The 288,358-nt window shown below is 39.1% G+C and overlaps 1 protein-coding gene and 1 long non-coding RNA gene across 2 annotated transcripts; one reads left to right on the top strand and one right to left on the bottom strand.

Annotated features, from left to right (window-relative positions):
- The first annotated feature begins 51,491 nt into the window (after nucleotides 1-51,491).
- LOC103099952 (uncharacterized) lies at nucleotides 51,492-54,357 on the top strand. Its single transcript, XR_470140.3, has 2 exons — nucleotides 51,492-52,076; nucleotides 53,921-54,357. It is a non-coding gene; the product is annotated as an uncharacterized LOC103099952 (long non-coding RNA).
- Nucleotides 54,358-56,790: 2,433 nt separating this feature from the next.
- Nucleotides 56,791-212,397, bottom strand: HS3ST2 (heparan sulfate-glucosamine 3-sulfotransferase 2). The gene is made up of 2 exons (XM_001367751.5): nucleotides 211,904-212,397; nucleotides 56,791-58,347 (listed from the first exon to the last, which is right to left on the bottom strand). Exons 1-2 carry the CDS (start codon nucleotides 212,392-212,394, stop codon nucleotides 57,729-57,731), a joined length of 1,110 nt encoding a protein of 369 aa, XP_001367788.1. The 5' UTR covers nucleotides 212,395-212,397; the 3' UTR covers nucleotides 56,791-57,728.
- Between the last annotated feature and the right edge of the window lie 75,961 nt (nucleotides 212,398-288,358).

Raw genomic sequence — 288,358 nt, 5'->3', positions numbered from 1 at the left:
CAGCTAGCTGAGGGAAGCATACATCTCTCTATGCTAGTGAACTGGCTTGGCAATCTGCTGAGTGTCAGGGTTTATAAGATAATTTTGTGGAATGGGTCAATAAGAAAAACCTCAAAGAATTTGTAGATTGCATCTTCAGTCACACAATAGGAATTCAGCATGCTTCTCTGCTACAGAGTGAAGACTCCTGGCAAAAGTCAGCTGATTCACATCATGATGCCTAGATTTACCATAGGTGGCACCCTTGGGAACCACCACAATGATCATGAATATGGGAGATGACATAACTTTGTCAGTCCTATATCCCAGACTTGAAGCTTTATCCAATCCAATGAGCCAGTGGGGTTGGTGGAGGACAGATAACTGATGATACTATCAGCAGCACACTCATGGGAGGAACCACATGGTGTGCAATTGCTTCTGCCTCCACGGCTCTTGGATTTATTTGTAGCCTCCCAACCTGGGTTAGTCCTGTCTGATGACTGCCTCAAACTGGAAAGGAAGTACTACTAAACTCTTTTATTTTAACTTTTAAAATGTTCTAAGAATATCCAAATAGACTTCTAATTTAGAATATGAGGGAATCAACCAAAGGATGCTTCACTGCAGGCATATGCCATAGATGCATTCTCTCTCTTTTCTTTAAACTCCTATCTTCTGTCTTAAAGTCAGTACTGTGTATCGGTTCCAAGGCAGAAGAGTAATAATCCTGAAGTTTTCTGGATAGTCCCTATTCATTGTTTCTACCAAAAGCTATCGTGATATACATTCTCCGCTTCAAGACTCTAATAATGAGCCTTCTAGGATGCCCATGTTTGAGTGTTATCTCCTTTCTAGACAGTAAGCTCTGCAGAGACAAGGACATGATCTTATCTAAATTTTGTATTGTTTGCCAATTTGTGAGATGTAAATGCTCTTGTTGAAAATTGAACAATCAGTTCTAGCAAGTTAGTATGAGCTGACTCAGGCACACCCCTGGATGTGGGTACAATGATAGAATGTATGTCTATCATATGAGTACTAGCCTAGATAAATTCAGAGTATCATTTTCAAATGTTTGTCACAGATAACTTTTTTTTTTGTTACAGAAACTTAGGAAGACTATCTAGGAGGGAGTGTGATGCAGTGGGAAGAATACCAAACTTAGTGTTGGAGAACCTAGGGCACATCACTTAACTTCTCTGGATCTCAACTACCTCATCTATAAAATAAAGATATTGGACTAGATGACCCTTAAGATCTCTACTGAATCTCCATCTCTTTATCTATGATTCTTCTAAATTATAAGGCATTTGACTTGCATCATGAAAAGAGTATTAATATTGGTAAAAAAAATAAAGTCTCAAAATATACACATTTGGATGAAAATTCTCAAACCTGGGAATAGATGCATAGTAAAGAACACTTGGATGAGAATAAAAGGAAGCAAAAAAAAATGGAGTTATTGAGAGATTACATCATAGTCCACTCAACCAGAGAGTAAACATGGATGATGCTTTCCTGATGATAAACCTAAGCCCAAGGCAAAAATGTAATATGGAGTAGAGATTTTATCTGGCCATTCACTAAAAATCCCATTCTACTAAATGATGACAATCACTAATAATTTCACTTCCCAACAGGTGAAAATAGTAAAAAATAAGCACTACTATGGACTAATCCGAACACAGAGGATTTCGTTGGTAAGTGTAATAAAAACAAGAAAATGATTGTGTCACTTCAAAGTTAATGATAATCAGGGAAAGGAACACTGAATGGTTCTTAATGGCTCAAGAGAGATAATAATTGCAAATCCACCATTACATCAACTATGTCACCTCAAGCTCTCATTTAATTCAATTCCTCTTTTACAGATAAAAAATTGAGACCCACAGAGCTCTTTGTTTTGAAAACATTTTCAAACAGCAAGGAGATAATAGAATCATAGAATCATAGTCCTGGAAGGGATCTCAGAGGTAATCTGGCCCAATTTATAACCAAAATTAAACCTCTTCTACAATACTTTTGACAAGCAGTAATCTAGGCCATGCCTGAAAACCTCCGGTGACCTTCCTAAGGAAGACCATTCTACTTTTGTCGTTCAGTTCTTTTTCAGTCATAACCAACGCTTTGTAACCCTATTTGGGATTTTCTTGGAAAAGATACTGGAGTGGTTGGTCATTTTCTTCTCTAGATCATTTTACAGATGATGGAGCTGAGCCAAACAGGGTTAAGTGACTTGCTCAGGGTCACATAACTAGTAAGTATCTGAGGCCAGATTTGAACTCAGGAAGATTCATCTTCCTGAGTCCATGCCTGGTACTCTATTCAATGTGCCACCTAGCTGCCCCAATTCTACATTTAGAAGGCTATAATTGGACAATTTTGTTATATCAAGGCTTATATTTGTAGGGAATACCTGTTATTTCTGACTTTGACCTCTGAGGCAAGATACTTAAACATTCATGTGGAAAAAATAAAATTTAAAGGTTTAAAATTTTTGTATTTGAATCCATGTTCAGGGTATACCAATGTGATGCAGTGGTTAAAAAAGAAAAAAGCTAATATCTTTTTAGAAATTCTTACCTTCTATCTTAGAATCAATATTATGTATTGGTTCCAAAGCATAAGAATGGTAAGGGCTAGGTAATGGGAGTTAAATGACTTGCCCCAGAGCAACTTAACATGGCTAGGACATAGCTGAAGTCAGATTTGAACAGAGGACCTCCCATCTCTGGTCCTGACTCTCAATCCACTGAGCTACCTAGCTGCCCCTGCTAATGCCTTTTTATTTCTTTTTGTTAATCTTTCAAAAGACTTATTTAATTCTATTTCCCACCACTTACATGTAAAAAGTTTCTAAAAAATTTAAAAGTATTTTAAATCTTAAGTCTCAAATTCTCTCTCTCTCTCTCTCTCTCTCTCTCTCTCGATCTCTCTCTCTCTCTCTCTCTCCACTCCCCAACTGAGATGGTAAGAAATTTGACATAGATTTTACATGTACAATCATATAAAACATTTTTTTCCATATAATTCTCTTACGGATGGAAACTTGAACAAAAAAATTAAGAAAGTGAAAAAAGTTTGCTTTGTTCTGGATTCTGACTCTATTAATTCTTTCTTTCTCTGGAAGCAGAAGACATTTTTTATCATATGTCTTTTGGGATTGTTTTGGATCACTGTACTGATGAGGATAGCTAAGTCATTCACAGTTGTTTATTGTTTAGTATTCCTGTCACTGTTCTGCTTATTTCTGCTTATTTCACTTTACTTCAGTTCATTTATGTCTTTCCAGATTTTTCTGAGCTCTTCCTGCTTATCATTTCTTCTAGCACAATAGTATTCAATTGCAATCATATGATATTACTTTCTCAGCCATTCTACAATTGATGGGCATCCCTTCGCTTTCGATTTCTTTTCCACTGTCTTTTTAATGCAAGGTAATAGAAGAGCAGTGTCCAAGATGAAGGAACTGAGTGTCATTCTACTTATCCTTGCTCAGAATAGAATTGTTTTGGTTCTGAGTACAGCATCTTAAGAGGGCCATTGACAAACTAGGTCATGTCAAGAGGAGGATGACTAGGACAATGAGGGAACCTGAAATCATGCCATGTGAAGAGTCTATGAAGGGCTAAGGGCAGTGATGGTGAACTTATGGCACAGGTGCCAAAGATGGCATGTAGTGTGCTCTCTGTGGGCACATGGCCACCTTCCCTCCCCACCTCTTATCCTCAGAGTGGAGCTGTTCCCCTTCCCCTCTTTACTATACCTGACATCACCTACCCTCTACCCAGAGGTTCAATGGGAGCATACAGGGGGTAAGGTGGGTGGCTCACAGGCAGCAGAGCTGGAGAGTAGTGGAGCGCATGGGCCACTCCCCTCTCCCTCTCTACACTTGCTGAGGACATTCCTCACTTCACTCCCCTCCCCCATCCAACAGTCCAATGGGAGTGCTTTCTCCCTCCCTTCTGTGGAGTTGCGGGGGCAGGGTGTGCCCAGCATGTGGTGGTGGGGCATGGCATATGGTCTGGGGGGTGGGGCAGGGCCTAGCCCTCCATCTCTAAAAGGTTTACTATCACTGGCCAAGGGGTATTTAGCCAGGAAAAAAGACAACTTACATGATAACTGTCTTCAAATATTTGTCATGTGGAAGATAGATAAGACTAATTTTGTCTAACTTTAAAAGGCAGGACTGGGAATAATGCATAGTGTCAAAAAGCCAGGAATTGGATTTGGATTCAGCAGATGAGTTCAAATCCACCTTCTGTGACTACACTATGACCTTGGGCAAACCTTGTTTAATCTCCTTGAGTATCAGTTTCCTCATTTATAAAGAAAAGGATTCGTATAGATCAGTGGTTCCAAATATTTTTTGTTCCACAAACTCCTTTCAACAACAATAACAAAAATGTATTGAGAACCCTCAGGGTATTTTAATATGCTACTCATAATATTCATAAGAAATTATTTATTGTTTAATGTGTTATAAATTTTTGTTTTTAGTGTGAACTTCTTAAGCCACCCTCTGAAATCCCCAGGGGGTTCATGAATCACTAAATGGGATCTATTGAAGTAGAAGATCTCTAAAATTCCCTTCTAGCTCTAATTCCCATGGCTCTATAATACAGGCAGGCAGATTTCAATTCAATATAAGAACTCCTTTCACAATGAGAGCTGTCCAGCAATGGAGGGGCATATCTTATGAAGTAGAGAGTTCCTTGTCATCGAAAGTGTTCAAGCAAATGCTAGATGCCTGTGTATTAATAGTGCTTTGGAAGACATTAAGGCAGCAAGCATGGATTAGAATAAATTGACTACTAAGGTCCCCTCCAACTTTAGAATTTTATAATTCTATGAATTGTGTGATCAGGGGCAGGAGGAGAAATAGGAAGTACAGTCATTAACTTACCACTAGGCACTCTGACCATAATGATAAATCAGTACACTTAGGGTTTTGGATATAACTGGCAAGGAAATGTGGGTAGGAAGGGATCCAGGAACCTCTCTCCCAACTCCTTCTCTCCCCCAGGAGGCAGCATAGTATCAGGGAAAGACAGCTAACTCTGAATCCCAAGTACTACAACTCAGATAGCATCCCAGCTAATTACTATCTGTGTGATCTTGGACAAGACTCTTAACCTCCTTAGCCATCCTTTGCTTTGTAAAACGAACAACAACAACAACAAAAACAACCAAAAAGTTGAACTAGTTGACCTCTGAACTCCCTGTTAGCTCTAGCTCTATGATTCTCCTCCTCCTTCCCATTCCTCCATATTTACCATACTGATGTATTACTAAGAGTCAGCGCACCAATTCCCATTTCACTTGTGAGAAATCAAGTCTGAGGAACTTGGATCACCGCTCATCTGTGAACCTAGGACATGGCCTCTCTAAGGGATATTGCTGAGCACTCTGCAGGGATGATGTTCTCTCAAGTGCTCTCTCTTACGGCTTGCCGTTGAGCCCTAGCTCTATTGAATGTGGGGAAGGGTTGGCAATGGTGGGTTCTAAAAGAGCACTTCAGTCTGTTTGTCCTCGAGCAGCAAAGAGGAGATGGCACATAGGGACATTCTGGGCTTCCGCTCTTTCTCTCCTCCCCAGGTAAAAGCAACTCAGTGGTTTACAAAGCGGCACTTTAAACTATTTTTACAATTGCATAAAAGAACTGGAGGGCGGCCGTGCTTCTCCACTGTGATTTAGATGCTAGTGGTAAATTGCAGCCTTTGACAGAAATGGCCAAGATTTATTGCCAAAATCAATAGCTGATTCCCACAGTCCAACAACTTGGAGAGCTGAAGAATATGAGGTTGTTGGTATGGAGAGAAAGATCATTCTTGGGGCGTAGGTGGGGGAGGCCAATACCAAGGTAACAGCAGCTCTCCAGCAGCCAAATCTATCCACTCCACAGTGTTGTCTAAAGAGGTCTTACTTTGGTGTCCAAACTTCCCAGTATGCTTCAAGAGGTAAGACTCTCCTTAACTTGCTGTACCAGTCATCATATCTCCTAGGAAACCAAAAGAGGTGATTGGTCATGTGTGTACTTTTTTTTCCTTGGGGGCAATCTTGGAATCTCTAGCTAGAAATGGTCCGTGTGATTTCTCTCCTGAGAATCCTCAGGGCTACCTTTCTAAAATAGTGGCTTCCTTAATGGTCGCCATGTATCTGTACAGGGCTGAGACATGAGTCCCAGAGAGAGCCAATAAGAGAAAAGGAAGATGGTGCCCATATTACTCTCCTCATGACAACCAATCGTGGGACTTGCCAGAAGTACAACCCCATTCTTTTTCATTGATTATCACCCCAAACCCCACCACTCTGTCATCTCTTTCCTTTGGCTCCTTTCCTATGGCTGTGCAGGCTTCCAACATCTCCCTTTCTCTTCTGGACATAGGTCTCATTGAGAAGTGATAACTCACAAATCTCACCAGCAGTTACAAAAACAAAATGTGCCCAGCCTCCAGCATACCTGTATCACGACCTCTAGATCATTTGTGGCTATGGCACAAATATTGCCCTTCAGTTGTGGGCCCCTCATTCTTGGGCAGCGAGCAATAAATAAAAGTCCTGGCTTTGTCACCTCCATTCCTATCTTTGCTTTTTAAAAAATGTTCAATGAGTCAATGTGAGTCATACAGGATGAGCAGATATGTTCTAGTTGTAGTCTCCACAATACAGTGTTTTGTACATAGTAAATCCTTAAAGAAACCTTAATTTGTTCATTATTCATCACATTCTAATCCTCAAACCCAGCCCTTTTCCAAACCTCTTTATTTCTGTCCATAGTTCCACTAACTTTCCATTCAGCTGGGTTCAAGAGGGCAGGGTTATCCTCGACTTTTCGCTCTGTTACCTCCCATATCCAACCAATTGTCAAGTCCTGTTGACTCTTCCTCTACAATAGCTCTCAAATCTATCCTATTCAAGACCACCACTCTCTTGTAGGATGATATCAATTCTTGCTTGGACTATAGAAGGTCTTCCCAACCCTGTCACCATCCTTCACACAGCTGCCAAAGTCATAATTCTAAAACAGGTCTAACCATTTCATTCTCCTGCTCAAAATCTAGCAGCTCTCTGTTGCCTCTCAGATTAAATATTATCTGACCCTCAGCTTATTGTTTTAAATGTCCATTTTGATAAGTTTGACAATGCACATCATTATTAGCAGATTAGTGCACGTGTATAATTTGCTTATATGTAAATATAAACTTATTGGGGTTATTAGTAAGAATGCATTCATAGGGCTTATAATAAAAATTTTTTTGAGTTACTACCTTAGCTGACTAGGACACTTATCAGGTAAGCTGGTGTAGGTAGATTCTATAGATGACCAAGTGATAGAGGGGCCAGCAGGTAGTTCTGAAGCACTGAACTTTCATTAAAACTGTCCTTGGGATGACCTGAAAATGGTATAAGGGAAGCAGGGGAAGAAGGGATTATGATAATGGTCATAAGATAAATTCATGGAGGCATCAGGGATGTGAGCACATAGAGTCTTCTGGTACAGACACTACAGAGAGGCCAGAAAGGAAGGAAATAACTGTATTAAGTGCTTACTATGTGCCAGGCATTATGCTAAATACCTCACAAATATCTCATCTGATCATCACAACAACTCTGGGAAGTAGGTGCTATTTTCACCTCCTTTTATAGTTGATGAATCTGAGACAGGGAGAAGTTAAGTGACTTGCCCCTAGTCACACCAATGTCTGGGGCAGAATTTGAACTTGTGTCTTCTGACTCCAGGCCCAATGCTTTCTGCTTTATCTACTAGCTGCTTCTGAAGGCATGAGGATAAAAGAAAATTTTAAAGGATGATTCCAGACAGATATCAGGGACACTAGAACTAGATGGCAAGACCCCATTAGGGAACCAAGACAACCCTCTTGTTTTTAAGGGCCATTTTCTGATTTGAAGGGAAGGTACTTCTTTGTAGCTAAATATAAATAGATTCCTTGAAACTTTGGATGTCTCTGGTGCTGGAGTCTCTTGACATTTTCTTTGGGATGAACAATTATAAAAAGCATAGTCCAAATCCCCACTTCCTACATTTCTTTCCATTACCAGTCTATGTAACAGTTACCAATCTAATAGCAAAAGCATTTAATTTGGCTGAAATACAAACAAAAAAATAGTTACCAAATAGTAGAGCCATTCTCTGTCCCATACACAAATGAGTGCAATCTCCTATATTTCCCCAAATGGAGGATGGAGTAGAAACTTTCCAGGGAAAAACATAGAGAAGGGGAGAAGGGATGTTGTTCTTCAGAAGGTGGTGTACTCCTCATTGTGCTCTCAGTGGCCAGCAAGTAGATTTGATCACTTCTCTGGGCAGTGTGAAATATATTGTACCTTCTGAGTTTGATATCATAATACTTAGTTTGGGGGATGCCATAGCAACACCTCTTTATACTCTTTCCCCTTTCCTTCTTTCATCTTCAACCACAGCCTCTGCATGTTGCCTCTCTGGCTCACACTGGTGTAGGAAAACCAAAGGACTCCTCAAATATGGAGCCCAGTAGCTTCTACCTGGTACCCCCCCGTTGCTTACTTTCTTTTCTCATTCCATTGGCTCCCCTCTCTTCTCTTCCTTTACCAAGTTGATATTGTTTGTGGCAGTCACTGAGCCTGATGTAAGTTTCCTAGGATTTTGACTTCCTTGATGTTCTCCAATGACAGACAACTACTCTGTTTTGCTGTTATGGAATCAAGACTGTAAAGAAAGCTCTTATCCAATTAATACTGTAATAAAACCATGGACTCTTCCCTTTTCCCACTCTAATGGGCCCCTCACACTGTCCCCTCATGCATATGAAAGCAGGGGAAGAACATTTCAAGAGTCCACACTAATTTTTTTCTGATGCTCTGATTCCTGGATCCCTCGCTCCCCAAACAATTGGTCTTCCCATGCTATTTATTCCATTGTCTTCAGGGATCTGTAATCCCCTTTTTCCCAAAACATCTTTGAGGGACTCCCTCTTACTGGTGACTTTGTACTTTTTCTGGTAACTACCTTTCAAGTCAATCTGTTCTCTCATGAATGACACAGATGTTTGAGAAAAGGAAAATTACAGAATATGCTGAGAGTGTACCAGGAAGCCAGACATGGAGCCCCCTTATATTTTTACAGGCTCTCCACTCTTCTACTCTTCTGAGCAAAAAAATCACTTCAGTTTTGTGTATAATGAAATGCATTAAAGCAATGGAACCGAGCACCATGCAGTAATTGACACTCAAGTCTGGTACAAAGAAGAGAATGACTTTTATCTGAAGTTATTCAGTGTGACTGGGAATTGGTCTTTAGGACTTGATGATATGAGTTATTCTATTTTTTTTAAATGACCTCTGGAGAAAAGTCTGGTGATAAGTGATGATGAGAGCAGAAAACAGGAATCACTGGTTTCCAGTACAGTTAGAACTAAATTGATTTAGTCAATTCATGCCAGTGATCTGTGCCTCAGTTTCATTATCTGGTGACCATAATCTACTGAAAAAACCCTACTTAGACACCATGGTGAGTAATACCAGAAAAAATGTCAAATGAAGGGGACTTCTGTCTATTGGTTGTCTTATCTAACCTACTTAAATTCAATGTGTTTTTTTTTAAACCTTTACCTTCTGCCTTAGAATTAATACTATGAATTAGTTTCAAGGCAGGAGAGAGGTCAGGGATAGGCAATGGGAGTTAAGTGACTTGCCCAGGGTCACACAGCTAGGAAGTGTCTGAGGCCAGATTTGAACCTAGGACTTCCCATCTCTTGGCCTGGCTTTCAATCCACTGAGTTACCCAGCTGCTCCCAATCTGTTTTTTAACCCTTACCTTCTGCTTTAGTATCAATTTTAAGACAGAAGTGTGGCAAGGGATAGGCAATTGGACTTAAGTGGCTTGCTCAGGGTCACACAGTTGCAAAGTATCTGAATTCAGATTTGAACCCAGGTCCTCCCAACTGCAGGCCTGGCACCCTACCCATTGTGCCACTTAGCTACCCCTACAATATTCTGTAATATTGGGGCAGTTATGTGTCTCAGAGAATAGGGAGTCAGGCCTAGAGATGGAAGGTTATGGGTTCAAACCTGACTTTAGACACTTCCTAACTTTGTGACCCTGGACAAGTCACTTAATCCCAATTGCCAGGCCCTTATTGCTCTTTTGCCTTGGAACCAATGCTTAGTATCTATTCTAAGAAAGAAGGCAAGAGTTTATTAAAAAATATGGGCATCACTCTTTGTTCCTCAGTCCTTTAGTAACATCATCTATTATCCAAACCAACCATTACCCCAGTCCAATTCCCCATAATTAGTGATAACTTTGAAAATCTAAGGCAAGCAAACCTGGTTGATTACCTCTAAAGGATACTTTAAAAATATAATAGGTCATTGATCTGAAGTGCATAGGTTGGGATATATGAAAAGAAATGTGATGCTTATGCACAAAAAGTACGTCATAATTGTGTATTGGCCCATTGGACTGATGGAACGACAGACTGATTGGGAGATGATGAAGAATGGCTGACTGAGCAAATGGTTTAAGTGACTGACTGAAAGACTGGTAAAGGGACTAACTGAGGTGATGGAGTGAATGATCAAATGAGGGGGCCTAGACAATGACAGTGGGTGAATGAGTGGCTGATTGAATGACTAAGAGACTGACGGATGGAATGAGCCCAGACTTTATTTCCTACTTGTCCTTGAGGAGTTCTGGATCTCATATTCATTGTTAAGGGAAGTAATCCATTTCTAATGATTCCGTACGCTCCGTGGCATTTTCTTCTCTGTAAATAATATCTGATAAAGAGAGGTGTGAGCCTACTTTACTGTAGCAGGAGCATATTTAGTCGTTAAGTGCTTGCTTTTCCACTCCATTGACTTCCCCTATTTATAGCCATTCCAGTGGAGAATTCTCTTCATAATCATTTCATGCCAGCTGCTGGTTTACTTATCTTATTCCTGAAGGATGACCTGCAGGTGCCTCCCCAATGCCACTTCTCTGGCATTAGCTTGGGATGGCCCAGCCAGGAAGAAAAAGAAGAGAAAATTCATGGAGAGATTGACTTCTTTCCCTGCTTCAAACCTCTTTCAAGGGCTTTCTGTTTGCCCATGATGAAAGTAATAATTCCTTAACCTGATTTCACAAGCTGGTGTTGGATCTTCATGGGAATCTGAGAGCATCATGGGAATGATGGGTACAAAAAGAAAATTGGAATGAACTGGGATTGTTTAAGCACTGAGATAGAACTATTGTGGGTTTTCTTACAAAGCATACTCTGCCAACATTGTTAATTGGTTTTGTAAAAACACCTTTAGATGAAACAATAGTTTCTATTTGGACCAGAGTTAGATCATAGAATCTATATTTATATCTACATCTATATATCTCGGGTGACTGGCTCAATTAAATAACCCCAAATTATTATGCAGATAATTCATAGATCATTACCTGTCCATTCATCAGTTTCCTTTGTTGGAGCCTCATCTGGATCATGTCCTCTAACCATGGGAATTCTACAAGATTCTGTCCTGGGCCCTCCTCTCTTCTCTCTCCACACTACTTCACTAGCTAATCTCATCAGCCTCTATGGATTTAATTATCATCTCTATGCTGATGATTTTAAAATCTACCTATCCTGCTCCTACTTTTCTATTCACCTCCAATTTCACATCTCCAACTGCCCTTTAGACAATGAAACTGGATGTCCAGTAGACATATTAAACTAAACATGTACAAAATAGAACTTATTTTTTCACCTAGCCACTTCTTCCTACTTATTTTCCAGGAGCAAAGTTATTCCTCTATTCCCTCAGATTTGAAATCTAGAAGTCATTCTTAGATTCTCTCTCTCTCTCTCTCTCTCTCTCTCTCTCTCTCTCTCTCTCTCTCTCTCTCTCTCTGTCTCTCTCTCTCTCTGTCTCTCTCTCTCTCTCTCTCTCTCTCTCTCTCTCTCTCTCTCTCTCTCTCCTCCTCCTCCTCCTCCTCCTTTCTCTCTCCCTTTTTCCCTCTCTCTCCTCCTCTCTCCATATCCAATCTCTTGCTAAAGCCCGTCAATTTTGCCTCTGAAACATCTTTCAATTACCCTCCTTTTTCTTCTGACACTGACACTACTCCAATGAAGGCTCTCATCACCTCATACCTTTGCAATAACCTGCTAGTGGGTTCGTGTGCCCCCAAGTCTCTCCCTACAATAATCCATCCTCCATTGAGCCATTAAAATGATTTAACTAAATCTCAAGTCTAGTCATATCACCCTTTTTTCTCAGTAAGTTCCAGTGGCTTCCAGTTGCCTCCCAGATCAGATTCAAAGTGCGCTGTTTGGCTTTCAGTTCCTTTCATGACGTAGCCCTCTTCCACATTTCCAGTCTTCTTCCACCTTACTTTTATCTTACTTAGGTGTGCTTTTCAGTTCAGTGATGCTGGCCTCTTGGTTGTTCCATGAACGAGATACTTTAGATATCTTAACTCTTGGCATTTTTCTCTGGCTGTCTCCCATGTTTGGAATGCTTTCCCTCCTCAACTCTACATACTGATCTCTATGAATTCCTTTAATTCTCAATTAAAAATCCCATCTTCTATGGGAAGCCTTTGCTAAATCTCTCTTAATTCCATTGCCTTCTCTCTCTTAAATATTTCCCATTTGTCCTGTGTATAGTTTGTTTGTACATATTTGTTTGCATGTTGTCTCTCTCATTAGACCATATGCTTCTTGAGGGCAGGGACTGTCCTTTGCCTCTATTTGTATCAGCATGAGGAGATCAACACATCTACCCTCAGGATTTCCCCTGAACGCCAAGTCCCACATCACCCATACCCAACTGGAAATATTAACTGGCCAAACTGATATAAAGTTCAAAGTAACCATGGGCACAAGGTGTAATTGTTTCTGTCCCTGTTGTGGTTCTTTCCTGATCTTAGGAGAATGAATGTTGGACACAGAACAGACTAACTTATGACCGTAGGGATTTTGGAAGGTCAGAGAAGCACTAGAATTCTAATAACTGAAGTCCATAGGAGAGTTTTCCAGTGATACAAATAGCAAAGGCTCATAAGAAGCCAGCTCCAAGGAGTATCTGTTTAACCTAGTCCAGGACTGAATTAATTTGACAGCTAAGACACAAACCTTGTCTCACAAATAAAAGAGCACCCTGTCTGGTGGCTATGGCCCACCCAGAAGTGAATTTGAGGGAATAAATATATTTTAGCAGCCACTTTACATTTCAGTCCTCTTGACCCAGGGACCAATGTGGTAGAAAAGTGTGTTCCAAGTTTCAGAGGTTTTTGTACATCTGACGTAGCTATATACTGTCAGTAATTTTTCCTTTGAAAGCACTAGTTAATTTTATTTGATATTAAGTAGATATTAACTGGTTAATTGGCAGTAGAGCTAAAATATCAGGGGCATTAAATATTGGAGAGGGAGCTGACCAGATGGCTCCCTTAGATATTGGAGTGAAGGAGGAGTGGAAGTAAGGGAGTAATGATGAAGATGGATTTTAGGATTTGGGTAGATGAAAAGAGAGGACTCAAATGAATGAATAAATGAATGAAAAAATATTTATTAAAAACTTACTATCTGCTAGGCACCTGCCAGAGATTCAAATACAGACAAGCAAAACAGTTATTGCCTTCAAGGAGCTTACATTCTAAAAGATAATACATATGTGGGAGAAGATAATACATATATGGGAATGGGGGCCAGAAAGGATTGTTTTGAATAGAAAAATCAGAGACAATAATGAAGTCATAGGCATTAACTATACGTAGTGTCGATTTGATTATTGATGTCCTAGGTAGAGTCAAATGGTGGCAAGGCAGAGAGGACTCTTCATGGCATGGTAATGGGATAGAAGTGGCACGATGGTCCTGAGTTTGGGGAAAATAAGGTGAATGCTCACTAACCAAAGCCCAAGTTTCCAGGGATGAGAGCCCAAGTTCTGCTAATACGTGGAATCTATCGCCCCAGTGGCAAAACATGAACGTGGCTATGAAAATAAAGAAAACAAAGGTCTGAAAATTTAATACAAAGATATATGTGAGATATTAGGGATAACTTCCTGACAAGAGATTATCAAAAATGAATATAAAATATGGAATCTTCTTTGATAGAGATATTATAAAGTATAATAGATCCATATACTGGGGACATATTTCTGTGCTGTCTTAATCTGAGTGTTTTGAATGGATGATGTGTTCTTTCAGGCACATATATCAGCTATAGGAATCTAAGAATACTTTGACAACCCTGCACTTAATGGTGAAAAGAAAAATTAGATATTATTTTGTAAGTACAGTGAGCTCCTTGGAGAAATGCACTCTATGAACATTACATTCACCACGAAGCTGAGGCACTTTAAAACTTTCCATTCCTCTGAGCAATACCACTATTTTATTATTCAAATTAACTCACTGAGATAAAAACAAAAAGTGAAGGAAGTTGAACCTCACAGAATAGCCACTGTAGTATCACAGGGCCCAGTAGCGAAGCCTTTGAAGTTCTGGAGTCAACCCTGTTATCTTGCTCCCTATCTTCTGTGCCAGCATGGTATAGCAGATAGGACACTATATTTGAAGTCAGGAAGACCTGGATTCAAATCCCACTGCAGGCATTTACTACCTGTGTGACTCTGGACATATCATTTAGTTTCTCTGTGCCTCGTTTTCTAATCTGTAAAGTAAAGGAATGGAAACTGATGAACTCAAACTCTAAAATTTATGATTCTGGGATCTTATAAAAACAAGTCTTCCTATGTGACACCAGGACACATGACAGCAGGGCAGGGATCTTAGACACCATGAACAAGAGGCTGAATCCAAAAAACAAGCAGATAAGCTATAGATCTAGGTAGCTAACATTTCAGATCTAGGGATGTTGGTTAAGACAGGAAGGGTCAAGATAGAATAAGCCTATGTAGACTGGCTGCAGGGTCATGGAAGTTAGAGAGTTGACAAGACCAGTAGTCATCAGCACACACTGGAAGGAAATTCAGTACCCAGGACAGGGACCATGAGCTCTCTTTTCTCTTTAAAATATTCCCTACTGCTGTACATCCTTCATTTTCCAAGAGTACAGTGGTGTTACATGATGATGTCTTGATATGAGCAGGAATTAAATTTAAGTTTGAATTGTACCAAGTCATCAGCCTCATTCTCTCTTCCAGAGTCAGTAAAGCCCAGTGGCAAGACAAAAAATCAAGATGACTGGTTAAATCTCAAGATTCAGTAGATGACTTTGGTGTCCTTTGAAGTCTGACCAACTCTAAGCATTCGACATCACCTCCTTCAGCTGCCTTCATGGCCATTGGAACAAATTGTTCTCATCTGCTTATTCCACTTAATGAAGCTTGGGGCAGACATCACCCTAACTCACTGATTAATTTGAGACCTCTGGCTTACCCTCCATCTGCTTTAGTCCATTTACTGAAAAGATTTCACTTGAATGTGACTCCTGCCCATGCTACAGCTTCTTGGAGCTATTATAGGTCAGAGTTGGATAAAAGGTGGACATCAAACGTAGATAAGTAACCCTGAAAAGGTCCTCAAGCAAGTCCTTACACCAGAAGTGTTTGTTCTTCCTGAACACTCCATGTGTTTGTTTATAGGTAAGGGCTCAAGAAGTGTGCATTTGAAGTCAGAGGGAGACAGAACTTCTTAATCATAGTTTGTTTGTAATTAAGGCAGTGGAGTACACATTGAACCTTCCAAGAGAATGTATGGTGTAAGTCTCTCCCAATCTTGAGGCATTCTCGTGCCTCTTGGTAATCCTGTATTCTTAATATATTCTAACTTGTTAGAATATATAAACATATTGCAAAGTATACCAGGATGAGAATTCTAGACCATAACCGTTGCAACAATGTGGTATAATGGAAAGCCCAATGGTATTGGAATCAAAAGAATCTGGATTCAAATTCTAACTCACTCACTACCTGTGTAATTTTGGTCAACTTTTGTTTAATCTCTAATTATTTAGCTTTTCCCACTTATTAAATGAGGTTGTTCGGATAAATGGCCTCTGAGATCCCTTCCAGCTCTAGATTTATGGTCTTATGATAACATAAAGGTGGTGATATCTAAGACTCTTGAAATCATTACTTCATCAGACTTGACCTTCTTCCTGCCTCTGAACTCTTACCAAAGGAAAGGAGATCTGAACAGGAAATTGATTTCCTAATGAATTTTTGAAGTAGGAGACATGGAAGAACATGTAATAAGTCCCAAACGGGTCTTGGAGAGGGAGTTTGAATTCACTGGTAAAAATTTGACATAGGTCCCTAATATTGTCAATCAAGCTTTGAAGAAGGGTGATTAGTCTGATAGTGTTAGCGAGATGGCCAGAAACTCCAATGGAAAACAGAGACTCTGCTCAGCAATAATAGGACACCTATTTTTGTAGACTTACTTGATCTTAAACTGCCAGATCAGTAGTAGGGATAGGCACCCACCTAATGGTGGCAAGGATGGGGGATAGGTGGAGATGTAAAAGCCATAGTTTTCACAAAAGTGACTGTTCTGAGTTTAAGATAGGAGAGATTTTGAAGAACATAGCAAAATTGAATAGATAAACCAGTTACTGCTGGTTCCCCAGGAATCATCAAAATTTTACGAATTCTTGGTGAATTCTAGAACTGTTTGCACAAGTAGAGGGTAGAGATGCCTTGTAGATGACTGGAGAAAGTCTCTAACTCTAAAATTCTATGATTCTCCATCAAAGAGAGGCAAAGGCAAATTCCAGAAAGAAGAAACAAACTTGGGGCTCTGATCAGAAAAGCCATTCTGGAAGAAGTCATATCAGAAAATATAGTTCAAGAGAAAGTATATGGTCTGGGCAAGGAAAGCTGGAATGAAGTAACACCAACATGATTACACACAACTCTAATTACAATATTAATACTAATATGCTGCTATGTGTAGTATAATATAGCTACACTGCTATTATTAATGCACATTTGTATAGGGTTTGAAGAGGTGCTTTCACATATATTATCTCACTTAATCTTCATAATACCCTTATGAAGTTGGCAATACAAATCTTATTATCCCTTTTTTATAGATAACAGAGTCTCCGAGGTGTTGTAGTGATGTACCCAAATGCCCAGATGATGCATGAGCACAAAATGGAATTGTGCAAAAAAACCCTCTCACTGGACCTGGCAGAATTGAAAATACTTCATGGTATGGAGATTCCAAGTAATTCAAGCGGCCTTAAGCCATATACTTCGTTACTTCTTGTAGGTGCTTCTATGCTTCAAAAGTGCCTTTACTAGGTAAGAAGTCTTTATTCCAAAAGCTATAATTCATCAGGCATCAGCTCCAGAGAATAGGAGCAAATTGTGCGATCATTGATGTTGAAACATGAATGCTCCAAAAAAGTCCAGTTTAAGGTACCTGCACCCATTGCAAGTAGTTGTATAGGGTGAAAATGGGCGAAAATGGGGATGAGTGAAGGGATCATCATCTTGTTGAATTGGCCAAAGGGGGCTTGGATGTTCACTGGAAGCCAGTGAGCTCCTTGAATTTTGCTTTACTTCAAAGTATCCCCCCAAACAACTAGCATTCTCTTAAACATTATAAATGATTAATATCTGTCTTAAATTATTGAGTGACTGGCTAATTTAGTTAATAAAGAACAAAGAGGGGACCTTTTTCAGTAAAGCTATGATGGACCAATATATAGAAGTTGCTGAAACTAGGGAATTTTTCTATTCTGCAAATACTTATGGATTCCCAGTCTATTGTCCATTGGGGACAAATTACCAGGTTAAAAAGAAAGAGAGTATATAGAGAAAATAAGAGGACAAAGGGATATGTCTTAGGGAGCACCCACACTTAGGGAGCAGAAGGAAGAGGATGACATTTGAGGATAGATCCATCAGTCCAGGAGAAAAGGATGCATCTGATACATCCCAAGGCTCTTTGATCAAACACATGCTTCTCTGGTGATTAAAAGATTATGGCCTGTAAGGCACAGTAATCCAGTATGGAAAGTACATGCTGGAATGTTTCAGTAATGTGAAAGGAAAGTTAATAATGTTATCTAGGTACACAACAGTGAAGCAGTCAAGGAGGTGTTTATTAAGGGCATCATGGATGAATTGTTAGAAGGCTGCTGACACACTGAAGAAATACAAATGGCATTAAGTCATGTCAACAGAATTGTCTATACTTTGTTTAGAATGTCATTTTCTATTTGTGACTCTGATGAAACCTGGCAATGATGGCTCCTCTCAGGTCTAATTAGTGAATCTTTTGGTTCTCAGCAGTTGTTCAAAGATCTCCAGGGAAAGAGGGAGCAGGAAATATTTTATTTTTTTCATGGTGACCTAAGTGCCCAATTAGCCATGCAAAAGCAAGTCTTGTTTTCCCCTTTATATCTAGGGCTTTGAAGGGTTTCAGCACCCATCCTTTCTTAAGGTTCTCTTATCTTTTTATTCTCCCATCTCAGAATATAGTGCATTAATAAATCCTTCATGACACTATCCCATCCCCACATACATTGCCCTATACAGTCTCTTCACTGCAATGGCATTCATTTTGCAATACCCTTTCTGATAAATACTTCAATTCTACCCCCTACTTTTTAAAAATTCCTTTCCCCTTTTAGGATATGCTAGAACCTAATCCTCTCTTTAGAGGTGTTATGCCTGCATGTCCCTTTTTATTATCTTTGTGTTTCTCATACCAGTTGAGGCTTCCAAGGGATCTCTACTTTGCTCTCACTTCTAACCAGACCACAGTAACTGTAATTAGAGATTTCCTCCTCACTTCAATTTTCAAGCTCTCACTCTTTTTTATTCCCTAAAGGAACTTCTTTTGAAAAACTTGATTCCCAGCAATATTATAGTAGGGAATCCTCTATAACCTGAGTCTGAAGACAATTTCCTTTGCCTTTGCCTTTATTACCCATCCCATTTGTCGTTGTAACATTGTCCCTCTAAATCTTTTAGAGGCAGTGCTGCATAGTGGATAGATTGCTAGACTTGGAGTGAAGAAGACCTTAGTTCAAGTTCCCAGATACAACCCTTAATAGCAGCGTTGCTCTGCATACTTCTCTGCCTCTCAGATTCCCCAAGTTTAAAATAAGAGTTGGACTAAACGACCACTAAGGTTGACTTGAGCTCTAAATCTATGATTCCATGATCCCCTTGTCTGCCTCTTTCCCACTGTATAGTTTATGAGGTCCCAATAATTTTCTCGCTAGTCAGAGGTAGCCCCCAGAAGTATGGTTCATGCTTGGAGAAATTGTTCTTCTAAAATGTACAGCTCCCATATAGAGCACACATCTTGTTTCTGTGACATTGTTTTGTGATGTTGGCTATCATCTTTCTCCCTTCTGATAGGATCCAATTTCTTATTCTTTTGTGACCTGCCCCACAATATTTTCTCTGTTCTTCCACAATATCTCAGGAAAGAGGAGCAATTACAAAACTCCTTTTCACATCTCTTCTTGAATCTTAGTCTTCTCTTAAATCTTCCTCCTTTACCCATGAGGAATATCCACCACTGAAATTATTGATTTATTAATTAATACTTTATTCTTCCCTCTGGAATACTAATTCATTTCTTCCTCCCAGTGATTTCCTGTTTTTGTTTTTGTTTTTTATTTTTGCTTCTTTCCTCTTTATAGCTTGTCCTTAGAGATGTCTTTTCTTGGTTTTTCTAATACCTCTCATTTTTCAGACAAAAAATTTCAGACCTACTTGAAGCCTTTTCTAATCTTAGACATATGAAAATATTTATTTTATTCTTTAGTCTTTTATTGCCATTACAAGTTACTTAGCTTTTTTCTGTTTGAAGAATTGGATATTAAAAATTATCTTTAGTTTATTTGAAGGAATGATTTAAATTTTTCCCTTTTAAAAAAATTGGTTAACCATAGCTTTGTAGATTGTCTTGGTTTTTTTTTTTTTAAACCCTTACCTTTCATCTTGGAATCAATACTGTGTATTGGTTCCAAGGCAGAAGAGTGGTAAGGGTTAGGCAATGGGGGTTCAGTGACTTGCCCAGGGTCACACAGCTGGGAAGTGTCTGAGACCAGATTTGAACCTAGGACCTCTCATCTCTAGGTCTGGCTCTCAATCCACTGAGCTACCCAGCTTCCCCCTGTAGATTGTCTTGTTTTAATGAATAAGTGAATATTTGTTTTTCACAGTATCATATTCCACATTTTCTTTTGATTTTTAAAATAAATAATGAATGACACTGAGCTTAATTTTCGTTGGAACATGAAAATTTTTTGTCTGCCTGCAATATTTGTCATCTTATGTCCAATTTTTAAGTTTATGTTTTTTTCTTAAGCCAAACATGCAGTTTCTTTCTGTTAGTGTTCAGGGAATTCTATATTTTGACAACTGATCCCCATTTGCCAAGCAGTTTTCCTTCATGCTTCCTAAAGTATTGTATCTGGAATACCTAAAACATATGTGGTATAGAAACCCACTCTAGTTCTCTAGGCTAGTTCACTCAATGAAATCTAAATTCATATTGACAGGACTAGGGTTTCTAGAGAGAGGCATGCCTCCTTTCCATAATTTGACTCTTTCCAAGGTCTAGGTGTTAACTCTGAATGCACGTGCGAGAGCTCGTGCCTGTGTGTTGGAGATATTTCTACTTTTCACCACTGAATCTCTTGAGCCCCCACCAGCACAATTCTCTGTTATACAAAATCAGTCAATATGACACATCAACAGAAAACATTTACTTATAAAACAAAAGAAGGAATTGTCATAAAATTTACTCATCAGAGGACCAAGTACAGAATAATCAAACATCGGCGTTACTCAAAGAAAATAAACAAAACATCAGAATCTAGTTATGTACCTGGGTAACATTCTTTCATTTATGCACATAAGAGAGAGTAGGCTCAGACTTATAGAAACCCAGCAGGGAGACACATGAATAGGAAACAAACTGCTAGTGGAACTCAAAAACTCTGTATAGCCAGCCTATGTCCTGGGTCCCGTCAAGAACAATTTGCACCATATAAAGTTACTTCTTTGTTAGCTGCTCTCCTGATCTGTACCACACTTGTGCTCTACAAAGTTGCTACTTTTCTGTTATCCAGTGGATGAAGTAGTGACAAACTCCCTTTGTTCAGTCACTTTCAATGGAGTGCTGGGGGGAAAAAAGTGTTAGTGAGTGTCAAGTAGTTCCCTAAAACTGGAAAACTGCCAAACTCCTTTGATCTGCAAATAGCAGGGGATTCTGCTTTGTCCATTCAGTTCTAAGCCTCTCTTTCACAGTGAAGTAGATACAAAGCTTGTCTTTCCCCCTATGTTTCTCCTTCTCAAACCCTATAGGGCAGTAGGGAGCAACATAACACCACTGAAAGATTTCTTCTCTCTTGGGCTTTACATGGCACCAAGAGAACAATAAGCTTTGGACACAGTAGCAGAATTCAGTTCCAAGCTAATGGGCTTCCAGAGTTTGCACCAGCTTTTCTCTAACCAATCTCTCTCTCTCTCTCCTGACTCCACGCCTGATTCTCTATCCACTGAACCATCTAGCTGCTGCCTCAATCCTTTTCTTTTTTATTCCTATGCATTTTGTTTTATGCATTAAAAAAATTATATGAAGTTCCATAGGCTTTACTAAGTAGCCAATGGGGTCCATGCCACACAACAAAGTTAAGAACCATTGTTCTAATGAAAGAAATATATCTTTCTCTCAGGTATGAATCCACAGTCCATATATAATCTTTTCAGAGCCCCCAAAGGGTTATTTGATTTATAATTTTTCAGTCATCAATCTCAAAACTCTAAAAACAGCCACATGCAATGGAGCTGATCAATTACGATGCTTTGTTGTTATAGGTGTGTCAGTCATTGCTCTGCCCTCAAATATATCCTTTCAATATACTTATCTAAGGGTTAATTTTCTATCTGGTCATCAGAATAGACTATGCCTTTTCTTCTCATTTTATATGAGATTGTGTTTCTTCCTAAATGGATTTTGTAATTTTTCCTTGCATAAATGTTCTTTTTTCCACACCTTTTAGTAATCACATATGAAAAGAACAGCGCCTTATGTTTAGATTATCTTTTTACATCCTATCTTCAAGTTCAGGGTTCTTGCTTTGTAGAACTCTCATGAGTTATTATAATCTTTTCATTATTATCACAATCTTTTAATTTATTAATTTTCCTTCTATAGCTGCATTTTTGCATTCAAAGTCAGTTGTTCTCTTTTTCAGAGAACGTATTGTTTTTTAGTGTCTGTTATTTGTTGGAGATTCTTTGCCTTAGTGGATACTGATTACTTTCTTGAGAGCACCAATTTATGTCCTTATTTCCTTGATCACTACTCAATTATTTTATTACTCTTGTCTGGAGATTATTGTCTGAAATGGCTTTGTTATCATTTCTAGAATCTCGTTTTAATTTATTTTAGTTCTTTCACTTTTCACAGTTAGTTCATTCATTTGTCTTAACCCTTGTCCTATACTGTTGGCTCATTTTTTTTTTTGGTATATCTTTGTAGGTGTATCTCAATCTTCATCAGTGTGATGGTTCTTCTGTGCTGTCCTTATATAATCATGCTTTCCTTTATCAGACCTTTCCCTTCTATACTAGATGCTATCAAAATAGTTTCAACACTGTCATATCTTTGTCTTAGTGGATCTTGCAGCCTGTTCATTTTGACCCATAGGGTCTATACAAGCTCTATGATGTTCAGATGAGGTAGCTACTCTTTGGGTCCTTGATACAAGAAGGCTCTTAAAGGGCCCATTCTCCATGCTTCGGCAGCCCCACTCTCTTGGGCTCCATCTTCCTATAATTGTCCTTTTTTCCCCAATTCTGGACTGACTCATAGGACTCGTTAGATTCAGGAACACCAATTCAAGGAGTGGGTAAAGATTGCAATCAACCTATAGAGAAGGAGCCCAACAATAATGGGTCTGGGATAAAGTTTGGCTTCATTTAAATATTTGTGTAATATATCCTGAGCACCACATACGATACAGTGTTTGAAGGGAGTATTACAAAGATTTATAAGACATAGCCTCAAGCACTTTCTATATAAACTGGTAAAGAAGATGAAACATGCACATTTTTTAAACCCTGACTTTCTGTCTTGGAATCAATACTATTTATTGGTTCCAAGGCAGAGGAGTGGTAAGGGCTAGGCAATATGGGTTAAGTGGCTTGCCTAGGGTCACACAAGTAGACAGTGTCTAAGGCTCATCTTGAACTCAGGACCTCCCATATCTAAATCTGTTTCTCTGTCCACTAAGCTACCTAGTAGCCTGACCTGCACATTAAAATATATATATATATATAGCACCAGGTAGTCACAGAATTAAAGAGTTATCAACTGGAAGGAATCTCAGATACCAGCTAGTCCAGCCCTATAGCCTTTTTGAAAATGTTTTCTGTAATTTCTCTACCTGGAGATCTCAAGTAAGGTAGGATCCTTTGCCTCCTTAAGCATCTCATTCTTCATTTGGATAGCTCTGAATTTTAAAGTTTTTTTCTGTATCAGATTCTTCTCTATAGCATCTTCCTATTGGTCTAGTTCTGCCCCCAGGGACCAAACAGAGTATTTCAAATATCTCTCCAACCTAAGAGGAATTTGTTTCATTTTACAATTATTTCTGTCCTTCCCTGTCTTCTCTTTTCCATAATAAATATCTCTAGACCATCCACACAATCTTCCTATGACATGGTCTCCGGGACTTTCATTATCTTGATTGCTCTTGTCCTTGTCAATGTCCTTCCTTAAGAGTAGCACTCAGTACAGACACAAGATTCAAGATGTGGTCTGGCTGGAGCAGAATATGACCGAACTCTCTGCTCCTTTGTCCTTTAAACTATGCTTCTCATGATGCAGCCTTAACAGGGACCTTGAAATTTTAGCTATTGTGTCATACTGTTGACACACCAAGAAGTTTAAGCCCACTAAGACCCTCAGATCTTTTTGAAACAAACTTCTAGTTAGCATTTAAACATCATAAGAGTAATATAGATAAAAATGAAGGACTCCTTCATGCCATGAGGGGATTTGAGTTGGATCTTGAAGGATGAATAGGTTTTCTATAGATATAAAGGAGGGGGGAATTGTAGAAAGAGGAAATGAAGATGGTAAGGAAAGGATTGAATTAAATAGCTTCTGAATTTCCCTTCCTACTCAGATTCTATGACCCTGTGATTTATAGCCTGATGCAGCTAGATTGAAGGAAAGTGTTTTGTTTTTGTTTTATGCTAGGGAAGGAGTCAATGGAGAGGAAGATAATGAAAATTAGAGCACGGTACAATTCTTTAATCATTATTCATTGTAGTTTAGGCCCTCATTATGTCCCAATAGGTCTTCCTGCTTCCATTCTCATTTCAAATTCGTTTTCTATATAGCAGCGAAAATAATTTTCCTACAGTACAGGTCTGCCTAAATCACCTGCCTATTGAAGTCAAAAGACTTCATTAGCTACCCATCACCTCTAGGTCTTAAATACAAGCTCTTTCCTCTAGTGGTATCTCCAGTGGTAACCTCTCTGCTTCTGATGTGACTGCTTAATAAATGCAAGCTCTTTAACTTGGCCTTTGAGACCCTTCACAGGCTTTGACTTCAACTTACCTTAACAGTTTTATTTCATGCTACTTTTCTGCCTTAAATCTGGGTCGCAACCAAACTGGACTATTCTCTAATTTCAGAATTTGATATTCCACCTACCACCAATAAGCATTTGCTTAAGCCTTCCTCCATGCTTCGACTATCCTGCTCTCAGACTCAGAATCCTTCCCTTCTTTTAAGACTCAACTTAGATATTTCCTTCTCTATTGTGATTTCTTTTATGTCTTCCCAGTTTTTTATGCTGTATTCTTGTTAAAGTCACATTCTATTTACTTAGTAGTGTACATGTCCTATCTTGCTTCCAGTAGTATGTAAGCACTTTGAAGGAGAGAAACAGATGGCTTTATTTTTGTCTTTGTATCCTCCTTCCCTAGCATAGTGCCTGACACAAAGTAGGTACCCAATAAATATTTATTGAGTTGAGTCAACCAGATTCTGGATGGGATGGGAGATGATGCCATAATAAGAACACAGATGAGGGAAAACCATCCTGGAAAGGTAAGAAGGATACATTTTTTAAGAGATTGGAGCAAAGAAGGAGAGACAATTTTGAGCTTATGGGGAGGGGAGGGCTATTGAGGCTTTTGTAGTAGAAAGGTAAAATAAAGGAGCTTATAGTTTTAATTAACTTTATTTGCTCATTAAGATATGAGATTCCATAATTATAGCAACCTTTTTTGTGGTGGAAAAAACCTGAAAATTAATTATTTTCCACTGAGGAATGATTAAACAAATTGTGATATATGAGTATCATATTATTGTTGTTTAAGCAATGATGAAGGGGACAGTTTAAGAGAAAGCTGAAAAGATTTGTATGAACTGATAACAAAAGAAAGTGAGCAGAACCAGGAGAAGGAATTATACTATAAAATATCTTAAAAATAAATTGAAATTTTTTGATAGAAAATTCTGATGAAGTCAATGATTAACTATGACTCCAGAGGACTGAGGATGAAGCTTATTTTCCACTACTTGCAGAAGAGATGATAGACTTAGTCTGCAACAAGAAATATGTGGACATTGTTGATATAGGAATTTGGTTTGCTAGACTGTGAATATATGTTACGAAAGGTTCCCCCCTCCATTTCAGTAGAGTAGAAAAGTGAGCGAGACAGAAAAGAAATAATTATTAATTTTTTAAAAATTAAGGAAAGTAGGAGGCCAAGTCTGCCACCAATGGAGATAAAGGAACAATGCTTCAACTGACAAAGTGTTCAAAGTGTTTGAAATGGTGGGGAATGTTCCTGATTGACCTGGAAGAAAGCAACATTGGTCATTCTTGTGTGCTCTTTTCCCAAGAAAGAAGGACTGAAAAATGATTGAATGATGTCAGTCAGAAAGCCCCTCTCCTTCACTGGCTACCTAAAGTAGTTATCAGAATGAGAATTCTCATGATATCTATTTCTCTAGATTTCAAGAGAGCTTGAACTCAAAGATCCACCATTGAGTAAGAATCTAAATGTTTTACTTCAAATAACAGCCTAATGTTGAACAATGTCAAATGAAACAGGGAAATCATAGAGAATGAGGCCTGAGAAAAGGGCATTAAGTTTGGTTATTATGACTAAAGGGATTACAGCAATTTTCTCAAATCTGGGATGCTGAACAAAAAGTTTCTAGCTGCATCCTGCTTCCTCATCCTTATTATTATTATTAGAGCTATTTTATTTTACTAATTACATGTAATAACAATTTTCCACATATGTTTTCTGAAGTTATGAGATCCAAATTGTCTCCCTGCCTCCATTCCCTCCCCTCTCAGAGATGGTAAGCAATTTGATCTGGGTTATACATGCACTATTATGCAAAACATATTTCCATATTGTTTATTGTTGTATACTCATGTAAAACCAAAGCCTCAAAATAAAACCCAGGTAAGCTGAGGTGAAAAAATGCATGCTTTCTGCATTCCAACTCCAACAGTTCTTTCTCTGGAGGTAGATAGCATTCTTTGTCATATGTCCCTCAGAACTGTCCTGGATCAAATCAGATTGGATCAGAATTGATCCTGTATTGCTGAGAGTAGTTAAGTCTATCAAACTCGATCATTCCGCAATATTGCTGTTACGGTGTACAATGTTCTTCCTAGCTCTACTTATTTAATGCTGCATCAATTCATGTATGTCTTTCCAGCTCTTTCTGAAATCATCCTATTCATCATTCCATATAGCACTATAGTATTCCATCCCCATCATATACCACAATTTGTTCAGTCATTCCGCAATTGATGGACAGCTCCTCAATTTCCAATTCTTTGTCAATACAAAAAGAGCAGCTATACATATTTTTGTATATGTAGGTCCTTTCCTTTAAAAAAAAAAAGGATTTCTTTGGGATACAGATCAAGCAGTGGTATTACTGGACCAAAAGGAATACACAGTTTTATAACTCTTTTCCCCCAACCTTTTTAGGTGAAGCCTCCAAAGTTATTTGCATGGTCTCAGGTAGTGACAGGGGCATAATGAGAACCAAAAAGAATTTTTATACCCTAACTCAAAGAGTGGATTGAATTCAAAGGGTGGCCGCTGCGACAGAAGAAAATAAGTTTTAAAAATATGTTTAATGCCTGAAAAGTTTTCTGTGATGGGGTAGAGTGATAGAGGTGGGGAGGCAAGTTACAAGTCAGAAAAAAACAAAACAAAACCCAGAAGAGGGTAGCCAAGACCAAAATGAGAGGCACTCAGCAGAGTCACCAGCAGAGGGCAGTAAAACTGAGAAAACATACCAATAGGTGCCCCATCCCCATCCCCAACCAGGACTGTGAAGTTTGAGAAAGCTTCTCACAATCCGAAGACATCATCTGACCAGCAGGTGACATGGGTAACTCCAATGCAGAAGTAAGCAACAGCATCAGAAGCAGAGAGGTATTCCACTGGGGATACCTCATAGGATCATTGGATGCCATGACTACTGAATGTTAGTTACTTGGGTGGGTACCCTCTTCCACTAAATGTTGCACTCTTACTCCCTAATCATGGATTTGCTCCATGTGAGTTTTCTGGTCATACACATTCTCTAAGGGAGAACATACCCCTGCGTGTAGGTGGGAATTTTCCCTTGTTATCACTGGATTGAAAGCTTCTTGAGAACAGGCACTATTTTTTTTTATTCCTTGTGCTTAGCACTGTGCCTGACACACAGTAGGCATTTAATAAATGTTTATTGGTTAATCTATTGTGCTAATTAAATTCTATTTAAAAATTTCTTAATTAAATTGTCTTGCTTTGGCATGGTGTGCCTGCTGGTTGGTATGGTAAAAGAAACACTCTGGGGGTTCAAGAAGCTGTGGTATTAAATGTAATCTGGACCAATGTGTGCCTTGAACTTAGGGTAGTTTTCTGAAGACCCAGAATGACGAGGAGTGACCGTGTCATTAGAGACTCTGGAGAGAACAGTGCCAGGAGAGTGTTGGGAGGAGGAGGAGTAAAATGGAAGCGAGAGTAAGCCCACAGGAAGTAGGGTACTAAGTGTTGCTCACCCATTAGGGGAACTTGGTAGCACAGGGAAGACAGGAAATGGGATGGTACCTTGAGGGAGTAAGTGAGGAAAATGTACTCAATATACATTGGTTGTGAATATATTTGCAGACAATTAGAAGTAAATCATTAGAGAGTGAGAACATGAAAATGCTAGATAGAGAAGAGGTGATTGATGGAGCAAGTTTCATGAATGGGTATAGATGAAGGGGGAGGCTAAGTGATGAAGAGGGACAGTTCTTCCTCTGAGACTAGAAGGATGGATGATTGGGGCATTTACTCCACCTCATGATAGTATCATGCCTTCAGAGCAAGGACACTCCTAAATGTCACATAGAATTGTTATACTGGATGATTTCCAATTGGAAGAACTCATGACACAGAAACTTCAGATGCTGAAGGGACTTCATTTGTTCCCTTAGCTTCCAGAAGGATACATTGGTCTTAGTTTTCTGTTTTTATTTTTTAATTAGTTAATTTGCTACATTAAACTCCCAGATATCTCCCTTCATCTCTCCTCTTCCACTCTAAAGAAGGCTTTATTTGACAAAAGGTACATGTATATATAGAATTATGTCTGGTTTATCTCTGTTTATCAGTTCTTTCTCTGGAGTTGGACATACAGAATTTATTCTTTAAATCATTATTTCTCTTGCTGTATATAATGTTCTTGTAGTTATTCTTGTTTCATTCTTCATAATTTCACATTGTTCTTTCCATGTGGTATAGTAGTATTCTATCACAATCATATACCACAACTTGTTTAGCTATTTCCCAATTGATAGGCATCCCCTCAGTTTCTAGTTCTTTGTCACCACAAAGAGATACTATAAATATTTTAGGACTTATAGGTTCTTTCCCTTTTCCCCTGATCACCTTAGGATATAAACCCAATAGTGGTAATGCTGTGTCAAAAGGCATATATAGTTTTAAACTCCAAATTGTTCTCCAAAATGATTGAATCAGTTCACAGTTCCACCAACAGTGTATTAGTGGTCCCCATGTTTCCACACCCCTTCCAACATTTGTCATTTTGCCCTTTTATCATTTTAGCCAATCTGATAGTTGTAAGATAATATTTTAGCATTATTTTGATTTGTGTTTCTCTAATCAATAATGATTTAGAGAAAAAGCATTTTATATGGTTATATATAACTTTTATTTCTTCACCCACAAACTATCTGTCCATATCTTTTGACCATTTATTAATTGGAGAATGTCTCCCTTTTTTGTAAATTTGATAAAGTCCTCTATATAACTTAGGTATGAGACTTCTATCTGAGAAACTATATATATATAAATTTCCCCCCATTTTCTGTCTTCCTTGTAATCTTGACTATATTAATTTTATTTGTATAAAAATTAATTTATACATTGGTCTGTGCAGACACTTCTGACTCTCTCAAAGCTGATCTCAGCAGAGAAATCCAAGTCACTCACTTGTGTCACATGAACTATCTTCCTCTGGAGACCCAAAAGGCAGAGTTATGTTTAGGTTTTCCTTACTACCTACTCCCTAATAAAGTCTTCTGGATCTTGAGGACTAAGGAGCATGGACCAATATATAGTAATGCTCTACCTTGCTACAAGGTAGAAACAGGGCATGGTGGTGTCATCTGTCTATGTCATATTTCCATTCCCCAGCTGACCTCTTCATCCTCTCAGCCCCTTGCATTGATTCATTAGCTAAGGGTACAGAGTGAGTCTTGGATTTGGTCCAAATCTAGTAGTGGTTGGATGGTCTAATAAAATGGCTTTTGACACCTCTTATTTTTGTAGCAGTCATTTCTGAAAATATTGTCACCTCTCTCTACAACCTCTTCTTTCCTCTCCTTACCCCTTTTGAATTCTCTCTTGTAACAACTAAAAAATAAGCAACAATACGTAGCATAGTGGCTGGCCTTAGAATGTAAATAATTTTCTGACTCAGTAATCCCTTGCTTGTAGACCAAGAACTCTTCCTGTATTTCTCATAGGAGCCATCATACCAAGTGACAGTCAATCTAGAAAGGAAAGCCTATAAAGCTATTTAGTCCAAAAATATACCATTTGGAAAAGCTTCCTTTAAATGATTAAGCTGAACCAATTTGGTCCTAGAGACAACCTAGGGATCCTGGAGGTTCCCTGGGCCATGGAACACTTGTCCAAGTCATAAATCTCTCTTGGAACAGAATAACCTCTAGACACAATTTTTCCAACTCCAGCTAGTCTCACCACCAAACCAGTTTAGACTATTTCCTTAGGAAGTCAAGTCCTTTCTGGCTGGATTTTAGTAGCAGCTCTGTTTTTAGGTCAAAACTTCACTCTCCAAGGTATTTTTGTTTCCTAATAAGAAAACAAGCATGTGCTTTTCTCACAATGTCTTAAATTACAAAAGTCACAATGTTCTAAACTATTACTATTGTGTGTTTTTAAAGAATAAGGTACTGACCTAGGTAAATTTCAATAACTAGGCAAGTTCTAGTTCCTAGAGGATAATAGCTCATATAGTATTCCAAGATGATGAGTGCACATACATACAACTACTGATTTCATTTATGACATTTTTAAATTTTATTTAATTGATTAATTTAGAATATTTTTCCAGGATTACAAAAATCATGTTATTTCCCTCCCCACTCTCCAAACCCCTCCCATAGCTGATGCACAATTCCACTGGGTTTTACATGTCTCATTGGTCAAGACCAATTTTCATATTATTGATATTTGAACTAGGGTGATCATTTAGGGTCTATAATGCCAAACATATCTCCATCAACCCATGTGATCAAGTAGTTGTTTTTCTTCTGTGTTTCTACTCCCACAGTTCTTATTCTGAATGTGGATAGTGTTTTCTCATAATCCCTTCAAAATTGTCCTGGATCATTGCATTACTACTCTTAGAGAAGTCCTTTACATTTGATTGTACCACACTGTATCAGTCTCTGTGTATAATGTTCTCCTGGTTCTGCTACTTTCACTCTGCATCAATTCCAGTTCACATGGAATTCCTCCAGTTCATTTTTTTAACACAATAGTATTCCATCACCAACGGATACCACAATTTGTTCAGTCATTCCCCAATCAAAAGGCATCCCCTCATTTTCCAATTTTTGGCCACCACAAAGAGCACAGCTATGAATATTCTTGTACAAGTGTTTTCCCTTATTATCTCTCTGGAGTACAAACCCAGCAGTGCTATAGCTGGATCAAAGGGTAGGCAGTATTTTAGTGTCCTTTGGGCATAGTTTCATAGTTGCCTTCCAGAATGGTTGAATCAATTAACAACTCCTCTAGCAATGCATTAATGTCCCAATTTTGCCACATCCCCTCCAACATTTATGACTTTCCTTTGCTGTCATATTAGCCAATCTTCTAGGTTTGAGGTGTTTTGATTTGCATTTCTCTGATTATACAAGATTTAGATTTAGAACATTTTTTCATATGTTTATTGATAGTTTTGATTTCTTTATCTGAATATTGCCTATTCATATTCCTTGCCCATTTATCATTTGGGGTATGGCTTGATTTTTTTGTACAATTGATTTAGCTTTTTATAAATTTGAGTAATTAGACCTTTGTCAGAGTTTTTTCTTATGAAGATTTTCCCCAATTTGTTGCTTCCCTTCTAATTTTAGTTGTATTGGTTTTGTTTGTACAAAACCTTTTTTTATTTTAATGTAATCAAAACTATTTATTTTACATTTTGTCATTTTCTCTTACTCTTTCTTGGTCTTGAAATCTTTCCCAAAGATCTGACAAGTATACTATTCTGTGTTCACCTAATTTACTTATGGTTTCCTTCTTTATATTCAAGTCATTCCCGCATTCTGAGTTTATCTTGGTGCAGCGTGGGGAATGTTGATCTAAACCTACTCTCCCATACTGTTTTCCAATTTTTTCCAGCAGTTTTTGTCAAATAGAGGATTTTTGTCCCCAAAGCTGGGACCTTTGGGTTTATCATAGATTGCCTTACTGAGGTCACTTACCCCAAGTCTATTCCACTGATCCTCCCTTCTGTCTCTTAGCCAGTACCATATTGTTTTGATGACCACTGCTTCATAATATAGTTTGATGTCTAGTACTGCTAGGTCACCTTCATTCACATTTTTTTTCAATATTTCCCTTGATATTCTTGATTTTTTGTGTCATAAAAGGAATTTGGTAGAAATCCTTCTTTGCAAATTATGTCAAATACTTTGTATAGTATTGGGATTAGCTGTTCTTTGAATGTTTGATAGAATTCACTTGCAAATCCTGGGGATTTTTTATTAGGGAGTTCTTTGATGGCTTGCTCAATTTCTTTTTTCTGATATGGGATTATTAAAGTATTCTATTTCTTCTTCTGTTAATCTAGGCAATTTATATTTTTGTAAATATCCATCCATATCACCTAGATTGCCATATTTGCTGCAATATAATTGGGCAAAATAGTCATTTTGGATACTGTTAATTTGGTTTTCTTCTTTCCTTTTTTTAAAATTAGATTGACCAGTACTCTTTGTCTATTTTTTTTTGTTTTTTCAAAATACTATCTTCTAGTTTATTTACTAATTTAATAGTTCTTTCACTTTTGATTTTACTGATTTCTCCTTTAATTTTTAGGATCTCTAATTTAGTTTTCACCTGGGGATTTTTAATTTGTTCCCTTTCAAGTTTTTTGATTTACATGTCCAATTCTTTGACTTCTGGCCTCCCTAATTTGTTAATATATGAATTCAAGGATATAAATTTCCTCCTGGGTACTGCTTTGGCTACATCCCATAGATTTTGAAAGGATGTCTCATCATTGTAATTTTCTTCAATGAAATTATTGTTTCTCTTATTTGTTCTTTAACCAATTTTGGAGAATCATATTGTTTAATTTTCAATTAATTTTTGATTTGGCTCTCCATGTACCCTTACTAATTATTATTTTTATTGCATTATGATCTGAAAAGGTTGCATTCATTATTTCTGCTCTTTTGCACTTGTTTGCCATTTTTTTATGCCCTAGTACATGGTCAATCTTTGTGAATGTACCATGTGCAGATGAAAAGAAGGTGTACTCCTTTTTGTCCCTATTTATTTCTCTCCACATATCTATTAATTCTATTTTTTCTAAGGTTTCATTCACATCTTCTACCTCTTTCTTATTTATTTTTTGGTTTGATTTTTCTAGATCTAATAGAGGAAGGTTCAGGTCTACCACTAGTATAATTTTACTATCTATTTTCTCCTTTAACTCCACTAGTTTCTCCTTTAGAAATTTGGATGCTATACCATCTGGTGCATACAGGTTGAGTACTGATGTTTCCTCATTGGCTATACTGCCTTTTATCAGGATGTAAATACTTGTCTATCTCTTTTAATTAGATCTATTTTACTTTGGCTTTGTCAGATATCATGATTGCACCTCCTGTCTTCTTTTTCTCAATTTATCAGTGAGATATTTTATGTTTTCTTCTATTTTGTCAGTCTTTTGACTTTGCTTTATTAATTCTTGCTGTTTTGCAAGATCATTGGCTTCTAATTGCCCAATTTTTGGTCTTTAAAGACTGGTTTTCTGCTATAATCTTTTGATTTTGACTATAATCTTTTGATTTTTTTTTTCGGTTTGCTTTATCCTGCTTTTTGTGGCTTCCAGTCGTTTCTCCAATTGGGAGTTCCTGTCCTTTGAACTGTTATTTTCTTTTTGAACTATTTCCCACTTTTCTTGCTAAAATTCTTCCATCTTTTTGATAGGCCCTGATTTAAATTCTTCATGAGCTTGTGACCAATTTCAATTTTTTTCGAAGTTTTGGATGCATTTATTTGTAGGTCCTCTTCTATTTCCTCTGTAGTCTGGATTTTTCCTCTGTAGTCTGGATTTTTCCTCTGCAAACATTATCCAGGGTCAAAGACTTCTTCTTGTTTTTGTTGGTATTGGGAAGTTGTTCTTGGGTACTGTTTGCCATCATCATGCTGGTTTTTCCTTCCCTTTACAGTCAGAAGTCTGAGTGAGGAGGGCAGGCTTTCTGTATATGGAACTAATGAGCATGGTTTTTGCCTGAGGCCACCTCTGGGGTCTCTGCAGCCTCTACTGTTTGCAGCCCTTTTCTGAACTATCTCTGAGCCCAAGGTCCGTGCTCTTTAGCTGGTTGGGGGCTCAAGTCTAGCTGCTCTCAGCAGCAGGTCTTTGGTGGTCTTAATCAGCTGTCAAGGACCTGGAGGTGCTCCTTGCTTTATCACTGATTCTAGCATGAGCTGGCTCTGAGTCTAGCACACTGCCTTCATAAGTGGGGTCGGAGAGGGTACATCAGCTCGCATTTTGGTGGGAACTATTTCACTCTCTTATAGTGTGGAAATGCCCAAATCCCATGTACCTTCAATGCTGCGCCCTACTGTGGAGTCCCTGCATTCATAGGAATTCGCATTTTTTGGCCTTTTGAGATAGTCTATATCAGTAGGTGATGAGGGGAGGTAGATTCCTGTGTCTAAACTGCAGCCATGTTTACCAGGAAACAACCTCATTTATGATTTTTAAAAGAACTTACTGAGGGATTTGTAAACATTTCCCATCCATCCTTATGTATCAAAGCTTCATACTCCAAGCCCCTGAACTTGGAGGTAGATTCTTGTTTCCCTTGTTATCTGGTTGCTCTTACTTCCTAGCCATCTAATCTGGGTCATATTTCATATGAACCTTCTCTTCTTTGTCTCTAACTTTTACTCTATTAGGTATTGTTCTACTTGCTGTGCATTTCCATTCCTAGACCTTCTTCATCCCCTTCATTCATTCCTTCAGTCCTCTCCTCTAACACTCTAATCACATTGCTTTTCCTTTTCCTATCCTGGTCCCCACACCTGGCTGGGACCCCTTCCATCTGTCTCTCTTTGTTCTCTCTCTAGCCTGCTGGTCTCCTGGTGATCTTTTACCAAATACAGATTTACAATTACAAAATAGCCACATTCACATTCAGGGCACTCTTACTTCAGCTAAACAAGGCTGAATTGAGAATAGAAAGATAATTTGGGAGTTGTTTATCACACCCTCACTTGATGTCCTGGTTTCCTTTCCTCTATCCCTGGATATCATGGTATAGTGACTAGGTTGTGAATCAGAAGAGATGGTTTTTAATCTAGACTCCATCATCAAATTACTGTGTGACCTTGGGCAAGCTACTAACACTGTTTCTCAGTTTGGTCATCTGTTAAAAGGATGGGTAGGAACTGCATCTATTTTCCCCAAGAGGAGGATAATATGGGTTCTTAGGATATGTTGATAGGCCAAGGAATCTGGACGATGTCACTTCAGGGTATATGGCAAAGTCTACTCATCCTCTTACCTGTAAGAGTGTAGTTGGTGACTTCCTATTCATTCAAATGATGTGAGTAAACACATTCCCCAGCAGTTGCTGGGGGGAGGTCTGGAGGGGCTTGGCCCAAGACGATTGGGGAAAGAATGAGTAGGCTTAAGAGTCAGAGATGAGTGGGGGTGGGGTAAGAATGAGGAATCACCGTGGAGGGGAAAAGTGAATGTGAAGGAGAGGGCCTATGAGAAAATCTCCCAAACTTCAGCAGGCTGAGCTTTGGGGGAAATGGTGCCATAGGAATATGTTCATCCTTGAGATCATCAGAGCCTATTTTAGTTCTTCCCTCAGGGAATTCATTCTTATATGGTTTTGCTGGAAAAGTCAGTGATTTTTTGATTTTCCTTAAGTAGAATAGCAACCAACCAAGGAGAATACCAACCAACCCTGAATAGGCAGAATGCTTCTCTTATCAAGGGGTCTGGAAAATTACATGTTCTGGTTAGCTGAAGATTAACCAAGCCTTGGTGAAAGCCAAGTTTTGACTAATGGAAATTTTGCTGTTATATGTTTTTGATAGGCAATTTTGTTCACTAGAAGGGCCCCGAATTGGTAAGTGGGAGACCTGGGGTTTAATCCTGGCTTTGCTACTAACTTGCCATGCAAGTTGTATTAGGTGGTTCTTTTCTTAGGTGGTTTATGGTAATATGGGATTGCTGGGCAAGCACACGGAGCAATAAGGTAGTGAGAAGTCAGACTCAGTCTCCCTCCTCCCTCTTCTGCCCACTTCTGTTATCCTTATCCTCTTTGGTTAGAGTCAAGCTGGTGTTCAGAATGAGGAAGGTGACTGAAAATCTGACAGATAACTCACTCTCTAAAATTTGTTAGAAACAAGGGTTTATTTTAAGGAAGGAGGGGAAACGGAGGTTGGACAGGAGAGAGGGTTAGGGTTTCCCTGATCTAGAGTAAAACTTAAAAAATGAGTAAATAAAATTATATAGTCTTAGAAGAGGGATGTTGTTAACAGTTTTAAAGATCTTCAGTCAAACTCCTAGTAATACAGGAAGAACTTCAGTTACCAACTGGCAGAGAAATCTCCTTAGCCCTTCCTTCTCAAGTGTCAAGAAGAAAAGTTCCCAGCAGCAGTTTGGGTCTCTCTGTTTAACTGCCTTCCTCTAGGTCACATTCTCCCTGGAATTTTCCTTGATGGACGGATCTCCAAGCTTCCATTCACTGCATTTGTTTCTCCAGATTTTCTGCAGTATTGCTCTCTCACAAAGTGGATAAGTGGTTTCACCTCTTTAGGTCTTAGTTTCCTCTCCTGTAAAATAAGAACTTCATACTAGATGGCTACTACAATACTTTACAGTTGTAGTATTCTAGGATTATATTTTTGTGGTTCTCATATTGGTCATCTGGATTTTCTATGGAAATATGAAATCATGAAGTTAAATTTAATAAGCCTACATTAAGCATCAGGACCTATTATGCTAGCAGTAAAGAAAACAAAGATAAAACTGAACATTCCTTGCACCCAAGGGAACATGAAGGTCCTTTTTGGATCCCTGTCAGACCAGTTAAAGCTGGGCTTCTGCATAAAAGGAGAAGTCAGAGTAACATAAGGGAAAAAGCATTGGATTTTGACAGGACAAGCAGGTAACATAGCAGTTATCTGTAAAATGACTACATTGGAATAATTGTCTCTTTCTTGCTTTGATCCTCTGACTCTCTCAGTCCCTTACTCTATGCTTCAGAGAAATGTGGAGAAGAGAAAAGCCTATTCCTTGTTCCCTTCTCTCCTTCGTTCCTTCGTTCCTTCGTTCCTTCGTTCCTTCGTTCCTTCCTTCGTTCCTTCCTTCCTTCCTTCCTTCCTTCCTTCCTTCCTTCCTTCCTTCCTTCCTTCCTTCCTTCCTTCCTTCCTTCCTCCCTTTCTTCAAAATTTGAACCTTGGCCCCTGGAGCCCTCACAGTGGCTTCAGAAAAGCAAATCTTTGACTTCTCAAGGTGTCTGTTTTCCTGAGGCAGTGGGAAGTAGGGAGAAGGAAAGTCAGGGATTCCCCAGGGAATACTGTGGAACTGTTAGGAAAAGAAGCCTTGAAGGCTTGAATTTCTGGCAAAGACAAATTGCTGGGTAGCGGGGACTCAGCAAAAGGTGATTTAGAGGAGGGAGCCAAGAGCAGAAGAGAGATTGTTAGAGTGATGAATAGTAAAAATGATTGTTCAGTTCCTTGCCAAGACAGAGGGCTACAGACATGCTGAGGGAAATAAAGAAAGAAAGAAAAACAGCTGAGCTGGAGCTTAGGAGGGGACTCAAGAGCTGTGACATTGGATATGCTTTACTTAGGATGATTTCTAAGAAAATCATTATGCCCTAGAACCTCCAGTGAGGAGTTCTACTAGGAAGATGGAGAATGATAAAAGAGGCAGCCAAAGTCCTAAAAGCACTGTCTCGGGAGCTTTTGTCTTTGAGTAGGAAACTTCCTTCCTTCCTTCCTTCCTTCCTTCCTTCCTTCCTTCCTTCCTTCCTTCCTTCCTTCCTTCCTTCCTTCCTTCCTTCCTTTCTTCCTTCCTTCCTTCCTTCCTTCCTTCCTTGCATCCTTCTTTCTGTCCTTTCTTCCCTTCTTTTCTTCCTTCTCTCCTACCATCTTTTCTTCTTTCCTTCTTTTTCTCCCTTTTTTCATTCTTCTACCCTCTCTTATTTCTCCTCCTTTAATTTTCCTTCCATAAGTATTTATTAAGTAGTTAATACATGTCAAATAGTGTTGGATGCTGAAGATATTAAACAAATGTGTATATATTCTCATGAAGCTTACATGTAATTGAGAGAAAGGACAAATATCCTTTAAATAAGCAATGGAACACATGCAAAAAATTAATTTGGTTAATCTCTAGTGACTAGAAACAGCAGGAAAGTTCTCTACCGTCATCTCCACATTTTGACTGGGTTGGGCTCAACTTGGCTGGATGGTGGCTAAGCTAGGCTGCCCTGAAACGAATTTTGATCCAACCTCTAGATAAGTCTGGGATAGGTTTCTAGGCTTGTCTGGGCTAGAGTCTAGACTCAGCTAGAAACTAAACTGAATTAGGTTCTGGGCTAGGCTAGATTCTGAGGTAGTCTGAAATATGGCTTGGTTTCAGATTCAGTGTTTACCTGGAATATAGTGGATCTGGTTTCCTAAAGATAATTTGTGGCTCTAATATGAGGCCAAGGTCTTGGTAGATCCTATCAAAGTTAAAACCGGCCAATATAGTTGTGAGGAGCAGTAATCTGAGGGAAATTGCCCATGGATTGTGAGGTCCCAGGACATAGCTAGAAGCAGGTGGCCCCATCAGCCAGCTCAGTCAGGCTGGGTTTGGAGGGAAGGATTCTGAGTCCAGAATGGCCTGTGTCCTTCTGAAGCAACAGGACTCAGAGCTCCTCTTCTTGGCTAATTTTGTGTGAAGTCCCTGGGGGAAACTGAATGATTAGGGAGAATGAACCATCTGTCACAGGCAATTTTTGACAAATTAATTAGGAAAACACTTAAATTCCTTATATGCAAAGCATGTCCCTGAGGAAGAATAATTCAAAGTCAAAATGAGGTGGGGTCTTGGCCTTCCCACAAGCAATCATGAATTATCTCAGACAATTTCCTGTCATTGGGCTTCAGGCTAGGACTTTGGACAGCATTACCTTACTACAGACTTAAGTAGCCCCTCTCTGGAATTAAAGGGCCTGGATTGGAATCTTACTTCTGATACTTACGACATGTGTTCTTAGCCTCTCTAATCCTAGTTTCTAGTCCTCAGTTTCTTTATATGTGAACTCAGGTGAGAGGACTAAACAGCTTCTGAGGTCCCTTTGGGTCCAAAATCTACTAACCTATAGGTCAAACCTGGACAGGGAATAGAGATGGGATGGTGAGAAAAGAAATGTAGAATTGGGAAAAACATGGACTGGGACTAGAGACCACCAAAACTTAGATTCAAATACCACTTTGGCTATTCATTAATTATATAACTTTAAGCACATATCAACTATTCCCAGACTCCACTTTCTCCCCTGTAAAACCGGGTTAATAGTTTCTGCTTCACTGGGTGACTGTGAAGAACAAATGAACTCATGTTCATAACATGTTTTGTGAGTGTCAACTCTTTTAATAAAATAACCCCCCCCCCAACCGCGCAATCTCTTAACCATCTTCACAGGTAAGTTGGGGGGGGGGTGGCGAGGGACAGAGTTTAGAAGCAGGAAGGAAAAAGGTGGTGAAGGTACCTGATGGCTACTCTGAATTCCCAACTGCTGGCCTGATTCTACTGGATAGTAGAGCTTGGTTTACTCTGAAGACAAAGCTCTGGTGCTGTTTTGTTTCATTCTTTGTTTTGAGAGTTGTTAACATGCAAAGGACACAGCTCTAGTCCAAAGCACTGGAGGCAGGAGCCACATATCAACCCTTTCTTTCTTTCTTTCTTTCTTTCTTTCTTTCTTTCTTTCTTTCTTTCTTTCTTTCTTTCTTTCTTTCTTTCTTTCTTTCTTTCTTTCTTTCTTTCTTTCTTTCTTTCTTTCTTTCTTTCTTTCTTTCTTTCTTTCTTTCTTTCTTTCTTTCTTTCTTTCTTTCTTTCCCAGCCTGGATCTCAGCTGACTCTAGACTGGTAAGACCTGGGATTGAACCTCTGGTGATTTGGTCCTCAGGGATTAGTGTCAGGTGGCATAGGAAAACAGGAATTACAACCCTAAAGTAGATCTATTGTTTAAGCAATGGCCCATTAGTCAGATAGGTAAAGTCTACAGGTACTTATCAAGCACTTCCTATGTGCCAGGAACTGGGCTAAGGGTTAGGGATACAAAAAAAGACAAAAATTATCATCATCCTGGGAAGCAACCCATGTAGAGATCCACCTTGCCAACTGTTCCTACAGATGCTATAATCACATCTATTGACAACCCAGGGAAGAAAGTTCTTGTCACCAAAGTATTTAACACCATCTTGATACAATTTTATCAGAGGAAATGACATTAAGTAAGAAGCATTGCCATCTGCTTTGTTGCTGCATCTTAGGGACCAGTGAGCCTCTCCATCTCCCATGAAGCTCAAAATGTACATAAGTATTGCCTCCCCTATTAGAATGTGAGCCTTCTGAGGGCAGAGGCTGGCTATCTTTTCTATTTGTCTTTAGTGCTTAGTACAGTGCTTTGCATAAAGTGTTTATTAAGTGCTTTTTTAGTTAATATAGTCTAATCAAGGCAACACCAAGTAAATAGGTAAGTAAAGGACATATAAAGGAGATTGAAAGGAATTTGAGAAGAGAAGGCACTTGAACTTGAAGGGCCTTGGAAAGAGGAAGGCTGGGAAAGGCTTCCTGCAGGGAGTGAGATTTGAGCTAAATTAGAGAAGGCAAGAGGTAGAAGAAAGGAGGGAGGGATTCTAGCTTGTCTTCCCTGTTGTCAACCTAAAAGAATATAACTGGTGACAGTTAGGTGATTCAGTAAATAGCTAGCCAGGCCTAGAAATGGGAAATGGGAAGTCTTGGGTTCAAATTTGATTTTTAGACACTTCCTAGATGACATCTAGGAAGTGTGTGACCCTAGCCAAGTCACTTAACCTCAATTGCCTAGTCCTTACCACTTTTCTGCCTTAGAATTGATTCTAAGACAGAAGGTGGAGGTGTGTGTGTGTGTAAAAAAACATGAATAAATGAATGAAAAAATCATTTACTAAAGACTATGTGCCAGGCATTATGCTAAGTACTAGGAATACAAATATAAAAAGAGACAGTCCTTGCCATCAATAAGCCTACATTCTGAAAGAAGAATATGGAAGTGTACCTATTGTTAAGATTATAACAGAGGATGGGGGAGGTGAAGGGATAGGAGAGTTGGTGAAGAGGGGAGAAAGATGATCAAAGCTGGCAGAAAGTCTGTATAGCTCTCCCTCTCCCTCACTCCTAAATATACAGAGGGGTCCCTGTAAAGATGTAACGACAGGGATGGACAGGGGCCGTGTCCCAGTAAGTAAGCCTCTATGGGTTTATGGTGTAGACTTTTCCTCAGGACTTGGCTGGTCCCTGAGACCCAAGAAGCCTCTGAGAACACAGTCCTGTCAGGCAGGCTGAATGTCTTTTGCTCTGGACTTTGTTTTGCAAAGCTGAATAGACAGGTTATCCCAGTTCCCTCTTTCTCTCCTTTTAACTCTCTTCCTTGACTTCTATGACAACTTAGATCTGGCTGTGTTTTCCTCAGAAAAGGGGTGGTTTATTTGTTCAGGATACAAGGAAGGGTTATATCAGAGGGATCAGGAAACCCTAAAGGACTATCCAAGCAGTTTGTCACTTCTTTCCTCAGCAGAGCCAAATGGCTCTATCTCCCACAAGCCCCTTTGCTCCTCCAACTGCCACTCTTCTCCCTCCTTCCAACATTCCAAAATGGTTCCTCTGTGCCAGTTTCCTTCCTACACTATGGAAGTGGTGTTTTGGTCTAGGACATCAACAAATGAGTTATGGAGCTCTGACATCCTTTCCAGAAGTAATGATACTTTTGATTTGATAGTAATTTTATTCCCAGAACAATCAGTGAAAAGGATGGTGTGTATATTTATGATATGGGCGTTTAGCAAGATGGTCTGGGTGAATGTTTGCATGGGATATGAAAGTGATATTTAATGTGATCTTGTGATGAACTAGATATAGTGGGCAAAACAGGCCAATTTCACCTATCAATTCACCAATTCACTACTTGATTCATCATTCAAGACAGCTGTGTTACAAAGATGACCTGCCCAACTTTCCTAGAGATTAAAGGTATGGATTCTGGAAGTTTGATGTGGAGATTGCTGCTCTATCTAGATAGGAAGTAGAGTAGCAGATGGCAAGATGGCCTCGGAGGATGGATAGAAGAGGAAGTGAATAGAGTGGTGAAGGTCCATAGAGATTATCTTTCCAGTTCAAACTCTCATTTCATTGAGGAGGAAATTGAGGACCAGAGAAGGGACCTAGAACTTATGGCCTAGTTCACAGCCTAGATTTTCTGACTTCAAATTTCAAGCATTCTTTTCACTATGTGGTGTTTACCAGATTCTCTAAATCACCATTGATGACTTTTGTCATTCATGGATTTGAAAAAAATCCAATGCTATTTCCTTCCTGTACCTTCTCTTGAATCCTATTCAATTATTACCTGCTATATGAAATAACTTCCTGTTATTTGAACTGTGCTCACCTCCTTCTAAAGAAAATGAGTATTTGGTGCCAAGAGGATGAGTGGGATGGTGGTGCATTTCCCCTAAGCAATCAGCTTTGGGTTTATCAAGGCAAGGAAGATAAATACAAATAATCAGCTTTGGCCACTAAAAGGCCCTGGTCTTAAAATGGAGGGGATAATATGGCACCCTGGAATGGAGTCTATCCAACTGTACAGCTGCTGGCTTTAACCTGCCCTGGGCATCTCACTCCTCTTCCATTAAGGCCACCCTCCTCAGGCTCCCTGCCTTGAGCACCAACCCTGCCACTGTTCCCAGATATTAATTACTAAATGTAGTTGCTTCTCCTCCATTCACTTTGACCTCTGCTTTTCCAGGTTTTCAGGTACTTCAGGCCATGGAAGTTATCCTTCCTTATCTTCCTTGGTTTTCAAACCCTCTGCTAACTCAGCCTCTCATCTTGGTGCACTCTTTTTATCTAGTGGGTCAGTTCTTATGACTTCTCCTGGGCTGCATACTTCTCATTCAAGTTTGCCAAGCTTCCCCTTACAATCATATTCATTAAACCTGTTCTTAGAATGTCACCCTTTCTAGGAAGTCTTTCTTACTAATTGGAAAAGATAAAAAAACTCCCCTTAATCTTCTTGCCTTTTATAATGTTCATTTTTTACCTTTTGCCCACTGTGCCACTTTTTCCTTCCTTTTTTCCTTCCTTTGTTCCTTTATTTTTTTCCTTCCTTCTTTCCTTCCTCCCTCCCTCCCTCTATTCCTTCCTTCTTTTCTTCCTTACTTCCATATTTTTAAGCACCAACTATATTCAAGGTTTGGATTGGAGTTGCTGTCCAAGGACATTAGCTTGAAGTTAGTGTCAAATTGAACTTGGTGCCCAGTGTTTGTCTAGTTGTTGGTATATACTTAATCCCCATGAGTCTATAACTAAAATGTTCCTATCTTAAATTATTAGCCTTTTGAGGAAATAGACAATGCCTAGTTAGAGAATCTGTGCCCAGATCCCAGCTCTTTCGTTTAATCAACCAGGTGGTTGATGTTGTCATATATTCTTTCTAGGTCTTAGTTTCTTTACCTGTAAAATGAGGGGTTGGGTCAAATGATCTCTAAGGATTCTTCCAACTCTATATCCATTATTCAGTGATCTTATTTACCTGAGTCTTCGCCTTGTCCCTTATGCTTATTGAAGATATTGTGACTACTGTAAAGTGCTTTTCTGAGCATCACTGGAGGCACAGGGAGTTGGGGCAGTCTCTGTGACTGATCTACTGGTTCATATCCCTCTTGGAGAGCCTAGCTGTAGCAGGCATCATGGAGTGTGTCTTCCCCTTAACCTTTCAGACAGTGTTCACTTTTCCTTTCCTTTTCTTGAGTGAACACTGATCCTCCATCCATCCTCCTGCAGGAGGAAAGTCAGAGTTTCTACACCCTTCCAACTCTTAGTCCTACTCCTATCTTCCCAATGGTGGTATATAAAGTCCCTTCTGCCCCTATTTACTGGAAAAACATGACCCCTCACATTGTTCACATTGTTGGGATCAGAAAATCACCATCTACAATCTTTCCAGTGGGATAGAGAACTACAGGACCTTACTATCTACACTGCCACTCTGCCCTGAAAGATATCCAGACATTGTTCTTTGAGTAACCATTATGCTCTATGAATCTCTGGGACTTTCCATATTCTCTTCAACTACATATTTAAGATGCCTGGCTTTTCCATCCATCCTGAATTGGAAACCTCCTATATGGTCTATTTAAAATATGAGTTTCTAGAGAGCAAGTAATGCCTTACCTTTGCTATTTGTATTCTAATACCTAACACAGGTATAGTACGTACTTGTTAATTTTGTTTCATTCATTCATTCATTCATTCATCCATCTGTCCATCCATCCATCCATCCATCATCGGTGCAGGATTAACAGGAAGAAAAGGACTTTGATCAAGTTCTTGAAGCCCCTGGCCAGTAAAGAAAGTGGTTGTACTAGGTCTTCAGGGTGTCTATTGGTAGCTATCTATTTTTGCCTGTCCAGGAAAGTCCTTGCTTAGTTTATCAGTCTTGATCTGTCCTGTCACCATTTAGTAGCATTTTATGTTCATGTTCTTTTTTGTGGGTCATTCATTTTCCTTATCTCTTTCATGACTTTGAACATATGTTAAAGTTGGGCTCTGTTCTTGGATTATGTTATACTATATTTCATATATTTATACTTTTATACACACACACACCACATACACATAGTTTTCAGAGCTAGTCCTGAGAAGTTGGAAGTTTTTGGTGTTTCTAAGGTGTGTGATCTGGGGAATGGTGTGGTCACCACTCTCCTGATCTGAGTTTTGTTCGTTATCCAGGAAGGGTTCTTAATCTCCTAGGATATCAATTAATATTACTCTTCAGGACCCCTGCTCCCTACAAACCAGAAGCAATGCTGATCTTCAAGATTTCTCTTTCCTTGGGACCAGAAATTATACTGTTCCTCAGGGCTTCTGCTCCCTTGTGACCAAAAGGGTTCCTGAATTGTGAGCAAAGAGTGGTTATATACAATGAAGTCGCCAAACAACTTCCAGGCCTGAATCCAGTGCTAGCACTGAGCATACTGCAAGCTCTTTCTGACCAGTTGCCAGGTCCCCTTACTTTTGTTGGCTTGAAAGCTTCCACAGCTGCTGCTTCTTCTGTCATCACCACCTACGCCTATCACTGGTATTGCATCCACCTGGACTCTGGGCCAGCCTCCACCTCTGTGTCACATACAGATCTCTCCTTCCAACCTCCTAAGCCGTTTTGGGCAGGAGTATCTCTCTGACCTATTGCTGGCTCTACCATTTCCTATTGCCTCACTTTGAGGCATTATTTTAAAATTGGTTAGGGGGTCTGCTGGGAGAGCTCAGCTGAAAGTTTCCTCTACTCTGCCATCTTGGATACAGGGGCTTTGCCTGATTCACCAATAGGGAGACTTTGAGTCACAAACCAGCTTTTTAAAATCATGTATGGATCAGGATTCATGATCAAATGTCCTGTGAAGCAGTGCTTCTGGGTATTTGGTGCTCAGACCTGGAGGGGACAATGGAAGTTGAGAGTGATGGGCAGAAGCTCTGAGCAGCTGGGAGCTGCATTGAAAGAGGGCAGGGGCGGGAAGAGATGAAGAATCTAATAATTAAATTGAAAAATTAAACACCAGGTGCGAATGGTTGGAGGATTCCATCCGCTGAGATTCACAGCACTTGACATTCAATTATAATTGTGGGTTCTATAAAACAGGCCATTAACTGCAACTATAAATTATTATTGCTGTGTGGAATATACTGTTCGCTTAGTAGCTCATGCCAGGGATAATGACAATTATTAACAGGAAGGAATATGTCTCTGTGTCCCCTCACCCCTTGTTCCTTAGAGGACTGGCAAATAGCAGCACATTATCTTTGGGGAATCTACTGTGTGTTTCTGTCCCCTGAATCAATTCCCAAATTGTCTCTTTCTTTTTAACATATAAACTATAGTTCCTTGTGCAAAGAGTGAGAGGGAGAAAGACAGGAAGGGAGGGAAGAAGGAAGGATGAAAGGAAGAAAGAAAGAAGGAAGGAAGGAGGGGAGAAAGGAAGGAAGAAAGAAGGAAGGAAGGAAATTGTTTTACTTCAAAATCATCCAACTTAGTTGACTTTAGAATTTTCGGCCACTCAGATAAATTTTCATGTGTATTTACAAATACCGTATGGTACAAATGCACATTCGAAATGCACATGTATGTATACCCACTTACACATTTATGATCTTTGTGTGCATTCAATTAGATTCATTTAGCACATAATATGTACAAAGGACTGGTAGGCAATGAGATCACAAAGATGAAAAACAACAATCTAACGAACAATGCAATTGCCTCCTTTCAGTACAATTCATAGAAAAAATTTAAAAATAAATATGATTTAAATACTTTGAGTTAAAAGTATTCTCTCCTATCTCAAATTTGCCTAGCAAAGCTTGGATATGACCTTTCTTCTCATTAATCCCAACCTTGCTTTTAAAGCATGTGTGAAATATATCTCCCCTTAGTAAAAAATAAAGATAAGGCTTGTACTATTTTACTTTCCTCCTTCTTTTCGTCCCTAGCACATAACACTCTGCCATATACATAGCAGGCACTTAATCACTGTTCCATTAAATTAATAAAAGATGCCAAATTCCCTGGAATCAAACTTGGAATATTCTTTCTACATCTCTATCTTTCTCAAATGGGTTGACCTGGTCCTGTAGTCCTACCCAAGTAACACAACCTTAGAATCTTAAACTCCAACAGAACCCTGAAAACTTGCCCAATAACAATCTTGGCTCCTTTTTCTTTGAAAGTACCATCACAATAACAACATTGTAAAGACAAATAACTTTGAAAGACCTAAGAACTCCCATCATTAAAATGATAACTCCATTCCAAAGTAGCGTGATGAAACAGACTTCCCATTTCCTCTGGGAAGGGATTCAGGGTGAATATGAAAACATCTTTTTTGGAATTGGGAAACATGGGAATTGGTCTTGATTGATTATGCATATTTGTTTCAATAATTTTTTCCTCTTTTTTTTAGTAGGGGGAGAGGGGTGGGAAAGAAAAATTAAATTAAAAACAAATACCAGGGGGCAACTGAGTAGCTCAGTGGATTGAGAGCAAAGACTAGAGATAGGAGGTCCTGGGTTCAAATCTAGCCTCAGACATTTCCTAGCTGTGTGACCCTGGGCAAGTGACTTAACCCCCATTGTCTAGCCCTTACCACTCTTCTGCCTTGGAACCAATAATACATAGTAGTGATTCTAAGGTGGAAGGTAAGGGTTTACAAAAACACCATGAGCCTCTTTCTCTTAGTTTATCTACTCCACAACCCAATAATACAAGTTTCATATGCCCAGAAATCCCCACAAAGGGAATAATATTGCTATACAATAAGAAGTACTATCTGGCCAGGACTTAAAGGTAAGGCTCATAGATTCATAGATCTAAAGCGGGAGGTACCTCAAGTCCACCTCTCATTTTACAAGTAAGTAAACGGAAGCCCAGGGCAGTTAAATGACTTGTCAAAAGACACTTGCTATCTCCTGCATACCACATTCCATTTCCCAATTACACACCTTTTCACTGGTCATGGCCATGCCAGTAACATTCTCCCTCCTCTCTTCCTGACTTCACAGTCTTCCTTTCAGTTGTTAAATCATTTCAGTTGTGTCCAATTCTTTGTGAACCCATTTTCTGGGAGTGTGGAGGTGATTTCTTAGCAAAGATACTGGAGTGGTTTGTCATCTTCTCCATCTCATTTTACAGATGAGAAACTAAAGCAAATGGGGTTAAGTGAGTTGGCAAGAGTCACATAGCTAATAAGAGTTTGGGACTGCAAAGGGCTTCAAAACCAGAGTCTGCTCTTCGATGCAGCCATACCATTGCTGGGTTTGTACGCCAAAGAGACAATAAGGAAAAAGACTCGTACAAGAATATTCATAGCTGCACTCTGTGGTGGCAAAAAATTGGAAAACGAGGGGATGCCCTTCAATTGGGGAATATCTGAAAAAATTGTGGTATATGTTGGTGATGGAATACTATTGTGCTCAAAGGAATAATGAAATGGAGGAATTCCATGGAGCCTGGAACAACCTCCAGGAAGTGATGCAGAGTGAGAGGAGCAGAACCAGGAGAACGTTGTACACTGTGGTACAATAGAATATAATGACTACTATCAGCAATGCAATGATCCAGGACAATTCAGAGGGACTTATGAGAAAGATGCTATCCACATCCAGAGAAAGAACTGTGGGAGTAGAAACACAGAAGAAAAACAAGTGCTTGATCAAATGGGTCGATGGGGACATGACTGGGGATAGTGATCATGTAGTGCAAATATTAATAATATGGAAATAAGTCTTGATCAATGACACATGTAAAACCCAGTGGAACTGTTCATTGGCTATGGGAGGGGGTGGGAGGAGGAGAGGGAAGAGCATAAATCTTGTAACCATGGAAAAATATTTTAAATCAAATAAAATTTTTTCAAATTAAAAAGTCTGGGGCTGGATTTTAACTCATGTAGACATCTTCCTGATTCCAAGTCCAGTGATTTATCCACTGAGTCTCCTAGCTCTCCTCTCTTTTAGGACTCTTCAAATTATAACTTCTTCAGGATGCCTTTTCCAGTACCCACTCTGGCAATGCTTTCCCAAGATTATCTTCTGTTTATACCATATATATCATGTTTCCCCCCTGTCATGGGATGCTCCTTAAGGGCAGAAATCTTATTTTTGCCTTTTTTGCACTACCAGAATATAGCACAATGCTTGACACATAGCATTCACTTAAATTTAGGTTGACTCATGCAATGGTGAGGTAGTAGGTATCAGAAGCAAGATCTGAACTCATGTTTATTGACTCCAGAATTAGGGTTCTTTGAACTTGATCATGGGTGGAGAACAGGGATTCTAGACATAAAATAAGGTGTGAGCAGAGACATAGAAATGGGAAAGCCCAGTGTGTCTTCAGGGGGCAAAGGGTAGTCTATTGGCAGGCGTGTATTGTATGTGCAGAGAGATAATCAAAGATGTGACTTCCCTCTTCTAACAGAACTCAATCCATGAATCACATCTATTGCAGGTCAAATCCTATGTGCTATGTCACATATGATCCATGCAATGAAGATCATTAAGGTAGAATAACACCTTCAGGGCTAGTTTGAAGGGGAGAAGGCCAGGAAGTAAGTCTATTGAGAAGAAATAGCATGTAAGAAGAGAATGGGTTGAGCATGGTAGCAGGAGGAGTTTCTTGTCGGGTCTATAGGGCTGTCTTCAGTGTATGCCCAGAATCCTTTCCTCCTTAACTTGGAAAAGCAAACCCACAGTCCAGAAACTCACCCAGAGCACCAAGGTACGACTACAGGCAGGAGCAGTGAGATGTCACCCTGAGGTCTACCTAGTTGGGAACAAAGCCACATGGTAGAGGTTGGACATGTGTCACTCAGATAACATGCCAAATCAGGAGGGGACTTAAAGAATACATTTCCCTGAGAAAATTTTTCTTTACATTTACCAGTAACAAAGGCTGATGGGACAAGTAGAGGGGGCCACCTTTCCTTGGGACTGCAGTTTCCTCAACTGATAATCTTTCTCTTCCTGCCCCAGGCTGCTGTCCTCTCAGACATGCAGGTATGGTGGTGATGGTGGGGAAGCAAATCATATAGGTCTGAAATGTGGCAAAAAGTAGGAGACTGAGATCTTTCTTCCTCAACTCCTTCCCCAGCCTATCTGTGGACTGGGGCTTCTTGAGACAAAAGTCTCCCACCAAGATGAAGATAATATACCCCCACCTGCTGGTGCCCTCCCTCCCCATCCAATTAGTCTTATTCTTGGTTCTTTTCAAGTGGTCTCTCCAATAGAATGTAAGTTTTTGGAGGGCAGGAGCCATTTGTTTACTTTTTTTCTTCAGATCCAAGCACCTAGCACAGTGTCTGGCACATAGTACATACTTAATAACTGCTTGTCAGTTGATTTATCAAATCCTTACAATTGTAGAAGGTCCGAGCTAGGGTAGACTTTAGAGATCATGGAACCCATTCTTCTTATTTTATAGAAAGGAAGTAAATGAAGATGAGAGAGAATTGACTTGCCCAAGGGCTACAAATGCAGTAAGAAAAGGAACTGAGATCAGATCCTGGGTCTCCTGGATCCTAGTCAAATGTGCTTTCAATTATACCACACTTCCTCTGATCTGAAGGAAAGTGGTCAAAGAATTTAAAAATGTAGTTCTAGTCCCCAGTTCCCAAAGTAAATTCAGCTATGCAAATATTCACTTTCTCAGTGGCTAAATGAAATGTAATAATTTTTTTCTCCCTGATAATCCTGTTTGGTTAATATGTATAAGCATGTATGGCAGGGATGAGGGCGGAGGGGTTCCAGGAGTCTCATTTTGGAAATATTCTGCCTCCACCATCCCAGTGATGTAGAAGGGGGAAGGAATGGGTATACCCATGATGAGAAAGAACACAGCGTTTTACAAATGAAGAATAAGAGATTTGAAGATGGATGGGGAAATGCTGGTGATGCTTATTTTTGCTTCTTATTGTGAAATAACCTTCCATGAGGACAGCTTCTCTCTTCATGCCAGATAAAAGTGAAATGTGTTGGCTGCTTGGTTGGAGTCTTGGATTTGGGGGAATTAGGAGGCCTGGGGTCAAATACCAGTTTTGCTACTTACTAGTTGTATAACCAGGGCTAAATCCCTTATCCTATTTTCCTCTCTGAATCTTAGTTTTCCTCGGCTGTAAAATGGGGAAAAGAATTTTTACCCTACCCTATAAAAATGAAATGAAAAGTACTAGGTTTCGTGTTTGAGTCTTGAGTTTGTGGGAATCAGGAGACCTTATTGGTTGTGTAACCATGGGCAAATCTCTTATCCTCTTTCTCTCTCTGTAGCTTTAAATTTTAAACCCTTACCTTCTGTCTTTGAATCAATAATGTATATTGGTTCCAAGTCAGAAAAGTGATAAGGATTGGGCAATGGGGGTTAAGTGACTTGCCCAGGGTCACACAGGCAGGAAGTATCTGAGGCCAGATTTGAAACCATCCCTTTTTCATTTTTAGTTTTCCCCAAATATAAAATGGGGAGAATAATTTTTACCCTGCCAGATAAAAATGAAATGAAGTGTGCTAACTTTCATGTTTGAGTTTTGTACTTGCGGGAATCAGGAGACCCAAGTTCTAATAATGAACTATGCCATTTTTTAGTGGTATAACTAAAGGTAAATCCCTGATCGTCTTTCTCATAGTATTAGTTTTCCTCATCTGTAAAATGGGGAGAATGATTTTTAACCTACCACCCTCACAGGTTTGTGAGGATCAAGTGAGAAAATAGATTTAAACTAGGCTCAATGAGGGCCAAACCTGTTTAATTTTTCTTGGTATGCCCCAGTGCTTAGCCTAGTACCTTGAACACAGTAGGCATTTTAAAAGCATATGGTGAATTTGTTGAGTATGCATGTCATATTATTACTACTACCACTGTTAAATTTAATAATGATGACGCTTTCCTTTAGGGAATGTTCCATTTTTTTCAAGACAAGTTTTATGATTTCAGTTGTTGGAAAATAAGACTAACCTGTTTCTGTTCTTGCTTTAGCTCCCAGAAAACGCAGAGCTAAATTTAAGACGTGAGTACGCTCATATGCCAACTCAGGCTCTCCAAATCACCGGCTTTATGAAGAAACTAATGAAATGATTCTGCTGTCTGTCAGTCACTCAGGGAAGAATGGCAGGCTAAGAGGGCAACTCCTGGAACGGGCACTACTGAGGGAAGCTGAAGAGCGTTGGGAAGTGTTGGAGGCAAAGAAGATGTTCACTGGGACAACTAAACCCATAGAGAAACTCAGAGTGTGGCTGAGCATAAGCCGAGGGCAGATCTCTGTCTAAGCTTGCAAAATCCTGCCAGGAAATGAAACCCAGCAGATTACAAGGAGGGGGCAAATACATCATTTCACAGAGCCTCAGGCTTGGCAGGGACCTCCAAGGTCATCTAGCCCAGATCACAATCGAGCAAGAATTCCCACTGGGACAAGCGGTTGTTCAGGTGTTGCTTGAACCCTTCTGACAAGAGAGAACCCAGTTTCTCAAGGTAGCCTATTCCAAATTTGCACAGCTTTAATGGTTGGACATTTAGATGGAGTGGTAGCTAGAGTTCTGGGGCTGGGGTCAGGAAGACCTGAGTTCAAATGTGACCTCAGACACTTACTAGCTCTATGACCCTGGGAAAGTCACTTAAGCCTCTTTGCTTCAGTTTTTTCATTGGTAAAATGAATTAGAGAAGGACATGGCAAACCACTGCAGTGTCTTTGCCAAGAAAAACCCAAAATGGGGTCACAGAGAATCAGACATAATTGAAATGATTGTACAACAATTAGGAAATTTTTTCTTACATTGAACCTCTCTACAATTTCATCTGATCAATCATTCTTTGTTTCTCTACACCTCCCACCATTTTCTCCTACTGCTGCCCTCAAAGCTCACTCAGAACAAGTCTAAAGTTCTCTTCCATATGACGGCCCTTCCCTTATAGAAAGATAGTTATGCCTGTTCCCCAGCCCTGGACTTCAGTTGCTTCACCTACAAATAAATGAATGAATGAATGAATGAATGAATGAATGAATGAGTGAGTGAATAAATGGAAAGGAATGGACCAGATGTTTTTTAAGGTCTTCCAACTTAGACATTCTATGATTAGTATGGCATGTAGTAGGTACATAATAAATATTTATTTATTATTATTGACAACAGTAATAGTTATTGATATTATTGATATTTTACCAATCAGGCACTTTTCAGTGTTTTTTAAGTACTTACTACATGTCAATCACTGTGCTAATTGCTAAGGATTTCTTTTCCAGTCCAAACACCCCAAATTCGCTCAATTAGCCCAGGTATGGCAAGGACTCTGGTTTCCAAACCATCTTGGCTACCTTCCTCTGGATACATTCCTGCTTGTTAATGTTTTTTCAGAAAATTTTGAAACCCAAAGCTGAATATATTATAACACTTTAGACAAAGCCTGACCTCAGCAGACCTCCCTTGTTTGGACATTTCTCTTTTTAATGCTGGTTTAATTTTTATTTGCTTTTCTTGACTGCCACATTATGCGGCTGACTCCCCATATTTAAAGTCCACTAAAAGAGATTTTTCAAGAACTGCTCTTTAGCCACATCTCATGAGGCTGAAATTTTTAACCCAAGTAAAGGGTTTATAACTTATTTCTCTTATACTTTATATTATTTGAATCAATCTATCATTCTGGCCAATTGAAATCTTTTTGAACTCTGACATTACCATTTAATATATTAGCTAGTCTCTCATAGCTTTGCCATCTATGACCTCATTCCCATGATTGATAAAAATTTTAAATAGCTCAGAGCTAAAGACATATTCTTGAGATACTCCACCAAAACAACTCTCTTAAAGTTGCCATCAATTCATTAATGTCATTGATTTCAACCTATGCATCAGAGCCAATCTTTTAACTAATTCACAATAACTACAATATTCTATTTTTTTTATCCCTTACTTTCTGGCTTAGTAACAGCTCTAAGACAGAAGAGCAAGGGCTAGGCAAACCAAGTTAAGTGATTTGTTCAGGGTCACACAGCTAAGAAGTGTCTGAGGTCAGATTTAAACCCAGCTTCAAGCCTGAGGCTCTTTTCACGGTGCCATCTAGCTGCCCCATGTAATAGTCTAGACTCTTTATTACTATCTTGCCAAAAAGGATAGTATGAACAATTTTGTCACTTCACTAAAATCTAGGTATGCTATATCTATAGCATTTCCTTGATTTGGAAAATCACCCTGTCACAAAAGGAAATGAGGTTAGACAGGCGTTTCTACTTTCTAGATTTTTGTCCAGAATCCAAGTCACATTCATTGCTTTGAAGTTCACAGACTCCTTCCTTTTTCTCTTTTTTTCATAATCAGACATTTGCCCTTGGGATAATAAACTTGAGCTTAAAGAGCCCTTTGAGATCATCTAGTCCAAACTCCTCATGTTGCAGATGAAGAATCTGGGCACCAAGAGAATAAGTAACTTTCCCAATGTAATACAAGGAGTAAATGACAGAATCTACAATCAAAAAAGACCCTCTGAATTAGCACCCAAGACTCTTTCCACTCTAACACAATGCTTCCAAATCTCCAGTATCATTCAAAGACACCATGATTTTTCAAAGATCATTGGACACTGGCTCAACAGTTGGATCTAGCTTGAAATGGTACTTGAGAGCTCATTGTTAAATTTTCAGCAAGAGCATTTACACCTCAGAATCAGCAAAAACCACAAGCCAGGGCATGATTTGTTTTATTGATTGTCTAGATTTAAGAATGTGATGGATAAAAACATTAATATTGCAGAATTATCTTTAAAGTGTGTGCTGTGGTAATTTTTTTCCCAGAAGTCCAATTGCTAACATTTACTAGAACACTTTTGGTTATATCCATCAGTTTTTTTTGTTTGTTTGTTTTTTTAGTATATGGAATTTATATCTTCTGGATCTGATCATCTAAAAACATTCAGAGCAAGTAGTTGCTCTTTTCCAGTCTCTCTAATTGTCTTGGGCTTCAACTTATTAGTCTTTTTTTTTGCTCTATTTTTCTCATTATATAGATCATTTTTCTTCCTTGGTAGATAAGGAATTAAGTGGTTCTGCCTTTTCTTCATGCTCCTACTAGAATACCTTTTAGTAGACCACAGTCTGAGGTTATCCTGTTATTTTACTTCTTAAAAAAGATTTTTTCAAGCCTTTAGCATCCTTCATTTTCATACACTTAATTCAATAATTATAACTTCTGGCTAGTAATTAGTAGAGGTTACTTTATATACTTGCAAATGTCTTTAATTCAAACTAGCCTGTTCCTCTCCCTGATGAAAGGAGACCCAAAGAATATAGTTTCACTTTATCCTACTACTTTTCTATCTTCTAAGCCTGTTTTACCCTTTCCTTTTCATTGTTTATTGTCAATAGCTCTGGATTTGCTGGAAATAACTTCACCTTGCCCCTGGGAATCCTGTGTTTATAATGTGTTGTCACAAATCCCACTGACCCAGAGAAATGCAGAATGTCAAAATTAGAAGGAATTTCCAAAGCCATCTAGTTCAATTCATACCTAAGCAAGAAAATCTCAAATATAACTTCCCCATCATGTGGTAAAACAGTTTCTACTTAAGCATTTCAGGAATATATGGGAACTTATATATGCACTATGAGGTAATGAAAATACCAATGGAATTAGAGTAAGAGGACTTGGGTTGGATTTCTATGACCTTGGACAAGTCACATAGGTCTCAATTTACCCATCTGTAAAATGGGGATGATAAAATAGGTTGTACCTAATTCACAGGGTTTTTATGAGGAAAGCACTATTTATCTATTGTCTTAGTTTTCAAAGGATTTTACAAATGCTATCATATTTTATCTTCATAACAACATTGAGAATTAGGTAGTATAATGGAATAGAGTGCTGGGTTTAGTGTTAGGAAGGCTCATCTTCCTGGGGTATAATCTGGTCTTATACATTAGTTGTGTGACCCTACGGAAGTCACTTAACCCTGTTTGATTCAGTTCTTAATCTGTAAACTGGAGAAGGAAATGGCAAAGCACTGTAGGATCTTTACCAAAAATCCTCCATGTGAAGTCATGAGGAATAACACTCTAAGTGACCAAACAGCAAACTTCGTATTTTTCAGATGAAAAAACTGAGGTAGACAGTGGTTAAGAGACTTGTGCAGGATTACACATCTAAGAAATGTGTGAGATTGAATTTCAACTCAGGTCTTCCTGACTCCAGGGCCATCACTCTATCCACCCAACTACACTGCCATCACTGTCCCTCTTGGGGTAGTAATAGCTGCTCCAGAAACAACCCTTGAACACTCTTGAACAACTCTGTCTAGAATTCATTCCTTATGCTGAGTTAAAACCCTCCTCCCTGTAACTTCTACTCACTGTTTCTAATTCTGACCTCTGGGGACAAACAAAATAAGTATAATCCCCCTGTAGATTCCATTTGCTCCCTTTTGATCTAGGCTTTGCTCTGGCGTTGTGATGACCAGCATCTGCTTGTACAAGGAGTAAAATGGTACCCAGGAATATCAGGGCATCTCCTTGATACCCAAATGTGCCCCACCTAGTTTCCCTCCCCTTCTAGTTTCCATTCTATTGGTCTCTTAGAGGCATGGAGAGAGATTCCTCAGACCAAAGCCCTCCATCATCTTTTAAAACGTCTTCACTTCTATTGAAGCAGACTGCAGTGGTGACCATGTCGCGGGAGTAAAACTGCCATGAGTATATTACCAAAGGAAAGGAAATCAGTCCTTTGACTTTCCTTCCGCTAGCCCCTTGGTTCAGTGAGCCCAAGAAATATTCTGGGACATTCCTCTTCCTCCTCTTAAGTCAGTCAGACCTTAAAATTCCTTAGACTTTTCCTTGGTCAGTAAAACAGAAAGAAAAGCCAAGGGGCACATATGTCGCTGCAGAGAGGTTCTTGGCCATTTAGGATGGAGATCTGAAGGGAAAGAAGGTCTGTGGGTTTGTAGCTTGGTCATACCCTTTTGGGGCCTAGCCGGTGTCATGGATTACAGTGGTAATTCCAGTGCCAATCCTTGCACTCCATCTTTTGCCATTCTAGACCTATGTCTCATTATCAACTTTGCTGGCCAAAACTCCTGCCCTTGCTTTTTGGCATGACCCATTGGGTCAATAGGACAGGATTATCCCTCTATTCCTTGGATTATTTAGTGACAATGGCATGCCCAAGTGTGCCAAGAAATATCTTGAGAAAGAAACACATTGTTAAGGACAAAAGAGAGAGAGCCATCTTTATTTCACGTGTACAAGCATGAATTACATGCTGAACAAGAACACTAGTGCCAGTGAAGTACCCGTAACCACAAAAATCTGTGCTTTATTCACAGGACCAGCTATCATTACAATGTGGCTTTCAAAGACATTGCTTCCCAGACATCTTCATCATCATTTTCAGGGTCCCAGATTTCTCTCAGAGACCATGGGGTCAGCCTCCCAGGGGATGAGAGCCCTGCCTTTCTCTAGCTCCTGATGGCAGAATCCATGGAGGAAAGGTTGCTCTCAGGGGTCTGGAGGATATGCAGTGGGGCTATCTATGATGGGAAGACTCTTCTTTTCCCCAGACTGAATTGGGAGATCTGAACCAATGAACTCTCCATGGGCATTAAGGGTAGGCACATGCCAATTAGTAACTGAGTTTACAAAGCCCATTTCTGTATAGACAGCAATGGGGATAGACTGGTGTATACATAGCAATATATTTGTAATCTCTGGGGAAATTTATTTCCTTCACAGCTAGGTTGTCCAGGTCTGCCCATTCACTGCAGGAAAGTCATACCCCATCCTGCTTTAAAGGGCTCCATGGTTGACTTACAGGTAGCAGAAATGGGTCCAAGGGTAACCAGGAACCTGGTTGGACCACGGACAGAGCCTGCCTTGATTTCCTTTTTTTAGGAGACCTGATAGATCATAAGAGGACAGATTGTTTTTTTCTTGGCCCTGTTAGCCCCAGAGGGTTTGTTTTGGCTGTCCTATGGTTGTGTGTTGGGGGTGGTGGTGAGGGGAAGGAAAGATGAGGTGACATGAGGAGTTAGGTAACATGGAACTCATGGGCATGTGTGTGATGGTGGTGGCAGGGAGCAGGACAAGTGTACTCAAGGACTGTCCTCATTGAAACCCGAAGAGTACACTCCCATCACAAGCTGTTATTCCCACCTGAAGTCCTGCCCAACCGTTTCATAAAATTTAATATTATAAGGTCTATAAAAGTCTCGGAGCTGGTCTATCACCTCAGGGTCTATCTGTACATGAGTTCTCCCTTTGGATTTTCCCAGGCAGCGGGGCAGAATGCTGCTTTCTGTTTTTTTTAAGCAAGGGAAGCCTTTGGTCTTGTTGAAATAGAAGTGCTTATCTGTGATGACCCTTTTAATGCCCAGGAAGTCCTGGACTCTTCCCATCTCCCCAGCAGGGTCTGTGATGAGGCGCTCACCACTGACAAAGTGGATCTGGGCCAATGGAAAGTATTGAAGCCAACTCTCTAGATGTACCACATACATGCCTATGCGGATGGCATTCCAAGACATATCCACGAGTCCCAGGCTGCGATTGCGGAAGGAGAGCCCCTCAAAGGTTGGGATGTCTGGCTTCTTGGAAAGAGTCTGGGTATAATCCGAGATAGCTCGTGTCACAGGGTTTCGGACAACCACAATCAGTTTGGTATCTCTGGACATGTTGAAAATCCGCCTTGGGGCTTCCTTGGTAACAAAGTAGCTGGGTGTCTTCTCCATTGTAATTTGACTCTCAAGTGTCCTGGGCATGAGGCTTCTGCAAAGAAAAGACACATATAGTCAGATCTTAGGAGGTATACATACTCAAACTAATCCCTAGTAATTTTATTTTTTGAGATTCTAGGTTTCTGGGGAAAAATTATGACATGTATTTAGTAATTAGCAAATTCAAAGCCTCTTTCTCACATCTTAAAGAAAGAAAGAAAAGGAGAGGGAGAGAAAAAGAAAGAGAGAGAGAGAGAGAGAGAGAGAGAGAGAGAGAGAGAGAGAGAGAGAGAGAGAGAGAGAGAGAGAGAGAAACAAAGGAAATAAAGGAGGGAGGGAGAGAGGAAGGGAAGAAGGAAGAAAGGAAGGGAGGGAGAGGGAGGAAGGAAGTAAAGAAAGAAGGGAGGGAGGAAGGAAGGAAGAAAGGAAGGAAGAAAAGGGAGAAAACAAAAAAGAAAGAGAAAAGAAAAATCTCTCCTCCTCCACTGGGAATGGAGAGATTTCTTTGCTCAGACTCTAGGATTTGAAGGTCAGTCCAAGGACACAAAATTATGAATCTAGCAAAGTGTGTTTTCATACTATTCAATACAAGGACTGATTTTTTACTCCAGAAGAATGGTGGTGAAATATACCCCTCTCTTGGGAAAGAGATGGTGGAATTTGGGTATAGAGTGAATATGTATGTTGTCACACCTGGATAAGTTCAATGTTAGTTTGGCTTAATTGTATTTCTTTGTGGCACAGGAAGGTTTTGGAAATACTACTCTTTCTGTCAAGCTTCAGAGGTTCTCTGATGTTTCTAGCATAAAATGTAAATCCCACTTTTTGGCCTTTGAAGCCCTTCCCAGTTTGACTCCATTTTCTCTTGTGGAGGGTAATTACACATTAATCTTCATCATATACTAAATTGACCTATTTACCCTTCCCTGGACAGAACATTCAGATTTCTGTTTCTGTGTCTTCATACAGACTATCCCCTTGTATCTAAAACCTCCTCAATTCTGTGTCTTGGAATTCCCAGCATAGTCTTAGCATCCATATTCATTGTGCTATATCTTATTCTTATCAGCGAACTTATTATATACCCCTAACAGAATGCTTTCTCTTTGAGGGCACGTGCTATTGTATCTGAATCTCCAGTGTCAACAAACATTTACAGATTATATACTGTGTATGTATTCAATAAATGCTTGTTGATTGGATAGGTTGGGGATAATTGTTAGTGGGAGTAATGGTGATATAGAAAAAATATCCTTTTACATACCTCTCCTTTCCTTTCCATTTTCCCTTTGCTTACAAAAGTAAGAATCATTCTTATATCTGTTTTCCAATTCTTGCCTTCTCTGCAAATTTTTATTAATTTTTTGATCAGGATATAAGCTCTTTTGGAAATCAGTTCGGCTAAAGCTGTCTGCATCTGATCTTATATGTGTTGAAGGTGGTTGCTAGGGGTGACCTGAGCAGGGGAGGCTGTTACTGAATCTTAATTTCATGTCATATCTATCCCAGCAACGGGTCCAGGAGATTTGAGATGGGAATAAATATGCTTCTTTTGTCTTTAATCATGGAAATATGGCAGTGGAAAATGTCTCCCAATAGCATTTTAAGGTATGTAAAAGGCTTTCCTCATCTCAATAATCCTATGAGGTAAATAATTCAAGTCTTATTCTCTTGATTTTACAAATGTGGAAACTGAGTCACACAATGGGACTTGCTCAATATGCCTTCCACACTGTCAGAACAGGGACTCTAAGTCTGGTCTTCTGAGACCAATACTCATTCCACTATACTATTTTCTCTCCAATCTGATTTCTGACTCTGTCTCTCTCTGTCTCTGTGTGTCTTTCTCTTTCTCAGTCTGTCTTCTTCATTCTTCTCTCTCTCCTCTCACCTCCATCGAAAAAATAATCTCGAGGACAGGACTGTCTCACTTGTATGTTGTATCTCTTGTGTCTAGAACTGGCATGCAGTAGATGCCAAATGAATACATATTCACTAATTCTGGTGTCAGTCTTGGTTCTTATCATTGGAGCAGAGTTAGCTATGATCTCTCATTTTTTGATTGTGGGGAGACACACACAGAGACACAGAGGGCCATACAGAGAGATAGAGATAGAGAGAGACAGAGAGAGAGACAGAGACAGAGAGAGACAGAAAGACGGAGATGACAGACTTAGAGGTTTGGAGGTAACAGAAGACATTTAAGCTAAGGCTAACGTGATATATTTTAATGACTTCTAAGCAGCTATTCAGGGAACCATATCCTTATCTTTGTCTGGAAGGCGCAGCATGAGCAGTTTAATACCAGGTTGGTCTCATGTCCTAGATTTGGACATACTATTGTGATGGAACTCCATATCAATGCGGGGAGAAGCTTGAGTCCAAAATAGTTTCAGGATGAGTAAGAAGGAAACATTCTAATTAAGCCTTGGGATAAGACCCTGGTTAAATTAAGATGAAACTGACACCAAAGTCTTTTAAATGCTTTAAGAGATTTTAATACAATAATCTAAATTCTTTTTAAACATTTATGTTTATCTGTTCTACTAAAGATACAATTATTAAAAACTTAGTTGCAGAGTGTTATCCTAAGGATCAGGGATAGGAAGAAAGAAGACAGAGTCCCTTCTCTCAGGGAGCTTATAGTCTCTTAAGGAAGATAAGACATATAGATGAATATGGATTAAAATGAGATAGAATACAATTAATTCTGGCTATGTGCTCTTTTCCTAGTGTGACTGGGCAAATAATATATATAGTCTGGTCCAACCCAATACCATAGAAACTGTCCTATGCATAATCTCAAGTCACCTCTTACAGTGGATTCCCTCTACAAAGTAGGATGAAAAGGTAGTATGACTATTGGCTGAGCTAAACAATCATAACCAAAAATCTACTAAATAGAGATCAATGGATCATTAAGGACAAATTGCTCAAATAGTCTCCTGAAAACTACTAATTGAATTTTCAAAAGTAATATAATAAAAAAGAATTGGAATACTAACAAATTGTCCAATAAACATGAACATTTTCTATTTTTAGTTAGCAGATTGACATTCTTTATAGCTGGTGGCAACAGATCTAAGGAGAGTAAAATAAGGAAACAGTAGGTCAAATTTCAACCAATCAATAGCCATTCTTTAAGTGTCTACTATGTTTCAGACTCTATGCTGGGTTCTAGAGTGGAAATTTACAAGTGGCACAATCCCTGCCTTCAAAGAGCTTCCATTCTACTGGATGAGAATTGTTTATGACTTTAATTTTTGCAAAGTATTTCCCTTGATCTAAACAATTGGAAAAATATTAATTGCTCATGGATAGGACAAGCTAACACAATAAAAATGACAATCCTACCCAAATTAATTTATTTAGTGCCATACCTATCAAACTACCAAGAAACTTTTTTTTTTAACTGAATTAGAAAAAAAACATAACAAAGTTCATTTGGAAGAACAAAAGATCAGGAATATCAAGGGAAATAATGAAAAAAAATGTGGAGGGGGCCCTAGCAGTACCAGATCTTAAACTGTACTCTAAAGCAGTGGTCATCAAAATAATATGGTACTGGCTAAGAGACAGAAGGGAGGATCAGTGGAATAGACTTGGGGTAAATGATCTCAGCAAGATAGTTTATGATAAACTCAAAGATCCCAACTTTGGGGACAAAAATCCACTATTTGACAAAAACTTCTGGGAAAATTGGGAAGCAGTATGGGAGAGATTACGTTTAGATCAACAGCTCACATCCTATACCAAGATAAACTTAGAATGTATGAATGAATTGAATATAAAGAAGGAAACTATAAGTAAATTAGGTGAAAAAGAATAGTATTCTGTCAGATCTTTGGGAAAAGAAAGATTTCAAGGCCACGTAAGAGTCAGAAAAAATTATAAAATGTAAAATAAATAATTTTCATTACATCAAATTAAAAAGATTTTGTAAAGCAAAACCAAATGCAACCAAAATTAGAAGGAAAGCAACAAATTGGGAAAAAATCTTCATAACAAAAACCTCTAACAAAGATCTAATTACTCAAATATATAAGGAGTTAAATCAATTGTACAAAAAATAAAAACAACAAAAAACAAACAAACAAGCCATTCCCCAACTGATAAATGGGCAAGGGGCATGAATAGGCAATTTTCAGATAAAAAAATCAAAACTATCAATAAGCACATAAAAAAGTGTTCTAAATCTCTTATAATTAGAGAAATGCAAATCAAAACAACTCTGAGGTACCACCTCATATGTAGAAGATTAGCTAACATGACAGAAAAGGAAAGTAATAAATGTTGGAGAGGATGTGGCAAAATAAGGACATTAATGCATTGCTGGTGGAGTTGTGCATTGATCCAACCATTTTGGAAGGCAATTTGGAACTATGCCCAAAGGGCTTTAAAAGACTGCTTGTCCTTTGATCCAGCCATACCACTCTGGGTTTATACCCCAAAGAGATAATAAGGAAAAAGACTTGCACAAAAAAATTTTAGTTGCACTTTGTGATGGTAAAAAATTGGAAAATGAGGGGATGCCCTTCAATTGGGGAATGGCTGAACAAATTGTGGTATATGTTGGTGATGGAATACTATTGTGCTAAAAGGAATAATAAAGTGGAGGAATTCCATGGGGACTGGAACAACCTCCAGGAAGTGATGCAGAGTGAGAGGAGCAGAACCAGGAGAACGTTGTACACAGAGACGGATACACTGTGGTACAATCGAATGTAATGGACTACTATCAGCAATGCAATGATCCAGGACAGTTCTGAGGGACTTATGAGAAAGATGCTATCCACATCCAGATAAAGAACTGTGGAAGCAGAAACACGGAAGAAAAACAACTGTTTTATCATATGGTTTGATGGGGATATGAGTGGAAATGTAGACTCTAAATGATCACCCTAGTGCAAATATCAATAATTTGGAAATAGGTGTTAATCAATGACACATGTAAAATCCAGTGCAATTGTTGTTGGCTATGGCAGGGGGATGAGAGGAGGGGAGGAAGAACATGAATCATGTAACCATGAAAAATTTTTCTTAATCAATAAAATTAAACGGGGGGAAAGGGGCAGCTGGGTAGCTCAGTGGATTGAAAGCCAGGCCTAGAGATGGGAGGTCCAAAGTTCAAATCTGAACTCAGACACGTCCCAGCTGTGTGACCCTGGGCAAGTCACTTAACCCCCATTGCCTATCCTTTACCACTCTTCTGCCTTGGAATCAATATACAGTATTGATTTTAAGATGAAGGTAAGATTATAAAAAAGAATCAATGCACAGGATACATTGGAAGGAGAAAGATAGTAAATATCTGAAGATTGGTTAATAGTTCAAGTAAGAGGTGATGAGGGCTTAAATCATGGTGGCAGCAGGAATGGAAGGAGGGGATGAACATGAGTGACATGAATAAACCACTTCTACAGAGCTGGCTAACACGTAAGAACAGTTCTTGATTCTTTACTATGGATGATGGAGCTTCTCGATGGTGTAGTGGATAGAGTATTGGACTTGGAAAATTTATCTTCATGGATTCAAATCCAGCCTTAGACACTTACTGGCTCTATGACCCAAACCTCTGTTTGCCTCGGTTCCTCATCTATAAAAATGAACTGCAGAAGGAAATGGCAAACTATTATATTTGCCAAGAAGATCCCAAATGCTTTCATGAAGAGTCAGAAAAGACTGAAAACGACTGAACGACAACATGGGGCTTAGGGGGTTACCCTGAAGCTAGGGTTATGTTTTTATCCAAGTGTTTTTGCCTGGGGAGCAGGATGGCTTTAAGGTCAATGAGGGGATCCTGGTCATCACTTCAGTGGAGATTGGTGGCAAGGGATATCTGTTCTTTGTTGAAGGACAGCTTCAACCTTATTATTCAGAGGAAGTGAGCTACGGATGGAAAGGAACAGAAGGCAAGGGCTGAGGTTTACTAGCTTTGTTCCAGCAACTTATCCTGGATTCATTTCTCTTCCTCTGCCATGGTATATTGAAGGCTGTCCATGGGGGCTACATTAGCTGTAAGTAAGGAGCAGGGAGATGTCACCTTCACAGCTACAGAGCAGGCATCTTGCTGGGGCTTGGGTATGTTCTGCAGCAGTGAGGATGCTGTAGATACCACATCTGTCAGCAGCACCTGGCCCTGCTTCTCATCAGCACCTATTGGATCAGCTGTTGAACTCCCCTTGCCAATGCTTTGTTTCTTTGCAAGAGTGCTTAAATCATTCTTTCCTTACAAATGTTTTAAGAGTCTCTGCTTAGCCTGCAGGTCCCCAAGAAAGCAAGCCTTTCTTCTCTACCGAGGCGATTCACACAGTCATGTACACCTAAGGCAGAGACATAACTAGCAGTTTTATACCTGAGACAAGGATCCTACAAAACCCTTTTCAATTTTGAACAACAAATTTAGCTGTGGGAGGGCCAGGGCAGAGCCAGGCCAAGGAACAGCTCACCTTGGGCGACAGTAGCAGGATGTGGGGACAAGAAGCCTATTTAATAGCTTACTGTTTTAAGTAATTATTCTTGCCAACAAGTGTTAAGCTCTGTTGTTTCTAGATGGGCCATAGCACTATAAATGTGGAACTCTAGGGGAAAACCCTGGAAATGTCACCTTAGTTATGGATCTTCGAATAGGGGACTCTCAGTACAAGTTGTTGACTGGCCAGCAACAAGAGAGAGAGGGATGACCACAATCAAAGGTCATTATGTAGAAAAACCAATCAAGAACAAAGAAGCCTAGCCAGAATCAGTCTTAGCGTAGTACAGGATTCAAAATATGGAGATGAAATTCAATAATTCAATTCAACAAGCATCTGGTGAGTACTTTCTATGTGCAGGGCACTGGGCAAGGCACTGAAAGTTTAAATAACATGCAATTCCTACTTTCATTGAGCTCACAGCTCTATGTAGTTCTATCAGACACAACTTGTAAGACTAAATAATACATATAAATCTGACCACAATGCTCTCTCCTTATTCAATGAACTTTGTAGGGCACTATTGCTTCCAGAATCAAATCAGTGTTGGCTTTTAAAGCCCTTCATGATCTCTTCCTTTCCTACCATTTCAGTCTCCTCATTCCTCCTATTCTCTCTTTTCTCCTAACACTGCAATTCAGTTATGCTGGCCTTCTTTTGGTTCTTTGCACTAGATAGCCTCTTCTAACTTCAAGCCTTATAACTTGTTATCCCAAGTGCCTGGAATTCGCTCCCTCTTCTTGGTTTCCCAAATGCCCCGACTTCCCTTAAATCTCAATTAAAATTCGATCTTCAAGTAGCTTTCCTGGCCTGCCTTTCTGCCAGTGCATTCCCTCTGAGGTTGCCTACAATTTATCCTGTCTATATCTTATTGGCACTTATCTCCTCCCTACGACTGAGAGCAGGGACCATCTACTACTCTTCTTTGTGTCCCCAGCACTTAACACAGTGCCTGGCACAAGGTAGGTACCTAATAAATGCTTGTCAACTTGACTAATTATATTAGAATAATGCAGTGGATGATATGACTTGGAAAGGAAGACAAGCCATAAATGCTTGTGGGAGAGGGGGGTCTGGGAAGGCTTCTAAGAATGTGGCATTGACTTGGGCTTTCAAATTGGAATTGGAATCCAACAGGTGTAGGCGTATCCTTAGCATAAGGAGCCAGTACTAGCAAAGCAATGAAGACAGGGAAGCAGAGGGTGTTTGTGCAGGGAAGAATGAGCACAGTTTGGCTCAACAGTAGACTCCCTGGAAGGCAAACATAGGGGAAAGAAGGAAACTTTGCAAGCCAGGGGAGGGAGCAAAAGAAAATGAAGGGGTCCCAAAGGGGATTAGGAAAAACTTTGGTTTGGTTATAAACGAACGTATCAGAGCATGGCGAACCGCCAGAGTACAGGCCAGCCTGGCCAAAATGGGAGAGAGGACCAAGGCAACACAGATTCTGGTAGCCTATGCTGGAAAGCAACCATTAAAAACCGCAATATGTTTAGAAATATCTTTGTTTAAGAGTCACTATAAAGGAAATTGATTGCTCAGCACCTGGAATTCTGGGACCACCAGCTGCAAAGACACATAGGAGCAGGCTAGATGAGGGAAAGTAATGCAGAGGAATAGGAGTGGGATTCCTCTTGAACACTAGGGAAATGTATTTTAATTGTGAGTTGACCCCAAGGCTATAACTAGGGACCCTGTCATCTGGCATTGATTCACTGGAGTGGGAGATGAAGTTGTCATGGTTAAGGATTGCTTCTTAACCAATTATTTGTACTAAGGCTGTCCTGTCTCCAGATTGTACATGGCGCAAGGGAACACGCCTCCCTTCCCTGCTGCTTTCTTTCTAGCACTTGTACACTGAAGTCCCCTTCTCTTTGTGCAGAAAGTAGTCTGGGGGATCACGTCTCAGACTGCTTCTTCCTTTCCCTGGAAAATCATGTAAAGAGCCTCCTGAAGGGTCTTGTACTTGTATCCAATAAAGAATATCACCCCATCTAGAGCAGCTGACTCTTGTCCTCAGAAGGCCTAGACCCTGAAATCCCAATATCCATGGCAGACAGCTGTGCTGGCCCTTTGTCCAGAGCACATTTGAAGGACCAGCATCTCTTCAGCCGACCTCAGACCCATCTGCCCAAACCTGCCAAGTACTTGAACTCCCTTCTCTCTTTCTCTTCGTGAATGAATTCAAGGGCTAGGGACTAGCCTTCTGGATGTTTTTCCCTTGGCCAAATCCCAGATGGCCCTGTGCTTATTATATTTCTGATTGAACCTAAAGATTTCTGGTGTCGCAGGTCAGTAAGTTAAGTATAAGTGCATAACAGATCTCTGTGGACTGGACAGTAGTGACCAAATCAAACTTTGATCTTTGCAACAGTTTACAGATTAGAAATTAATGCTTTTAGCAAAATGTTGCAGCAAGACTCAACAGAGCAATGAACAGGGTTAGTGTGGTTTGGGGGTATGATATACAGTACCAGCACAAGGATTCTTTTTTCTTTATTTTTTAAAATACTTTTTCATGTTTACATGATTCATTTTCTTTCCCTCCTCTCTTCTGTCCCCTCTCCCAGAATGAAGGATTTTTTAAAAAGCATTTCAGAAGTAATTTCCCAGTAGAAATCATTAGACTATTCGGACCATCGCTAGTAGCTCGAAGAAAACTAGCTCTGATTTTTTTTTTTTTTAGGCAGCCTAGGCAAAATGAGAGATTCTCTGAGTTATGTCTGATTCCAATAGTAAAGAAAATTTGTCTAATAATTTATGTGAAGGAAATGTTAGTTATAATTACAGTGCTTTGTCCAGCAGAGGTACATAATACACTTAAGTTGAATGAATGAATGAATAATTCAGAGTTGTTTTTGATGAATTTCAAGAATAAAGGACAATGTAGACAATCTTCTCTCAGGGATTCCTCAGGTTCATGTTAATTGGGCCAGAGGAATCTTATATCTACTTTGATCATGAAATGGGTTCAGTCTAGAAACTGTCCTAAAGGCATAAAATCTGACATAAAGATTGTAGGAACCTTAGAGGTTATTTGGTCTACTCATAACCCAGACCAAGAATATCCTTTTTGGCAAACCCCTACAATTAGTCATCCAATTTGAACTGGGCAATGGGAAAATTCATTACTTCCAACCTACTTTTGTATAGTTCTGATCGTTAGGAAGTAAAATCCACTGCCCTATAGCATTACCATACCACTCTTAGCTCTGTTCATTAAGGCCAAGCAAAATGAATGCAATCTCACTTCTATATGAGAGACCTTCAAATACTTAAGGACAAAAACCATATTCCTATCCCCAAATATTCTCTTCTTCAATCTGAATATCCCCAAGTTTTCCTGAAGAACTTTATAATCCCCCTGCTTCTAGTCCCTTTGCCATCCTGGTTGCCCTCCTGTGAATCCATTGCAATTTTTTAGTCTTGTGCTTACAAAGTGAGGCCTTGGTTTCTATTTTGTGTGCCTTTGTAGGTTTTTGCCCATGAGTGAGTTCACTTGCAGTCAAGTTCAATTCAACAATAATTTAGCAGACATTTAGCAGATAAATGGGCCAGTTAAATCATATTCATTTTCCCTTCTCCATTGGCATAATTTCTGTTTGAATCTTCAGAATTTCAGTCTTGAAAGCCTCTCAAGCCTCTTGGGATTATTTTCTTTGTAAAATCTTGGGCTATGAGACCCAATTAATTTGGTATATGACTTCTTAAATCTTTTCTCCCAAAGACTAGAGTACACATAAGACTAGACAATAGCATGCTTTACCTTGAATCCTACAAAAAGATGGTAGCATAGTAGTTAATAAAAATAGTTAACATTTATCTAAGACATCATGCTAAGTGCTTTGTAATTATTTCATATGATCTTGACAAAAACCTGGGGAGGTATGTGCTATTACTATTTTACAGATAAGGGAAATGAGACAAACAGAGGTTAAGTGACTTGCCCAGAGTTTCTTACATTACTAGTAAGTATCTGAGTCTGGGGTAGCTATGTGGCACAGTGGGTAGAGTGTTGGACCTATTATCTTCCTGAGTTCTAATCTGGACTCATAACTGTTTGCCTCAGTTCCTCATCTGTCAAATGAGAAGGAAATGGCAGACCACTCCAGTATCTTTGGCAAAAAAACTCTAACAGGATCATAAAGAGTTGGACTTGACTGAAATGACTGAACAAGAAATGTCTGAGGCTAGATCTAGCTATGCCCTGCTAGAAATCCTTTCTTACAACCTGAACTCTTATCTTTCTGCTTTTAGGCCCAGCAATCTATCCACTGAACCACTATTTAACAAAGTTCCAGACATTTCAAGTTTGGCAACCAGTTCTTCCTTCTTGATAGGAATTAGTCCCGGAATATTTGGTCTCCCTCCCCCTCCTTTCCCACAATACCCTACTCTTCTCTACCCTCATTCACCTCCTCTTTTTTTTTCTAAAAGATGAAGATATCAGCAGGGCAAAAAAAAGTATGTAAAATATTCTCCTCTCTACATGGAGGCCTGTAACATGAATGCAGAGAGGGAGGCAGAGTCAAGATGGTGGCTTAGAAGCAGAAAAAGTTGATTCCTCTGTGAAAACCCTTTCATACCAATCAAAAACAAAAGAGTTTCGAGGGGACAGAAAACCAAATCTAACAACAGGACAGAGCTGGGGGATCCTCCTGCTCAACTCAACTTAAAAGGTACACAGGGAAGGTTAAATTCTCGTGTTTAAGGAAAAGGAAGAAGGAAAGTCCCAGGACTCCTCCCCAACCTACTGTGCTGAATCGCCCATGGTCGCTGGAATCTTGGGGTGAGGGCTCCAGCCCAGAAGGAGTGCCTTGCTGCCATAGTTATTCCAGGCTCAGGGCTATGACCATACCTGGCCGAGAGGCAGCTGGAGGAGAGGGCAGCTTAGTTGCAGTCACTACTCTCCATCTTGGGCCTCTACTCCTTCAGGTTTTGGCTTCAGGGCACATCTGGCTCCACTGATCATTCCACCCCAGCTTAATCTAGTCTATCAATAGGAAAGATAAAAAGCCTTCAGAGGGCAGGGAAGCTTAATCTCCAACACCCTTCCCTTACCAACTGCAACTGCACTGAGAGCTGCAGTAAGAATCCTGCTGACTAGGATCCCAGGGCAAAGTCTGAACCCTGAACGAATACCTAAATAAAAGGGCTGAAGCACAGCTCCTTTCAGCCTCCATACCTTCACCTACACCTTCAGCTTCCACTGCTAGCTGGGAAAGATCTGACCTCAGGGCTCATTAATACTCCATCAACCTAATCTAGTCAATTAGTAGAGCAGAGAAGAAGCCCCTTCAGGACAGAATAGCCCAAACCCACAGATCCAGCACATAATCAGAAGAACAAGATTACAGCCAATGACAAGGGGGAAAGAAGGAAAAAATATGAGTAAACAACAGAAAAAGAAAAAAGAAATTACAATTGACAGCTTCAATTCAGGTAATGAACAAAGAGCAAATGGGACAGAGGAAGACCAAGGAACATCAAGAAAAAATGCAGAAACTCCAGCAAATTAACTCAGACTTTGGAAGAACTCAAAACACAATTAAAAACCAATTAAGAGAGGCTGAAGACAATTGGGAAAAGAACTTAAAAACAAAACAAATCATCTGGAAATAGAGGCACATGAATTAAAAGAAGAAAATAGTGTCTTGAAAGCCAAACTTGACCAGCTTGAAAATGAGGCAAATAAAGAGAAGGATGACCTACAAAGAAAAGCAGACCAGAAGGAGGATGACCAAAAAGCCAGGGATGAAATTCAGTCTTTAAAAATTAGAATCCAACAACTAGAAGCAAATTACTTCACAAGGCAGCAAGAGTCTATAAAACAAAATCAAAAGAATGAAAAAATTTAGGAAAATATGAAACACCTCATTGATAAAACTTCATACCTGGAAAATAGAACCAGAAGAGACAATTTAAGAATTATTGAATTACTGGAAAATCATGACAAAAGAAAAATCCTGGACATCATTCGACAGGAAATTATCCAAGAAAACTGCCCCAACATTCTTGAACAAAAGGGAAAAGTGGAGATTGAAAGAATCCACAGATCACCTCCTGCCTTTAATCCCCAATTGAAAACACCCAGGCATGTTATAGTCAAATTCAAGAACTACCAGACCAAGGAAAAGATACTACAAGCTGCTAAAAGAAACCATTCAGATATCATGGAATCACAATTAGAATAACACAGGACCTGGCTGCATCCACATTGAAGGATTAGAAGGCATGGAATATGATATTCCAGAAAATAATGAAACTGGGTCTATAATAACCAAGAATTAACTACCCATCATAATTGACTATGTTCTTGCAGGGGAAAGTATGGTCATTTAATAAAATAGAAGACTTCCAAGCATTCATAAAGAAAAGACCTGACATTAACAGAAAATTTGATGTCCAAACACAGAACTCAAAAGAATTACCAAAAGGTAATTAAGAAAGGGGAGGGGAGAACAACATTTTTTAGGGACCCAATAAGTTCAGATGATTTGTATTCCTTTAAGAAAAGATGATATTGGTAACTCTTAACATGTTTTTATCATCAGGATAGCTAGAAGTATACAGAATAAAAGAAGTATACTTAGAGGGAATATATATATATATATGTACATATCTATCTATCTATCTATCTATATATATATATATATACTAGGGGTAAAAAAAGAGGATAATACTAAGAGAAATGGGAAAAGAAATAAAATGGGGGTAGTTTTATATTTCATAAAGAAGCATATGGAGTGGGAAGAGAAGACCAATATGATGGAAGGGTGAAAGAGGTTGGAGACAGTCTCCAAGAAAATTTTAATCATTACAGTGGGAAGGTTCAGGAAGGTACAAATGGAAGGAAAACCTTTAACTCCAAATTCATTCATCATTATCATCACCATCAGCATTTTCATCAACATCATTGACAGCAGCAGCAGCAGCAACATCATCAACAACAATATCATCAATATCATCAATAAACAACATCAACATCTAACTTTCCATCTTTTCCTGGCCCAGGAAAATTTTTTTGCTGGGTGGCCTAATCTAATAGTATACTATGCAGAGTACTGAATGTGAGTCAAAAGACAAACTCTAGGCTTGAGTGCCACTATGTGTCCTTTGGGGGTAAAAAGAAAGCCTTTTTCCTGGACTCAGTTTCCTCATTTATGTATGAGTGAAGCTTACCTGGACTCGGCATTAAGTTAAATCAAAGAATAAACCAGGTGTAAATAAGGGGAAAAAAAGAAAATAAGTTTTTTTGATGAAAAAAAAATGAATGCAGAGAGCTGAAGTCTTCATCAGTTCTATGCCTTTGAATCTTGGCTTATCTGACTTTAGGAAAAGGGACAATAAATAGGTAGAGTGATCCACCATGGTCACTTTAATTTATGCCATTTTGAAAAGTTCCTACCTAATGTAACATAATGAAACATTTTCCTTAAAAATTGGTACCTCCTTGAGAAGTGACCTGTGAGGTTTCAGTAATGAAAGAGTTGAAGGTCTCATTGGTAATTATAACTTCTGTGCATTCATGCATAATTCTTAGCACAATTATGAGATATAGCTCTCTGGAAAGGGGCTGGCTTTCATGATTATTTTTTAGTGCTTAATTATAGGTACATGCACATTGTATTTGTGAGAAATACAACTTCTTTACCTGGCCCAAAGATGTAGAATTATAAAGAACAAAATGATTTATTTCACACATTCACACACACACACACACATATCTGTATCTTTAGTGTTGATAGCCCCTCGATCATTCCAACCTTATTAATGAAATGAAGAATTTGAATCACTGTCTTGCTTTATTTTTGCATAGTTGCTAAAGAACTGTGGTTGGAAGTTCATAATATTATAGAGGAAGCAACAAGAAAGAAATTTCCTAAGGAAAAAGATGAGCAAAAAAGCAAAATGGCTGTCCAATGAAGCTTTACAAATAGCTGAGGAAAGAAGGAAAGCAAAGGGGAAAGAGAAAGATATACCCAATTAAATGCAGAATTCCAGAGAATAGCAAGGAGAGATAAGGTTTTCTAAAATGAGAAATACAAAGAAATGGAAGAAGACAATAGAATGGGAAAAATAAGAGATCTCTTCAGGAGAATTAGAGTTATCAAGGGAAAAATGGTCAGAATTTAATAGAAATAGAAGAGATTAAGAAGTGGCAAGAATATACAGAAGAACTGTATAAGAAAGATCTCAGTATCATTGATAACTATTATGGTATGATAACTGATCTAGAGCCAGACATCCTGGAGAATGAAGTCAAATGGACTTTGGAAGCATTTCTAATAATAAGGTTAGTGGGGGTGACAGAATTCCAGCTGAGCTATTTAAAATCCTAAAAGATGGTACTGTTAAAGTGCTACACTCAATATACTAGCAAATTTGGAAAACTCAAAACAGTGACCAATGGATTGGAAAAGATCAGCTCATGTTCCTAAAGAAGGGTGATGCCAAAGAATATTGAAATTGCTGCATTTTAATTTGTACTCATTTTACATACCAGCAAGGTTATGCTTAAGATTCTGCAAACTAGGCTTCAGAATTTACCAGAAGTGTAGGCTGGTTTTTGAAAAAAACAGAGAAACTAGAGAGACCAAATTGTCAACAGTCACTGGGTTATAGAGAAAGCAAGGGAGTTCCAGAAAAACATCTACTGTTTCATTGATTATCTGAAACGACTGTATGGATCACAACAAAATGTGGCAAGTCCTCAAGAGATGAGAGGAACAGATCATCTTCTCTGTTTCTCAAGGAACCTGTGTGTAGGTCAAGAAAGCAACACATTGGAACCAAATATGGAACAACTGATTGGTTTGAGATTGGAAAAGGAGCTGTATATTGTCACCTTATTTATTTAATGTGAAATCATGTGAAATGCCAGCTTGGACAAATCCAAAGCTGGAATTAAGGTTTCCAGGAGAAATCAACAATCTCAGACATGCAGACAATACTACTCTCATGGCAGAAACTGATTAACAATTAAGAAGCCTCTTAATGAGGGTGAAAGGGAAGAGTATAAAGTTTTGCTCAAAGCTTAACATTAAAACAATAAGATAATGGCAATTGGTCTCATTGCTTCCTGGCAAATAGAGGGAGAAGAAATGGAAACAGAATCAGATTTTATATTCTTGGGTTTGAAAATCACTGAAGATGGTGACTCCAGCCATGGAGTCATAAAAGACAATTGCTCCTTGGAAGGAAAACTATGGCAAATTCAGACAGCATACTAAAAAGCAGAGCTATCACTTTGCTGCCAGAGGTCTGTAGAGTCAAAGTTATGGTTTTTCAGTAGTATGTGTGGCTGAGAGTTGGACTATAAGGAATGCTGAGTGCTACCGAATCAATGTTTGAATTGTGGGAATGAAGAAGACTTTGGAGAGTCTGTTGTTCAACTAGGAGATCTAGTCACTCCATACATACAGAAATCAAGTCAGATTTCTCATTAGAAGAACAAATATTGAAGCCAAAGTTTAATGACTTTAGTCACATAATGAGAATACAGGACTTGGAGAAGACCCTGATATTGGGAAAGAATGGAGGCAAAAGAAGGGGATAGGAGAGAATTAGGTGGATAGAAAGTATCAAGGAAACAATGAATCTGAACTTGGACAAATTTTGGGAAAGAGTGAAAGACAGAAAAGGCCTGGAGTGTTATAGTTCATGAGGTCACAGTCAGACACAACTGAATGAATGAACAATAGCTTGCTTTGAAAGAATTGTACAGCAAGAGGGGCCGGGTGATCACTTTTGAGATGAAATTTCAGTTTGTTTTTCATGGTTTTAATGCTTTTGCATGGCTTTTATTATTTTGGTATGAATTTTCCAATCTAGTACTTCAATATAAAAATACCTATTTGGATTTTTCCCATAGGTCAACTGGCTGATTATGTGTTGCCTGTCCAGGTTTGCTGAGTTTCTTTTCCAAATGTATCACTTTCACTTGGGAATAATTAACATTTACTGTATCCTGTTTGTAAGGGTTGCTGAGTTTAAATAAATAGTAGTAATTTTTTTAAACCCTTACCTTCCATCTTGGAATCAATACTATGTATTTGTTTCAAGGCAGAAAAATGGTTAGGGCTAGGCAATGGGGGTTAAGTGACTTGGTCAGGGTCACACAGCTAGGAAGTGTCTGAGGCCAGATTTGAATGTAGGACCTCCCATCTCTAGGCTTGGCTCTCAATCCACTGAGCCACTCAGCTGCCCAGTAGTATTTTAATGCTTAGATGAACTAACAATCTAAATCAGAAATCTTAGACTCTGATGGAAGCATAGAGTACTGGGCCTGGAGTTAGAGAGACTCATCTTCCTGAGTTCAAATCTGGTCTCATACATGTACTAGTTGTATGATCCTGGGCAAGTTACTTAATCCTTATTGCCTCAGTTTCCTCATCTATAGAATGAGCTGTAGAAGGAAATGACAGATTGCTCTAGTATCTTTGCCAATAAAATCCAGACATGATTGAAAAACAATTGAACAACAACAAAGTAAGGTAATAGACATAGCACTAGACTTAAGAGTAAGGGATATCTGAGTTCAAATCTTACCTCAGACACTTATTAGCTGCATGATTCTGGACAAGTCATTTAATATCCCTTAGCCTCAGTTTCCTCATCTAAAAATAATGATGACAATTACCTCATAGGCCCACTGAAAGGAACAAAAGAGATCCTATATGTCATACCCTTTGCAAGTCTTACAGTAAAATTCAAATGTTAGCCATTACAATCTAAGTACTTATTTTGAAGCTAGGGAAACTAAGGTGCACAAAGGCTCAGATCCTACTCAAATGACCTTGGGTATAGAAACAGAAGAAATCAGTTGTCTGGATTTCTAAACTATGGCCTTTTCCATTTTACTGAATTGCTTTCTCTTAAATCTGCTTTTCTGCATCACCTGACCATTGGTTTTGGTTTTGCTCCCAGGAACAGTACAGGATAAGTCTAAAACTTCTTCTGCATGACAGCCCTTCACATGCTTGAAAAATGGTTGCAATGATTCCCCTATGTCTTCCCTTCTCCAAGCTAAACATTTTCTATTTCTTTCCTAATTGTAGTCATATTCCATATATCATATGTATATGAAAGAAGAGATTTTTCTAATGCCAATTAAGGGAGGAAAATTCTAGGACCTACAGCCTCTCTGGGTCTCTGTTTCCTCATCTATAAAATAAGAGGGTTGTACTATATCATCTATAGGACCCATTCTGGTTCATACCATTCATTACCCTCCCAGCTATGCTTTTAACTTGCTGAATTTTGTTATCATGCCTTTGTTGCAGTCTCACACTGGAACCTCCTTTGGGATGACTTCTCCCTGGAACAGCTATCCACAATGATGCTCCATTCTGCCATTTATCATCTCATCCTAGGGACTCTATTTTATGGAGATGTCCCAGACTGGTCAACCTTCATCTGCCTTCCAAAGTTCACCAAAATGCCCTATGTGGGTACTTTAATTCCTCTCTCCCATTCAACTTCTTTTTGTATGCTGTGTCCAGCCACCTCCTCCACCAGCCCTATTTGAATGTAAACTCCTTGAAGGCAGAGGCAATCTTTCTTTCTGTTTGTATTTTGATCCCTGGCACTTAACACAGAACCTAGCACACAACAGATACTTAATACATGCTGGTTGTCTCTCTCCCTAACCGAATTCTGAATTCTATCATCTGTTATAATAGGAATTTGGTGAGGAATGAACAAGAGGGAAACATATAAAAATTCAGATTTATTGGTTGGGAAGGGGAGGAAGGAACAGGGGTTAGTAGAATTACTACAAGTTATCTTAAACACCAATTTCTATAAATCTTTCTAAACCTATCTTATTCTAAGCTAAGCAGTAAGTTTCCCCAATAATCAAATCTCACAAGTGGAATCCAATCAAATGGGCCAGAATCTTCAGTTGATAACTGTTCAAACAGGTCCAGTGGTGAAGTGTGTCCTCAATCTTCTTTACTCAAGCTGCCAGCAGCCAGTTTAAAAGATTCCTCTCTTCAGTTGTTATCAGGCAAAGCAGAAACCTTTCCAAGCCTCTAACCAAGGACCTTCCAGGAGAGAAGTGCCCAGACAGTTGGGACTTAGAACCTTCCCCAGATCTTGACCTGTAGGCTCTCTCTTTTGTCTCTTAGTCACATGCTCCTGTCAATCACTCTGACATATGCATTACACAGTTTGTTTGCAAAACATCCTTTCCCTATCACACATCCTATGGTCTTTCAATTATGCCTTTGAATTAAAAATTGAATAAGAATGGTTAACAGACACATCATTAATTCACACATTATTTTCATAGAAATTACCTTGATCAGGAAATCAGGTGTTTCTAATTGCCCAAACAGGTGTCCCTGAGAAGCTTAAAGGGTAGGAATAAAAGACCCATCATCATATAATTCTAATTTAATCTTTTAATTAATTCCTATCTCAGTTTCCTCAACTGTAAAATGAGGATCTAACTTTTGGAGTTGTCCAAAGATAAATGAAATAATATTTGAAAAGCACTTAGCACACTGTTTGGCAAACAGTAGATGTTTAATAAATGCTTGTTCCCTCCCTTTTGTCCTCTTCTGTCAATGTTACAGTAGTTCATTTGTTCCAGTACTGTATTCTGTCAAAAGCTTCTAGCAGGTTGACAAATTCAGCATATGGAAGACTAGTAAGATCCTGAAATGCATTGTTGAATCCTATGACCAATAACAAATAAAAGTGGACAGTTGCTGGTTGCCCCCTTGCGAAGCTCATAGAAGTAAATAAAAGTGATGCTTCCTAGAGTCTTGTAACTTGTTCAATAGTTGGCGATCACGATGGAGGTTAACTTTAAGAGACCTATTGAGAATTTCTTGCTGCTTTTCAATACCAAGAAAGTTGGAAAGTTGACTAGTACTCGTTTGTATTGATGTTTGTTGTCTCCTCTATTAGGCTCCTTGAGAGTAGGTTTTATCTCTTGCTTTTTTCTCTTTCTTTCTTTCTTTCTTTCTTTCTTTCTTTCTTTCTTTCTTTCTTTCTTTCTTTCTTTCTTTCTTTCTTTCTTTCTTTCTTTCTTTCTTTCTTTCTTTCTTTCGTATTCCCATTACCTAGCACAATTAGAACCCAAGAGACAAGGCCTTGAGTGGCTAGAGTTCTTTGTGCTGGGATACAGGTTTAGGATCCATCCTCATCACATAAACATCCACATGACTGGACAGGTACAGACCCAAGATTTAGTGGCAAGCTGGGCCACAGACAAAGCTAGTAAAAATCAAGCTGCATCTATAACAAAACTTAGTCCCAAGGTGGAAGACAGGAGAAGGAAGCCCAGGGAATGGTACATTGGGGAATGAGTCCTGAGAGGTGTTTATCTAGAAAAGGAAGCCCTATTTTTCATTCAGCCCTGCCCGCAGTGATAGAGAAATTGCTCTTTACATTTCCAAAACTGATTTTATGCATGTGTGAAGAGGAATGGGAAAGGGGAAAAGAGAGGTACAAGGAGGAGATGGGAAGGGAAGGAAATGGAGAAGAAGAGAGGAGACAAGGAGAAAGAAGAGAAGGGAAGAGGAAGGAGAGCACAAATATTTGCAGTGAGTGTGAGTATGGCAATGCATGAGATCTGTATTTGTAAATAGGTAAGTGTGCGTGTGTGTAAATGTATGTGTAAGCTTATGACTGAATATATACATATATATACATACATACACATGACTATTATTAGGAAGTCACAAAATTTCCATCTCTCTGATTATTACCAGGGAAATTAGCTGGAAGAACTGTTCATTTTCCGCTAAATTTGTAAGATATCATTATATGTTCTGGAAGATGTGGCTGCCTGGGGGGCCCTGGTGATGTATTAGAGTCAGGCTGAGCTTGCTAACTCCTTGAAGATGGTTTTAGTCTCTAGAGGGACAATTATATGAGAGTAGTAAGGAAGGAAGTCTTTTTTTTTCTTTTTTCTTTTCTTTTTTTTTTGTGAGAAAACTAGTTCACACAAGTTGGAGCTACCAGACCTCAAAGTGCTGAGAAGGGGAACCTGAGTCGTGACCAGTACTGCTATTCTTGATGAGCCCTGCCATGGTCTGGCTTCCTCTGGTCTCCATGGAGTGAAGAAATAAAAGGTTCTTCTGTCCTAATGGGTCAGATCCCTTTCAGGGCAACAGTCTGAAATCCTCATTCCCATGAAGTAACACAAACAGAATTGGAAAAAGCTCATTGGAAAATCCCAGGCTATCTGGCCCTATCCTGGGCTCCTTCAATGGACTCTGATCCTCCTGATCCTCTAAGGAAGGGGTGGGCATAGTGAAAAGTTGACTAGAGTTAGAGGTTATTGTTCAGTAATTTTAAGATTTTTACAACACTTCATGACCTCATTTGGGGTTTTCTTGGCAAAAATACTGGAGTGGTTTGCCATTTCCTTCTCCAACTCATTTTACAGATGAGGAAACTGAGGCATAGTTAAATGACTTGCCCAGGGTCACATAGCTACTAAGTATCTGACACTGGATTTGAATTTATGAAATGAATCTTCTTGGTTCCAAGCCCAAGACTCTTAACGGTGCCACCTAGCTGCCCCAGCTTTAGAAGTCTTGGGATTAAATTCCATCTTGACATCAGGACTTGATATCAAGAAGATTTGAATTCCAATATCACCTCTGAAACTTACTACTATTGTTACTTAGGGCAAGTCACTTAATGATCATGGAAATATTCATTTCCTCATCTGTAAAATGAAGGGATTTGGACTATATAAAAAGAAGCATAGATTTATTTAGAGGTGGAAAGGACTTTAGAGACTATTAAGCCCAGCTCCATCATTTTAAAAATCCCCATAAGCATTGTGAATGCTTATTTCTTTATTTCTTTGTATGGAGTGGAAAAACAAAGGTACTCACATTGTAAAGCATTACACAAGGGGTGTATAGACTGTCTCTCCCATTGGTAATGAACTCTATGGCACCAATACTCTCCAGTCTATTGGGGTTCAATCCAATTCATCCTTACTAAGTGCATCAAGCCTTCATGGGTATGTTTATAATGGACAGGTATGTGATAGGCCATCCTAAACTAGTAGAGACATGAGAAGAAGGTGGCATTAAACTTGCCCTTGAGTATCTGTGTCAAGATGTAAGGCGGGGGCAGCTGAATGGTTCAGTAAATTGAGAGTCAAGCCAAGAGATGGGAGGTCCTGGGTTCAAATTTGGCCTCAGACATTTCTTAGTTGTGTCACCCTGGTCAAGTCACTTAATCCCCATTGCCTAGCCCTTACTGCTCTTCTGCCTTTAAACCAATAATGATATTGATTCTAAGAAGGAAGGTAAGGATTATTTTTTAAAATGTAATGCAATGTGTGAAAATATGTCTATATGTGAATGTTTGCATAAATATTTGACTTTGCATATGTATATGTGCATGGTTATCATTGAGAGGGCATAGAACTTCCCTTTCTTGTTACTAGTGAAATGAGCAATGATTAAATTTATACTGATTAAATATTAATTTTGTATGGAAGGTCCTGGGTTCAAACCTGGCCTCAGATACTTCCCAACTGTGTGACCCTGGGCAAGTCATTTAACCCCCATGGACTAGCCCCTACTGCTCTTCTGACTTGAAAAAAATACACAGTATTTGTTTCAAAACAGAAGATAAAGCCTTTTTAAAAAAAATGAGCTTTGAAACAGAACAATAAATTAGTATATAATAATTATAATTTTATCTAGCATTTGTAACTTTAAGGTTTACAAAGAACTTGACAAATATTATCTCATTTGTTCTTCACAACAACCCTAGGAAGTAGGTGCTGTTAATAATTTTTTTTAAAAATACACACCTTCCATCTTAGAATCAATACTGTATTTTGGTTCCAAGACAAAAGAGGGGTAAGGACTGGGCAATGGGGGTGAAGTGACTCACTCAGAGTCACACAGCTAGGAAGTGTCTGAGGCCAAATTGGAATCCAGAACCTCCCATCTCTAAGCTTGGCTGGTGTTCAGTCCACTGGGCTGATTTGTCCCCTTGCCTAATGATTTAAAAAAAAAATGATGGTACAGATAGCAGATGCTATGGGTAAGAGGAGAAAGACCAACGAAAGCTAAAACTATCAGAAAAATGTTCAAGAAGAGGTACAACAAGATACATATATTTACACTAGAGAAAAATTCATGAAGCGTGGAGGTTGGGAGGAATGGGGAAAAAGGAGAATGAGAAAGATTTTGGGATGTAGCTAATGTGAGGATTTGTTTCACTTGAATAAGCATATTTATTAAAATGTATTATATATTTCTAAGTAGTCATTTATTATTGTTATGTTACATATTATGTTAAATATAAAAATAAATGGTAACTCATAAAGAGCTATGAAGAAAAAAGACAGAAGAAAATAGAACTAGGTCTTGAGGGATGACTAGTTTTGAGACAGGCATAGAGCAGTAAAAAGGAAAGTTCAGAATCATATATACAGAATTGGAAGACATGTAGAAATAATTTTTTCCATGAGATAAAGCTGCCTACAAGCACCCTCCTTGAGTTTTTGTTCTCTTCTTCTTCAAATTATATTGCATTTACCTTTCTACATATTTTATCTCCCCCTGTCCCCGGAACATAAGCTCCCTAAGGTCAGGGGCTGTTTTGAGGGTTGCCATTATAGCCCCGGAATTTAGTAGTTCTATGCCTTGCACATAGTAGGTAAGCTTAATAAAAGCTTGTTGAATTGATTTCAATAAAGCCCAGCTCTCTACCTGAAACAGGAAACTTATCTACAGGATCTTGGTTGCAAGGTTATATAGCTGCTGCTAGTACATTTATAGTGATGAGGAGCTCACTACCTCATAAAACAACCCAATTCCACTGTAAGGCAGTTCAAATTGTCAAGAAACTCTTTCTTGCATGGAGTTCAAATCTGCCTTCCTATAATGCCCACCCATTTGCCCCTAGAGTTAAAGAAAACTAATCAAATCTCTTGTCTATATGCATATACTTCTATATAGGTGTGACACACCTATATAGACACACAAACATATCTATAGTCCAGCTCACTACATAGACATACACCCAAGATCTTGCCCATGAAGTATGTATCACATGTACACACATACACACACACACACACACATATATATATGTATATATTCCTACTTCAGGTAGAAGGCTGAAATATATATGTACATGTACATACATGCATACATGTATTATTAATATGTAATAATTGTATAAATACTGTAGAATAGCATATTTATATATAACACATATTTAAGGCACCTATCACTCTTTATCTGTCTTCCCATCTCAAGATAAACATCTCCAGTTTTCAGTTTATTTTTTCCATTTTTTTACAATTACATTTTAAGCATTCATCTAAAAAAAAAAAACTGAATTCCAAATTCTTTCTTTTCCTTCCCTCTCCCCATTGAGAAGGCAAGCAATTTGGTATAGGTTATACATGCAGTCATGTGAAACATATTTCCATATTAGTCTTGTGAGAGAAAACATAGACAAAAAAAGTTCAAGAAAAATAAAGTTTAAAAAAGCATGCTTCTATCTCCATCAATTCTTTTTCTGGATGTGAATAACATTTTTCATCATGAGTTCTTCAAAATTGTCTTAGATGATTGTAATGCTAAGAAGACCTAAATCATTCACAGTTGGTTATTGTACAAAATTCCTGTTAACTGTGTACACTGTTCTCCTGATCCTTCTCACTTCACTTTGCATCAGTTCGTAGAGGTCTTTCCAGGTTTTTCTGAAAGCATCTTGCTTATTTCTTATAGCACAAGAGTGTTCCATCATAATCATATTCAGTGTGTTCAGCCATTCCCCAATTGATGAGCATCCCCTCAATTTCCAATTCTTTGCCACCATGAAAGAACTGCTATAATATTTTTGTATGAATAGATCTTTCCCCTCTTCTTTGATCTCTTTGGGATAAACCTAGTAAGTGCTCTTGCCCATCTCCAGTTCTTTTAAACACTCCTCATGTTACAGTTTAAATACCTTCACACTATTCTGATCAACTTTCTCCAGTTTTTAATGTGTTCCATAAAATGTGGAGCCAAGAACTCAACTCAAACCACTTCAGTTTTGTGGTCTAACCAGAACAGAACACAGAGAAACTATTATCTCCCATATTTTTGGACACTATGCTTCTATAATGAAGCCTAAAATGTCTGTAACCTTTAAGAATAATCCATACAGTAAGTGCTTCATAAATGTTTTTTTTTTAAACTTCAGCATCCCTGACATGCTGCTGATTCATTGTGGGTTTTAATTGCCTAAAAACCCTGTTGTAGTCGCTGATGTTTTTGGTTTACCCGAACCACTGTCTAGCCAGGTTAGCACATGATAAGAGGAGAGACAATAAGGCAACTTTCACCTTGAACAAATGGATGCTGAGGAAACAGTTTAATGCCTGATGGGATAAAAGGTAAGAAAGCTGATCTCTCCTAGGAAGCAAAGCCAAAAGTAGGAACTAGCAGGGGAGCAGGAGAAAAGAGGAGGGTGATAGGGATTGCAGAATGGATGGTGCCAAGTCTATCTGGGGCCAAGAAGTACTAGTGCTAGCCAAGTACTTTTGATAAGGAGACAGCGGCCACATCCAGACTACTTTGTATCAAGCTCAATGCAAATCACATTTATCTCTGGATAATTGTTTTTCATGTAACAATTGTTTAAAAACTCGTAACTGCTATAAGCCTCCTCTTATTTTTATGTGAGCTCAGGGGACCAGGAAGCAGTTCCTGGCCGACCAGAGAGGGCAGTATTAGGACAGACTTGGTCAGGGCGGAAACATTAGGTTAAGAAGCTGGCAGAAGAGGGGAAACAGGCAGGTTGGCAGAGGAGCTATAAGAGACGAGAGATACAGGCATGATGCCCCTTTCTCTGTCAGGGATTTTCTGACATAAGGAGCCTTTACATTTATGAATTTGAGAGAGAGAATATTAAAAGCTGATAATCCAAGCTCAAGCATTCAAAAACACAAGATTAGCAGAGGAAATATTACCCTCTTAGTAGCCAAGACAAAATGCAAAGGCAGCCCTGGGCTGAGCCTGCTATAATACCAATTACAAATAGAAGCAAGCGGCAGATTCCTGTGAAGACTTTTGTCAGTTAAGCAAGTGTAGTTACATGTAAGTCATTTCCACCAACAGCTCTAAAACAAAGAAGTTGGCTTTAAATAGCAAGCTGGAGAGTGGCTGGAGAGCTCCCAAAGGGAAATAGGGAGAGGAAGCAGAAGGGGAGGGAAAAGGTAGAGAGAGATTAGGACATGGGAGAGAAGACAACGAGGGAGAGGGAGAGAAAGGAGAGTCAGAAACAGAGACAGAGATAATGAGAGACAGGAAGAGAGATATGAGGAAATGGGGAGAGGGTGATGAAAGAGAAAGGGAAGGGAAAGGGCTTAGGGAGGGAGAGGGACAGAAGAAAAAAGAGAGGCAGATGAGGAAATGGAAAGGAGATGGGGAGGAGAGAGGAGGATGGGAAGAGGGAGATGGGGAGAGAGTTAAGGAAATGGGGGGAAGAGAGAGGGAAAGGAAGGAGGACAAAAGAGGGAGATAGAAAAGATGGGGAGACAGATGAGAGAGAAGGTGATAAGGAAAGAACAGATAAGGGAAAGGGAAATAAGGAAAGCAGAAAAAAGAAGAGGTTGAAGGAGCAAGAACTTTTCATTGTCCTTCTAGAGACAGGAGAAGATTCTTTTTTTCCTCTCTCTTCTTCCTAACCAAACCTAACTTTAATTTTACCACAACTTTAAAGCATCATTAACAATAATAATTGAAATTCACATAGCACATGAAAGTTTTAAAGATGTTTTAAATAAAAAATACTGATTTCATTTAAACCTCACAACAAGGAAGGCACTACAGGTATTATTATGCCCATTTGATAGATAAGACAATTGAGGCTCAGAAAAATTAAGGAACTTGTCCATAGTCATACTGTTAGTAAGTGTTGGAGGTAGTATTTAAACTCAGGTCTTCCTGACTCCAAGGCTTTCACTTTTACTATTCTTCCATGATTTGATACTATCTTTTAGAAAGGGAATCTTTTTCAGGAAAGAGAAAAATTGAGACTGTTCATTGAGGTTCATATATTGTACAGAAGTCCCTTGCATTCCTTTTTTTTTAAAAAAAATTATTTTCTATAACCCTTATCTTGAGTTTTAGAATCAATAGTATTGATTCTTAGGCAGTCAAGTGGTAAAGGCTAGTCAATTGGGCTTAAGTGATTTTCCCGGGGTCATATAGCTAGGAAGTGTCTGAGGCCAGATTTGAACCTCAACCTCCCTTATCTCCAGACTTGGCACTCTATCCCCTGAGCCACCTAGCTGCCCCTGTCCCTTGCATTTCTACTAAAACTTTTAGATCTTTTGGGACAAATTGGTAATTCATAGATCACACTGTGAAATAACTGTGTGTTCTACTTTGTCAGTTCCATGAGTAGCATATGGTATAATGGGATTTTGAACTGGATTGAATTTTAGAGGCCATCTAATCAAACATCTTCATTTTAAAGGCAAGGAAATTGAGTTCTACAGAAAGTGAGCTGTCCAAGTTTATCTAGGTAGAAAGAAGCAGAGATAGGACTTGAACTCAGGACCTCTAACTCTATATTTGGGGCTCTTCTCACTATACCACACATAAAAGGGAAGGATAATCAGACTCATCTTTACTGTATTCTAGTAAAGAATTCATTGTAATCACTCCTGCTCTGTAACAATTTCATATGAACCCTTTTCCAGTGAATATTTAAAGTTTTATAATGAAATGATATTGAGGCACTAGCTATGAAGAACAGCCAGTAATAGCCAGAACATATGCATGTTGTCCTGTTGGGCACACACTGGCATACTTCAGACTGAAAGTAATAGTAATAGCTGAAGGAGAACCTAATATCCCTGAAACTCTGGCCAGTGGCATAAGACATCTTTGATGTGGATTATCAACATGGATTCAATTCTTTTCAGTCTCTTAAGATTATCCTTGGTCAAATTCATAAAAATCACTACTTTCTCTTGTGTTGAAAGCTCTCTGAGCAAAATAAACCATCGTCAGGCAGAGGGAATGTCCCTTCTACCAGGAACTAAAAAATAGGGGTGATTGATATGAGGATGTACCTCAAAAATCCCCCGACTTGGCAATGTCAACTTTGTGGGTGGTCCCACCCTGGCCTTGGTTTGTAGCAAGGTCCCATAGTTAGGTCCCTGTGGCTCAACCCACCCATACTGGGGCCCTGGGTTCCAGTTGTAGAAGTTTCTCAATCTCCTTACTCTTCTTATTGTCTGGTCTCTCTGAGGCCAGTCATCTGCCTATTTGTGTTTCCTTTGTTTGCCATTTGATCTTTGCATTGTGTCTGACTCACCACCAACTGGACTGATGCTCCAGATCTTAGAGCATACTTTAAAGGCAAGATTTGGCTTACGGTACATGAGTCCTGCCTTCCTGAATCCTTCCAGATGGATCCTCAATTTGCTTTTCAGATCCCCATTACCCTGCCTCTGTCCATCTCTGGATAAATGAATCCCAGGCTATGCTTCTTTGTGTAGAATCCTAGCTATGGTTCAATCTTAAGGGTCTTCCTGTCCTTCTAGTCCTATTCTTCCCATCCCACTCCTACAGCTGAGCAAACCCCATGACAGGAGTTCCTTATAAAGGCTGAGAACCCCAATGTGGTGACATTTTACTAGCTTAAACTCCCACTGGTCTTCAGGAAATCTCTCTAGAAAGGTCTTTTATATTGAAAATATATACATGCACAAAAGAACCTAATTTCTCCCATTTCAACTCCAGCTACTTTCATTGGCTCCAATCTGGGAATTGAACAATACTTGAAGGAAAGCTTCCCCCTTGCTAAGCAAATGAGTAGCCTCTGGGCACTGAGCATGTGGCTGGAATAGAGAGTTGCTCTGTTCTGATCAGATGAATCCCTTTTGATTTGGGCACTTGGATGGAATGGGTAGTCACTCCCTGCGGAGCGTAGCTGGAAGCTGAGCCATTTCAATACAAACTCAAGTAAACACTATTGAAGAAAAGCATTTTGGCTCCCCTGGAAATCATCCAAACACTAGATGAGGAAGCCATTCAAGTACTAGGCTCTTTTATCTAAGGTTACCCTCTAGGTCAATGAAAAACAAAAGGAGAATCTTGACAATCAAGTGACTTTTTCCTGCCAATCAAAGGTTACCCCCTAGGTAAAGCAAAAACAAAAGAAAAATCCTAGAAATCATGTGAACAACAAATGATCAGAAAAATCCACAGTCTAGAGAGGAGACAAACTCACCGAATCATGTCAGTAGCAGTCATGAGACCAAAGATGAATGTCGGTGATTATTTGCCCTTCATGAGAGCACAAGAGGCCATATACAGGAGAGAAATAGAAAATCAGGCACATGTTACCTGGTAAGCCTAATACAAGGGAGAGTATCAGGCACAATATAGGAAGAAGAATAGCAGAAGAGATGATCAGTAATACATGGAAGACAACATTCAAGAATAGACCTGTCTTAATATAGACTTGGGAATGTTCAGAATAGCAGAGTCTAGTACAGGAAAACGTGGCGCTCACAGGACAGTAAAGCAGATCATCTTTACTGAGGGGAGATACAAAATGAAGGGCAATCAGAAAGAAAGATGGATACATATCTGCTGTGCCTCTGAGTGGAACTGGGAACTGCAATGAGGCCCTGGATAGAATGGAGCATTCTCTCCTCAAGCAGTAAAGTTGGTTGGGTTTTTTATCTGCCTGGAAAGATTAGTTATTGGGGGAAGGGAGTAAGGAGCCTGGACCTGGGGACTATTGCTGATTCATGCTAGTACAGGGAGGAGAGAGTCTAGAGGAACTGGAAGTTAGCTGATATTCAAACTTGCTGTCAGCAGGAAAGAGGGATCTGAGCCATTACTATTATTGGACCATATCTCATTCATACTTTGAGAGAGTGACTCAGCTTCCCTGTCAAGAGCTTCTTCATTTAGTGGATTGGGGAAGCTAATGTATCTGGGATCCTTCCAAGATCTCAGAGCAAAAGTTATGGCCCAGGTGTACAAGTGAATAAAATATGGATAATAAAAAAAATTCAGCTAAAGATTCTAGTTCAAGGAGATGGATTTCAGAGAATCTCAGTGGTGGAAGGAACCTCGGACCGTTTGGTTTCATAAGCGTCACTGGAATTTGGTAGAAAGGGATTCTGAACTGTGGCTCTAAGATTATAAAACTTATTAAGAAATAAGAGAATATACATTGGTAGAAGGTAACAAAGTAGGACTTATTTAAACACAGATCTACTGACTGTAGCATAGTATTTGATAATACATTTGAGACGAAATGAAGAGAACCAAAGTGGAAAAAATGGAAGAGCATTTAGTAAGTATCAATGGGAGGAAAGGAAGAGATATAAAATTTTTATTGGGGGCAACTAGGTATCCCAGTGGCTAGAACACCAGACTTGGAGCCATGAGGATCTAGATTCAAATCTGACCTCAGAATCCTCCTAACTGAACTATATTTCAAAATAACCCGAGCAAGACACTTAATCCCAATTGCCTAATCCTTGCTGCTCTTCTGCCTTTGAATTGGAACTAAAACAGAAGGAAAGGGTTATTTAAAAAAAAAAAGAAGTAGAAGAAGAATATTACAAGTTTGGGAAACATCACACACTTGACATAGAAGCATATGGTTATGATTAGAGAATTTGCCTATCTGGACATCTACAGTCTGTCTGTCTGTCTGTCTGTCTCTCTCAAAAACAGAGCAGGTGCTGTTTCATTGCAATTAAAATTTTATCCATTAAAAAGTAGACAAGGAGAATGGCTATTCTGGATGTAACACTGACCAACAAGAAAGAACTAGCTGATGAGTTGAAAGTGACAGGAAATTTGGTTCCTGTGGTAATAGATATCACGACAGAGAGGTAAAGAAACACTGAGCTTAATCCGCCCTAGGCTTTGGGAGAGCAGATAAAAAAGAATATAGGAAAAGAAAAAGTAGATTCTATTGTTACAATATTTTATGGGAGAAGTTTGCCCAGGAAGAATCAGATACTTTGTTTTTAAAGAATCCTTATCTTCTATCTTAGTATTAATTCTAAGACAGAAGAGTGGCAAGGGCTAGGTAATAGGGGTTGGGTGACTTGTCCAGGGTCATACTGGTGGGAAGTATCTGAGGCCAGATTTGAACCCAGTTTATCCCGATTCCAGGCCTTGGGCTCTATCCATTGTACTACCTGTCTAGCTCCCCTAATCAGATAGTTTGAAGAAGAATATTCTGAGATCCAAAGAGAAATGATCTGAAAGAGGAAAAGTGCTGAACAGAAGGTATGCCTGAAAAGAATGATCTAGTTATGTAGGGAATTCACTAACTAACTAAGAATTTTAAAGGGAGTGCATGGGAGATGAAGGCAAAGGCAATTAATTGAGAATGAATTCCAAAGACTAGGTCAATCCTGTAAGAATGGTGTCAAGGACTGCTAAGGAAAAAAAATAAATGAATTGAGGCTGATTATGAATGAAAGAACTAATGAAAAGGACTTCCAAGGCTAAGACCAAGGCGAAAAGAGGGGAAAAAGAGGTTTAGAATCATTGCTCAGGGCAGATAATGAATAACAGTGACAATCCTGAACCCCCCCCTCCATATATATCTGTGTGTGTATGTGTGTGTGTGTGTGTGTGAGAGAGAGAGAGAGAGAGAGAGAGGGAGAGAGAGAGTTTTTCAAGAATCATCTTTAGACTAAGAATGAATAGTAGGAAAGGAAAACCAAGATCAGAGATGAGGCACTACCTAGGCAACTAGGTGACATGGTAGATAGAGGACTAGGACTGGAATCAGGAAGATCTGAGTTCAAATTTGACATCAGACACTCACTAGCTGAATGACTCTGGGTAAGTATCTTAACTATCTATCCCAGTTTCCTTAACTATAAAATGAGGATAATAATAGCATCTTCCTCCTATGACTTCTGTGAGGATTAAATGAGATAGTATTTGTAAAGAGCTTAGCACAGTATTTGGCAAATAATCAGCAATTTAAAAGTGCTTGCTCCCTTCCTTTCCCCTTCCCCATTGAGATCCAGACCAATTATATTCTAATAGGATACTAAAGAATACCAAAATAACTTATATGAGATTGCCAAATTGGTAATCTCACCACTGATGCTCTGGGCAGTTCCCTGGACTTAAGTTTCCTCACCTTTAAAAGGAGGGAATTGGGCTAAGTGGCCTTTGAGATCCCTTTCAACCTTAGAATTTTTTGTCCTGTGATATTTGAAAAATCCCTTCTCACCAGCGTTTCTCTTTACCCAGAGATCACTTTATATTTACCTGGTATATATTTTGTGTTTCTTTCTCTGTTTTCAGGTTGTTTTCCTCCAGTGGAATGTAAGTTTCTTATGGGAATGAACTGCTTTTATTCTCCAGCAAGTAGTCTAGTGCCTAGGCTATGTAAGCACTAAAGAAATTATTGCTGATTTTAATTGAATTGAAACTTGTAGAATGAGTAAATTACCACAGGAGAAGGTAAGTGACCTAATTTTCAAAAACAGAAAAGGCTGCATTTTCTAAATAATAGGTCAATGACTTTGATTCTCTATTCCTTATTTAAAAAAAACCTAGGACACATATATATATTTAAAAACCTTTATTTCTTCCATCTTAGAATCAATACGGTGTATTGGTTTCAATGCAGAAGAGGGTTAAGGGCAAAGCAATGGGGATTAAGTGACTTTCCTAGGATCATATCAAACTCAGAAGTTTATCTGAGGCCATACTTGAACCTGGGACTTCCTGTCTCTAAGCCTGGATCTCTATCTACTAAGCCACTTAGCTGTCCCCAGGATATATTTTGAAGGTGGTCATTTATAGGGGACTGGAAGGAATGTAGTGATCACTAAAAGCCAGAATGATTTAATCAAGAAAAAGTCATTTAGACTAACCTGTCATATTTTGATTGGGCAATTAGACTGCTAGATTAGGGGAATGTTACAGACATAGTATGCTTAAGGTTTCAGCAAAACATTTGACAAAGCCTCATCCCATCCTTATGGACAAGTGGGAGAGATACAAGTTCAATGTTAAAGAAATTAGGTAGATGTGGAACTAGGGAACAAGTTGAATGGCTCAATACTTTTTAATAGATCAACCTCACCTTGGAAATGGTTCCAAAAAGTACCCCAGCAGTTTGTCCTTATGATGTATAATATTATCAGTGACTTGAAATATGTCAATGAATATGTGCTTGTAAGATTGCAGATTGTGTTGTTGGGAGTGATAGCTAACATGTTGAATAATAGTATCAGGGTCAAAAAATATCTTGCCGGGCTAAAATGATAGCCCAAACATACACTGAAATTTAATAGGAGGGTATGTAAAGCCCATCACTTGGGTATAAATAGTCAACTTCACAAATATAGTAGAAAAGAATTGTGGCTAGCACTATTCCTGTGAAAGAGATTTTTTTTTTAAAGCACATAACTTCGATATGAGGCAGCAATATGATGTAATGGACTAAAAAGTTAATGATTGCTCTCCTTGGTGGAATTACCAGAGTCATAGGGTGTAGAAGGAAGGACATGTTCTACAATACTCTGCCTTGGATGGATCATACTTGCGGTGAGTACCACACTTCTAAAAGGACAACAAAATAATCCTTCCAGAACAAGCAGTCAAGATGGTGAAAGAATTGAAGTACATGCCACATGAGGATCAAAATAAGAAAGTGGGGATATCTGGGCTAGAAGAGACCAGAGCAAGGTATGTCATGTGAGGAAGAAGGATTAGATTTGCTCTCTCTGATCGTAGGAGACTGAGTGATGAACAATGATCAGAAGTTTCAGAAGCAGATTGAGCCTTGAGGTAGGGAAAACAAACTACTTGTTAGAGCTGTCCACAAATGGAGTGGACTGTCTTAGGCCATGGGTTCCCCTATGTTTGAAGTCTTCATGCAGATGTTAGATGATTACTGGTTGGAGGGAAAGTATAGCAAAGTGCTCTGGGAACAAGCTGGGCTCTGTGGCCTTGGAGACACTCTGATTGTCAGAGTATGACTTCAAGCAGCTACAAAAGAGCCTCCATGGCCACCTCTCTCCAGAGGTCATAGTTTCTTATACCTGGATGATGGATTGCTGGAAAAATGTGGGGAACAGTAAATGTTTAAAGCACATTAGGCTTCACAATGTAAATCAATAGCTAACCACACTAGAGAGAGTTAAAGTGAGCATGTGGAAAAAATGGCATTTTATCCATTCAATTTATGTTGTATGCTTTTATGTATGGTTGGTTTATGGCTACTTATGTGTAGGTCATAAGAAAGCAGTGTGGGTTTCAAGCAATCAATTTGCCTGTTGGTTTTCGAAAGGAACGGATTTAATGAGTAACTCAGAGCACCATTTTCATAGACTCTCAAAATTAGAAGGGACATCAGAGTCTCTCCTGTGCAGCTGGGACCTAAATTACAACCTCTCCTATGATGTTCTTGACAAAAGATCACCCAGCCTGCACTGAAGATGTCTGATGTGAGGAAGGGGAAATTCAGGAGTTCCTGGGGCAGCCCACTCTCTATCTGGACAATTCTCAGAGTTAGACACAAAGTCTGATACTTGGTAGACACTTAATAAAGACTTTGGATTTATTGACTAATTAAGAAGATTTTACATGGAGCCAAATTTGTCTCTTTCTCCAATTTCTGTATGTTGCTACTAGTTCTCTTCTTTGAAGCAAAGTAAGTCTAATGCTTCCATGTGATATCTTAAAAAATATTTGAAAATATTCACCTTAGCCTCTCAAGTCTTCTCTCCATTGTAAGTTTTCCCATTTCCTTCTTTAAAAATCAAACAACAAAACCCTTACTTAAAGAAAAAATAATAAATCCTTACCTTCCATCTCAGATTCAATACAGAGTATTGGTGCTAAGGCAGAAGAGCAGTAAAGGCTAGGCAATGGGGGTTAAGTGACTTGTCCAGGATCACACAGCTAGGAAGTATCTGAGGCCAGATTCAAATCTAGGATCTCTTCTCTCTAGGCCTGGCTCTCAATCCATTGAGCCACCTAGCTGTGGCCCACCCCCTAAATCCTTACTTTCCATCTTAGAATCAATACTGTGTATTGGTTCTAAAGCAGAAAAGAGATAATGGCTAGGTAAAGGGATTAAGGGACTTGCCCAGGGTCACACAGCTAGGAAGTGTCAAAGGCCTCATTTGAATCCAGGACCTCCCATTTCTAGGCCTGGCTCTAAATCTATTAAGTCAACTTACTGCCCATTTCCTTCTACAGTCCTTGAATGTATGGTTCTCATCTCCCTTACAATCTTTCTCCAGATTGGGCTTCAGTTTATCTATGTTGTTCATAAAATGTAGCACCCCAAAGTGACTACAATATGTAAGATGTAATCCAATGAAGGCAGAGTACAATGCAATATGCCTCTTCCCTCATTTTGGACATAGAATTAATGTAGCCAAAGATCACATTTGCTTTCAAGGCTGCCATGGCATACTATTGGCTTATACTGGTATTGGATGCACAGCTTCACAAAATCCCAGATATCTTCCACAGGAATTATTATCTAACCATGCCTTCCCCACCCTATAAGAGCTTCACCTTAGCCATGTCTGACCAAATAGCTTCCAAACTATTCCCAATTCTTATCCTGTTTTGCCTCAAAGATTCTCTCAGTTGTCTTAATTGGTCAGGTGAATAAAAATATGTGTGTGTATGGGTATGTGAGTGACGGGGGTGGGGGGAGAGAAAGAGAGAGAGAGAGACAGAGACAGAGACAGAGAGACAGAGAGAGAGAGAGAGACAGAGACAGAGACAGAGACAGAGACAGAGAGACAGAGTGAGAGAGAGATTGAGAGATTGAGAGAGAAATGTTTTAAAGTGTAGTTTAATATTTGAAGAGACATTTCTCATTCTGTGCTAACTCACATTAGGTTCAAAACCATTAAATTTGAAGAACAAGTGCCAATTAGATAATGAAGAGAACTTAGCTTCAGGGCAAGCTGTAAAAGTTAGCAGGCAGTGATACTGAAAAACAGAAACCCAAACAGAGATAGATATTTTGAAAGAACTGACCTACAAGAGTTGATCATTGAAAGCCTGAAGATAATTCTAAGTGAACAGCTGGTAACTTCACTAGAAGAAGTTAAAGTTAATTAAAAGGTCTTATGGATAATCAGTATTTGATTACTTGTACAAATTGTACTGTATCTTGTAGCAATTCCTTAAATTTGTTGAGAAACAAGTTATATGAGAGGCAGGGGACAATAGGTGTGCAATGGTGCACGTACTGTTCAACTCCAATTGGGTTAGTTTTGCTGATATGCCTTTCCTCCTCTTTTAAAATTCTTTCTTATAATGGAGGCCAGAAATATTTTGCAGTAGCAAAGAACTAGGGGGAAAATAGACACCAAATGATTGAGCAATAGCTAAACAAGTGGTAGTACATAAATATAATAGACTATTGCTGGGTTGTAAGAATCACCAACTATGGTGAATGCAGAAAAGCACATAATGGACTGATACAAAGTGAAGTGAGCAGAACCAAGAAAACATGATACACATCAACAAAAAAGTACATCTAAAGAACAATAACAACAAAGCAACCAAAACTAGAATGTTGAGAAAATATAAAATATAAAGACTAACTTGGTACTAAAAAAAGATATGAGAAGCCACCTTCTCTACCCATCTCCCTGAAAACAAAGGTTTTCACAGGGTAGGGGAGGGATATATTTGGAAATCAAGGTGATGTATAAAAAGGTCAATAAAAATAAAATATTCATAAAGATATTGTCAATAATTAAGAGTTTAATTCCATTAAGAAACAAGTACACCTCTTGAAGCTCTCTTACAAATTGCCTTTTTCTTTTAAAAACTCTTACCTTCTATCTTAGAATCAATACTGGTGTGGTGGTTTCAAGACAGAAAAGCAGTAGGGGCTAGGCAATGGGGGTTAAGATTTGCTCAGGTTCACACAACTAGGAAGTGTCTGAGGCCAGATCTATACCTAGGGCCTCCCATCTCTGGGTCTGGGTCTCAATCCACTGAGTTCCCCATCTGCTCCCTTATAAATTTCTTTTTAAAGATAATCCCAGATGACCACAAGGAGCCATATAAATGACAAATTTAGTTGTCTTTAGAGTAATGATCACCTGTTAAAACTGTGCATAGTCATAAAATTACAGTGAGATATCAGGGTGTATAACACTGCTAGTACACAGAAATGTTACATATCAAGAGTATATGAAATGACCATCTATGTCTTATGTATGTATGTATTGTGTCAATATGGACATGCTTATAAGTATCCAGATAAAGCATGGCATATTTGATCAGAATGTCCTAGAGCAAAGAGGACTTATAGAACTGCAGAATTTTGGCTTGAAAGAGACCTCAGCAACCATTTAGTCCAATTTCCTAATTGTTTGTGTGAGGAAACTGAGACCTAGAGAGGTTAAGCAATTTACCAAGGCAAAGGAAGGATTTTAATACTTTAGTGCCAGAGATGGTTGAAACCCTAAATAAATAGGTAGATAGTAAAAGATAAGGAAACTGTCATTAAGGAGTTCTCTTTAATAGGCACAGACCATAGAACACTAAAAGACACTGGACACTGTGATGGCTAAGACATTATTTGTGATCATTGAAAGACTGCAGAGAATGGAAAGATACCTTAGATTTAAGAACAAATCAATTTCAAATCAGGGAAGAGAATGGAACCATTAGACTTGTTCTCAATTCCTGGTTAATGCTATGGTTAGTGAACATCCAGAAAAGGAAGCCATGATCATATAGTCGGGATGGCTTCATCAAGAATAAGTCATTATAGATTAACTTCATTTCCCTTCTTTGTAAGGACAACTAGATTGGGAAATCATTGGTAGGTTTAGTTTACCTAGATTTTAGCAAAAAAATTACAAATAATTTATTAAGCACTTATTACACACAAAGTACTGTGCTAAGTGCTGGGGATACAAGTAGAAAGGGATAGACTGACCTGCTCCCAAAGAACCCACTTTCTAATTGGGAGAGACAACTTATAAAAGAAAGCTCAGTTTGCAGGGCTTCCTTTTGACAATTCTGACATGGATTTGGAACTGGTGAAATAGCTAGCCCCAAAGTATAATCAGTTTAGAATATCTCTAGTGGAGTGCTCTGTCCTTGGTCCTGAGCCATGACAGAAATCATGAAATCATAAGCCTTAAAGGCCTTCTAATTCACCTCTCCACTTTTTAAAAACTCTTACCTGACCTACAGGAGTTGATCATTGCAAGCCAGAAGATAATTCTAAGTGAATAGCTGGTAACTTCACTAGAAAAAGTTAAAATTAATTATAAGGTCTTGTGGATAATCAGCATTTGATTTTCCTTTAAGTGTTGGATTAACTATCCTCCATTTCCACTCTGAGATTCAGAGAGATAACAGGAACCTAGCAGTGGAACTGGACTACCACATGTGGGAGTCCGAAAAGGAGAGCCAATAACATGAGGAAGATGGTCAAAATCATCTTGTGATCAATAAAAGGAGCTTATTTTAGGACACTGTTGGAAGTGAGATAGTATGAATATCAGGGCAGGTTGTCTGGGACAAGGGATACTTGTTGGGTGCCCTTTAGTTGAAGAATAACTGAACAAATTATGGTATATGAATATCTTTGGATACTGTTATACTATTGTACTTTAAGAAAAGGAGCAGTTTCATGCAAATCAAAACAACTCTGAGATACCACCTCACACCTAGCAGTTTGGCCAATAAGACAGTAAAGGAAAATAATAAATGTTGGTGGGGATGTGGGAAAATTGGGACACTAATACACTGCTGGTGGAGTTGTGAATTGATCCAACCATTATGGAAGGCAATTTGGAATTATCTGCAAAGGACTTTATAAGACTGCCAGGTCCTTGATCCAGCCATTCCACTGCTGGGTTTGTACCCCATAGAGATAATAATAAAAAATGTCTGTACAAAAATAACCATAACTGCGCTCTTTGTGGTGGCAAAAAATGGAAAATGAGGGGGTGTCCCTCGATTGGAAAATGGCTGAACAAATTTTGGTATATGATGATGATGGAATACTACTGTGCAATAAGGAATGATAAATTGCTTGATCTTCCTACAAGCTAGAAAGACCTCCAGGAACATTTAGAGCAAAATGTGCAGAATCAGGAGAAAAATGTAGACAGAGACTGAAATATTGTGGGATAATCAAATGTAATTGATTTTGCTACTGATAACAATTCAATGATCCAGGACAATCCTGAGAGACTTATGAGAAGGAATGCTATCCACATTGAGAGAAAACTATGGGAGTAGAAACGGAAAACATTTATCACTTGTTTATATGGGCATTGGATGTGATGTGCAGTTTGGGTTTTTAAAAGATTACTACAAAAATGAATAATATGAAAATAGGTATTGAGTGATGATGCATATATAACCCAGTGGAATTATTTGTCAGCTCTGGGAGGGGGGAGAAAAAAGGGGAGGGGAAAAACATGAATCATGTAACCATGGAAAAATAAATTTAAAAAAAAAATTTAAAAAGGAGAAATTTCAGAAAAATCTGGGAAGACTTATTTAAACTGATGCAGAATGAAGTGAGAAGAACCAAGAGAACATTTTATACTAAAACAACAATATTGTAAAAACAATAGTTTTCAAAGACTTAAGAACTCTGATCAATACAATGATCGATCAATCATGATTCTAGAGGGAGGTCGATAAAGCATTCTATTCATCTACAGAGAATCCACCAGTACTAATTGTAGAATGAGACAGATTTTGGAATGTAATCAATATAGGAAATTATTTTGTTTAACTATGCTGAAATATTATAAAAGTTTTGTATTTCTTACCTCTCAATCCAGGGAAGGAGAAAGGGCAAAGTTAAAAAAATAAATGGTTGATAATGGGAAATTAAAAAAAAAAGAGGTCTAGGCCATCTAGTAAGGGAGTTTTCCTATACTGGGAGTAAGAGACCCGAGTTCAAGTTTTAGGTAACTATGATGTATGGATCTGGGCAAGTCACTTTACTTGCTCCTTTATTAGTGAGACGGGTGGGAGAAGTAGAGGCAAGAAGAATTTTATCAGGCTTTATTTTTACTACAGTGGCTATGGAAGTTCTGCTGAACATTTCTTTCTGAAATGAATTTACCAACTGAAAAGATCCACCAGGAATGGTTTTTGTTTATTTTTTACTTTTCTGTCTTTTTAAAGATCATTATGTGGTTGGGGAGAGGAAGGGAGTAACTAAATGGACAAAGACAAAATAGTCCTGCTTCTGTTGAGAGGCACTTGCTTTTCTCTGAGCTAGAATAGTTAAGCACCTACTCCTCTAATTACCAGGAAAACCTTTTCCTTACTCATTTCCAACTGCCTATCCCCAAAGCCATTAACTTGAAGATTTAACCAACCAGTGGTCAGGCCAGTCTTGTAGACACAAAAAATTATGATGCATATTTTTATTTCTTTTTAAAGTTTGACAAACTCTTCATATTACTGTTTTATTTGACTCTTTGGACAATCTTCTGAAGAAGGTAATATAGCTATAATTTTTTGTTGTTCTTCATTTGTTTCAGCTCTTATCCTGCTCTTTGTGGCCCCATGTGGGGGTTTCTTGGCAAAGATGCTAGAGTAGTTTGCTATTTCATTCTACAGTTCATTTTATAGATGAGGAAATTGAGGCAAATAGTTCAGCGACTTTCCCAGGACCACACAGTTGGCAACCTTATGAGGTCAGATTTTAATTTAGGAAGTCAAGTCTTTCTGAGTCTAGTCCAAGTGCTCTATTCACCATGACACCTAGCTGTCCACAGCTGTTTATCCTTATTTTTCAGATAAAAAAATCAAGGCTTAGGAAAGTTCAGTGACTTGCCCAAGGTTATGTATCTAGTTAGTGCCAGAGACTGGATTTGAATTTGAGTTTTCTTGATGATACCCTATCCACATAACATATCACTCAGCATCTATATAATTTAAAAAATCATCCTTTTCTCCTCTATTGGCCTTTGAACTGGAGGAGAAAGATCATGTCTTTAGATCCTGAGCAGGAAGGAACTGAACTTCAGCCTGGGTGGGAGACAAATGACTTAGATGGAGGTATTTATCACACTCCTTGTGTGATTTGGGGCAAGTCATTTTAATCTCTCTGGGTCAGTTTCCACACCTATAAAATGGGAATAATAAAATCTTCCTCTTTCCCTAGGAGGTTGTAAAGATGAACATTATCGGAAAAGTCCTTTGAGTCCCTGAGGAGAAATAAGTTTTATATATGGAAAGTTGTTAGTGTCACAATTATTTATCCTGAGGGGCCTGAGAGACTTGTATTCCTAGAGGCAATATCTGGTTGTATGCCTGTGGGTGGGAGCAGTGAGGCTTGACACACTCTGAGAGAAAAGGAATCAAGGATCAAGCAAAGAAAGGATGGGAAAGTATGAATGTTAATTTAATGAAAATTAGATGCTTATTTTCAAACAAACAAAAGACCAATATGGAAAGATAATAAAAGTTTCCCTGGGATGTGGGAGTTGCCTAAGCTGGAGTAGGGGCATGGGATGAAGCCTACCTGGCCAGTATCTGTGCACAAGAGAGACATGTCAAGACTGTGTTTAGGGAGTTCTTTGGGAAAAGCAATAGAAAGTAACCCAGAAGATTTGAGTTCTGATCCCATCTTGCTCATTAACTACGTCATTTGAGTTAGGGTGGAATGGGACCAGGTGTGAGAAGAATTGTAGCCAGTGTTGGAAAGGATGTCCAGTGAGGGAGTGAAGCCTCAGTGAGGGCCAGAAGACAGAAGGAACAGGAGAGGAAGAGGATTAGATTTGCTAATTATGTAGCAAGTCCCAGAGGGAGAGTAGAGAGGAAAGAGAGATTTCAAGTGAGACCATATGGGTAGGGTTAAGGTGGATTGAAATAAGAGAACAGACAGCTGGGGTGGAGTGCAGTATTGTTCTTGATGGTTTGGAGTCTAAGAGAGATGGGGATTTGGGGGGAGATAGAGTTTATGAGATGGGGAGAATTAGGGAGTAGGAAGATGAAACTAGGTGACACAATGGATAGAGTGCTGAGCCTGGAGTCAGGAAGACTTGAATTCAAATTTGGACTCAGATACTTACTAGCTGTGTGACCCTAGGCAAATCCCTTAACCCTGGGTGCCTCAGTTTCCTCACCTGTAAAATGTCAGGAGAAGAAAATGGCAAACTATGCCAGGAAAACTCCAAATGGATTCACAAAGAATCAAACATGAATAAAATTAACTGGATAATAAGAATGTCGTCCACTAGAGAATGAGTCCAAGAAGAATATCAGTGGATGGAGAGGTGTTTGCCAATGAAGGGAGGTAATAGAAGCATAGCCTTCAATAGCCTCTTGGCTAAAACTTTTACTGTCTCGGAGGCGTGTCTCTGGGAAGTCAGCAGAAGGTGGTATGTGGGCATCTAGGAGCTTTGTCAAGAGGGAGGAAAAGGATTGTTGTGAGTCTCCTGGCAAGCACAGCAGGGCCTGGTGGCATTGTGCCCTCAGTGGGCCTAGAGAATAAACAGAAATGTTGGGTTCTGGGGCCCCACCACACAAAGCACTAGGACCTTGGAGGAAGGATAGTTTGGAAGATAGAAGTGTATGTTACAGAACTATAGAAATGGGAGGCATTATTTTAATTCCTTGCTCAGGATCTTTGACTATCCCTTTTATTGTCTTCAAGGCCATTAAGCAATGATCCTTGTAGAATCAGTTAGCAAACACTAAAAAATAGCAAAGCTATACTATAGGGGTTCTGAGGGCAAGAAAAAAGACTCCTCCATCCCTGCCACTCTCCAAAATGTATTATATCTACAGAGAGAAACTTTGAGAGTAAGTAAGTGCCCAGTTGTGTACTATACACAACTGGAGACAAATTACTGTAGGCTGGAACATTCGGAGTAAACTTCCTAGATGACTGGCCATGGGCCCTGAAGGAAGTACAGGATTTGTGCAGATAGAAAGGAGTAGGAAAGGCATTCCTAGAAGGGAAGCAGTATAAACAAAAGTATGGAGAAGGGGATGAGCATGGTATGTGTGGGGGATAGTTGTGATGCCAACCTAAATTGGAAGAGTGATCGTTGGGAAGGCAGGATGGAATAGTAGATAGTGTTTAACTAAAAGTCAGGAAGACCTGGGTTCGAATTCCACTTGATAGCTGGATGACACTGGGCAAATCTCTTAACCACTTATCCTATGACTAGGTGAGTCACAGAGAAAGGAGCCTCAGTTTCCCTATCTGTAAAGTGAAAGGGTTGGAGTCTAAGGATCCTAAAGTCCCTTTCACCTCCAAATCTAAGATTCTATGAGCCAGTGGGAGATAACTTTAGAGGTATAGACTCTTGCCTAATCAAGGAAGGCTATCATCATCATGATGAATCTTGGGAGAGAGGAAGGGGGTGTGAAAGTAAGGCCCTGGACTGTAGCAGTGGGAATGGAGAGGAAAAGGTGAATTTGTAAAAGCCACTTAATCTTTATGAATGGTTTCAATCAGCAAAATATGGAAGCATGGGAGCAACAGAAGGAAAGGGGTTAAGAGGCTATGAAAAAGAAAGGAAAAAAGGAACACGGGGATACTTAAGAGACAAATGTGAATGAACATGCTGCCCAAAAGGACAGGAAATCAAAATCTGAAATGACCAGAAATCTAATGTCGTAACTCAAGAAGGAATCAAATTCTTAATGATCACAATAACTAATAACAGTAATTGCTGATATTTATGCAGGACTTTGAAGTTTATAAAGCACTTTTAAGGGACAGCAAGGTAGCACAATGCATAGAGAGTCAGGTCTATAGTTGGGAGGTCCTAGGTTCAAATCTAGCCTCAGACATTTCCTAGCCATGTGACCCTGGGCAAATTGATTAATTTTGATTGCTTGGTCCTTGCCACTCTTTTGTCTTAGAATTGATCCTAAGGCAGAAGGTTAGGGTTTACAAAAGAAAATAAAGTACTTTTCATAACCTATTCTATTTGGTACTAATTGGATTTCTAATGGAAAGGCTCAGGGTCATAACCCCACAATCACACACACATACACTTATAGAACATGAACACATATATGTGTTTTCATATGTAATCACATGTATACATTGACATCCCAAACACATTCCAACACACACAGAAATGTAACCCCATGCCCATGTTTAGATGTGTAGATACACTCACTCCAATGAATGGTCTCTCCTCCCCAATCTCACCCAAACTGAGCTATGAAAGACTATGCTTTATCCTCCTGGCAACTCCCCTCCATGGCTAGAAGGGCCTTTTATCCTCCTCGTCCCCATGAGATGCTACACACATATGTACACAGCCCAAACCAGTCGTCTCAGAGAGGGAACACAATATTCTGTATAAAGTGTCTTTAGCCTCATCCTCCACAGCGGAAAGAGAGCTCCGGAGAAATCAATGCCATTTCTATATAGAACACAGATAGAGCTCTTGTGGTGAGGGATGGGGGGTGGGGGACACTGGTCAGGCAGCCTGAACCCCAGATTACTTCCCCAGTTCTGTGGTTATTAAGCCTGAGAGTATGGCATGCTACTCAATCTCTCTAATTTCAGAATGGTACAGTTAAAATAATTTCTAGAGACCAATTTGGAGTAAGAAATATCAGATTATTGATTAGTCCAGCATCATCACCAACAAAGTGACATAGGTCACTGGCCCTCCAGACAGCCAAAGACATGGATGGATCTGGATCAGGTAGCACTTTGGGGAGCTCATTATTCAGGTCCTCCCTTGAACATCCCAAGACATCTCTAATTGGCAACTAGCTAATTGGGAGGTGGTCCATCAAACCATTCATCCTTCCCCATCCCATGTCACGGGCTCAGGTATACAGGAAAAGAACCTTGGTCCCTTTCAATTATTAACCATTCTGTTAAAAAGAGAAGGCATTCTCTGGGATTTCTAAGGACAAAGAAAATGCAAAAAAGCAGTAGACTGGGTGGAATCTCTAGATCCAGAACCCATACAGGAATACACAGAAATTCTCTCTAATATACAGGCGGTGACTGGGACTTTTCAAATCCACAGTCTTAATATAGGAATTAATACAGCATAAGAAAAATAAAATCTCATAAGGAGAAGAAAGTCTTGCTGGAGAAATTGGAGCTTTCTCTTAAAGAGATAAAGCAGGTATTTCTCAAGTCATTCAAAACATGAATCAAATAAACTCATTACATTAATCCCAGGGTACCTCTCTGCCTTCCTTGTGGAGGTGGAGGACTGTGGGTGTGGTACAATCAGGCTCAGCTGAAGTGTTGGTTGGCTTTAATAACCACTCTCATTTTTTTTTCTTTTTCTTTGTTACAAGAGATGACTCGATGCACAAGGGAAAAGAAAATGATATATTTAATAACAGAGGTGACGTGAAAGCAAAAGGTATCAATAAAAATGACAGATAAAAAAATAAATAATCCTGGGAAAGCAGGGGAGGAATATTTATCTATATTATACTTTATAGCTGGGTCCAGAGGAGTCAGAATTAAAGGGACCAAGATCAGGAGTCTTAAGCTTGAGCAGTTCCTGCGATGTCCTAGAAAGTCAATGCCAAGGCAGGTCACAGTTTCCCCAACCCTAAATCCCCTAGGCTCTCTCCAGAGCTGAAAATGCAGGCTTAGGATTTGTGTTAACAGTGGCCAAACTGTTCCACTTCTGTCTGACCCACATTTTAGAGTCCTGTGAGAGTTGTTTTTCCTTCACTAGCTTTAGGAAGTGGACTTGAGGAGAAATAGCAGCAAAAACTTGTGTTTGCTTTAGCATTTTAAGATTTATAAATTGCGTTCAAGGCAACAACAAATAGTTGCTAAGTGGCTACTAACCCTACTATGTTCCAGGCACTGTGCCAAACACTGGAGGTCTAAAGAGAGACAAAAACAGCCCCTGCTCTTGAGGAGCTCACAGTCTACTGGGGAGACAACACACAGCCATGGCAGAACAAGATATAGTCCTGATAAATTGGAGACAATCAACAGTGGAAAGGCACTAGTTGTAAGAGATTCGGAAAGGCTTTTTGCAACAAGTAGGTTTTTAGCTGTGACTTGAAGGAAGCCAGGGGAAAGAGATGAGGAGAGTATTCCAGGCTTAGGGGAAAGCCAGAGAAAATGCACAGTCAGGAGGTGGAGCCTCCTGGGTAAGGAACATCAAGGAAATCAGTCATTATGTTGTATTCTCTTCTTTCTTCTGAACCTCTTACTTTTATTTTTTTTTTTAATCCTTACCTTCATTCTTGGAATCAATACTATGTATTGGTTCCAAGGTAGAAGAGTGGTAAGGGCTAGGCAATGGGGGTCAAGTGACTTGCCCAGGGTCACATAGCTGGGAAGTGTCTGAGGCCAGATTTGAACCTAGGACCTCCCATCTCTGGGCCTGACTCTCAATCCACTGAGCTACCTAACTGCTTCCTGAACCACTAACTTCTGGTAAGAGCACTATTGAGACATCCAGATTCACAAACCTTACTATCCTCCTTACTTTTCCTTACCCCACATGTCCAGTTGCCAAGTCTTGTTGACTTCTAGCCCCTTCTATCTTAGCACACAGCCACCCACCCTCCTTTGGGTTCACATCACCTCTTGCCTGTCCTTTTGCAACAGTCCCCTAACACCCCCCTACCTTGGATCTCTTCTCTCTCCAATCAATCCACCACACAACTACTAAAATGATATTCCTTGAGCATGAATCCAACTTCCAGTGGCTCCCTATTGATTAGAGGATAAAATGCAAATTCCTTTGTTTGGCATTTAAAGCTCTTGTAACCTAAATTTGACTTAATTTTCCAGTCTTCTTATGATTTCACATATGTGCTTTAGTTAAAACAGCATTCTAAGGACAGCTTAGATATTATATATTAATAATAAATATTATCCCCATTTTATAGAAACAAATATCAGAAAGTCTGATTTACTGAAAGTGACAAATCTTCTAGGTGGCAAAACCAGGTCATGGAACCAACATTTTCTGATTTCAAATCCAGAATTTTTATCCATAATATTGACTACTAACTGAAAAGAATATTAGATCAGAGTGGGCAGCTAGAAGGTTCAACGAATTCAGAGAGGGGGAAATCCTGGATTCAACTCTTGCTTCAGACACTTCCTAGCTGGGTAACCTTGTTTAAGTCACTTAATCCCCATTGCTCTTCTACCTTGGAACCAATCCAGATATTGGTTCTAAGATAGAAGGTAAGGGTTTAAAAATATTAGATCATAAAATCCTAGGAGTTAATAGTGGGAGGAAGATCACCTTATCTAAACTCTTTACTTTATGAAGAGTTTCAAGTAGGACCAGACCAAGAAAGAATTTACCTGGGATGCAGCTGCCAGGAAGAGGAAGCTCCCTATGGCTGCTTCCTATTTTTTAACTGATGATTGTTGCTATTCATTCCCTAAATTCAGTTATTTCTGTGCTATGGAAGGTCTGCAAGGACTGTTAGTCCCCTCTAAATTTTGGTACCCTAGGGCAAAGCCTCAGTTTCCCCATCCTAGTTAGGAGTATGGCTGCGTAATGAGAAAGACCTAGGATGTATAGGACACCAGAATAAGCACAGCTTTATCTCAGAAAAGGCTTCTTTCAACTCCATCCACACCCCACCCCCAGCCTTCCAGTCCTTCATCTTTGTTCTCTGCAAGTAAAAAACCTTGACCCCCCAAATCAAACATGGAACCTACCCCGAGGCCTGACAGGTCTGTGGCTTTAGTTCCCTTTCACCACCATTATTTGACTGACTAGCTTCTCAGCAGTGGGTTTAGCCTTGATTAGTCATTTGGTTCCTACTTAGAATCCTGCCCTGGAAAATTAATTATCATTTTCCCCAGGTGGACAAGAGGCTAATTGTTGGTGTGGGTTTTCTGTCTCTGCCTGAGGAAGCTCTGAGGCGAGGGATGGGGGAATGCTCCCTGCTCTGGGTTTGGGCCATTAGGAAAGGCTGTGCAGAGCCTGCTAATGAGCAGGGATCAGGACCACCCCAGAGGAAAGAAATATCGATGGCTGCCAATCCAGGCCACAGCTGACATCCACAAGGGGACCTTGGTGTAAATCAGTCCTGCTTTAGCCAATTGGTGGTCCTGGAAATACAGGCTGTGACAAGGCAAAAGAAAAGCCCTCCATCGAGCTGGGACTGTTGTTCTGGAGATGTGCCAGGAGGAAAGGAGCAGAATCACCTGGAGAAGGACAGAAACTAGTATTTCTCTGGTTGCCACAGTGATGAGTTTCTGCAATTTTACAAAGACTTGTTGACGGTTGTCCAGCATATCAGTGCTGTAAAAGGGCTGGAAACTTGGGCAGAAGCCACGTCAGGCAGCACACATCCTCACTGTTCTCTGTCTTGTCAGCTTAAACACACTAGAAGGACTACACACCTCAAATGAGGCAAAATTTTAAAAGAGATTTGACCAAAATCTATTCTAATTTCTTCTATTTGTATGGATGTACTTGAAATAAAAACAATTATAAGCAGAGAGTATAATTTTACTTCTTTTCATCCTGATAGCTACCAGGGCAGCTGGGTGGCACAGTGGATAAGAGGACCAAGTCTGAAGTCAGGAAAACTCATCTTCCTGAGTTCAGATCTGGCTTCTGACACTTCCTAGCTTTGTGATCCTGACTGGGCAAGTCACTTAAGCTCTGCTTGCCTCAGTTCCTCATCTGTAAAAGGAACAGAAGCAGAAAATAGCAAACCATTCCAGTATGCTTTCTCACAATTACTTTGTGATAAAACAAATATTATCCCCACTTTAGAGAAATAAGGTTTACAAAATCTGATTTGCTAAAAGTGACACAACTTTTAAGTGGCAAAACCAGAACATGGAACCCATATTTTAGGAATTGAAATCTGGGGGTTTTAGGAAAAATCCAATTTAGAAAAAAAAAAAACCAAAACCCAAATGGAGATATGGAGTCAATATGGCTGAAATAACTGAACAACCTCTTAATTTTCTTTCCTTATGAATAAAAAAATCACATATCATCAATGTTTATGATGTGGTCTTTTGAAATATTCTTAAATTCTGGGCTGTCATTGGGTCATAGATTTAGAGTAGAAATTTAGAGCTCAACTGGTCCAACCCCCTCATTTTACAGATGAGGAAAACTGAGGCTGAGAGAAGTCATAGTATCATCAGAGATGTAGACCTGGAAGAGAACTTAAAGGCTGTATTATCAAGTCCCTTCAAAGAAATGGGATGTTTGGCCTTAAACTACATAGGTAATAAGTAGCAGAGCTGAATCCTCTTGATTCTAAATCTTCACAGAATTTCTTTGAAAGGAAAGTCTCTAGAGAGGTGGTGTGAATGGTCTTCTCTGAACTTAGCTCATATTGGAACTGAATGAACAATGGATTTGATAGTCAGAGAGTCTGGTTTCAAATCTTGTCTCTCCTGGGAGGTACCTATGTAGTACATCAGTTTATAGAGTGCTGGACCTGAAGTCAGGAAAACCTTGAGTTCAAATCTTAACTCTGATACTTACCGTGTGATCCTGGGCAAGTTTGCCTCAGTTTTCTCATCTATAAAATTAGGATGATAATAATAGTACCTACCTCACAAGGTTGTTGTGAGGATAAAATTAGATGTTTACAAAGTGCTTTATAAACCTTAAAGTGTTAAATTTTGTTATTCAGTTATGTCTGACTCTTCATGACTGCATTTGGGGCTTTCTTGGCAAAGATCCTGGAGTGATTTGCCATTTCTTTCTCCAGTTCCCCCCCCCCTTTTTTTTTTTACAGATGAGGAACTGAGGCAAACAGGGCTAAGTGATTTGCCCAGAGTCACACAGCTAGAAGCTGAGGCCAGATTTGAAAATTGAAGTCATTAAGACTTCATGACTTCAGTGAAGACCAGGTACTCTACCCACCTGTCCCAACGTGCTATATAGAGTCTAGCTCTACAAATGACCTGTGTGACCTTAACCTCACTAGATCTCAATTTCTTGATCTGTAAAAATGAGGGGTCCAATCTAAATGATTTCTGAGGTTTCTTCCAGCTAGAAATCCTGTTATCTATGATGTCTTCTTTTGAGACTCCAGCAATTATTACTGTGTAGATACAGGCCAGAAAAAAGGGAGCAGAAAGAAAGGTAGAGAAGAGGAGAGAAAGATGCTCTTGAAAACAAAATAACTATCCAACCCTCAAACACCTGTAATGGATTCCTACTGACCAAAGGAGAAGGCTGAAACCATTCACAGGATGGCTCTCCATAATATGGCCCTTATCTACTCCCTAAACTAATTTCCCACCTTTCCTCATCAAGGGAGAAGTATTAATTTACTTTCCCTCATCATGGTTTGTGTATTCCCACTTCTGTATCTTTGCTCACCATGCTCCTCCTGCCAGGAATCTCCCTCCCCTCCCCACTCTTCACCTATCCAAATCCTACCTATGTTTGAATTGCCATATCCTCTATGATGTGCTCATTGTTTTAAATTGATCAAAGACTGTTTTGTATTATTGGTTATATTTTCATGGTGTGATTTCTGACTCTCTAATTAAGAGTTTAAGTTCTTTGAGGGTCAGACGTGGGATTTAATTTTCTCATTTAGCTAGTATCCAGTGTAGAGCCCTGCTCACAACAGGTGCTTGATAGGGAAAGAAGAGAGATCAAATGGAGGAGAGGGAGGGGAGGAAAGGGTGAGGAAAAGAGAAGATCACTGAGAGAAAAGAAAGAGGAGGAGAGAGGGAGAGAGGATTGAGGATCGCTAGGAACCCTTGTGATCACTGAGAGAAAGAAAGAGGGGGAAGAGGGAAGGAGAGAGAAGGAGAGTGAGGGAAGAGGAAAGGAGAGAGAAGGACAAAGAAGGAGAGTGAGGGAAGAGGGAAAGAGAGAAAAGAAAAAGAGAAAAGAAAGAGAGGGGAGGAAGAGGTTTGGAATCAGCTAAAACCAGGATTATTTGGAAAGGCTTTGCACTAGATGAAACAAGTGTTCACAGCTGGTCTAAAATGGAAGTGAGCACCATCTGTCACTGGTCTGGGTGTGGCTAGCCTGAAGCAGGGGAGTGAGAGCTCTCTGGGTCAGTGAAAAGCCCAAGCCAGAGGGCAAAATAATTAATAAAATCATTTGCTGGAAGTAGGTCCAAGCCTAAATCCAATTATTAGCAAACCAAACAAAGAGAGGCCAATAAAATGGACTGATTTACAAATCTGGTCTATCATTAATTATATTTTATTATATTATATATATATATATATATATATATATATAATATAAAGGAGCTAGAAAGAACCCTAGTGATCAGTGAGTCCAACCATTTCATATTAGAGTTGGGAAAAATTCAAGGGCGGGGCTCACATTATGGAAGAGACTTCCAATAAGTCTTCTTTCTTTCCTCCTTTTTTCTCTAGCCTGTTTTTTGACTGACATTGTTACGAACTCATCAAAGCCAAAGGTATTTAAGACAAGGATCATGAGCGTGTGAAAACAATTAGCAAGCAATACCAAGGCAGTATTTTCAATGGCCTAAGAGACTGAGTTAAATGGTATTCTGATGGTGGCTGTTTTAAAGTGTAGGAATTTAAACTGCTTTGTGCTAAAAGGGGGGAGAGAAACCTTTTAAATATTGCCACCAAAGACAGTTTTTCCATTATATACTTTACATAGATGGACAGATGTCCAAAATGGAATGGAACATGTATCCCAAACCCATTATCCCAAACCCATTATCTACAGCTAAAGGAACTGAAATCCAGAGAGATGAAACTACTTAGTCAAAGCCACACAGTCTCTCACACCTCCTTACTCCAAATTCATGGTTCTTATTACACCACACTGTTCTCTGTATAGCCAAAATGATTGATGTTGACATTTGTGAGCTCCTCAAGGACAGGTGATGTCTTTTGCCTTTCTTTGCATCCCTAGCTCTTAGCGTGGCTTATACTCTAAAATGAGAGGGCTGGACTCAACGACTTCTAAGGTCCCTTCCAGACCTCAATCTATAATCCTAGGACAGATAAGTTGTGGGAGAAAGTAATGAAAAGAAAAGTATTCATAACAATATTTCTGGTAGCATAAAAGAAGGTAGACATTTTGTTTTGCTTTTACTCTAAAAAAGCACACAAATATTTTATTAATGCATCTTTTCTTAACATCATAGTCATTGCATGCTCTTTTCAGATTAAATTTTCTCTTGTAACAAAGGAAAACATTAAGTAAAAACATATAGTGACTATATCTGATAATTTATACATTATTCCAACCTAATAGTCTCCCGTGATGTTTTCTCACTATATTCTTGCTGTTCCCCTCTAGTATCTTCATCCTTTGGCCCTCCACTCTTTTTTTTTTGCCAGTAAACACACTTGGTTTTCCCTTATCCTTAAAAAAACCTATTTGATTGACCCAGCGGCCTACACAAATTCCCATTCTATTTTTCTCCTTCCTTTAATTGTCAAATATCCTGGTCTACACTGGCTAGTATTATTGCCTTAGCACCCTATGGATAGTTGGACAAGGTCTACACTAGCTTTTACTATTGCCTTACTTAGCACCTCATCCTTCCTTCCTGCTTTTTTGCCTTCACAATTCTCCTATTAACCACCTATCTTCTCAAGATTGTCATTGATTTTGTATTGTATGAGGAGTTGTTTTTCTTTTTCTTAAATTAGTTGTTATTGGTAGGGAAGTTTTATAATGGGGTGGGTGCATGTTTCCAGAAATACCTATGAGAAAAATCAGAAGGTATCCATAAAGCTAATTTGGAGAGAGGAAAAACATTCAATAGAGAGAACAAAAAACCATTGCCAGTGAACTGCTAATATCCAAATCATGTCCTAGGGAGCCATACAATACTTCTGTAGATACTTGTCCTATAGTAGAAAAAAGTTAATGAAGACCAAGGTGTCCAACTTAAGGTCTTTGGTATTTCTATGGGTCCAGATTTGATCTGTCTACAATTAAACTCTCCCAGGTCAATAGAGGTGCTTTGGCAATAGGAGTATTATAGGAAAAAGGGAATTGAAGGGTTTCCTATAGGAGTCACCATTTCAAGTTCCAATATCTTCTTTACAGCCTTTCCCTTGAGTAGGGGGAGGTGCCAAAAAAAGAGAAAAAGAAAGAGAGAGAGAGAGAGAGAGAGAGAGAGAGAGAGAGAGAGAGAGAGAGAGAGAGAGAGAGAGAGAGAGAGAGAGAGAGAGGAGTAAAAAGGGAAAAGAAAAGGCAAAAAGGCAAAAGCACTCAGGAAGTTTATGAAAAGTAATCAAAAGGAGGAGGAATGGAATTGAAGAGGAGATGAAGGGAGAAAAGATGAGAAGAAAGCAAAGAGAATAAAGAGAGGATAGAAGGAGAGAGTTTAAGGAAACAGAGAGAAAGGGGAAAATTAGAGGACAAAAGGGATAATAGAAGTAGAGAAAGAAAAGGAAGAAAAAGACAAAGAGGAAATATGACTAGTTGGGTAATGGAAAACTATTTAGAATGGGAATCTAGCTTCAAGGTTCTGAACCAAGGTGCATTTAGAGATCACAGTAAGACATCCATTTGGATTACATGTGTGGGGGAGATGATATGCAGAAGTTGTTCCTGCTGTCCCCTATCCCTCAACTCTGTTCTATCTATGAGCCGTTACTAATTAATATTCCTCAGACACAGTGTTCAATAAGGTACAAATGCACTCAACTGTTATAATACAGCCCCTCTTTCTCCATATTGTCAACAAAGATATCATGAGAGACTTGGCCAGATGTCTTATTTTTCTGATTCACTATGTCTGTCATTACCCTGATCTATATACTAGTCTAATAACCCACTCAAAAAAGGAAATGAAGTTAGTTTGGCATGTCTTCTTCTTAATGAACCCATGCTGGCTCCTAGTGATCATTTCTTTGCTAAACGGTCACAAGACATCCAATTAGCAATCTGTTCTAAAACCTTGCCAAGGATCAATATCAAGCTCACCAGTTTATAGCTTTCCCCTTTTTGAAAATCAGGAGGGTACTTGTCCATCTAATGTCTTCTGACAACACTTCCATTTTCCATGATTCTTTCAAGACTACCAACAGTAGTTCTTGTGATCATATCTGCAAATTCTTTTAGTATCTTAGAATGCAATTTGAAAGGATCTAGAGATTTAAACTCACTTAAAGTTAACTATAGTTGGTGTTTTCATAGAAGCATCTTTTCCCAAGAAGGAAAGACCAAGCATTATAGCAGAATCTGTATTGTTCTAGCTTTTCAGTATCTCCTGGACCTATATTTCACTATTGCTGAGGTGGTAATCCTTCCTGTATCTACCTGCCTTTCTCCTGGTGTCACCATCCCATTCTAGCTTTTAGATTTCCTGATAACCCCCCAGTTTTTATTGGTCTCTCATGGATATTGTCATCTTTCTCTTTAGGATGAGCCAGGTAAACCAAGATATGTATTAAATTTTTCAGCAAGAACATTAAAGAAAATATGGCTTAAAATGAAAAATAATCCAGAATTAATTTCCATATCCTCTAAATCTAAACCCAAGAAATCATTTGATATCATTTAGTACTTTATGATTACAAAATACTTTCTTCCCTATGCTTCATATGATGTTTCCAACAACACTGTGAAATTATGTTTTATACCATGTTACCAGCATTGTGAGGTCAGTAGTACAAACATTTTTATGTCCATTTTATAGATGAAGAAGCTGAGGTTCAGAGAGGAATTGGATGACTTGCTCTAAATTAGAGAGTAGCCTCATGGTAAAAATTAGTATTTAAGTTCTCTTTCTTCCTTCAAATTCAGTACTCTTTCTCTGGTATCACATTGTACTTGGAGTTGGGATTAGTATGAAAGCATTATAAATTGGGGTCATGGGATATGAACAAGTAATTTTCAAATGAAGAATTCATATAAATATAATCATATAAAATCAATATATATAATCATATAAAATCATATAATCATATAAAAGTGTTCTAAATTGCTCTTGGATAAAGAAAGTCAAATTAAAACAAATATAAGGTACTACCTCACCTCTACCAGATTGGCAATATGACAGTAAAGGAAAATGATAAATGTTGAAGGGGTTGTGACAAAATTAAGATATTAATTCATTATTGGTGGAGTTGTGAACTGATCCAACCACTCTGGAGGGCAATTTGGAACTATACCCAAAGGACTATAAAACTGTGCAAACCCTTTGGTACTGTAACACCATTATTGGGTCTGCATTCCAAAGAGATTATAAAAAGGTAGACAGGACCTACTTGTACAAAGACATAAATATTCATAGAAGTTCTTTTTTGTAGTGGCAAAGAATTGGAAATTGAGAGGATGCCCATCAGTTGGGGAATGGCTGAACAAACTGTGGTACATATTGGCAATGGAATGCTATTATGCTATAAAAATGGTGACAGATGATTTCAGAGAAGGTTGGAAAGATCTGCACGAATTGATCCAGAGTGAAATAAGCAAAACCAGGATAACATTGTTCACAGTAACACTAATATTGTATGAGGTTCATCTGTAAAAACCTTGGCTATTCTCAGCAATACAATGATCTAGGACTGGTGGCAAACTTATAGCATGTATGCCAGAGGGGGCACTCAGAGTCCTCTTTGTGGGTGTGCCTGCTGTTGCCCCAGCATAGAGTTTGTTACTAGAAAGCCAGAGGGATTAGGTTTTGACTGCTCCCCTCCCCTCTCCACATGTACCTGAGGATATTACCTGCCTCTCTAAAACATTTGCTATCACTGATTTAGAAGATTCCTAAAAGACTTTTGACAGGGAAAGCTATCCACCTCTAAAAAAAGAACTATTAGAGTTGCATGGATACAAATCAAAGCACACTGTCTTTTATATCAGTGTATTTTTGGTTTTATTATGGAGTTTTGGTCTTGATTGAGTGTTCTCTTACAACAATGACCAATAATGGAGGAAACATTAAAATAAAAATAAAAAGACCCCCCCCAAATAAATGGAGTCACAATCATAGCATATAGAATCATAGATAGAAAGCTGAAAGGGATAGTAAAGTACATGCAATCCAACCCGCTCCTTTTATGAGGAAACTGATGCCCAGAAAGGTTAAATAATTTACCCAAGGCTACCCAATAAATGACGCAGACAAGATTTGGACCCAGATCCTCTGGCTCCACATTTAACCATTGGATTCAGTAAGGAGTCCACGACAGTGTGAACAAGTGGGAAGCATTCAGGGTAGAATTAGAATACCAGCTTGGCTAGAATTGGTGTTAATAGAAATTATGAGACAAAGCTAAAAAGATAGATTGAGATCAGATTGTGGGTTCAGAGTGTCATCTCATAGAATCAAAATTGAAGGAGGAGGTAATAGGGAACCAGTGAAAAATGTTGAGCAAGGGAGCAATAGAATCAAAATGTGCTTTAAAAAGAGAATTATTCTGTTAGCAATATGTAGGATGGATTTTGAGTGTATGTGGTGGGGGGAAGATTCACTATTTCCTTCATCATTTTTATTGTTCCTTTTTTTGGGATACTTGCCAGTTTCTCCTAATTCTAATTAAACCTAAGCTGAACCTTGGATGCTAATAAGGGGCTGACTGGTCATCACTCAACATACAAAAGGGATAACTTGGCATATCTGGCTTTTGTCCTGATTAAAGGACTCTTTTCTCTAGAATTATCTTCAAGTGAAAACTGATAATTTCATCACTAGGCTTTAGTTTTCTCATTGATAAAGCAAAGTAGATGATATTTAAGGTACTTCCAAGCACTAAATTCTCTGAAAAGTCTAACCATCCTCCTCTGTCTCTCTACCTCTCTTTTCTTGGTCTTGATCTCACTCTGTCTCTGTCACTTTCTCTCCTCCTTCCCCTCCCCTCCCTGTACCTCTCATAATCATAATAGAGAGTTAAAAAGTTAACCAGCACTTTCTTCATAACACCTACCCGAAGTAGGTAAAGTATCATTTTGCAGATGAGAAAACTGAGTCTCAGAAAGATCAAATGACTTGCCCAAGTTTCAGTAGCTAGTAAGCATTAAAGCCACAGTTTGAATCCAAGTCTTTTGACCCCAAGTCACATATTTTATCCTTGATATCATGTTGCTCTTCTCATTTTATTCCTTGATCCAGGATCCTTTGGTGGAAGAAACTTTAAGGATGATATTCAAAATCCTAAGATATCTCATGCCCAGTAACCCGTTTTCACAGAACTGGTGAAAATATGGATCCTAGAGAAGGCAACAGCAGCCATTCCCCCATGATGCACCATAATGCTTTTTGCTTCCCCCAACTTTGCTGAAGGCAGTGGTCTCCACTATTCTTACAAAGGATGCCCAACACAGCTGCATCAGTATCCATTCCTTGTTCAACATTCGCATGGAACCTTTCATCCCTAAGATCCCAAAGCACTTTATAGCATGTGAACAAGAATCAGTTCAGCCCAGAGCCTGAGTCCCTTCTGGCTTCTTCCACCAGTTTTTAATAACAGATCCTGAACAACTTAATACAGTCAATCTGAAGAGGAAAGAAGGGAGAACCTTGTAACCAAATGGCACTGCAGGGGGAATTCAAGCAGAATGTCATTACCCATGCTGGAACCTAGCCAGGTTACCTGGGCCTTGCAAAATGTGCTGCTGGATGTTCAATCAAGATATATAAGCACAGGCACACCCGCAGAACATACACACATTCTCTCCCCGGGGCCCAGTGAGGTAAAACACATTTTACCGTGGCACATCTGTTCATTTTTTTAAAAAATCCCCAACTAATTACCCAGGATGCTCATTAAAAATTCCCATGCATTCTTACTCAATGTATCATCCTGCTATGACAAGTTTTCTGTTTAACACAGACCCTTCTACTGACCAGTAACTCTAACAAGAAGCTAAATATGTTGTCAAGAGTGGGGGAAAGAAGGAGTCAGACAATATCCAAAGCCAAATTGAACCAAATCCAAGGCATTTCCCTCCTTATGCAGTCAGGCCAACTTTGGTGGATGTTATACCCAGGAACAGATGTTCAGTTCTGGAAGGGCTGGATGGGGGCTGTGGTGTGTGACAGCATGGGGAGGGGGCTGAATAAACAAAAATTAGTTAACTTTGTACATCAATCATTGAGTTGGAGAGAGCTGTGGTATCTTACTCTACTCTACAAAGCACCAGGATTAGTTTCAGGGTCAAGAATTTGTATTCTTAAGCATCATTGCCCTGGTGCTAAGCTCACAAATAGTCCACTGAATTTACTCTCAAATTTCTGTTTAGAAATTGCTAGAAATACTCATTAAATATATTGAAGTGGTATTGTTTTGTTCTGCTAAAAAGGTATAAAGATCAAGAAGAAATATTGAATGGAAATCTCATTTAGAAAGAGGCTGGGAAGAATAGGGGGAAATGCCAGAATGATGTGATGAACAAATGAGATGACAGATGTAGAAGGACTTTGCCAAGCACAGAACTCTTGGTGAGTGTAAAAACATGCCTTCCACCACCACCATTACTACCGTCATTATCATCATCATCACAATCATCACTACCACCATTACCATCACCACCACTAATACTATTGTCATTACCATCATTGCCACCATTATCACCATTATCATCACCATGACCATCATCATCGTGCAACTTTAAAATATAATGTACAAGATAACTTTCACCCTACCATAATAGCAATATTATTAACAGTAACTAGTAATGATGTAGCACTTTATGATTTGCTGGTTTTTTTAAACATAGATTATCTCTTTTAATCCCCCCAACAATCTTGCATGGTAGATGCCACATCCTCGTTTTACAGGTGAGTAAACTGAGGCACAGAAAGGCACAATGACTTGCCCAAGGAAACACAGTTAAGTAGGTATCTCAGTTGGGATTTGAACTGTCTTTCTGTCTCCAAGTCCAGCTCTCTATGCTCTGTACCACCTCACTAATAAGATGCTTTTACAGATACCCTCAAAAATGGTTTTCCAATTGGGCAATGGGCTTTTCTTTATTTATCCAAAGAAATTGATTCATGTGGGTAGTGGACAGAGTCCTGAATTCCTGGTTATAAGATTTGTGTGCCCTACAGCAAATAGGTCACTTCTCCACTCTGGCCCTCAGGTTCATCATCTATAAAATCCTAAGGTTGGACTAAATGATCATGAAAGCCTCTCCCAAATTGCAATTTTTAATGATACGATGGTATGATTCTGAATTAGTTATTGATTATTAGGTATTAAGTGGCCTCAAGCCTGGGGGTTGGGGAGAAGAGGTATTGCTCCAAAGCTACTCATTGATTATGTGTTTCCCAGGAAGCAAGGTGGCTTCATCTGCGAAATCTTTGGTTCTATAATCCCATTGCTGTCACCACATGTAATATATGACGTTACTAAAATAGGCTTGATTTGTAAGGCATGGCCCTTTGAGGTTGGTTATGTCCTCCTGAGACTTGCTTTCTGATTTCTGGAAGCTGCCACTAGATGGATGGTGGTACCACGGAGACTTGTAGAGGACTTGTGAGTACACTAACTCCAGGAATGCAAAGCTGATGCTTCATAACTAGTGTATACAATCTAGTCAAATATGCTTTTTCCATAGAATGAATACAGGCTACAACCCCCAAATGAAAACTCTGGAGAAAAAATAGGTACATTAAGAAAAATAATGATACAATTGCTAATTTTTTTTTTCCTGAGAAAATAGGACAGTTGAAAAGAGGGGTTGGGGAGGGGTTTTATGCATGTCCTATAACTACTGACAAAGCTAAGATGAGGCTAGTGATGGTATCACTGGCTGCAAGCAGGTCTAGTCAGCAACTTTATCAGACTACATTGTTAAAAGCAAAATAAAAAGGAGCTAGGAGCAGCTGGGTGGTTCAGTGGCTTGAGAGCCTAGAGACAGGAGGTCCTGGGTTCAAATCTGGCCTCAGACACTTCCCAGCTGTGTGACCCTGGACAAGTCACTTAACCCCCATTGTCTAGCCCTTACCACTCTTCTGCCTTGGAACCAATACACAGTATTGATTATAAGATGGAAGGTAAAGGTTAAAAAATAAATTAAAAGGAGCTCAGTAGAGACCAACTAAAAATTCTCTACTTGAAGAGAAGCTGGGTGACTCAGTGGATAGAGAGTCAGGCCTATTGACAAGCAGTCCTGGGTTCAGATCTATTTCCTAGCTGTGTCATTTACTTCCAACTGCTTAGCCTTTACTCCTCTTCTGTCTTAGACTTTATTATTAATTCTAATTCAGAAAGTAAGGGTTTTTTAAAAAAGACTTAGGGAAGACCTGGGTTCAATTCTGGCCTAAGAAACTCCTTAGCTATGTGACTCTGGACAAGTCACTTAACTCCAATCGTCTAGCCTTTACCACTCTTCTGTCTTAGAAATGATAACAAGATAAAAGGTAAAGGTTTAAAAAAAAGGAAAAAAAAGAAGTAGAAGACTTGGGCACAATATGGTGCCCTGCTCATGCCAATTTTATGTGTTATCAATTGTTCCACACAACCTTTGGTTGCTCATTTATTCTGAATAATCCCTTAATGTCAAGAGTCCTCAGGACTCTTTAAGCTCACATGATCCCCTAATCTTTGGGGATATGGAGCTATAACATGAGCACTTACTACTTCTATTGTTCTCACTAGAGCTAGTCTCCTACAGTAACTGGGGAGCTTGTTCTAAACTGGAAAAGCCTCTAACATTGCTTTTATCTGACCACTCATTTTCTCAGAGTGAGACCTCATTTTTCTCTCTTTCTGATGGTGAGGCTTCAAAGGGTCTAGACACTCATTATTTCCATGCATGTATTGGTTATCTCAGGCCCAGCCCGGTTGCTTCCTCTTCATTTTCTTTGCTTCCTTTCCTCATGGTTGAAAGCCCAAAAGAAACATGGCAGAAGCTTTTTCCATCTGTTCCTCTCCATGATTTGCTCTATCCAATAGGGTAAAAAGGTACCTTGGTTACTACTTTCCTCTACCAGTAATTCCATGAAAATGCCTTGCTTTCTAGAATTTATTTTATGTATAATGATAACTGGTATTTATATGATGCTTTAAGGTTTTCAAAATTCTTGGCATACCTTATCTTTTTTGATCCTTGTAAAAATCCTGTTAGATAAATGCTTTGGGTATTATTGTACCCCTTTTATACATGAGGAAGCAGACTTAGGTCAAGTAAGTCATGGTGATCCAGTGAGTAAATACCTAAAAGTGCTACATTGCTGTGAATTGCAGTTATTATTAACTTGGCCAGTTGTCCTGAATCCCGAGTTGAAGTCTACTCCAATATTCTAAACAGATTCTCTCTAGAGGAAAAAGTTTCAGAAACCTTTGGTTTCCTACTTTTAATGGTTCTATAGACATATGGTATAGATGGAAGGCTCTGGCATATGGAAAAAGATGAAAGATGAAAAGCAAATGTAGCAGTGACAGCCAACTGAGAAGAATATGTTGGACAGAGTCTTCTCTGCATCTTGGCAATGCTCTCACGTGGGTGCCCACTCTCATATTTATATTACATTTGGAAGTCAATGCCTCCTTCTTTTACCTCTATTAGATTTAGAATTTATTTATTTATATAGACTATTAGATATAGAATATATTTCATAATTGGGCCTTTAAGAATACTGATATCCTCTAAGGTACCAGGTAGAAGAAAGGCAAGAGAAAAATGTTTTTGTCTGTACTTGCAAGTATATATACCCATGTGCATGTGGGATTGAGCACATCTACAGGTATATACTTTTTCACACACATCTCTCTAAAAAAAGTCAATTTTCAAAATCAATATTCTTCCAAGTACCTCCATGTAAAGAGGGATCCCTTGCCAGCCATTTCTCCATTTTCCATCCAGCTTTACTCTTCCAGACTCTATCATCATCCTCATTCTACCACCAGTACTCTGCACCCCCTTTCAGCTTTCTTTTGTACCTTATCTCTACCCATTAGATTATAACAGATTGAAAGCAGGGATTGTCTTTCTGATTTCTCTCTTTTTTTAAAACCCTTACCTTCAGTCTTAGAGTCAGTACTATGAATTGGTTTCAAGGCCAAAGAGTGATAAGGGCTAGGCAATGGGGAGTTAAGTGGGTTGCCCAAAGTCATACAGCTAGGAAATATCTGAGATCAGATTTGAACCCAGGACCTCTCATCTCCAGGCCTGGCTTTTTATCCATTGAATCATCTAGCTTCCCCACCTCATTTTCTCTTAAAGGTTTCTTGAGTTAAAGATGTTAAACTCAAAAAGAAATCTGCCCATATCAGCCCCAGAAATGCCTCCTCTCTTCATAAGGAAAAAGACTTGTATGAGAATATTCATATCTGTGCTCTTTGTGGTGGCCAAAAATTGGAAAATGAGGGGCTGCCCTTCAATTGGGGAATGGCTGAATAAATTGTGGTATCTGTTGATGATGGAATACTATTGTGCTTAATGGAATAATAAAGTGGAGGAATTCCATGGAGACTGGAACAACCTCCAGGAAGTGATGCAGAGTGAGAGGAGCAGAACCTGGAGAACATTGTACACAGAGACTGATACACTGTGGTACAATCAAATGTAATGGATTTTTCTACTAGCAGCAATGCAATGATACAGGACAATTCTGAGGGACTTATAAGAAAGAACTGTGGGAGCAGAAATGCAGAAGAAAAACAATTGCTAGATCACACGGTTCAATGGGGATATGATTGGGGATGTAGACGCTAAACCATCTCTCTAGTGCAAATATCAATAATATGGAAATAGGACTTGATCAATGACACATGTAAAACCCAGTGGAATTGCTTGTTGGCTATGGGAGGGGTATGGGAGAAGGGAAGGGAAAAACCATGGATCACGGGAAAAATTCTCTTAATTAATCAATTAAATAAAATTTTCAAATAAAAAATATAAAAATAAAATTGAACAAATTAAAAAAAAATGCCTCCTCTCTTCTGACCCCTTCAACATTAAGCATGTCAGGCCTTTGGTGCTAAAGTAAAGGCCCTCCTTAAATAAGGTACAATGAGTGGAAACCATCTGGCTGGAGTCTGTGGGTAATGTGGTCTATGTATATGTGTGGGTGCTTCCAGGATCTGATGTTGGGTCCATTGCTTGCTCTGCCTTAAATTGTACAGATGAGCAGCAGCAGACAGTTCCTCTCTCATCCTTACCATGTGGCCAGTTCATCTTCTCTTTAGTTCAAACATCTCTTCAATGACATCTTTTACATTATTTTTCTTTTTTAAATCTATTTTTCCAGTGCATGGTAGTTAGCACTTGCTCATGATATGGGCATGTTTCTCTTCACTTTTTAAATGATTATTACTTTCAGTTGTTTGGAGACTGTCATGTTCCATAACTCAGAGCCTATAATAACTAAAAATAAGTTAATCAGTGAAAACATATTAATTACTTACTGTGTGCCAGGCACTGTGATAAGTACTAGAAATACAAAAGAAAGAAAGAAAGAAAGAAAGAAAGAAAGAAAGAAAGAAAGAAAGAAAGAAAGAAAGAAAGAAAGAAAGAAAGAAAGAAAGAAAGAAAGAAAGAAAGAAAGAAAGAAAGAAAGATAAGGTCCACTGTGATCTGTGCCCTCCAAATAAGGCTTCCCTGGACAGGCACTATTTCTGTAGGGTAGTAACAAAAAGAGGTTATAGATTCAATTTGTTTATTGCTCTAGAGCATCTGTTATTTTTCTCCTCTTTGCAGGGAAACTTGGATATTCAGATTCATAAACTTGCAGCTTTGGATTTAATTATGCAGCTAAACTCATGCTATAAAGTGGACTCCGTGGCCACCTGGGGAGTTTTTGGAGGGAGAAAAGGAACTGTGCCTCTAGGAATGCTTTGTTGAAAAGAGAATCCATATGTTTAACTGAGCAGGCCTACACGTGGCGTGCATACAGTGCTGACATCCTATGGGGCCTTATGCCTTCCTCTTTTCCACCTGGGGAGGGGGCAGAGAAGAGGATGTTCAAGTGACTTGATTTTCAGACAGAGGCTAAAGTGGCAGGTCAGTTAAGAAGTGATACACCTCTTTGTCCTCCAGATGTGAAACTGTGACTCCCTGTTCCCAGACACCCAGACACTGAGATGAGCAAGGGGCCAGGAGCAAGATCACTAGGCTATGCCTTTGGAGCCAGGGATCAGAATACATTCCTAGGGGAGAGATGTGGGGCTCAGAGCTATCTCCAAGAACATTTGGATATGGATGACATCAGCTTTTAAATTATATGACAAGCATCCTCAAAAAGGAAATGAAGTCCCAAATTGGACTCAAGGGTGGAAGTTATAGGAAGGTAAATTTTGGCTTAATATTAGAACTTCCTTCCTTCCTTCCTTCCTTCCTTCCTTCCTTCCTTCCTTCCTTCCTTCCTTCCTTCCTTCCTTCCTTCCTTCCTTCCTTCCTTCCTTCCTTCTTTCTTTCTTTCCTTCTTTCTTTCTTTCCATTGAAGTAGAATAGCCAAGTTTACAAAAATCTGGATTTTCTTTTAAACTCAATTGGAGGCAATTATTTACCTTAAAAAGGCATTCACAATAGAATCATTTTAAGTAGCAAGCTTCCCAATGAATTTTATTTTATTTTTAATTTTTTCTTTATTTTAATAACAAATTTTCCATATGAGTTTTCTGATGTTATATAATCCATACTCTCTTCCTCCTTTCTTCCCACCATCCTCCCAGAGCTGATAAGCAATTCAATCTGGGTTATACATGTATTATCATGTAAAACATGTTTCTATATTATATTATTCATTTTGTAAGTGAATAATCTTATAAAACTAAAACCCCAAATCATATGCTTCCATTTGCATTCTTACTTCAAGTTCATTCTGTGGAAGTGGATAGCATTTTTTTCCATAAAATTAAAATTCAGAATTGTTCTGGATTATTGTATTGCTGTTTAAATCAAATTTGGTCATTCCACAGTATTGCTATTACTGTGTACAATGTTTTCCTGGTTCTGCTTATTTCACTCTGCATCAGTTCATGTAGGTCTTTCCAGGTCTTTCTGAAATCATCCTGTTAAGCATTCCTTATAGCACAAGAGTATCCCATCACCATCATAGAATACAATTTGTTCAGCCATTCCCCAAATGAGGGACATCCCTTTAGTTTCCAATTCTTTGCCACCACAAACAAAGGAGCTTTAAATATTTTTGTACAAACAGGTCCTTTCCCATTTTTTGTCTCTGGGATATAGACCTAGTAGTGCTATTACTGGACTAAAGAGTATGTGTTCTTTTATAGCTCTTTGCGTATAATTCCAAATTGCCCACCAGAATGGGTAGATCAGTTCACAACTCCAACAACAAGCATTAGTGTCACGATTTTACCACATCCCTTCCAACTTTTATCATTTTCCTTTACTGTCATACTGGCCATCTGATAGGTGTGAGATGGTACCTCAGAGTTGCTTTAATTTGTATTTCTCTAATCAAGAGTGATTTAGGACTTTTTTCATATGATTATTGACAGCTTTGATTTCTTCATCTCAAAACTTCTAATTCATATCTTTTGACTATCAATTGGGGAATGAGTTGTATTCTTATCAAGTTGATTTAGACCTTTTCCATATTTGAGAAATGAGATCTTGATTTATCAGAGATATTTGTTATGAAATTTTTTTCTCAGTCTGTTGCTTCCCTTCGAATATTCAGTGCAATGGTTTTGTTTGTACAAAACCTCTTAAATGTAATACAATAAAAATTATTTATTTTATATCTTGTAATATTCTCAGTCTCTTGTTTGGTCATAAATTCTTTCATTCTTCATAGATCTGATGGCTAAACTATTCTATGTTCTCCTAATTTACTTATAACATCACTCTTCATGTTTAAATCATATACCCATTTTTTCCTGGTGCATTTTAAATGGATGTGTCATTTTTAAAGGGATTTTTTTTGCCACTTAGATATGTGTGACCTTAGGAAAATCTCTTTACCTTGCTGGTCCTTAGTTCCCTCCTCTATGAAATGAGGAGAGTAGATTAGACAACCTCTTAAGTCTTTTCCAATTCTTACATTCTATGATTCTGAAATTTTTGATTCATATACAGATTTTCAAGAATACAACAGTGGCACAAAATGAAGTCTATAGTATTATAATGGCAGCTCCTCTCTGATCTAAATCCTTTAATCTACCCTTTCCCAAGCAGCTAGGTAGTGCAATGGATAGAGCACTGGGCTTAGAATAAGGAAGATTCAACTCCCTGAGTTCAAATCTGACTTCAGACACTTACTAGCTATGCGACCCTGGGCAAGTCACTTAACTCTGTTTGCCTCAGTTCCTCGTCTGTAAAATGAGATGGAAATGCCTGACCACTCTAGTATTGTTGCCAAGAAAGCCCAAAATAGGAGTTGGACATGACTAAAAATGACTCAATAACAAAGTTTTTCCCTAGAAATTCTTGAAGACCTTGGTATTTCTTGGAGATTGCTCGTGGCATGGTTAGCATTGGTTCCTGTTTTAAAATCATGGCATCTACAAAACTTTTCATAGTCTCTTTCTGAGGTGGCAAAGAATTAGAAATTGAGGGGTTGTTCATCAATTGTAGAATGACTGAACAAACTGTGGTATATGGTTGTGATGGAATACTATTGTGCTATAAAAATGATGAGCAGAATGATTTTGGAAACATCTGGAAAGACTTTCATGAAGTGATTCAAAGAGAAGTGAAAAGAACCAGAAAAACTTTTTACATAATGACAGCAATAGTTTTTTTTTTAAACCCTTACCTTCCATCTTGGAGTCAATACTGTGTATTGGCTCCAAGGCAGAAGAGTGGTAAGGGCTAGGCAATGGGGGTCAAGTGACTTGCCGAGGGTCACACAACTGGGAAGTGTCTGAGGCCAGATTTGAACCTAGGACCTCCCATCTCTAGGCCTGGCTCTCAATCCACTGAGCTACCCAGCTGCCCCCTGACAGCAATAGTTTTTGATGAACAACTATGAATGGCTTAATTATTTTCAGCAATGCAAGTGATCCAAGATAGTCCCAGAGACTCATTATGAAAAATGCTATCTGCCTTCTGAGAAAGAAATGGGATCTGAATGCAGATTGAAATATACTATACTTCACTTTCTTATTTTATTGTTGTTAGAGATCTCTTCCACAAAATTTGACCAATATGGAAAAATGCCTTACACTACTGCACATGTAAAATTTATATTCGATTACTTACTGGGGGAAGGAGTGGGAAAGGAGGGAAAGAATTTTGAACTCAATTTTTTAAAGAAAATAAATGTTAAAAAATGTTTTTACATGTAAAAAAATCATGAGATCATAGTATAGAGTTGGAAGGGACTTTGAATATCTCCTAGTCTGCTCTCTTCACACATTTTACAGTAAAGGAATTGAGGCCATAGAGGTCAAGCGACTATCCCAAAGTCATAGAGGTGAGGTGTCAGAATCAGACTCCGTACCCAAGTTCTCCAACTTCAGATCCCCTGTTTCTCCTGCTGTGTCATATCAGTATTTGCTATTGGCTGTAAGTTCATGGATGGATGGTAAGCATTAGGGGGTATAAAGAGACAAAAGATAGTCCCTACTTTCAAGGAGCTCATAGCCTAATGGGGGAGAAAATATGAAAACCACAATGTGTAAATAAAATATTTGCTGTCCAGTCATGTCTGACTCTTTGTGGCCCCATTTGGAATGTTCTTGGCAAAGACCCTGGAATGATTTGCCATTTCCTTCTCCAGTTCATTTTACAGATTAGGAAAATGAGGCAAACAGCATTAAGTGACTTGGCTAGTCACATGGCTAGTTAGTGACTAAGGTCAGATTCGAACTCAGAAAGATGAGTTTTGCTGGCTCCAAGCCCAGTGTTCTATCCACTGGGTCACCCAATATATGCAGGATAAATTAAAGATAATCAACAGAAGGAAAGGATTAGCATTAAAAAGAATCAGTAACAACTTTTTGAAGGTGGAATTTTATACAGGGATTTGAAAGAAGCCTTTGAGACTTTGCTTCTGATTACTTATAAACATTAATCCATAAACATATTAGGTAACACATTTAATAATGTACCCATACCAAATACTCATAATCTCTAAGTCACATGGAATAAAAAACATTCAAAAGATAGAGACCTATTATAGGATACCCAAATGGGATAGGATGAGATATGTAATCCTTGCTCTCCTACTGCAGTATTAATGGAAATGATTTTTTTTTAATCTGTAAAATGAGGAGGTTGGACTTAATGGCCTCTAAGATCCCTTCTACCTCTGGATCAATGTTCCTATGATAATAAAAATCAGATCTATTATTGTTTAAATTAATATTATTCCTTTTCTATGGGTGAGAGTACTAAAGATCAGAAAGGTTAGATGTTGGCCATCGTCCCAGTACATAATGTCAGAGCTGGTACTGGAACCCAGGTCTCTTGCTTCCTAATCCAGGGCTCTATTATAAACCAGACTGAGCTATCTGGTTCTGCTCCAGTTCCCTGATCTCCATCTTCCAGTCTTCTTCTCTTAAAAACCAAGCTAGGTCATAGACAGCGCCTCCCCCATTGGCCCAATGCCCCACATAGCAAATTGCCAGAGCTAATAGGGCTGGTTCTGGGGCTGTGTGTGTAAGGGAAAGTCTGTGTACCTTTGAAGCCAGAAGGAGACAGCTCCTGCATTCCCTGGCTTGCTACCCCAAGGGCCTGGAGCAATATTTCAACCACAAACATATTTGGAGGGAGCAATGAGAGAGAATTAGGCAGTGGAGTGGCTGCCTCCAGATTAATTTACACTCCAGCAGCCCCGGAGAGCCTGACAGCCTGATGGATGGCAGTGCCTGCCGGGTGCCCAGCAGCGGTACTGCTGGCACTCGCCCCTACAATCCACACTTCGTAAACAGTTTGTCTCAAGTAAAACATGTCTCCGTGTCTAGCACCATTGGTGCTAACTGCCCTCCCTGAGGCACACTACAGACTTGTCTGCTGACCGGAGCAACATGGGTTCCCTTCAGGCTTGTAACCCTTGGACCCTGGGCTTCCTGTGGAAATGGTGACTGGAGGGGAGTGAAAGATGGGAGGGAGAGTGGGATCTGCATTAAATCTGATCTTATAGACCCCTACGTTGTCTGACCCAGAAGGAACCTTCCTTAGTAGTCAATAGATCCAACCTCATCATTTTCTAGATGAGGAACTAAGGTCTATAAATGGAAAATGACTTAGCCAAGATCACAAAGAGGGTCACTGGAAGACAACAAAAACATAGGTCTCGACCCTTTCCTTGATGGGCATTTTCATCCTCCCAATTCTCTGTAGGCTAGTCAGTGGTTTCCATAAACTTGGTTTCTTAGGTTTAGAAACTGGTTCCACTCTGCAACTTTGGTTGCCTAGCCAATTGGGATGTTGCGATGATCTAATACATTGTTAGTATTTTGTGTTATTCTATCTCTCTAGCACAATGAAGAGCAAGGCTTAAACTGTCCTGTATATTTTGTCAGTGGTCACCGAATGAAAGAATTCTAGAACTAGATAGAGCCCTCATGAACAGAGCCCCAAATTTTACAAATAATATGAATTATTCTTTTTGATTATTAAAATTCTTCTTCATTGACCTCAGCCCATCATTTTAGGCTCATTACACATTACCTTCTTTCCTACATTGTGATATCCAGCCAAACTGACCTTTTAGCTTATTCATGTCTTTGTGCTGGCCTCCCCCCCCCCCCCCCCGCCCCGCCTAGAATGCACTCCTTCTCCAATTCTTCCTCATGAAATTCCTTATTTCCTTTGAGACTCAGCTCAACCACTGCTGTCACTTTTTGGTGTCATGGTTCCTTTGACATTCTGGTTAAGTCTATGAATCCTTCTCAGTATAAGGTTATTCTCAGGATATTGCTTACTATAAGGTTCATAGGATTGCCAAGGAAAGTGGTTTTATTAAAATGCAGTCATCAAAAAAAACACAAAAAACCAACACTGGGTTGTGGATTCCAAGTTAGGAATCCTTTTACTTCCTAATCCCAATTGCCATTGTTCTCTCTTTCTAATTTTATATTTAATGGTCTCACATTTATTTTTTAAAATAGTTAAATTTTGTATAAATTTATTCTATAAGTTATGTGTGTGCCAAGAGCCTAGCTCAATGTTTAGCATATTTTTCTCATTATCTTCTTTTTTTTAAATTTAATGTAATAGGTGCTTGGTGATCAACTGATAATAGTAGAATGCTTTGAGCACAACAGTCTGGTAAAGTGGATAGAAAAGGTACCATTACCCCCATTTTAGAGATGAAGAAACAGAATAAGTGAGGGCTAGTTTATAACACAATGCCATAATCCCTGCATTACATTAGACCACCAGAAAGCAAAGCAATTGGGCCATATTACCTAAGTCCACTGAAGAATGACCTTCACTAAATTGAAATTTAATGTTATCTCCTCTGCCTTTGCAGCAAGGTCAATACCAGGACCATTCATCTGAACAGCTTTTCTGTGTCTTCAACTGCAATCTGTGTCACACACCATGTAGGGGATTAGCAGGAAACTTCTCAGTCATAACCAGAATGGACTTTGTAATGGGGAGATATGTGAGGAATGAGATTAAGAAGAATTGTCCTTTGCGTCCCTAATCGGCCAAGGCAGGGACTCAACTTTCTTTGTGTGATGGACCCTGATGGCAGCTCTGGTATAGCCTATGAATCTCCGTCTCAGAAAAGTGTTTTGAAATAATTAAAGGAATTGTTAAATTGTAGTTAGAAGATAATGAGAATAAAGATATAATTTTATCCTATCCAAAGTTACAGATTCCCTGAAATCTATCCATAAACCTGTTGGGAATTAAGAATCTCTAATCTTGGGAAAGAAATTTAAGACTTGTGCTAAGGGAATACAAAAGCATTAGTCAATTTGGTTTAAAATAAAACAAAACAAGAATACAATGGAAAAATCATTCAAACTCATTGTCAGGCATAGATTTATGGTCCAAATTTCCCCCTTTTCAGAACAACTTCGGCATTATGTAGATGGGAGTCATGAATGATAAACTTAAGGGGGGAACATAGTATAGTTCTTCTCTGAAGGAGGTAAAAGTTGGGATGGGGTTGAAGAAGTAGATGAGAGCCTTCAGGCCAAATGATTTGCCAAACAAAAGAAAACATCTATACCTCCAACTTGGAAAATAACAACTTATCTTTTCTCTTGTACCACTTATATCAGGCAGATGGTAAAGTTGCTTTTATTGACTCCTCTCAGCCTCCAAATTTGGTTTTAAAAAGTGGGCTTAGCTGCAAAGATCCTTAATTTCCTATGTGGTCAGTCCTGGGGTCAATTGGACATTAAGATTTTTAAAAATCTTATTTTCACTGATTTTTTTGTTTTGATATCACATATATCACATATCATATATCTCCATTTCTGAATGTGTCTCTTCTGTTCTTAGGAGCCTGTCACTTCTAACAATATTTAAAAAAGAAAGAGAAAAGAAGCAATAGAGCAAAAAAAAAAATCAATACCCATAGTCCCTTACCTCTGCAAGAAAGGGAGAGAGGTACATTTTCTCATCTTATTTATAGGGCCAAGTTTGATTATTAATAATTACACTGAGTGGGGGCAGTTAGGTGTCTCAGTGAATAGAGAGCCACGCCTAGATAGAGAAAAGGTCCTGGGTTCAAATTTGACCTCAGATACTTCCTAGCTATGTGATCCTGGGAAAGTCACTTAATCCCTAGTGCCTAGACCTCTTCTGCCTTGTAACTGAATACTTAGTACAATTCTAAGACTAAAGGTAAGGGTTTTAAAAAAGTAATTACACTGGGTGTAGTTTTGCTTCCACCCTCATAGAAGTCTCTCAGTAAATGTGTCCTGACTGACTAGAAGAGCAGAAGTAAAGGTCAGGTTTTCTGAATTCCCAGTGCAATTCCCCAATCTAAGAGGGATAACAACCTCCAAGACACAGAAAGCTGTATGTCTACAAAAACTCATTCCATGAACATTTTAGCCACTATTGGTCAGAGGACACAAATTTATGGATGAAGTGGGGATTCCTAATGCCATTTTAGATGTGAAAAATGAGATACAGATACACATACAGAACATGTTGGCTTCAAAATTTCTCCAAAAGAATCAATTGCCAAGATAACACTTTTTAAAAGCAATTAGCTATAGTTAAAAAGGCATACAGACCTGCCCCAGTGACTCTAATGTCACTGGTTCCTTTCCCAGTCTTGGTTCTTGAACACCTAAATGTTCAGATGCAAAAGAAATAGACAAAATTCATTTGGAAGAGGATTAAAGACCCCTTATTTTGGACACCCAAACCTGGAGATGGTCAGAAAAGGCCTCTTTAAATAGCTGAAGCCAACAAAAATCTGTACACTACAAATGAAATTTGATCATACAATTAACAAGCATTTGTGTGGCAAGTACTGTGCTTGTGGTGATGGAGAAAAAAAGGACAAAAGTGAAATAGTCTCTCCCAACAAAAAGTTTTTGTTTCAACCTAACCAGAGGACTAAGCATATACATTGGTATTTGTCAGGGAACCTTCCCAAACATGAGCCATTATACAATATTTTGAGACAACAGACGTCTATTAAAATTATGATGGCATTCATTCTTTACATATATCATTGAGAAACAATGAATCTAAAATATAATTAAAGAAAAAAGAATCTGTAATCTTGCACCTGGCAACTGAAATGATAACAAAAGATGGGATAGTCAATATTGGAAAAGTTGTGGAATGACGAGTACTCTAATACACTGTTGGTGGAGCTGTGAATTGGCCCAACTATTCTGGAAAGTAATTTGGAATAATGCTAGGAAAGTAAGTGAAATGTGAATGCTTTTAGTCTCAGAGATCCTGTTGCCAGGAAGATACTCCAAGAAGGTCAAAGATAAAAAAAATAAAGGTCCATTACACACCAAAATATTTATAGCAGCACTTTTTATAGTAGCAAAGAACTCAAAACAGAATGTGTGGATCAATTAGGAATGACTAAACAAATTGTGCTGCATAAAACTAATTCAATAATACTATGGCATAGGAAATGATGGCCATGAAGAATGTAGAGAAATATGAATATGAATTAATGAAAAGTGAAATGAAGAGAATCAGTATATATGTGTGTGTGTGTGTGTGTGTGTGTGTGTATCTATCATATACACATGTATGAATATAAGAACTATAACATTAAAAATAGGAAGAACCAAAAAAGAATATTGAACACTATGTAATTATTTTTCTCAAAGAGGTGGGAAAATGTACATCTCTTTTTTCTTTTCAGAGATGGTTTTGGAACACTAAGCATACAGTATCACTTGGGTTGGTGAGTTTTGTTCAACTATTTTCCTCTTTTCCTTTTTCATATTGTTTGTTATTAGGGATAGCTTTCAATGTAAGGAAAATTTGGAAATTAAAGTGACAAAAAATAGAAATAATTTTTAAAATATTAAATCAATAAAATTTTAAAAATTAAAATGGCATTATTTACAAAATGTCATTTTGGGATTGTTTCCAATGGATCATCAAGACTGTGGAAATGTAGAAAAGGGACATTGCAATATCAAATATGAAGAGGGAGGTACCTTAGTGGAGTAGAAAGAGTACTACGCTTGGAGTCCAAAGACCTCATTGCAAATTCTTACACTTGCTATCTGGGTGATGCAAAATAACTTGGCCTCAAGTACCTGATGTATAAAATGGGCACAGTAATCTATTCACTACCTACCCTTCAGGGCCGTTGCATCTTATAAACTCCAAACACTCAAAAGATCTGGGATCTGGGCTATGACTTCTTCCAACAATATAGTTCACAATCCATCCATGCATGTTTATTCTGTAGATCTCTTCGAAAATACTAGAGCCCTTTGTAAATGCAGGTTGTTAAAAGTTCGAAGCTCTTTTTTCACACCCTATTCTGGAAGTAGATTCCTTTTGAATTATAGACCAGCAAAGATATAGGCTGAAACTAGCTATTGATTATCCCTTGCCTCTAAGAAATCTGGTGATATTAGTTCTCTGTGTAATAAAAAAAATGTCAGGAAGCAAGAAAATAAGAAAAAATTCTAGCGAAGTTAGTAGCATGCCATCACACAAAGGTAAGTCAATTGAAATATTATAGAAACTCAGTGAGTTCGGGGCCTTTTAAAATTATATAAGTGTGTGTATATATATATGGTATATAATATGCATAAATATATATCATACACATTAATATATAAATTAAATAATAGTGATCAATATAAATATGTGTATCAACACATATGTATTAGTTAATAGCCATTAATATAAATGATATATATGTATATTAATAGATATATAATCATATAATATGTGTATATTAATATATGCAACAATATAATATATAAGTGCATATTAATATATACACAATATAACATAAGTGCATATTAATATACACACAATAATGCAACATAATATAAGTGCATATTAATATATACACAATAATATAACATAATATAAGTGCATATTAATATATACACAATATAACATAAGTGCATATTAATATACACACAATAATGCAACATAATATAAGTGCATATTAATATATACACAATATAACATAAGTGCATATTAATATACACACAATAATGCAACATAATATAAGTGCATATTAATATATACATAATATAACATAAGTGCATATTAATATATACACAATAATATAACATAATATAAGTGCATATTAATATATACACAATATAACATAAATGCATATTAATATACACACAATAATGCAACATAATATAAGTGCATATTAATATATACATAATATAACATAAGTGCATATTAATATACACACAATAATATAACATAATACAAGTGCATATTAATATATACACAATAATATATGTTATATATATTTAATATGATGTGTGCATACTCACATATAAAATAGCTTATTATATACATATATTTTATGTGTTATTTGTAGAAGGCCCTGTGCTATGTGTACGTGTGTATGTGTAGATCTGTACACACATGTAAATGTATATGTGATATGAAATCACCTAATAGCTGTCTATATACACAAGCATACCCAGATGGACAAATGCACATTTATGTACATATGTGTATGTACGCACACACCAGATATCCACAGGGAAATATCAGATTCTGTTGTCTGGAACAATAGTAAATGGAGATTTAGAGTCGCCATTGATCATAGCCAGCTCTTGTAAGAAGACGGCTGAAAGAGAAACCTTCACTGGTGACCGGACAAGCGATCTCACCTCAGCCACACTGTCCTGGGCTGATTTCTCCATATTGGGAAATCTCCAGACTGCCCTACTTAGAAGCCAGATTTTCCACCTACTTGAAAGTATCTGATCAATCATTTCAAATAAGCCCCCTTGCTCTAAGAAATGTTTATAGGAGTCATTCTTAATCTTTGGGGGTGTCGTGTACTCTTTTGTCAGACTGATGAAGCCTGTGAAAGCCCTTCTCAGAATGTTTCAAGATTTATAAAAGAAAATATATACCATTGCAGAGGAAATCATGATCAAAATATGACTTTAAAAACTTCATGGATCTCTGGTTTAGGTCTTGTCCCAATTTAGGGGCCCCAATTCTTCCCAAATTATTTTCTCTCATTATCTTCACAGATACGGTTTTCTTTAGGTAGACACAAAGTGTGGGCTACCCATTTTAAAAACAGGAATCCCTTTCTCAATTCAAAAAAAAAGAAGCTGATCATTTTCATGGTATTATGGATTAGGATATTTAAGGGGCTTTGCAAATCCATGTTCTTATTTTTACAAAAGGAGAAACTAAGATCTAGGGAATAGAATACTAGATTTAGAACGAGAAGGGATTTTGGAGGTCATCTGATTCATTCCCCTCATTATTTCAGGAAACTGAGGACAGGAGAAATGAAGAGACTTAGACATGAATTCATACCCTCTTCCTCTAAAACACATGCTCTTTTCTATGCTCCCTTTCCCAAGACCACACATGTAATAATTAGCAGCCCTGGGGTTTGAACCCAGGTCCTCTGACTGCAAACCCAAATGAGACAGCTAGCTGGCTCAGTGGATAGAACAGCAGACTTGAAGTCAGGAAGTCATGATTTCAAATCTGGCTTCTGACACTTATTAACTGTGTGACTTTGGGTAAGTCATTTAACTTCTGTTTGCTCAATTGTAAGAATGAGGATAATAATAACACCTACCTCCCAGGGTTCTTGTGAGGATAAAATGAGACCATATTTGTAAAGCACTTCACAGTGACTGGCATATAGGAGGAGGAGCTATATAATAAATTTTATCATCATTATTAATCCAGTGCTCCTCTATCAGGTAATTCCTTGAAAACTTTATGCCACTAGTATTTAAACTTTTTAGTCTCTGGACCCTTTTGCATTCTAAAAATTATTGAGAACCCCTTAAGAACTATTGTTTGTGTGGCTTACATTTTCCAATATTTATCAAATTATGACATATCAATGTCATATTCTAAATGTTAGACTATTTGGGCATTACTATGAAAACAGTTTTGACCTTGTAGATCCCCAAATGGGTAAACCCCAGGGATCTTAGACCACATTTTGAGAACTGCTGTTCAGTGCCACCTTTCTTTTCCTAAAGTTTCAGTTGTTTATTTTCCAGGGTTATTGCTATCATTAGAATTAGCTTTGTTTTGTTTACTTAAACCCTTACCCTCTGTCTTAACATTAATTCTAAGGCAGAGAAGTGGCAAGGGCTAGGCAATTGGGATTAAGTGACTTGCCCAGGGTCAGATAGCTAGGAAGTATCTGAGTCCAGATCTGAACCCAGATCCTCCTGGCACTCTAGCCACTGCACCACCTAGCTGCCCTGAGAAGCAAGTTTTAAACCCAATTACTCTGTGACTGCTGACTGTTATACTGTGTTCCATTTCAATAAGAAAATAGTTTGGAACCACTTAAGGAGCTTCATAGAATCCATTGATGTATCATTAGCCTATTCCTATAAGAACCTTCTATGTGCTATATACTATGGCCAAATTAGAGACCCAGAGCTCCGGACACTACGTTGAAGCATGCCTCGTGATGCCACAGGTACAATATGAGTTAGCAGCAATGGCCTCAGGAAGAGAGTTAGCCCTCATCTTCTACATGGTGTCTTATGGGGCTGGGTCTAGCCCTACTTTGTTTTAAATGGCTCTAAATGACAGCTACTAGGTGGTCAGATGCATGCCCTTCTCCTGGGACAAAGGGAAGACTAGCATTCCTCTTTATAGGATCAGGTGGTAGGGAGGGAGACTGCTAGACCTGAAGAATACCTGGGTTCTCATCCCATCACTGACACTAGTTTTGTGAAGGAGGGTAAAGAATTTCACTTTCTGAATAACTGTAATGCTGATCACACAAGGATATTGGGATCCTCAAGGAGGAAGAACATTACAGAAGGGATAATTTGCCTACTTTGAAAAGCTTGTCGGTTATTTTTTTTTATACTGATGAAATTACTTTCTTGTCAGTCAGTCGATAAACATTTATTAATCATCTAGTATGTTCCAGGACAGTGAGGTGGCTCAGTGGATAGAGCACTGGGCTTGGAGTCAGGAAGACCTGAATTCAAAACTGGCCTCAGACACACTGGCTGTATGACTGTGGACAAACCATTCCACCTCTGTTTGCTTTAATCCACTGGAGAGTGAAATGACAAAATACTCCAGTATCTTTTCCAGGAAGATCCCTTGGACAATATGGTCCACAAGGGCACAAGGAGAAAGATATAATTTAGAATAATAGAATAGCTGAATAACTGAACAACACTGTTCTAGGCACCATGCTGTGCAGAAAAATACAAAGAAAAGTAAAAGCCTTTATTAAACAAAGTCTTGGTATGGAGTTGGGTTTTTATGCTTGATTGTCTCAGGAAGAATAGTTCAACATCTTGTATATATCATAGCATCATGGGTATAGAGCTGGAAAGGACCTTAGAAGCCATCAAGGCTTGTTTTACAGATTCATGATCTGAGGCCTCAGAGAGTTAAGTGATTGCCCAAGGTCACACTAGTACGAAGTATCAAAGTCAAGATTCGAACCCAGTTCTGGTAATACGGCGCTCTTCCTATTTTGCCATGATGCCTCTTTAAACACTGAAATGAACAACCTTCAAGAATGCCATCTAATGATGTTAAAAGACAGAGACATACATTATTTTTGACATGACTAATGTGGGAATTTGTTTTGCTTGGCTATGAACATTTGTTGAGAATTTTCTCTATTTTTAAATTGTTCATTGGACGCAGGATGAGTGGGAGGGAAAGGAAATAATACTTCTCAATTAGAAAAATAATGAAGTTAAATAGAAAAAAGAGAAGTCCATCTGAGTATTAATGCATGTGTTTTATTTCCCTAATTATCCGTAAGTTCCACAAGGGTAAGAATTGTCCATTAATAGGGTAAGGGCTAGGTAATGTGGGTTAAGTGACTTTGTCTCTGGGCCTGCTTCTCAGTCCACTAAGTCATCCAGCTGCCCCTGACAGCCCCTTTTCTGAAGGAGTTTAAAATCTAATTGGGGGAAGATAACACAGTGGAGTAAAGGGAATAGTAATGGTAATTCTATAGAGCCATGAGGTTGAAATCCAGGAAGTCAGAAACAAAGGCAAGAGGTGAAAGAAGGATGATTAGCCTGACCCTCTTCCCAAAATGAAGGACCCAGGAGGTGCCCACCAATGAGAGAAGGGGACTGGCATAGCAGAGGGTATTCTGGGATAAGGAGACCATAGGAACTGATGGATGTTCCAGGGTAAGATTGGAGAACCATGATAATTAAGACTTGGAAAGTCTTCATTCATTCATATACATATATATATATATATACATATATATATATACCTACATACATGTTGTGATGAAAGTTTTGTAGACTTAATGCACATATGTGTATTATACATGTGTATGTTTGTGCATATGCACATAGAACTATTCACTATAAATAGCATATTATAGATATATGTATGATTATCATTATATACATATCTTTCCTTATAACATATATATGTATGTATGTATGGATGAGGTCTTTCTAGGTTTCAATATTATATACATACTTACATATATATAACAGAGAGAAACCTACATATATAGAAAGAAAGGAGAAGAAAGAGAAGGAGAAGGAGGAGGAGAAGGAGAAGAAGAAAGAAAAGAAGAAGAAGAAGAGGAGGAGGAGGACAAAGATGACAAGGACGAGGGGGAGGAGGAGGAGGAGGAGAAGGAGGAAGAGGAAGCAGCATTAGCTGTATATCTCTCTGCTATGTCAATCCCCTTTTCTCATTGATGAGTTGCTCCATTTTGGGCAGGGGCCCAGGTGATTGAACTTTTTTTTTTTTACCTCTTGCCTTTGTCCCAGACTTTCTGGACTTCACCCTCATGTCTCTGCTGCAGGGGTACCTGCACTACTTCCATTACTCCACTGTTCAGATCTCTTTTGTGTCTTATCTTCCCCCATTAGATAAAGAGGAGGCAGCATTATCTGTCATTCCTCTTCTAACTATGGTGTTTGTGAGTGTGTGTGTGTTTGTGTATGTGTGTGTGTGTGTGTGTGTGTGTGTGTGTGTGTGTGTGTGTGTGTGTGTGAAGAGTACAAAGCATTTTCATCACAACAACCCTGTAGGGCAGATAGTGTAAGTATTTTTATCAGTTTTTCCAAATGGGGAAACTGAAGCTCAGAGGACCAAAGAGCCTCATCTTGTATAATGAAGCTGATAACCGCCTGCCCGAGATGCAGCTGTAGCTTTAATGATCATATGGCCACTCACATCTTCGCTCCAAAGCATACAGTCTCACTTGGTCTGACTTTAAGATGTCTGCACTCTGGACTGATGTGGTGCTGAGATAGCTCAATGATAAATTGGCTGCTGCTAACTTAAGTGAAGAGGTTCACTTAAGGCATCTGATATTTGAGAAAGGCAGCCTAATGGGCATGTTAACTATTCATTCGTATGGATTCCCTGAGTTCTATCCCTGCCCTTAGATGGCCAGAAAGCAAAATACCTGGACCACATTCACTCAGTCCCCTGCAGAATCACCCTTACTGAAACAGTTTAGTGTTATCTCCTCAACCTCTACATTGGGGGTCAATACAAGAATCACCCATTTGAAGAGCTTTTCTCAGTCCTCCACTGCAGTCTGTGTCACAAATCATGGAGGGGATTAAGTATCAGCAGTAAGGCTCAGCAGACATTAGCCAGCCTAACTTGTGATGGGGAGACGTGGAACTGATGAGACCACAATACCTGTGTGTATGTTGAAAACAGAGAAAAATGTAACAGCAGATACTGAACCATGTTGTCCAAGGCCCCTACTATAATTTAATTCATTCAAAAATATTTATTAAGTATCCCCAATGTGCAGAGCACTGACTGGGTACAAGGTTCAATAAATCGTAGCTCCTGTTCTTGTGAAGCTTATAGTCTAAAATGAGGAGACAAAACACATACGAGCTTCAAGGACCTGGGAATTCATAGGATCCCAGGTATAGAGGGGAGAGCAACCTTAAAGTCTAACTAGTCTAACTAAGCCCATCATTTTTAGAAACAAAGAAACTAGGCACAGAGAGGTTTAACAAAGTCACACAGGCAAGTGACAGTTGTGGAATTTGAACCTAGGATCTCTGACTCCAAAGTTCCTTTCTCTAGAAGATTCTAACTCAGCCTGTTAACCTTTTCACTGGACATTTCCTCTCATCCCTCCACCAGTACAGAAAAGAACTTATGAATAATTTAATAGTCTTCAATAGTTACTATGATAGAAAAATATGTCATATTAAGGTCAACTTAATGACAAACCTTGGTAAATTTTGTTGGACCAATCTTTCGATAGCACACTGTTCAGTTGTTTCAGTCATGTCTGACTCTTCATGATCCCATTTGAGGTTTTCTTGGCAGAGATACTTGAATGTTTGGCAATTTCCTTCTCTAACTCATTTTACAGATAAGGAAACTGAGACAAACAGGGTTAAGTGACTTGCCCAGTTCACACAACTAGTAAATGTCTGAAGCCAGCTTTGAACTCAGGAAGTTATAATACAAGTTATGAACTCTATCCACTGCATCACCTAGCCACCCCTTTGATTTCATATCAGCATATATCCATACCCAAAAGTCTTTTGGACTTGTTGAGATCTACAAGATCCTATTCTTCATATTTTCTCTGAAAATTGAATTTCATCTCTCAGATATGATAAGACAAATATATAAGTAGCTATAATATACAATATTGCATGGTAGGTGCATTGTAGAGGAATGACATGAAGTGTTATGTGAAAAAGTCATGCCCAACAATGGGTAACAGGGAAGGCTTCATGAAAGAAGTGTCACTTGAGCTGGGCTTTAAGGGAAATATAGTAGTGCAACAATGAAGAGAAAGATGGAAGACATTTCAGACATAAGGAAAGGAAGTGGCAAAGGAATGCGATCAGCAAAGAAGCAAGAAAGTATAAAATGGCCTCAGGGATGAAAATATAAATAATAAATTTTGGCTAAAGTGAAGAATGTATGGTGGGGGAGAGTATGAGACAGGCCTGGAAAAGCACCATGGCATAAGATTGTGAGGGCCTAGAATGCCCTGATCAACATAAAAAATTCATTCGCGAGCCTAGATTCAGGACACAATTTGTCTCTATAGATGAATTTTTATGCTTCATTTTGTCAGAAAATGAATACTCTGACTCAACCTCTTTTCCCTTTTGCCTGAAATGCTACAAAACTTAGAGCATAGAAGAGGGGCCCAAGTACTTAGATCGTCTTAAATGCCTGCTGAGTTCTATTTCCTCTACCTTTCTTAGTTGGTCTCTGTTCAAATTGTATTTTCAAATGTTTTGTCTTAAATTAGTTTTAATTTCATAAACCACCTCATATTATTTTGGAAGTAGGTTGAGTATAAAAAAGCAACAATTAAACAAGAAGGCAATACCATGAATGACAGAAACAAGTAATATAAAGTTATTTCCTCATTTCCTCTTTCCTCCATGAAAATGGATATATTTTCATTCTGCTTTCTCTATCAATCTTTGGTCAGTTGGTGGCTTTGGGTGGCTTTCCAAAAGCCTAGTCACCCCTGGGAGAGTTGACAAAAAATATAATTTCTAAACCTTCTGCAAGAAGTCTTTCCTTATCTACCTATATGCTAGTTGCTTTCTCTCTTTTGCCTATCTCCAATTTATCTTTTAAATATCTCATTTATACAAGTTGTTTTCATGTTGTCTCCCCCATTAGACTATGAGCTCCTTGAGATAAGGGACTTTTTTGTCTTTTGCCTCCAGCCTTTACCACAGTGCCTGGTACAGGTTAGGCACTTAATAAATGCTTTCTAACTGACTGACTACTACTATGATGCCCAACAACTGTATGCTCTGGAACTGTGTTAATGAACTCAAATCAAGTTGATGTTTTTATTATATTAACTAAAGATTTTTCAAAATAACATCAAGTGAATCTTTTGGTAGTTGTTTTTTTCTTGAATGTGTCCCCCTTCAATTTCCATTAAACACCATAGTTTAGACCCTCACTGATTCACATTCGAATCATTACAATGTACATATCCTGTACATGGCCATCAAGATGCTCTTCCTAAGAGGCTATTCTAATCATGCCAAATCTTACTAAAAACCTTTCAGTGTCCTCATTGTCTATAGAACAAGGAATAAACTCATCAGCCTGGTATTTAAGCCCCTCTGATGTTAGATCCCAAACTACTTCCTAGCTTTATCTCACTCTTTTCCATTACATGAGAAAGCAGTTTAGTCTTGCCAAACTATGCAAGGTATAGTTCAATCGAGCCAAATTAGTCTTCTACATATCATCTGATATTTTCCCTAAAGCTTTCTGTCCTTTGTACCCTTTTACATTCCATTCTACTTTTCTAAAATATGCTTCTTCCTGCCTATAAGAATCCCAGCCATTCTTCAAGGCTCAGATCAAACGTCATATTCTTTTCAATCTTATTTTGATCACCCCAGTTGTTAGTGATCTTCTAGAAGAATGCAAAAGCATCATCAATAACTGACACAGCTAAAATTTTTTTTAATTGCCAAATATTTATATTTAAATTTCATTTGAACCTCACAATAATCTTATGACTGATGCATTTCAGGAGTCATTGTTCCAATTTTACAGACAAGGAAATGGAGGCTCAGAGACATTAAATGACTTGCCCACAGTCAAAAAGCTAACTAGTCAATGTCAGGGACAAGATTTGAATCTACTTCTTCCTGACTCTGAATCTAGAAAGCAAACAACCTGTATTTGTGAAGGATTTATAATATAATAGGTATTCTACTAAGTGCTAGGGATACAAAGAAAAAGTAAAATCTGTTCAATCATACTTTGATTTACAGGAAACCAGAGAAGGATAGCCTATCCAACTCACAATGATAGCCTGCTTCAAGTTATCTAAACTGATTTCCTTATACCAACCCTGTGATAATAACTATCCATAATAGCTAATATTTTTATAGCACTTTAAGGTTTGCAAAGCGCTTTACAAATACTACCTAATTTAATTCTTACATCAAGCCTGGAAAATAGGGGTTGTTATTTTCTCATTTTTATAGATAAAAAAAAACTGATGCAAATAGAGGTTAAGTGACTTGTCCTGGGTCACAAAGCTAGTAGTACATCTAAGACAAGATTTGAATTCAGGTTTTCCAGATGCCAATTCCAGTGTTCAATTCACTGCGCTATGAAAGTAGTGACATCTTTTGGCAGATGAAGCAACTGAGTTTGAAAGAAGAAAAATACTCTCCCCAAGATAAAAAGCTATTAAGTGTAGATTAGGAGTGTGATCTGAAGCTATGTCACTTCTTATGAATGTATTTTTGTATTGACATTACCTTAATTTCCAGTTATATCTCTTTTCCCTCTTAAGAGCCTTTGTAACAAAGAATAAAACAGAAAGGAAGTACAAATAATTCCAGTAAAAGTACTAATATATCATCTGAGTTGGACAGTATATACATTAGATGATGAAGTACCTTTTCCTGACTCCAAGTTCAATGATTTTTCCATCACGTGATGCTGTTTCATAGGGGCACAGAATACAGAAGAGTGGTCATGTTCATCAGAACATGGGAAATCACAGCTGTGGTGGTGAGAGATGGCTAAGTAGGATTCAGTGTCAGGAAGGCAAGTAGCATTGAAACAATGGGTCACACAAATCATGGTAGAAAAGCAAGGCTGGCAGGATTGCTTCAGCTTCTGGCAGGGAAAAGTTGTCATGGTTACCATCAATCTGGCCATGACAGCAGAAGATTAAGCAAGATTCAAGGTCAGAAAAGTCTAGGTCATCAAGGTAACATAAAAAGAATCAGTTTGTCAAACACAGGGAATGACTACTTTGACTGTTTATTAAAACTATAAGCTCTTTAGGGACAGGGTCTATATCTTTTTTCAGGTCTTTGGATTCTCAAAGCCTAGCAGAATATAGATGATTAATAAATGTTTATCAACTTGAGTCTAAATACAAGAGATGCCCACTTGCATAGAAGAAGCCTCAGGGCCACTATTTTGGATACTCTCATACAGACAAACTGAATGAGGATATTTTGATCTTCCAGTTCTATTCAAATTTGATACTTCAATACTTCAAGGATATATGATTTCATTGGCATAGGTATGCCTTCCATGGGCAAAGATTGCAGCCCCTTCATATTTTAGTAGACCATGCTTTAAAACATCCATCACTGATATCAACCAAGATGGTAGAAAGGCAGCAACCCAGCTGAACTCTCCCAACATTTCCCACCAAATAACTTTAAAATAATAGGTTAGATTGAATTCTGGAACAGCATAGCCAGCAAAAGGGAAAAATGAGACATTTTTCCTGCCCAAGACAATTTAAAAGCTCAGAATAAGAGGTCTGGAACATTAGGTTGGGGGACAGCCCCAAAATACACATAGTAAAAGTACTAATGGTGGGCTTTGGCAGAAGCTGTGACAGCAGCCACAGCATCAACAGCTTTGGGACTGCTCAGCCTAGAAAGATTGGACAAATGATGAGAAAGATATTACAGAATATGGGTAATGAGTTGCCAAACAATGCTCAGTCCCACTCCGTTGCTCATATGCAGTTGTAGGTCACAGTTCCAGAGTGGATAGTTATATTAGAACTTGTGGCTGCAGGGGAGAAGGGGATCTGATTACAGAGTACAGAGGAGTCATAGTGCTCATGGATGTAAGGAAACAGATGTCCTTCCTGGTACATGCCAAGAGAACAGTGACCACACCTCTCCCAATATAACACAATCTTGGAAGCACAAAAATACTTGTATATCTATAAAATTGTCTCTGAAAACAAGCACAAAAAAGCCTAAAGCTTAGATTTCCAACCCCTAGATGAGCACAATCCAATTTCAATATACAGTTCAAAGTCAAGGAATAGGCTGGAAAAATTAGCAAATAACATTTTTTTTAAAAAGGACATGACCATAAAAGTTACTACTGTGGCAAGGAAGGACAAGAACAAATTAAGAATAAAATAACATAAAAACAGTTGCAAGCAGGCACTTACAGGGACAAAAAGGAAACTGAAAACTAGACAAACAAGAATTCCTGGAACATTTAAATAGAGATAAAAGAGGTAGAGGAGAAAATGGAAAAAGAAATGAAAGTGATGCAAGAAAATTATGGAAAGAGAATTAACCGCTCGGTAAAAGGGGCACAAAAATACTAGAGAAAACATTTTAAAAAGAAGAATTAGCCAAATAGTAAAAGAGACACAAAAATTGACTGAAGAAACTTCTTAACCACATGAAACATCAAAAATAATAAAACAAAGCAGCTGTCTGCAGACCACTTGAAATTCATTCTCAAATGGAATCGGTTCAAAAAGGGAAGAATATACATACCTTCTCAGTAGCTATAGAAATCTATCTTTCTCAACAGGGAAGTATGGGAGAAAAGAGATAAGGGAAAAGGAGATGATAAAAGGGATGGCAGATTAATGGAAGTAGAAATCAGAAACAAAATAGACTTTAGAGGGGGGACGGGGTTAAAAAAAGAGAAAGATCAACAGAAGAAAGTATTATGGAGGGAAATACACAGCTCAAAAGAGAATGGTATATATTCACCCATAAAACAGAAACAGATAGCAGAATGGCTTTGAAAGCAGAATCCAATATTTGCTTAAAAGAAACATATTTGTAACAAAAAAGATATTTAAAAGAAGAGGCTTAGCAGAATCAATTATGTTTCAAGCTGAAGTAAAAAAAGATGGTAGAATGATGACTTCAGACAATTCAAAAGCCAAAATAAACCCCATTAAAGGGGATAATCAGGGAAATGACAATGTACTAAAAGATACTATGTGTTGTTAAATGTAAAATTAGGGTTGTTGACTGAATATATTATTTTAGTGGCCGCCAGGGATTTAAATTCAATCCCAATAAAATACTTAAGTCAGTTGGGATTTTTATGGTGGTTTAATTACAATAGTAGGAAGAAATTAAGAAGAAGAGAGAGAGGAAAGGGTATAAGATTTCTCCAGCCTAGCCTAAGCCAAGGGAAGTTCAGAGACCTCATCCATGAGGCCTCTTCAGAAGATTAAATCTAGATCAGATTCTAGCCACAAGGTCTCCTCCAAGATGAGGAGCCTCCTAGGAGGATAGTGCTTTCAGGAGGTAAAGGAAAGGAGGAATCAGTCTATCACTCACCAAGGTCACTCAGGGAAGACACCTCACCTAAACATGTTACAGAACCAAAACCCACAAGCACGCCAAGAAAGCTGCCACAAGCTCCCAATGCCAAACCATGAGAGCCCATCTCACCAACAGAGAGGAAATAATGTAAAATATATAGACAGTTCTTTACATCACTTCCTGCATCTCACATGTACCAATGGTATTTTAAGCTTGGCTAAGGACAGCCCAGAGGATCTGTCAGTTGTTTATGATTTGTCACTTGCTAGCACATGTCGGTCATAGGCCATCCTCCTCACAGTTAATCCTTAAGTGGGAGTGTGTACATTCCTGGTTGCTAGAATTCTAAAGACTAAGCAGGGTGGAGTAAATCTAAAATTCACAGTACAGTGAGGTAATATCAAAAAAACTTATGGGGGGAAGAGCTAAGATGGTGACTTAGTAGCAGCAAAAGCTGAAACTGCTCTGAGAATCATTCCAAAGCAATCTTTTTAAAAGGGCCTTAAAATGACAGCAGTCAAAAACCAACAACCAGATAGAGAGGGGGATCTCCTTTGGAAAACAACACAAAATATTGGCAGAAAGAGTTGCTTTTCATGGGATAAGAAGAAACTAAAAGTAAAACTGTACACAGAGATGTACTGGCCAGCCATACTCCACCAACCATGCCAGGTTCCAAGCCTGGGCATAGGCCAACTTCATGATCCCAGGACCCTGACTTTACCAACAACAGAGCACTCAACACCCACCCCTATAAGTTCCAATTCCTGGCATCAGCCTGCAGTGAGGCCTGGAAGTCCATAGAAGTTTAGTCCTTTCAAGCCTGTGCTGTGGGTAAAACCCTAGACCCAGGGCAAAATAACTCAGAGTGTTGAGTCTTGCAAGCCATCAACAGAGTAGACAGAATCAGTAGCTTGCAAAACTCTCAGTTCACAGGCAAAAAAAATGAGCAAATATCAAAAGAATATCTAACCATAGAAAATTTCTTTGTCAACAAAGATCAAGGCAATAGAGGATAGTGAAATTCAACCAAGCACATTCAAAAATCTCAAAGAAAAATGGGAATTAGTTTTGAGTGCTGGAAGAACTCAAAAGGAATTTTAAAAATCAAATAAGAGATGGTGAAGAAAAATGGGAAAAAGAAATGAAAGTAGTGCAAAGAAAATAACAGCTTAAAAGGGAAAATTGATCACCTGGAAAAAAGGCACAAAAATCCAAAGAAGAAAAAAAGTTAAAAAAAGAAAAGAATTGACCAACTGGAAAAAGAGGCAAAAAATCCAATGAAGAAGAATTCCGTGAAAAGTAGAATGGACCAAATGAAAAGGGAGGATGAAAAGGTCATGGAAAAAATTAGTCTTTAAAAATTATAATTGGGCAAATAGAAGGTAATGACTTCATAAGTCCTCAAGAAACAATAAAACAAAATCAAAAGGATGAAAAAATAGAAGAAAATGTGATATATCTCATTGAAAAAACAACTGATCTAGAAAAAAGATCCAGGAGAGACAATTCAAGAATTATTGGATAATCTTAAAGTCATGATTTTTTTTTTAAAACCTAAACATCATATTACAGGAAATTATCTCAGAAAACTGCCTTGATTTTTTTAACAAAAGAATAAAATAGAAATTAAAAGAATTGACATATCACTCCTGCAATAAATCCCCAAATTACAACTCCCAGAAATGTTATAGCCAAGTTAAAAAGCTCCCAGGTCAAGGAAAAAATACTGCAGGCAACTTGAAAGAAACAATTTAAATATAATGGAGCCCCAGTCAGGGTTACACAGTGTAAAAATTTATTAGTCTCTACTGATAAAAATATTGTATTTTATGAGCTTTATTAAAGATTATTAGAAATTAAGGATACAAAATAATAAACATGTGCCTAGGACTGATTAGCCCATTCACATTTTACTCACTACATCTTGAAATTGCCGAGTAGAGGAAGAGAAAGACTGAAGTAGGCATTACAGCCAGTTTAAATACAAATTGTGATCTCGCCCAGGTGGGGACTCAGGTGAGATTATAGGGAATTCTTGGAAGTACCAAGGACTTCTGGGGATTGAAGTCTGGGGTTCAAAATTCCACTTTACATATACCCCCTGAGGCCCAAGGAAGACTAGTCTCTCTGCTCGGGCTTGTAAACATACCAACTTTGAAATTACAATAATTTGAAGATAAGAGGAAAAGAGAACAAAACCAATGATTGCTAGGTGCATTGAAAAAAAGGCCAGTTAGGGGGCAGTCCACTTTGGCATAAGAGTATACATACAAGTAAATATTCAATCAACCACACCCAAAGTTCATTCTTGATCTTCTCGTGCACCACTTGTGGTCTGTGGAGGCATCATCATGGTGTCTTCTCCAAATAATTCAGTTTCTGGATTCGGAGAGGTAGCATGTTTCTTAACCTAAAATTACTCTCAAAAGGAATTTACACTTTGCAATTAAGGATAATAATAATTTTACATTACTCCCCTGAAGAGGGTGATTGAAAAACACAGGGATCATTTAGGGATGCATGGTTGAATTATGAGGTATATGAATCAATTGGCAAAAGAAATTAAAAAACATCAGAAAAACCCAAATAAAAAAAGATAATTTCTGGATGAAATATAGACTATATATATAGACTATAGAAAGAGAAAAAAGAACAGACTTAAACAGAAAATTTGATGCCCAAATACAAAGATTCAAGAGAAGTATAAAAAGTTAAATAAGAAAGAAAAAAATAAGAAAAAAAATTCAATAATAAAAATTGTTTACATTCCCATATGGAAATATTTGTAATTCTTAAAATATTTTAATCAGTATCATAGTAATTAGAATAAGTATACATAGACAGAGTGTGATAGTAAGCTATTTAGTTTGATATGCAAAAAAAAAATCAAAGGGTGAAAAAGAGGACTGCAACTAAGAGAATTGGTAAGAGAGAAGTAAAGTGGGATAAATTATTTCACATAAAGAGGTGTGGGGAGCAAAGAAAACTAGTAATGTGAAGGGATGATAAGGGTGGCAACAGATAATACTTAAAACTTACTTTCAAGGGGCTAGAGCAGAATCTACTGAGCTTAAACTGAGATAAAAAATAAGCAGGTATAGCGATTATAATCTCAGACAAAACTAAAGCAAAAAAAGATCTGAATAAAAGAGATAAGTAAGGTAATTGCATTTTGTTAAAAGGTAGTATAGATAATCAAGTTAATATCATTACTTAACATTTTGGCACCAAATTCTTAAAGGAGAAACTAAAGAAGCTTAAATAGGAAATAGACAGTAAAATTATACTAGCAGGGAACCTCAACCTTCCCCTATCCAAACTAGATGAGTCTAACCAAAAAATAAATAAGAAAGAAGTAAAGGAAGTGAATGAAATTTTAGAAAAGTTAGATATAATAGATATCTGGAGAAAACTGAATAGGGATAAAAAGGAATATATCCTCTTTTCAGCAGCACAAGGTACATATAAAAAAACTGACCATGTACTAGTGCAGCATTGGTGAAAGTTTTTGAGTTTGAGTGCTCAGAGGGCAAATTCAAGCTCTCTGTTGAGCCTCTCCACATTACCCATGAGAGTGGAGGGAGGAAGTGCTTGCTTTGGGCATCTGGATAAAGGAGTGGGACATGAGAAAAATGTCCTTGGGCACTGGGAAGGAGGGGGATGGAGTAGCTCCCTCAGTATTAATTGGACACATGTACCAATACTTTGCCAACACTGAACTAGGGCATAAAAATTTCACAACCAAATGCAAAAAAACCCAAAAATAATAAATGCAACTTTCTGGATCAGAATGCAATAAAAATTATAATCAATAAGGGTTCCTGGAAAGGCAAATTAAAAATTAATCAGAAGCTAAATAATCTAATTCTTCAAAATGGGTGGGTCAAAGAAGAAATCATAGAAGCAATCACTGACTTCATTAAAAAGAGTGACAATGAGGAAACCACATATCAAAATTTATGGAATACAGTCAAAGCAGTACTCAGGGGGAAATTTATATCCCCAAGTGCTTATATCAATAAAATAGAGAAAAAGCAGATTGATGATGAGCACAGAACTAAAATACTAGGAAAAGAACAACTAAAAACCCCTCATTAAAGACTAAATTGGAAAACCTAAAAATCAAGGGAGAAATTAATAAAATTGAAATTAAAAGAAATATTGAACTAATAAATAAGACTAGGAGTTGGTTCTATGATAAAGAACAAATAAAATAGGGCATAGGTTAATTTTATTAAAAAGGAAAGTAGAGAATCAAATGGTATCAAAAATGAAAATGGTAAATTCACCTTCAATGAAGAGGAAATTAAATCAATCAGTATAAGCTATTTTGCCCAATAATAGGATAATAAATAAAATATCCTAGGTAAAATGGATGAATATTTACAAAAATATAAATTGCCTAGATTAACAAAAAAGGGAAAAAATACTTAAATCATCCCATCACAGAAAAAATCAAATGAGTCATCCATGAAATCCCTAAGAAAAAATCCCCAGGGCAAGATGGATTCACAAGTGAATTCTATCAAACATTTAAAGAACAATTAATGCCAATACTATACAAAGTATTTGGCAAAATAAGCAGAGAAGGAGTCCTACCAAATTATTTTTATGACACAAATATGGCAGTAATATCAAAACCAGGAAGACCAAAAAACAGAGAAAGAAATATCTTTAAGGAACATTGATACAAAAGTCTTAAATAAAGACTTGATATAAATAAATAAATAAATAAATGAAGAGATGATAGCAATATATTACAAGGATTATTCACTATGGCTAGGTGATATTTAAACCAGGAATGCAAGGTTAGTTAAATATTAGGAAAACTATCAGCATAATTGACCATATCAATAATCTAACAAATCACAAAATTATCTCAATAGTGTAAAGATTAAAATTTAGGAATATGGGAGACTGAGGCAGGTAGAAATTAGTTTCTCTCTGCAAGGAGTATTATATTTTTTAGAGGTTCATTAAAGGTTAAAGATTAAAGAAAATACAGAATAAGAAAAAAAAACACATGCCTAGGCCAGAGGCCTAGGCCAGATAACCTCACATCACAGAAGAGATGCATCTGCTCCAAAACGCAAGTCCAAAAGAGAGACCAAAAACCTTTGCCACCAGCTTAAATCCTTCCTCGATCTCGGCCCACCTCAGAATTCCCATGAGATTACAAATCATTTTGGGGAAGTGGAGCAAAGGCTGTGGGGATTATAGTCCTGTATTCGAGTCTATTTCTTACAATAGATATAGAAAAAACCTTTGACAAAATACAATACCCATTCCTAATAAAACACTAGAAAACATAGGAATAAAAGGGCCTTTCCTTAAAATAATTAGTATTTATTAAAAATCATCTGAAAGTATAATTTACAATGGGGAAAAGTGAGGAGCCTTCCCAGTAAGATCAGGAGTGAAGCAAGGTTGCCTGTTATCAACACTATTATTTAATATTGAGCTAGAAATGCTTACTTTAGCAATTAGAGAAGAAAAAGAAATGGAAGGAATTAAAGTAGGCAATAAGGAAACTAAACTATCACTCTTTGAGGATGATATGATGGTATATGTAGAGACTTAGAAAATCAAACTAAAAAAACTAGTTGAAATAATTAATAACATTAGCAAAGTTGCAGGATACAAAATAAACCCACATAAATCATCAGCATTTCTATATATTTCCAACAAAGCTCAGCAGCAAGGGTTAGAAAGAGAAATTCCATTTAAAATCATTTAGACAATACAACATATTTCACTATCTATTTGCCAAGACAAATGCAGGAATTACATGAACACAATTACAAAACACTTTTCATATAAATAAAATTAGACCTAAACAATTGAGAAAACATTAATTGCTCATGGATAGGCTAAGCTAATATAATAAAAAACCTAAATTAATTTAATTATTCAGTGCCATACCAATCAAACTACCAAAAAAACTATTTTCCAGAACTAGAAAAAATAATAATATTCATATGGAAGAATAAAAGATCAAGAATGTCAAGGGAACTAATGAAAAAAATGTGAAGGAAGGTGGCCTAGCAGTACCAGATCTTAAATTGTACTCTAAGGCAGTAACCATCAAAACAATCTGATATTGACTAAGAAAAAGAATGGTGGATCAATGGAATAAATTAGGGGTAAAGGACCTTAGTAAACTTGTGTTTGATAAACCCAAAGACCTAGCTTTAGGGATAACAACTCACTATTTGACAAAAACTGCTGAGAAAATTGGAAAACAGTAGGATAAAAATTAGGTTTAGATCAACATCTCACACCCTATACCAAGATAGGATCAAAATAGGTATATGATATCATAAGTAAATTAGGGAAATGTAGAATAGTTTAACTGTCAGAAATATGGAGGAATAAGGAATTTATGACCAAACAAGAGAGAGAGAACATTATAGGATGTGAAATGAATAATTTTTATTATATTAAATTAAAAAGGGTTTGTACAAACAAAACCAATTTAACTGAGATTATAAGGGAAACAATAAACTGAGAAAAAAATTTTATAACAAATTTCCCTGATAAAGGACTCATTTTTCAAATATATAAAGAACTAAGTCAAATTTATAAGAATCCAAGTCATTTCCCAATTGATAAATGATCACAGGATATGAATAGGTAGTTTTCAGAGTAAGAAATCAAAGCTATTAATAAGCATATGAAAAAATGTTCTAAGTCACTCCTGATCACAGAAATGATCATTAAAACAGCTCTGAGGTACCACCTCACATCTAGCAGATTGGCCAATAGGACAGTAAAGGAAAATGGTAAATATGGAAAGGGATGTGGCAGAACTGGGATATTAATGCATTGCTGGTTGTTTTGAACTGATCTAACCATTCTTAGGAGGGGGCAATTTGGCATTATTCCCAAAGGGAAAAGAATGCATACCCTTTGATCCAGTAATACCATTACTAGGTCTGTACCCCAAAGAGAGAAAAAATATAGGAAAGGACCTGTTTGTACAAAAATATTTATAGCTGCTCTCTTTGTGGTGTCAAAGATTGGAAACTAATGAGATGTCCCTCAATTAGGGAATGGCTGAACAAATTGTAGCATATGACGGTGATGGAATACTATTGTGATCTAAGGGATAATGAACAAGATGATTTCAGAAAGAGTTGGAAAGGCCTACATGAACTAATGCATAGTGAAATAAACAGAACCAGGAAAACATTGTCCATGATAACATATTTCCTATGGGAGGAGAGATGGCTTTACTCCAAGGAAGGAGGAGATTGCCAAGTGAGGGCATTGCTAGCTAAGGATACTTTGTTTCTCAAGTTTTATTGTCTCCACTCACCTGAGTATCATAGTCTCAGCAACCAGAAGTCCATCACTAAATGAATAACTGAGCATCCAACGTATTCATATACTCCTTTACCCTGTCAAGGAGAAAGTAACCCTATCAGAGGATATGCTGCCTTATCTTGTCTTGTCAGAGACAAGGAAGACCTTTAAATTCAATGGAACTGCAAGATAGAGGGGTCTTTTTAGGTAGGCATGAGCAGCTCTAGTGACCACTACCACAAAGGTATCCTGGCATCAATAATAATATCTATAAAGGGCACTTCCTATTAACTCCTGAAAGTAACCTCTAAACTCCTCAGGTAACATGTAGTTTCTCAGACTATTCCCTTATGACCTAGAACTATATAACTCTAAGTTAGAATCATTCATGACTGTCCTTAACATGAGAGCCTTTTCTAATACGGCTGTGCAGAAAGATTTCCCTAATGATAGAAGTAACATGGCCAGTTCCAACAATGGGTAATGGAACATAATCTCCCAGGGACAACTCAACAGAAAGGTGAAAGAAGAGGTAGCCTTGCTAAAGTAACTCTACAAATAAGTGGGGAAAGATGTTGACCTATAGGTCAACAAACCACCCTAAGAGATTAATACATCTTAATTCATTGAATACCAAATGAATTTCCTAGAGAAATTTGATAATGCCTAGAGCTGATGTCAAAATTCTTGGCAAAAGTTAATGACAGTACATGGTACCATTTATGTAATTTACCATTTACCTTTTGTGTCAAAGTTTCAGAATTCTGAAAAGGGCTGAGCCTGTGAAGAAAACACATTTCTGTTTCTGAGACTCCACTCTCATCACATAAAAGGTATGTTTTGAGAATATACATACATGTATAGATATACATATTATATATATATACCTATATATATAAAATTTAGTTTTGTTAACCAGTGCCAAAATATTTGGACATCAGCTATATGTACTATGAATAACAAAAATTCTTCTTTATCCCCCTCCTATAAGAGAAATTTCTCCTTGGAAAGTCCAAACAATATAGTAGTGTCCTTTCTAAATCCCAAAGGTTCTTTTGGGTTTTACTCCTGTTCTAGATATTCTAAAACACCAAATAACACAAAAATATGCCAGCTTAACTAATTCTGAAGTCCCTCATGATTCTTATTTCTCCTGAAATAGCCTCAATAACACATAATTGCTCTGGCTAGGGCTTGAGGTTTGGGGCTTGGGGTTTGGCACTCTTTACCACTTCAATGTGGGGCCAGCCAACGAAACTGTTTTGTTAGAACTGCTGGCCATGGTGCTGAAGTCTCTTTGATCAGAGTTGCAGTCTGTGGGTCATGGCCTTTCCTCTGGAGTTTGTGTAGCTGTTTTTCTTTGTAAGCTTCTGGAAAGGCTACACTCCCCATTAGGCAATAACTCACTTGCTAATATCCAGTCAGACGTTAAACAATTTCCAGGATTTTTTCATGGACACTAGACATTTCAGAAGTCCCAATTCAATAAAAATCAACAAATATTTATCAACTGCTTACTACATTTTTGGTACTGGGCCAGGTTTTGAGGATAAAAATATAAAAGAAAGCAGTGGAGACTTGTATCCAGCACAGTGGATAGAGTGCCAGGCCTGGAACTGGAAGCACATGGATTCAAATCTGGTATCAGACTCTTCCAAGCTGTGTGATCCTGAACAAGTCATTTAACCTCAATTGCTTAGCCCTTACCATTCTTCTGCCTTGGAATCAATATTTAGTATCAATTCTAAGAGAGAAGGTAAGGATTATTAAAAGAAGAAGAGAGCATTACCACCTGAGACAGACACCTAGGAAGGAGAAATAATTAATTCAGTTGATCTAAATATTCTTCCCTACATTTTAAAGTTAGGGTTGAATACTCTACAGTGGGTTACCCAGAAAGGACCATCTAAAATATGATCAACATTTATTAAACACCTAATATGGACAAAGACTGGTGCTAGGTGATGCATAGTAACAGTTTCTAGGTATGTAGATTATCCTTCTGGGAGGAATCCTTGCTGTTAATTTTTGACCTTGATCTAGTTTCTGACTCTGTTGCTTCTTTCCCATCTTGGTCATAGCCTATCCCTATATCTGAACCAATTCACTTCCCTACCTCTGACCTTTTCCCAAGCCCAACTTTCTCTAAGAGAATGTGACTGCTTATGCTTTTGTCTCTCTTGTCTAGACTTAGCCCAGCTCTCTGTTGGTCATTATTTAGATGCCAAACCACAAGCTAGATCCAGCTCTATTCTGTTCCTTAGGGGGATACTCAGTCCAAACCTCAGACATAACACTGGGAATACTTTCTGCCTAATTGGGTTGTGGTCCCTCTTGCCAAACTGGACCATCAAATGACTCTGATAGTCAGTCTCTGTTGAACAACATATACTCATTTTCCAAATCCAGGGTCAAAGATTCTTCAGGACTTTATCACTAAAAACATGAAACATAGGCTTCTCCAATGAATATTTCTGGTGCTTACAGCATCAAGAGAGAAAGAAGGAAGGGGATTTAAGTGTTTATAACTTTGTAATAATCATGTTAATCAAATTAAATTGACATGCACAGATGATCCATGAACCAAGGACAATAAAATGCCTAAGAATCTTGGTCTTACATCTATCATGGGATGGGATGGTCTTGGAAAACTCAAATTCTATGAACATTAAATTTAATATATAATTTATAGTTACTGCTATGTTCAAGGCACAATTGCTAGAGAACTCCTAAACAGGCAAATAAATCCCTTTGGAATCATCCTGGCTTGTGCTTCACCTATCATGCTGACCATAGAGTGAGATATACCCATATACCTCTGCTGAGTTACTTCCTCCCCCATTTTCTAATTCCTTCTTAGCTTCTTTGTGGGAAGGTGTTCCTGTACCAGCATGACTGAACCAACCCTAACTTCACAATCTGTTCCTGGTTAGTCAGTCTCACAAATCCTAGCCATATTATGGTTGAATCAAGTCTGAGATACTCTGAGATATTATCACTAAGAACCTAAAACATGTACTTATTTGACCTTCCATTTTCCAAGTGGGTAATTATACTGCTTTAAAAAAAAAAGACAGTTATAGATAGGTCAAGACTTAGTGACCTCAAGGGTCTCTTTTAATTCTAAATCTATCATCCTATGAACTCTTTATCTGTAATAATTACCTGGCCCTTAATGTCAGGGATCCATGCCCTCTGATATAGATGTAGCCAAGAAAACAAGGATAGAAATGCTTGGAAGGTGTTGGCAAAATGCAGCTGTTGCTGACCTTGGGACACAGAAACATCAATTGACACATTACTATATTCTTTGTCCCTAAGACATCAAGTAGCTTGCAGCTGAGCCCAAAACACAAGATGTTTCTCAGGGACACATACAACAGGGAAAATATAAACACAGACACACAAGGGAAATACCCCAAGGTAACCAGACTTCATAGAGCTCCACTCCCTTGACACAAAGAGGCCTCATCTGGCTCTCTTGCTCTGCTTTCTTCCAACACAATCAGATCTACAGACTTAGTAAATTTAGGAACACCAGCCCAAAGATAAGAGCTCTCACTGCTTTTATATGCTGCCCATAGGCAGCCTCAGAGTGGAAGAGAGGCTGATATAATTGTTAGAGCTCCTAGCAGCAGCTGCTCCCTTCCTGCTCCCACAGTTCAATGGCCTGTATCCATGACTGTGTACCAATATCATTGCTAAAATCATTTTACCTCCTAGCTCTCAGATTGGTACTAGATGATTTCAAATGATCTCTTTTATCCATAACCACAATAGGCTTTTGAAGTTCCACAATTCAAGACACAAAAAAAATCCCTGGATATTTGAATGTTGGATCCTCTTTATCCATACAAAGAAAGTGCTTCTGCTAGATACTTATTAGTGAGAGGGGATAAATAAAACTATTTTTTGCTGTTGTCAGTTATGTCTGACTCTTCAGGACTCCATTTAGGGTTTTCTCAGCAAAGATACTGGAGCAGTTTGCCATTTCTTTCTTCAGCTCATTTCACAAATAAAGAAACTGAGACAAACAGGGTTAAGCGACTTTCCCAGGGTCACATAACTAGTAAGTGTCTGAGGCCAGATTTGAACTCAGGAAAATAAGTCTTCCTAGATCCTCCCTAGATCCAGGACTTCCACTTCCACTGCCCTAGAGAGACTATTTAGGGTCCTTTTAATTCAATAGAGGTGGCCATGACTAATGATGCAGAGCTGCTCCATATTCAAGGCAGAAGTTCTTTGGCAGCCATCACAACGACTGCCATTGGCCTCTCCTGACTGCTATGGCCACAGCCTCCTTAGAGCTCTGTTGTGTTTAGTCTTCAGCATTGACACTGCCCTGCAGACTCCCCAGGCACTTCTTGAATTACTAACGACTGTGCTTCTTTACCCTAGCACAAAGCCTGGAACATGGCAAGTGTTTAATAAATGCCTTTTAATTCATTCCCTCACCCTTATCCTGATCCTAGGATTTAAGAAGATGAACAGTGGCCTGCCAGATCCCACTTACTCTTGTCTATTGTGCTTAACTCATCTTGACCTAAATGGCAAATCTAGACACCATGTGACCCTCCTCTTCACTGACCACATGACCCAGACTCAATTGAGTTCTCATTAGGAGGCAAGCCTTAGTTCGCCTCACTATTGCTTCCAGATTCCCATGGCTTCTTCACTGTTCTTTAGTCAACATAAATCCTGATTACAATTCCCATTGTTTAACATCCATCAGGAAAATGCTAATTTCATTGTGGGTCCCACTGCCTTTATCTCTCTATCACAAACAGGTTCCACCATAAATCAGTGAGAGGCAGCATTTATAAGTGATTTCTGAGTAGGATATATTGGTGGTACCTCGTAAAACTGCTGTTTCATTAATGACCCATCTTCAGGTTTGTTACAGTTTCATTACAAGAGGTAATAGGCCTATGTATTTAAAAAATGAAATTACCGGTTCTAATCAATTATGAAAAATACCAAATAACTGCTGAATAAATTAGAGCCACAAGACAAGGGGTTGGTATTTAAGGAGACTCCCCCAACTCAGAGTACCTGGGAATGCTGAGGCAACAGAACCAACTCCAAACAGGGAAATAAATCAACACCTAGAATGGCAAGGTGGGGTTTCATCATCAACACATTCATCTTCAGGTGAACGGCGGATGCTAGGGACTAAACAGGCTTAGGGATGGATCGGAAATTTAATTGCGGTTGACTTTAAAATGATATTTCCCGACTTTGCATTCTCTAACTTATTTACATACAAATAACATGTCACATATTTGTAAGCCCTATTTTTCTTTTAGCTTTGAAATCTTCCTGCATCCAATTATTCTGAGATTCAACAAAGGCTGACCTAGAGTCCTGTACTACAACTTCAGCAGCCCTCTGGGTCTTAGCTCTGGGAATCTATTCCAGTGCTCTGTGAATGGGCAGTATGATGAATAACTAGAGAACACAGGCCATCCAAATCCCACCCTGGTGGATATGAAGGAATATGATCAACAGGTTGATGAGATCATTCATAGAAGAGAAAACTTTCTGATTGACAATTTCTAAGAGTGACTTTTAAAGTAAGGGCAGAGCTAGAGGCCATCTAGTTCATTTTACAAAGGAGGAAACTGAGGCTAATTGTAGTTGAGTGACTTACCCTAGGTCTCATACATAATAAGGTACAGAGGCATGATCTTTCCATTTTCCAATGTTTCACAGCATTTTTGTTTGTACCTCTCATGAACTTTTCACAGTCTAATTTGTATTATAGTTATTTTGTCTCTGAATTGTTTCCCCACACAGTTAAATTATTGAAACTTCTTGAGGGCAAGACTGTGTCTCACCTCTATATCCCACAGTATCTGGTAGAGCACTATTCATACTATAAAGACCTGATAAATGTTTACTAACTTGAAAGGTAGGAAATTAGACCTTTTACTTATATTCTTTCCTCAACCAAAAGTGGGATGAAAAGTCTGGATTTTAACCACATCAATAACAATGTCCTCCTTATAATCCAATTCCCAGTACTTTGTCAAATTCAGCTTCCCAGGAGAGCATGAAACATATTACAGTGGATTTAACCACAGGAGAGACCACCTGTGGTTAAAGTGAGAAATCCATGACTGTGACCAGTTGTAGTCACTAGCTTGGGGTTGTTAAAAAGAAAGCCCCAGAACATGAGCAGCCATAACAAACTCCCATTCAATACCAGGTACTTGTGCCATATTAAATCAACAGGACACTTACACAACTTATCAGTTCAGCCAATCTAATGTTATCAGTAGCTTTCACATCTGCAGTGGTTTAAAGGGGATGTTAGTTTAAAATGAAGACATTCTTTCCTTTTAAAATTCTCCCCTGGAATACTTGATTAAGTGCCTGAAATTATATCATGTAATGGAAAGTGCCTTGGATTGCATCAGTAGAGGTAGGTTTCAGCTCTAGTTCTGCCCTTAATTTGATCTGTGATCTTAGGACAGTCACTTTACTTTTCTGGGACTCAGAATCTTCATCTATAAAATGAGGAGGTTGGAATAGATGATCTTCAAGGTGTCCCCACCCAAACTTGTATTTTGTGGTTCAAAATTCCCTTTTAGATTAAGGCATTGAAGGTCCCTGTGAAAGATGAAATATATTCTCAGGAATGGGTAACTCATAAAGCCATTATTTACCAAAGCTTCTCCCTGAGGCAGGAGAAGACTACTGGAGGATGAATTGTTTGATGATGAGCAAGGTAGAGCCCCCTTGAAGTTGCCTGACAGATCCTCTGGAAGCATGTATTCCTCTGTAGAGCTATCAAGGAAGACCTGATTCTCCTATATTATGTGGGCAAGAGGGGCAGAGAATAAATGCTCTTTTGAGTCCTTAGGGACTAAATCTAACATTTATGGATAAGTCCCTTTTAATATTCAGGGTGTTCCACTAAGAGGGGAAGGTGGAAGGAGCAGTGTGTGTGTATGTATTTAATAAGATATACTTGGAGCTTTGAGGATAAAAACCCTCAATAGGGCTTTAAATTTTGTTAGAGCTATTTCTTTCATGAGAAGCTATCCAGGATACTAGATGATCTTTATTTGTATTATTGTCCTAATTTCCCTTGAGTCCTGCCCACATCCATACATACTTCATATCTAAGCCATGAATAATTTCCACATTAGGTTATATTGCCTGACCCATACCTATGTTGGCCTGACTTGAATGAATCCCTAATATCTACCATTCGCCTCAAAACATTCTGTTAATCCTCATTGGCCACGACCTAGGAAGTTAAACTAGCTCCCTGGCCAAGTTCCCAATAGACTTTCTGGCTCTTATGTAAGACAGAGAAGCCTATACACACTACAGAGATATCTCATCAGAAGGAGAACAATAGCTGCTTCCTATAATTCCTCCAGAAGACCAAAAGATAAATATTACCTCAAAGGCACAATATATAGAGATTTCTAGTCCCACAAACTCTTAAAACAAGAACCAATTGGTCATCTTAAGAATGATGGGATGATGTTCCCATATGGGACCTTAGAAGTCACTGAATCCAAATCTCTTCTGTTAAAAGTGAAAAACTAAGATCCAGAGAAGTTAAATAACTTGCCTGAGGTCACAAAGGCAATAAAAATGGCATAACCAGGTATCAGCAAATATAGTACCAGTACCCAGAGGGATTTTCTTCACTGGAACATCCATGTTAACTTTATTGTACTAATATCACAGGTCTGGTCCTACCCCAAAATAAATAATGAGTTATAGATTAAGAAAATTGCATATGTGTATTATATATAAATGCATGTATGCTATATATGTATATACACAGAAAATATTGCATTATTCTATATCTATTTCTATATACATATATAATCTATATACATGATCATATTCTATGTATTTCTATATAATGTATATATACATTTTATCATATATGTATATACACATACACACATATATAGTCAAGATCTATGATTTTGGACTTATGTCTGAAGAATTCCTAAATAAATGGATTCTGACCTGCTTCTTAGATAGCTTCCTGAAGAAACATGCTGGTTATTGGACCATGCCCAGACTCATGACTCCAAGATCAGTGGTGGAGTATCTTAGACCTTTTACTCATAAGCTATAATAACTATTTGAGGACACACCATTCACAGAGGGAGCCAACCCCCAATTCCAACCAATGTCAACACCATCTTGGACTCTGCAAGTTTTTCTAGAGTGTATAATACATTCTTATATTGGGATGATTGGGTCAACCAATTGTAGGAGAGACTTAATTCAACTAGAGAAAGCTAAAGTTTAAGAAGAACTAATTCATGGGGCAGCTAGATGGCTCAATGGGTTGAGAGACAGGTCTAGATATGGGGGTACTGAGTTCAAAACTGGCCTCAGATACTTCCTAATCATATGACCCTGGGTAAGTCACTTAGCATCCACTGCCTACCCCTTTCTTCCCTTCTACATTGAAACCAATACATAGTAACTGGTAAAACATAGGTAATACATAAGGGTTTTTTTTAAGAACTTGTTCAGACCTTCAATGTACTGCTCAGTCAATATCTAGAATAGAGGAATAGTTGAAATAAAAGGAGAAGGTTCTGCAGACAGAGAATCCCCTCCTCATCCTGAGTCCATGGGCTGAATGGGAAAGGTCCGTGATTACCAAGTGTTATGCCTCCTCCTGACAAAGTGTTTAAAAATAATCCTGAAATGGGTGGGGAATTGCTCCTATGACCACAAAAATGATCACAGTGCTTCAGAGAATCAGAGAATCTATTCAAAATTAGACTTCATGATGCTGACATGGGAGTTTTAGTCCTGTCTTCCATCCCTATAGGATATGTTTCCTTCAAAGGGGAAACCTATTGAGACTCTTAAATTGGTAATAGATTAAAGGGAGGAATCAGCAGATGCTCCAACTAAAGATGCTTGGACTTCTTTGGGTCATTAACTCTGTTCCACAGAGAAATTTAAAACTCAAAAGGTTTTTTGATCAAGAAAGGGGCAAAGCTGTGAATGGAAACTGGAAACTGGCAATGCATGTCGAAGGGGTCAATTGCCCAGACTTCAACAGCACATGCAGGCTTTGGATTGCCTCTCTGGGAAGGCAAGCAAAGGCTGCTTGCCAAAAGAAATATTGCTTGGCTAATGTAGTTAAGATTATCCAAAATGGTCATAAGATAAACTTTCTTTAAAAGGTCAAGGAAGCAAAACATTTTGGAAATGGCTTGGGAGTCCTTTTCTGTGATGTGACCACTGTGATCTGACTCGTGTCTCTTACTTTCCCTCCTGAGCCCATTCATTGTTTCATAATGTCATGGTCTTGCACATTAGTAGAACTGTCTATTGTTTTTGTTAGTAGCGATTGCCTGAAGTGAATAAAATGAATATCATTTTGTTCTTAGTGTCTACCTCCTCTTCCCACACTCTTATTTCCTAGAAGGAGGGTATAAAAAGGAACAGGAAAATTAAATATTCCAAATACCCTCATGTGACCTAGCATCTGTCTCCCTTAGCCATGTGGATTGGCAGTGATTTGGGAATATCTGCTGCCAAGCAGGACCAGGGAAGATGAGTGAAGGTTCTGCTTTATTGGATGAATTTAAGAAGGTTGGTTAAAAACATGAAGATTGTTGTGGATTGTTCCTGGAGGTCAGAGCAGGTGGATAGGTCAGGATTAGGCAAACCAGTTTAGAAAGGATGCACACACAACAAAGGTTATACTTCCTCATTTTATTTTTAAGGATTTTAGGACAAATTAATCTATATTGTAGGTGAATGCTTAAAGGCATTGAAACAGTCATTGAGAGGCTTCATTGAAAATAACAGATAAGATCTCTGAGAAAGAATTTCACAAGTTGTGAAAAAAAACATTTGTAAGCAGTCAGCTAGGGAACTGGAACTAGAAAGGTCCAAAAACCAAGGGGAAGAACAAAGTGTACCATTTAAAATCAAGGCAAACAGCACTGGAAGAGGGAAGGGAAAGGATGGAGGGAGATAAGATCGAACATATAGCTAAGCAAAACTTGTGTGGAAATTTGTTATTACATGTAACTGGTAGAAAAAGAAAAAAGAAAGAAAGAACAAAGAAAAGGAAAATCAAAGCAAAACCAAGTCTATCAGTACTTGGGAAAGCCTGGTCTGCTCTTTTCTCCTTTTGGCTGTGTTCAGGTTCATCAACTTGTCCTACCAGTGGGAATAGTCCCACCTCCTTCTGTGCATCAGGTCTAGCATAAGACAAGGAGTCCCTGCCTCAGAGAAACTTGATTTCTTAAAAGTCAGTCTGGCTAGTGTTGCACCCTTAGTACCTAGTCAGCCTTTGATTTATAATCCCTTGTTCCCTATCCCCTTGGGTTCTGACTTCTGTCTTCGTGGTCCTTGATTTTCCATACTCAGCCAATTTGAGCTGTTGATATCTTTCTATTCTTCATTGCTTCTGCTGATCTCTCAGACCTTTAGACTCAATCTGTATTTTAATCATGCACTCTCTTGCCCTGCTTTGCAGCCTTGCTCTGCTCTGATTCCAATTTGCCTGTTTCATTAAAGTCCTATACAATTTGGCCTCAACTTCTCTTTTCAGTCTCATTGGGTATTACTCCCCTTCCTGCACTCTGTAATCCAGACAAACTGAGCTTCACTTAATTCCTTATATACAACACTCCACTTGTCTTGGTATCTTTGCACTGGATGTTTTACACTACAGTAATATATTTCCTTCGTGCTTTCATCTCAGGAAATTTACTTCCTATAAGACACAGTTCAAGGGCCACCTTCTATAAGCCTTTCTTGACTCCTCCCTTTCAATCCTTACTACCCTTCCTCTCAAATTAATTGTATTCAACCATTTTGCATATATTTGCATTTATTCCCTTTGTCTTTATGCTGTATATATCTATATACATACTTCTCTTCCCATTTAGAATGTGAACTCCTTACACAAAGAAATTGTTTCATTCTTTGTTGTTGTTTTTGTTTTTGTTCAGTTGTTTCCTATTCTTTGTTACTATATTTTGGACTTTTTTGGCAAATATCCTAGAGTGGTTTGTGATTTCCTTCTCCAGCACATTTTATAGATGAAGAAACTGAAGCATACAAAGTAAGTGACTTGCCCAGGATCATACAGCTAATAAGTACCTGAGGACAAATTCGAACTCAGGTCTTCCTGACTCTAGGCCCAGTACTCTATCCACTGTGCCACCTAGTGACTGTTACATGAATTCCTATATACTCCAAATTCCTGAATCCTATACCTAGTTTTCATATTCAAAATCTATTCCTGGTCTTTGACTCATTGGCCAGAACAAATTCCCATATCCTGAACACAGTAAGCATACTTAAAACTTACATTGTATCTAAGGCCACCTGTCTTGTCCTGAATCTCCAACAATGTACTATTCTGTCCACCTGGATTCTGCTACCAATCTATCTGTTTTAGTCAAAATGGTATCTGTGTTTTCCTCATATTTATTGGACCTCTTCCCTGCCCAGAATACTAGAGGATATGAGGATATCTTAGTAATGATCTAAAACTCCCCCAGCTCATCACTTTAAGTCCTGGTTCCACCATCTATCAGGAACTGAAAGGAACAAAGCAAAGTATATGGTCAAATGGTCATGTAAGTATTCAAGAGTCAAGAGATGAAGGGGCAAAGCAATGGAGATGATCAAACATCTGAGTAAATAATCAGATACCTGAAGATTATTCTGCTACCTCATTTCCTAAGGAAGCAAAGTTTCAAGACAGCAAAAATCATTCTTATTTCTATAAAGTCCTTTACAGTCCCCATCCATTTCTATGATTTTGCATACATTATCTTTTTGAATCCCAAAATAACTCTAGTGTTGATAATGTAAGAATTATTGTCTTTTTTCATATATGAGGAAACCAAGAGATCAAATAACTTATCTAAGTGCACATATACTAATAAGTAGTCAAGCTGGAGTTTGGACCCACATATTCTAACTCCATGTCTCTTTTCCCTATACCATGTTGCATCTCTATAAGGCAAGACTTTGAAAAGTGAGCCACAGCAGGTAGTTTTTGTATGGTTCTTGTGGAAGTAGCACGTGGAACCTGGGTATTATTGACCTGAAGCTTGAAGGTGAAGAATAACACAGAGAGTTGAGGGAACACAGAGTTGAGAGAGGGACTTACAGGGTAGAGAATGACGATTCCTGGGAGCACCTGACTTAAGCTGATCAGAATGAAGATGTGTACCAATTCTCCAACTTCGTGGTTTTTACCACGTAGGCATGTCTAATTTATTATTTATTCTAAACACAGTGTGCCTGAGTTGCTGTTAGTATTGATGGTTGTTTTTGGTTTGATCTGAGAGGGGCTAGTTACCCATTGCTTGGAAGGCAAGTGTGATTTGCTTTGAAATTTTTTTCAAATTTTTACCTTTATCTGTAAAAAGAGGATCTCAGAAACTTTGGGTCTGGTTTTGTTTTGTGATTTTTAAGAACCATGACCTTCTTTCTTAGAATTGATATAAATATTGGTTCCGAGGGAAAAGAGACACAAAATCAAGGCAATTGGGGTTAAGTGAATTGCCCAGGTCACATGGTTAGAAAATATTTATGGTCTGATTTAGCTTTGGGTTTTTTTAAGGGTGAGAATAGGAAAAGTCCTAAATTTTCAGTTTTCACATTCTCAATAACAACTAAGTAAGCCAATGTGCAAAATTGAAATCAAAGTCAAAGTCAAAGTTGAAGTCAAAAATGAAAAAGCAAATATACTCACTACGCAATCACAATTTAAGTGGAGCTGGCCACCTAACACAAAGAGCAGAGGTTAAGAAGCTGCTGTGGCCAATTTGGGCTTTGCTTATAAGAACTGGCATCATGGATGCCTCTGATGATGGGTGAACTGGTCTAGTCACTTGTTTCAGCAAAACTGAGACAAACGGAACTCTATGTTTTCTTAATTGATGTGTTTGAATAGGATTATGTGATCCTCTGAATTCTTTGCCTTGATTATCTGAGATCCTTCATTTAATTTTCCCATTGTGTGTTTACCTAGCTAGTATTAATACTAGATGAGAAAATATGCTCTATGCATTCCTAACCTGGACCCTGGGGAAGTGACTTATGTGTGTCTCTAGCTATCAGGAAGGAATCTGGGTACCAGATTCAGATGGTCAAAATAGGAAGGGTACTAAGAACTGGCCCTCAACTAAGTTAACTATGGTCTTATTTGAGTGTGATGCTAAGGACTTTCTTTTCTCTACTTCCAGGAAAGAAAGCATTCTAAGTCTCAGAAGCTAGGCCTGGGCTTTGAATATTTGAATGTTTGGTTTTCATGTTATATGAATGACTTTTCACTTTATGTGAAAACTACATATGCATCACCAAGAATCTCCCATATCTCTAGGCCTCCTTTTGTTCCTCTCAGGGGCTCTGAGTGACTTATTAATTATAAATGGAAATGGAAGCACTGAAACAGAAGTTGATGTTGGTATAATCATGCCCTGTGTTTGCATTATCATGAGTAGATTATTAAAAATTGATAAAGCAGCCATAATTGGGCTCCAGCCTCCCAGAAGTCACAGAAGAAGCAGATGGAGCTTTTGGGCTAAATAGTAGATCATATTTTCTTACTCTTTAATCTAAACCAGTTGAAAAAAATAATCGATTAAGATAATATCTTTCAGATTCAATTATTGATGTTTGGAATATTATCAAAAATAGCGCCATTAGAAGAGCTTTCTCCAATTGAAAGCCAAAGACTTGGGAGATTCGATTAGGAATAAAGGAATCCAGGCACACTTGAATCTCTTGTATCTGTTAAATTTTGCCAAATGTTTGAGATTTTGTCAAAAACTAAGCACATATAATTTTTCACAAGTACTTCTTTCATTGCTAACCGTAAGATTCTAAAGAAAAGTAGACCAATCCATTTCTTCTTTTTTGTTTTAAATCATTAAAATGGTCATAAGATAGCTTAAGTGAAAAAACACCCAAGGAAAGTTCTCTTGGAAGAAATTTCTTAAAGGGACTCTAGAAGTAAGGAGAAAAGGGAGGAAGGAAGGAAGGGAGAAAGGGAGGAAGGAAGGAAGGAAGGAAGGAAGGAAGGAAGGAAGGAAGGAAGGAAGGAAGGAAGGAAGGAAGGGAGGAAGGGAGGAAGGGAGGAAGGGAGGAAGGGAGGAAGGAAGGAAGGAAGGAAGGAAGGAAGGAAGGAAGGAAGGAAGGAAGGAAGGAAAGGGAAGGGAAGGGAAGGGAAGGGAAGGGAAGGGAAGGGAAGGAAAGGAAAGGAAAGGAAAGGAAAGGAAAGGAAAGGAAAGGAAAGGAAAGGAAAGGAAAGGAAAGGAAAGGAAAGGAAAGGAAAGGAAAGGAAAGGAAAGGAAAGGAAAGGAAAGGAAAGGAATGGAAAGGAAAGGAAAGGAAAGGAAAGGAAAGGAAAGGAAAGGAAAGGAAAGGAAAGGAAAGGAAAGGAAAGGGAAGGGAAGGGAAGGGAAGGGAAGGGAAGGGAAGGAAAGGAAAGGAAAGGAAAGGAAAGGAAAGGAAAGGAAAGGAAAGGAAAGGAAAGGGAAGGGAAGGGAAGGGAAGGGAAGGGAAGGGAAGGGAAGGGAAGGGAAGGGAAGGGAAGGGAAGGGAAGGGAAGGGAAGGGAAGGGAAGGGAAGGGAAGGGAAGGGATGAAAAGAAGGAGGAAAGAGGAAGTCAGGGAGGAATGAAAGATGGAATAAAGAAGGTATCTATTCAAAGTTTATGTAAGAATGAGGAGCAATGATAGGAAGAATGATTTTATGAAATATTAAACCTGCATTTTACCATATAAAAATAATCATTTTAGGAGCTTCTTTCTTTTAAGAACTAAGATGAACATCACACAGAGGAAAATAGAAAGGCACATGGTAAGTGTGTATGGAGACTGCAATATAAAACCAATGTGAAACTCCAAAGAAAATGAGGAAAGGACTTCATCAAAAATCTCTGACAAGAAGAAAAGATGGGCTGGCCATGTGGCAACAGCTAAGGATGGTAGGTGGATGACTAAAGTGTTCCCCTGGTACCCTCATAATACTGATAAAAAGTGAGGAAGGCCTCCAATACATTGGATTGATCCCCTATTTTGAAGTTTGAGAGGACATGGATTCAAGTGTCATGGGATGAGGGGCATAAATGGGATGGGATCTCTATCATTGAAAGAAACTTCCAAATTGATAAGATTATAGATTCACTTAATTAGTTGTATACTGAGGAGGCACATTGCCTACCACAAACTTCTCTCTTTTCTTTCCCTGCCAACAAACCTGAAGGTGTGGTCTATACAAGTCAAGTCAACAAGGATTCATAAAACACTTAATATGTGCCAGGCACTGTGATAGTTGCAAAGAATATAAATGCAAGCAGAAAGATAATTCCTGCCCTCAAGAACTCAAGCTCAAATGAGGGGAAAACAGTACATAAGAGGAAGATGAAATTGAAGAGGGAAAGAGAGGAGCATGGCAGATAAAGGCCAGAGAGTCAGTAATAGATCCCAGACAGGAATGAAGGAAAGATAAGAATAAAGGTAGAGAAAATCTAGAGTCAGATTGGAACAAAAGAAAGTCCTGAGAGTCAGGAACAAAGCTCAGAGTGAATGAAGACCTGAAAAACACTCAGGAAGGGGCTGCTGTTTCTCCTTCCTTGATATCTACTAGTTGACTTCAATTAGCACCATTCTCCTGGTATTCTATTCTTCCAGCTCACCAGGGACTGACTGCTTACTTAGTCCAAAAGCCTTTTCTCATTCTTCATCCTTCCTGATGTCTCTGCAGTATTCCAAGTCTCCTGAAAAATATTCTTTGGCCACCATACTTTTTAGTTAAGACTTTGTTACCCTCTGTCACCTTTTCTCATGATTATTTTACTGCCTCAGTTGATTGTTTTCTCCAACCATGTTTCCTAAATATGCGTTTTCTTTAAGACTTAGTCCTCAGACTTCTGCTCTTTGCTTCATATTCTTTGTCTTTTGGGAATCTCATCTATTTTCATGGTTACAGCTATAGGTAAAAAGTTCCCAGATTTATATGTGCAGCCCTCACATTTCAAGACTAATCACTTAGATTTCTCATTAGCACCTCAACTTCATCATATCCCAAATCAAACCCACTATCTCACCTGTAACACACACACACTCCCCATGGCCATGTACCTTTCAACAAAACCCTCATTTTCCCAGTGACCTACAATGAACCCATTTTTAAACTGAAGTATTTTTAAAAGTTCTTCTCTATCCTATATGCCAGGAACATTTAAATGTTCTTTAAAATGTCTCTCATATGAATATTAACTGGCACCCTCACATGCATGAAATTTAAGGTTTACAAAGCACTTTATATACCTTTTCTCATTGTTTCTTTTCAATGAGCAGTTGGGGTAGGAAATATATATATCATTCCCATTTTACAGATTAGAAAACTGATATTCAAGTAAGTGAAGTGACATGTCCAAGGTCATACAACTAGCATGTGTCATAGGGGATTCAAAACCAGCCAGATCTTACTGACTTTGGATTTGGCATTCTATCCATTGAACCATATTGTTTCTTAGGTGTTGCAGCTATTCCTAGAATCTATAGTTTAATCCTTCCAAATTTCAACAACTGAAATGACCTCTAACCTTAGACAATTTCAGGTTTCACCTCCTAGTTTTAGGGGAGGCTATTTTAGATTCAACTTATTTGTTCCCAGGGATACTTGGAGCTCACTTCTCTGTCAAAGGGACTGAAATATCACCCCATCCCCTTTTCATGCTGAGTTTCATCCTTCTTGTCATAGTACCCAAGGAGTTCTATCATTATAATTAGACAATCCATGCCTTGTACAAAAACCAATTACAGTAGCCCTAACTTAATTTGCTCTTTTTTGTTGTTCAGTTGTTTCATTTATGTCTGGATCTTCATTAACTATTTAAAGTTTTCTTGGGGAAGATACTGGAATGCTTTGTCATCCCCTTCAACTCGTTTTGCAGATGAGGAAACTGGGGCAGAGTTAAGTGACTTGCCCAGGGTCTCTAAGGTCAAATTTATTCTCAAGAAGTTGAGTCTTCTTGACTCCAGACTCAGTACTCTATCCACTATGCCATCCAGCTGCCCTAATTTACAAAGCTTGCTCCTTAACTCCAAGTAAAGCTTTAATCATCCATTCACTTCCCTAATAACATCACTGGGAATGCTGACCTTCCTCAGTCTAAACATGGATCTATAATTCATACCCATTCTCACCTTCTTTCACCACCGTGCTATTAACATAGTAAGGTCCTTCAATGTTTTCCTCAGGATTTTTACCATTACTATATAACCAAGAGTGAGCAGAGGACAAAGTCCAAAGATTTTAAAATTATGACTCAGACTCTTATAAACTAGATATTACAAGTTCTTTAAGGTACCAGCTATACCATTCCCTGATTCCCCTTCAATTGCACTTCTGCCAATAAGCTCCACAGGAACTAGATCTCCTGGGCCTCCTCCCTTCTAGCAGGTAGGACTCTACTCTTTCACTATTCCTGAGAAACTCCAACTTGTACCCTCTTTAGAACTTTCTATTCTGCTTTCAAGCATGTATTTCAGAAGTAGGATCATTTTATAGAATAAGAACTAATAGGTTAGACCCATTTCAGCACAAGGACACCACAGAGCATTCCTCCAGTTATCAGAAAGAGCTTCAACACCATTCTTAACATGCAGATTTGATGGCTTTCTTTGAGGACCTGAAAGGCTGCCATGTAGAAAAGGTATTAAACTTGTTCTGCATGACCTCAGAATTCAGAAAGACAGAGACAGGCAGAGGGAGGGTACAAAGAGAATGAGTTGGGAGTGCGGAGTGGAAGGAAGGGAAAATGAAAGGAAAGAAGGGCAGAAGAGGGCAGAAATAGTCATTTATTAAGTACTCACTGTGTGCTGGGAATTGGGTTACTTCCTGGGGACACAAATGAAAACACAAGGAAAAGCCAAGGACTGGCAGAATTTGGAATAAATGTTCATATAGTGGGTGGGAAATGGATGTTGATCCAGGAAAGGAGATTGAATGGTGGCCAGAAAAGGACAAGAATGAGGAAAGAGCTATATATTACAGAAGCCAGGAGAGTATACAGAAGACAGTGTTCCATAGCATCAAATAGGAAGAGAGCATCCAGAGCAGAACGATGTAAAAACCTCCAGAAGTCAACAACAGAAAGCTTTTACATACACTAAATTAATATTATGACAGCACTTTCTATACTATCCAAAAAGAAAAGAAGCAAAGTAGGTATTAATAGCTACCTGATTTTAAACACAGCCTCCCTGTTTCTCATTTGTAAAATGAGGCTAATGATAATGTCGTCCTATCAACTTCACAGGGTTTTTATGACAATAAAGTGAAATAATATTTGTAAAACCATTATTACTGTTATTACATATTATGAGGTTCCATTTAAGAGACTGTATTATGAAACTGGTGAACAAGTTGTGGGTCTGAATGTTAGACTGTTCTTAGCCCTAAGGAATGATGAGTATGAGAAATTTGGAGAAACATGGGAAGAATTCTATAAACTAAGGCAGAATGTGGACAGCAGAATCAGAGAGAAATAGGAATGACGATGATAATTGAAAAGAAGACAAGAAGACAGCAAAGTTCAGATCAAAAGCAATGATTAATGATGGTTCTAGAGGACAGGTACCTCTCAAACTCCAATAGTCATTTGTTAAGCACTTATTGTGTGCTAGGAATTATGCTACTTTCTGGGGATGCAAATGCAAACAAAAGGAAAAGACAAGGACATAGGACAAAATTCCCTATTAGCTTCAAAATCAGATATGAAATCCAGTTTGGCTTTTAAAGCCCTTGAAACCTGATTTCCTTTCTCTCTTTCTAGCCCTTATACTTAATTGTCCTCCTCCTACTCTACAATTCAGCAATAGGAGCCTGCTTGCTCTTCCTCACACGCCATCTCTTGATTATTCATTTTCACTGCCTGTCCCCACTACCTGAAATGGTCTCCATCCTCACAGCCAACTCCTGGCTTCTCTGGCTTTCTTCAATCAAATCCCACCTTCTACAAGAAGCCTGTCCTAGTCCCTTTGATGGTAGTGCCTTCCCTCTGTGCTTACTTCTCATTAACCCTGTTCACATCTTGGACCTACAGAATTCTTTGCATGCTTTCTCCTTCACAAAGGCAGGGACTGTTTGTCTCTCTTTAATTCTTCACACTTAACACAGTGCCTGGGAAATCCTTATTCTGTAGAATCTCTTATCTAAGATCATAGATACAATGAAGGCTCCACACACCCACACACTTTACACTCTTCCAAACTTTTCTATTATTAATGAGGACATTATTCTCTCAAGTCACTCCTCACTCACCCTACCTATCCCTCCCTTTGCCAATTCTAGTCATTTCTACATTCACAACATTTTTCCTTTACTTCCCTTCTCTCCACTCATACAACAGCCACCTTCCTTAGGGTCCCCACACTTCTGACCTAGACTACTGCATAGCCTTCTATTTGGTCTACCTGACTAGTCTCTCCCACTCTAATCCATCCTCCATGTAGATGTCATCAGAAATTCTTAGTAGATGTTTGTTGATTGACTGATTAAAAGCATCAAATAAATGTGAGTTGCTTTTATTATTCCTCTCATTGGACAATTGGTATACCATGAGTGTGGAATGATACTCTTTCAATTACAGAGACTGTATTAAATTTCTTGGTTTATCTGCTTTTTTCCCCCTAAGGAAGAGTGATATGAGGGGTATTAGGAACTTACTGTATTGTGTTATACATATGCACATATTTATATTTAATGTGTAAACAATAAAAGAAGATAACAGATTTGTCCATTAACAGACCATTAATAGCTTTGAAGGAATTAGATTCTGTTAGAGCTAGAGTTAGAAACTAAATGTCAAGGGGTCAAGAAATCAATGATAGTGGAGGAAATGGAGACCACACAAATGCAAAGGATTCTTTTTAGGAGTTTGCTATTAAAGAAAGATGAGATATAGGACCATATCTTGAAGAACTGGGAGAGATAAGTGAAGCTTTCTAAAGATGAGGGAAACCTAGGAATGCTTGAAGGTAGCAGGGGAGGAGGGAAGCCTCTGAAGGAAAGATTGAAGATGACAAAGAGAGAGGGGATAATTAAGGGCCTAAACTTCCAAAGGAGGAAGAGAAGAGGCCAGAAGCATAAATGGAGGGCTTGGTCTTGGCAAGGAGAAGGGCTATTTCTTTCTCAGAGATTATAACAAAGGAAGAGAGAGAGAATGAGAATGATATAGAGGTGTTTTGACATGTGTATTAGGGGAGAAAAAAGGAGCTCACTGTTTTTGCAGTCTTTTTTCTCAATAAATGAAAGGCAAAGTCATCCACCAAAAGGGAGAGGAGGGTCCAATATAGGGAGGATGAGGAGAGAGAAAAAAAAAGTTTGGAATAGCTACTGTAAGAAGTAGAATAAAGATTCAATCAGGGAAGGAAAAAAAGAGTAAAGCTACTCTGCAGCAGTGAAGGGTCAGTTGAGATTAGTTAACATAAATTACCTAACCCATAGAGTTGCGGTGAGGAAAATGCTTTTCAAATCCTAAAATGCGATTTAAATGCATTATTATTATTATAGTTGCATTAACATGTTATTATTACTATATTAATAATGCTAGCTGTCACGTAATCAGAGTTTTAAGGTCTGCCAAACACCTTATGTACAGTATGCCTTTGGGACTTCATAATAATTCTATGAGGCAGATGATTACAGATGTCATCTCCATTTTAAAAATAAGGAAACTGAGGCTCAGAGGTTAAATGACTCTCCCAAAGTTATATATATATATATATATATATATATATATATATACGTGTGTGTAGCCATCGGGTCGTCATGGACCCCTGGTGAACCAGGGCTTTGCTCACCCAGCATGTGAAGACTGTTTCCGCAGAACAGGCGGAAGAAACCAACAAGAAGGTTCAACGACTGAGATGGCGACGCAGCAAAGCACTGTGGAGTGCTTAGGGCGTGTTGGAGCACAAAAGACAACATGACCATCCAATGCAGCTGAGGAAGTCTCCAGGTGTAACGACTTTTCGTGCCACTGGACCCAGGCTTCCAATGCCGAGAGAGTGGGACTGTCTCTGTGCATCGACTTTTCCACTTAAATCTTCATGCACAAGTGTCTTTGTGCACAAAAACACACAAAGACAATCATCATCCTCGGTTACCGAGAGACTACTAATATATATATATATATATATATATATATATATATATATATATATATATATAAAGAGTTAGAGGCATGATATGAATGCAGGCCTCCTCTGATTCCAAGTCCAATATACTTTCTACTAAATCACTATATTCCCATCAGAATGAGTTCCTACTGGAAATGGACTTCTGCTTCTGAGTCCTTAAACCTTGGGCTAGATAATGGTTCTGAGACCCAACAAATGACTACAGTAATTGGGTCACTGAGGTTTGAATTCATACTGCCATTGCTTTGTTCCAAGATGGGGGAACTTGAAGCTCCAAATTTTGAATCCTCCCACTGACCCCCCTCTCATAGATCCTCTAGTACCTTAGTATTGGGTAGCTAGGTGGTGCAAGGTATAGCGCACCAGGCCTAGAGTCAGGAAGACTGAGTTCAAATTTGGTATTGGACACTTCTAAGGCATATGACCCTGGGCAAGTCACTTAACCCTGTTTGCCTCATTTTCCTCATCTATAAAGTGATCCAGAGAAGGAAATGGCAAGTCACTCTAGTATCTTTTCCAAGAAAATCCCAAATGGGGTTACAAAGAGTTGTACTTGACTGAAATGACTGAAAACCAACAACTGTGGTATTGCTGAGACTTGAGATTATATGAACGTATCTTTTCATGTAGATTTTCTAGTGAATCCTTTGCTATTTCCAGTGGGCATCCAATTAATCAGCAAACCTTTAAAGTACCTACTATGTCAGGTATTGTGCAAGGTATTAGAGATCTAAATACATCTAATAAGACAACCACTGCCCTCAAGAGCTTTACACTGTCTCCAACTCATTCATGCTGAAGAACTCACCTAATTCTGAGGTAATGTCTCAGAAAATGTTTGCATTTTCAGAGGGCCATCAGTGCCTTTCCCCAAAGCAATTCATTTCTAATGAGGGGATTTCTGGCTCCAGGATTGGCTGGTACCAGTGATACTTTGGGCTACTGGGGCTCTGTAACATCCCTGGAGTCACAAGAGGCACATACTTACCTCCTTTGCTCTAGGTAGGCGAGATGTTGATGATGGAGGTGAGCTCTATGAGCCATTTGCAGAAAGAAGGGAATCTCAATATGTCTGCTTCCTACTTCGTGAATCACTGAATCTATAGACTGATGGAGCATGCTCCTTCTTCCCTGCCCTGCCCTGCCCTACCATAAGAAGCCCTTTATTCTTCAGGCCTCTTTCCCATTTTCTGAATTATTCATTTCCTGACAATCTGCCCTCCAGCACCCTGCAGTCCTGATAATGCCTGCACATTAAAGAGACACATGCTCTCTGCCCTTTGATGTCAGACCTATAAAAAACACTCTCTGGAGGATGACCTTGAACCTGATCTATCAAGAGTTGGTGCTGTATCTGCCAGGGCAGAGATTCCAACACAGATAATGGTGCCATCTTATTACCCCACATTTCCCTTAGCTCAACAGCACTGCAAATTCTAAGCTCTGGAGCTGGCAGCTCTGGTCCTCTGTGCAGGCTTTGCCATCAAGAATAGTATGGCGGATACTTGTTCAGCACCCCTTTCCTCTCCCCCTCCCAGCTAGAGTGTCACTCGTACCCAGGTCACCTTATCTGCCGAGGACATGAAAAGAACGAAGTCCTCCACAGATAAGGTGACCCTCATCTCCCTGATTGAACAGATGAAAACAATCTTTATTAAGTCTTGCTATGTGCCAATCAGCATGCTAAAAAAGAACCTGGGGATACAAATACAAACAAGAGTAGCTGACATTCTAATGAGAAAGACAACATATAAAGGGGAACCAGAACAAGAAGTAGGTATAGACATAGCACCATGGTTTGGAAATGCCTATGAAATAGTCTTGAAGTCTTGGTTTAGGACAAAATAAGATGGAATCTCACTTATTAGAGCCCCAGGTACCAGGGACAGAGTCCAGGTTCTAGGAAACAAATTACTAGAATACAAATAGCATGGTTTGGAAATGGTGATTTGATTCTGTCCATGTCCACACTTTGAGCAAACCTAGTGGTAAATGTATCCACTTGATCAGATGAAAGAAATTATCTATACTTTAAAACAATCCTTTCTTTCTGTCTCAGAATCAATACGAGTATCAGTTTCAAAGCAAAAGAGTGGTAAGGGTTAGGCAATTGGGGTTAAATGACTTGCCTGGGGTCACATGGCTAGGAAGTGTCTGAAGTTGGATTTGAACCCAGGGCCTCCTGCCTCCAAGTCTTGCTCTCTATCCACTGAGCCATCTAGCTACTGCCATGTTTGGCTTTTAAATCCTTCACAACTGGATCGCTTTCTAATTTTCCAGTCTCCTTACAGTGGAAGGCAATATTTTACCTTGGGTCTCAAAGGACTCTGAGATAAAGCTGCTTATTTGCTCTAGTCAGAATTGTAGAAGAATTGATCCTGGGTCAAAAAAATTTGGCATGATATGTAACTTCACCTAGAGAGCAAGCAGCACTCTTCCTGAATTTGGTCCCAGGACAGTAGCATGAAAATTGGATGCTGGTAATATTGTAATGATGATCAACTGTGAAAGACTTGGCTACTTTGATCAATTCAAAGATCTAAAACAGTTCCAAAGGACTCATGATGATAAAATACTACCCACCTCCTGAAAGACAAATGATGAACTCTGAGTGCAAATCACAGCGTAATGGTCTCACTTTCTTTATTTTCCTACCCCCCCATATGACTAATATGGAAATGTTTTATATGATTTCACATGTATAAATGGCTTCATATTGTTTGACTTCTCAGTGGTAGGGATAGAAGGGAAGGAGAGAATCTAGACCTCAAACTTTAAAAATAAAAGAATGTTTACAAATAAGTAATAAACAGATTTTTCAAAAGAAAGAAATAAAGAAAACGGGATGCTAGATCAAGCATCCATTGCCACTGCTGAGAGGATGGGGCAAGAGATTGCTTGTAGTTCCATTTTGGGGAATGCAACTTCAATTTCTTACCTCCTTAACATCTTGCCTCCAACACATACAAACTTAGCAGTCTCCCAGGAGGCCCCAGAGATTCCTCTCCTGTTCTGTAGATTGTGCACTAAAGACAGGGCAAACTGTTTACTGGTTAAGTAATACAAGTACCTGGGAGAGAGTCAAAATTCAGCCGTATTGACAGTTCTTATGGATTTCACTCTCACACTATAAGATCATGTCTTTCTTTAGACTAAGTTTCTTGTCCAAATTCTATTTCTCAATTTTCCTCAACTAAAATTCTCCTCTCTCTTAATTCTCTTCTTATTTCTCTCCTCCATCTTATAGCATTAAGAGACTCTCCCCACTCTTGACCTTCCCATCCTCCTCTACACATGATAAAACATGAGGCTTTCTGCCTTCCTTGACTATCCCTTTCTATTCCCTGAACTTGATATGTGCCTTCTGTCTAATCCTAGAGGTCATAATATTAACCTCATTAGCTGTCATTCCCTTTCCCAGAAAGAATATTTAGGGGATTTAAGGAATCCTAAATATATCATAGATTACTTTGTATTATAGTTTGTGTGTGAATGTCTCATATCCACACCACCACCACCACCAGAACCCCCTTTCATTGCCCTATAAAATCCATGATGGCAGGGACCATGTCTTACTTTAACTTTATATGCTATCCATTACTCATCAGTTTTCTTCTCATGGTGTCCTTAGCCAGGAAACTGAAGACATGACAGATAGAGGTAGTTTTTTCATCGATGTTGTTAACTGAAGGTAGGAGTTTTATGAGAGAAGGGAGGATACAAGAAATAAATGCCTGCTTGAGAAGATGCTATCACAGGAAGGGAATTAGCTTGCCGGGCCAGGTTTTAGATATAGGGATAGTGGGCTCTTGGCTAAGGATGTTTCAGGAATATTTGCCTTGAGATTTAAGAACTTGATCTGATGAGTTTTAAACTAGAAACATGTAGGAAGGGGTAAAATTGCCCACATTATGGTTGCTAAGCTGTATATTACCGGAAGAGGCAAAGAGCAGGAGTGATACAGCAAATAATAAATTTTGATGCTATGATGTAAATATAATGTCAAAAGCATGGCAGATACCTGAGGCATAGTTATTCCTTATTCAAAAGAAACAGAATGGGGAAAAAGGATTCACAGGATACCATTGTATATCTAGAAGCCATATTCTGTTAATAAAACCCATTAACTGAAGGGGAGAAGCATTAGCAGAGTGTGGCAGATTGATAAAAAAGGAGAAAGAAGAGAGAAGTATATTCCAGATCACCATGAAGGAAATGAACAATGAGTTCTAGAAGCAGATCACAAAGCTGGCACAAAGGAACTATATAACAAGGATGGAGTGGATAGAAAGGAAGCTTCAATTATCTGTACATTGACAAGAGACCCCATTTTGCTAAAAAAAAAGCAGAGGAGCTAAAATGTGTTTAACTTGCTTTTTGAAGATGAAGGAGGGGGGAACCAAGGACTACTCAGGGCTTGATCAGAACCAAAAAGGAATTGCAGGATGCTGTAGTAAAAGGAACAGGAATATTAGGAAGAAGTAACTACTTCATTCAAGTCTTTTGAAAGAATATATTTCATAAAATTCAAAGAAAGGACAAATAGGATACCATAAGCTAAGGCTGTTTAGGAGAAGTCAGTTCAAGAAGGATAGTATGTAAACTAGGATAAATTTCTAACATGAGCACAAATGTTTCCAATCAGGAAGAAAAAGGGAAGCATTCTAAAAAGAGTGATTTGGCATTGAAGGAAATCCATTGGCCAACTGATATTTTAAAAAGAAAATATAAAAAAGATGAAGGTCAGGTAAAAAAAAACAGAAGAAAAATATAAGAATGACAAAGTCTTGTAAGGATAATATCATCAATAGCAAAGCCTATGAGATAAAGTTTACTATAAATGCTAACTGCAACAAAAAAGGGCAGCAAGAGGAAGATCAAAAAGTCAAAGAGGGCTATAGCTTAGAATATATGAGGTGGAATAACAGAAAGAAGGCAAAACTATTCAGCTTCTATCTGGTTTCACTACCAAAGGATGGTATCTTCGTGATTATAGGTATTGAACAAATTCAGTTAATAGGTAATTGAGAGCTAAATAAAGAAGGAGGCAACAAGAGAATACCCAAATGACCTCAATAACTTCAAGGCACCAGATCTGCATGAACTAAATCCCAGGATATTAGTCGGTAGGGCAACATTTGTGGATGGGATTAATAAGGCATTGTCAGAAGTTTTTTTTTAATTAATTAATCAGTTTGTTATATTAAAATTCCCAGGTATCTCCCTTCTTTCTCTTCTCTCCCTACATTAAGGAGGGTATAATTTAACAAAAAACACAGATTTATAAAACTATGACTTGCTTGTTTCTACTTCTCAGTTCTCTCTCTAGAGATAGACATATACAAGTTATTCCTCAAACAATATTTCAGTGGTCATATTTAATGTTTTCTTGGTTCTGCTTGTTTCACTTCATTTCACATAGGTCATTCTATGTTTTCTTACAAATTAATCTGTTGTTTTTTTTTCATTTCTTACGGCATAGTGGTATTCCATCACAATCATATGCCACAACTTGTTTTAGCCATCCCCCAGTTGATGGGCATCCCCTCAATTACCAGTTCTTTGCTACCACAAAGAGAGTTGCTATAAATATTTTAGAAGTGTAAGGTGCTTTTCTTTGTTTCCTTATCAACTTATGAACTAAACCTAATAGTGGTATTTCTGGGTCAAAAAATACACACAGTTTTATAACTCTTTGATTATAATTTTAAATTTCTCTCCAAAATGGGGTGAAAGTTATTTTAAATCCTGTAGAAAGTTCAGCAAAGTTAGAATTGGGGAAGATGCAGCAGGAAAAGAAACATCATGATGTATTTATTAAATACCTACTAGGGCCTAGCAACTATATTGAGTTCTGACAATTCAACTACAAGCAAAAAGAAAAACAATCCCTGTTTTCAAGGAGTTTACAATCTAAAGCAAGAAGATAATACATAAAATGAGGCTAAACAGTTGAGGAAAAGGGGTAGCTGGACGGCTCAGTAGATTGAGAGACAGGCCTAGAGATGGGAGGTCCTAGGTTCAAATCTGGCCTCAGACACTTCTCAGCTGTGTGACCCTGGGCAAGTCACTTAACACCTGTTGATGAGCCCTTACTGTTCTTCTGCCTTAGAACCAATACACAGAATTGATTCTAAGATGGAAGGTAAAGGCTTAAAAAAAAAAGTTGAGGAAGAAGAGATGGTACCTTCTCAATGTCTGGAGAGTCAGAAAATAAGTCCAGAAAGAAATAAAGGAGTGAATATGGCTGGTCTAGGCACTTTTCTTAAAATGGAAGCATCAAAGAAAAGGACAAAAAAGGGGGAAAAGAAACCTATTTCAATTAAAAAAAAGTAGATTCTTCAAACTATAGATCAGTAAACTTTCCTTGATTCTTGGTAAAATTCTAGAACTGATTATTAAGGAATAGTTTGTGAGCATTTGGAAAAGGAAGTGACATTCACTTTGGGACAGCTTCGGTTCATTAAGAACAAATCAAGCCAGACTAACCTAATTTTCTTTTTCAATACACTCACTAGGCTGGCTGATCAGATGAATGTAACAGACACAGTATACCTGGCTTTCAGCAAAGCATTTGACAAAATCTCTTCTGATATTTCTGTGAATAAGGTGGAAAGGTACAGACTAAAAAACAATATATATATATATATATATATGTATATATATGAATGTTTTGAACCTATTAAATGACCTAAACATCAAAGTAGTAATTAATGGACTAACAGAGGGAGGATCTCTTAGGAAATAACTATGGCACTATTCTATTCCATGTTTTTATCAGTAATTTGGACTGAAACATAGAAAACATGCTCAGCAAAACTCACAAAGCTGAGAGATATAGAGAAATATAAACTAGATGATAAAATAAAAATTTAAAAACATTTTAATAGGCTAAAATATTGGGCTAATCTACAATTGGGTTAGGAATAGCAAAGCCTAGAATGAGATAAAGGTTGCTATGAATGTTAATTGCAACCAAAAAGGGCTTTATTAGAGTTCAGATGGAGGATCAAAGTGGATTATTGCTTAGAATACAATGTCCCCACCCCCTCAATGGAAGAATTAACAATATATTTCCTCATCTTTTCTCTAGGTCTAAGATTTGTTATTATAACTACATAATGTTTCACTTCATCTTGCTCTTCTTTTCATCTGTGTTATTATAGTTGGTTTCTTTGATCTGCTTACTTCACTCTGCATCGGTTCATACAAATCTTCCTAATTCCCTAAATTTCTCGAAGTCATTGTTTCTTATGATGCGATATTCCATTACTTTCATAATCACAATTTGTTCAATCATTCCTCAAACAATGGCCACCAACTTTGTTTCTCTTTGCTACCACAAAAGTGCTGATATTTATATTTTGGCATATATGAGAACTTGCTTTCTGTCTGCCTTTGACTATTTAGGGGTATATGCCCAGCACTATGTTCTTTTATCAAAGTGTCTGAATAGGATTACTTGCAGTATCAAGTTCTCCTAATTTATGTAAGATAGAACTTAAGATATATAAACTTTGATTTATACACTTTTCAAGAACAGTTTCTTCACGAATCACCTCCAGGAATGAAAGCAAGATGACTTACTTATATTTGTGATGACATGCTCCCTTACTTGTAAAAATTCTCTTCCCCAGCTCCAACCCCATCCTTTCTTCTCCTCTCTCCAAGCATTATTATATTAACAAAATATATTAATAAAATAAAGCACAACCGTTCATATTTACATAGTGTTTTATGGTTTGAAAAGTACTTTCTCACATCTTCGTTTTACAGATGAGAGAACTGAGGTTCTGTCAAAGAGATTAAGAGATTTGCTCATGATCAAACAGCTATTAAGTGTTTGTGGCAGGATTCAAACACATGTTTCTTGACTTAGGGTCTAATACTCTAAGCATTGTCACAACTCTGTTCTTCATTAAACACCTACTATGTGTTCAGTTGCTGGTTTCTACAGTAGAGAGACCATGTGATTCTGAGCATTGTATAAGTTCATGGTAATGTCAAGAACATTGAATTAGTCCCTGTGTAATAAATGGATACTAGAGGATAGAGGGGATACTTCAGAGATAGAGAAATACTACCAGAGGGTGCCTATCAATCACTACTAGATGGCTAATAGATCAAGATTTTGCCTACCCTTCTCCCTCAAATGCCACCCATTTTTCCACCCTTCTCCCTCCTACCTCCCTTCCCCTCCCCCTCTTAGTCAGTCACCTTCTAAGTAATTCAAAGGTGAACTGTGAGGTTTAGAGAAGATATTTTTTCTCTCTTTCTCAAATAAGGATGTTTATTGCAGAAGACAGGACAGGATGGAGGATGAGGTAAGAGGGATAGGAGTTTCCCTAATCTATACAGGGAGTTAGGAGGGTATTGGTAAAATGGAAGTTCTGTCACAACTGTGACACAGGGACAGTCAGAGAGTTTGGAGGACAAGTATTTTTCTTCTTTCTACTTCTTCAAACTCAAATCTCAGATATACAATTAGTTCTTCAAGTTCAGCTACCACCATCAGCCACACTAGACAAAGGTTAGTTCAAAAGCTTCTCCCCCTGCTCCAGAAGTCACAAGGGTCTCTCAGCCTCAGTTCAGAAGCTAAGAGGGGTCCAGTCAGAAGCCTCTCAGCCTGGCTCAAAAGTAAGTCTCCCAGTTCAGCCTGGCTTGGCTCCAACTGCTTCTCCTGGGAACATTCCAATGGAATGTTACTTTTTTGATTGACAGATGATGTCCTTTGCATGCACTGCAGATTCTCTCTTTTACACCTGCCTTCAAGAAGCTTATATTTAGAAAACAGGGTGTGTAACACATTTACAGATTAGTATATATCTACATAGTAAATATCTACAGAATAAATACAAAGTGATTTGGCAGAGGTGTTAACAAGTAGGGAAATCAGGAAAGGCTTCTTGAAAAAGGTAGCCCATAAGATGAACTTTGAAGAGCTATAAAGGTCCAAGAAATGGAAGAAAGGAGAGAGAATATTCCAGACTGGAGTTGGCAATGGAAGGTAAGAGGGAGGCACACATTATGCAAAAGCACAGCAAGATGCAATGTTTGTACACAAGGATAATGTTGTATATGAGGCAAGGAGGACCATTTGGCTGAAGAGGAGAGTAGGAAGAAAGGAGACAGGTTGTAAAGGCAATGTAAGAAACAACAAATAGGAGTGGGGTGGGGGTGCAGCTAGGTAGCACAATGGATAGAGCTGCAGACCTAGAGTTCAGAGGACCAGGATTCAAATCTGGTCTCACATACTTCCTTGCTGCATAATCCTTGGCAAGTTACTTAACCCTGATTGCCTAGCCCTTGCTGCCTCTCCTCTCTTAGAGTTAAAACTAAGACAGAAGGTAAGGGCCATTAAACACACACACATACACATACACACACACAATGTATAAGAAGAATTACCTACAAGAATAAAAGCAAGATGTCTTGGAAATCATGGAAAGTCCCATAAGAACTGATACAAAGTTGAGTCAACAGAACCATAGAAACAACATGTACAATGAACACAGCAATGTTAAGTTGAAATAACAACAAAATGAAATTAAATGTAACCTGGCCCCAAAGAAGAGAGGAGAAAATATAATTCCCTCTTTTCTTTTCAGAGGTGAGAGATTATGGCTATGGAATGTTGCATATTACTTTAGATTTGGCTAATGTATTGGCTAATTTTGCTGAACTGCTTTTTTATTCCACCTGTTTTATTCTTTGTTACAAAGGAAGACTGTGAGAAATGGTAAGTTAAAAACAAAAGATACAGATATTTTAATGCCTAGTAGAGGTATGTCTATATTAATTTAAAGGTGATGGGGAATTATTGAAGTTTCTTGAGCAGAGGAGCAACATAGTAAGACTTGTATTTTAGGGATAATTTGGCATTTGTGGAAGATGGAAAAGAGAAGAGGGAGACTGGACACAGGAATAGTCCAGTCAAAGCTGAATTGGGGGACTGGCTATGTGAATGGAAAGAATATAATGGATACTGAAGAAGGGAAATTGATAAGACAAATAATTGGCCATGGGCAGAGGGGGTGTAGTGAGAGAGAGTGAAGAATTGAAGGTGACTTCTAGGGTATAACTCTGAATGACACAAGCTATACTCCCCGAGGGAAGCAGAACTGGCCTCAAAATCTTGCCTTTTCTGGCAGCAGCAGAAACTTGAAGAAATATCTGAGTAGGTTAAAGAAGCCCCTGGCATGAGCATCACTCCAGCAGGTGAGATCTCTCTAAAAGTTCCCTCACATTGAATCGAAGAGCTAAACAGTTCTATCATTGCCAAGAGTTACATCTTCGATTTGTTCCCTGCCAACCTTACTAATAACCAACTCTTGTTCCCTTTTCCATTGTTCCTTCCCCTTCACCCTTGACCTTTTATAAATGATACTTCCCTTCTCCCCTCCTCCCCACCCCATCTCCCCAGTAGCCTTTCCTGGGACCAGAAGAGGATCCCAAATCAACAGCTTTTCATCACTCTTCTCCTTGGCTATGACTCTGGTACAGGCAGTCCAGCTATGAAACTCCCAGAAGGAGCTATAAAATAGAATGCTCATTTGAGCCAATATATCATGAATGCTTTGTCTAGCTTTATGATTCAAAGAAACTGGCTATGCTTTGGTGAGTCAAAGGCCCCTCTCCTTTCTCCTCTCCACCCTTGCTATAATTCAGCCACAGTGATCAAGGCTCTCCTGCCACTTTGTGACTACACAAGTTAAGCTCTCTGCCCCTGCCCAAGGAAAGATAAGATGTGACCATGATCCAAAGGGGGACAGGAAGATTGAGTTTTAGAAGGCTCAAATTCATGCCCTCACTAGAGCTTTCTATGAATTATGTGGAGTAAATTTTAGACTTTTGCTCTCAAAAGGAGCAACCATTCTTGACTTATAGACTTGCTGACAGCCTAGAGGGAAAAAATAAATGAGATCTTCCTATAGGATGCCCACACAACTGAATCGATGCCAGATGTGTCAGGTCATCTGTTTCCATGAAGGTATCTAAGTGTTACAATGCATAAAGTAATGGACTTGCAGCAGGAAGATACCAGATTCACATACTAGCTATGTGATCTTAAATAAGTCACTTAACCCCTTAATCAAAATTTCCTTTACTGTAAAACTAGGGGGCTATAATCACCCTCTAAGGTTCTTCCCAGCTCTAAATCTAATCATGCGTGGGTGTAGATTAGTATCTTCTCAAAGAAAGGCACAGCCTTCACTAGGCATTGAGATGCTTTATGAAATACCAGGTAGCAAGTGAGCAGATTCAGGATGTCTTCTGCTATTGGTTCTGATGTTTCAGTTGGTCAGACAGGAAATGAAATATTCATATGGCTCTCTAATGTTGGAGCAAGGATGTGGGGCAGGTGAAGGTCATAGCTTACACTACCATCCTTATCTTATACCTGCCACTCAGGCAAAGCCCCCTCCTCATTAAAAATGTGAGAGTTAGGGGCAGCTAGGTGATTCAGTGGATGGAGAATTAGGCCTAAAGATGGGAGATTCTGGGTTCAAGTATTTTCCTAGTTGTGTGAACCTGGGCAGATCACTTAATCCCAGTTGCCTGGCCCTAACCACAGTCCTGCCTTGGAACCAATATTTAGTATTGATTCTAAAATGGAAGGTATTTGTGAGAGTTTATAAAGGGATCAATGGACATAACTTTATTATAGATGCAAAGTTATGACACTCAAACCATTTACCAATTGATGATTCCTTCAGCTGCATTACAACCTTCCTATTTATTTTTCATTCCACTTATCCACTTCTCTGATTTTTTAGCTCCCCCTCTCTTTTAATTTTTTTGTGGAAGAGTGTGTGTGTGGGGGGGGACAGGAGATAATATTTTGTGAGGCAGAAATGAGAGAGTAGTGAATGCCAGGAATAAGAATGAGTGTAAACAAAGGTGTGAAGGAGGTAGGAAAATAGGTTGACAGGACAAAGGATCATAACTTTAGACATGGAGGGGGCCTTTGAGGTCATATAGCCCAATCTCTTCATTTCATATCTGAGGCTCAGAAAAATTAAGTGGTTTGCCCAAGGTCACACAAATGGCAGAACCATGGTTGGAATTTAAGTTTGCCAGAGCACGCTGACTCTCTTCAAATCTCCCAGCTTGACTCTATGATATGTTACAGAAAGGTAATCCAGGGCAAGACTATGGAGGACCTTGAATTCAGGCTGAAATATTTCAACTTTATGTGGAAGATAATATAGATGCACTAAGAGCTTTTGAACAAGTACATTCAGAAGAGTCATTGAGAGGCAGAGTATAGGATAGACGAGAGAGGTAAAAAAGGTGAAACTAAGATATGGGTTAAGGGACTAATGGTTGGCTCCAGGGACTGTGAGGCTCATAAGAAAATGCAGCGAATGTGGAGTCAGAGGTCCCTTGCTCAAGACCTGGCTTTGCCACTTACCAACAGTGACTGTCATGTAGGCACTTCATAAATACTTACTGATTTGTTCATAGTATGACTTTGGGCAAATGACAAAATTCTCAGAACCTGAATTTCCTCATGTGGAAAATGAGGATCATTATCATTTCTTTTCTATCTCTGTATCTTTATCTCTCTATCTATTTCTTTTTCTTTTTCATCCCCATATACGCACACCATCATCATCAAAGATTAGCATTTTTTATTCCAGGGCTCTACATTACGAGCAGAGATCAGGATAAATTCCCAATCTATCTCTACCCTTACCACCTCTGAAGCTCAGCCTGCCCCAAATTGACTTTTTCAACCCCAATCCTCCCCCCCCCCGTCTGTCTCTATCTCTGAATCTCTTTGTCTTCCTCTGTCTCTGTCTCTTTCTGTCTGTCTGCCTGTGTGTGTGTCTTCTCTCTCTCTCTCTCTCTCTCTCTCTCTCTCTCTCTCTCTCTCTCTCTCTCTCTCTCTCTCTCTCTCTCTCTTCTCTGTCTCTCTGACTTGGTCTTTCTCTGTATCTATCTTTCCCTTTCTACCCCCCCTTCTCCCTCCCCCCTCCACACCCTCTATCCTGCTTACAAAGTCTCTCTGACCAGAGCTAGAAGGTTCCATCTAGTATCTAAAGTACTATCGTTGAAAAATGGATTACACTTGTTTGTGTTTGTGTAGCCAAGGCTAGTAAGCCTAGGATCAATGCATGGGAATTACAGGAAGGCACATTTTAACCCACTCTAAGGAAGAACTTTGTAACAATTAGATTTTCCAGAAATGGAATAAAGGTCCTTTGAGGCATTGAACTCTGTGTTACCGGAAGCATTCAGGTAGAGTTTAGATGATCATCCATCAAAGAAGATATGAAAGCAATGCCTGCACAGGACAGAAAGTTAAGCTCAAAGATCTCTAAAGTCCCTACATCTTCAGATTCTGCTCTATAATCACCAGGCATTCGTCACACAATGACTGATCTAAGTTAGGTCTGCAGGTCCTTTGACTTCCTTGTCCAGCTAAGCTTGCAAACTTTGTATCTGATGGCTCTTCAGACAGGAATGCCATCAACACAATGATCACATGCCAGTGGCAGGAACTTCCTAGCATATGAACCATTACTGTAGACCGCCGGGCCCTCAGTGAGTGGAAAATGCCATGTAGAGGCAACTAGTGCTTAGTGGTTTCCCCCTAACTCATGACTCTACCTTACCTTGTTAAGCATGATCCTATGAATTAAAAAAGTTATTGTCTACTTTAAAAAAATTAATTCACATAATAAGCCAAAGCTGCCACAATTATTCCATAATTAAAAGCCTGCCAAAGACAATGAGTTATCTATTTGTCCTAATGTTCCAAAAGTTACAAGTATTCACACTGTCTAAGCCAAGGCAAGGCCAGAGAGGGACAAGAAGGGCAAAATAACCATCAGTAAGAGTGTTTCCCAAAAGATGAACTTAACTGCTTGAGGGAGAATAAAAGGTCAAAGCACAGTAACTCAGGAGAGTAAGGACAGATATCAAAAAAGGCAAAGTGGGAAGAGTGGGTGATTGATTGGGTGATATGAGGGCAAAGAGACTTCTTGAATCTTTCCAAGACCCTCCTCCCCATTGACCTCCCCCCCCCCCATGACTGAGTATGGCTAATATAGACACAGAGCTTGGCAGGGTCCATTAAGTCCTAGATGTAGTAAGTGTCTTGCCTTTCTCTGATGTACATGGAAATATAGATCATTACCAGCCAAGCCTTATTGGGGGGGGGTAGTGGATACACAGGTCATCATTCACTCAGCAAGCATTGTGTCTACCATGTGCCAAGGGTTGTGCTAGGTACTAGTCACATAAAGTTAAAAAAAATTAAATAGCCTCTACTCTCAGGGAACTCATTTTAATGGGGGAATAAATTTATAGAGAAGTAAATACAAAGAAAATATGAAATAACTTTAGGAATATGGCAACTAACAAGTGGAGAATGGTGAATCAAGATAGGCTTCATGGGGACAGCTAGGTAGCTCAGTGGATAGAGTCAGGACTAGAGATGGGATATCCTGGGTTCAATCTGACCTCGGATACTTCCTAGCTTTGTGATCCTGGGAAAATCACTTAACCTCAATTGCCTACCCCTTACCATTCATTTGCCTTAGAACCAATATTTTTATTCCTTCTAAAATAAAGGGAAATGATTTAAAAGAAAAGATTGGTCTTATGTAGAAGATGGAAACTGTGCTGATCCATGAATGAAATTAGGGATTCTAAGAATCAGGAGTGAGGAAGGAGAGATTTCCAAGAATTACCAATATCACAAAGGCCTGGCAATGGAAAAATGGAATATTATTTTTCAGATTCTGGTGACAAATTGTACAAATACATGGATGTGAGAGAGTGCAAGACAAGATCAGAATTCAGTCCAACTTAACTTGAACCTAAGGTACCTGAAAGGCAGCTAGGTGATTCAATGAATAGTGTATTGGGCTTAGAATCAGGAAGACTCATCTTCATGAGTTCAGATCTAGCCTCAGATACTTCCTAGCTGTGTGTCCTGGGTAAGTAATTTAATCCTATTTGCCTCAGTTTCCTCATCTGTAAAATGATCTGAAGAAGGAATCTGCAAACCACTCGAAACCAGGTCACAAAAAGTAAGACATGACTGAAAACCACTGAACAACAACACAGTGTTGCCTAAATGGTACTAATTGAAATAGGTTTGGAAAGGCAGGTTGGTTCAGGACTGTGTTATGGAATCTTGAATGAAAAAATATAATCCTATTTCCCTGGGATGAGTATTTTATATTGGCAGCTTCAAGTAAACCTTCCCATCACTAGATGAGACTGACTATCATTGCAAAAGGTAAGTAATATAAGAAGAGGGGATATGAGAGATAACTGGGGCTCAGGGGAGAAAATGAATCACCAAGTAAAGTATCATTTGGTCTTGCCAAGTCAGATAGGAGAGCATAAGATCATAGGTTGAAAGGGGCCATTGAGGTCGGTCATCTAGTCTAGTCCCTGTTGGACCTAGAGAGGCTAAATAACTTGTCTGAGGTCACAGAGCTATTAAGTGATAGAATTAGGATTCAAACCTAGATCTTTTCTCTTCAACTCCAGTCTTCTTTCCACTGAATAATACTGCCCCCTTTTAATTCCCTCTCTTGAGTCTGAGCTGGCACTGGCTCAGAAAAAGGGGAAAGGAGCTATAGCCCTCTACTTTTAAAATGCCGGTGATATCTTTCATTGTTGTTCAGTTGTTTCTGACACTTTGTGACTCCGTTTGAGACTTTCTTGTCAAAGATACTGGAGTGGTTTGTCATTTCCTTCTCCAGATCATTTTACAGATGAGGAAACTGTGGCAAACTGGGTTAAGTTGACTTGCTCAGGGAAGGAGCTTAGGAAGTGTCTGAGGCCAAATTTGAACTCAGGAAATTGAGTCCTCCTGATTCCAGGACTAGCCATCTATTCACTGTGCCACCTAACTGACCTTGTGATGTCTTAAGGAAGAACAAAAAGTCTCTAGCTATACAGAGGTTTTGATATATTGTGGGTAGGCATGAGAAATTAAACAGGAATTTTGGGAGAGTTTTGCAGAAGCTCTAGTCAGTGTGTAAAGGCCAGCAGATGACATAGAAAAAAGCTTAGAAATTCAGAAATGCATAAAATATATGTATAGTATTGTATAATATCAACATCGTTTATCTTTTAATACTACAAATATGCACAATTTGTAACACCCTATAAAGAAAAAGAAAAATTTCAGACTTCTTTGTTAGTATGAAGGGAGGGCTAAAAACTTTTACAAGCTTTTCCAAATCACAAGGACCCATTCCCCTAACCCCTGCAATGTGGAAGGGATATCTGTTTAATGTAACCACAAACTGACCCCATTTTGAGTTGTGGACTTGCTGGTTCTGAGGTCTAAGCTTTGATCCAAGAAGATTCGGTCAAAAATGTCCTCTTTGTTCATAGAGGTAGCCAAGAACTCTAAAGGTTTCATCTGAAGATAGAAGGTATGGGCTTTTTAAAAAGATGCATTCCTCTAAATTTCCCTTTTCCAAATGAAATTCATTCATTTAATAAGTATTAATTAACCATTTACTATGGACCTAGCTCAGACAGATTTTCATACATGGTAGTCAGAAGAATGGGTTGCATCTTCCTACCAACTAAGGAATTAGAGACTGGTCCTGCAGTTTTAGGAAGAAGTTCCTTATGCTTCAAAATGGCTAAGAAGTGAGCTTTTCCCAAAAGCTTTGCCAGAGGAATGTCTTGATCTTTACCAAATGCTGTATTGTTGTAGCATCACGTTGGAGATATGTGATAGGGGGGTCCTTCCCACCTTCTCTCTCTCCTCTCCTTCCCTCCCAGTCTAGATCAGGTACCCATATCTTCTGGGTCAATCATGAGCACTCTTAATTGGATATGAGGAAGAACTCCATGTATATACCAAGAGTGGGGGGGGGGACCTCTTCTTCATGGCATATATGTACGGTGTAACTGAGCTCTAGAGGATTAGGTGGAGGAATTCACTTTACTTGATCTGGCCACAAACTGAGTCATCTGAGCAATCTGATGTCCCTGATAGGGCCACTTCCATTTTTTCCTTTTCTTTGGCAGTGGGTCTTGTGAGATCTCAAAATATCATTGGTGCATGCCTCTTCCAGGGCACTCAAGCTCTAAGGTTGAGCAGTTGCAGTGGTAAAAGTAGCAGAAGCAAGTCAACTAAGAGGGGGTTAGAGTCTGAAAAAGAAGGGTGAGGGAGCAAGGAAAAGGGAAGAAATGGGAAGGGAAGGGAAGAAATGGGAAGGGAAGGGAAGGGAAGGGAAGAAATGGGAAGGGAAGGGAAGAAATGGGAAGGGAAGGGAAGGGAAGGGAAGGGAAGGGAAGGGAAGGGAAGGGAAGGGAGGGAGAGAGACAGTGAGACAGAGAGAAGAAAGAAAGAAAGAAAGAAAGAAAGAAAGAAAGAAAGAAAGAAAGAAAGAAAGAAAGAAAGAAAGAAAGAAAGAAAGAAAGAAAGAAAGAAAGAAAGAAAGAAAGAAAGAAAGAAAGAAAGAAAGAAAAGAAAGAAAGAAAGAAAGAAAGAAAGAAAGAAAGAAAGAAAGAAAGAAGAAAATCAATTCATTAAAAAGAAAGCACTTGCTTGACCAAGTGTACTATTCTCAGTGGAGGTAAAATGTAAAAATCAATATTAGCCACCCTGTTTCAGACCTTGCAATGAAGCTTAAACACAAATTTCTCAAATGACTGTCATTATATTATGATTCTTTATTGTTTAACATTCCCTTTTCTGAGTGGAAATAAAACCTTCTGATCCATACCTGATTCACATTTGGACTCTGGGTATCTTTTTAAAATTTCCTTCTACTTTACTTGATAGGACCCTTTAGACTAGAGCCAAAACCAGGATTATTCTTCAGCAATTGGAGGTGGGATTAGGGCAATGAATGCAGGACAAACCTTAAGGGCAGCTACTGTCCTTTGACAAGGATTATCAAAAGTAAATAGTTGGTGTGGCTTCAACCTATGGGTTCCTGGCTAGATGCTGTGCTAAATGGTATTTGCTATTCTCATAGAGGCTCAGCAGCTCACATGACTATCAGACTGCCAAATAGCTTGTTAGTCCCTGAAATAAGAGTCTCACATCTATAAAATTCATGGGAAACTCATTAAAGATGCTTTCTTGGAGGGCAGTTAATTGACTGAGTAGATGGAGAGCCAGGCCAAGAGATGAGGATTCTGGATACCAATCTGACCTCAGGCACTTCTTAACTGTGTGACCCTGGGGAAGTCACTTAATTCCCATTGCCCAGCCCTTACCACTCTTCTGTCTTGGGAACAATACTTAATATTGATTCTAAGATGGAAGGTATGTTTTTTTTTTCCAAAAGATAATTTCCTTCAAATTTCCCTTTTCCAAACTAAATTCATTCATCTAATAATAATTAATTAACCATTCACTGTGGGCCAAACTCTTTATCAGACACTGGTGATACCCAGACAAAAGCAAAACAGTTCTTGTCCTTAAGGAGCTTACATTCTATAGGGGAGGTAACTGATGAAGACAGTTAAGTAAATACAAAACATACACACACACACACATACACACACAATTTCTAAGAAGAGAGAACTAAAAGCTGGAGGAAATCAGGGAAGATCTCATATAGGACATGACAATTAAGTTAGAGATTCTAAGAGATGGAAGTAATGAATTAGTACATCCCAAGAATGAAGTGACAGAGAGCTTTTGCAAGGACCCAGAACAAGAAAGTAGAAAGTGATATATGGGAGAAAAAACAAATAGAGCAGCTTGGTCAGAACATAGAGTGTATGAAGAGAAATAAAGTCCAAATAGCCTAGAAAAGCATGCTGGTGCCAAACTGTAAAGGACGTTAGATGCTAAATAGTGTACATATTTTCCAGAATGTATATTTTATCCTAGAGAGAGGAAGAAGCTATTAAAACTTCTTGAGTAAATGAGTGACATGTTACAGAAATCTCCAAATGAAAGAGTTTAGGACAATTCATCCTGGTCTAGACACCAATGCCATTGGGAGTACCACTCTACCAAATCTCAAAGCTGCTTCCAGTTTATAAATGAAGGAAATAGATGTTGACTGCCCAGGCCTCACAACTGTTTTCCGGGATATGGTTGTCAACACCAAATCTCGTATTGACTTCTGGGGGTCTGTGGGCAAAGAAAATGGGAGCTCATCATGCTGCTGAGGTTACAAAACTCATCCAGCAGCGCTGTTTAATTGCACCACTTTAGGAGGCTAAAATCAATTCAGCATTTTATATTTTCATGCCCTCTGCTCTTATAGCTTGGCACCCAAGCAAGGTTATGGAGAGAAAGTGGCATTGAACTGTTTTATCTGCACTAATTAAACATGGTGCTGCCCGTTGATCTCTACACATTGATCTAAGCACAGGCCCAGACCACCACACTGAGGCCAGAGCCTAGTTTCCATAGGAACCACAGAGGAATGGGGTTGCTCACACTCTGTGACCTAATGATCTTCCTGACTGATCCTGGAGGAGCCTCCTGACCAATGCCAAAGACAAAGTTCTTGTTTGCCCTGAAGAAAGAGACCTCCTCTCCTTCGGAGAACAAAGTCATGCTTCAAAAGAAGGAAGAACTAAGTTGAGTCTGCCTGCCAGCAGAGAGAGATAAGAGGTGTGGCTAGAGCTCCTCAGTCCAAGCTTAGAAAGGGCAAACAGTTGGGGCAGCCAGGCAGCCAAGGGCTGAAGCAATATAGTGTCAATCTTCCAGACTCAATAACCTGTTCTGCCTATCTTCTCATTGTCAGCCTGGGACTTCCTACATCCGTCTGGAATTAGGACAATAGATTTAGGGATGTAAGGAACTTGAGAGATTATTTAGTCCAGCCCCTTTGTTTTATAGATAAAGAAACTGAGGCAACTAAGCAATTTGCCCAGGGTCACAGAGTTAGCAAGAGGAAAATCTGAAATTTGAACCAGATTCTCCAACTCCGAATTCAGTGCTTTTCCCACTGTACCATGGTTTCTTGAGCCATTTGCCTACATAATTGCTGGCCTTTGTTGGCCAAAAGGATATCTCTTTAGCACTCCTGAGAATATTGGTTGATTTCTAGCCACTTTGACCCATGGTTCCAGATTAACAGTTTATGGACCTCTGCCGGCTGGCACTATCAGCAGCAAATACCCTGAACCAACCCCACTGTGGGGTCCAGGCAGATCCTTGTCTATCAAGTCAGAAGCAGCCAGGCACCCTGACAAGAGATAGCATGTATCAGGCAAGTCAAACACTTCCCCTGAGACCTCACTGAAGATAGCCCATTACCCTGAAGCCAGGAACTGTGGGAAATAGCAGTCCCACTACAAACTAGTGGGTTTGCTTTGAAGCCTGCTTCACACCAGTCATTTAGAAGAATGGTCAGTTTGGTGATGCCTCTAACACCAAACTGCTGACCAATTGCTACCAATGGACAGGTGAGCCCAAGAGCCTAACAGTGTCAGCATCACCCCATCCAGGACCACTGGTCCTAGTTCCAGTCCAGCCGAGAAGATGTAGAGATGCAGCCTGGAAGCCACTTCTGCATGTGAGACAGCCACAACTACTGAAGACACAAAAGAATGTTCTTGCATTCAAAATCTTTAGAACTGGCAAATGTTCCAATATCAGAAATGGATATGATTCTTAACATTGAAACAGAGGTATTGTCATCTGCTTTGTCCCTTAAGAACAAGAAAGACTTTCTGTATAATTTGCAGCTAACATTGTCACTCTCTTTTGATGTGAGCTCCTTGAAGGTAGGGGCTGTCTTATTTTTCTCTTTGTGTCCCCATCACTTAGCATAGTGCTTTGTACTGTAAACCTCAAAATTTCTCAGACTTATGAATGTTAAGGGTTTCCCCCATTGGGGAATCTTCTACTTAAAAAAATTCCCTAGCAGATGGTGAGAACTCTACTTGAGTGTGGGGACTCCTTACCTTGGGAATATCCCTACTCCACCCTACTTAGGACTGCTTTAGGACAGAAAGCTCCTTGAGAACAATGGAAGTACTTTGACCCATGCTTATGGAAAGGATAGGAAGTTCTTTGAGTCATGACTATTTTAGAATTGATACAATGGGATACTAAGTACCTATAAAGGTGGGGCAACTTGTAAACTACTTAAACCTAAAAGGGTGATAACTTATTCAGAGGTTTTTTCTTAATGAAATTTGTTGACACAGCAGCATTTTTTTCCTGACTTACTAAAGAGATTAAAACTACTCAGCTGTGAATTCAAAATGGGCGGTCCTTTAGAAACATCTACAGTGATTGGTAGATGTAAGGACTTAGGGGAGGTGACAGAGAAGATTTTGCCCTTAAAAATAAGAACTCAGAGAAGAGCTGGATCTGATTCTGAGGGAGTTCATTTTGAGAAGACTCATTCTGAGGATCTTGATTTCTGACTCTCATTCTGAAGGAGAACTCCTTGAGGAGCTCCTCTGAGGGGCTCTGTCCCTCTGGGGTAGGAGCTCTGGAGGCTCTTGAGAGAGGCCCTTTGAAACAATCTCTGGCTGGAAGACTCTTTGAGGAAGGACACTGGCCTGGTGTCACTAAAATCCTTGTTTAGTCAGACCTTGTGGTGAGTGTTAAAAAACTGACTGATTCCTCTCTTAAGGCTCAGGTCTAAGCCATATTGGCTTGAGGCCCTTCATACTTATTCCTTTCTTACTCTCTCTCTCTTTCTTTGATTACTCATTGTATTGTTAATTAAAATCTCTATAAAACCCAATTGACTTGGGTATTTGAATAATTGGGAATATTTCCCTGGTGACCACCTTATATTTGATTTTAAAACCCAAGACACTGTAGTGAAACATATTTCCTGTGGTCAAATTTACTCACCCTCTCTTATATCTATCACAATTTATATCTTCCACTATTTTAATCACTATAGTTTAAGACCTCAACCATTTTAAATCTCACAGTACACATTAAGGATTTAATAAATTCCATTAAATTTTTTCATTCATTCATCAGGTCCCACTCATCCTTATCATTAGGTAGGGTGAGGAGGCACAAAGAAAACTGGAAGCTGTAGATGTGAAGGGATGTGGAATGTTCCAGTTCCAAGAAAGTAACACCCAAATAGAACTGAGGCCACTCACAAATAGGAAGAGCCTGGGTCTTGAGTCAGAGGCCCTGGATTCAAATCCCCAGTTATGTAATTAATTAGCTGTGTGGTTTTGGGCTAAATTAGCTCTTCTCTCTGGGTTGCATTTTAATCATCTATAAAATGAAGAGGTTGAACTACAGATACTCTAAAACCCCTTATAGCTCTATTCTGAGAAAGGGAAAAGAGGAACAGAGACAGAGACAGAAAGAAAGACAGAGAAAGAGAGAGAAGGAGAAGGGAGGGGCAAAAGAGTAGAAGGTAGCAAAGAGGAAAAGAAGGGAGGGGAAGAGAGGAGAAGAAAGGAAGAGAAAGAAACAGAGAGAAATAGAGGCAGAGAAAGGTATGGAGTCAGAGAGACAGAGAGAAACAGAAAAAGAGAAGGAAAAGGGAGAGACAAAGGAGGAGAGAAGAACAAAGGGGAAGAGAAGAAAGGAGAGGAAAAGAAGAGACAGAAACAGAGAGAATGAAACACAGACAGAGAAAGAGGGTGAAAGAGAAAGCGTCCTGGAAGGGGAAAGGAGGGAAAGAGATGGAAGCAGAAAGGCTGTTAAAGAGACAAAGAACAAGAAAGGGGAAAAGAGGGGATGGGAAGAGAGGAAAGGAAAGGAAAGGAAGAGATAAAGGTAGAAAAAGAAAGAGAATGTTATATAAATACTGTTCTACTATACTCATATCAGAAGTCTAAGTAATCCATTGAGGAGAACTTTTGTACTTGGTGGCGAGGAAGAACTTTTATATGGTTAAATCCAGTGATTCAATGGCAGGAAGGCAGAATTACAAATCAGAGAATCTCAAGTTTGGAAGGGATGTAAGAGAAACCTGAAACCTGTCCTGACCTGCTCCAGCTCTCAGTGCAAAAATTGTATTTGTCTGGTACATATTTATATGTAAATGTTTTCTCTCTAGATAGAAAGTAAGCTTCTTAAGAGTAGGGACTATTTTATTTCTACCTTTGTATCCCAGCAACTCAGTGTCTGTCATAGAGTAAATGCATAATAAACACTTTCAAATGTTCAATTGATGGAACTTTAGAAGGTAATTTAGTCCAGTCTCTCCTCAAAGGGTAGAAAGCCCCTTCCATGTTATTAATGGGTATTCATCCAGACTAATGATAGGGAGCTAACTAACTTGTAAAACAACCTGTTCCATTTTAGAAAGTGCTCCCTTCTATCAAGAACTAATCTGGAATTGGGATTCAAATGGATCCAGCAAGCATTTCTCTTTTTCTAAGCTTATGAAGTACTTTATTCAATTACATATAAAGTATTACACTTTACATACCACATTGTAGGGGCAACTAGGTAGCACAATGGATAGAATGCTAGATCTGGAGTCCAGAGGACCTGGGGTTTAGCTGTGTGACCTTGGAGAAATCACTTAACCCCAATTGTTTAGCCCTTACAGTTCTTCTGTCTTGGAACTGAGACTTAGTATTAGATTACCTTAGAAAGAAGGTAAGGGTTTTAAAAAATAAGTACACATCACATTGTAGCATTCATATCCCCTTTGAACTTTACAGCCTAAAAGACTGGCACCATAGATAGTAGCAACCACAGAAGTAGTAGTAATAGTAGTAGTAGTAGTAGTAATAGTAGTAGTAGTAGTATTCTCATTTTAGAGATGAGGAAACTGAGGCTCAGAAAGATTGTGACTTGCCCATGTTCAAAAAGCTCATAGGTGTTATAGAGAATTTTGATTCCAAGTTTTCCCAGTAACAAGCAACAAGCATTACTTAATGTCTACTATGTGCCAGGAACTGTGGATACTAAGATAGGAATGAAACAGTGCCTGCCTTCAAGGTACTTATGTACTACCAGGAGAAACACTACTAGGAGAAATATGCATAGATAACTCAATAAAATAGACACAAAGAAAATCCAAAGTAATTGGGGGAGTGGGGATTGGGAAGAAAGGACTAACTATTGATCCTACTTCTAGCCTTGTAACAAAAGAAAATATCTACTCCTTCCATCATCATCAAAGTCCAGCAAATATTTAAAGTCAACAATGATGTCCCCTTCCCAGCATTTTCCATTTTTTTAGGTTGAACATCCCATTTCCTTCAACTGTTTTTCATGTATTTTCCAAAAACCAGTATCATTTTTGCTACCTCCTTCAGAAATATTTTCATTTGTTTGTGTTCTTCATATAAAATATAAAGCACATGTAAAACCCATATGAAAGTGCTTACTGTTTTAGGGGAGGGAAAGAGAATGGAAGGAAGGAGAGAAGTTGGAACACAAAGCCTTAGAAAATTTATGTGAAAAATTATTTTTACATGTTGGGAAAAATTAAATATTCTTAAACCAAAGGAAAAAGAATTACCTTTAAAATGAAACTTCTTCAAAAGGGTAGGATGGATCCAGAGAGTGAGGGGTAGGGGTGCTGCCATACTAGGGTAGATGTTAAAAATTAGGATTTTTCACCCTAAAAAGGTGAAAGTTGAGAGCAGTCATAATAAAACTCTGAAACCATAGCAGGGAAGGGTCTGGATACAGCAAGGAGAAGATGAATACCCACTTGTTTAGAGCATCCCCAAATATCAAGAGGCCAAAGGGTACCCTTAGAAAGCTGAGGAAGGTCATCATAGGGAAAATGACAGGTAGTGCTCCTTCATACAGCAGGTGATAAACCCATGGCACTCATTACCACAAGAGGTGACATGGCAGGAAATATAAATTGATTTTAAAAGAGTTTGGACAGATTTATGAAGGACAGAATCATAAATGGCTCCTAGGAGAAGCTGATATATGTTTGACCTTTAAAAGCTGAGGTCAGGAAGGACAATCAGGTCTTCCCACGGTGTATCCCTTGAGCATCTGGGCTTGATGGACTTGGAGCAGGCAACCTGAGCCACCCCCTCCCAAGCAGGTGAACATAAGCACACATGTAAACTACAGTACACACACACACACACTCTGACCAACACTCCTCATACAGTAATTGTTCATTAATGACTTCTATTTAACTAAACCTCAAATCTTAAAAATCCTGGCAAGAGTTGGAGTTCTTGCCTGTGTGTAGGCCTCTAGTAAAGCCCATTCTGTATGCTTATTGGAAGCTAATAGGAGGGAAAGATATTTCCAGTTTACAGACTGGTAGAAGAGAGTATGTGGAGTATAAAGAGAGAAAGAGGAATAACTGGGGCTCAGATGGTGGTAGGAATAACTGGAAGAAGGATGGCTGAGGCTGAAAACTAGATAGTCTGAAAACCTGATCAAAAGATTATGGGATGGCCTAGGGGCAGATAATAGAATGGGGGGAGGTCAAAATGAAAATATTAGGACTCTTCACTCTGAAAAGTTAGGTTAGTGGAATAACCGGTAATGAAATGGCAGATTAATCTCCCCCTACTTCCTTGGGCCCCTCTAATAGCTCTCCTCCTAACCAGGAGCACTGATGTCCCAGACCAGGGCAAGGGACACTAATGGGCAAGTCTTATCCCCAAGTTTGCTTGCATAAATACTAGATAGATTTGCCTGTCCAAATTAGTTATGGGTAAGCAGAGATATTAGAGTTCATGGAGAATTTCCCTGAAGGGTTAGGTTGACCTCTTTCTCCTCTGTCTTCCTGAGGGATAGTGCTGAATCCCTGATAGGAATGGTTGGAGCCCCTTTCTTTTCCAGCACCACTTTATATGCTGTCTTCTCCCATTAAAAGTTGCTCAGGGAGAAAGGGTAGAGAGCATCAGGTCTGTTTGCATTATTTGTATCCATAGCAGTTGACACAAAGCCTAGCACAGGGTAAGTCCTTAAATGTTTTAATTATCTGCCTGTCTGTCTGTCTATCTATCTATCTATCTTCTATCTATCTATCTATCTATCTATCTATCTATCTATCTATCTATCTATCTATCTATCCTATTCTAGCTATAATTCTGGAATATTGGAGAAGGCTGGGTTTCTTAATGGAAGTCATTGCTAGATTTAAGCATAAGTCCTGCATATTTCATGAGATGGAAGGAGATGAAGGTATGGTCATTGAAACAGGGATCGCCTTCTCTAAGGAGAAATACCATGGGAACTTCTGGGGGAAATTCTTTGCCCAGTCTTTTCCCCTCTCTGAGATACTGCCACCTTGTTCTTTTAATACTGTTGTAATTCTGCCCCTCTTCATCTGTGTGATCTTGGGTCAGTCATTTAAGCTTTATGACCCCCCTCAAGTCTTTACCTTTATATGTAAAACAATGGGGATGTGATTGAAGTCTAGATCTAATTTCTGGTATTTATACAATGAACCCTTTGGGAGTTCATTTAAGTCTCACATTTGGTCCTTGGGAGACAGAACATTCATTGAGGCCACCATTTCCTATGCTTCTTTCTCCCTTTATCTCCTACTCCCACCCCCACTGCCTCACCCCCTGCCATGCCAAGTGTAATGACTTAGTGGCATCCAGAGATTCAGACACTTTAGTTGTGAATTTCAGGTTAATGGAGATGTTCGAGCTGCCATTTGGCTCAGAAAGTTTGGGGGGAAACAGTCTAAATGAGGAGTTCTGTAGCTACAGGGCTTTGCAATGACTTAACTCATTTGTCACAGAATTAATAATTCAGATCCCACACTGTTTCAGCTGGAAGCGGCGAGAGCCGACAGAGGGCTTAACCAACCACTTCTGAGATGGGGATTGATCCTGGGAAATGCTGCTGCCTCCACTTTAGCAACCTCACTCAGGCAAAATGTAAGTTGTTAGATGATTTCATATCTGCATTAGAACCATCAAAGCAGAAACATGATGCAAAAAAAAAAATGCTGCCACAGCACAATGTCTTCCTTGGCTCTCTGCAGCAGCACTGGGGAGTTTGGAGATATATGGGACCAGGTCATCTCAGAAGAACATGTGATGAACAAGAGTCACTTCTGTTAAGAAGGGGTTAAAAAACCCCAACCAAATAGCTCCTAAATCAAATACTGTCTTCTATTCAAACATCTCATCTTATGAGAGTGAAAAGGGGATGGAAAGAATAAAGATCTTATGCAAGTCATCCAAAACAAGTGGGTATCTAGCCTTTAAAGATCTCTAGGGAAGGGGACTCACCCACCTCCCTCAACTGTAGCAATCTAAAAGCCCATTAGCTGGAAGGCAGCCTAACATTCCTTATAAGGTCTAAAGCCATATATGAATAAATGTTCTTTGTTATAAACGATGAGTGTCTTCATATGCAGTTTCAAATCTTGAGAGTATTGGGCTGCCTACCACCCAACATGCTTTGAGAGGCAATGCTTGAGATGGTAAAAAAAACTCGAGTAATGTATGTAATTAGAATGAGAGTCAATGGACAGTCTGGGTATTTCTGGGAAAGGTAGGGTGTGAGTCTTGAGATAACTCATATAGGAAGTCGGGGATTCCATGAGACAGAGGTTGGAGGGAGAGTATCTTTCCAATAATGGTGCCGGTTTTCGATGGAGCATTTTCAGTCTCTCAAAAATCCAGTTTCTCTAGTGAAACATATGAAGAGTGGCTGGTGAAAAAAATGGAATTTATGGATCCAGAAATGGTCTTTCCTCTTTGAACTTGGCCATTTTACCATGTATCTTAAATAATGAACTCACCTGCCTATATATACCCTCCCCAATAAAGGGAAAGTACAGTGACTTGCAACTGTCTTTCTTGGTCTTTTCTCTCTCTCTCTCTCTCTCTCTCTCTCTCTCTCTCTCTCTCTCTCTCTCTCTCTCTCTCTCTCTCTCTCTCTCTCTCTCTCTCTCTCTCTCTCTTCACTCCATTTCGGCCTTTCTGCTCCCTAGGGCACAGTGGAATGGATACCTTTATTCGTCCCCTTGCTTCTGAAAACCCTGCATCCTAGGTCACTCTTTCTGTTTCATTCCCTCCATCTCTATAATTAGAACCTCCACGGCAGCAGTAGTAGCAGCAGTGACAACAACAGCAACAGCAGCAGCAGCCAGCTTTCTGCATGCCAAAGAACCCCACGCCTTCCTTGCTCAGCTTTTATCTGGGACTTACTGGGCTCTACCACTGATACCTAAACAGGCCCAGGATAGTCATTATTGAGAGCTGGAACTAAATCACATCATTATCAGTTTTGATAATTATCTGCCCAACCAAAGATTAGCGTGATGATATTCTGCAACTGCAGACACCCACTGCTTTGCTTCAATTAAAAGAAGGTGGAAAGCAGGGGAGTCATTGCTTTTGAATGGAGAGCTCATTTACCTTGCCAAGATCATTTCAAGAAAGAGACTTACAAGAGAAAAACATCGGCTTTCCCTCGCCGTTCTGGGGTATCAAAGTATCCTTCTCATTAATTACTGTATTAAAAAAGAATCTGATGAGCTGAAAATACACAATTGTATTTATTCAGTATTACCTGGGGAAACCCCAAAGGAAAGTGGAAACAAAGCTCCCCCTACTGCTCACAGGATGCATTGCAGCAGCCAAGAGCCTGTTCGGGTTGTCCTTATTAATAGAAGTCCCTAACAGGGAAATCCCCTTTTGACAAAGGGATTCACAGTTTCAGAGATCTGAACAAAGAGGGGGAGACGGTAGCGAATGCGGTGGTAGTCTCTTTTTTGTGCCTTTCTGTAATCTTTTCTGCAAGTCTTTTTCCTGTCGGCCTCTCCTTCAAAATTCAGCTCAAATGCTACCCTCCCAATGGGAGAGGACTTTTCTGGTCTCTTCAGTTGCTCCTGCCCACCCCGTCACAAGAAATTAGTTTGTATTTTCCCGGATGTGCTATTTCTTTCTCAAAGAATGTCAACTCCTTCAGGAACGGGACTATTTCCTTTTTGTCTTGAGATTCCTGGCACTTAGCACAGTGCCCAGCATATGGTAGGGGTTTGATAAGTGTTTGTAGAATGAATGAGGTTACATTAAAAGAGAAAGAAGAAAGAAAGAAAGAAAGAAAGAAAGAAAGAAAGAAAGAAAGAAAGAAAGAAAGAAAGAAAGAAAGAAAGAAAGAAAGAAAGAAAGAAAGAAAGAAAGAAAGAAAGAAAGAAAGAAAGAAAGAAAGAAAGAAAGAAGGAAGGAAGGAAGGAAGGAAGGAAGGAAGGAAGGAAGGAAGGAAGGAAGGAAGGAAGGAAGGAAGGAAGGAAGGAAGGAAGGAAGGAAGGAAGGAAGGAAGTTTTTCTAAGTGTCTTGTGGACAATTTTTCTCAATGAGTGTCTCTAATCTTAGTTACACTGTTCCTGATATATTAGAAATTCCAAAAATGCCTGTATTGTTCTTATTGGAATCAAAAGACCTGGGTATAGGTCTTCCCAGATACCACTACTTCTTAGTTGGATGACCTTCATCAAGTTACCTAAAATCTTTGTGCATCATCACCATCATCATCAGTCACATTTTTATATCACTTGAAGGGTTGCAGCCACTTCACACATACTAGTTCATTTCATCCTGATGCCAGCTATGTAAGACAGATGTTATTGCCCCCACTTTACACCTGAGCAAACTAAAGCAGAGTTTGACTTGCCTAGGGTACACAGTAACAAGTATCTGAAGCTAAACTTGAACTCAGGTCTTCCTAACTTGAGGTCCAGCTCTCTCACTGAATCGCGAAGCTATATCATCAGATTCTTCATATCTAAAACAAGAATAATAATAATAAACTCACTATTTGACAGGGCATTTGTGAAGATTAGATGAAATAACAAATGTAAAAATTTTGAAATACAAAAGTATTAAAATATTTCAAATCTTCAAAGATACATTATAATTAGTCTTTGTGGACAGAGGTTCTGACATTTTTTGCCACAGACCTCTTCGGCAATCTAGTGAAACCAGAGGGCTCCTTGTTAGAATAATGTTTTTTAAATACATGAAATAAAATGTTTAAAATTTCTGATCAATTCAATTGTAAAAGAATTGTCAATTAAAAAGAAAAAACAGTTAGTTCTCAGATCCCAGGTTACGAATACTTAGTATATAGAAAAGCCCTCAATTTAGAATTAAAGGACCTAGATTCAAATCCTAACCATGCTGTTTACTCCCTCTGTGTTATCTATGACAAATCAATTAACTCCTCTGAACCTCATTTTTTTTACCTGCAAAATAAGGAAATTAGACTAAATAGTCTCTAAGGTCCCTTCCATCCTTAGACTGGAAGTTCTTGAAGCCTGGCAAATCTTTTCAGAGCTTTCATCATACTATCATAGCCTTCAAGTACTCAGGCCTACTTCTTTGGTCTTGGTCAAGGGCTTCTTATATTTTCCAAGCCCAGGCATGGGGTTCAGCTGCCTAGTCTGGGGAAGTGATGATTATTAAGAGGAGGATTTAGACAGAAGGGGATTATTTTTAATTTTTAGTCATAATAAAATAAGAATAATCCATGATTTGAAAAAATCCACAGTGACTCTAAACTCAAAGCCCTCCCAGGAAGTGCTGCTAGTCAGATTCTCTCTGAACAAACTGCCTGAAAATACTTTGCCTCATCCCCTTTGCTGTCAATCTGCCAAAGCAGACTCTGTCAATGTAATGTTAAACACATTCCATGCAGCTTAGACAGATAAAAATTAGTTGTGAAGCATAAAGGTATTTCCAACTTGCTGATGGCTTTTCCCCACCTATCCAAATTGCTTTCAGACTACAAAGCCCATTAAACCATTAGTCCAAATATCAGGATATCATGGCAGCTCAGTTGGATCCTCAATATAATTTTCTCTAGGGAAGACAGAAAAACATCATGTCCTCCAGACTAGGGATAACTCGCCTGGAGATCCTTAACTTTATTTTTTTCAATTACATGTAAGAACAATTTTTGACAATTGTTTTCTTTTTAAAAATTAATTAATTAAGAATATTTTTCTTTTTTTAATTTTTCAGAATATTTTTCCATGGTTACATGATTCATGATTCCCCCCTCCCTTCCCTCCCTACTTCTGAGATGACAAGCAATTCCACTGAGTTATACATGTATCATTGTTCCAAACCTATTTCCATGTTATTATGACAATTGTTTTCTGACATTTTAGGATTCATACTTTTTCCCTTCTCCCCCCCCCCCAACAAGGCAATAGTCTGATCTAGGCACTGATACCAGTGCCATCACACAATACATATTTCCATATTTCTCATGACATGATAGAAAACACATATTACACATACAATAATAAAAAAAACTCATGAAGGAAATAAGTAGAAGAGGGCATGCTTTGGTGTTCCTTAACTTTAAAATAATTCTTTTGGAGTGACCAAAAATTTTGTTGTCCCCCTGGGGTAACTGTAACTACTGGGGTCCCATAGCTCCATGCCAATGCAATCCCTGTCCAATTCACAGCACCAGAGGTAAACAAAAAATAATGCTTCCCATGCCTCCCCATCAAAATTGATTAAAAGTTGATACATCTAAAACCAGTTAATAAGAGATCAAATGCTTAATATGTGCTGTGCCCTTCATTAAACAGTAAGGAAAAGTCTGCAATTAACAAGGAAGGTCCATTGAGAATGGGGTGGGGGAAGAATTCTCTGAGACAGGGGAATGAAATTCTGTGCCTCCTCATCTCCATCTCTCAAATCCCTTGGCTCTCTCTAGGTCCCAGCTAAGATCCCACCTTCTACAAGAAGCCTTTTGGGATCTCTTTTAATGCTAATGTCTTCCCTCTGTCTATTATGACCCATTTATCCTGTATATGTCTTGTTTGTACATAGTTGTTTGCATGTTATCTCACCATTATTAATGACTGTGAGGTCCTTGAGGGCAGGAACTATTTTTTCCCTTCTCTTTATATCTCCAACACAGTGCCTGGTACCCAGAAGATATTTAATAAATGTTTGTTAACTGACTGATTACTCCACATATCATTAAATATCATTATCATTAGATATTCATTAGAACCAAAAAGGGACTACAAAGACAGTCCATCCCCTTTACTCTTCCAGATCAGGAAAGCGAGGCTCAAATTAAATGGTTTGCAAAGGTTGTACCTATGAGGAAGGTAAGAATTACATCTGTACCAAGGAAGGAGGTTTGTCAGATCAAGCAAGAGGAAAAGCCTAGGCAGAAAATCACTACGAATCCCCCCAATGGCTACAGTTAGGTCTTTATTCTCCCTCATCCTGATCCTGTTTCTGGAAGGCACACCTTCAGGGCTCCTCCTGTAAGACAAGTAGGCCTTACTCTTAAATCAAACACCAACATCTATTAAAGAACACATCCTTCATCTCTCATCCTCCTGAATTACAGCTCTCTAACCATTCCTATCAAGGATTCAGCACTGTCCACTCAGGAAGGCAGAGGAGAAGGCAGCCAAGATAACCCTTCAGGGAAGCCTCTCTGGGCTATGACAGCTCTGCTCACCCATAATTAATTTTCCACATTGCATTACAATGACTGTACACATGCTGGAAGTAACTGTCATATCTCCTGGATGCTGCCTGGGTGACTGAGAGCTTACAAGGCTGATAGTAGATTTATGAACTCAGTCATTTCATTCAGAGTCAAGAGAGAGAGGCAAGGGTCAGGGAAAAAAAGCCAGGTGTGTCTCTATAAGGCTACAGGTCCACATATGTGCTCACATCTGTAATTATGTGTGCTTGCATGCACATCTGTGCACAGCAGGCTTGGCTCAGTCTCTGTGTTTCAGATATTTAATAGTGCATAAAAATTATGAGAAAAGTGTTTTGCATTAAAGCTTCCATGCAGATGGTCCTCTTTTCTTCTGCCTCTGGGTTTATTATTGGGTAAAGTTTTGATTTACTAGAAATCCGCCATGTTTTTACAGTTTGATTTCTTGATTTAAACAAGCTGGATAATGTAATGGACCTTTTATTGCACCTTTTATTGTCTCTCTTACTTAGACTGTAGGCCCCTGGGGCAGAGACTGTGTCTTCGACATTTTATGCAGCCCCAAGAACACCACTGGTGCTCAACAAATAATAAATAACCTGAACAGTAAAGCCAGATTCCAAGAGTTACAGAACAAGCACATCTTTTGATACTATGACATCACAGCAAGCTGAGCCAATTGCAAGCTATTAACTATATCTAATTTACATATTGTAATCTTATTGTGTAAAATATAATCCAAAGGGAAATTCTTCATAAAAATGAACAAAATCTTACAATAACTTGGGCAGCCCAACTTTAGTGGGCTTCCTAGGTCTCTTAAAACTATAGTGCAATGCACAGAACATCTTATCATAGACCCTAGACAATATTTACTTTAACAGATATATAACATATCATGATGAATTAATTCATACCTTTCAGAGGACTTTTACACCTCTTCTCTCATTTCATCTTCATAGTGGTGGGACATTATTTTCACAAGACAGGTAAGGAAATTGAGTATTGGAGAACTGAAATGACCCGCTCAGGGTTGCACAAGGAGCAGAATCAGGACTAGAATCCAGGTTCTGGGACTCCTAGCATGGTATTATTTTTCACTACATATAATGCTTATTACAGGATCATAAATCATAGATATAAAGCTGGAAGAGACATCAGGGAATCATCTAGGAGAATCCCTTCATTTTAAAGATGAGGAGAATGAGGCCAAGACAAGTTAAGTGACTTAGTCAAGGTCACATAGAAGGTAAATAACAGATGTAGAATTTGAACTTGGATCCTCTAACTCCATAATCCTCTTTCTTATCACTGTGCCTCAGGACTACTTTCCTATCCTTACTTTGCCATGAGATTTTCCAATCTAATCTCAATCTTACATTGAATTGTTATATATCTAGAGATTCACTCAACAGATTAAGATTAACTGGGCTATGCATTGAAAATAAAAAAAAACAAAAACAAAAAACACTGTCCTAAAGAATTTTATACTGATAGAATACAGATGAATCCAAATAAATTTAAAAAGGAAGAGACATGAGGATATGAATAAGTATTGGACCTAGGAATGCTATTTGCTTACAAGTCTTTGCCCTATCTCAGACATCTTCTCAAAGACTCTACCCCCATCTACAATTGTAATCCACCCACCCACCACCATCACCATCTGAAAAAAAGAAAAATCTGGAAGTTTTCATGTGAAATACCAAGTAACTTTTCCTGGAAATTAATGCCAATGGAATATTGAAAGGCTTAAGAGAATCAAAAGAATTTGGTATCAAATCCCTCTTTGTAGCCTGTGTGATGTTGGGTAAATTAATTCATCTCTCTAGGACTCTACATCATCTATCAAATTGGGGACTGGAACTAATGTCCTCTGAGGTCCCTTCTACCAAGGCTATGTTTCTCCAAGTCTATGATTCTTTGAGAATCCAAAAAACTCCTTGTTCTAAGAAGGGAGCATCAGCCCCCACAGGGCTGAGAATGAAAAAAAGAAGGCTCTAATTCTTGCTCCCTTCAGGCTCTCTAAGATTCTAGATCTCTCAAAGGTAGGAGTCCTGAAGGGTCCTCAGTGCCTTTGGTTTCAGGGTAAAGGACAGATTTGGGCATTATTCATGTCCATACCTACCCACAGTTAAGTTGAAACAGACTAGTTCAGGGTTACAACTCGGTAGCCCCTTCCCCTTGGCTTATCAGATCTGGCTTCTCAATAAGATTTCCGTTAATTCTTAACCCTTACTGTAGCCTCAAGACCAAACTCAAGGAATGTCAGTCCTCAATTATCCTGTTTATTCAAGAATATAGAGTTTGTCTATTTGCTGAGAATGAAAAATTTCCCCTCAGAATCTTATACATTTCTCTATGCAACTTCCCCCAGGTGATTAGAATCACCCAATCAATCAATAGCCACTTAATAGGTACCTACTAAGTGTCAGGCCTGGGCTAGGCCCTCACAATACAAAGAAAAAGAATGAAATAATGCTGATTTTCCTGGAGTTCACATTCTAAGAGGGGAGCTGACAGAGTACATAACTATATACAGAATAAATATGAAGAAAATAAATACAAGGGAGCTAAACAGTAGTTTAGAAGGGAAAGAATTAATTACATTGATATATGACTATCTCTTTAAAGTTTTAAAAGTGCTTTCCTTACAATAAACTTCCCTTGTGAAGGAAGTATTCCCATTTTATAGATGAGGCAGCTAGAGCATAGACAAGCCAAGTGATTTTCCTATGGCCACATAACTAGTAAATATCAGACATAAAACCTGAACTTAGGCAGCCCTGGAACTAGTCCTACTTGAGCTACCAAATTGCAGTCAGGCTCAGGGAAAGACTTCCCATCTTAAAGAATTTGAATTAATGAGATAATGAATAATGAATTCAAAGTATCTTAAAAATTATAATCATAGGTATTATTTTGTATGGAAACTCCACATTCACAAATGGAATGAACTGAAATTCAGCAATGGTATCAGATCTATTGTTACTATTTTTTCCCAGAATACCTGATCTCAGGTGCCTAGCCCACCTAACATAATCAATCACTTACGTATCTGTGGTGTTACTTCCTGCCAAGGTTTCACTAGTAGGAGCTAAGTTTGCCCAATCCTTTCTATGGAGAGTCATTTAGTAGGTGGAAACAATTAATGCCCAAAAGGGAAAAGAAGGAGGCAGGAAAGAAATAGCAACTACCACCACCACCACCATAGCTGTTAATCAGCTGAGATTTTAGCAGAATCGAAATGCAATTTGGAAAAAAAAAAAAACATTGCCCCCATAGCCTAGGTTCACAGTTAGCAGACAAAAATTCACACATGCCAAAGTTAAAAATAAAAATAAGCCATCCTCCAATGATAAGGAAGGAAGGGAAGAAGGAATGCAGGAGGGTAGGGAAAGTGGAGAGAGAGGAAGGAAGGAAGGAAGGAAGGAAGGAAGGAAGGAAGGAAGGAAGGAAGGAAGGAAGGAAGGAAGGAAGGAAGGAAGGAAGGAAGGAAGGAAGGAAGGAAGGAAGGAAGGAAGGAAGGAAACCTCCTTTCCTTCTCTCTTGGAATATGAGTATGGTCTGGATCCTAGGAAGATCTATTTTGGGGATAAGATTTGGGGATACCCTCTCATTGAGAGAAGAGGGTAATAAAGAACCTAGAATACTTGTTATTTTACATTTGCAATATGCTTCACAACCATTTATCATTTGGGCCATCAAGGAAATCCTAGCCTACACTGGTGGGCTAGGTTATAGACAACGTATTGAAGAGCATCAGAGGGCAAACGGATTCTTTTCTCTCATACTTAGGGCATTGTTATACATACACACAGTTAAATAGAAACAGACTAGCTAAGGGTTACAATCTAGTAGCACCTTCCCCTCAGTTTATCAATCGTGGCCTCTGAATAGGATTTCTATTAATCTCTAAACTTTAGTCTCAGAGCCACTTTCATTCTCCACACTGTTTCAGAAAGGAGGTAAGGTATATGTTGGGAAGGGCAGGAGGAGTTGTACTATTTTTCTGCCTAGGTCAAATTGCAGAATCTCAGAATTGCAATGGATCCTAGAGGTCATCTGGTCCAACTATTCCCCAACTGGTACAAAAATAATTCCTTCTACAGCCTTCTTATTCTATCTTCTCCCAGGTAAATGTTTTCCCCTCTTAAGACAGAGAATTTTGTCCAACTAGTATAGTTAGATATCAAAATCAGCAAAGCTGTTTTTTGACAAACCTAACCTTAGCAAACTTCCTCAGTCCAATATTCAATTTCATTATAGAATCAAAGAATAACTGCTAGGGACTGAAAAGACCTGACTGATGATCTAGTTCAAATTCCTCTTTTAGCAGATGAAGAAACTAAGTGAGGCCTAAAGGTCAATACATGGGCGAACAGGACACCATATTCTCATTCTGGTGCTGCCTCTAACTGGCTATATAGCTTTGGGTAAGTCATTCAAGCTCTCTGAATCTCACTCCTACATGTGTGAAATAAGACAATTAGACTAGATCCCCTATCAATTGTAATGTTCAATTCAATTTATTAATTCAATTAATCACCAATCAGTTATAGCACCTACTACTATAGACCACAATACTGGGTTAATTGCTGAGGATTCAAAAGCAAAACAAAATAATCTCTGCTGTCATGGAATTTAGATTTTATTCAATCTTATTCAACAAATATTGAATACCTAACTATGTTATTCTGTGGTATCATGAGTTCTAGAAGCAACGTTTACACCTACAAACAGAAGCTAGTTAGTGGTAGAATAGGGCTAAAACTCATGTCTCTTGTCATTCAGTCCTGCATTCTTTCCCTCTTACCTCCAAGACTACCTACCACCACCACTGCCACCACCACTGGGTAAAGCATTGTCTGTGATCCAGACCTCCATGATCAATCTACTACCAATCCTGGGCCCTTTCCTTCTGTCCATAGTAGGTAATGTATAAATTTATACCTTCTAATTCATTATCTAACATGTTACTTCTTCCAGCAAATACAATGCCTTAGCCCAAGTACAATTCAATGGTCTCATAAGATAGGCTGATTCAAATATTAGTCTGATAATCTTTGCTAGAATAATGTGCTCAAAAATATAATATAAAGATAGGGACCACACCCCCCCCCCAAAGCTTTAGGAGTCATGGAATTTTCCTTGGGAATAAGCCTTGCAAGTACCTTCATGACACTTTCCTTTGGAATGGAAAGTGAGGAATCCATATACTTAGTGCCTAGCTGAAGGGAAGGTAGGAGGGAAGTCGTTAAACTCTGATCCTTGGAGTTTCTAGGGAACAGAGACAGAAATCTCCCTGAGAGATGCCAGGAGCCTGGCCATTGACTTTAGGAGGCTGTAAGGCAATAACTGCCACCACAGAGGTTGAGAGAAGGTTCTTAATTGTTCAGGCAGATGGGCAGATTCCCGGGAACACCAGATGGGGCTCTGCAGGGCTGTCAGTGCCACCTTGGAGAGCTGCTGCCTAACTAAACATAAGGAAAAAACTTCCTAACAATTGGAGCTGTCCAAAAATGGAATGGGCGAGAGGAAGAGGTAGTGAATGTTCTATCATTGGAATTTTTCCAGCAAAACAGGGATCAAGGTTATGGTATAGAGGTTCCTGCTCCAAAATGGGTCAGACAAGAGGACCTTTGAGACTTCCTCCAACTCTAGAATTCCCACCTTCAATTCTATCTCTGATCTCATTGACCTCCAGGGCTGAGGGCCCATCTGGCAGTTGACTGACTTTAAAACTGAGTTCCTAGGCTTGCAGATCAGTTTTCATTTTGGTTTGTTTGTTTCTGGTACAGGTAGGGATACGGAAATATAGATGAGATTTGAGGAGAAATCTGCCCCTGTTTCTTAGGGTGTATTGCACGAAGAGTATTGGTGCCAGGCTGTAGTTAACCATTTCCCTGGGGCCAACCCCAAGAAACCCCAGATCCCAGTTTCTACTGGCACAGAATGGGAGAATTACCTCTTTTGAATCTAGAGAGCCTGTTCAATTGCAAACACTGAGGCTTCCTAAAACTCAGGTCTAGGGAAGTCTCAAACCTCACCCCTCTATAACCACACACATACTCCTTAGTCCCCCAAAATCTCACTCAGTACTCTCTCAACAGAATTAGTCTGAGATCTTAGGGGTACCGAGTGATCCTCATATTTTACTAGTGGTTTCTAGATCACTTCGATAAACTCCCCCAGAGACCCTTCTTCAAATCGGTGACTCCGGTGTGTCCTTTTGTAGACCATCCACCAGGACGTGGGAACAAACTGTAGCCTGTGCTCAAAGCCTAAAGCCCAGCAGACTATCCCAATAATTTTTTTCAGCATCATCAGGGAGGGCTGCTACCATAATTAAAAGTAGAGCACTGTCTGCTGGGAGGAGTGAGATCCAGCCCCAGGGAACCGAGTGGGAAGGGTTGATGGGGATAGAAAATGAGCTCCCAAATCTCTCTGCACTATAGAGAAGATGGGGTTTGTGAGGGTTGGGGGAGAGATACCACAAAGCCTACAACTCAGTCCTGAAGCCACCAAAGCCCTGGAATCTTCAGTCCGTGGCTAATATCATTAACCCCTGATATCCTGCAGAAATCCCGGTCCTGGCTGCTTCACTTACTGCAGAGGCGGCAAGGAACCCACGTCTGTGCCTCTTTGCAATCCAACACCCGGCTGCCACTTTCTTCCCTTTCCCCTCAACCGGGCCCACTCAATCCTGTCTGCCACTGACGGGGCGCAGATGAAAATACTTCATCCAGATGGGAGCAAAGACTAAGTATCTCCTCTCTCCAGAGCGCACAAGCCTGGGGAGGGCGGTTCCCTCTCACTGGAGGAGAGATGGGGGACCAAGACACTCAGGGACCAAGACCGTAGACTACAGGGGCCAGAGGGCTGTGGGCTGCTGAGCTCCCTCTGGGCCGAGCCAGCCCCACCCCTACAAAGCCCTAAGGGAAAGGATTAACCTCTCCTTACCTGTACCAGTCCAGACCCCGGTCGTAATTCCGATCAAAGAAATGGGGCTCAGTGCCCACAGCCCGTACGTCGGGATGCACGCGGATAAACTCCAGCACCGCCCGGGTGCCCCCTTTCTTCACCCCGACAATGATGGCCTGGGGGAGCCTCTTCGTGCCAAGCTTCGGGGTGCCCGAATGGTTGGTGGAAGCCAGGCGGGGAGCGGGTGCTGGGGCCGAACTGAGGGCGGGGGCCCCCGGGGAGGCAGCGCTGGGCGATGGCCCCTCTAGGCTGCAGTAAGGGGACTTCTGGAGAAGTTTTTTGCCGCCCACGTTCCGGATGAGGAGGCAGCGGTGCTCCCCGAGGCCACGGCTTTGCATGAGGCTGTCGCAACAGAAGAGAAGGCTGTAACACAGGTAAGTGCAGGACAGAGAGAGCGTGAAGATGAAGAGGAACCTGCGCGTTAGCCTGGGGGGAGGTGGCACTGCCCAGCCGAGGACTCTACAGGCCATGTCTCCATGGGCCCGGAGCAGGGGGCATGGTTTCCTGGGGGGTGCCGGCGGGACTGCTCCGGACCTGCTGGGGCATGGGGGGCGCGATCCCAGCTGGGGAGCAACAGTTGCGGGCTGGGCGTCGGGGCCGCCCTCTTCGCGGGGCGATGCCAGCCTGCGCGCCCACCATGCCCGGCTGCCCGGGACTCCCGGCGGCGGCGGCAGCTCTGGGACCAATCGGCGGCTCTTCCCGCATCTCCTAGTCGTAGGAGAAGAGGTTTACCGGGAGTTGGGGAGGCTCCCAGAATGTCCCAGCTCAGGCATTCCCCGTCCCGTGTAGTCCAGAACCCGCCCCCTACCCAAAGCCTCTAAGCTTCCATCTCCTTCGGTGCCTGAAGTGCCCAGGAGCCAGAAGAGCGAAAGCGGGTAATCCCGGGTCGGGTAGGGGCGTAAAATCCCGGCGCTGGCGGCAGCTGCTGGCGGCCACCGGCTGCGGCGGCGCCGGCTCACTGGCTCCCCGGGAAATGCCGAGCTGAACGCGCTGCTGGCTCTATTTAAAGGGGCCGCCTGACGTCAGCGGCCCGGGTCCCTGGAGCCCGTGCCCCGCCAACGGGGACCCAGGCCCTTTCTCCCGTGAAACCTGGACTTCTCTAGGGGACTGCGAGCAGCCCTGCTCCACTTCACCTCCCAGCCCCAAACCAGGAGCGTCTGTCAGTGCCTGGAGCTCTTCAGTGCGCCCCAGCGGGAATCCCTGCTTGGCGGGTGCGCTCCGCAGGGGGCCCCTCCCTCCCCCTTGCTCCCCGGGGCCCGCGGGCGGGGCGGAGCGGGCGGGGCTGAGGGAAGGAGCCGGAGACTGTGCATGCACGCACAGAACCAGCCCATAAGCACAGTCTGCCCTCCCGGGACGGGACAACCACCCCCGCAAGGAGGGTCCATCCACTTCGCTTTCCCCACCCCCTGCCCCGCAAACCAGGAGCTGAATATCATGCAAGCACGGGCACACACACACACACACCTCAATGAAGCACACGCCCAGCACAGACACCTACATATAAAAACACACCCCGACAAGGATATAGACAAATGTCCAAGTAGAATATACGCCTACTCACCTACACACCTACTCAACTATCGCACACCCTAAGAAGATTACACGTTCTAACACTCCAACACACACAAGCACGCACACACACACACACACACACACACACACACATCTGACATAAGAGGAAACAGGACAGGCAGAACAGAGACACGCACACACTTGACTCCAATACTCTCAAAAGGGTTAAACAACCTCTCAGGAAGATACATTCCCAGGAAAGGCATTCAGACTAATCCGCCAAGCAACACAATTACATCCCATCCAGCACACCCAGCACTACACCTCATATAGGTGTTTTTTGTTTGTTTTTTGGTGAGTCTGGATTAGGTTAATGGGGAAACTCGGCTATTATTAATTAATTAGGATCAGTTTCCTATGCTAACGTCTGAGCCACACATCATCTCTCAGACACTGACTCACACACACACTCAGGATTGTCCCACACACTATGACGTCCACATTCACGTTGTCACACACTCAGGCGGAGGCACTAACATCCTCACATTCATTCATATGCAACTATATACCCTTCTCCCTACTGAACAGAGAAGACTTGAGGTCCTAGCCACTGTTCCCCAGCGAGGCCCCCAAAATTAATAAAATAAAAGCTTGCCCCTTTCTCTATCAAAGGAGAGCCCCCTAGCGGCGAGCATGCGTCGCACAGAGCCAGTTTTCATGCCTAGAAATGTCAGATGCTGAACCTTCTAGCATCTCTTGTGGGTGACTCTTGGGTACCAGGCGTTTGGGTACAGAATGATTCAGGGAGAAAGACTGAGGAAGTTGATATATATGTTCATTTTTTTTTTTGCAGAATGAGTGCAAATTACTACCACCCCCCGAAAATAGTGCTTATCTACAGCCTTCCCTAGTCACAACAATAGCTCTTCTTCCTTCTGCATTTAACCTATAATAGCCACTGCCTTCCCAAAGAGCTAGATTCAGGAAGGTGTCCTCTTTGCTGAGACAGTGGGGCTGGAGGCCAAATAAGTAAAGCAACCATTGGGAATATTTGTCTCCCCTGGGAAAAGGTGAGGACATCTACATTTTACAATGAAAGCAATTTAGGATGAGTGCCAGTGCCCACAAAGATAAAACCATAATTCCAGAGGATACTAAAATCTCAGAAATGCTTTTAAAATTAATTTATATTCAATCTAGAAACATTCAAGACAACATACTTGGTCGAATAGAATTCAACACTAAATCAAAAACTTTAAAACAAAAGCATGCCCTCTGCATCATCCTATGCTTGACATCCCTTCCCTTTTGAGAAACAGAAATCTTGTCACAGATTCTTAACCTGAGGCCTGTGAATTTGTTTACTAAATATTATGGTAACTATCTCAATGTAATTCAATATAATGTGATTTTCTTTGAAATTCTGTGTATTTTGTGTTATGCATTTAAAAACATTATTCTGAGAAAGAGTCTATATGCTTCAACAGGCTGTAAAAGAAGTCTATGAAACACATATAGCTATTCCTGAATATCCATTTAAAGAGGACCCCAGGCCAGTCAACTCTTCATTCCTCTCCAGACTATACTTGGAATTTTCTCTACCAAGTCTTAGAAACCACTTCATTCTGGAAGCTTCCACCAGCCTTGGAACTCACACACTGGAAGTACCCTCTTACACACTGCCCCCTCTGATTGGATAGCTCCTTCTAGAACTTCCATTTAATGAGGATAACCTAATTTTCTATACCATGCTGGTATATCTCTGTGCTGGATAGCTTTGTGTTATATTTCCTTTCCCATATTTTTCAGCTTCTTTTTTATATCTTGTGTTCCCTTATTAGAATGTAAACTCCTTGAGGCCAAAGACTCTTTCTGTTTGTATTTCCAGTGCTTAGCTAGAAAGAGAATTAATTCCAGTATCTGAATACCTAATTTAAAACTCTGGGTCTTCTACCTACTACCCATGGCTTCAGACAAGTCATTTAACCTCTCTGGGCTTCATCTTGGAAATAAATGTAGATCAGAGATGCTAAAGAATTGAGATCACTTCAAATGTGCTTTTCCTGAACTAAATATTCAATCCTACATTTTTCTTTCAATTGTCACAACAGCGTGTGGAGTAGGTCTTGAACTTATTTTTATGTGTATTTAATGGATGAGAAACCCAAGGCTCATAGAACTGGTATCCTGTTTTAAGTTGTGTAGCTGATAGAAGGGGACAAAAGCAGGGGGTGGTGTAAAAGGAATTCAATTCAGTTCTATTCAGATGGCCAGCCAAGCAATTGTTGTAGTGCATTGGCTGCCCTAATTATGAAGAACTTCATACAAATCAAGTGTAATGGGAGTCCAGAGAAGGTAAAGAACATATCCACAAATGTGATATTGGAGCTGAACTTTGAGGGGAGGATAGGATTTGTAGAGGAAGAAATAAGGTCAAAAGATATCCCAGGCAAAGAGTACAGCAATATGAGGAAGGCATAGAAATAGGTAACACTGCAGTGGGATGAGTCTTTAACTTGAATGGCTGTAATAGGGGAAGAGACCTGAATCAGAGAGACTTGGCCAAGGCTAATGGTGTTGATGTTCAGGCAGGAGTGGAGGGGGAAAGGAAAATGAAGGAAATAAGTAGTTATTAAACACCTACTATGTGCCAGTTCTAAGCATCTTTACAAACACTACCTTTTTTGATTCTCACAGAAAGGAGAAAGGGGGAGTGCTATTTTGATCCTCATTTTATAGTTGAAGAAATTGAGACAGACAAAACTTAAGTGCCTTGCCTAGGGTTGCATAACTAGTATATGTTTGAGACTGGATTTTCACTCAGGTTTCCCTAACTCCACACTCTGAGCTCTATCTACTCCTGGCTACCTCAAAAGCTAATGAGTGTTCTTTCCATTTGCAGGCTGAGGTAGCTGGGGGAAAATAAATGTGTAGAGGTGGGGAATATAAAGAGACTCTGGAGGCAGATTCAACATGACTTGTTGACTGAATGTGGAAAGAGAAGCAAAAAGGAAGAATTAAATTGGACTCCACTTTTTTCCCTTTTACTCTCCATTACTGGGAACACAGTGAGACCACTGACAAAAATAGAGAAGTGATCAGCAGGAACAAATTTGTGGGGAAAGATGATGAGTTCATTTGAGTCTGAGGCACAGGGGGAACAACTGTCCAAAAACATTTGTAAACTCTGGACTGTGGTTCAGAAGAAATAATGCGACAAGATATTTATATTTCAGAGTCAACTTCATGGAGGTGTAATTCCTGTCCCAAAGCCCATTGGTTTGGGTCTCTCTCCTTACTGGTGGAAATGAATACCCTGAACCAAGTGAGGACAAAGGAGAGAGCTTAAACTTTCTTCAGGACTCTTAGGGATTCTTGAGGCTTCAAGTCTTTTTTCAAGGAGTCACTTTGGGTGCTTCTGGCTTCCATCTTCAAGAGGGAATGAAAGAGGCCAACTCCACTTCAGGTCACCAAAGGAAACAACTCTGGAAAGACATGAGAGGAACTGACAATCTTCTTTGTGTCCTCCCAGAATCCTGACCTCTTCCAACTCACCACTTAGCATTCACTTCCACCAACAACGAGAGCATCCCATACCAATGGGCTTTGGGGCAGAGGTTACAAAGGAAACCAATGATATAGTAGGTATAATCAATGGAAATAATATAAAGCAAGAAGAGAAGACTGAAAAGTGTTAAAGCAAATAGGATCTAGGAAATGAGACTGAGGAAGAGTGATAAGAGAGATAGAAAGAGAGATGTGACTACAGAGTAACTATGTTTATAAGTACTTGTAGTTTTATATATGTAGATTATTATATCAGATGTATAACAGATATTCAGGGAATGTTTTTTGAAGATGATAATTAGGTTAGCCTAACCTAGTTTTCATTTCAGCATAAACTAGTGTTATTAAATATGCATTAAAGAATAAATAGGTAAGAAATTGAACTTCTCTATGAAAAATAAAGGTTTACTGACAGTTTGACCATATTTATAATTCTTGTTTGTGCTTGGTATTGACATTGCTTAATGTTTTTTCCTACACACTTGAGCAGTGTTGAAAAGACTATGATGTACAGCATATATTTACATGATCACTGTGGATTTGTTTGCATTGGCTCACAGTAATATATTTTAATAAAACAAAAGATTCCTATTTTATCCTTTTCTGACTTTAATTTATGCTAGTGATATGATTTCTCAGAGAAATTTCAATAGATAATTGTAAGTTTGGGGCATAATTGTTGGCAGTAAGAGAAGAAATGGTTATTTCTAATTATCAAAGTAGAAGACAGTTTTCAGTCTCTGACTGTCCTGAATACCCAAACTTCTATATTCCTATTGTGAACTATGCTGAATAAAAATTTGACGGAAGCCAGCAGCATGCTTAAGATGTTCCAAATTAACTCTTTGGCTGAATTCACATTTAGTAGACAAATAATCATAAGGGAATTTACCTCAATTCTGCAATGCCCTGTGACTAGAGACAGGAGCACATGGGACCACCTCTGGACCACGTAATGGTTGGTACTGGAGGTTAGCAGGACTCAGTATAAGCAGCAGAAGGCAGCAGTAGCCTCAATGAATGACTGGAGTATTTGCTGCAACCTCACAGGTATTGGGATACTAGCCATTGTGGTGAGAAGTTAATAAAGCCAAATGAGGTCACTAAGAGTCACTAATTGTTGAATAAGGACAGCATGAGGAAAATTCAAGGTTAGGTGGCCAGTGAATCAACAAGTCTAAATAGAAATATAATCTTAAGGCAGGGTTAATAAAGTCTTATTAGAAGCTTAGATGAGGCAGCTAAGTGGCAGCATGTATAAAGTACCTGGCTTGGAGTCAGGAAGACCTGAGATCAAATCTGGCCTTCGATAATTACTATGTGACCCTGGGCAAGTCACAACCCTGTTTGCCTCAATTTCCTCATCTGTAAAAATGAATTGGAGAAGGAAATAGCAAACTACTCCAGGATCTTTGCTAAGAAAACCCCAAATGGGGTTATGAAGAGTCAATCTCAATTGAAAAATGACTTGACAACAACGAGCTTAGAGATACAGACAGGGCATCAAAACTATAAATAGTAGAAATAAGTGACAGGGCTCCATGACTCCAAGACCCTCTTGACTGACATACTTTTTCCATCAATAGTGCCTCATGAATTGGACGGGACCTTAGGGATCATCAAGTTCAACCACATTATTTTACAGATGTGAAAACTGAGGACTGTAGGACTCAAGTCTTAGTCTCCTGATTCCAAATCCACTATTCTTTCCACTTTCCACTGCCTCTCAAAAAGATCAGAAATTTGATATCATAGAACTAAGTCATAAAAGATGCCTAGGAAATACTAATGGAATTGAATCAAATTCAATCTAGTTTTCATGATAATAAAATAGTACAGGCATTCTGGGAAAAGTACATAGTAAAGAGAATAACTATCATAATAATTTTACTAAAGCTGATCAGATTGCTCCCCTGCACCAGAATCTTCAGTGGCTCTTTATCACCCCAGTGGAAAACAAACCAATAAAAAAAAAGATCATGTGATAAACAGGTTCAAATTCTAACTTTGATATTTACTATATATGTGACTTTGGGAAAGTCACTTAACTGTCCTTAAATTCTCTGGGCCTCAATTTCAACATCTATGACATGAAGAAATTGTAATAAATTGTTCCTGAGATCACTACCAACTTGAGATCTATAATCCTCTGATCCTACCATGGGAATGCTTGGGCTTAGCTGCCCACTTACTTTAAAGTATGCTAGAAAATATGGTTACTCCTCTAGGGAGCAGCATTCTATACCTTCCAGAGTCCAGACTGTCCTATCAGGACCAAGGAGAAAGCTGGGCATTTGAAGAGCAGATGATAGTTTCCTATTCTGCCAATATGAGTTCCCATAAGAGTGAAACTCGTCCAACAAAGTGGGGAGGTAGTGCTAAGGGACTGATGATCCAAAGGTGTTGAGAAAAGTTCTGATATATTCATTCAACAATGAATGAATTGCTGCAGCTTATATTTGTAGGGATGCCATGAACTATGGTGAGAAGTTAATAGGAGGTAGTAACAAAAAAAGTCAAGCCAAAAGGGATCACTAAGAGAGGGAATTGTTGAATGAGGATGGCATGAGTCAAATTCAATGTTTTCTATTGCTTAAGATTCCTTTTGGTTGTTAAAATTACAGTGAAATTATCCACATTGACATCTCACTCTGCCTCTCTGTCTGTCTCTCAAAGACAGTCCTGTGCATTGCTTGCATGGTGTTCCTGTCCCAGTCCCATCCTCTGAGGTCAGGATTTAGCAGCTTAGAAGAAAAGGCTTTCTTGGTGGTTGAGGGGAGGGGGATGAGGAGAGACATGTTGTCTATTCTCAGACAACCCATTTTAGAGAAGTAAACCTGAGAATATAATAACTCAGGAAATTTAATGCCCCCAAAGTAGGCTTCAACATGATATAGTGAAAAGAGAACTGCTTGATAAACAGCAAAAGACTATATTAATGGTCTTTATTGCTATTGCTCATTGTTGTTAGGATCTGTTATCAGAGAAATTAGATTCGAATCTCAACTCTACCATTTACTATCTGTGTGACAAATCACTAAATAGCTTTGATTCTTAGATTCTTCATCTGAGTACTTGGCTGGTAGTAGGAACCTCTGGCTCTCTGTCCTTGTCTATATAGCCATGAGAATTTCTTTCTCATATACTGTATTAATTCCTACAGCAGGGCCCTAGATTAGAAAGGCCCCAATCAATTCCTGTATATTAGAGAAGATTCCTGTGCCAAGGTCTTGGATCTCAGGCACCATCCAGTCTACAGATTTTTGCATTTTCTTTGTTCTTTGGAATCCAAAGGAATGTATTCTTTTCACTAAGTCTGACTGACAGAGAAGTTTTACAATGATTTTTTTTTCCTGCATATATCATAAACCATCACCTATTGGTGTGGGGAAGGGCCAAGGATGGACTACTTCCTAACTGCCTATTAACCAATTAGAGATATCTTGGGATGTTCTAGGGAGGACCTGAATAATGAGTTCCCCAAAGTGTATAGAGGTAGACCAATATTTTAGGCGTCTTTAGACTTATTAAGAGGATGCTTTGACCAGAGTAGGATGTCTTGACCAGTCGATTAATAAATCATTTTAAATTAAGAAATACTGCTTCTGTGTATGTAGCAGTACTAACTTTTGAGGTGTTAATTAAATTTAGAATAAAAATTAAATTAAATAAGAAAAAAAGAAATGCTGCCTCTTGAGAATTTTAGTCATTACCTAGCCAACTAGCTATGAGAGAGGGGAGAACCATATGTCTCATGTGTTCTTTTAAGGATGGCTTTTGAATCTTCTTAGAACAAGGTGGTCACTGAGGTCCTTTCTAATTTAAAAATTCTGCGATTTGGTGATTCATTGAATTTCATCTTCTTCTTTGCTATGGACATTTATTGGACACTTTCCAGAGAGCAGATTTTGCTAGAGACAGGAGAGGCTTTTAGAAGGAAGACAATGCAACCAGAATAGGGATTGGAAGAGCACGTTCGAAAGCCCATTTCCATAGGACTTCTCACCCATTCCAGAGAAACAAAACTACTTTACTTTAGAAACTCACTCTACTCCCAGACTACTTCTCACATTGGAAGTTCCCTCTTCTCCTAAAGCTCTTCATCTGATTAACGGGTTCCCCTTAGAACCTCCATCTTAAGGAGGAGTCTCAGGACACTGTCTTCACTCTTCACCAAATTATCCTGTTAACTCAAGATACTTTCTCTATGATGTGCCCCCAGCAAGTACTTTATATAACAACAACAACCTTACCTTCTGTCTTACTATGAGCAGCAAGGACTAGGCAATTGGGGTTAAGTGACTTGCCCAGGGTCACACAGCTAGGAAGTGTCTGAGTTCAGATATGAACCCAGGTCTTCCTGACTCCAGACCTGCCACTCTATTCACTGTATTATCTAGCTGCTTCCCCAGCAGGCACTTTCAAACTCCCATCCTCTTTCAGTTCCCTGTTCTGTGTTGACTTCCCCCATTAGAAAAGATGTTCCTTGGAAGCAGAAGTATCTTTCAGCTTGTAAAAATTCCTGATTTCCCTAGTGTGAAAAATCTCCCTACCAATGTAGAACCTAGATGTCCTCTATCTTGGAATAGAGTCTTTGAGAATTACTTTCCTCCTGGTGGGATCCAAAATACCAGTTATGGCCATAGGAAATGTATGTGGCTGCTACCATCTTCATTCTGAAGAATAAAGATGTAAGAGGAAAGGGGGAAGAAGGAATTCAGATATAAGGGATGAGGAAATTAAGGGGGAGAGAGGGAGATTTCTCAAGGCTATTTCAGAGAATGAACACTACTCCTAGCAGAGGATATTCTTTATCTTCTCTTTTAGAAGGAAAATTCAAAGATGATGAAATAAGTTCTCAGTTGCCCATATGGACACATTCTTGCTTTGTTCTTCAAGTTTTATTTTGTTTTTATGATTGTGGTTGATCAGAATTCAGAATAGCTAGATTTAAATCATATTTTTAACTCTGGCTGCAGAATTTGGCTATTATCATTCAGGATGAAAAAAAACCTCTTGACCAACCTTTCTTTGGGTCAATGAAAATTATAGACACTAAACAAAACATACACATAGACAGATATTTTCACACAGAGACTCATAGGAAGGAATATATACATATACTTGCATCTGTAACCATGTTATTCAATACACAGATCTAATTATCTACTGATATTTTACCTGTCAGTCTAAATTCTGACTATACTCCATACAGCTATAATAATATAAAAGTATTCCTTCTACATCTTGGTGGTTAGAGGTGTACCTTCCCCCCTTGATCTGAAAAATCTAAGTAAAATTTTTTGGCTTTCTCTTCATACTAGAGAAGAAGTCTAGTTTTTGTTTTTGTTTTTTTCTTTTTTCTTTTATAGGGTATGTACAGTCCCTTATTGTAAAAGTTGACTTAAGTACAGGTATCCCTTCCACATCTCAGGGACAAACTTTAACATTTCATTTATTTTAACTTTAAAAAAGAAAATGTGCATGTTTACAGTATTAAAAGATAAAATATGTTGCTATTATACAATACTATATATATATATTTTAATGCATTTCTGAGTTTCAAAACTTTTTCTGTGTTGTATGTGGTTTCCTTAAAACTCCTGTTTAATTTTTTATGTCAACCTAGATATATTGAAACCTAAATGGGAAAAGTTGAGATGTATACCTGGATATCCCAGTCCTTCTACTTAGTACCCATATGCCCCTGGACAAATCATGAAAGCAGTCTATGACTCAGTTTCCTCATTAGTAAAATTGAGAGAGGTAAACTGGATGATATCCAAGTTCTCTTTCAACACTAAATATCTTCCAATCTTCAAGATATCTTATGAAAACCATATCTTATACACTGCCATGGGCCATTTAAAATTAATTTATTTAGTCAAATTAATTTAATTATTTTTATTTTTAAATATGTGAGTAGAAACACAGAGGAAACATCATATTATGACAGAATCATCCAGATTAATTTTCCATCCTGGCTTTACTTTGCATTTTAGAGGAAAGGTGACTCTGCCTCTCTAGGTACCTGTGAATATGTATACATATCTCATAGCACCCTTCCTGGGCCTGCTTTAATTCTCAAGACCACCTTTCTAAGGCAATGCTCAGGGATCTTAGTTATGGTCTTAGGCCACAGTGTGGCTTCTTAGAGCCCCCAAAATGGAATCACCACTTTGGGGAATTTAATTTCTTCCCAGCTCAGGGTTTAGATGTATATTCCTCCCACATGGAGTCTGTCTCCTCAGATTGGCCTATTTCTTTTCCCAATCTGGAAGTCAGCAATCACATTTAGCTTTTACAGATCAGTCTCGGTCTATAGAGCTCTACAAAGAAAAGTCCTTTCAAGGAACCCAAGAGTTCACTTGAGACTTTTCCCTTAAAGCTGAATTCTCCATTTCTCGAGGCTATTTCAGAGAATGAGGGGCCCATATATATAGTCATGACTGAAAGGGAGGCAGGCAGTGAAACAGTTGGTCAGTACAAGTCAATTAGACTATCAGGTAGTTATTTGGACAGATAGCAGAAAAGCAAGTGGCCATTTAGGAAGGCAGATAGACACTTAAAAAATGAATCAATTAGGCCAAACTGGACAGGCAAGATTGGGAGTCAGGAAACAGACAGGCAAGCACATAAACAGGAAGTCAGAAAGCAAATAGGGAGATAGATAGGAAGTCAAGAGACAGGCAGGTAGACAGGAAGTCAGGATGTAGGCAGGTACATAGGAAATCAGGAGGCAGGCAGGGCAGGTAAACAGGAAGTCAGGATACAGGCAGTTAGACAGGAAATCAAGAGGTAGAGAGGAAGTCAGGATTCAGGCAGGTAGACAGGAAGTCAGGATTCAGGCAGGTAGACAGGAAGTCAGGATACAGGCAGTTAGACAGGAAATCAAGAGGTAGAGAGGAAGTCAGGATTCAGGCAGTTAGACAGGAAATCAACAGATAGACAGGAAGTCAGGATTCAGGCAGGTAGACAGGAAATTAGGGTGCAGGCAGGTACAGAGAAAGTTAGGAGGCAGGCATGTAGACAGGAAGTCAGGATACAGGCAGTTAGACAGGAAATCAAGAGGTAGATAGGAAGTCAGACCTGCCAGTAAATAGATTACAGAGCTAGCCAGTCAAGGCAAATAGGAAGACAAGTAGACAGGCAGTTGGTAGAGGGATAGTGGGACAAGAAGTCAAGCAAATTAACAAGAAGTCAGACAGATGAGCAGATAGGCAAAACAAATAGATCAGGCCGGCATATGGGCAAGTAGGCTGGAATCTGAATAGAGAGACAAAAAGTCAAGTAAAGCATCAGACAGATAGACAGGCAGCTGGCCTTGAAGTCAGGCAGACATACAGGTAGAACATCAGAAAGACAAGCAGAAGATAGACATGATAGGAATTCATGCAGACAGGCAGACAATCAGGTTGACAAGTAGATGGGCAAGCAGACAAGTCAGGTAGGGCCTATAGAGCCTTTCCCCCAGGAGCCTGGCCCATGGTGCTCTTACCTCCCAGCATCCCTTGCAATCTTAGTCGGCCACTGGCATTTTGTCTTTACTGGTAAAAAGAAAAGAATGACTCTGCAGTTCATCTCTTGCTACTTATCATCTCCAATGATGGGAAAGGTGTTGGGAGAAAAGGAAACAGTCTCATCAGTCATGAGCATACAGCCTGTGCAGTGACAGACTGCCAAAGCCAAGCCACAGACAAGCGGGCTTTTCCATTTTCAGCCACTTTATTACCTCCATGTGCTGACAGAGCCTCGGCAGCAAACACATGGCATGCGATTGGCAACATTAGCTGATATTGTATAAATAAAGATGGAGAAACTCCTCCAGAGTTTCCCACTTGCAGAGGGAAGAATTCTGCCTAAATGGGTCGTTTTGCCTTCTGTCCTTTGCTTTTGGCTCTCCCCCTCCCTTTCTCTCTCCTCCCCGCCTCCACCTCACTAACATGTTTGCAGTTTACACCCCATTTCACACAAACAACAGCTTTCTAGCACTTCCCTGCTCACATGGTACTGTTGGGCCTTGGCCGTGGTGCTAATAGGAGGCTGGCACCATTGCAGGGAAATGCTGCTACTGGGGGAAAAAACACAATAATTTACTTCCATCAGCTTCTGCCTCCCCCCTAATCCATCTCCCTCCCCCACCCCAAATCCTTTCCCTGGATATGATTAGCTGAAAGGTCATAGCTCATTTCAGAGAATTTATTAACTTGCCAATGGAGGAGACGTGATGAAATCTATAATTTTTCCCCCTGGGTAAGTGTCAGATGAAAGGAGAGAAGGACAGGGCAGGGAGCAGTGTTGTGGAGAGAGTTCATAGTTTGTCTGTCTGCAGGATGTCAGGTACTAGCTTCGATACTGACTAGGGAAAGCCGTAACTTTAGCAATAAAGGAATTGCACAGCTTTCGGTATGCCAGTGCCCAGCTCTGTACAATATCCCTGTCTTTTACCAAATTTCAGAGGAATAGGGAAATTGGTACAGCTGCTTTGAGGCTTTGAACTAAAGGAGAAAAAAAAGTACCAATTTGCCAATCTAGCCAGATTCCTCCAGAGATAACCATGAGATCGTCCCCCATGTCAGGAACAGCATGATCACTCCTAAAAACACTATACTAAGATTTGGGAGACTGCTTCTGATCCTCACCCTGCCACTAGCTGTTCCTGAATCATCTCCTTCGGTCCTTTTTCCCTTCCTCTGTAAAACAAGAAGGCTGGATGAGATGATTTTTAAAATACTGTCCAGCTCTAACATTCTGTGATTCTATGAATTGTTAGACGGTCTTTGAGCCATCTTTGCTAGAGTCCTCATTTAATGAATTGGTCTTGGCTAGTGTCATTAGACTGAGGAATGAGGATGAACTTTGCTTGTCAGATCTTTGGTTTCCTTTAATATTAGCTTATATCCATGTTGCTATAATGTCTGTTCAGGTTTCCATAGCACTGATTTTCCAAAAGGCGTGAATGACTCTATAGATAATATATCAATTTACCACTACTCCAGTTTACCTACCAATTTGCTATAAATCATGTTCACACATAATTTAAAGTAATCACTATAGATTTGCTCATGTTGTTCCCTTCATCTGTTCCTCCTCTCCACCGAGCCAAAGCCTGCCCATCCTTTAGGTACAATCTCAGTTCAAGTCTCGACTCCATTATGAAGCCCAGATTGGAATGGAATCCAGTTTCCCCTGGGAATGGGTATGACTGGGGTATGACCTGTCTCACTTGGGGGTGGGGGGGAGAACTGGCAGTTGGGATTGGGAGAAGGCAAAGATGTGAATTCAGGAAATGAATTCTCATACTCTGTGGCATTTGATATCAGAATTTTATTTTTCTCTCAAATTAAGGTGGAAAATCTCATCAGCCAATTGCCCAGAAGAGTCAATTCCTTTACACTTTGTGGTTTAAGAAGGAAACACAGCAATTAAAAGCAGAGCCATGTGCACCTTATGCTGACTAACTCTAAAGCAGTTTTATTTTCATTACAATTCTCAGTATCACCAGGTTATACACAGTTCCAGGATCTCCCTATAGCTCAACCAAGCCTAATGCCCATGCTAGGCACCATTCAAAGCCACATTAACATTTCTGGGGGCCCCAGGTACCATTTGGTATGCTAAATTTTACATTGCTTTACAGACTTCCAACCATCAGGATGAAACAATCACTCCTACTAGTATATTTTACAGTAATACAATCATAGAACCATAAAATAATAGAGTTTAAAGTGGGAAGGAACCTGAAAGGTCATCTAGTACTAACCCTACCCACATCCTCTCATCACATAAAGATATGTGGAGATGTGAGCACAGGCTATAATACATAAAAAATAAGGAGCTTCCAAGAAAAAATTTGAATGACTAAAGCACTGGACTCCATCTGGAAGACCTTATTTTAAATCCCACTTTATACACTTATGAGCTGGATGACCTCAAGCAAGTCACTTAACTCCAGGTAGTTTCAGTTTCCACTGAAAAATTAGAATAATAAAAGCTCCTAGCTCAAAGGCTTGTTGTGAGGCTCAGAGAAGATAATACTACATATGTAACATGTTCTGCAAATCTTAAAAGTTCTATATAAATGCTAAATATCAATATTATTATCAGAGAATTTTGTGATCAAAAGGAAAGATGGACTGATCACATTATGAAATTGAGGCATAGCCAATGGATACATGGAATACATGTGCCACACTGCTCACTACTTGATATTTTAGGAGAAATTCAAGAAAGCACCTCTCCCCCAATCCTGGCACACTAAGTGACGTTGATGGAGAACTGATGAGAGGACCTGGAAGAGAGTCACACAGATCAGGTAGGATGGGACAGGAAGGAAACTTTTTTTTTATCAGCCCTTATTTTCCATCTTATAATCAATACTATATTGGTTCCAAGGCAGAAGAGGGCTAAGGATTAGGTAATGGGGGATGATTAGATGACTTGCCTAAGGTCATATAGCTAGGAATTATCTGAGGACAGATTTGAATGCAGGACCTTCCATCTCTAGGCCTCTCTATCCACTGAGCCACTTAGCTGTCCCCAGGAATCTCTTATCATTAATGAGAGCATTCAATGAGATCATTTCTCTGTGAGTATTTTGAATGAAATTCATCTTATTCAACTCAGCCCACAGTTCTGTCTGTCTGGACCTATTTCAGTCCTGGAACTCTGGTGCTTTAGTTAGCCCTCCATGCCTTGTATCATTATTGTTGAGTCGTTTTTCAGTAGTGTCCAACTGTTCATGATGCCATTGAGGATTTTCCTGGCAAAGATACTGGAGTGGTTTGTGATTTCCTTTTCCAGCTCATTTTAAAGATGAGGAAACTGAAACAAACAGGGTTAAATGACTTGCCTAGAGTCACTCAGCTTGTAAGTGTCTGAACTCAGGAAGATGAGGCTCCTGGCCTCTACCCACTTCAGACACCTAGCTACCTATGCCAATTTGATAAGCACTCTATTTATACCTTTATTCAAGTCATAGATAAAAATATGTCAAACAGCCTGGGCTCAAGCACAGATCCCTGGGGCCCTCAGTATTGCCAATCAATTCTTGCTTTAAAAAAATATCAAAGTTATACTTGTTAGTTTCTTGCCTAAAAAGTGGGAATAATAGTCAAAGAAAGGATCATTGATATGTTCATAGTCACAAAAGGACAAATTAAAGAGCCTGTGTTCTAGTCCCTACTCTACCAGCAACTATTGGTGGGGCCTGAGCAATATACTACTTCCCTGGGTCTTGGTATCCTTGTTTGCAAAATAAGAGTGTTGGCTAAGAAAGTTTCTAACTTTCCTGTTAGCTCTGGGGTTCCATAATTCAACAATACCACACAAATTATATAAAGTGGGCTCAGTTCTTCCTTATGTGTTGGTTGGTTAGTTGTTGACCATGCGTGAAAAAGACCAAAATGATATACTTGGTGATATTATTGTTTTTATTTAAAAAATTACATTTTAATTAATTAATTAATTTAATTAATTAAATAATTTATTGAATTTTAAAAATAAATCACATTGACAGATTACATGACGATGCAATTTTTAATACTTGTTTTCTGGCATTTTGTAATCCATGTTGTCTCCTCCTTACCCTTCCCAAGAAGGCAGGTAATATGATATAGGTGATATATATGTATATAAAATCAGATAATCCATATATCCATGTTTATCATGTTGTTAAACAAGGTACATGTTGCTCACACTAGAGAAAAATTCATAGAGGCAACAAAGTGAAGAATGGTTTGTTTCAATCTGCATTCAGACTCCATCTGTTCCTTCTATGGTGGTTAGATCTCCTTTTTTTGTCATGAGTCCCTTGGAGTTGTCCTGGATCTTTGCCTTGTTGATAGTGGTTAAGTCATGCACAGTTGATCATTATACATTTTTGTTGTTACTGTGTATAGTGTTCTTCTGGTTCTGCTCACATAAGTCTTTCCAGGATTTTTGTGATTATCTTACTTGTCATTTCTTATGGCCCAATAGTATTCCATTCATTACACCACAACTTGTTCAGCCATTCCCCACTTGATGGACAATCCCTTCAGTTTCCAGTTTCTTGCCACCACAAAAAAGCTGCTAGCTTGGTACAGGCGGCGATGTTCAAATTGGATTTGAGTGAGGCAGAGTTACACAAAGTCATCAGCCTCGCTCTCTCTTCCAGAGTCAGCAGAGTCCAGGGGCAAGACAAGTCAAGATGACTGCTTGGGAAGAAGCGGATAACCTTGTCTTCTTTGATGTCTAGCCAAGATCTAAATGCTCCAGGCTCCACTTCTGCCGCTTTTGGGGTCTTTGAGACAAATTGTTCTCACCTTCCCCTTCCGCTCAAGAAAGTCTTCGCATGCTTGGGGTAGACAGGCCCCCAACTCACCAACGGGTTTGAGAACTGTCAGTTACCTTCAACTGGTTTGGCTGGATAGTTGACACAGTTTACCAGGGTTTGGCTCCTGTACATGCTACAGCTTCTTTGAGCCACAGATAAGAGCTAGATGATAGGTAGATACCAAAAGAAGAAAGCAGCTCTGAAAAGGTTCAGCAAGCCCTCCACATGCCTCCTTTTCTGTGTAGAAATACCCTAAAAACCCATCCTCTGGAAGGAAGTGAAGGAAAAAGTAGATCCCTCTTCCCTCTAAATTATCCTTTAAGAGCTTTTCAGAGGCAAAGAGAAAAACAAAGTTTTGGGGGTTAGGAAGAGAGGAAAGGAGAGATAGCACAAAGGTGTCTAACACACAGTCCACAAGTGGCATGTGACCAACAACACTACTGAGAGTACAGGAGAAACAAGATTAAAATGTAATTTGGAGGAGCAGTCAGGTGGCTCAGTGGATAGAGAGCCAGGCCTGGAGGTGGGAGGTCCAGGGTTCAAATCTGGCCTCAGACACTTCCTAGTTTTGTGACCCTGGGCAAGTCACTTAAGGTTAATTGCCTAGCCTTTACTCCTCTTCTGCCTTGGAACCAATACTTAGTATGGAGTAAAAGAAAAAGTGTTGGTCAGAAGATTTAGATACAACTGACTTGCTGGGAGATCTTAAGCAAGCCATTTAACCTCAGTTTTCTCATCTGTAAAATGTTGTTGTTCAGTTGGATTAACTCTCCATGATCCCATTTGGGGTTTTCTTAGCAAACATACTGGAGCAGTTTGCCATTTCCTTCTCCAGCACGTTTTATAGATGAAGAACTGAAGCCAACAATTAAATGACTTGCCCAGGGTCACACAGCTATCAAGTGTCTGGGGCCAGATTTAAACTCAGAAAGATAGATCTTCCTGACTCCAGACACAGCATTCTATCTATTATGCCATCTAGCTAGCCATCATCTGTAAAATACTTGAGCTCTAACTCAAGAGTTAAGGAACAAATGGGATAATACATAAAAGTACCTGGTAACCATCAAGTGCTATGTCAGCATCAATTATTATTGTCCTTCATACTCAATGAATCTTCTCCTTTCTTAATTCTCTTAACACATTAGTTAGTACTTGGTCATTGGTTGTCTTGTCTAGTTTACTCATTGTTTCCTATGTTTACATCTTGTCTCATCAACCATGTTATAAGCTCTGAGAGAAAGCATCCTTTATTTCATCAACAATTATTTGTTTAAAAATTATTTTTATTAATCTATCCTCTTAGTTCAGCAACAACAACAAAGTGAAAAACAAAACCCATATTTGTCTGTTTAGTCACATGAGTTTTCTTGGTCAACATGTCCTTCTCCAGCTCATTTTACAGACGTGGAACCTAGGCAAATTATTAAGTGACTTACTTGCCCAGGACCACAAAGCTAGTAAATGTCTGAGGCCAAATGTTAAATCAGGAAGATAAGTGTTCTTGACTTTAGGTCTGGCTCTATCTGTCCCAAACCTTCATAAAAACATATATAGTCCAGCAAAACCAATTCCACATTGCACATACCCAAAATTGTATGTCTTTCTGCCTTTTCATTTCATCAGCTTCCCGATAGGAGGCAAATGACGTGTTTCATCTTCAGTCTTCTGGACTCTGGGCTTATCATCGAATTGTTTAGAACCATGATCCTAAAGGCTGTGAAGTGTGATATTCTGGAAGATAAACTCTTATTCCAGTTGCTTCTCAAACTGTTTACTAGAATAGTGAAGTTGCCTCTCAGCCACATCCCTAACACAGTATATGGGGGCTCATGGACTGCTAGGGCCAAGTCTTGAGTCAGAAAGACTCATCTTCTTGAGTTCAAATCTTGTCTCAAAGACTTGTTGGCTATATGTCCCTGGGCAAGTCACTTAAACCTGTTTACCTCAGTTTTCTCATCTGTAAACAAAAATAAACTGGAGAAGGAATTGACATACTACTTTCTAGCCAAGAAAACCCTAAATGGGGTCATGAAGTGTTGAATGGAAACAACAACATATGGGGCTCACAGGCCAGGATCACAGAAAATACTGTACAGGAGACAGACATGTTTATAAAAATTAAGTCTTTCATGTTTTCATCTTTTAGTTCACTCTTTAGAAGTAACTTTCTCAATTTATTCTTCCAGTATTAATTCTGTAGCTGTATTTGATATTCTCTTGGTTCTACTCCTTTCACTGTTCATTAGTCTATGTAGTTCTTTCCAAGTTTTTTTTTATTAATTTAGGCTGTTCATCATTGCTTATGGTGCAGTACTATTCCATCACAATCATATACCACAATTTATTTTGCCATTCCCTGACTGATAGGCATATCCTCAATTTCCCATTCTTTGTCACCACAAAAAGAATAGCTATAAATATTTGGGAACATTTAGGTTCTTTTCTTTCTCCCTGATCTCCATTGAGAAACAGACCCAGAAATACATTTACTGGGTCTAAGGGTAAATAAAGTTTTATAATTCTCTGGGTGTAATTCCAAATTGCTCTCCAAAATGGTTTGATTAGTTCAAAGCTCCACCAACAGTGTATTAGTGTTCCCATGTTTCCACATCCCCTCCAACATTTGCCATTTTGCCCTTTTATCATTTTAGCCAGTCTGATGGGTGTGAGATGGTATCTCAGCATTGTTTTGGTTTGCATTCCATGACTATACCGTCTATAAACTTCATATCTTACCACTAGCCTGGTACAGAGCTATCTTAATAAATAAAACCCCAACTAGACTTGAGCAATTGGAAAAACATTAACTGTTCATGAGTAGGACGAGCCAATATAATAAAAATGACCATCCTACCCAAACTTATTTATCTATTTAGTGCCATACCCATTGAACTTCCAAAATTTTTTTTTACTGATTTAGAAAAAAACATAACAAAGTTCATTTGGAAGAACAAAGGATCAAGGATATCAAGGGAAATATGAAAAAAAATACAAAGGTAGGGGGCCTTGCAGTCCCAGATCTCAAACTATATTATAAAGCAGCGGTCATTAAAACAATTTGGTACTGGCTAAGAGACAGAAAGGAGGATCACTGGAATAGACTTGGGGCAAGTGGCCTCAGCAAGACAGTAAGTATATGATCAACCCAAAGATCCCAGCTTTTGGGACAAAAATCCACTATTTTATAAAAATTGCTGGGAAAATTGGAAGACAGTGTGGGAGAGATTAGGTTTGGATCAACACCTCACACCCTACACCAAGATAAATTCAAAATGGGTGAATGACTTGAACATAAAGAAGGAAACTATAAGTAAATTAGGCAAACACAGAATAGTATACATGTCAGACCTTTGGGAAGGGGAAGATTTTAAAACCAAGCAAGACTTAGAAAGAGTCACAAAAATTAAAATAAATAATTTTGACTACATCAAATTAAAAAATCTTTGTACAAACAAAACCAATGTAACTAAAATCAGAAGGGAAGCAACAAATTGGGAAACAATCTTCATAAAAACCTCTGACAAAAGTTTAATTACTCAAATTTACAAAGAGCTAAATCAATTGTACAAAAAAATCAAGCCATTCTCCAATTGATAAATGGGCAAGGGACATGAATAGGCAGTTTTCAGATAAAGAAATCAAAACTATTAATAAGCACATGAAAAGTATTCTAAATCTCTTATAATCAGAGAGAGGCAAATCAAAACAACTCTGAGGTATCACCTCACACCTAGCAGATTGGCTAACATGACAGCAGAGGAAAGTAATGAATGCTGGAGGGGATGTGGCAAAGTAGGGACATTAATGCATTGTTGTTGGAGTTGTGAATTGATCCAACCATTCTGGAGGGCAATTTGGAACTATGCCCAAAGGGCAATAAAAGACTGTCTGCCCTTTGATCCAGCCATCACACTGCTGGGTTTGTACCCCAAAGAGATAATAAGGAAAAAAGACTTGTACAAGAATATTCATAGCTGTGTTCTTTGTGGTGGCCAAAAATTGGAAAATGAGGAGATGCCCTTCAGTTGGGGAATGGTTGGACAAATTGTGGTATATGTTGGTGATGGAATACTATTGTGCTCAAAGGAATAATAAAGTGGAGGAATTCCATGGAGACTGAAAGTCTTCTACTCCAGGAAGTGATGCAGAGCGAAAGGAGCAGAACCAGGAAAACATTGTACACAGAGACTGATGCGCTGCGGTACAATCGAACGTAATGGACTTCTCCATTAGGGTCAATGCAATGTCCCTGAACAATCTGCAGGGATCTAGGAGAAAAACACTATCCACATTCAGAGGACAAACTGTGGGAGTAAAAACACTGAGGAAAAGCAACTGCTTGACTACAGGGGTTGAGGGGATATGACTGAGGAGAGACTCTAAATGAACACTCTAATGCAAATACCAACAACATGGAAATGGGTTCAAATCAAGAACACATGTGATACCCAGTGGAATCGCACATTGGCTATGGGAGAGGTGGGGGGGAGGGAGGAAAAGAAAATGATCTTTGTCTCCAATGAATAATGTATGGAAATGACCAAATAAAATAATGTTTAGAAAAATAAAACCCCAACTGTCTAGCCCTTACCCCTCTTTTGCTAAATAAACAATAAGAACTAGCATTTATTTGTAGCATTTTAAGATTAACAAAGCACTTTACATACTTGATCTCACTTGATTCATAACAACTGCCTGCCAGGTTGGTGCTATTGTTACTCTCACTTTCTAGATGAAGAAACTGAGGCAGAGAGAGAGAGAGACAGATAAGTAATCTGCCCAGCCTCACACAGCTAAGGAAATGTCTGAGGGAGATTTTCTAGACTGGTCCCTTACTCTTTTGGCACCACCTAGCTGAGTCCTGAAGGAAGTTAGGAATTCTAAAAAGCAGAAGTAGGGAAATGATGTCCCTCATTTCAAAATAGCATTAATGTGTGTACCTGTTGGGGTGGCAGATATTAAGGCAGAGAACAGTTCGATAATCGTGCTGAGCTATCTGGAGGCACTGGTCCATCTACAGAAGCCTAAGTCCCTATCTCAAGCTCCTTCCACCTCTTCATTTGAACTCCTGATGTTCTATTAGAGTGAAAGCCTGGCTTGTGACTCTAGAATGCAAGAAGAAAAACAAAAACCCTTCTGGGGCAAGGAGTTCCTGTCGGCAGCCACACTTGTCCACCACCACCCACAATGCACTTGGGGAAAGCTCATGCAAGTACATAGTAAAGCTTTAAATGTGGAGTTGTAATGGAAGCAGCAGAAAATGTCTGTCAAGAAATATACACAGTCCTGTCCTGGAGGAGGAAAAGGAGCCAATAAAATACATGTTGGAAATAACAAACAAGATTAGAGGCAATATTTTAGCCTTGATGTCTTCGTCAGGTTCTGAGTAGAATAGATCAAGGTTAGAATTTATTTCCACAGCCTAAAAAAGCCTCAGGGCCAAAATGTCACTGCTAATCCAATTTTCTATTTCTAATGTGTATGTCATTCAGCAGGTTTTGATTCTGTAGCCTGCAAACTGCCACTATGTTTTTTAATCCTGTAAGAATTGAACCATGTGGCCAGCCTCACCAAGACCCAGGGACAATGAATCAGACGTTGTGTACCTGCATCCAGCCAGAAGGGCTGTCACTTAGGTGCTTGGGGAAAATCAGCCCTCTCTGATTCACCAACTGGCAGGCGAGCTTTTCCCTCTTCAGGACATCTCCCCCCCTGTCTGTGCCTTTGCACAGTTGGTCCCCCATGCCTGGAAAGTGTTCTCTTCACCTCTATTTCACAGACACCCTAGCCTACTTCAAAGTACAGCTCAGTTATCACCTCCTACAGAAAGCCTTTCTTGAGTCTCTCAGGCAGTATTTTCTCCCTCTTGAAATGACTTTAACTTTTTATAGAAAGGCAACATGGCAAAATGGATAGCAACCTTCCCTTGAAGTCAGGAAGAAGGATTCAGGTCCTACCTCTGAGAAACACTGGCTGCATCACCGTGGGCTTTGACTTCTCAGGACCGAAGGCACACTCTTTAATGTGGAGTTGCAGGGGCAGCTTGGGAGCATAGCAGATAGAACTCCAGGTCTGGAGTCAGGTGAACCTGAGTTCAAATCTGGCCTCACATACTTCCTGACCCTGGGCAAGTCACTTAACTCTGTCTGCCTAATGTTTGCCTCTCTTCTCTCTTAGAATTGATACTAAGACAGAAGGTGAGGGTTAAAAAAAGCAGTCACAAAATAATTACAGATCTGTAGTGGTAGAGGGACTTCCCCTAAACAGGAGTTCCCTAGATCCAGGGATATTCCTAAAGTCAGAAGAAAGTCAATTGTTCAATTTTCATTATGAGCATTTATCTCTCAGAAATCAGGAAATTCTATAAATCAGGTCCTGATTTCTTATTTATGATTGTCTACATTTAAGAAACTAATGGAGAAAATGTTAACCAATTAAATTTTAAAGTGCATCATGTACATTTATTTTTCTTGGATAGCACATTTGCCAGCCCTACCTTGCCTATACTGATGAAACAAGTCAGTTTTTTTAAGTGTATTTGCTTATCTGAGTATATATAGTAAATATATATACCTGTATATATACCTTCTGTAAAACAGAAGCTCCTTGAGGGAAGAATGATTTCATTTTCGTCTTTGTATCCCAACTCCTAGCACAGCCTCATTTCCACCATAGGGACTTAATAAAGGCTCACTGGTTGAAAAGAATGGGCACCAGAATACAAATCCAGAGTTCTGGGTTCTAGTTCTGGCTCAGTCACTACTTTGTTGTGCCATCTCTTGGTCTTAGTTTCTTCCTTTGTATCATAGAGGGTTGACCTTGATGACGTCTGAGATATCATTCACCTCTAATAATCTCTGAGTTTTCTTATTTCCAGATAAAAACAGTTCTAACCCTTAAACCTTTATGGTCTTTATATAGGTAATTAAACTACTAGCAAAACTCAAGAAGTTCCTAAAATCTTTCCAGGACACAATTCAATATCCTAGAATTTCAGCATGACACATATCAGTAACTGAAGAGAGAATTGTACCTGGAGTCACGAAGACTTGGTTTGAAATTCTGCCTCCGACTCTTATCATCTATATAACACCAGGTAATTCATGTTCCCACTTTGAGTCTCAGTTTCCTTATCTATAAAATGAGAATAATAATAGCACCTGACCTGTTGTTGTTCAGTTGTGTCTAACTCTTTTTGGCCCCATTTGGAGTTTTCCTGCCAAAGATGCTAGAGTGGTTTGCAATTTCCTTCTCCAGTTCATTTTACAGATCAGGGAACTGAGGCAAAGAGAATTAAGTGATTTGTCCAAAGTCACCCAACTAGTAGGTATCTGAGTCCAAATTGGAACTCGGATCTTCCTGACTCCAAGCTCAGAGCTCTATCCATTGTGCCACCTACATACATGATTGCTATATGGATTAGATGAGATAATAGATGAAAAGTTCTTTGCAAACCTTAAATCATTATATAAAAGTGAGCTGTCATCACCATCATCATCACCATCATGTGATAATATGACTTCTCTGTGACATTTTAGTTCTGCCAGAGCCATTGAAGGCCAATCTGTATTGATCAGGCCAGCATAACTGCAAAAACACGAACTGTTTATACAAGGATGTGGTCTGTTTTGTTGGCATTCAATAGATACAGCCACAGACAATCTATCTTAATCTGTAAGACACCCAAAAAGCAAGACATCCATCTGTCAGCAATAAGTCACCCGGCATTCTATTGGAGACAGAGGGATTGGCCAGATGACCTTTTACAATGCCTTCTGACCCGAGGCACCATGATTTAGTGTATCAAATATAGCATCTCCTCCATGGCAGGGGTTCAATAATCGTCAATTCAATACTCGTGGATGGGAGCTCCACAATACCAGAGTGGCTCCAGAGAAAGCACAGTGCAGGTTGATCTTGTACCAATAACTTATGGCCTAGAGCTGTGGATGCTCTGAAGTTGCAAGCTGGACAGAAAAGGGATTTTCTCCTGCTCACTCGCCATGGTGGTGTGACTGATTGTGGGAATTTAGTTTTCACATGCTTGGCTGTATCCTAAATGTCATTCTCACAACTGGCATGCAGAGGGTGTCAACTGCCAGAAGCCATGTTCCAAAAGCATCCACTCTGCAGGACTTCATTTTTCTGCCAAAGGTCTCTTGCTTAAGAAGGTTCTTCTGGCTGCATCAATCCCACGTTGTCTTGGGCATAGGACATGAGGAACAATGACTCAATGGTATTTGGTTCAGAGTACCGTGGGGGTTGGAGGTTGGGGAGTGAGTGGGAATGGAAAACAGAATTTAGTTTAAGTGGATTAGAAATCATAGAGGTAGTACAGTAAGCAGCAATTTCTGAATTTCAGTAAGAAGAGGGACTGGTAGTAAGGGTAAAGGGACAAAAAGGAATTAACCAAAGAACATGGTATTGTTTTTGTTATTCGGTCATTTCTGACTCTTCTTAACCCCATTTTGAGGTTTTATTGGCCAAGATACTGGAGTGGTTTGCCATTTCCTTTTTACGTATGATAAACTGAGACAAACATGGTTAAATGGCTTGCCCAATGTCACACAGCTAGGAAGGATCTGGGGCCAAATTTGAACTCAGATCCTCCTCACTCCAGGGCTAGCACTCTATTCACTATGACCCCAGAAAAATGTAGAAAGTCCCCCCCTCCCCCTCCATAGAACCTTTTTTCATTTTCAACCAGGGGCAGCTAGGTGGTACTGGAGATAGAAAGCTTGGCAGCCATGTTGCCAGTTTGACCAATGCAACTTCCAGAAATAAAGTTTTAAGTGGTAATGGTAAAGAAATCAAGATGTTTTAACACAATGAGTATAAAAAGAAGGGGTTTCCACTGTTTCCATGTTTATTTATTTGTTTGCAATTAAACTTCAGATTTTGGCTGGGTAGACATGGATGGACTGTAATTGGTACTATTACGAGGAATACCAACATTGATAAGCTCCCAGATCCTTTGGCTAATGGGCTGGAAATTTTATGGGATGGGATTTTAGAACTTAGAATATCTGAAGCTAGAAGGGCCAGAATATGGGATATAGAGCTGGGAAGGACTTTAGAGTGTGGAATCTTTAGTAGTCCTTTAATCAAACCTCATTTTACAGAAGATTCAAATGAGGATAAGAAAGGGAGAATGAGTGGCTCAAAGTCATTTAGCTAGTTAATGACAGAGTAAGCAAAGAAGGCAGATATCCTGATTCCTAGTTCAATTCTCTTTATACTAAGGAAATCTGCTTGTCCTCCCCATCACATAATATATCTCTATTGATGGAAAAAGCCAGCTTTATTTAAAAATGTAAAGGGAAAACAAATGACTCATCCTGTGTATTATTGTATTGTAAATTGGTGTGGTTGATCATACATTATTGATGGAATGAGCTGATATATTTGAGTGAGTCTCCATATTTGCAAACACTTATTTTGGTTGGTTAATAACCCAGAGGCAGCTTGATCTAAGGGAAAGAGCCCTTGGAATAAAAAGACCTCTTGTCTAAAACTTCCTCTGCTCCTCTTTCCCTTTTTGACCTTGACCAACTCACAAAACAGCTGTCTCATCTGCAAGATGGGGGCCATGCAGAATTGCCAAGGATAAAATGAAATCGTTTACATAGGAACTTTTGAAAAGGGGAGAATCAAGCTCACATCCAATCAGAATAACTGACATTTATATAGTAATTTATGGTTACAATATGCTCTGCCTGTATGATCCAATTTGATCCCCTCCACAGTTCTATTTAGGAAATTGGTGCAGGTATTATAATTCCCATATGACACATGGGGAAATTGAAGCCAAGAGAGGTGACCTATCCCACGTCACAAAGCTAGAAGTGGTGAAGCTAGGACAAGGCCAGTTTTTGTATATATATATATACTTGCATAAGTACATTTATGACACATATTTATATATATTATATATGATCATGTCTCCATGTCATCAGAAAAGAATATATATGAGATATGATTTATATCCTTATGGAGCTTACATAAGGAGTATTATGTCTTATATATAATAAAATGCACTAAACCATAAGCATAAAAGTAAGTAATGAAGAACTAGTATGCCTTGTCTTTCCTGGATTTTATTTGATCATTTGCCAAGGGCAAGAAAAAAGCCAAGGTTGAGCTCTGAATCCTAGTGTCCCCATTCAATTAAGCAGAGATTGTGACACATAGGTGGGGCATAGCACCATGTAGGAAAACCTCCTGATTTCTTTTAGGAGGGAGAGATGAAACCCCCCTTTCCCCCCCCAACAAAATGGGCCACTGGTGATATTTATTCCTCCCTTATTCACTAGCCAGTGGGGGTAGAAGAGAAGAATGTGGCTCAATATTGAGAGGTAAGGTAAGGAGGAGAAAAGAAGGGGGCAAGATAGGGGGAAAGACCAAGAAAGGAGGTAAGAGAGGGGTAAGAGAGGGACAGAGCGACAGAGACAGAAAAAAGAAAAAAAAAACAGATGAATCATTGTTAGATTGCTACTCAAGAGTACCTATGTCTTGGTGGGATCATCAATACTAGCAATCTTTAACATGGATTGTCCTAAGGGAGAGGAAACATCTCAGAAAAAGATGCCAAAGAATGCAGTCTTTGCCGATTTTGTGGCAAAGAGTGATTATAGTAGTTCCTTTTGATGCTCTCCATGGCCAAGACCTCGGGCAGCTCAGCAAGGGACTGACAGATACCGAAAACCCTTTACCAGAGGAATGACCATACTATAGAGGAAACACCTACAGACACAAAAAGAAAACCCCTTGGACATGCTCATCCCATCCCCTGCTTCCAGGAACATTGTTCCAGTACACCTAAGGCCCAGCTTTCCCCCTCTCCATCTGTTCTCCAAGACCTTAGAGCCAGTCTCAAAAATATGAGCAACGTAAATTCTGTTTCTCCTTGTTTCATGAGCTTGCGGCAGGCAGCTCGATCACGGGAGAGATGTTGGTACCCTCCTCTGATCCACTAATTACAGCAGCTGCTGGTAACCTCATTAGAGTTCAGTTTCTACAATTCTCTAACTTTCTGGTCCTCAATTTTCCCTCAATTTTCTCACTTCACCCATGAATCATAAGGTTCTTAAAAACTAAATAATGCTAACCAGTCTCACCAATGTTTGCTTCATAAATGAGAATGCCAACTTCTTAATTTGTACTAATAGAAATAGATCTTATAGGAGAACTGTAAGTGGATTGCTTTTCGTTTGATTTTTGTCTGGGCACTCCTTCCTTATGAACAGGTTCACTCAAAAAACCAAATTGCAGCTCCCAAGCATGCTCAATAAACCCAGAGTTAGAAAAATGGGAGTTTGATGTTCTTTCCATCAAACTGCAATAACTTGACAAATTGCTTTTTTTCCTCTGATCTAGGGTGACAGGTAGGTGCAGTGAAGCCAAAGTTGGCATGAAAAGCAAATACTATTTCATTCACTAATGGCCACCAACATCCTTTGATCATTGGACCTTGGTTTGAAGGCTCTGCTATTTCCTTCCTTTCTTTTTTTTTTACCCATAGCAAGTCAAGTCAAACCAAGTCAACAACCTACTATACTCCAGGCACTCTGCTAAGCATTGGGGATAGAAGGAAAAGGGAAGAAACAATCTCTGCTTTCAGGAAGCTCACAGTCTAATGACGGAGACTGTAAATGACTGTGTCTGAACAAGATACATATAGAATAAATTGTAGTTAATCTTAGAAGGAAGACACTGGCATTATGGAGGATTGAGAAAGGTTTCTTGCAGAAATTGAGAATTTATCTGGGACCTGAAGGAAGCCAGAGAAGTCAGAAGCCTGAGATGAGGAGAGAGAGAATCCCAGGCATAGGGGACAACCAGTGAAAAGGCACAGAGATTCAAGTGTCTTCATGGAGGTCAAGTCCACTGGATCTCAGAGCATTTGAGAAGGCATAAGGCATAAGACTAGAATGGGAGGAGTGGACCAGGCTATACAGGGCTTTGAATGCCAAATGGAACATTTTTTATTTGATCTTTGAGGTGATAGGGAGCCACTAGAGTTTATTGAATAGAAAAATAACATTGTCAGGTCAGACGTATGCTAAATTTAGTAAAATCCATTTGAATTTTTAAGTGATAACTTTATTAAAGCAAAATAAAACTTACATATAAACATTTAACACACTATTTTAAATAGATAATAGAGGGAATCCAGAAGTAGGGGGTTGGGAAAAGAAACCAGAGGTTTCTAGAGGTCACTGGAGGGAGACAGGCAATCCATAGGCTACTGGTTCAGCTTCAATGAGATATTTGAGTTTGGGGGCTTGCCAAGCCTGGATGACATAGGAGAAGAAGGAAAGATGACCTAGAGTGGGGAGAAACTTGAGAAAAGGAAGTTATCTAGCCTTTCGGAGCCTCAGTTTCCTAATCTGTAAAATTATGAAATTCAAGTTGAATATCTCTCAGATCCTTATCTAGCATGCCATATGGAAGCCTCTCTGTAAGTAACTAGACTGGTCCTTATTGTATGGTCCTCAATGTATTGTCAAGTCTATGTTTTAACGCTTTTCAGGCTGTTAGGATCGTCTAGAGCTTGTAGCCTCCTAGAATAATTCAATTCAATTCACTGAGCATTAATTAAGCCTCTTCTGTGTTTCAAGCACTGAGCTAGAAGCTAGGAATACAGAAACAAAAATTAAAACAACTCCAGTCCTTGAGCAACTTGCATTCTACTGGGAGAATATAACTCCACATCCTGTAGCAAGTAAATACAATATATAGACCAAGCATTTTCAAGGTAGCTACTTGATACAATAGATAGAGGGCTAGACCATCAGTCAGGGCTTTGTGACTGTTCAGTCATTTCAGTTATGCCTGATTTTTTCTTGCTCAAAATATTGGAGTGGTTTCCCACTTCCTTCTCTATCTCATTTTATAGATGAGGATGCTAAGACAAACACGGCTAAGTGACTTGTTATGGTCACATATTTATTAAGTATCTGAGATGGGATTTAAACTTAGTTCCTTCTGACTCCAGGGTTGTCACTATATCCACTCTACCACCTAGCTGCCTTGAAGCAGGAAAGCAGAATTTGAAGTTTGATGCAGAAATTTACTAGACAAGACCCTAGACAAGCCACTCTGCCTGCCTCAGTTTCCTCACTCATAAAATGGGATATCTCCCAGTGTTATTGTGAAGATAAAATGAGATATGATTTGTAAAGGACTTTGTAAACCCTGAAGCAGTGAATTGAATGCTAGCTATTCCTGTTAAGAAGGAAAGTACTATTAAATATAACAACTAAAACATGGTGGCTCAGTGGATTAAGAGCTAGACCTAGAGATGGGAGATTCTGAGTTCAATTCTGGTCTCAGATACTTCCTAACTGTGTGACCCTAGAAAAGTCACTTAACCCTAATTTCCTAGTTTTTAACCTCACTTCTACCTTGGAACCAGTGCACAGTGTTGATTCTAAGACAGAAGGCAAGAATTAAAAAAACAAAACAAACAAAAAAAACAACTAAGGCATGAACATAAAATTTAAGAACTTTCAGGAAATGTTGGAAGTGCTCAGGATTTCATCAAGGGATGGACAACTATGAGACAGGGTAAGAAACTGTGGCATAGACACCAGCTTCTGAGCTCCTGTTCCCTCTGCTCTTTTTGCTAATCTTTGCCCTGGCTTCTTTTCCCCAGATCAAGCAGAAGCTATGGGGTGAGGATCCGGTAACACAGGTCAGATGAGGTAAGAAGTGGGTAGAAGTAGGGCTAAATGAGATGGGATAAAAGGATTGTTGATTATCTCCACCTCTAAGAGAGATCAATCAATCAATCAATTTATGAAGCACCTACTACAGGTCAGGGACTGTGCTAGACCCTGGCCTCAGGGAGATTGCATTCTTTCAGAGGGGGTATGTGCATTTGTAAATATGTGTGTGCATGTGTGTGCTTACACAAAGGATATATTAACCAAAAACAAAGCAGTTTTGAGAAGGGAGGTTCTAGCAGCTTAGAGAATTGGGAGGGGCTTCATGCAGAGGGAGTTGAGTCTTAAAGGAAATGATGAAGGTGATGATGACGGGATTATTCATTCCAGACATGATGAAGAACTGATGAAAAGGCACAGAGACCTTTAGATTGTGAGTTTCTTGAGGGTTGCTGTGCAGTTATTTTCCAGACCAACTCTTCGTGAACCCATTTGGGATTTTCTTGGCAAAGATACTGGAGAGGTTTGCCATTTCTTTCTCTTGTAGATTAAGGCAAATGACAGTTAAGTGACTTGTCCATAGCTAGTCAGAATCTGAGGTCCAATTTGAACTCAGATCTTCCTAACTCCAGGTCTGGCATTCTATCCACTGTGCCACCTCACTGTCCTGGGGTTTTGCTTTCTTTTGGTTGCCCCACTATATAGCACATAGCAAGTTTTTAATAAAAGCTCATGAACTGAATGATGGGAAGGGAGATAGAGTGTCATATGTGAAGGATAGCAAGCAGGTTAGTTTGACTGGGTTGTAGGATTTGAGAAAGGGAGTAATAAATTATGGTACTCATGTTATGGGGGACTTTGGCTGGGGAAAACAGAGGGGTTTATATTTAATCCTAGAGGCAATAGGGGGCCACTGGTGTATATTTGAGTTGAAGACTGGCATAGCTGCTGGTTAGAATCAATGACTACCTTGTCCATTCTAAAAATAATTGTTAAAATTGAATTAATTTCAGTTGGATAAAATTAAAAATAATTCTTAAATAAGTAAAGATTATAAACTTATTTATTCTCATTCGTAATGCTGTTAAATCTGAAAAGGAGGATAGATTATACTCATTTGCATTTCTTTTTATTTTGTTTTATTGTTGCCTTTTGTTTTTACAGCACAGAAATTTCTCCCTTAACACCCTTTGAATCCTTATAATTAAGAAAAAACATCTAAGTGAAGCTAACTAATAACAACCGAGTCTGACAGTATAGCACATTACACATCCATTTCCTCTCCTGCCTCTGAAAGGATACCAAGTTTCCTTAGAGGTACTCTAAAACTAATATTGGTCATTATAGTTTCTTGTACCTCCATTGGATTGTTGGCTCCTTGAGGGCTGGGACTGTCTTTTGTCTCTTTTTGGTTCCTCATTCCTTAGCACAATACATGGCATATGGTAGGTGCTCAAGAAATAAATATTGAATTTTTTTAAAAGAAGAAAAGTATGAATATTTATTGGGGCAGTGAGTGGTCAGGAAAGGAATCAGGAAGAAGGTATCACTTGAGCCAAATTCTGAATGGAGTTATGGGATTATAAGATATCAAAGGGAGGAGGAGGGAGAGCATAACCTTTGAGGAACCACAATTCATAGAACCTCAATGAAGGACCTCAGATGTAAGATGATAGCATGATTAAGTCATAGGATCCATGACAGGTTCTAAGGTCTGAGGCCAAGCAGTCTAACCTTATCATTTTCCAAATGAAGAAACTGAGGACCAAGGAGGTTAAATGCCTTGCCCAAGGTCACAGAGTAAGCATCAGATAATTAATTAGGCCAGAACTTACTTATCTGACATTCTTTTTTCCTTGTGGAGATTGGAGAAAAGCATTAAATATTTTACCAGTCACATATTTACCAAAAAACCCAGCTCAGTATAGATGCCCTATTGCCCTTTTCCCTAACTCTGAAGGTGTTCCCCACCCCCCAGTCCTCCTTTTGCCTCACATTCATCTCTGCACTGACTCCAGCCTTTACATTATCTTTGGAGCCACATTTACTCCCATCCCCCTTTTTAATAATGGAATGGAAAGTTCAAAATAGCTCTGGCTCATGGATTCATTCCCCTGCCTCCAATAAGCTTCTAATTAAAGAATTAAGACCAGAAACTCTCATGCAGGGCTTGCTTCTTCACTGGAGCTCTGCAAGATTGTCTGCCTTCCTGGCATCCCCCTCCCTCCTCCCTATGCCTAGGCAAATGATGCCTGCTGCTGGCGAGCAAAGGGGGAGATTGAAAGCTGATTATGCTTGGGAAGGGAGCACCCTTAGGAAAAGGCCCCCTAGGCCAGGGACCACCTCTTACCTCCAACCTAGCAATCCCAGGAGCAATGTGCAGATTACAGGTCCAATGACTGAACAGGCTACCAATTAGTGGGAAACAACAGTTACTAATGACACTTACCAATGACATGCACTGATTATCCCTGGTGACTTGCTAAATGTGTCTCCAAACATGGCCACATACAGTCCCTCTTATAGACAAAAGCCAAGGAGGCTTAATGCTGCCCAAAGGAAGAGTTAGTAAATTGTCAGCCTCTTAGAATGTTAGCTTCTCAGAATTGGAAGAGACCTCAAGTCTCTCTCTGTCTGTCTTTCTCTCTCTCTCTCTCTCTCTCCTCTTTCTTCCTCTCTCTGTCTCTGTCTACACACACACACACACACACACACACACACACACACACACACACACACACACACACACACAGCCTCTGTATGAACATTCCCTGTCACAGAATTACCTAATTGCAACATTTTAGAAAAGCTTATAGTTTAGAAAAAATTTCCCTTCCATCCAAGCAATCTGGCCCTCAAATGCAGGAATTCACGACTCATCATTCTCCTAAACTACCATAAGCTAAATGTTAGCTTATTTAAAGAAATCCTGTTCAGAGATATGTTAATACACACTGCAATTGGCTTCTGGGTGAGAGAATCTAATATTATTTCATTCACTAATGACCACCAACAGCCTATGACCAATTAGCTTGCTTTTCGAAGCATGAAAGAAAAGTTATGAAAGGATATGAGGGATAATACTGCAGAATGAATAGAGAACTGTCCTCAACGTTAGGAATAATGATAGAAGTCCTACCTCTATCGAATACTGGATGAATGACCCTGGATGAGTCATTTAATATCTTAAGTTCCTGAGATGTAGACCCTCATTGGTAAAAGATATTCTACCAATGGGAGCTCTCTATATCGATGAACTCATCCAGTTAAAATAGAAAACAAGATAATTTGTGGATTATTAGTTTCTTATAACCTCCCTCTCACTTTTCTGCTACACAGATCATGGAGGCTGCGACCTGGAGGTGGACCAAGAAAAGTGGTTATAGGAAGTAAGAAGAGACTAAGTGCAGGACTGATTTATATCCAAGTAATCTGTATGGGGTAGAGACCCCAGGGTGGCATGGAGGCAGCTAGCTTTTGCATGGGCAGTCATTGATTCCACTCACCCTACCCTGCAACAAGCTAACCACAGGAAGAACCAGTCAGAACCCCCTGCCTATAACAAGGCTCTAACCAGGAAAACAATAATACTCAAGAATTCTAGTTCATTGCTATCCACATCCAGAGAAAGAGCTGTGGGAGTAGTAATAAAGAAGAAAAAAAATGTCCTTGATCACATGGTTCAATGGGGATATGATTGGAGATGTTGATTTTAAATGATCACTCTATTGCAAATATTAATAATATGGAAATTGGTCTTGATCAATGACACATGTAAAACCCAGTGGAATTGCTCATTGGCTACAGGAGAGGGGAGGAGGTGAGGGAAAGAATCTGAATCATGTAACCATGGAAAAATATTCTAAATTAATTAAATTTTAAAAGAAAATTAAAAGAAAAAGAAAGAATTCTAGTTCATGTGGGAAGTGTAGGTAGTTTCCTATCCACATCAACATATCCCATGAGTCTAGATGCTTAAAGGATAGTTATCCCCTCCCTACTCTTAATTACTGTGAATATCTCTTGGACCAACTGGGGTGAAAAGGCATTCAAGACTTATTCCTTTACCATTCAGAGATGGGGATTGGACTGGAAGACAGCCAAGTATCCCACCCCCATAAATATCACATATATGCTAGGGAGATTAAAATTTTATTGCCCCGTTATACCTTTTTAATAGTTTAAAAATCCCTGATTTCCCTAGTGTGAAAAATCCCCCTACCAATGTAGAACCTAGATGTCCTCTATCTTGGAATAGAGTCTTTGAGAATTACTTTCCTCCAATTTGTTATCCCATAGCCAACCTAATATTGACTATCTCTAACTTAGTTAAATTGATTCTTGGATAGCACTCCTTAAGTCTACATGTTATATTCAAAGTCTTTCCAGGTCCTTCCAGATTTTGTGCTCATTGACTTTTTGAGAATCCAGCATCTCCTACCTACCACACTGAGATGTCAGAGTAAGATTAGGACTATATTAGATGTATACATATCCACTTTAGGGCTCCGTTGTAATAGACTTCTGAATCCAGAGAAATAACTAGGAATTCTTGAGTCTAGGGAAAATTTGGTTGGCTGCAGGGGAATGTCAATGCAGACATTCTGACTGCAAGTATAAGCATACCAAGAGAATTATGGCTCTTCTCCTCAAAAGTATGGCATCCAAGTAGGTGATGTGAGGTACAAGGAAGAAAGGCCTTGGAGAGGGGTTTTGGAGATGATGAATGAGCAGTCATACCACAAGGCAACAATAGTGATAGAGTATGAAGAGGTGAGATGGTCACCACGGGGAGGAAGGAATAAATACCACCAGATCTGTCACCCTAGGAGAAAGTCCTCAGTTGGCTCATGTGAATTATGACTGCCTGCAATAGACATCTATCAGAAAGATCAGAAACATGGAGCTAGCTCTTTAGCCCCTAATTTTAAAGCCCATAGACCCTAGAACTGAGTGCCATAACCAGCCCTTCTTAGTTACCTTGACTTTCACATTGTTGACTTACCAACTATGTGATTTTGAAAAGTTTCTCTGGGACTTGGTTATTTCCTTCTGTAAAATGAGAAAACTTGGATTCCTTAGGTCTTTCTTCTCTCTAAAGCAATGGTCCGGTGGTTCTCTGCTTTGCTCTCTAGTTCTTTCTGTGGTCCTGATTCTCCATCCTTGTACTATGCTACACAGATATATCCCTTTCCACCTGACCCTTTTGAAATCAATTTTGGCCCACCTGATGCTTCATTATGTCATAGGCAAGCTTCCCTTGATCTATAATATGATGGATAGTTTGTGAGAAAATTGAAGGAATTGAAGAGATTAGGACAGCAAGTGGTTATTTGCGGGAACTGAGTAAATCCACACTGAGTCCATCTTGTCACTCAATTTTGGAGCTAGTTTAATTCCCTTTCTATTCAATTATGAGCTTAGTCTAAATTCTATCTTGTGAGAAAAATTTATTCAATCATGGGAATTTGGAGAAAAGCTTATTGCATTATTTGAACCTAGCCCGACATGGATGGGAAACTGAGCTAATTTGCTATTTAGAAACTTTAACCAAGGACCTAGGTTATGTTGACCAGTAATGCAGTCAGATCCTAAAATTGATATAAGGAGTTTTCTTAGAATTACACATCTCAAACAAGGAATATGTCCTATCTGAAAAACTGGGGGGTTTTTTGGTTATTGTTTCCATGTTCCTTTACTTGTTTATAGATACTTGGAAGAAAAGTGATCCCCCTTTTCCTGAATTCAGTGAATTATACCTCTCTTCTCCCAACTTCGAAAGTCCCTAATCTTTCCTTCAATTAGACAGTAGATAACCTAATGTTGTATTGTTTCCTCTTAATTGGTTGGCTTTATTTGATTGGTTTTCATGGATAAAAGTCTACCTCCCCCTTTATTCAGGGTCCAGCTCGAAAATGAGGAAGGGTCTGGTCCCGATTTGTTAGGAAATCAGCATGTATAGCTTTATATATTGATAAGTTCAGAAGACCAAACCTTTTCCCCAGTCATTTTGCCTTTTGCTCATTACTGACTGCTAGACTTGCAGTTCAGAAGGTTTGAGCTCAACTTATTAGTTGTATAGCAAGTTATTCAACTTCTTTGAGGCTTAGTTTCTTCATCTGTAAAATAGAGATAATAATATCTACCCAATAGGATGGTCGTGAGACTCAATTCTGTGCAACAAATGTGATCCCATGACCATTTGAGAGTGTGTGCTTTGGGTTGGAAGATATTAAAAGTTTTTTTTTTTTAATTAAGCTTCCTTCTCTGATGTACAGACATACTTCGGTGGATTTGGGTGGGACAGAGGGATTTGTGACCGACCATAAGTTTTTGTATATTGTTTGGTTAGTAACCATTTGGATTCAGAACTACCCTAGAGCCCCAGGATGAATCATTTTTATAATGATTTTTATAAAATTAACCATTTCTAAACTGAAGCCATACTGTGAAATGGTTGACATTAGAGAAAGAAACCTCTATCTGGTTACACACTGCCCTTTCTTAGGGCAATTCATGTAAGAAGTAGAAAAGTGGAAAACTGTCTTTTTTAAAATCTTTTTTCTAAAACAACATTAAGGAAAAATGTGCCCATAAAAAACTTAAGAGCTATGATCCGAGGTTGCCATTTGAAGTCTGATGCACCATTCATTCTAATTTAACTTGAGTGAATTTGACTGTTTAAGAATCCTAAAAGGGGAGTTAGTCACACTACCAGATTTTTTTCTAGTTGTACTTTGATACATGTTATAAATAAAACATGTCAAATCAGTATTTTGTCTCTAATGAGGTCATTAGACCCAATAAATATTTCTCCCTCCCTTCTTATCTGTTCGTGGAGACATCTAGGTTACTTAGTGGTTAGAATACTGGGCCCGGAGTCAGGAAGACCTGAGTTCAAATGTGACCCCACATACTCACTAGCTGTATAACCCTGGGTAAACCATTTAACCCTGTTGGCCTTAGTTTCATCGTCTGTAAAATGATCTGGAGAAGGAAATGGCAAACTACTCTAATATCTTTGCCAAGAAAAGCCCCAAACAGGGTCATGAAAAAACACAACTGAACAAAAATAACAACAATATTCAAGGCACTGTGCTGAGCTGTTAGGATAGATAAAAAGAGAAAAATGAAACAAACCTCATCCTCAAGGAACTTACATTCTACTGAGGGATGATATATATTCATAAGTTAGTAAATGCATTATTGTATGTATTTACTTGTGAATGTATTTTATCTCTCCCTTGTACCCATGATGCTTCTTTGTATCATCTCTCCATTGTACCCACTTCTCCCCATTGTACCCATAATGCTTCTTCATACAGCAGGGAGAAGTTAGAGGATGACAAATTTTGGCTCAATAGAAAAAAAATATTCTAACAATTAGAGCTCTTCTAGGTTGAGGTAGTAGGTTTTATAAAATAGTGAGCAACCTGTCACTAAAAGTATTCAAGCAAATGCTGGATGACCACTTGTTGGGGATTTATTGGAGGGATAACTACATGGGTCAGGGAGGTCATCCTGGACGATTTTTAAGGCTTCTTCTAGCCCTGAGTCTGATTTTATGCTCCACTGCCTGAAGGAAGACGTTCATTAAAAAAAAAAAAACCCTCACCTCCTGTCTTAGAATCAATACTAGGTATTGGTTCCAAGGCAGACAAGCAGTGAGGGCTAGGCAATGGGGATTAAGTAGGATCACACAGCTAGGAAGCATCTAAGGCAAGGTTTGAACCCAGGATCATCTCCAGGTCTGGCTTTCTATCCACTGAGTCACTTTGCTGCCTGCAGATTTTCATTTCTTCAGATATATCCTTACTTGTTCTTGGAGAGTATTGGGGAAGAGCCGGCCTGAGATTGCATCTCTGCCAAATGGCTAAATGTGCAAGATAGCCAGAGACCAAACATTTGCTAAATGTCTTCTCCCAGGAGCCTAGCAAAGCTGGAGCCCCCTCTTTCTTTTCTTTTGGATCCTTCCCTCCCAGGCGGTGCCAGGGAGCCAGTCTATTACCATGACAGAAGAAAAGAGTTTACTGATTTCCAGGCTTTTCCTGCTGCCAATGAGAGGCAAATTTTCTGCATGGTTAGCTCCAGGCTTTTACCAGCCTGTTCTCTCTTCCGCCAGGCAAGTTAATTAGTGATCTGACCACATGCAAAACAAATCAGCTTGTTGATTAGTTCTAAATGTCAGGGACTTAACAATTCCCAGATTTGGAGATCATGGGCTCTTGTCAAATTGAAGTCCTCTGAAGAAGTGAATCCCTCCGCGAACGTCCTGGACACAAAGGGAGCCTCTCTCCAGATCGTTAGCCACTTTCAAGGACCAAGCCCACCTTCTAAGGCAAGTGTTGCTGCCTGGCAATTCCACATGCTTCCCCCAAACTTTCTGAGCCCTAGTGAGGAGGGCCCGAATAATCCTAGCAGCCCCGAACCACGTGGGGTCCAAAATGGATTCTTAAACTGGGTGGAGTGGCCCGGGGCCAAGACCCCTAAAGACTGCAACTGTGGGCATCCCGCGGCTCCCTCCCTAGATTTAATCACCGTCACCAGCGACCCCAGATGAAGGAAAAGATTTTCATCTCACCAAGTAGATTACAGAGATTGCCTCCATCTAATCCTTGCAGGTCCATCATTGATGCTGCAAAGAACAGAACAAAGGGGGTGGGGTACACTCACTCACCCCGTGCTTTGCATTACGTAGGTAAAATGGAGGGAAGGAAGAAAAGGACTGAGCCTAGAGTTATAATACAGCCCATTGGGTCCAGTGACCTCAATGAGGGGGCGTGGGGCCAGAGCAAGGAGCAGCCCCCAAAGGAGACAGCACAGACAGCGCAAGAATCACTGGCCCTTCTGGTCTCACTTAGGCAGGCAGTCTGGGTTCCAGGATGTGTGAACCGACTCATAACCCCCTCAGTTTTAATCTCCATCTAACCCACTCTGGGAAAAAAATAGAATGAGATTTATTTTGGAAAAAAAGACTGTTTTTCTTTTACTGAAAAATGGGAAATAAAGCTATTTTTAGTTGGGGTTTTTTTTCCCCTTTCTAAAATGGCACGGAGTTGACAAGGGTTGATTGGTGGCCGTTGTAAAATTGTCAAAGTGAATGATGGGGATCAAGCACGCAGTGGCGGGGATCAAATAGACATTGAGGTTGTGGTGAATGTAAAATCCAATGCTAATGGAATCCTAGAATTTAGAGCAAGGAGGGCGCTTGGAGATCCTGTCAACTAACCCCCTTCAGTTTACAGATGAAGAAAAGGTTCAGAGAAATGAAAGGATGTGCCCAAGCAGAGCTACAGGGAGAATCTACATCTCCCGACCCCCTACCTGATCCAGAACTCTTTCTGCTGGTAGCTAGCCACATTTTTTCCCTAAGAAATGGGTTGGCCATGTGTTACCTGGGTATGGGGAGTGATGGACTGTATCATGTCCCTCAAATGTGTTCAGATGCAGTTGGAGAAAGACATCTGCTGGTTCTCCTACCTGGGGCAGGGCAGCACAGTTAGGATTTGAGGGACGTGGTGCCGAGTGGAGGATCCTTTCATAGTCCAGATTTCTCCATCAAATGTGAACAGCCAATACCAAGTGAGTATCATCAGCACACATCAAAGGCAGGAGGCTCTGTGTTTGTTGGACTGCTCTGCATGCAAGTAGCATATGCCAGTATAGAATAGAATTCAGGCAAGAGTGTAATAACTGGGAATTCTAGTGCCTGGGTTCAATTACATCAAAGGGATCTGAGATTATGGTCTGAGCCATCACTTCATGGCTTACTGCTTATCCTGTAGCAAACATGGGGCACTCATTTAATTGTGTCCAACTCTTCATGATCCATTTGGGGTTTTCTTGGTGCAGAGATAATAGAGTGGTTTGCTATTTCCTTCTCCAACTCATTTTACAGATAAAGAAACTGAGGCAAACAGGGTTAAGTGACTGGTCCAGGATCACACAGTGTCTTACACCAGATTTTAACTCAGGAAGATGCCTTCTGCAAACATATAACTTTGCTATCCTCACTAAATTGAGATATAGTATAGGGAGAAAAAGCCTTTGCTATAGAGCTGCCCAAATCCTTATTCTTCTAAGGCTAGTAGCTCTAAAGAGACCTTTCAATCATAGAAGGTGTTTGAGGGACTTTTTTTCCAGTGTGCAACTTGTCTGCAGGCTGTCCTGGAATTTGTGTCTCTGTTCTAGGCCACATTTGGTCTATAGCAGCATTAGCAAAGATGTGGCATGTGTGCAGAGCCTGCACTTAGGGAGCTGCTCATTCCCCCTCTTCCCAGATCCCCAGGACATTTTTGCATGCCCTACCCCTCTGTCCAACCACCCAAAGCATGCACTTTCTCCCTCAAATCTCTCTGGTAATACAGGGGTTCACAGACAGCTTGAATTTGCCCCCTCTGGGCACTCAAACTCCTAAAAGGTTTGCCAATGAGGATCTAAGGCTCAGCTCTCCTCTAGTGCTCTCCAGTTCTAACCTTATCACAGGTGTGACCCACCAGGAATCTGGAGTCTTCCTCCCTTTTCATAAGTAGAGAATTGACACGGGAAGGAAGAGCCCCTCTTTCCTGTGCCCACCCTAGCTCAAGACCCTGCTGGCCTTGCCCTAGTTGTTTTCCCAGTCCCATGCTTTTTCTGACTCTAGGGAGATTATGTATTACTCAACTGTCTGCTCTGTTCTCCTTTCCTTAAGCCTATCAGGGATGCCAAGGGTCCCATAAAACAAGGAGGGGGGCATGATTAACATGCTATTTCTTTAGAAGACATTGTCTCAGACAAAGCAATATTGTTAAAAAACTGTCAAAACACAGAAGCTGCTCTTCATGTTCAATATAACATAAACCGTAACTCCTGGCTGAATTCCCTGGCTTTGAAGAACTCCTGAAAATGTATTTTCCTACCTCTTGTCTAGACCCTTGGATTCGGATGCTTTAAGCACTCTGGCTTAGTACAGCACTCTTGTTTATCTGCTCTTATTGCAACTTGACCCACATACTGTTTGCTCTGGGAAAGTTCTCTGGCTACAGCTCCATCCTCTTGCTGAACAAGAACAAGAATACTAAATCTACTGCATTCTGGGAGGGTTTAGCAGAGGTGACTCTTTCCAGAATGGGGATGGGACCTTAGAAATCACCTAGTCCAACCATTCATTTTACAAATGAGGAAACAGGTCCAGAAAGGTTAAGTGATAGAATGTGTGCTCCTGGAGGTTCAAGATTATTTCATCCTTGTTTTCATATTCCCAGCACAGAAGAGTTATGGAATAAATACTTATAGATTGATTGCTCAAAATTATTCTGCAGGGGTAGAGGGAAAGAGAATTCACATCCAGATCTGCTTATATTAAATCATTAATTTTTTTCTGCCAAGGTTTAACATAATGGCTGTTCAGTTATTCAGACTCTTTGAGACCCCATTTGTGGTTTTCTTACAGAGATATTGGCATGTTTTACTATTTCCTCCTCCAGCTCATTTTATATTTGAGGAAACTGAGGCAAAAGGTTAGGTGACTGGCCCAGGATCACACAGCTAGTAAATGTCTGAGCCTAGATTTGAACTAAAGCCTTCCTGACTTCAGACCTGGTACTCTATCTACTACACCATCTAGTTGCCCAAAGAGCAAGAGGATTCAAAAAGGCCCCTGCTGACCTGTACCCCTCAAAGTTCCTCTGGCTTCAAATATATCCCCATGTACTACAAGCAATCCTTGCCAGATCAAGGTGCTACTAAAAAGATTTCAAGCTGGAAGCAAGGGTGATCTAGAGCCAGTTTGAACTAACTCACTGAAACCTATTGTTAAAATTTTTGTGCGAGTATTTACACCTCAGAAATCATCAAAAACTACACACTAGGACTTGAATTATTGCTTTCTTGATTGCCTAAACTTATGTATTGGATGGAGAAAATACTACTAATGCAGATTAAACTTAAAAGTGTGTTATGCATATAATTTTTTCTCAAGGGAGCTGGTTGTTAAACATTTACCAGGGCACTTCTGGCCAGAAGGGACCTCTTCTTTTACACATGCAGAAACAAAGGGGTAGAGAGATGGAATGGCTTGTTCAAAGGCACATGAGTGGGAAGTAACCAAGCCTGCATTCAAACCCAGTCCCCTGACTCCAAATCCAACATTTCTACTGTCCTGCGTCCCTTACCCAGCTCCAGCCTTTGCCCATTTAAATAAGACAAAGGGACCTCCCAGGATAGAAATGAGAAATGTTCATGGGTATCACAAAAGATCTGGAGCCAAAGTTTAACTCAGCCTTGATTTTCATATTGGAGATCTCAGCTCCTACTTAGAAACTTGGTCAGGAGTGAGGGGGTACAATGACAACTGTCTCTAAGGATTCGAAAGGCTGCCCTATGGAAGAAGAGTTTGCCATGTTCTGCCCACCCTAAAAGGCAGAACTAAGAGCAACTTAAACCATGACGGGAGTCTGCTGCCTGACTCTAACATGAAGTGTGTTACCAGGAGCACTAAATCATTGCTTGGGGAAAATGCCTTTAAATCCGTCTAACTTTTTCCAGTTCCCATGCTCCTGCAGGCTTTAACTAAGTGTCTCCCATTGTCCTTTAGGGCATTTGCAAATTTAAACTCTTACAAGGTCATGGTATGTGTTTTTCTGTGTTTTACAGCCATATAACATCATCAGAAAAATATTAATATTAAACAGATAGGCTACTGAGATACTTAGCCATTTGGAATCATTGAAGGTTCTGCTCAGCATCCTAAGCGTGACCTTTTTCTACTCAAATATGAATCCATTTCATCACATACTTCTAATACTTGTTCCAATATAGACAGATATAGATACATATATTTATACATACATACATCTATAAAACATAACACAAAAACAGAAATATATGTCATATGTACATAGACAAATATACACACATGCAGAATCATGAAATAACTCAATGGCCTGCTCATCTAGCTACATGTCATTTTTGCCCAATCTGTTTTTCTAATAGTGAGACAGGAAGATCTGAGTTCAAATCCAGTCTCAGACTTTTACTATCTGTGTGAACCTGAGTGCTGAACACAGAAGAAGGAAATGGCAAACCACTACAGTAGCTTTTCAAAGAAAACCCCATGGGCATTATCAACATGTCCATGGGGTCATGAAAAGTTGGACACAACTGTTGAATAACAATGTTGATAAAACAATCTTTCAGCATGATAAATTTTGTTTTACTGAAGGTCATTTTACAATGGTCCAAGACTCGATGCAATTCATACAATATTAGCTTTATGAATAAAAGAATACAGAAAAAAGTTGCCAATAATAGGGACTCCTTATATTTGGAATTCTCTTGAGCTCTGTTCCTTGACACTGGTCTTCATCTTACATTTAAGGTCTTCCCTGATATTATTTGGAACTGAATTAGAGCTCACTGACCTATGGTATGCACACTGTAGTCTTGAAAATAGGAACATGTGTTCTTTTTTTTCAGAGCCCTAACAATGTCTCAGAAAACACATCCTGAACTTTTTTCAAGATTCTGGGGTGCAGTTATCTGGGTCTGTTCACTTGAACTCATCCAGGGCAGTTTGGTGCTCTTTGGAGCTTTCATTCCCTGTTATCTATTTTTTCTTCTCTCCTTTCCATGTGATTCATCTGTATTTATATCTGATAGTACATTGAATACAGCAGACACTTGAGAAATATTTGTCAAATTGAATTGAACACATTTTCAGTGTTACACAGTTGACTAAAAGACAAGCAAACTACAAACATATGTGTTTTTTCTTTTAATTATTAGGAAGGATTTGACTCAGTGGAGAAAAATGCAGCCAAGAAGGCATTTCCCCAAAGAAGGAATGCATAGACACTAGATTCCTTGACAGAGTTGACAACAGACATAAGTGTTTAATGACTATGCTACTGTTTTAGTCTAACCAGGCATGAGAGACAGACAGAGAGACAGAGAGACAGAGAGAGACAGAGAGAGATAGAGACAGAGACAGAGAGAGAAGCCCATTCACCAAAGGTGAGCATCACGGTTATGAAGGATATCCTATGAAAGATCGAAATAGGAGATTCCCTTAATGCCTTGGATGTTTCTCTTTGTAGGTGTCATTGTGCTGTTTTACTAAAGCTTCAGTACATTTCAGGACCTCTTCAGTGAGATTCATGATTGTTCCAAATAGATCAGCCAAAAAAAACACAGGAAATAAAATAGATCCCTATTTTCTGGATGATGGCATATGGTTGAATAGTCTAATTCTTGAGTTAGTACATCAGGAAACATATCTGGGCCAGGCACTACAGAAAAACAATGAGCTGGATATAGAATTGATAGTAGACTAGGCTAGATTACATTTGGAAAGTTTCAGTGTTTTTCAATGTTCTTCAAGTTGTTCCACAATGCAAAACCTAATTTTTAAATACAAATATTATTCCTTTGATGCTGTATAGTTTTGAATCTTGGAATAAAAACATCCAAACTTCAAAGAGACTCAGAAGGCAGAGATGAGATACATGGCGGATGCACACAGGCTTCAACATATTTCCAAGAATGACCTGCAGGCATGAAATGGTTTAAGAGATAATATAGAAGAGAACCATGATAGGAAAATGGGGTGGCCATGTATCAAAAGGAATAGACAGTGCAAGTTCGGTATTGGTACTCACACCATATAAAAAAGGTCATGGAAAAGTCTTTTAAAATATTGGAAAGATCCTTTTCAGAAGGATTAATGGAAAAAAATATTGACCAAATTGCCCAGCATTAAAGAGCATGAATGGGTTGACTTCTATACTATTAGAAGAAATACCTATTGCAATATAAATGTCAATGTTACAACCCGCATTTGGGAACTAATAATGAATTGTAAAAGTCATAGGTTAAGGAAGATAAGCCTAGGTGATGTATATTTTCTTAATTAATTCTTTGCTTGATGTCACATGAAAAAAAGATCTGGGTTTTTAGTTAAACCATAAGGTCTGTATGAGTCAACAGTATGACATAACCACCAAAAAAGCTATGCTGTCTTGAACTACATTAACAGTGTCTAAAAGAAGGGAAGCTAAAGTTCCATTATACTCCTCTCTAGGGAGACCACATCTGGTGGTGCTTTGAATTTAGAATGGGGTGGCACATATTAGAAAAGATATTGACAAGTTGGAAGGTATCCAGAAGACTCCAGGATAGTATGCATATTCCAAACCAAAAACCAAAAGTGAAGGACTTGGAGTTATTTAGTTTGGAGAAGAGAAGACTTGATCGAGAGGAGGGAGTGAAACATCTGTCTTCAAGTCTCTAAAGACTTGGAAAGTTGTCATAAAGAACAGTTGTATTATTTTTGCTTGTCCTAAAAGGGCAGAGCTAGGAATAACAAAGAGAGGGGCAGATTTGGAATGGATGAAAGAAAAAACTTCCTAAATGTGATCTCTATTCCAAAGTGGAATTGGCTTCCATGAGAAGTCATTAATACTCCAATAACCAGAAGTCTTCAATTAGAAGTTGAATAAGCACTTATTCAAGCTGGGGTAAAGGAAACTCATGGTCATGTTACATGAACTTGTGATCAGTAGGGTCCCTTACAGTTCTGAGATTCTGTTAATCCACAATCCTAAGAATTCGAAATGTTTAGGCTAGAAAAGTTTAATGTGGAACATACTGCTGTATTTCAAAAAGCTGAAGAGTAGTCAAATGGAGAAAGGGGCAGGCCAATAACTTGTATTCACACAGAGCAGAGCTAGACCCACTGGATGGCTATTACACAGAGGCAGATTTACAGAAAAAGACCACCAAGAATTTTCTGAGAACTAGGAAAGTTGGAAACATGTTATGGGATAGTGATGTTCACCTCCATGAAAATATTAAAGTAAAATTCATATCACTTTTTATCAACTCTGTACAAGGGATTCGTGATCAGCAATAGGTTCATTCCTTGATTTAGATAGAATTCATTAAGTATTATGTTCTGCATACTATGCTAAATATTGGGGATATAGAAATATAAAAGAAACAGTCTCTACCCTCAAGAAGCTTACCTTCCATGGGGGGAACAATATGTGCAATTGTAAGTGTGTTCAAATATAAGTGTATACACACACACACAAATATATATATATACATATATATATATATTGCATGCTTACTCTCCTATCTCCTGCTCCCACTGTCAAGTTGTATTCCCAAAGGATGATTTCTACTTTTCCCTTTAGAAGTCTAGGAATGACATTGAGGGGCTAAGGAGTTCTCCCTATTCCTGTTGCTTATCAACCTCCATCTAGTCTATTCCCCAAATACCATTTAGCCAGCTAACATGTTTCCAATGTGAATCAGCCAATTAGCTGTATATCGAAGTATATCAAAGGCAGAGATACAACACTCCACTCCCCAAACCAGGAAGTACACTCACTCCTCTGCTCATTCACTTAGTCCTTCAAGAAGATAAAAACAAAATGTAATGTCAGTGCTATTACATGTTCCACCCATCCCAATCTTGGGACTTCAAGAGTCTTTTTCTTCCTTCACAAAAGTCTTCAACAAATTCTCTTCTGAATTTGGCAAAGCCAATGGATGGTATTTTATCATGGAACAAGTTAGATTATTCTTTTTAATTGTTGCTAGCATTCACATAGCAACACCATCATTAGCAACAGCATCACCCTGGATCTTGACAATGACCCTGTGAGATTGATGCTATCATTATGCCAAATGTTTTGTTGTTGTTCAGTTGTTTTAGTTGTGTCCCACTCTCCATGACCCTATTTGGGGTTTTCTTGGCAAAGATATTGGAGTGATTTGCCATTTCCTTCTCTAGCTGATTTTACAGATGAGGAAACTGAGGTAAACAGGGTTTAATGATTTGCCCAGCATCACATAGCTAGTTAGTGTCTAAAACCAAATTTGAACTCAGGAAGAGGAGACTTCCTGACTTAAGGACCAGAATTCTATCCATTGTGCCACTTACATGCCAGTTTTACAGTTGGTTAAACCAAGGAGAGATCTTAATTTACTAACCGAGATTCACAGAGCTAGTAAGTGTCAAAGGCAGAGTTTGAACTTGGATTTTCATGACTGGAAGTCCAGAATTTTATTCACTAGGCCACCTAAGTGTCTTTTCATCACTAATTGCCTAGAATTCCCTGATACCTTGACATTTGATTCATATAAAGATTATGTTTAAGGAAACTAAATTCAACAAAGATTTTAAGATTTTATGTTGCTCTGTTCCTAAAATAATTAGAAAAGACAGTGCCTAAAAAATGATAATACCTCCTACTGCTTTAAAGGAAGATTACTTCTAGCTCACCAGAGAAAACACATCCATGGGATTCTTCAAGTCTAGAATATACATTTATTCCCTAAGAGATAGCTAATGGTGCTTATAGCAGCTGCTGTTGAGCATGATGATGGTACAGAAATATGGTAAAGGGAGAAGACAATATTTCATTCCCTGGTACCATGGTAATTATATAAATGGTGACAAACTTCCAATCTCCTCATGACCAAAGTTACATATTTTGTACCAGGCGATTTTTCTTCTAGAAATTGAAAATTCTCCTTTTACTTCCACACATTTCAAGAACGTGCATTTTTGACTCCAAGGATTTTCCACTTAACACATGCTGGTGACATTTGCAGGTCCTCATTTCTAGAACTGCCTTATATTAACCCTGGCTAACATCATGCTACATTTCTTTCTCACCTCATAGACATTCTGAAGTTGCTAAAAAAGAGAGGGAGAGTGAGAGAAAAGAAAAAAAAAGAAATGAACTGTAGAATTGTCAAAAGGGGAAAATGTGTTGGCATCTTCAGAATTCTCAGCCAAGATAACAAGCTTCTTCCACTCTCATTTGTGTCTGAAGAATCTGCAACTCCTGTGGGAATCTATTGGGTTCAGCAGGGAACATGGTATACTGGAAAACACTGGGCTACAAATCAGACATTCTAGGTTCTGCTCCCAGTTTCATCACTTATTTATTGAATGACCAAACTTCTGAGAGCCTCAGTTTAGCTTCCTATAATATGACTAGATGAACACCTGCCCTGACTACTGCACTGGAGGTTGTTGAGAGGAACAAATGAGACAATGAACTGGAAAGGTTATATTGACTGAGATTTATTGTTCTTCAGTCATTTAAGTCCAACTCCCTGTGATCCCATTTGGGGTTTTCTTTGCAAAGATATTGGAGTGGTTTGCCATTTCCATCTCCAACTCATTTTATGGAGAAGGAAACAGAAGCAAACAGGGTTAAATGACTTGCTCTGGGTCACACAGCTAATGTCTCAGGTCAAATTTGAACTTAGGTAGACTGGGAAATACATACAAAAGTAAGGTATTATTAATATTTTTGTGGGAAGACTGGCCAACCTAGATTTTTTTCCACTCTCCTGATTAGCTTTCATCCTATTGACTTTTTTTCCCCTTACAATAATTTAATGGAAATATAAAATCATGATAGTTATATTCACCCTCAATTGGTTTAACTGACAATAGAACTCTTATATATAGCCCCAGGTGACTGGCCTATTCATTGGTTCCCTCCTGGACAAAGATCCCAGAGAACCTCCACTTAAATTTTGGGGTCTAATGTAGCAAAAAGGAGCAGTGATTGTGGGATCAGATGATTTGTGTTCAAATCCCATTTCTAATGTCTATTGCTTGTGTGTCTTTGGGCAAGTCTCTTAACCTTGTTGGCCTCAGTTTTCTGATGTGTCAAATGAGGGGATTGAACTAGATGGTTTTTGAGGTACCTTCTAGCCCTGGTCCTGTAATTCTATAGTTCCACATGAAAACCCTTGAATTGAGAGCTTCCACCTAAGCTAACTCAAAACTCTCTACTGGGGACTTTTGATGGTCTATTAAATTTTGGTTGTTTAGTTATTTCAGTCATGCCCAATTCTTCATGACCCCATTTAGGGTTTTCTTGGCAAAGATACTGGAGTGTTTTGCCATTTCCTTCTCCAGTTCATTTCATAGAGGAGGAAACTGAGGCTTGCCCAGGGTCACACAGCTAGGAAGTATCTGAGGTCAGATTTGAACCTAGGACCTCCTGTCTCCAGGCCTAGTGCTCAATTTACTGAGCCACCCAGCTGCCCTCATACCTAGGTTTTGATTGTTGTCTATTTTCAATTCTTATGCATATTAGCCAAAAAGAGAGACTAGATTCAATCTATCCTGGACCCCACCCCTCCCTTCAAGAGAATTACAGCCTAGTAGATGAGAAAACTTTTTTTCCCTCCCCTAGAACACAATTAATTGCCTCCAAAGCCAGTAGTTGACCAGTTAGGAACCAGCATAAGTATGTTTTCTGTTTTCTCTGAGTACCTACGGAAAATCACATTGAGAAGCTAGTTCATCCCAAATAAAACTTTTTACTGACTTTGGATAGATCCAATAGAGCAGGCAAGGGGAATTTCAAGGGGCTAAGGTCATTTCTGGGAAGAAATTTGATAGCCAAGTGGTTCTCTCACAGTTCACAATGTCCAACTCAAGAAATTCCACTGGTTTCCTGTAACCTCCAGGATCAAACAGAAAATCCTCCATTTGGCCCTAATCTACCTTTCTAGTCTTCTGACAAGTCATTCCCCTCTATGGAGTCTATAATCAAGAGATAATGGCCTTCTTCTCCTAATTCTATACCTTTTATTGGTTGTAACCATACACGGCATATTTTCCCTTCTCACCTCTGACTACTGGCTTCCTTTGCTTCTGCCAAGATTCAGGTCAAATACTTCCTTCTTCATGAAATCTTTCTATAGTCCTCCCTATTGCTAGTGCCTTTCCTTCAAAATTGCCTTCCACATATTCTATAGAATCTCTTGTTTGTGCATAATTGTTTGTATATTGTTTCTCTTATTAGAAGGTGAATTCCTGGAGGTCAAGGACTGTGCATTTGCTATTTTAGAAATCCCCCAAATTTAGCACATTCTCCCTGGCATACAGGAAAACCTTAATGAATCTTTTTTTGGTTGATCAGTTAATATCTAGCTTTGGCTAACTAGCCAACAACACTAAGGATAGATCTGAGCATACCATAATGCTTATGATTTTTTGGTTAGTTGGCTTTTAAAGTGATTTTATTCAGGTATGAATCCCAATCAACTATTCAAGTCTTCTGGCACATTAGAATAATTTCTTTTCAATCATTTTCCTCCCAACAAATATATGAATCATAAGATGTTAGAGTTAGAAAGACCCTTAGAAATCAATGAGCCCAAACTCTTCATTGCACAACTAGGGAAACGGAGGCCCATAAAGATAGCAGTTACTTGCCCAAGCTCACATACTAAATTTATAAATGAAGAAATATGTCTTCTGTCCTCCTTTTCAGTGCTTACTCCATCCTTTCACTCTGGTGTTGGCTAGACAATTAACTAAATATGGAACTGTCATCTTTAAATTTGAATGAAAACTTATGCTATGCTATTCAACTAAAATCAATTCAATAAGTATTTCTTGGGCACAAAGTATATGTTAGATTCTGGGTATACAAAGAAAAAACACTAAAGAATTCCTGCTCTCAGGACCTTACATTTTACTATAGGGAAACCATATGTACATAGACAAGTTCAAGCCCCCATCAAAATATGTAGAAATAAGTATAAAATAATTTCAGTGGGGATGGTAGGAAGAGTACTAAGAGTTGGGGAAATTAGGAAAGTCCTCTGAAAATGGTTATGTTTAAGTTGCCCTCTGCACTCCATGGGCAGCTAGGTGGTGCAGCGAATGGAGAGAAAATTGAATAGACCATGAAAATTAGGAAAATATTCATCTCTATCATTCACAAGCATTTCCTTAATGTCTGTTCAATTTTTATTTAAATCCGGAGTCATTAATCTTTCTCTGTGTGTCATGTTCCCCTTTTAAAGTCTGGTGAAAGCTATGAATCCCTGTTCAGAATCATGTTGGGGGTGTGTGCACACATGTGTATATGTATGTATACATACATGTATTTATTTTACACACATATATAAAGTTTAAAGGACATAGTAGATTTCAATTAGAAATTAGTGATGTATTTTCCCACTCAAATTTGCAGACCCCCTTATATCTATCTACAGAGACCTTGAAATTCTATATACCCCAAGTTAAGGGCCCATGCTTCACATTATCAAACAAGGAAAGAGCATCAGCAATGTGCCAAGTATTGTTTGAGGGATGTAAACAAAAAACTTAAAAATTAGAAAGAGGTTTTACCTATTCTACTTGAATATATCCCATTAAATGTCTCCATCTTTTAAGGAAAATTTTTATGCTTATTTTGTGGGATTCAACCTGTCAGGCATCTTATTGGCCATTGATAATAAAAATCCTTGGGGGAAACAAATTTTGAGCCCTCATCAGAGTATATATGTTGCAATCTCATTCAGATAAAGCCCAGTGAGTTTGGCAGGATTATAGTTCTTTCTAATTTTCTAAAAAAACACATCTGTATCTCTAAACTCAAACTGAATTTCACTAATTTCTCATTGAAATTTCTCATTTCTTTCAATTATTTAAAAAGCAAGAGCTTAACCTTCCTAGTGGGAGGGAGGGAGGGAAGGAGAGAGAATGTACATTTTTATGTCTATAGGTTGAAAAGGTGAAACTTCTGGAAGGTATTCTTCTAAGAAAAAGTCTGACCCAGAATGGGTTTGAAAAAAACTTTATTATGGGGCCAGAAGGAAGGGGAATCAAGGGACTGATGGTTCTCCAGCAGTTCTACACAATTGAATTAATCTTGATCCTTCATGCTCCGAATTCCAAAGTGACTAGTGACTTGCCAGCATGCTGAACAGCTATAAGAAGCCCAAGAAGGCATTGGTCCTGGACTTAAAAGGGGAAATTGTGTCAGTCATTAAATGCCCAAGGCAAAAATCCTAGCTCAAGAAGTGAGCAAAATGCAAACCTCCCAGCTGTAGGAAAGTAGCAACAAGAATATTGGCCTAAAGACTCTCCTTCCCCTAAGCACCAAAATTCTTGGACTTAGAATCATAGGACTGAGAGAGGTGCCTTAGGGCACCTAGTCCATCTAGTCCAACCCCCTTCACTTTACAGATAATGGCCAAGAAGTAAGTACCTTGGACAAGGTCATATGACAAACCAGTAACAGGGGAAAGCTCAGAGCCTGTCTGACCACCTAGACATTGCTCACTCCAGAAACTTTTGCACTGAATTTATCTCAACTGGAAAGAAGGTGAAATTCATCTTTAATGTCACCTTGGAAATTCACTTGGACTACTCATTCGTGGTTTAAATATAGTAGTCAAAATTAAATGACCACACTTAATCAGTAATCACAGCCCTAGGGCTAATTTCGATTTAGATAATCATAATAACATTTATATAGCATTTTGAGGTTCACAAAGCATTTCATAGTGGATACTTGTAAGAGTCCTGTGAGGTAGGTGCTATTATTATCCTCATTTTACAGATTGTGAAAATGAATCTGGAAGAGGTTAAGCAACTTTTCTCATGTCAGAGAGATAGTAAATTTCTGAGGTCACTGCTTCCTGATTGTGAATCCAGTGCTCTCTCCACTATACCACCTAGCAGCCTCTTTAGAAAGAGGAATTATAGAGGCCAACTAGATAAAGTAATAGCGTCTGGCTACTCATTCTAATTATGAAATGCACATAGGATAACAACTCACATTTATATTCTACTTCTAGGTTTCTAACTTCTAGACTTTCAAAGCACTTTGCTCACAACGTCCTGGTGAGACATGAAATCTGTATCAGATCACTTGCCCTCTCAAGGAGGAAGAGAGCTGAGAAGGAAGGAGGGAAGATGAGAAAGAGAGAAAATTTGGAACTCAAAACTTAAACCAAAGTAAATGTCAAAAATTGTTTTTACATGTACTCGGGGGTGGGTGGGATAAAATATCATTAAAAATTTAAAAAAAAAACATCCCTGTAAGATAGAGAGCAACCATATTATTGTCACCATTTTACAGATAAAAAAATCTGAGGCTCAAGATGTAATTTATCCATAGTCACTTTTGGTGTCTTAGGGATGAGAATTGAACCCAGATGTTCTAATTCCCGGCTACTTCATGCTAAAGAGATGATTGTATGTGATTCATGATGAATTGCCTTTCATCTTTGCTTTGAACTAAGGAAACTGATAGAAAATAAAGCTAGGATCCCATATGAGTGCTCTATGAACTATGCCCCACACAGAGTAGATGGTCAATAAATATTTTTGAATGAAAGCTTAATGACTTTGCCTTAAGTAGTCTTGTGTATCATTAGATTTGAGGCTGATTTCAATTCAGTTCTATAGCTAGGAGATTACAGGACCCAGGCCAGATGCCTCTTTTTTTTTTCTGGAATCTTACCTAAGGATCCCATTTGAAAGAGAATTCGTCCTCCTCTAATTTATTAGAGGACTCTGCCATCATCACCTTCTACTATATCCCATCACCTTCACCCTCATCCTCAGTAGATTGTAAGCATCTTGAGGGCAGGGATACTGCTATATTTAGTTTCCCCTTACCACCCTCAGCAAAACAAAACAAAAACAAAAAGTTTTGTTCTCCTGACCTGGAAGCAAATTATATTCTTATTGAATAGACAAGCCCTGATCCATTTAAATAACAACAGAAGATAGTACATGAATTGAGCACATGCATGAGCAATGCTGTCAGTGCTATTAGGTATCAAGAGAGAGATATATCACTGTAGGTTGGAAGAGTCAAGCTTTACCAAAGAAGAGGCACTTACAATAAGCTCTGAAGAATGTATAAACTTTGCAATGGGGAAGAATGTTTCAAGCAAGGAGGAACAACACAAGATACTAAGAGCCATCAGGCCACGATGTCTTGACAAGGTCACTCATGGAAATCAAGAGGTCACAGAGTGATTCTTTGGCAGGATGGACTTGGCCACTCAGCCCCCTCTGCATGACTTCTCTCATCAACATCCCTTACTAATTAAATTGACATGACTATTGTCCTCTCCCTAGTCTCTGAAAAAGTAATATAAGAGCAAAATTGCACACCATTCCCCCCAAAATATCACCAAAAGATTAGACTCACAAAACCAAACCTAAATGACTATTATGGGTTAACTTTTGCTTAGGTACATAATTCCCAGCAAAAGCTGTACCCACAAGCCAAGCCCAGAATATCCCCTACTCCCCCTGCACAGAAATTCATTCTTCTAAAGCCAGTACATAAATCATTCATAAGGAAAAACTTGTACAGATACACCAAGCTTCATCATGCCTCAGTGACTCAATTTCACTAACCAGAAACTCCCTAGTAAATCCTGAGAAATGATAAGTCTAATATTAAATCTGAATTGTGTTCTCAGTACCTCTCTGATCTCTCAACCTCACTGCTATGATTGTTGAATTGTTTCTAGAATTTATGATTGATTATCCATTTTTTATTAAAGGTAATAAGTGATTTTCCTTGATTGTCTGCAAGCTCAAAGCTCCTCACAGGTTAATGAGAAAATTAAGCCACCTGTGACAAAATCATTTATCTTGTGTAGAACCTTTGTGTTTCCTATCAAATCAATAGTTACCATACAAATGATCTCAAAATGTTAATCAAGTGATTTGTCAAAAGTTAATGTATCACTTTTCCAATTATCTTTACTTGAATATGTGTGTTGAAAAATGTATCTGTGTGCCAAGAAAATGGGTATAAAAATGAAGATCAGACGTGGGCATGGTGGAGCAGCCACCAGATGCAAAGCTTGTACCTGGCTGATTTATATGCACAGCTGTCTTCCATTTTTATTTTTGCTGACCCGTTCCACTTGCTGAGAACCCCTGAAGCCATAAGTGGGACCGGACCCTGGCCCATGGCAATGAGCAAAGATGTTAAAATAAGTGTATCCCCATTCTTAAGCCCATTGGTAGTGGTCTCTCTCCTTATTGGGGAAGATGAAGCCCCTGACCTAAGTGAGGGTAATAAGCAAGAGTTTCAGTTCTCAGCCAATCCCCCTTGAAGAATCCATCTTTCAGGCATTTCTGGATTCTAGCTTTGAGAGAGATGGAAGAGGCTAACCCAACTTCAGGTTGCTAAAGAAAATGATTCTGGGAAGATATGAGAGAAGCTGACAGTCTCCATCATGTACCTACCCTCACTCAGCTTGCTACTCCAGAGATTTCAGAGAGTATTTCTCCTGAATGAGATCAAGGATTATCTTTCTTGGTTGAGCTAAGTTATCTTTCTCCCAATGGGAGAGCTCCTTCACTCTACTGTCTTGTAGATATTCTCCTGTGTATACCTTCTCTGATTTCTGTTTTGCTATGATTTGGATCAATGGGTTTCTTTTCTATTCTCTACATGTGTTCATTGCTGACCCGGTATTAGGTGGGAAAAGGGTCAATCCTTGGATATAGAGCTTAGGGTCACTCTTACCCCCAGAGATGATAAAGAAATCAAACTTAGATGGAATCTGATCATATCCCCTAAAAGAAGCAATATTAAAGGAAGCAGTTCTAGCCCAGTGCCCTCTCCCTCTCTGACTCCAACTTCCTACTTCCCCTCCTGGCAGGAATGAAAGTCTCCCTTGGAGAATAATAAGGGCAGAGGGATTAGAGATGTCTGTTCTGTCTCTCTTCAAGTCATACACAAGCCTGGGCCCCCGATGAGCCTCTCTCTCTGTACATGTGATATTTTTCTCTCCATATAAGTATGTTGATTACAGTGACAATGAGATCAGTATGGTTAAAGGAAAAGTTTTAATGTAACCAAAAAATGAACCAATTTTGAAATTTTAGAAAAGTGGATGAAAAACATTTATCTAGATCTTATTATTTGTAAAGCACTCTGCTAAGTACTGAGGCTACAAGTAGAAAAACAGACAGCAGATCTCAAGAAGTTTACAGTCTAATAGAGGGAAATCATGCATAAAGGAGAATTATAGGAGACTAGAGGGAGAAGGGTTTGGATAAATGGAGGGGGGACAGTTTGTAGGGTGGGACAGGTGGGCGGACCTCGATTGCCAGGCAAAATTGCTTGGGCTTTTCCCTATAGGGAATGGGGAAGGACTGGAAGTTTTTTGAGGCAGGTAATGACATGATGAAAGATTAATCTGGCAGCTGAAATGTATCTGAGAGACATTTTGAAGATAAAAACCTAGAAGACTTAGTATAAGGAATGAAGGAAAGGGATGAGTCAAAGATGACACCAAGGTTCAGACTGAGAGAATGATGGCACCGCTGGCAGGTCTAAGGAAATTGGGCTGTGGAGCTAGGTTGTTTTTGGGATGAGTGGGGAAATGATTAATTGATTTTGTGGTGCTGGTAGAATATCCAGGTGGAGATAAATATCAGGAAACTGGAAATACAGCTTTGGCTCTCAGGAGAAAGATCAAGGCTGGAGATGTATTTGAGGCTGAAGAAATTAATGATCTCATCAGGGAAAAGAGTGAAAGAGAGTACAAACTAGGAGTCCTTAACCCGAAGTCTATCAATTTGGTTTTCTTTTTTGATATTTTGATGACTGTATTTCAGTGTATTAGGTTTTCTTTGTACTCTGAAATATTTTATCTTAGGCAGCTAGGTGGCCCAGTGTATAGAATGCTGGCCCCTGAGTCACAAAGACTCATTCATCTTCATGGGTTCTGATCTGACCTCAGATACTTAGCAACTCTGTGACCCTGGGCAAGTCACTTAACCCATTTTGCCTCAGTTTCCTCATCTGTAAAATGAGCTGGTGAAGTAAATGGCAAACTACTCTAGCATTTGCCAAGAAAACACCAAATGGGGTCATGAAGAGACAGACATGACTGAAATAACTGAACAACAGTATTTTATTTTGTACATTTAAAAACAATATTCTGTGAAGGAATCTGTAGATTTCACCAGACCTCCAAAGATGTTCATGACCAACAGGAGTTAAGAATTCAAGTTGTAAAGGGAGAAAAACACCAGGTCAAGGACTTTACCTTGAAACAATCAGAGTAGAAAAGTAATTTGGCACTGTGGAAAGAATACTATATTTGGACTCAGAGGACTTGGGTCCAAATATGACTCTGTCATTTACTACCTATGTATCCTTGGGCAAATCACTTAACTGCTCTGGGCTTTAGTTCCCTCGTCTGTAAAATCAAGAGTTTGAACTAGATGGTCTTTGTGATTTCATCCACCTCTAAGCCTATGATTCTAAGCTCCAAATTTAGGGAACAATAACGCAATCTATATTTATAGGATAACAATAACACAATGGCACCCCAGAAAAGAGGACAAAGATTCATTGTAGACCTACCATGCCAAGTTCTACCAGAACCCCCTCCCCCCAAAAAAAGTTAGCAAAGGCATCAGGAAGCTAATTGGAACAATAAACCTTTTTCTACTATCTTAGGCTGCTGGCAATCCATGGCCTCCATTCAGTTCTGACTCTGCATCTCTGGAGAAATATAATGGAGCTGGAGAAGGCCTGAAGATGAACTTTTGATGCTGCTGCTATATAAGGAGTGATTACAAAGATATCCATCCAGATAGTGCTTTCCTGTTTATAAAAGCACTTCTACAACCATTACATTGATTTTTATATTGCAGAGGTTTATTCTGGAGGTCCATGATAATTGTCTTCAAACTCTTCCAGATGAAGGGTTGTCATGTGGAAGAGCATTTAGATTCATTTACTTTGGCCTCAGAATACAGAGCTAGAACGATTAAGGGGAAAATACATGGGGTAAGACTTCAGTCTACTATCATGAAAAACTTCTTAACAAATAGTTGTCCAAAGTGAAATGGGATGTCCTGGGAATGAATGAATGGATAGGTGGATGGATAGATGATCAAAAAAGCATTTATTAAACACTTGCTATGATAAAATGAAAGTCACCTATTGAAGCCAAGGACTTTAAGGGTACAGTCCAGGTTTTCGTGAGAGATGGTCAAGGAGGATTATTAGAGTGATGGTGGCATGATTTGGAAGTGACCTGGAAGAAACATGGTAGGCTGCTTCTGAGAAAGAGAACAAATTCTCCATCCCTGAATATCTTTCATCAGAGGTTAGATGGCCATTTGTCAAGGATAATATAAAGGAATTTCTTGATTCCAAGAATCCCTTCACCTCTATGAGGTGTCTGGATTAAATGGAATCTGAGTTTCCTCATCTCTAAAATAGGACCAACAACACTTGAACTATACATTTCATATGGTTATGTTGAGCAAGTTGCTTTGTAAACCTTAAGGAACTATATAAATGAGAGCTATTTTGAGTATTAATTATATTAAAATTTTAGTATTCTGACTCCTGATACAGTGTTCCTTTTACCTTGCCATGATGGCTCTTTAATTCAAACAGACAGAGGCTATGAGGGTGCATGGGGAAAAAAGCCGAGTCTTTAAAAATTTATCATAATGAGAAATCGCATCTCCCTCCCTTCTCTGTAAAAGTGGGAAACCATGGGTGTGGAATAGTTCATATTTTCACTCCTAGTTGAGGTGTTTATTGGTTCTGTTGACCTGCTTTTTTTCTCTTGTTTTTATTTTTTGTTACATGGGATGACTCACTGGGCAGGAAAAGAGGGACAGATTCATTAGTAAAAAAGAAGTAAAAACAAAACAAATCAATCATTTATTTTTATGTCACTATGGGAGAAACTGAGAGGGGATAAACATATTTGCTTCCCAATTTAAAAGCCAGGATGAAAGCTCACATTTTATGTTGAATAGAGTAACTTTAGGATAGGGCAAAGAGAAATTGTTCTCTCATATCATAGTTGCTTAATAAATACTATTCTTAAGGAAACAGCCCATTCTTGATGAAAATAGATTGTGTTCAATTTTAACGGGGAGAGGGGAGTATTGTGTGTGGTAAGTAGATAATGAGATCTAGCTCTAAGTATCTCTGTCAGGAAAGGGGTACAAGCCTAGATGAAACATAGTTCTGATCTACTATGGTACATTCAGTAGAACTCATTCCCATCTCCAGTCTCTCCCCCTTCTAAACCATCCTTCACCCAGCTGTCAAACTGACATTTTTCAAGATGTACATAGTTTTTCCAAGAGGCCTAGCACCTCTAGTATAAGGGCTTGTCTACCTCTTTTCAGGGTTGCTCATTCACTTTTAGTATCCACCTTCCACCCAACTCTTATTTGTGACTCCAAGAAGCTGTAGCATGTGCAGCAACTATACCCAAGTAAAAACTGTCTCCAAAGACAAGCTAAACCAGATTGAGAGTAACTAACAGGCTGCAATCTCATCGATGAATTAAGGGAATGTTTATCCCAACATATGAAGCCTTCCTCCAAGCAGAAAGAGTAGATGAGGAGAATTTGTTCCAATGGCCATGAAGGCAGCTGAAGCAGGTCCTTTGGAGTAGTTAGAGCTTGGCCAGACATTGAAGATACCAAAGTTATCTATTGCATTCTGTGCCATCACCAGATGTCCTGACTTTTTTATTGCCACTGGGCTTTGATGACTCTGGAAGAGAGAATGAGACTAATGACTGTGCAACTCTGCCTCACTTAAATCCAATTCATGAGCAGGTCAAGACACCTCCCCAGGATGTCATCAATCCAATTTGAAAATGAAGGACAAATATTTCTAAAGCACAAGGTATGAACATATCACTCTCCTGCTCATGAAGCTTTTGTGATTCTTTCTTGTCTCTAGAATAAAATATAGTCAATCAATAAATGTTTATTAAGTGCCTACAATGTGCTAGGCACTGTACTAAATTCTGGAGGATACAAAAAGAGGTAAATGTCTATTCCCTCCAGGAGCTTGCATTTCAACAAGGGAAATAACATACAAACAAATATATACAAAGATAGCTATATGCAAGATAATTAAGAAATAATGAACATAGGGAAGATATTAGAATCAAGAGGAAATGGGGAAGACTTCAATTTAAAAAAAAAAAAAGAAAGATTTTAAAGGGGACTTAAAGGAAGCTAAGGTGGAGCTCCTCTTTGGCTACCTGATTTAGGCCTTCCTCTTCAGCAATATTGAGCATCTGGTCTAGTTGAGATTCCCCATTTACCATATTCCATGTGGTGACTTCATTCATTTGAATTGGTTATCCCCTATGCCTATAGTAAACTCGCACATCTCAGAGAATCTTGAGCTTTCTTCAGAGTTTCGTTCATGTGTTACTTCCAATAGAAAGTCTAACCTGAGCTCTTATTTTCAAGTACCCCATATTGTCTTTTTTCTCCTTTTATATACAGTATTTCACATTTTCTTCTTTGTGTTTGCATGTTTCCCCCAATAGAATGTAAGGTCCTTGAAGGCAGAGTTTGGGTTTTTTTTTCCCCTTTGTATGGCCAGAGATAATGTAGTGACTGGTACACAGAAGGTGCTTAATAGATGGCATTTACCAGGAAGCAATTCAATTTTGAATGGAAACAAATTGCATTAAGTTTTAGAGGAAACATTATGAATGCTAGAAAGATAATGAGTCCCATCTCTAGGCGCCTCTGTCAGGGAAAGGGGAATACAATGCCAGAAGAAATATGGTTCTGATCTACTGTGGCAATTTTCACGTTCTTAAGTTGCTTAAACTAATCCATGCTAACATGTTAATGACTAAAAATAGCTTAACCATTTATTCCTCTGAAAGTATTCGCTTTCCAACTAAGGATAATATGTGCTCTCAAAAGAATGAATCTCCAAAAGGTGGAATTTCAGGCATGGTAACAGGCTGTTAAGGACATATTTTAGGTTTGATTGTCTTTGCCAGCTGGTCAATCAACATTTATTAAGTGCCTACTATGATGTGCTAGGCTCTGTGCTAAGGGCTGGGGATAGAAAGAAAGCAAAAGACAGCCCCTCTTCTCAAGGAGCTCAGTCTATTAGGGTGACTATGCAAACAACTCTGTACCAACAAGCTCTATTCAGGATAAATTGGAAATAATCAACAGAGGGGAGATATTAAAATGAAGGGGGTCAGGAAAGGTTTCCTGTAGAATATGGGATTTTAGTTAGATTTCACAGAAAGCAACAGAAATCAAGTTAGAGATGAGGAGGAAAGTTCCATATGAGAGGGAAAGCACAAGTTTGGAGATGGATGTGCTTGTTCAAGCAACAGTAAGGAAGCCAGTGTCACTCTAGCTTCTACAACTTCCCTTATTCCCTAAAGGCTGGAGACAATTTTCTGCAATAGCCTTGGAGGGCTGTGCCCTTCCTCCTCATCATAGTAAATGATCAAATTCAGCCCTGTCTTAAGCCAAGAATCCCCCAAACACCAAGACCTTCTTCCTACCTCCAGGAGGAGTATTCAGGCACAGATTTTCCAGGCCACCATTACCAGAGATGACATAGCCTCAGGTATGAGAGTATAAGAGTGCAGGCAGCAAATAAACAAGGTCTAAGTAAAGCAGAACATTCCAGAGCAAAGTGAAGCCACTTGACCAGCCAGTGATGGCTGAGGAGACTGAATAGAGAAAAAACAACTTTACCATGTCTGACACCATGGCAAACAGGCACATTTAGGCAAACAGTAAATTCTGTGTAGGCAGATCACTCTTTGAATCAGTGAGCCAGACAAAACTCCAAATGCCTACAATTGCATTAAATCAGCCCTGAACTCATCCCATCTCAGCAAAAGTTCTTGGGCTTCCACTTCCCATGATCCTCCAGAACCTCCTTCTACCTTATTCATCAGCCTTTTGCTGATAAGGGGCAGTAGTGGAAAAAAATCAGGAAAAAAAATTAGAGATAGTAAATCTAAAGTAAAACCCCCATTCAAGGGGTGGAAAGGTGGCTCTGTGGATAGAGAGCCAAGCCTGGAGATCAAATTTGACCTCAGATACTTCCTAGCTGTGTGACCCTGAGTAAGTCAATTGCTTAGTCTTTACTGCTCCTCTGCCTTGGAACCAATACTTAGTATTGATTCTGAGACAGAAGGGAATGGCTGTTAAGATTAAAATTCTCTGGAATATATTAATTTATAATTATTTATTAAATAAATTTAAAGAGCAGGCCAGAAAAAGAACCTCCACCAGGCCCCAAAGCTATTCCCAAGAACACCATCTCACTCTGAAAATCCTAGCCAAAAAGCCTACTTCTTTTCCAGACCCAAATTTGTATTTTCAGTGATTCGCATTTCTGAGTCCCTTTGGTTTGGAGGATACCAACCTCAGTCTGGATCAGAGGCTGTCTTCTGGCCAGGAGTTACATGGGACAAGAAGCAAGCTTTCCTGGAGGACTCTGGTGCCCCCTCCCCAGGGTGCAAACACCCCTTATTTTAAGTAGTTTGTTATCAGCCCTTGTTCTTAATTCAGTCAAAGCTGTGAGGTTCAAAGAATGGGATATTTTTGAATCAATATGAAACTTTCCCTTTAAAATCCAAGGCTGATCTTAGGGTACCAAGGGAAAGAAAAGTGGTTCAGGCTAGTGTTAAATACTCACAAGGTTTAAAGGACATCTCAGTTCTGTCTTTTACTAACTGTATGTCCCTGAAGAAATCATCTCAGCTCATTGACCTCAGTTTTTGCATCTGTAAAATGAGAGTTGCAGTGGATGACTTATAAAATCCTTTCTAGCTCTAAAGACATGATTCTGTCTTCTTCTTCTGTAAAACAGAGACAACAGAGACTCAACACAACATATTGAATAGAGAGATTATCTCAGAGACAGGAAGACTTGGGTTCAGGTCCCATCTGATATGATCTTGGGCAAGTCACTTAATCTCTGCTCCTCCAGGCAAGACTCTATTATAAATTGTACAGCAAGAGTCAACCTGCAGTGATACAAAAGATCTTCCTTGCCTGGGAGTTCCCCAGGCCAAAGGAATCATGGATTTAGTCCAAAAGAAAAAAAACAAAAAACAGAACTTATCTCATGAAACTATTGTGAAGAAAATGCTTGGGAAGCCTCAAAGATGAGTAATTATTAGATAAATAGGTGCAGAGCAAGAAAGAGCAACACCCTCAGAGACATTTGGCAGCAGGTTGCAGTTCTGCAGAGAACCCCCACACCTGGATGTAGGACACCGTCAGGGTGAGAGAGACCTCAAGATGTCTCCTTCCTGGAATCAAGAAGTCACAGCGAGTGGAAAGGGCAATACTGGCCTCCTATGTCTGTTTTAAAGGAAGCTCCACCTGCATCCTGTCACTGGGATGATGAATCTGCTTCCATTTATGACCCTGGTTTTCTTTGCAACCAATTATGCTAAAACATTTCCGTATTAATACATGTTCGTTTATTTATGAGACAGGCCTTTACTGGATGGTGAACTGGCCTCTCAACCTTGTGGTTCTCTGGTCAATCCCCATATTAATCAATGACAGGAACACGGCATGATACCCTGCTCCCTCTATCTAAATCAGGAGCCTAATAGCTCTGCCTGACTCTCTCCATCCACCGGGGACCCTGGAGGCCTGCGGCACGAGAACGCTTCTCTCTCTCCCGTCATTATGTTGGGTGCCCCTGACTCTTAGAGTGCCCTGCTGTTACCCTTGGCCGAGCTGTACTCCCGCCATTCTATAAAACATGACGAAACCCTCACCTTCTCTGAGAAGGCCTTCCAAGATGAATGCCTGCTGACAGCTGTTCTGGGCCAGGCCTAGCTTGGGTCAATCCAATGATTCAAGTTCAGAATCAGAATGTCAAAAAATACTTGTGAGCCATATAACACCACCCAAATAATTTACTCAATGACAAAAAGGAGATTCAATAAGGAAATAGTACTGATGTGGGTGAGGACGGCCCCTCTTCGCCTCCCCATCAATTATGGGGGCAGCCCCTTTTCAGAAAGGAATGAGTCATCAGGCAGTGGGGATTCTGTCAGTCCTGAAGAGTATTATTCCTCAGGGGCTGGGATGCCTGGGCAGCCCAGAAGCCACCTTCCCCAATCCATCAGGTGTCCAAGGTGCTCTCCTCAAGCCTTTAAGGAGAAACTAGTTCAGCCTACCTGAAACAGATGTTGCTTCTGCCACAAAAACTATCCCCTCGTTTAAGGTCCAATTCAAAGGCCTCCTCTGTGAATTCTTCATAGATTCTCTCAGTGTCCTCATCTGGTCATAGGTTCACAGTACAGTAGGTCATGGCTTTAGAGCTGAAAAGGACCTTAGAACTCATTTAGTACAACCTCTTTATTTTACAGACAGGAGAACTGAGGCAGAGAGCAACTAGGTAACTCAATAGATAGAGAGCCAGGCTTAGAAATACAAGGTCCTAGGTTCAAATCTGGCCTCTGGTACTTCTTGGCTGTGTGATCCTGGACAAGTCCCTTAACCCCCATTGCCTAGCCCTTACCACTCTTCTACCTTGAAACTGATAAATGGTATTGGTTCTAAGACAGAAAGGAAAGATTAAAAAAAAAAAAAAGAGGTAATGGCAAACCTGGAATTCAAGCCCAGGTTCTCTGACTTTCAGCTCTCTTTTCATGGTACCATGTCATAATGCCTCAGATTCAGCCTCTGTCCTTCTACACTCATACTAGTTAGTTTCTCATTTCTCTTAACTCTCTCTGCCTCCCTACCAACTTCAAGTTCCTAGAGAAAAGGGACTGTGTCTTATTTATCTGAAGCCAGATGGCAGAGTAGGTAGAGCATGGTCCATGAGTTCAGAAAGACTTGAGTTCAACCTCAAATGCTGACCAACTGTGTGGCCCTGGGCAAGTCACTTAACCTTTCTTTGCTTTGGCTTTGTCATCTATAAAACAAAAATAATAATACCATCTACTCTACTCACCAGGGTTGTTGTGAGGATCAAATGAGATGATGTTTATGATACACTTTGGAAAACCTTAAAGAACTCTATAAGTGCTAGCTATTATTATTATTGCCCATGGCAGTCAGCACAGTACATTTCACTTAATATAAGAGTTATTGAGAATTTATTGAGTATAACAGGTGGATGGGTGGATGGATTGATGGATGGATGGATGGATGGATGGATGGATGGATGGATGGATGGATAAATGGATGGATGGATGAATGGATGGATGGATGGATAGATGGATGGATGGATGGATGGATGGATGGATGGATGGGTATATGACCTCAGTCTACCCCTATGGAATCTCAGAAGAGGATCTTTGCATATAAAGGTAAATCCGTTTTAGCTCTAGTGCTAAAGAACAATATTCATTGTAGAGGTATGGTTCAGTTGTCTTTGTGATCCCTTTTGGGATTTTGTTGACAGAGATACTGGAGTGGTTTGCTATTTCCTTCCTTTACAGCTGAGGAAACTGAGGTCAGATTTTAACTCAGAAAAGGTGAGGCTTTCTGAATCCAGACCAGGTTTTTAGCCATGGTGCCACCTGGCTCTACTTCATTATAGAGGTAGTATACGCTAATGGAAAAAGTGGTCGATAGGATCAAAACAACCCAGATGTGGGTCCCAATTTTACTAACAGAATGTAAGATTCTTGGGGGTAGACATTGTATTTCCTATAGGGCCTAGATAGGAACTTTGCATAAAAATAGAAACTTTTTAAGTGCTTGTAGAATTTAATATCCATGTACAAGCTGTGAAAGCCATCACAGCTCCCATTGTCTCATTTCCTCTTCTCATAAGAATAAGAAGGCCTATGCCACGTGCTTTATATACCTCCCATGGGGAATACATTTTGTAAATCTTCAAATATGACTTTTTAAAATGTGAAATACCAGTTTTATAACACATTTTTGCTTTATGTGATTACTAGTTTTGAGGGTGTGTATCCATACTAAATGTACTAGTCTGCATAAGGTAGCTTGGTGGCAAACGGAATAGATACTGAACTTGGAGTCAGGAAGACCTGAGTTCAAATCTTGCTTCACATGCTTACTAGCTCTGTGACTGCAGTAAGCTACAATTTCCTCTTCTGTAAAATGGGAATTATAATAGCACCAACATCTCAGAGGTGCTGTGAGGATCAGATGAGATCATTTATGTAAAGTTTTTGCACATCTTAAAGCATTATGTGTGTATGTATGTATATATATATATATATATATATATATATATATATATATGTTGGCTGTTATTGTTACCATAATATGTTATAAATAGAATACCAGACTTCAATCAGGCATTCCCAAATAGGTGCTTTTTTTGCATTTTACAATGACTGTTTAAGGAACTAACTTGAGTTTTGTCTATGGGAACAGTGTTGGAAAATGGTTCTATTCATCAGTTCTTTCCTATCTTCTAACTCAGTGGTGACTTCTACATTAGTTTGACAAATGAATAATTACTAAGAACTACTATGTAGAAGTGCAACCAGGAGGTACAGTGGATAGAGTGCCAAGCTCGAAGTCAGGAAGACTCAAATTCCTAAGTTCAAATCTGCCCCCTCAGACACTTCCCAGCTGTGTGACCCTGGGAGAGTCACTTAACCCTGCTGGCCTTAGTTTCCTCCTCTGTAAAATCTAGAAAAGCAAATGACAAACCACTCCAGTATCTTTGCCAAGAAAACCCCAAATGGGGTCACAAAGAGTGAACAACAACCACAGCTATATAGCTAGCTCTGCCTAGGCCCTTGAACATAAAGATTTTTTTAAAAATTTAATGTTATTGTCTTGGCCTCAAGATGCTTACAGTCTAGCAGTAAGAATAAGACAAGTACACAAAAATCTCTAACATATGATGGAAAATAATTGCAATGAAATCTAATATGATCATTTATTAAACACTTGCTGGGGATTAGGGAAAAGAGAAAGTTTACAAAAGATAAAGAGTATCCCCTGCCTTCCAGGAGCAAATAGTTTAGTAGGACAAGACATAAATAGAAAAAAAAAAGTCATAAGTGAAAGTTACAAAGAGGCAATTTAGGCTTTATGTAAAGACAAAACAAATTACTTGCTAACAATTAGAACTTTCCAAAAGTAGAATGGGCTGCTATGGAGATCTTAAAGCAAAGATGTTATGATCAGTTATGTTGTAGAGGGAGGGAATTCTTCTTCATTTATAAGTTGGGCTGGATAATATCTGAGGTCCCTTTCAAATCTAAGATGTTAACTATTAATACAATGTTGTATAAGCTACAGAGTACAGATGAAAATATTTTTCTTCCCTTCTTGCTTTCCTTCTTTCTTTCTCTCTTCCTTCTTTCTCCCCTTCTCTCTCTCTTCTGTCTCTCTCTGTCATTCTTTCTATCTCCTTCTCCTCCTCCTCCTTCTTCTCCTTCTTCCTCTTCTTCCTCTTCCTCTTCTTCTTTCTCTTCTCTCTCTCCTTCTCTGTCTTTCTCTCTCCCCCTATCTCTCTGTCTTTCTCTCTCCCCCTATCTCTCTTTCTCTCTCCCCCTATCTCTCTGTTTTCCTTTCTCCCTTTTTGGCTTTATTTTTGGTTCTGGAAAATGCAGGACTTTGTTTTGCACAATTATACATATTTGTAATGAAATTTGTTTTTCTTCTCAGTGAGTAAGGAGGGGGTTGATGAGGAGGGAGAAGATTTGAAACTGAAAATAAAATAAAATTGAATTTAAGATTGCATGAGGAAATCAAACTGTTCCATCCAAAAAATCTATTTCTGTTGCCATCTAAAAGTATCAGGGAAGGCTTCCTGGAGAAAGTATCACTTGAGTTGAGCTTTAAAGGACTTCCATGGCTGTTTTCCCATTACTAAGTACCCACAATAAGGTGAAGTCATTTAGCAAGGACATAAAGAACATGTGAACCAATCAGGCTTAAGGAAATGGGATGGGAAAGGGGAGGCTGCTACCATATTTGCTGGAGGTCCCAGGTCTATGCCCAACATGCACAGGGCCTGTGCATGATCTGGTTATGTGTTTTGCTAACAGAATGTAAGCTCCTAGAGAGCATAGACTCCCTGTATCAACTGCAATGGAAGAACATCATCTTTTGTCTACACCCTTACTTACCTCTTCCATTTCTCCAAAGGCCTCAGAGCTGAAGGAAGACTTCTCAAGAATGCCTCTTGGGCTACCTGCATGATCCTGGGCACATCATTTGTCCCCTATTATCTAGCCCTTAACACTCTTCTACTCTTCTGAGTATTGGTTCCTAGGCAGAAGGTAAAGGTTAAAAAAAAAAAAAGAATGCCTCTTGGGAAGCAGGTTTTAACAATGGAATGAAACTTGGGTTCAGATCCTGCCTACCTGTGTGACCTATGGCAAGTTACTTAACTTCCCTGAGTCTCAGTTTTTTCATCTGTAAAAGGAGAGAGTTGGACTAGATACTTTCTTAAGTCTCTTTTAACTACAGAAACCAGAAGATTAAATTAAAGATTATATTATGATAAATTAAGATGAAAGATTATATGATAATAGCTGGGATATAAAAAAGGATATCCATTCCCTCCATGAAATTTAAATACTATAATAAATATATTTATAATAAAAATAATATAATAAACAAATAAAATTAAAATCATCCTGAGCTATTTCACGATGTTCTGGGACAGACATACTGAACGGGGCATTGGTAATTCACAAATTCCTAGACTCTATAGATCTTTTAGACCCACCCTTCCTTCAATATACTTGAGAATTCCTCCTTAGAAGATGCTCAAGAGGGGGCAGCTGGGTAGCTCAGTGGATTCTAGGAGATTCTAGTTCAAATCTGGCCTCAGACACTTCCCAGCTATGTCACCCTGATCAAGTCACTTAACCCCATTGCCTACCCTTACCACTCTTCTACCTTGGAACCAACACAGAGTATTGATTCTAAGTCAGAAGGTAAGGGTTTTGAAGAAGATGATGACGATGATGCTCAAGAACCTCTCGTGATTAGAAAGTTGGAATAAGAGAAAAATGCCCTTGTATGTGAAAGCACATTAGGGTTAATGTATGCATGACAATAATTGTCATGCATACATTTTAGTTAAAAACCAGAGAGAATGTTAATTTCCAAGCAATAGAGAAAGATGCATGGAGAAAAAAATGAAATCCATTTATTCCAAATCTGAAATGCAATTAGCTGGTAATAACCACCATGGTGATTACTAGCAAAACTGAAATGAAGGCCACTTATTTTGGATGCAAGGAGCCTCCCAAGCTGCTAATGGCTCCCTCAGCAGCAGCACCAACATCTGCCAAACATCTGCAGGCCAAATATCCATTTTAAGTTGAGTGTGTATGTGAATAAACGTACAGCTGCTTTCTGCTACAGCAGGTTAAGTAGGTTTGTAGCAGAGATTTCTGCTCTGGCAAATGGGAAGCATCCTTGAAATGGTTACACTCAGCACACTGCCGAGCTCACAGGGTTGGTGGGAGAACATTAAAAATGATCAGGAAGGCCAGGGGAAAGCATTGACCATGTTAATAATAAGATTAAATTCTTGTTGACTGACTGACTGAATAATAACTCACCTTTATCTAGTACATTCGAGTTGCAAAGCCCCAAATACACGAGGTACCATTTGATTCTCACAATAACCCCATAAAATAAGAAGTGTAAGATAGAATTATGAAGTATTATTATCATCTTCATTTTTCAAGTGAGAAACAGAGCTTAGAGAGCTCTAGTAATTTGCCAGAGGCCACACAGACAAGGGAAAGATACAAGACTCAAACCCATATCTTTTGGGTTCAGTCTACTAGAATCAAAAATGAAATGGGTGAATTTACCACTAGGAAAGGTGAAATTAAAGCAAGGATTAAGAGGCATTTTGCCCAATTACATGCCAACAAATTTAATGATTTAAGTGAAATGGAAGAATACCTTCAGTAAGCTCTTAAGCTTTCAAGATGTGAGAAGGGATAAAAAGAAGGAAGTGGCATCTTCTCACCTTGCAATCCTTTTGCTGTTTTCTTCCCTTCTATGGTTTCATTTACTCCATCCTCTCTATGGAATCATGATGATCACCCATGCCAGTCATCTCTCTTGAACAAAAATCTCAGATTTCCTTTTGAATCCAGTGATCTTTGGCCCACTTCTTGAATGGGTCAAAGTAGGAGGGGAGCCTATAAATTGTTCCCTCCCTTGAAGATTCTGTAGTTGGTACCAGCAATGCTCAGGTGAATATCATTCTGCATATGCCTCATGCAAAGATTTCTGTTCAAATTCTAGCTTTCTTCTTCTGCAAAACCCAAGGTGTTTACTATCATAAACAAGAAACCAAGGTGTCTGATCTACAGAGGCAGGAAGGCAGGAACCCTTCTTTTCTAGACTGAGGTTGGCAGATAAAAACAAGGGAGAGATTGAATTTATGGGCTGAGATTTTTATAGACTGGTTTATTATATGCAGCTTGTAAAACAGGTTGTCTTGAAAGGACAAAAAATGGAAGAGTTCCTTGAAAACTTGGAAAGCTGTTCTGGTACCATGGGAAAGAGCACTGATTTTCAGAGGACTTCGGTTCAGACTCTACCCCTAGTGTTTGCCACCTGTGTGACCTTAGACAAGTTACTTAACTTCTTCAGACCTCAATTTCTTCATCTGTAAAGTGGGATGAGGTGGGTTATATGGTTTCTAAGGTTCTTTTAAGGTCTAAACTATGATATCTAGCAGGGCAACTAGATGGTAAAGTGGATATAGTGCTGGACCTGGAGTTAGGAAGACCCATCTTCCTGAGTTCAAATCTGACTTCAGGCATTTCCTCACTCCTTTTTGCCTTAATTTTCTCATCTGTAAAATGAGCTGGAAAAGAAAATTGCAAAATGGTAATATCTTTGCCAAGAAAAATGCAAATGGGTTTACAAAGAGTCTAATATAACTGAAAACAATTAAACAAGAGCATAATCTCTTGGTGACAAAATATAATAGGTCTAAGGAATATAAAATTCCTAGAGGCTTTACCTGCATCTTGTGTATTTCTGGAGAAGTCTTGTGTGTCAAGGCAGTTAGCTGGCACAGTGGATAGAACTCCAGGCCTGGAATCAGGAGGATCTGGGTTCAAATTTGGTCTCAAACACTTCCTAGTGCTGTGATCCTGGGCAAGTCACTTAACCCTGATTGCCTAACCCTTGCTGCTCTTCTGCCTTAGAATAAATATTAAGACCAAAGGTAAGCATTTTTTTAAAAAGAAAAAAAATTTTGTGTGTCAGACTGTTGAAAACTATCTGGTATCTTGGGCCCAGGGAAGATGAAAGACTTTTAGGAATGATACTTCTGTTATAGATTCATCAATAAGTACATCCTTGACAGAAACTCGAGCTCTTCCCCATACCAGAGGCTTGAATTAAGTAATGATTGAATGAAAAAGCATTCACTAATGACTTTACCATAGTAAGTGCCAGGCACTATCCTCAGGACTAGAGATCCAAAGAGAAAAAAGTGACAGTTCCTCTCCTCAAGAAGCTAACACTCTAATTAGGGCAGAAAACAACTGAAAGAAAGTTTAGCTACAGGACAGATGGAAAAGCCAGAAGTCCTCAGGATGTAATAACAGAACAGATGGCAAGACCCAATGGGGCCTAGATTACATTAACAGGTGAGACAACAGTGCTAAAGTCTGGAGCATATAAAAGCAAGGTATGGAGTCAAGCCTAGAACATCTTAAAACACAATAATAATAGGACAAATGGAGACGATTTCTCAAGAGAAAAAATAGAGTTGTGACTCCCATTGAGTCATCTGAACAATCAAAGAGTCTGGATGGTTTCTGATCATGTAGAGTCCCTGGGAGGGAATGAAAAGGGAGTTGTAATATCCAGACTATGCTTCCTGAGAGCTGTACACGAAGGAGGAGTGATTGGGCATATGTAATTACATGAAATGGCTAACCTTAAAGTGGAGAGCAGAAAGTAGATCATAACACATAGCGGTAAATTAACATCTCCTTCCTACATATCTCCCTGGATTCCTCCAAGGGTTTATAATGGCACCCTGCATGGAATATCAAAGGATTGTAGATTTAGATCTAGAAGGGACCATAAAAGCCATCTAATCTGACTTCTTTATTTTACAGATAAGGAAATTAAGGCTCAGAAAAATTAAGTGAATGAACATCAGTTTGTTTATCATCTAAGAGAGAGAGGAGGAGAGGGAAAGTGGAAAGAAGGGAGAGAATTTAGAACTCGAAATTCTTTTTAGATGTTAATATTGTTTTTACATGTAATTAAGGGAAAACAAAATATTCTTCTAAAATAGATTTAAAATCTGAACTCTTTTTTTTTTTAAAAAAGAAAGGAAAAAAGGTTAAGTGTTTATCCATGGTCACACAGCTAATGCACATCAAGAGGCAAGATTCAAAACCAGGTCTTCTTTATTTCAAGTCTAATATTCCACTATACCACATTGCTATCCAAACTCCAAGGATAAATAGATCAGAAGTAACCGCTTTGTCAATATGTTTTCTTCTTTTGTTCTATCACCCAGATGCCATACAAGACAATGAGATATAGTCCATCTCTATCGGAATCTATTGATGACATGGCCCAGAAGTGATACTGGTGCCAGGGCTGATGGCAAAAGACATTAACCTCCTTATGCAGCATCTAGGTAAAAATCAGACCGGTCCCTGACATCAAATTGTCTAGTTTTACCTAACAGATAGGTTTCCAAAGTCCTTTTAGTTGCCTTGTAATGAATTCTAAATAAAAAAGGCTTAAAAGGTTACAGTGTCCATACTACATATATTAGGCAATAAATAGTATTTAATGGGATGTAATTTTGCTGTAATTGACCTGCTATTACAGGAAGGGAACGTGCATCTATCCAGGCAGACTATTCAGCCCGCAGGCAGCCTTGGTGCCAGCAAAACCCCAACCTATATATCAGGTAAAGCTTCTCCCCTACACTCCCTTTAGGTCTCTAATGAAGCCACCAAAGGGACGTGCTTCAGGAGTCATGTTTCAAGGGTGAACTGTACTCGACATCTGAGAGTCCTTCCAATGCTAAGATTCTCTGCTTCTCTAAAGAGATGTCAGAGGTCATTCTGTCCAATCCATTCCTGAAGCATAAATCCTAAAGCATTCTGTTAGATAACATTGCAGAAGGTCATGGATTTACACCATTAGAACCAGTTCTGAACAAATCAAAGCTTCTCGGGAACAAGAAGAGATCATCTAACCCCAGTGCCACCTTCCATTCAAGTCAAGCGAACAGGCATTTATTATGCACTTAGCATATGCCAGGCATTGTGCTAAGTGCTCTAAGAAGAACTGCTTGTCAACTCTTCTCTAAACCCTATTCAGTCTTACTTCCAACCTCATCACTCAGCTGAAACTGCTCTCTCCAATGATCTCCTAGCTGCTAAATCTAATGACCTTTTCTCAATCCTCATCCTTCTTGACCTCTCTGCAGCATTTGACACTATTGATCACCTTCCCCTCCTGGATCATCTCTCCTCTCTACTCAATAAACTCTATGACTCCATAACCTCTCTAAGATTAAATATAAAATCGTCCCTTTGGCATTTAAAGTTCTTTACAACCCTTACTAGTTTTTCAGGTCAGAAAAGAGCATAGCCACTATCCCCCAATTTCCAGTCCAGTGGGGGAAAGGGGGAAAGAAGAGGAAAAATAAGAGTTTACATGTTATCACATTGGTATGCAAAAGTCCTGAATGGGACGTGTCTGGTTGTTTTAGGGGGGGTTCCCCCAAATCCTTACCTCCTGCCTTAGAATTGATACAAGTATCAGTTCCAAGGCATAAGAGTGGTAAGGTGACTTCCCCAGGGTCACAGCCAGGAAATACCTGAGGCCAAGTTTGAACTCATTCTCCCAACTCCAGGCCTGGCAGCTATTGATCCACCTCGTTTGTCCAAATGGAAGTGTTTTGATCTAACCAGTGCATTAACTAGGCTATTTTGACATCTGTGTGAAGGATAGATTGGAAAGAGGACAGACTTGAGGCAACAAGACTAGTTAGGAGATGCAAATCAGAGAACAAGAAAAGAACTAGAGCCTCAACGCCAGTCTATTGAAAGAGATATTGATAATCATCAGGGACAGTTTGAAGTCCTGTGAAAAGTTCTCAGACCTAGCCCTTTGGTCTAGCCTGGGGGTGCATGACTCTTCAACCCTTTGAGACCAGCCAGGTGGGATGAAATATGAAGAAGGTGGCCAATCCCAGGTGTTTAGAAAGAAGTGCTTTTCCTCAGCTACTGATGAGAGATGACCAACAAAGAAAGGGCCCTCTCTATCATCCGGCCTCAAATAATCTTGTTCCCAAGTTACAAGGAAGAGAAGTTACAGTTTCTGTTCTCAAGTTACAGGGAAGATTACAGTCCCTGTTTCTAGTTTACATTCCCTTATGTCATTAGGGAAAGAATCCTATATTTGCATAGCACTTCTTTAGGAATATATGATGAAGGAGCCCTTCTAATTGGCCATGAAGACTCATCCATTCAATTGGCTGCTGTGCTAGAACTCTGGGGATTTACTAAAAGACCAATCCATACTCCCCAGGGTTCTCTTTCCTGCTGTCAATGATGATGTGTAAAAGTTCTATGAGCTCTGGGGAGCTGACAGAATGGGATGGGGTGTCTTTCCTTAATTCAAGTCACCTAAGAAAACGTGGACTCCTAGGTAAGCCTGTGCTTGGAATGGAGCTATCTCCTTTGCACCTTCTTTCCTTTGAACTAGGATCTTGTGAAATCTAGAAAGGCAGCTGGCATCTTCCTCTTCCTAGGCGCCCAAGCAATGAGGTGAAGGGAGCAGTTACAGCAGTAACTGTGAAAGAAATAGTAGAAATAGTAATCGTTTATCAAAGAGAGAAATTACCTGGAAGAAAAGAATGCAGTTAGCACTGACTAGGGTGGATATGGAAGTGAAATATAAAGTAGCAAATGAGTAGCCTTGCTACAGATGCCTCTTGGAGTCTGGATATTAGTGTTGTAACCAAATGCAATCATTCCATGCTTTTATTACTTGCTGTTCCCTTTCTGTGTGGGAGTAAAACTACCTGTTCTATACCTGAATCATAATTCTACTCTGAGTACCTGGGTTTTTTTTCCTCCTTCTACTCCCCCCTCAACAGCCCTTGTCCTACTGGGGTATCTCCCTCAGGCTAGAGACAAAAATAGAATTGTTCTTCAGGAATCTGAGATGGAAGTACATTTAAGTCCTGGCAACCAACTTCTCCTATGGGGAGCTAGGTAACTCCAGAACAATGGACCCAGGGCAAACTCTGAGGGTAGATAAAGGAAAAGGATTGGCAAAAGTCATCAGCATTGATCAGCATCCCTCTAGCAGTGCCTGGCCAGCCCCTGTGCTAAAATCAGAATCAGCAAATCCATCTAAAATCCTAGACCATAATACTCAACATAGAAGCTGGACTTTACTTTCCTCATCTGCAGAATAATGTTAATAATATTTTGTCTGACCAGGGTTGTTGGAAGAAAGTGATTTTTGGTTTTTGGGTGGGGAGTTAAATCTTAAGGCACTATATAAAGAGTTTTAAATATTAATACATTACATATAATAATTATATTGTTCTGTGTATTTATATAATAAAATATTAATATATGATGTAATAAAGGTTTTTAATCCTAAAACACTACATGAATATTGGTATTAATAAAAGTAAGATGGACAGAAGGTAGTGCAAATCACAGACGTCTCCTCTTCTTATTCTCCAGCTCTGAAACCTGGCTGCCTCTTCTGAAGGCTTGAGGAACACTCCCCAGTAGATCTGTATGGAAAAGAAACTAGAACTATTCACCAAACTATTCTTG

This window comes from Monodelphis domestica, chromosome 7 (genome assembly GCF_027887165.1).
Source record: "Monodelphis domestica isolate mMonDom1 chromosome 7, mMonDom1.pri, whole genome shotgun sequence".
Classification (NCBI taxonomy): domain Eukaryota; kingdom Metazoa; phylum Chordata; class Mammalia; order Didelphimorphia; family Didelphidae; genus Monodelphis; species Monodelphis domestica.
Note: the sequence above shows the minus strand (reverse complement) of the source record. Positions and strands in the feature narration are given on the sequence as shown.

Excerpts from the sequence above, each read along its gene's own strand:
- HS3ST2 (XM_001367751.5), bottom strand. The coding sequence starts at position 212,394 with ATGGCCTGTAGAGTCCTCGGCTGGGCAGTGCCACCTCCCCCCAGGCTA. Across the intron at positions 58,348-211,903 it reads CGGGGTCTGGACTGGTACAG|AAGCCTCATGCCCAGGACAC; the intron begins GTAAGGAGAGGT and ends TTTTCTTTGCAG.